Below are 228,657 nucleotides of genomic sequence, written 5' to 3'. Positions count from 1 at the left end.
GTCTTGGTCGTTTTGCCTGGATGTGTGTTATAGTTTTCTGATGTGAGGATTAAACTTGTTCCACTGTGTGAAACGTCTCCGCGTGGTGCCTTTCATTGTCACGTGTGTGGCAGCACAAGTCCACACCTCTGCTCCCCGAGACACGTGCCAGCAAACAGTAAATGGACACATCTGCATTGTTTAGTGATTTTTCCTTTTGTTTATTTACAAATGACAAATAAAATAAATTAAGGTGCAAAAATACATCATCGATGACACAGTGGACAGGAGTTGGCCTGTAAAGGCTGGAGCAGCACTTGGTGTGACCATAATAAATTTACAGTATACATTTACAAATGTATCAGACTTTTGCAGAAAGTCAAAAGAACAACACGTGCTGCTGTGTGAATCTTGGTCAGCATGTCAGAGTCATTAAAAGTTCAGTTTGTGGAGTCACTGCGTGGAGCTCAGGGCCACGGCCTCCACAGTGACTGGCTGAGCGGCTGGCTCTGGGACGGGCTCTGTTTGCTCGCTCGACTCGCCGCTTTGTGGGGCTGCTGGGGAGTTGTGGGAGAGCGAAGTGAGACTCCACGGTTCGCACTGAGGGCAGGCGTGCACGCTTTGTGACCGGACCTGTGCATCAACGACCGAAGAATGGACCTGGAGGAGTTCCTGAAAAGCAGAGAGTTGGAGGAGGACTGAGCTTCAGTTCTTCTTTGGACTCCTGCAGAGTCAGAGTCTGAACGGGAAAAGCGAGTAGCGAAAGATGCATCCAGTGCTGCTCCGAGCCACAGGCCTTTCCCTTCAGGTCCCAGGAACTGAGAAGCTCTCTTCAGACAGGTGGAGAAACCGTCTTGGAAGGACTGTCTCTGGCATCCACCACCACCTTCAGTTCTCGTCGTGTCTCCCGTCGCAGTGTTCTGCAGGAAGAGGACTGTGTGCTCGAGTATCTCAGCTTTCTCCAGTCTGCGCTGAGTCGCTTCCTAAGACACAAACAAAGAGTCAGTAAACAGTTTCTCAGCCTCCTCTAAAAGGCCTTTAATCTTGAAGGATGAACGGACCACCTGAGCTATGTGGTCTTTACCTGTTGCTGTAGCAAAAGAGTCTTCAGGCTCTCCAGGCTGCGGTTCATTCTCTCTCTTCGACGTCTCTCCACCTGAGGTTTGAGACTCTGCGAGACAGAAACAAGAAGATCAGATTAATGAATGAAATGTTTGACATCCGGAGTGATGGGCTACAAAACAATCTGTAATGTTCCACAGAAAGCAGACATGGTCAAAGTGTTCTTACCTTTCTTTGGGCCTTTGCGTCCTCTGAATCCTGAATCAGTTTCATGATTGTATTCCAACAACAGTCCGGCGGTAACTGCAGCTCTGTCGGACTTTCAGTCGAAGCTGAATGTGACCTCTCAGCCTTCAGTGAGGGCCTTTAAGCCGGAGGTGGGCGTAACTTTAGGCTCCACCCACCACAGACGTGACTTCACTCCATGATGAAACTAAACTCAGTTTTATGTAAGTCGTTAATGTCTGTAAAATATTCACAGTTACAAGTGAAGCAGACTTTGTTGTGACTCTTTTTCCTCCAGTTTCAAAGTTTAGAGTCACATCAGTGGAAAATATTGTTCAAACATTCAAATCAAGTTAGAAATGAAAAAATAGATCTTTGATTTATTTTATACTTTTTCTTAATGATCTGTGTGGACACACTTTGACAACAAGATGAACGCAGCCATACACACCCTTCATTCATCTGCGGGCACGTGCAGCTGCCCAGACTGGTGTGAGCTGCACGCGCCTGTAAAAGGTGTCGACAGCTCGTGTGGCTCATTTACATATGTGAGGGAAAGCAACAGACATCCGCCGAAACAGCGTGAAGCTCAGACAAATGACTGTGGGTGACTTCTCACACATTATTATGGACGGTAAGACGAGACATGTCCTCAGGAGAAACGGAGCGTGGAGCGAGGAGATCTGATGACGCTGAAAACTTCTTAAAAGAGCATCACCGATGACTCAATCTGCAACAAGGGAAGCTGTTACGCGTGCGTAAAATCCACTCCTTTACGCACAGCTCTGCAAAGTGTTTGTAAAACAAAATGAAGTCAAGAACTTCAGTTCAAAGTTGAATCCATTTTATTTTATTCATATTTCGTCTCTTCATCTACAAACAATCTGCAGTCTGCAGAAAACAGCATCTATGTGTCGCGCGTAAAATCACAAATACCTGTGAAATAATGAGATTCAAACCAAATGGCGGCACATTTCATGAGGACACTGAAAGAAGCGACGCGTGGGAACCTGAAAGCCACTTCTCCTCCAAACACTCTTTAATGATGTATCGATTCTAACAGGTAATAAAGTGTGAACGGAGCTCCCTGCGCAATTTTCCCATGAGACAGAGTTGAAGGAGCTACTCCCAGATTTGGAAACGTTGCCAAACTTGGACGTGGAGAGTGTTTCATACTCAGTACACAAATCTGAACGAAGTCGTTGTGTCATTTGTTCTCGCATCATCTACCAGAAACTCTCTCTTACTGGTGATTTTGTCATATCATACTGTAGTTCCCAAAAGACACCTTTACGCGTAAAGTCTATCCTTTTACGCGCGGCTTTTCCAATGACTCTGTTTACTTACAGTACTGAAACATAACAATAAAACATTTTTTGATTCTTGTCGCAGTCTGTAACGATTATTTTGAGCTCCACGTGTGCGCCTGGGAACCCGAGAGCCACCTCTGCTCCAAGCACACGTTATAAATGAAGTATCGGTTTTAACAGGTAATAAAGTGAGGATGAAGCCTCCTGCTCCACGTTCCCATGATGAGAAAGAGCTGGAGGACATTCTCCCACTGTCACACTCATTCAACATTTGTCTGCGTGCTGATGTGTCAGACACCAAACTGACGTAAGGCCACTTATTTATATTATTTTGCACACGTGGCCATTTGCCTCATTCAGTTTATCTTCATGCACATTGTTTAGGTAACCTAACCTTAGTGTGTTTTGCAGTGGTGAGGAAAAAACACAGATGTTTACCAAATGCTCAAAAACTCAAGTACAAGTCCTGCATCCAGTGGAGAAATATTCTCAATTAACTGAACAAGCAGCACTTTACTGTTGTAACTACTCCAGGTGGAGTAAACTTAAACTACTTTCTGCTACTCAGATTTGTAACCTAGTAATGTTTTGACATTGCTCTAATAGCATTTAACTTCAGGAGCATCAAACTGTTCTTTAAATAAAATCTCTTTTTGTGTAATTGAGGCCAAAATGCTCCAACATTTATTATATTATATGTGTTTATTTACAATGTTCAATGTTATAATATTTCCCTCTTAAACGTAGAGCAGCAGTAGAAGTAGAAAGTTACATGGAATTAATATTTCATAAGTCAAATAAGAGTATTTCAGGCTGATCTTTAGTAAATCTATTTACATTACATAACTGCCTGATGTCAATATTCTTTCCAAGTGTTATTAGTTCACATATAACTAACAAGGTCATCACTCAAATAAACAGTTAACACAGAGTCTGGAAGAATCCCTGTGTCTCAAACATCCACTATTTAAATTCACTTTCTGTGGACATGTAAATAATAATAATGTAATATCATCACTCATGCACATTCTGCACATGCTGTTCATACCGTGTGCGCTGTCCCAGCCACCTACCTCATGCACAAACTTTAGACACGCGCAGCAGCTCCGTGCAGCACGCGACCACTTCACACCTGATTCAAACACGCGCCAGCCGGAAAACGTTTAACAAAACACAGTTTGTAACTACACACATTTTATTTAGACTGACGTGATACGAACATCTCGAATATTATCCGGATAATTCACAAAAATAAGATCAGAGAATAAATGATTCTGATCATTCTGATCATTTACTCAGTGACTGTTTGACACGTTGACGCCAATTAAAAACATTCAAATGAACCGCATGAAAGTGAACATCAGCCACAAATAAGGTCAAATATATTTCACCGAGTCACTTCTCACATTCAAACTCAAAACGTAACGAATATGTGTGAAACCATCCAAATGACTGCGCGAGCCTGGTGCGTAATTTGCATTTGAGTGCCCAGTTTGTGTGTGTGTGTGTGTGTGTGTGTGTGTATGTGTGTGTGTGTGTGTGTGTGTGTGTGTACACGTGTGTGGGAACCTGAAAGCTCAAAATCCTCCACACACTTCTTCTTTTAATGATGTACTAATTCTAACAGATAATAAAGGATGCAAATCGTTCTTATGAGTTCCCATGAGAAAGAGCAACAAAAGTGTCTCCCATGCGCTGCAACACGAGTTTCATGCAAGTTATTAAAGGTTTGACTATAAGTGCAGGTCATATAGAATAAAAAGTAACTTCAGTTTTAACAATAGTACCGTCATTTGTGAAACAAAGCAATATTTTAAAGAAGAAGTCGATGGATTTTATATTGTATCCGCTTCTATAGTTTGGATTTATGTCAAATTCTTCCAGAAATAAAAGTGTCTGAGTTCTTGATTTTCAATAATTGAAGGGCCAACATCTTCTCTAACATACAGCCGAACTCTTGACAAAACGCGTTTTCTGTTGGTTTCGATCCAAAAACCTCCCCTTTAAAAATAAATAAATAATAGTAATAAAAAAGAACTAATCCGGCAGCCCTGACAGGTGAAGGACAAATGTCCTCCGAGTGTGACTGAACTTCAAAGGTGAGCACAAGGTGCCAAGACACGTTTTGTTTCCTGTTAAAGAGACACCGGACACGCGCAGAAAACAAATGGCCCCCTGAGCAGCCAGGGAGGGAGGGGGGACCATGGAAGTGAGAGAATGAATACTAACTACAGGGAAAACAAACGTGGACATGAGCAGAGAGTTTTCAGATCATCTCACCTCATCCTGTCAGATTTCAAAGTTATTTTGACACAGTCGATGAAAGTTAGATAATCTGGATAGAGCACAGCATCCTGAAGAGGTTTGAGAGTGGTTATATCACCAAAGTATTGTAGTATAATTACACTAAATATATAATAAAGTATTGTACTTTGGAAACACACACTGTCAGGGCTTCTTGCTACAACTAAACTGCACTAATTAAATGATTTCATCTTTTGCAAAGACTGCTGCGAGCTGTATTATCTTTTATTTTTCTTGGTTTAAATCCAGAGGAATTCAAGCTGAGTGAATAACATGTGAGCTGAGACATCTTTGAAGTCTTTGAAGTGAGGAACTGCTACTGCACTCTTTCACCTCATGGCCAGACTTCACACCTGGAGGATGTAGCTCAGCGGGACGCCACGCTTCACACCTCCGACTCAAAAAGCTAAAAAGAGGGGCTGTCGGCGCAGACAAAAGGCCTGCGGCTTACAGTGAACTTAAAAAGAAAAGAAAAAGACTTGGCACCGTGTTTCATTTTGAGGAATGTTTTTATTTTTTCTGTATAAAAAAGGAATACTGCTCACCATAGGGAGACATGGAGAATAAATTAGTGTGCAAAATAGACAAGATATAATAAAATATAATGAGAATACAAGTTATATTGTACACAGAGCCACAGATGTCACGAAGGCCCGCAGACATCATGGCACACAGGTGAATGTGAGGGGCTCCACGGGGCTCTCCCAGCCTCGAACCCTGAAGTCCCACACCTGGAAATGTGATGGATGGACACTCAATCATTATCCACTTCAGTATCACACTCTTGCATCATGACAGCAGAGGGTTTTTCTTTTCTTTTTTTTTAGCAGCGTACGAAGAAGAACGGAAACTCTTCGGTGTCATGATACTCACCTTTAAACTTGCACATCAGAGCAACCAGACAGCTCGGCCATCGGCCACATGATCCAAGCTCACGTCTGTCCCGGCCTGTGGGAGAATCCCTGTGCCTGTGTGGGCAGAATAGACGGCTGCCCCCAACTGACTGCGCTCATTCAAAACCATTCAACAAGAGTAGTGAGTCAACCCTATCACACATACAGCACATTTTTACATTATTTACAGGCTTTGAGGATGCAAACACTGTTAGGAGTTATCAGAAGACCAGATTGTGGCACCAGTGAATATTAAACAGTTATTAGAGTCATTAAAAGTTTAAATTTCAGAGGTGACTGCCTGGTGATCAAGGCCAGGGCCTCCACAAAGTCTGGCTGACTGGGTGACTCTGGGACGGGCTCTCTTTGCTCGTTTGCCTCTCCACCCTGACGTCGAGCTCATTTTGTCTCCGAGCCTGCTGTTGGGGAATTCTGGGAAACCCTTGCTGGGCTGGAAGTAGATATGGATGAGCAAAACTGTTCGCGCTGGCTCCTCGTGCGTTCAGTCTGTGCTTGGACTTTTGCCTGAGCATCTGAAGGATGGTTTTTGTGCGTGGCAGAGAGCTGGAGGTGGACTGGGCTTCAGTTCTCTTTTGGACTCCTGCAGAGTCAGAGTCTAAACGGGAAAAGCGAACGGTGAAAGATGCATCCAGTGCTGCTCCGAGCCACAGGCCTTTCCCCTCCGGTCCCAGGAAGTGAGCAGCTCTCTGCAGACAGGTGGAGATGCCGTCTTGGAAGGAGTGTTTCTGGGCTCCAACAACACCTGCGGCACTCATGCTGGCTGCTTTGGCAGTGTCCTGCAGGAAGAGGACTGTGTGCTCGAGTATCTCAGCTTTCTCCACTCTGTGCTGACTCCCACCCTGCATGAAAAGATCAATATGAGTTAATGGAGTCTGCTGACTTTATTAAGAGGTCTGAAAGGCGCTTAATGTAAAGATTTGTCAATGCAGCAACTATGCAAATGTCTAAATGTGCCTGAGTTTCTTTGATATGGCATTTTAGCAAAGTAACAATGTTAAGAAACTGTAACAAACACCTTTCACAATATCTAAAAGTGCAATCAAGTTTTGTTTTTACCAGTTTTTGTGGCTCCTGAAGCAACATGGTCCTCAGACGCTCCAGACTTTGGTTCATCCTCTCTCTTCGACGTTTCTCTACCTGAGATTTAATGAACTAGAATAGAAAAAAACAAAAACACCTCAATTAATTCAGTGCTATAATTCATTACATGTAGACAATCACCTTAAAATCTGAGGTTAACCATCAAAATAGTAAATCTACAGTTGATTTATGAAGATTAATGTTACCTTTCTTTCGTTTGTCGGGTCCTCTGTTTCCTGTAACAGCTTCATTGTGGCCAGTGGTCCAAAGCGGTGTGTGCTTATCCAGTGGTAAAAGGTTTCGAGATGATCCCACTAAATCTGTTGCTGATCAGGTAATGTGCATTTTGCTGGCTCGGCCTTCTTCTTAAACCTCCCCTCCTAACCAGACCCGCAGACTCCTCCCACCACACGAGCAAATTTTACAACCCCACCCACCTCCACCAAAAAACACCCCCCCCTCATTTATTCACACTTTAAATTGTATCAGATGGATTTATCGTACAGTTTAATGATCTGAAGCCTCGACTTTAACACCATGAAGCAAATCAACTCGTGCTTGAGTCATAAGAACTCGATCCAAGTGCGCATTACGCACACGCAACAGGCGTATTACGCACAAACCCCGTGCGTAAAAGGCGCCAATTTACAGGAAAACACAGATGTTTAGACCAGATTTTCTCTCTTTGGAATAAAATCAGGGGTGATTAAGGTGGTAAATATGATATCTGATAACCTCGTCTTATTGTCCAGTGATATTATGTAATTTTTTAGTCTTTTAGGGGTTTCTTTTTTAATTATACGCCTGACGCCTTCTCAGTTGTTAGTCTGTCTGCAGGGTGAAGGTGTAACAATGGTTAACATTTTGCATTCACACCTGCGCGCCACAATAGACCACGCGTGCCATTTTTGCTTGCAAAATCCTTTGAAGCCGCCAGGCGACCGTGGGAACGCTGAGTGACGGTAATGACGCACACGCCACGGCTCTTACCACTTGATGTGGAGCCTTTTTTACTGAGGTTGATAAATTAACAGCCTTGATTGCATGGCTGAGGCGCGTGATTATAATCCTACAGTACTTAACTCCACATGGTGAAGTTTGGGTTCATTTAGAGAAAGGAGTAGTCTATTTAATTTTTGTGCGTAAAACCTGGAATTATTAAATGATTCTGCAGCTCCACTCTACAAGAAAATAACATTTTAACCAAAGAAATATATAATAAACTAATTATTTTTCCTATCACCTCACAAAATGTCATGCTAGAAACAATAACCTCGTCTTATTGTTGCCCCAAAGTCCAGTGATATTATAGATTTTCTTTTTGTCTTTTATGGGTTTCTTTTTGAATTATAAAAACGTACAAAAGTGGAAAACAAGCCAATCAAATGTTTTAACATACACAATAAATAAAGAATTGAAAACACTTAGAATCAAAATATTAAACGGATATTTCCTGCGACATTAAATTGAGAGTATGGTGAGTATGATGTTTTTGCACTGACTGCACAGTGAAGAGCCCACTCGGCGTGGCACCATTTGTCACAGAGAGAGTTGGCACGTCTCTCCATCTGTTCTTCATCATTCTCTGACTTATCTTTGTCTCGTCTCTCTCTCCTTCTACTTTTTTATTCCCTTTCCATAAAGTGCTCGTTCACTTTCGGCGAGTGCCGACACTTTGTCATTCACGCACTGACGCCTTCTCAGTTGTTCGTCTGTCTGCAGGGTGAAGGTGTAACAATGGTTAACATTTTTGCATTCACACCTGCGCGCCACAATAGACCACGCGTGCCATTTGCGGGGTGTCAGCTGTCTCGTGCTGGCGCGCCGTTTATCGCCGCAGTTGTTCCGACATTTGCCTTTGAAATCCTTTGAAGCCGCCGGGCGACCGTGGGAACGCTGAGTGACTGTAACGACGCACACGTCACAGCTCTGAACATTTGATGTGGAGCCTGATGGCCCTTTTTTTTTTTTTTACTGAGGTTGATTAATTAACAGCCTTGATTGCATGGCCGAGGCGCGTGATTATAATCCTACAGTACTTAACTCCACATGGTGAAGTTTGGGTTCATTTAGAGAAAGGAGTAGTCTATTTCATTTTTATGTGTAAAACCTGGAATCATTAAATGATTCTGCAGCTCCACTGTACAAGAAAATAACATTTTAACCAAAGAAATATATAATAAACTAATTATTTTTCTTATAACCTCACAAAATGTCATGCTAGAAATAATATCCTGATTCAGGGAGTGATATCTACGTTAATAAAGATCTCTGAAGTCTAGAAAACGATCCTCTGTGTGGCCTATCACTTGGTTTCACGATGGGATTGAACATTTAAGAGGATGTTTGTCTAAATTTCAGACAGAAACACGAGAGATTATAATCCACTATCTGTGCTTTCACTGACTTTGGTGAGACTTATAATATCCATTATATCTTGATACATCAGAGAAGTTGATTCTCAGGCTTTGAGGGTGTTTGATGAAGGGTGGAGGATCTAGTCATGTACAGATTCCTTATTTTACTGTCCAGGGTTGTTTCTGACACTATCCTGATAATGGAGGTGAATGGAACTGATTATGAATTGTATACGACGTGTTGTGGGACGGAGCCTTTGTGTTTTGGGCTCCAGTTCATTTACAGTGTTTCTGTTGGTCACTGCCCTCGTTAATTAGACTAATACAATAAAACGCCAACAAATGAAATGCACCATTTAAACTACAGGTCACGCACAGAAACAGATTTGGACACCGTTCTCTCTGATGGGGCAGGAATATTAGGCAGATTATGCAGTTGTAAAAACACATTTGCAGTTAATTTTACACATATTTGAGGCACTTTACACAGTTGAAGCTTGCACTAATACAATAACATGCTGTCCAGTTTTCACTAGATCTTCCTCTTCAATATCAGGTTCACCAGTGAAAACTGTTCACACTAAAATCTGGAAAGACATTTCTCTATCTTCACACAGAGCGCCATAGATTAAACTTCATTGTATTGGGGAAACAGTGGCAGATGAAACCAGAACCATATGCATGACTACAGTTAGAGGTTTTGTGGTTTGAATGAACCCTGGACACAAATCTGGACTGATCACCATGTGGTTGTGAATACAGAGTCTTTATTGTAAAAGAGGTAGGTAGAGAGAATACAGGTGTTTCACTGTACAGAAAAAAAGACAGCACTGTTGATATACTCATTCAAACCGTTAATGTGGACTCAGTCACACGTCATTCATTATTACAGGGACACGTAAGCCCGGTAGAAAATAAAAAATAAACAGAGAAACAAACACACAAAATCTTTGGATTTTTCTCTATTGCCCCTCTCAGTCACTAAATGCATTCTCTCTCTCTGAGCTGTTAAAATGAAAATAGTTGTAGCACTAATAATAAAACAGCAATAATATTAATAATAATAATGATATAGTGTGCTAAAAACAATGATAATGCTGCCCTTCCCCCCTCCCTTGCCCAACCACAAACACACACACCTCAGTAACATGTCAAAAGTAGTGGAAAACGAACCCTACGACCCCCGATAATAAAACCACGCCTGCATGCACACAACACACACACACACATTTTCACTCTACCATCCGTGCACTCAGCTCATCATACAAACATAATAATGACCGACGCTGAGCAGTAAGAAAAGGGAAAAAATAAAATAAAAATAATAATAATAAAACAGTGTACATTTAAAATAATCAAAACCAAACAAACAACGTACAAAAACAACTGCAGCCAAGTGGGAAGTGTGAAATCATTCTTTCTGTCTTTTTCCGTCGTCAAACTTTCCGTCGCTGTCGTTCTGTGCCGGTGGAGCGGGGCCATCAGTCGGAGTTGTCTGAGTGGTCGCTGTGGGGTGAGGCGCCCGATGGGGGGGAGTTGCGCCCGTGCCAGTTCCCGTTAGCCTGAGAGATCGAAAGGAAACCAAAAATGTGTCACACAGAAACTCGTGACTTATGTCTGCGATGTGTCATTTTTCAGCTCGTCACCTCGTCGCCTGTGGTTTTAGCCCCTTAACCAACCAAAAGTTTACAGACGTGCAAACTGGTTAGAGGTGAAAACGATGAGACGGACGTGTGAGCAGAAGAAGAGAAAAACTCAGATCCTGACGCGATAGGTTAAAATGTGAAACCTGTTCTTGTTACTCTGCTCTCCTGTAGTATAATTAACAAGAATAAACTCACAAAAGTTGCATTTAAAAACTGATCTAGGATCAGTGTCATTAGCCCAAATGTAGTATTGACAGATACAAGAGAGCACTCAAAGAATTATTAAAAACAAACCTTCACATTAACATTAGTCAGTGATTGCAGGCTAGCAAAATATCAATCAGCCTTGTTAATTTATCTGGTCTAACACTTGCCAACGAACCCAACACATTGACTAACGTTGATAATAGTTAATGTGAAAACTGTCACCAAAAAACAGGTTTCATCTAATTTCCTTTTTACCAAATGTTTTATCCATATCCATGTGTATTTAATGAAAAAGTCTGCGACTTTGTTGTAGTTGAGGTTATGTTAATGTTCTGTTACATCCAGGTTAACTTCCTGCCACTGTTCCCTGTAAATGAGCTGATCCGATGTGGCTTGTTGTAAAAGTAGCTAGTTAGGTAACATTACCTTGGCTGGCTGGCTGTCTTTGTTTCGGCTTTCAGCAGGTCACAGCACACACAAACACACACGTTGTACGTTGTACAGAACAATGTGAACGCAAAGAATGACGCGTGCAGATCCGTGCGGCGTGTTCATGCCTCATCGTCTTCATGCAGGTCGTTTTGAGCATATCCAGCTCTGTCACCACACATTCTGATGCAATGCAGCTGACAGCTACTTAAGTTGTGCTTTAGAAAATCGATGTGTCAGCCCACAAAAGATGAATAATTGATTGACGGTTTTAGCTTCTTAAATAAGTAAAGTAAATGTTTGGGGTTTTTTGGTTGATGATGTCATCTTGATCTCCAGAAAATAATTTGCAGCCGTAGTTGGAATTAATATAAAATATCCATCATGCGAGTTGTTGATAAAGAAAATATTTTTGTTATCCGTTGTTACTAAAACAGAGTAAATACTCCATTTATTACATCTGATACAGCACCTCATCATTTAACTCTGTATCTAACTGTGGCGTTAGTTTGATAAAGTACCTGCATGCCCATTTGGTAAGTAGACTGCTCCCCGTTCACAGGTGGAACCCCAAGAAACAGGTCAGCTGACCCAGACAGAGAGAAGGACCCAGACCCTGAAGAAAGACAAACAGGAGACAAACCTCAGTACTTACTAAGAAACCAGCTTTACATGCAGAGATTCATGTTGTTGTGGCAGTTTAAGGTGGAATAATATAAATATGATATTATACATGAGCTCCCCAGCTCAGTCAGGTCAGTAGCAAACTATGCTGTGCCAGGAAACAGAGAAGGCAAGTGACTGAATAAACTAAAAATAAACGTACAGCAGACCATTTCAAAAACAAAACTGGTGTTAGTACTGTGACTGAAAATTACCTTTGTTCACCAAGTGTTTCCTGCCAATGGCAAACAATTTGCAGTTTCCTTTGCCCCGGGTTATATATCGTGTTCAGGTACACAGCTCAGCCATAAGACTGACAAGCTCTGGGACAAACAGACAATACATTTCACCCTATGAAGACGACTTGTTGCTGCAGCTTTCGCCGTCTTACCCGTGGAGTTGGGAGTGTGCGGGGAGTCGTCGCCCTGTCTGGCCCCCAGAGCTGTCTTCATGGCATAAAGGTTGGCCTCCTCTTGGAACTTTCCAATGTTTTTCTTGTAGCGGATTCTCTTGTTGCCAAACCAGTTGGAGACCTGCCAGAAAAAACAAAACAAAACAATACAATAATTTATGAACACACTTTAGAGTGTAATTGATCAGCCGTGAGCCGCAGATTCAACAATCATGTTATATAGTGTTTTACCTGAGACACGGTGATTCCACACTGTTTGGCGAGTTCCTCTTTGGCTTCTTCGCTGGGGTAAGGGTTGGACAGGTGGGAGTAGAAATACTCATTCAGGACCTCTGTGGCCTGTTTGCTGAAGTTGCGTCGTTTGCGCCTAATGGGACACAAAAAGGTGATTCCAGCTAATATCCTCCAGAAGGAAAGGTGCAACCTTTTCAGCCTACAGTCGTGCGGGACGTGCACACCTACCTGGCATCGAGGAAGCGGGACCTCAGGATCATGACCGCCTCACAGGTGCTCTGCTTCAGCTGGGTCTGGATCGAGCTGAACTTGCGGTGGATAATGGCCACCATGCGCTCGATCTCCCGCGGGGTCACGGGCCGCGTGCGCGACTGCTCCCTCAGCAGGTTCATGACGTGAGTGGTGAACTCAGTGCACGCCTGGGGAGAGGGGGGGGTGGGGGCATAAGACGACGGACAGTGAAGGACAGAAATGTGCTCAAGCGGTCAAGCGAGGTGTATTATATCATGTTGGTTTGGTGTGATTTATCAAAGCCTATTCTTTTTAGTTTTTGTAGAGAAGAAACGTCACAAAAAACACTCAATCCTGCAGCTTCTTGTCAGTAAGCATGTATAATCATGCATTAGCACAATTACTCAAAGGAATTTGCATCACTGGTGAGGTCTTCTGGTAAATTAAGCATTTGAATGATCCATGAAGTAGTTTAGCTCTTTAGGATTTGAGGTTGAGGTTTGCTTTGTGCGTTACATGTACAGTTAAACAATGTTGCAGAAAAAAAGTCTTGTATGTTGCTGATGAGTATTTTCACAACAGATCTGACGGTGTTTCAAATAGCAGCACACAAACACGCTTCAGTGTAGGTTGGAATATGTGTTGATCTAATAATCTTGAGATTCCTCTGCTCACACTGAGGTGTGGAGCTTATGCCTGGTGTGTTTCGATCAGCAACATAAGAACAGAAGTGTATTCCCCGGCAGAGAGAAGTTATGCGACTGAACTCTAGACCTAACATGCCAATGGATTACGCTTCTGGCGAGCAGCTTTAGTACAGGCAAGCGTGTACGGACAATGTCAGCGCTCGTCTCCTGTTGCGACACGGTACCTGCTCATACTTCTCCAGCTCAGTGTGGTAGATACTGCGAATCTGGCTCAACTTGCTTTTGTAGTCGGAGTGCTCGAGCGAGCTGTCGGGTGACATCCCTCCCGAGCTTGTGGCAGCAGACACGGCAGCAGCAGCCCCGCCGCCCTTCTCCGGCCCCGCCACACCCTCCGCCAGCAGCATGTTGTCCAATCGCACCAGCTGAGGGTCCTGAGGCTCGTCCTCCTGGGCGTTCCTCATTGACAGGCCTGTCAATAGCACAAATGTCACGCTCTATTTGTTTTGTGTGTGTTTAATGTCAACAAAAGGATTTCTATACGTGTTAAGGCACGGTCACATGTCACTTCCACCCTGCAAAAATTCCTGCCGTCTCCCAGTTGCTTCAAAAAGCCATGCATTTCTTATTTTGGTTTAACAAAATCAGGCAAAAAAACTAAAAGGATTAACCGACTTTATTGATGCCAGCGCTCTCTCTCTCTCCCTCATTCATAGTCTTTGTCTCTGCACCAAAGCCCGCTCTGTCCTTCAACACCATTGGACGCAAACCAAATTAAACTACTTCTTTGCAGCGTAAAGTGCGAGGCCACACACAGATTTAGAAGCTGGGTACATGAAATAAACAAAGATTTAGTGCATGAATCCATCTGGATAATCTCAGTTTCAGAGACATTTAAAGCTGATCGTGAAGGAGTCTCTGAGCGTCTGAGTGGTGGCCGCAGTACGTGACGTAGGGCTAACATTTTTTCAAAAGTTAGAACCGGCTCAACTTCTCCACAAAGGGCTGACACCCCACACCTAAACTGGACTACCCCGACTCAAATGAATGGACTTTTGTCTGAATGCGCCCTTAAAGAGTTGATCAACTTTTTCCTGCAAAAATTACAGAATCAGCCAAGAGAAACAGATCCACCATGTCTGGACAAAATCAGTACATCACATCATTTTTTGGGCAACTTCACTGGAGTTAAGGTGGATCTTTTAACACATTTAAAACACAGATCACACACACTCAGCTTTCAGCAACAACGCCAGCAAATAAAATGATCTTTCATAGCATAAATAAAAACATCTTTTACTTCAGGGTTCCCACACCTTTTTCATGAACAAATTCAAGCACTTTTCCAGCACCTTTAAATAGGTAGCCTACTAGTTGTGTTTGCCATGATGGTCATGGGAAGCGCAGCGGTGCCACTGTATGGCATAATAATGTGGGTCTAATTAGCATTATTTCATATGGTGGTAGATTGACTGTTTTGATTTTTAACTAATTGTGAAGTGGCTTGTATTCTCAGCTTGTGAGCGGTGTATTGTGTAACTACCATAGCAGTGACAACTAGACATCACACAAATTTCAAGCATTTTCACAACCTTGAAAACACTGAATTAAAATTCAAGCATTTTCAAGGAATTCAAGCACCCGTGGGAACCCTGTTTACTTATATTTTATATGTCATGTTTATGCTGCTTGCACGGGATAAGAGGGAAACGAAATTTGAGTATTCTGCATGTCCTGTACATACAGCAGCATTGACCATAAAATGAAACTTTAAAGTAAGAGTTGATCTACACTAACTGTACAGTTATCAAACATGTATTGTACAGTGTTGCAGTAGACACTGCATGTCCAGCTGTTGCCTCTATTTTTATATCAAATTGTCTAATAGCTGTCTAATAAAATTAAGCTCACTTGTTTTTGATGTTGCAAGTGTCAGGCTCCTTTCTATATAGGTGTGTGTGTACTTGTTTTGATTTTATTGGCTCCTGATGACACAATGTCAACACAGTCTAATAAACCAGTCAACACACACACACACCGAGGAGGAGGAGGAGGAGTGTTTAACATCAGATGCATCGTTTAAAAAACAAGTTTAAAAACGTGTAAATAACGTTACCAGTCTTTTCCTTGATCTCACACAGGACGCTGAATAACGCAGGTTTCATTCGGTGACAATTGAGTGCGTGTTTCCTGCGTGTGAAGAGAGAAAACATGAAAACAAGTCAGGGTGACATAAAGAAATAAAAAACACAAACCGGGCTAAGCTACCGTTGAAGCTACAAACGTTAGCTTCTGGCTATAGCTCGGGAGAGGCGAGCTAAAGCCGTTAAAAGCCGTTAACTAAAATATCTTTATACACGTCAAACAGTTTTATTTTAAATTATTATTTTAAACCTGTTTATGATGAGTTAAGTCTTTTAAAAAATAGTGAAAATAGTGTTTAAGCGTTAGCTACTGTTGCTAAGTTAGCCTAGCGTGCTAACACAGCGGCTAACGTTTGAAAAGACGTTGGAAAACAAACGGTCGTTCGGTGACAGTTACAAACACGAGCGACCGTTGGAGCGTTTTAAAACAGGTCATAACGATTAAATTAACTTTGTTTTCGTTAATTAACGTCGGCTTATTTGTTAGGTACGGGCTAAATAATCTAAACAATAGGGTTAAAGTTGAGGAAACTTCTGCGAGCAAGCGGCGACAGCAACAACACGGAAAATTTAAATATCTAAAAAAAAAAAAAGTTCTCACTTTGCTTGTGCCTCGTCCAAACTTTGGTCGGTGATGGTCATTATCTGCTGCAGTATGTCGCCGATGTCTCTGCGGGTTTCGTGTCCGTTTTCAGTGCCCCCCTCGAGGCCCGAGGAGTCCCCTCCACCGCCACCACCACCTCCTCCGTCGGACCGATGCTGGGAAGCTTGGTGAACCGAGTTAAGCGCATGCATCCCCGGGTGGCCGCTCATGCCGAGTCCCCGGCCGTTGGAGGAGGGCCCGTTGCCCGTCAGAGGCTGCTGCTGCTGCTGCTGCAACATTTCTCTTTTTCTTTTTTTTTTCTTTCCTCCAGCGACGCACAGTGGCGACGACTGCTGCCCGACTGTGAGCTGCTCACAGACACATGCAGCACAGCCTGATCCGAGGCGAGGCGAGGCATCACCGCCGAGCAACCAGGGCCCCAGCGACGGACCGGAGGCCAAGCCAGATAGAGAGGAGAGCTATCGATAGATATATTATATATCTATATTTATATCAATGCATTTTCTGAAAGTGTGACTGAATCTACAAAAGAATACAAGATAACATTATGCCTGTCTATTAATCCCATCGCACACCGGCTTTACATTAAAGCCGGTGTTATTATATACAGGAAATTATATTATATAGATATGAGATATATATATAAATATATATATATATAGATATTATAATTATATATATTATAAACATCATGCATTTTCTGATTGTGGACTGAATCTAACAAAGAAATACAAGATAAACATTATGCATGTATTATTCATCCCATCGACACAGGTTTCACATAAAGACGGGTGTTTTATATTATATATAACCTCACCCGCCAGGGACAGGGAAAGGTGACAGTGGAAGCGCTCCTCTCGCTCTCGCGCGCGCGTATTGTCGAGATCTAGATAGAGAGATAGACTATATCTATATATTTATAGATTCTCTGTTTCTCTGTGTTTTAACGCTGTAATCTCACTGAGAAACGAGCAGTTTCTCACTTTGTCTTTGACTCCACTTCTCGTTTAGCAGCGAGTCAACAGGATGTGTGCCAAAACCACAGCAGTGTCAGAAGAAACTGCGCTGCCTGTTTCAACATGTTGCAGATGCAAGTCTGTCATAATCAAATGAGCGGCACTTAAAGCAGCAGCTGCTGCTGCTTACAGACTGATTTTGTTGTTTTTGTTTTTTTCCCCCCTAAATTATTATTATTTTGCTTAGTATAAACAAATGCACGGGTGGAGGTTCTGCTTCTGCTTTTGACAATAAGATTTCATAATAGCATGACTTGTCAGATGTGGGCCAAATAAATAGGGGTGGGCTGTGTGGTAAGAGGAACAGGAAGAGAAAAGACGAGAGAGAGAGAGAGAGAGAGAGAGAGAGAGAGAGAGAGAGAGAAGGTAACAAGGCAGTCAGAGCTTGTCACGTCGGTATGTGAAACTTCACTTTTTTTTTTCGTCTTCTCCTTCTCCTTCTTCTTAGAGATATTGACAAAGACAAGTGACAAACTAAAACAATGCTGTGCTTCGTCTGTGAGGACTTCAAGAGATGATGCTTTGAGGGGAAGTTCAAAATATAAAAGGTAAGAATGAAATCTCACTGAATTTCTGGTAACTTTTTGGGGAGGGCCAAACAGGAGAATATATTTGTCAAAAAAGAATAAGTTTTGGTTGAGTAAACAGCAGAAATCAGCAACAAGAAGGCGACAGCTTCAGCAATCGTGTCGTCTTACACCTTTGTTCTCAGGAAGATGTGACTTAGATTTGTATTTCCAGCCTTAATATCTCCAACCAACACGTTCGAACCTGCCAAACTGGTTTCACATACATTTCCTTCCATGAGAAAAACAGAGCTGCCTTCATGCCTCTTCCAAGTGACTTCAGGGGGTTTTTCATGTCACGTTTACTCAGTTATTTACCCAACAGTATGGGTTATTCAAGGTTTTTGACCTCAGATCTTTGACCTAACCCCTATTTTCTGTGTATCCTCTCAGCAGGGTTTGACAGTGAGATACTGCACAGAGATCAAAGTTGAAATGGCAGAAGGGGGGCTGCTGGAACGTCTCGTCATCACCGAGGAGGGGGACGAAATCGACGGTGTCACTGAAAGAAGGGCAGAGAGCAGTTCAGTTGTCACCATGCAGAGCTGCAGCGGGGAGTCGTCTCTGAAAAAGGAAGAGGAACGCACGGGAGAGGACGAGAATCAAGATGATATAGTGACTGAAACGTGTTTAAAAGAAGAGGAGCAGAGGCCGGAAAGAAAACAACAAACCAAAGCGGAGGACGAGGTTGTTGCTGTGAGTGAGGAGGACAAACAAGAAGATGATAAGCCGGAGGAAACTGAGAACATTAATGATGGACAAAACAGTGGTGACAATGAGGTTGAAGGGCAAACACATAAGGGGATTAATAAACAACCTGAGGAACACAAAGAGGATGATAAGGTTACACAAAGTGACCCTCAAGTGGACACAGAGAGTTTAAATCCTTCTGAGCAAGAGGCCGAAGGGACAAAAAGCCAAGAAGAGGATCCAAATAAGGTTTGCTCCATTCAACTTTGGCTTTATTACCTCTGTAGTAACTAAATTAGCAGGTCATGCAGTGAACAAAGTGTTTGTTTGTGACATTCATGACTTAACTAACCAGCCACAGTGTTCTCTACGAGGAAAAACAATCTCGTGGTGGAAAAAACAGCAGGTATCATTTTGTTTCAGAACGTGTGGGAGTACGTAGGAGTTGAGTGAATTCTTTTGCTGTGCCAACAAACACTCTGTGCCACTCACCGAGAAACTTTTCCTCCCCTCCCGTCTATTCTTTTTCTGCCACCTACCCGCGTGCTTTCTCAGGCTCACCGGTTAACTCCTGACTTCCCGGAGGCGCTGTACGAGCTGCTCTGCACCCTCCAGGAGGGGAGACGGCTCAACGACCAGCGCTGCTCTTTCAGGCTGGAGAGCGGGGTCAGGAGGAGGCGGTGCCACTCCGAGCCCAACACCACCAAACCGACCCACAGAGGTGGGAGCTCTTCTTTGAGCCTCTGTTTTACAGTGTTTAACTGATGCAGCTGTTGTATATGTTTCCATGTAATGATGCTGATTCATCTTGATCAAGCTGAAACAACATGAAATTACCCGTACCCCTATGTGACTCAAGAATGTCTTCAAACTTGCATGTTTCCACATCTTTCCCTTTCCTGACCACTTGAAGTCTCCTGCCGTCTGACCATCAAAGCTCTTTTTCTTTTATTTTCCCCACAGTCGTCTTTTCATCTATGACCTCACTGCAGAAAGAGGAGTTTTTTGACCTGGTGGCCACCTCTCAAGCACGCCGGCTCGATGACCAGAGGGCGCAGCTCGAAAGGTCTCCGCCGGCAAAGTCAAAAGCCAGAAGTTTCAGAGGCAGCATAAAGCAACTCTCTTTCGTGAGGAGGCCTACGGCAACACCTGCATCGGTTCCTGTGCCAGTTCCCGTGCCCAAAGAGGATCTGTATAATATGATACTCACAACACAAGTAAGCAAATGAATAGATGTTTTTTTTATCACGATACAAGTGCACGGTTACTTCAGGCAGTCATTTTTCCCATTTATCCTCCACCCACAGGCCCAGGGTAGACTGGAGGACCAGCGCAGCAGGGCTCCAGGTCCCATGGACGATGAGGACTTCTTCTCCCTGCTTCTGAGGGTCCAAGGGGGACGCATGGACGAGCAGAGGACTGAACTACCATGCCTGCTGCAAACCTGAGAAGGGAAAAAAAACATAAAACTGTTGGGCTACAGCGGAAGCCATCCAGTATTGTAGCCTGTTTAGCCTAATTTCCTGTTAAAACAGGGTTTTTTTTGTTTGTTTCCCCAGATGATGCTTTGTTTTAGGGAATTGCTATCCTTCTTGATAGTGTCGGTCAGTGTTAAAGCTGTTGAGATTGTAGCAAAAACGCTAATGTTTGAGCAACAGAGCTTTTAATGTGACTTGAGGGACATTTCTGATGAAATTGTGAAGTTTACTGCTAGTTAAGTACTTTTTTTTTCTCTGTCCTAGTAAATAGGATCAGTAGATATGCTTTCTTATTTTGCCAGTTTTTTTTTTTTTTTGAATGTCTGCGATGAGTGATTGAATGATTTTGGTGTGTGCTCCCATTCTTAATGTGGAGGAGGCAGTCTACTGGTCTCTCTGATCTATCCTTATTTGCACAGTAGACGTTAAACAAGCCACGGAAAGTGTGCAGATAATAGCTCCAAGGCCTCACAGTGTTTGACTGTATATGGAAAATTATCAGCCAGAAAATAAACAAAACATGTATCTGAGCCACTTGCATCCACCTATGTCTTCAATTTGTCCAAAATATTGTTGGCGTGCATTTTAGCAGTGACATTAACAAGGAAGTGTCAAACACGTCCTGTTATCTTTGACATTAACCATCGTCGCCTGACTAGGTTACATTCCCACAAACTTGTGATAACATCTGATCCTTTTACAGCATTCAGTTGCACATAAATCAAAGAGTTTGCATAGAATGAGACGTGGTAGTGATGTCCCATTCAGGGAACAAATAAGGCAAAGATAAACTTTTCGTTAATTTTTCACAGAATGAAGTACTGCAGAGAGGTGTTATCTCAAAGTTCCTGAATTTCTGTTTGCTTTACAGAGTCATTTTTATTTTATGGTCAGGTCCACAACGGCAAAAAGGGGATTTACGGATTTAATGTGTGTAATGTATAATATTATTTGTTGTTACTGCACCAGCACAACAAAACAAAGCATGCGAAAACCTACCTGGTAATAAGCCTGATCCTTATTCTGACAAAAAGTAATGATGATTGGAGGATTAGAAGTAGAAAGAAGAAGATTTTGCACATAAAATAGCATTAACTAAAGTTCAATAACACTGTCAATAACACTGCTTTGCAGCATGGAAAGTCCTGATCCAATGATTTGTTTCTGAATATTCCTACACTGTATCTCCACACATGTCATCAGCCAAAACGGGCCTCCAGGAAACCCTTGACCTCTGGTGTGTTTAGTCCACTCAGTTAAGGACAGCTTTCTGAGGAAGTCCTTGCTTGTCTAATCAAGTGAAGTTCGAGGTGACGATAGGATGCTGTGTCACTTCCTCAAGTAGAGCAAAATGGTGTGTCATGTGATAGTAACACTTTGCCTTACTTTGCTGGTTCAGCTTCTAAGTCAAATAGGAGAACAAAAATATTGCCTCTCTAGTGAATTATAAAGATCACTCTGTGCTAACTCATCAAAAAGTTTTCTATCTCAGATGTAAAGTTTAAGAGGTCATTGTATATCTCCAGATTATTGATGACACATTCATTATTCTGCCACATGACTCGCATCACGCCATATCTCATCATCAAGAAAAAGATAAAACAGATGAACATGTCAAGTGAAAAGAAAAGGAACAAAAGAGAAACAGGAGGAGAAAATAATGTAACAACAACAAAAAAAGAAACCACACTTTTCACCAAAATTGTGAAAGAGTCAAACAGGAAGAAAGACAACACGCCAACTAACCAGACTTCCACTTTTAAGATGGAAGTGTGCATTACATACGTATTGTAGCACTGAGTAGATACACAGTATCATCTCTCGAACTGAGTCATCAGCAGGTATATGTATATAAAAATAAATAAGAACAGTCCACAAACCTTTTTTGGATTCGCTTCTTGGTTTTTGTGTCCTTTCATGTTGTAAGCTCTTTATCCATTTAAGGGTAATTTTGTGTAACATACATTTACCATTATCTGTAGGTGATGAGAGTTCCTTATTGTGTGGTTTTAATATAATTTATTAAAACAGATTGTGGAGTGTAAAACCCTTAATTAAACCTGTACTCTGCATACTCTTCATTCTGTATAGTGGTTCATAGGCTTTTTCACCTTATATATATAGGGGTTAAAAGATAAAAGATGTGTAATTTAGGGTTATAGATTTATAATTATTAAAAATGTATTAATTTATATTTAATCTATTATTTATACTGATAATAAATGAATAATATATAATAATAATATGTAATAATTAAACAATAATAATAAAACATATATATCATCATCATCATTTTCAGATATTGGATATTGATATAATGTAGCGATAGATTAAAACTTATCTGCGCATTTACCTTATCTGCTACTACCAAACTGTATATATACATAAAATAAATAAATTTTAAATGCTAATAATTAAAACATTATGTCTATGCTGTCTCTCCGCAACAGGACTTAATTGTATCATGTAATAATTTATTATTTATTTATTTAATATTATTTATTTTATTTTATTTTATTTTTTATTTTATTTTATTTATTTATATTTATTTATTTATTTATATTTATTTTTATTTTATGTTTATTTATTTTATATTTATTCAAATTTTTATTTTATATTTATTTGCCGCTTTTTGCAGCCCCGCCCACATTTCGACGTCACCTACCGTGTGACTCAAACCTAGGACGTGTTAGAGAAGGATAAGACAGAGCGCGGAAGTTAGGAAGCGTTTAAAAAACGGCGTGAACCATATTTCCTGTTAGTTTTTTCTTTCATAAAGTTGATATTTTATTATTACAACAAAATCAAAAGAGCTTTTTGTCTTTTTGTTGGTTTCTGTCCTGGAAGAAGTCTGTCGGTGTCAGCCATGTTTAAACATGTTTCCATACGTCACTGTCTCATCCCGCTGTTTTTAGTCCCAGACCAAAACAAGGCAGCAGCAGCAGATGAAACTGGTCTAGATGGAAATGACTTGTTCAAAACTGGGAACTACAGCACACATTCCTGCTGAGGACAAGACAGGGACCTGTTGAGGACACATATGAGGACAAAGACGCTCAGATAGAGGTCTGTATGGGCTGTCACATTCAGATTAACGTGTGTCTTCTTCTTGAATCTGCTGCATGTTGTGACTTAATGTCAGTTTCAGCTGTAGTTAGTTCACTTACAGTCAGTTTTCACACGTGTTTTTTTTAGCCTGGAAGTTTAGATTTGCACTGATTTAATGTTCACAAGATGCTGCTCCTGAATCCAGAGTGGAACATTGAAATCATATTGTCGTTTTTCATAATTTAACATGTATGTGTGTGTACAACTCAGACTGAACTAAGAAGAAAAAGAAGAAGAGATACTTTAATCCCTGGAGGGGAAATACTTTCCTTTTCAATTTTACATGCATTTCAACCTGAAACACACACACACACACATTTTATGTACACATGGTTCACATGCATATGTGCAGAGAGATGGTGGAGTGATGGGCAGCCTTGCTCAAGGGCACCTGGGCAGGAGGTGAACTGGCACCTTTCCAGCTACCAGTCCACCACCACTATACTTTGTTTTCCATACTGGACTTGTACCAGTTCCCAAGCCAAGTCTCTATGGACTGAGCTACTGCCGCCTATTGGGGAACTAGTTGTTAAACAGTAAATTAAAGTGACGTTTATTTGCATAAGTAAGTAAGTGCATCAGTAATTATAATTCCAGTTATGTAATTCATACTATTCTCCACAATGGGTATGTTTACTTTTGGTGTATTTTGTACACTCTGTACTAATATTTTGAATGCAGGACTTTAACTTGAGTATTTCTGCTCTGTTGTGTCGGTACTTTTACTTTTAAAAAGTACTATTTTTCCACCAGTGAACAAGAGCAAATGGTTTCACTTAATGTTTTAACACTTGTTGAGTTTGATTCAGTTTTTGCCATTAGTGTTAGAAAGGTCATTTAATAAAAAAAAATATATATAACAGCAATGTAAATATACTGTATTGTTGAGGATGGTCTCTGTACATTACAACATACACTAAAGTTCCACATTCAGATTAGGGGGCCTCACATATTTCAAGTCTATCTCAAAGATGCCAATGGCCCAGATATCATTGTAATTATACAAAATTATATATTTATTTATCTGTAATCAATAATCTCTTTTTCTCAGATGCTTCTGTTCCTGTCCCTCCTGATCACCTGTGTGCCACTAGGGGGCAACACCCAGCCAATCAGCTGCTACAATGACAAAGGAGATGCAGTTGATTGGTAATTAATAAGAGTCCTGGACAAAACAGGCATTTAAAAATACACTTCTATGGACGTTCTTTGGTGTCACGAGAAAGCTAAGAGGAGCGCTGAAACAATAATGTGCAAAGTATCAAGCTGCTTACATATTTACACCTTTACCTGTCTCCTGTCACCTTCACCACTGTTACATCTTAGGTTCTACATGTACAAGCTGCCTAAAGAACACGGCAGAAAGGCTCCTTATCTGGGTGAATTCTATTTACTGCTGGAAAAAGGGAGCGACGGATGGACTAATGGGAAGGGGACAGTGAACGACACCACGGGAGCTCTGGGCAGGACAGTCGGACAGCTGTACTCACAAGGAAAGGTCTGTCGCCGTCACAGTCACAAACATTGTGAATGCATTTCTGTTTTACTGAGAGTTCATTTTATAGGAAATCACAGAAAGCAAGCTTCCTTCTACGTGTGATTCGTGTGTTATACAGGTTTTTATACTTTATTATTCATGTATTAAATATATGCATGCAGGATTAATGTGAACTTGGCTACTTCTTTTTTTATGACAGCTGGTGCTTCAATTTTTTATTATATGTCATCTCTCTAAAATGCAAATTCTGTCCTTTAAAAATAAAATAAAGCGATTTATCGCTGTGCAGTATTGACAGAATCCTTTATTTGTGAGTCCACAAGGATAGAGTTTTGGTATTAATATGAAATTCCTTTTGAATCTTTGTATTTCTATTGGTTTATTTATTTGAACCCTCGTTAGCTTTTGCCAGCGTGGTTGTAAATATTCTTGTGGTATTTATTTGTTTTAATTGCATGCACTCTTTTCTAATGTCCAAAATGTAACTATAATATTTTGCTCAAGCAATATGAGTAGTAAACACATGTAGGTTCTCATAGACATCAGCAGATGTTATATATCTATTCATTTATTGCCTGCTTCTGCTTTTTCGCTGCAGTCCAAAGACTTATTCTCATTTCAGAGACGCAGTCATAGGCTTGTTTGTGTTCTCTCATACAACCTAGTGACAGTATAAGATCAGAATAAGAAACTGAAAATGAGAACTGAAATTTACTTGTTCATTTATATTCATTTGTGCAGTCTGTTTCTCCAAATAGCTGTGGGAAAGGTGATATAGTTTCAAGAGCATGCTCACAGAAAACACAAGTTTGTACACCTCGACTCTTGTGTTTCGTATGTGCCCAAGTTTGGTGGTTTCTAATTCTAATAAAAATCAAATCCTCTGTCCTCTTCACAGAACACAGAAGTAGCGTACATCCTTTACAATGACCAGCAGCCAGAAGACTTTGGTGACAGATGGGCTGACAACAGTGGAAACAGAGGGGGGCACACAAAAGGTGAAGAACAAGTCAAGCTCCAATACTTGCATATTCCAGATAAGCTGCAAGAGATTTGACTGTATACTCAAAATCAGAAAATATAGGCGTGTGTATAGTATGAAATTTAGGACAAATTCAAACTTCTATTGTACCCACTCCAAATCACACCAGTGTCAGAGTCATGCTGTTTAATCAGTATCTTATACTGATATGCCTGACGCTGTCAGGTGGATAGATTATCTTGGGGAAGCAGAAGTGATCACTAACACTGCTTTTAACCTCTCTGTGAACAAAATTAGAGAGAAATAAACATGTGAGAGAACAAAACAACTAAAATTCAGAGGCTCAGTTGATTTTAAAATGGCACATGTCATGTATATGGTCAAAAAAACCTGAAAGTATCCAAAATATATGTGAAATGGGAGAGTTCCAGTATGACCTAAGAGTATTATGCATGTTTAAAGTGGCTATAATATATGTTTTTTACAATAACTAAGTACAAAATGACAAAGTGACAAAGTGAAAGGGCTTTATGGTTACAGCTCATTGTTCATCTTACTGTTTTGGCTCACATTCACCTTTCTTATAGCTTCACTTAGAGTGAAAACCCCACTGCATTCCACCTGCTCAGCACCAAATAGCAGTCAGATGAGGTTGCAGGAGTTGATAGAGGCCAAAATCGGAGCTAAAAGAGAGTAAATATTGGATTTAACATGCACCAGGTGGCCAGAGACGCTCCAAATAAATGATAATGATGCTTTATAGTTGCTGGATGTGGAAATAAATGGCCAACAGAATCAGTTATTAAGTTTAAGAAGCAAAAGGTCAAGACTGATGTAAAAAAAAACACTGTATTTCTGTTAAAGTGGTGAATTTATGGAATACTGCTTTTTAAGGAGCTGAAAATGTGTGACACGTGTATGTAGAAATAAATGAGCACAGTTGCGTTTGATTAGTTTTGATTTGCATGTCAGCTCTGACCACCTGGAGGGAAAAACCTCGATGCATTTCGCTGACAATTTCAACCCCCCTCTGTTCCCCAGGTGTCGTCCTGCTGGATAAAAATCAAGGCTTCTGGTTGGTCCACAGCACCCCTCACTTCCCCCCGGTACAAAAAGCAGGGCAGTACTATTACCCCAGCACCGGTGTGACCAACGGACAAAACTTTATCTGCGTTACCTACCCGATCGACCGCTTCCAGACCATCGGTAAGACCGGAGTCCTGCCATGTGGCCGCACATGGCACAGGCAGAGTTGCTATTAAAATGCAGTTAGCACTTTGCAATGGTGGTATTAGATTACAATAACTGTATGAGAGCTGGGAACTGATGAAGATTCATGCCAATCATGTAATGCCCTGCCAATATAGTGGAAGATCATTAGTGAAGATGAGGTCTATTAAAACTATATGACATATCATATATCCAAGAGTTTTCCTGCTATTGATTGGCTGCCTCAGAGAGCTGCTGAGTAAAGACAAGTTTCTGTAGAGTCTTCCAGTGCTTTAACAAGAATATTAAAAGTCTTCTGAAGCCCTAAGTATCATTTTTCTGTCATGAAATTGAAAACACCTATGATAGTCCGATATAAAACACTACAAATATCTTCCTTTTGTCAGAAACAAGTTGCTCACTTAGAATATTGAATCACACGTTTTGTGGTTAGGAGCTGTCTCGTCTTGAAAGGAATTTCTTCCGTCATTACTGTCGTCACCCGACACTTGATAATCCGGTCAGGTATTAACACAAGAACAACAATTCCATTTCAAGATAATCAGGGTAAACAGGTGTCATCGCCGTGTCACTGCCTGTGCAGTTCCCTGGCAGACCCAGCGGTTGGCACAGTTGCTATGGCAGTGCCTGGGGGTAATGTAATTAGACTGTGAGGTATGTTACCATAGAGATATCGGCCCTCACACTGCGGCAATGCATTCGCTCCATCAGACTCTTGCCTCTCCAGCTGGGATGTTGAGAGCGCGACGGTGTCCGGGGTGACGTGGATGCACGGCGCATAAATGTTTTGTCAAACAGCAGAAGGCGATTGCAGCCTTGTCACGTTTCGTTTTTATGGAGCACCTTGCAGCATGCACTTGAATGTTAATGAGGTGAAACTGAGATTTGACACAGTTCATAAAGACTATGCATCCAATATGTGATGACTAGTATGTCAGAAATATTTGCTACTATTAATTACTAATTTGATGAGCACAACTACTTGATTGTACTACACAGAGTCGGTGCTAAAAACAAAATGCAATTAATCAGTTGGTCGGTTGATTTAAACTAAACCAAAAACTATTTTTATTGTTGATTAAAAGTAATTCATCAGGCAACAAGAGTCTACAAGACTCAACAATTCCCACCATGAGCAAGCACTCAGCGACGGTGGCAAGGGCAGAGAGACCTTGAGAAGAGCGCGGCTCATGGTGGGTGACCATCTGCCTCGGCAGGTTGAACGTTTTAACATTTATTAATAAAAAAAAAAACAAACATAGAAAAGGTAAGAATGGTGGAAATGTTGTTAGCTTTGTTTTTTTTAACCTGGTGGCGCTAGATGAACATCAGGTAACCGCCAAAGTTTTTACAGTTAGGGCATGAACGTCTGTACCACATTTCATCACCGTCCAGCCAATAGTTGTCAAGACATTTTTCTCAAACTCATGCTTGGCGCTACATTCACCAGAGTCATTAGGATTCATGCTACTACGGCACCATCGATGTTTGTACACAAGTTCACGGCAAACTGTCGAATAGTTCTTGAGATATTTCAGTCAGTACCGATCACAGTGGTTGACTGACTGACTGATTGCAACATCTAGAGCCGTGCAGTTATCATGACAAACATTCACTTGTTCCAGCTTCTCAAACTAGATTTATATGTTTGAGGGTTGTTGTTTTTTTGTCGGGCCGATCAAAACAAGCACCACCTTGGACTCTTGACAAACTGTGCTGGTCATTTTTCAGTATTAACTGACTATTTAAGCTAAATGAAGAACCAATTATTGGTTAATCAATAATGAAATGTAGTCGTCGGTCTGAGCCCTAAAGGAGTTCATAGGAGGACAGGCAGCAGAAGTGCATAAAGCACTGAGGTTAGGTCGGTCAAGCAGGGAACTACTCGCATAATGTAATTCATCTTTTTGTCGCAAAGGTTCTGAAAGTTTACGGGCATTTCTAGGAACATGTTGTGGTTTTTCTTTCTTTTCTTTCTTTACCCTGTATGTACACTTATATTGTCCCTGTCATCTGTTGCTGCAGTGCCTCTGCACCAATGTCACCAAGACAGTGCTTTTCATTTACCGTACTTAACGAACAGAGTGATTCTGGAGTGCCGTTAGCGGTGTTTAGCCTTAAATCTAATTTGTTTTGCGCCGCAGGAGAGCAGCTTCAGATCAATCAGCCTAATGTGTACGACTGCGACGCCCCGGAGTCCTTGGCGTCCCTGGTGCCGGCGCTGGCCGCCGTCTGTAAGAAAAAACATCTGTCCGGTCACATCTCTCATATCAAACCTGTCTCCAATCGCAGCGTGACTCTGACCTCAAAGGATGGCACCGACTTCATCAGCTTTGCCAAAGGAGCATCTTTTAAAAATGGTATGACTTTGAAGAGATAAAGGTAGTTTAAAGTTCATCCCGGGGCTGGCCTCAGTTTATCTTGTGTCAGCTTCACCTTGACTTTCCTCGCATGTATAAATAGACCAGTGTGAGCATGACAAGTTATAATTTGTGATAATAGTTCACCCTCTGTACTAAGGCAATATTATTTACAGTTTACAGGCAGTGAAATAATAAAAATATGTTCCCATCCATCCTCTCTCTCTGCCTTGTCAGACTTGTACCACTCCTGGGTGGCCCCCACCCTCAAGTCAGACCTCCTGGTCCAGTTCTGGATTCGCTCCACAGGCGTCCTGCCCTCCGACTGTTCGCTGGGCTGGAAGGTCCTGGACATCACACTCATCAACCCTGGGCAAACGTTCACCTTCAAGACCAGCCAGGACCACTCCAAGTGGGCCGTCAGCCCAAAGGCGTCCGTGTCAGGGGCCAGCGGTGGCTGGGTGTGCGTGGGAGACATAAACCGGAACGAGGCGGAGGAGAAGCGCGGCGGTGGTACGGTGTGTCTGCAGGATCCGGTGGTGTGGAAGGCTTACCGGACGGCGGCGCTGGAGTGTCAGGCTTGTGGAGGAGGAACAGGCCAGTGTTGATACCTCCCCCAACTGGGCATGCAGAGTTTTGAGGAAAATATTTGCACATATTTGCTACAATGATTCTAAGTCTGATGTAATCAGATTGAAATGACCTATGTTCATAATGATCTTTTCTACAATCGTACACTTTTGTAATTGTTCTGAGAGGACGGTGGGGCTAAAACAGAAATAGAGAAATATCTCGAGTGAACTGATCAAACGTTGGTGTCTTCATGTAGAACCCATTTGCTCACAGTGAGAAGCTGTTTGAGAAAATGTGTTTTTTTTTGTGGGGGGGGCCTTTGAGGCACAAAAACCATTTTACTTGCTCTGAATTATTATCGTCTGTTATCGAGGGCTGTTACATCTTCCTCTTCAAACTAAATGCATGCAGAACAGAGCTGGAGGAGCAGCGAGTAGTCAAATCTGACAGCGAGCGGAGGGTATTACGGGAAATATGGTGTTCATTTTGAAAAAACACAAAAGCCTCAGAGTGCCTCTTTTAAATGAGAACATTTGCGTAAGAGTCTTTATAACCACTGGGTACTGTTTTAACTGAAACGGGTGGTGTGATTGTGCAAAAACTGTATTAAGTGCCCGCCTCGCCAACTCTGACTTTTTGTGTTTGAATCAACATTAGATGGTTTGTGGGTATGTTCTCAGGGAGTGAGTCAAGCTGGTATGAACAATGTGGGATTATTTGCACTGCACACACACACACACATTTCACTGACGATATTAAAACTACAGACACCATTCAGATTTGAGGAATGCTTTAATACTTTGTGTTTGTTGTTAACTGGGTTTGAGTTTCTATGAATTTAAAATGTGCTTTTCTGACACATCCAGAGCTCTTTTTTTTTTATTATGTGCCTTTTGATTTTTTATAGCTGTATCACATTTCCACATACAAACATTCATTCTGACCTTGACTCTGCTTGAAGATAAAGATGCTGGCAATCTGAATAAAAAGACTAAAACAGAGCCGTGTTTGTCTGTCGCTGATGAATATTCACCTTCCTTTGTTTGCCTCGTCAGTGTTTTGACATACAGAGGCAGAGGTTTAAATCTTTTTATGGGACACTCAGCAGCATGGAAAATTTCTGTCTGTATTGATCTTGGAATATGTTACAGCATATCAGTCAAGAGCAATGAAATTCATATAAAAGTAAATTTATTACCACAAAAATAGGACATCCTGTATGTAGTGCATAAATAGCTTTGATGCGAGACGACGCAGCACTGCAGGTGACCGCGTTGCCTCTGTGTATACTGTATACATTCTACTGCAAACATGGGCAAGATGAGCATCCTGTAAGAGAAAGGCACTAAAACAACCAGTAACATCGCAAAAATGCTAGCACGCGTCATCTAAAGAATCCTCTCCCTGGTCCCGCCGGGCCTCAGCCAACAACAGTTGGGCCTCACCAGCACCGAGCGGGCACAGCCAGAGGTCACGAGACTTCGTCAAAAGTCCAGAAGAGGTTGTGTGTTTTTTTGAACCTACACTGACGTCAGCATGTTAATTCATAACATGAAATTGGAGCTGAGGCTTTTGTGCTGTAGGTAAACAGCAGCGAAGGTGTGTCCTGCTTAGCTGTGTAAAAAAAACAAACCCAAAAGAATCTGCATAAATTAAGTTTAGCTTATGCTCTGCGGAAAACCTTCAACCTAATAATGGTGATTGGTTTAGTTACTGTCTTCCTCATGGTTTCGGTGCTACAGTGATAAACTGAAGCAAAGCCACAAGCTTTAAAAGTGCTGCGAGGTGTTATTAAAGCTGCAGTAATCCTTTTTTTTTTGGCCACTAGGGGTCAGAAGAACTCCAAAAAACGAGCTGCGTGACAGTTTCCCCGCCTTATAAAGTCGTTACAGCTATAAGAGCAAAGAGCTGCCTACAAACGCATCCAGTGGAAGAAGAAGTATTTGTCTGGAGTTGTTTTTCTGTCCATCTAATTAAATAAGTGCATAGCACTCTTTTTTCTTTTTCTTTTTTTAGGTCTAGTTTGGTCTCTAGCAACTCCTGAGAAAAATGTCTGGCTCTTTAGCAGCTAAATGTTTCGACTTTATTCGCCAGCTAGTTGCAAAACTTAGTGTGTTTGCTGGTTCCTGTTGGGCAGGCAGCATACAGTGGGTTTATCAAACAGCTGCTGCTGGAAACAGGGTTGATAACAGCTGTGAGAACAAACCATGAAGTAAATCTCCAGGGGCCCTGACTCCCAAACAAATGAGCTTAAAAAAAAAGGAGGTCAAAAAGCTCCATCGAGCTGCGGTCGTTGTTTTAAGATTTAAAGAGGCCCTTTCACAACACGAATAGTAATTTAATTCACCGTTAATATAAAAATATTGATTAATGCAGCTTTAAGTTTATGTTTAAATGAACATCTGCTTGAGTCAAAGATGAAATAATGAACTCTCACTTGTGTGCAGACACGTGTTGGCCTGTTTAAAGTGAAATCCTGCAGGTGTTTGATGCATTATTCCTTTGATGAATGAATTACTGGACACATGGATCTATGTAGAGCTCCTTGCCAGTGTAAACACAATGTTGACATCATACAGACGTACAAAATATATAAATACATACAAAACATATATATGTCTCCAGTGTTTTGCTACAACGATGCGCTTGCAATGTGTCTTTTGGTCTTCCACATGTGTGCTTCTTACCAGAACCAGACCTGACAGGTCCTGTATATATTTCAATTTCATTATGCTTCTCTCCTCGAAACAGACAAACAAAAAAAGACACACTAAATCCTTCATCATTGCATCTCAGGTAATCACAGAAGTTCTGACCGATTAAATCTTCTTTTTACATTTGAAAACGACTGAGGTACACAACAAAGGATTTTCCTGGTGGCTGTAAGCGATTAAAACAGATCTTATTCATCGTGTTGGAATGAAAAAAAAATGCATCAAGTGCTACCTGACTGGGACCCGAGAGCCAGCACCAAAATGTACTCAGTTAAAGGTTTCTGTTGCTCTTCCATTGGTGTAAATTAGTAATGCATACTGTTTGGAAAAGAGGAAAACTGCAGACGGCTCTGGTGAGCAAAGCAGAGCAGCCGGAGGTCTGAAATGTTTGACAGAACCTGCTATGGAGTTGTGGATTAAAACACAATGAGGACTTGGTCTTGGTGTTTTGGTAGAACGAGCTTTGCAGGAGCATGAGAAGAAAAAAAGGCATGTGTAGATTTTTGTTTTGCACAGAGAAGGCCACATGTACTGTCTGTGAGAGCTCCACCTGCCTTCACGTCAGAAAAAAATCACTGTGGACCAACGAAAGCCGGGTTGGTTTCAAAACAGAGTCCTGACTAGTCTCCTGCCCTTGGCTTTGATTCGAGGAAAAGTGGCGCTCGTCTCTGTGCTAATTGGCTGTGAGCCCAAAGGAGTGTTCCCGCCTTTCCTTCTCAACAGGAAGTCAACACTAGATGATGTCATGGCGTAGAAGACGTTTCCTGTAGCTGGGATGATCAGTTCTGCATTGAGGGAAGAAGAGAAACAAAGGAACGCATTAGAAATCAATAAAAACTTCTCCAAAGATGCTGTGCGTGAACCACAACATGCCTGGATTCACCTGGATGGAGACTGTTGTTGCATGTCATTCCCCCTAATTTCCTCTCTCTGTCACTATCTAAATGCCTCCCTCAAAATATATAATAATGTGTACAATGCATATAAGTTGTGATCTGTATTCAGTTTTGTTTAAATATAAAACAAGAAGCTGCAAATCATCCTATGAAATCATCACATCTGAGCTGCTCTAACAGGCAAACGACAAAGATGATTCGTCAGTTATCACTATAGTTGCTGATTGACTTTCTGTTGGCCGAGGAATTAATGGACAAAGATGACAATACATATGAGATGTGATCAGTCTGGTGCTGTTCGCCGGGCTCTTAGAGTTGTGGTCCGCTGTTGCAAAACAGTTTTAACTCTTCTCTAACCACAAACCAGAGGAGGAGCATCTCTCACCTCGCCTACAGCCACATGACTACAGCAGAAATTTTAAATTGGAAAATTGATGTGAATTTGCACAAAAATACACATTTAGTACACATTTGAGAAAGCAAAGCAGAGAAAAACAAAATAATCTGTACCAAAAAGTAAACTCATTTGTGAGTTTGGCTTTACTGTAAACTAAATTTATTGGGATCTAAAAAAAGATGTTTTCAGGCTGATGATTTTCTTCCTGTATGACTGTTCAAAGTCCTAAAATGAGTCTGTGCTGCAAAATTACAAGATAACATCAGTTTGTCTCCATTTGGATTTGATAATTACACCACGTGACAACAAAACCGGTCCAAAAATACAGATGTAGATAGATGTAGTGGCAGAGTGGATTAGTTTTTCACGTCTTTACCTTTTCCTTCGGGCAGAAGTTGGATCAGCTCGTATCTGGATGCCTGTTTGGGGTCTTGATTGTGCTTTTCTAAGGCAGAGCTGATCACAGTGGGGGTCTTGTCATTGCTCGTAACCTGAGGGCAAAGAAGAAAATAACAATGACACTTAGACAGCTTGATTTGCACTAATGATATCCCGGGTCCATTGTATCCTGAGGATCTGATTCTGATGACTATCATTAAGCGATCCTTGCAGATGAGAAGAAAGGCTATAAGTGCAGCATGTTGCAGATAATTTGGGACACAGCTTTCTCCAACAATCTCCCTGCTGCTGCTGCTGCTGCTGCGTATTGGATTTAAATGGGTTTGAATCAGTACCAGTATGCTTCGGTACAGGTTTCCATCCTGCAGATCCATCCGTATCCTGATGATTCGCATGTCGGGCCCCGACCCTTGGATGTTATTGAGGGGGTTGTTGCCGCAGGAGGCTGATCGGCGGTGCGATTTTGTGGGAGTGGATGGAGTCAAAGCGGCAGGGGTGGAGTCGTTGGTCGGAGGAGACGTGTCAACATCCAGACAGGACACAGATGGAGATTTCATATGCTGCGATTGAAATGAAACAATGGCTCTGATGATCATTAAGGATGTGGTTGTTTTTCTAATATCAGGAGAGTCACTCCTGCGTGCAGCGTCTGATTTAAATACAAACATAAAGTTACCTTTGTGAGTTTTGACAGCAGATTATTGACGGGGGAGGGGAAGTCGAAGAGGCTGTCGCTGTCGCCAGCCAGGCTGATCCGGGAGGTACTCAGGCTGTCAACACATGAAGATGAACAATGACGTTCAAATTAAGGCTCACACTAACGATGATGATAATGTTTTTGGTATCGACTGGTGGTCATGAAATCAACAAAATGTCAGAGAGTTGTGAAAAATGCCCATCAAACTTCCCAGAAGCCGAGGTGATGCCTTTAAAGTGTTTATTCTGTGCGATCAGCAGTCCAGGATCGGAAAATAATCAATTTACAGTGATATGAAAACACATTTGAGAAGCTGGAACTGGCAAATGTTCAACTTTTTTGATATCCAATTCATTTGTCTTGACCACAAACGATTTATTAGCACAGTTGTTGTTGCCTAATTTATTTTATTTTTTTCACTAGTGACTGGTTGGCTTCGCAGCAACAAGGTTTCTGTTTCGAACCCAGAATGGGGCATTTCTGTGTATGGTAGGTGTGAATGGTTGTTTGTCTCTATGTGTCAGCTCTGTGATAAACTGGCCACTTGTCCAGTGTCAGCTGGGATCGGCTCCAGCCCGCCCCGCGGCCCTGATAAGCGGTTACAGAGAAAATAAATGGATGGAGCGGATCAATTCTTAGTGATTCATGGACTAATTGTGCCATTACATTGGTGATACTTCAGCGATTAAGTAATGCAAAACGGTCAACATCGCAGAAGGGATATGCTGACATATTCTCTGATATAGTCGAGAACCAAAACTCAAAAACCATTAAATTTATATTAAACTCAAAATCACAAATTTTCCATAAAGCAACTCGACAGCATCTGTTTTTAGATTCTTTAAATAAATAAATATTCACATCTGTCACACCCTTACTACTTATCTTATCATCATCTTCTGTTCATATTTTTAGATGAGATGACTTTAGAAAAGCTTCTGTTGGAGCCACAGAAGATATCATACTCTATTTTCACAGTCTGAGTGATGAACGTATACTAAATTGTGTGAATGTGACATTATGGGCATTTTCTGTGTTATGTGTGTGTGTGTAGCTTACTCTGGGCACTGTGTGATGATGACTGTTGGAGTAAGGCCACGGGGGCTCGGCTCACCAGGCGCTTCGATTTCACTAGAAAGTCCGTAACTGGAAAAAGACGTCAGCGGTTTTCATACGACAAATCACACATTTGTTTTGTTTTTTTAGTAACTGATCTAATTGTTCACACGTACCTTTCCTCCTCTGTTAGTGTTGGTACGCTCTGATACCACTGTGTGAAGGCCTCGTCAGTGGTGAAAACACAGTTTTTGCAGGAAGACTGCAGGAGCCGGATTTGAGCTAAAACCTCAAATTCCTGTTAACAAAGAAGTACATCGCCACAAAGGTTTCATAATGAAAAGAAAAAGGCACCCCACGTCGGCTGATCTACTGTGGCAGTTCTTAATCATTTCCTCCCTCTGATATTACGTTACCTCCGCTCGCTCTAACATGCTCTTATCCTGAAGATTATCCCACTTATCTCTCCTCTTTTGTAGCTCTCACTTTGTTCAGTTCCTCTCGCTCTAACAGGATTTTTTTTTGTCAGGGTGCTACAGTTGCACACCTGACCACTCGCTTGTTATGTCAGCGCTGCAGAAACAGAAAAAGTCCACAGCTGCTGCTTGTCCAAACTGCTCCAGCGTCAGGGCATCAGCTCAATCTCTTATTTGAAGTGCTAAAACAGATAACGTATTCAAATTTGAACCTTTTTAATCTCTCGGCACGATCCATATTGCAACACTCACCCTTCTCCTTTTGTCAAAGTTGATGTAGCCGTTCTGCAAAGGGAGTGACAGGATGTGTGTTATGTCATGTCGGATAATTGTAAAATACTGAGCAATCACCAGGGGCTGTGACCAGCTTTCCCCTCGATAGAGATGAGAGTAACTCACATCCAGCCTGTCTTTGACCGCCGTGTCTAGCATGGTGAGGTCTGTGAGGAAGATACCCAGGTAGGGCACGGTGCCCTGGGCATTGGACTGTGTAAGAAAAAGAAGAAAAGTGTTTCATCCGTTTCCCCCGGAGGTTTCTAAGAGCCCACACAGCAGAGGGGGTTTCAGAGCAGCTGCCTGCAGCTACTTTTCAAACGGTGGCTCAGGATTCAGAACATCACACACACACACACACACACACACGACAGCCCCTATGTTCCACTTCGCCGCTGCGTGCCGGTCGATCCCTCTTACAACCCTCCATCAAACCGCCGGAACACCACCACCCCCCGCTTAGCAAAAGTGATATCAGTGTCAGTGTTTGAGCGTAGAGTTTTGTAGTATTTCCAAGCACTCTTAGTTTGAGATCCATTACTGAACTCTCAGCAAAACCATAGAGCTTTTTTTTTTTATCAGTGTTTTAACTGAAAACAACTTAATTCTACTCGCATGTTCGAGACCTTGATGATTCACAGGCATCTGAATCCATGTTTTACCACAGATCGTTTTTCTAAAGTTGTTATACTACATTCTGTCCCCTAACTTTGAAACTACTAACACTTTTGCAGTGTCTTACATCATGTCTAAATTTTCCAAGGTCTCCCATAAAGGCCTGTGGGATGTGTACAACCCCTCAGGCTGAAATGATTTGTATGCACACCAGACGTGGGCTGTAAAGTTGGTGAAAATTTTTCATTTTTTAATGCATTTGAAGATCTGATGGTTTTTGCGACAAATGACGAGGTGATTTTAAGTTACTAAAAACCACCTGAGATGACTCGGTGACCCAAAACGATTTGACAGCCCAGCGAGAATAATTTCCAAATGTTATTCATGCGTTAGTCATTCACACCGGTGTTTCCACTCTACTTACCCTATTAATATGTTTGTTGTTGAGCCTGTTGTCAAGGTTAGCGAACTTGGACGTGCCCTCCTGCAAGACGAAAGCAAAGAAATGCTCAAAGGTTCAAAGTTGCATGCACAGTTTTAAAGCTTTAATGCCAGTGGAGCTCTACGGAGCAGAATTAGCATTCAAACCTGATGAAGATCAGTTTAATATTCTTTCTTTTATCTCCGATCTGGTTTTATTTGGCTCTTTAGCTGCTAAATGCTCACTATCCAGGTGTATACTTGATCTCTGTGTTATTTGGTGCTGGGCTTATAGCGTGCAGTGAGTTTGTCAGAGATATTTTTGCAGGAAAACATCTACCCGATGTGATCAAAAATGGCACTGGTACTTTAAATCAAGTTTATTTACTTGATTCTTTATCTTTACTTGGACATTTATAGCTTATTTATATAGAGATTGGTCATGACAACAGCTTGATACAGTCATGATATATAATAAAGTGTTGCTGCTTCAACGACATTGTTGTTAATATTTTTCTTCCTCCAAACTTTTATTAAGTCTTTTATCAGTCTAAATCATTCATCTCTGCTCGTCGTAGTCATTTTTAGACAAGCAGCTGAGATGAAAGGAAGCAACTAACTGTGCCGAAAAAGAAAAAAATCAAAGGGTAACAGAAGGCGATGGTGTTTTTCTGGAATCAAAGCTCGGTGGAGAAGCTTTCAAAGTGAAAGCAAATGTTTGGAAGAATTCCTTTGGGGGTGTCATGGGTAAAATCGCAGCTAATGCAAAGGTATTGATGCTTGCACTGCACCCAAACAGCGAATCAAAACGCAGCTAATCCTGCCAACTTCCTCAACTCTCTGACACGGTGCAAACTAAATATAATGTATGTCTTCAGATGGGTGTCTCACATCGAAGTGAAAGTGTTGACAGAATAAGGGCAGTTCTACTCAACCAGATTAGACTGGTTTCTGCTCTTTAAAGCAGTCTGAATGCTGTTTTCAGCTGAGGATAAGGCTTCGACATCGGTCTGCACAATTTAACAAAAGCAGGTCCGGCAGTGGAACTTGACAGACGCATTAATAACGTCTCATAATGCTGGTTCGAGCACGGGACGCTCATCACCAGGATGTGAGATATCAGTCAAAGTGCAGAGAGTCACACGTTTTTGCAAAGTTGCAGTTGCTCGCAGTCAAGCGTGCATGTTGTTTTTAGCCCTGCTTGCTGTGTGGCTTTGGGGATGGCAATGTGGGTCACACTGAAATATCCAGTCTATCTATTGGACTAATTGAGATGGAATTTTGTATAAACGTTCATGGTTCCCAGAGGATATATCCCCATGATTTTGGTAGTTGTCTGACTTTTCCTCTAGCGCCGTCTCTGCCGCCTCCCGGCTAATCTAAAAATGGGCAAGGACGTGGATTGTGGGCAGACCTGAGGTGGGTTAACGGCCGCTACCTGTCAATCAAAGCGTCCACACTCTTAATTAGGTATAGCTTTAATCGAGGAACTGCACTTCCACATGGGCTCCATTTCACAGGCCACAGAGCTGCTGGATGTAGTCCATTAGGTCCGACTCAGACCGAATGCTGTGGCAAAAACACACTTCCCATTCATCTGAATGGCGGTGCTGCGTTTTGGCTGCCACCATGTGATCGACAGGGGGTGCCAATCCAACGATCAGACCGGCCAAACTCCTCCGCAGTCAGGCTGAAATGTCACTGAAACTGATGCTATCCTGGAGGAGTTCATGAACCTAACTATGATACTCTGACTTGGTTTCATGTACCCAGCTTCATGCCTAACCACATCCTGCTTCCTTCTCGTGATGTTGGCACAATCAGGGATATTAGATGAGGGAGAGGATTTGACTGTCGCTTCACAGCAAGACCATGAGCAGGCCACCTGTCCAGGCTGTACCCCGCCTCTTGACAGCAGAGGCAGTTCAAAACTAAGACCTGCAGTGTTTCTTTCAACGTAACACACATGCTTCAGGAGTTATCGCATCCACGGTGCACTGTTGTAGGTGTAAACTCAAAGTGTTTGTAGTCGCGGGGAGAAAAAGAAAGAAGTACCTTTGAAGATTATTTTTTTTAGCAAGGCGGTAAAAAAACAAGCAGTAAAAGCTTCCATCAGGAGCCAAGAACAACACAGATCTGAGTAAAAATAGGCCAAGACATCAGAAAAGAGTTGTTGAGATCTGACTCCTGAACAAAACTGCACAGCAGCGCTTACAACCCTGCGAGGGAAAGTTCAAAGTGGCAGCTTTCCAACGCGAGAAACCCGCTCCTCCAGCCTCCGAGCGCCCACGTAGTTTTATCATTAACCAACACACAAGTGATCAAATGATGAGATATGAAGAAAAAACGTAACAATTTATCGCCGTGTCACGACCCAAGACCAAATTTCTCACCGAAGCTTCTTTATTTAGGTTGCATAATGTGAATTACGTCATCGTTCGCAGCCTGATTTCCTGTTTTTTTTTAAAACATTATGTCCTGACAGAAACTTACCTCCTTCAGGAGCTCTCTGCTCTGTGAGTAGTTGTCCTTGTCTGAGAATATGTCTGACAGCTCCTCGTATCTCCTCACTGCCTCCCTGTCCGAGCGACCAAAACAGTGAGATGGCATACAGTTAATTAGCATTCATACGTCATATTTCAATTCATATTTTTCAATCAGAACTCTAATTAAACCTACAGCTGAAAGCATGCACTGTAATTGGATACTCAGGTTTGAGAGGCAAAAACTGATGGAAGAGTCGAGTAACGAATGTTTACTGATGATTCAGAGACGATGCCGTGACTGAAAACAGAATCGGGTTTCTGTTGAACAGGCACAACGCTGCTGAAGTGGCGTTTTCTACTTCTAGATAACGGGAAGACATTTTACTTCTGCTTCTTTATGAAGTTTACTTCACACGTATTTACAGTGTCGCCTTGGTGTTCGATAAATAAAGTGTCCGCAGGGTAACACCAGTTTCCTCTAATGCTGTTTGAAGCTATGAAGACATCGTCCTAACCACACATCACATTTGCAGCATATATAATACATTAAGCAGGAGGTCTGTTTATAGAAGGACTAGAAGGGCATAGGTCAACTTTAAGTATTTTCGATGAAGTGATATGATATAATCAATTAATCTGCTGATTATTTTCTTTATTAATCAGCCTATAAATGTCAAATTTGTCCAGTTATCAGTCCAAAAACACAGAAAATGTTGATTTTTTATTATTAAAGTCAAAGAAAACAGCAAATGAAGTAGTTAGAACAACAAGTTAGTGTTATTTTCATGTCAATTGACCAGTTACTAATCATTTCAGCTCTACTATATTCATTTAAAACAAACTTTAAGCTATGAAAGAGCTGAATGTTCATCCTGCAACTTTTATTTTTTGGTTTTCATCCCACACCAACTATATTTTTTTAAATGAACACACCAAAACTTGAGGCCTGGCATTTATCATCGTAATATAAAGTGGATTTTTTACTTCTACTACCTAGTGTCCTCAGCAGACACTTTTTATAGCAGGTAAAAAAAATAACATTCACAATGCATTTATTTTTGGTGTGCAGGCACAATGACATATTGCTATAATGACTATAATGTGTGAGCTGAGGTGCCACTGCTCCATTTCCGTGATCACCAGCAGATGTCAATAAAAGTCCTCAACAACTAAATACTTCAATGCCTACAGTCCTGCACATCACCAAGTACCGTACACATATGCACTCCTATTTTACCCCTGATTTATCAAACCGACTTTTTAATCATTATTTACATGTGTGCTTCTTCTCATGGTCTCCATCTGTTTGTTCTGTTGCCCTCTGGCAGGCGCTGCTGGACCATCAAAGCACGGACTACACAGTGGCAAAGAGCTGTGTGCTATATTCATACGAGTGCAACAATTATATCTGTCTCGTGCAACAACCACAGCTACTCTAATGCAACTACATTTTATTATTCGATGACGATGTCGGCTGTTGTGTTGCTCCGTCTTTCTTTTGACATATTTATTTGCATCTTTCTTTTTATTTTAAATATTGTTCTCTGGGACATTAAAGCTCCTTTTTCTCTTTTATTTATCATTTTAATTTTTTTAGCCGCAGACCTGTCGGTGTCCTGCCACGTCTTCCTCAGCCGGTGGATGGGGTTACTCTGCAGGGCGGACACGATGGCATACAGCGAGGAGAAGTTCTTCCTGGCTCGACACTCCTGTTGAAAGCACACACACACACACAGATATTTATTTGCATGCCCACACACAGACAGACACACACATAGGCTCACTGTAAGTGAGAACACCTGTGGGTGTGGATATGGCTGGTATTAAGTTACAGTGTCAGCCTGAGGGGTGCTGAATAATGTATACTGCTAAAGAGGTCTGTCCAAAAAGAAACCCGGGATGAGCTCTGGACAGGAGTTTGGCAGCGAACCAGTGAGACCTCACTTTGCCAAAGAAGATGTTAGTGTGTGTGAGAGACAGTGTGTGTATATGTGATGACAAAAGCAGCTTTGTGAAGGAATACTGGAGAGAAGCTGGGTTTTATTCACACATAAAGAAGTTTGGAAAGTTCTCATGTGACCATAACAACCGAGGGCAAGATGTGTTTATGTGTGTGTGTGTGTGTGTGTGTGTGTGTTTATGTGTGTGTTTGTGCAGAGCCTGTCGTCGCTGTGAGCTCTTTAATATTTCAAAAGAAGCCGATTGTTGTGCATAACAACACCATTACATAACTCAGTTGAAATGTCTTGTATAATAGACGTTTTTTAAGCAGATTCACTGTTTGGCTTGAGGTCATGCATCACAGTTTGTGACTCAGCACATTGCTGGTATGTACTGTTCAGGCAGAATACATTTCCTATGTGGGTTCCTAAAGGTCTACTAGAACTTCAAGTCTAGTTCCAGTATATAAAAAAAACATGCTGATTTTTAACCTTTCTATTCAAAAGTGTTCGACCGCTAAATGCACTCATATCAGGGAGAGCATTATTTTGTTATTGGCTGCCGCTCTGTCCGGAAAATAACCATAAATCAAGGCCTCGTTTCTTGCGTTTAGCTCTCAGCTATTGATTAAAAATGGTCAGTCGCAGCAGAAACCGAGTGCACTGTGAATTTGTGATGGTATGTGCATGGTCAGAGCTCAGAATGGGATTATGGTTAGGGGATTAACGGGGGTTTATTGTAGGAAAATTCACGGTTGAGGGTTTTGGAAGACTTGAAACCCCGACTGACATACTGTTAACAGTGTCATTTCACGATAAACCCTCAGAAAATGCTTGTAAAGTGGCATGAAATCCTTCATTTTTTTTTAGAGCTGTGACCTTTTTGTATACTGACCTCTGCCACGCTGATCCACTTCTCCAGCAGCCGGGCTCTCTGCTGGCTGCGTAGCTTTGTAGGCCAAAGGCAGGAAGCTAGAACTGCATTAGCCAACTTGTTGAACTGACGTATGGTGGCTCGAACAGACCAACAAACGCCTTCCCTCCCTTTCTTATCCCTCTGGGACCACAATGAACCGAGGCAGTGGTACGGGACCAAGCGGACAAACAGCTCCTGATAGGTGACAACATATAAATGCAATGCAAGCATGCAAACATATTCTGTAGACTAATAACTTTCCTCTGATATTCTACCATGAAAAACATGTTCAGGCTTAAAAGATAAACTCACCGTCTCTATCTTGGTGAGCTGCTCAGCGATGAGCGCTGCAGGGAATCCCAAGACGCTGGTGGGTTCAAACCTGGAGGCGTCGGGAGGAGGGCTGGTGAAACCGGTCTGATCTGCAAATGTTGAAGCAGTTCAATAAAACTGTGGTTTCAGAGTGTAAGACACACCTTTGTTTATCTTCAGTTGCACAAATCAGTTTCTGAGCAGCTGTTGCGCTCCGTACAGGTGTGATAATCAAGTCATCTCTCACAGGATCGGTTATCTCAGGAAACTAAATATCTCACTGTAACGAGAGAACAGCATAGTATTTTACTCATGACCTCAGGATTAGAGAATAAGAGAGAACAAGATGCGAGTAGATCTGAAGCTGTACTAAGACACAGCTGCGTAAATGCCAGCACGGCAACACAATGACAGCGCTAACATGCTGATGCATAGCAAAGGATTTATCATTTTTACCCTTTTCACCATATTCACTTAGTTCAGACTGATGGGAAGGCCATTAGCTCTGCAGATCTGTGCTTATGAAGCACCTTTCTAGTCGTCCGACCACTCAAGGCATGTCGCATTCACCCATTCATACACACATTGCAACACACTGCGTTTGGTGCTGTGCAAGGTGCAAACTGCTCATCAGAAAGAAGCCAATCGTTCACGACAACAACAAGAGAGATCAGAAGAGATTCAGGGTTCAGTCTCTTGCCCTAAGGGACACTTCAACATGCAGACTGGAGATCGAGCCACCGATCTTCTGATTAGTGGACGACCCACTCAACCTCCTGAAAAGCTTGAGGGCCGCTATTGAAATTCATCTTGAGGAGGAATGTCTGTATAAGAGCAATCCATTTAATAACCGTTGAGATATTTCGTTCTGTATCAAAGTGACGGGCCGACCGACTGACAGACTAAACATTTCTGTCTAAGAGCAACAAGCTAAAATTATCTCAGTTATGACCTTCATCGGCTTTAGCAGAGAAGCTGTATTGTCCAGAATTTTTCAGTGAAATTATCCAATTTTAAAAAAAAAACCTTCTAGGTGCTCCTGAGTTCACACTAGAAAAGAGGTTTGAAAAATACACCTTTCTCTAGTCGAGGAAGGCACAGCCAGCACCAGCTGTGTTTTTCTTTTGGTATTTGCAGCCCCGGATTTGGATTTTGACTGAAAAGATGAGGTGTATTTCTATGTGCGTCATTTAAATCCCAGTTAAAATACAGACCTTTATGGGAATCAGGAAGCAGGGCTTTCTCGCTGAGCTCCTCGGCTATCCTCAGGAGGCGAGCGCGGAGGTCGGCTGCAGATGAGGAGTCCTGCGGGAGGAGGGGAGCCAGTCGCAGCAGGCGAGAGGGATCCCCCAAACTCCTAAAGTCTTCAGGATACTCAGAGAGCCACGTGCTGAACACTGTACACACCGCTCTGCAGAGAAGAGGAGAGAAATGCTGCAGGAAGAAGTGATTCTACCGTTCCCTTCCTGATACTTTGAGGGATGTTACACCAAACTTTGTGCATCACAATGTCAGAAACCTGATAATCTTTTGTTTTTTAGCCTCGACCTCTAGACGGTTCAGAGTTTTGAGAACAAAAAGGTTCCTTATAGTGCACGTAGGTACATCAAGTCAGCAGGAACTGAGCGTGTGTGTCGTAAATTAAAATAATAATATTCAAATCAATCATCAGATTTCACTGCGAGCCAATGAAGGCAGGTGTCATAGTCAGACTTACATCTGTTTTTGGTTTTAAACTCTGAGCTGGCGCCGGTTGTCAGAAGCAGGTTAATAAGCCGTTGCAGATTGGAATTGATCGAATGTATTGATATTTTCCGACGCATCTAAAAAGTTGCCAAGAAACCGTGTTCTCGTGGGGTTTAGACGAGAAAAGCAGCTTAGAGACGAGTCTATAATTTAGTGGAAGCAAAAGATCAAGATTGTTTTTCCGAGGTTGAATGTCAGCCTGTTTGCAATGAGTCATAAAAAAGCTATTCATAACAGCAAAGAAGTCTGGGCCAAACGGCACCAAGGACCTTTTTCAGGAACCTGAATGCAAGATTCAAATGACAGCAGACATCTGCGTATGAGAGATAATAAAAGCTAAACAAAACAAACTGATAATATCAGTGGAGCCATTTAGTCGGTTACTTATATTTCCTTACAACACGGCTACTTAAAATGTAAAGGTGCTGCTCTCCACTAGCCTGGTGTCAGCAGACTTGCTTGTAATCTATGTCAAAGAAATAACTTTCTAAGATTTTATTCTGGTGTTTTCTACTGACAGTCGCTTGTCTAAAGCTGTTAATTAATCATTTATATCAGTGATGGGTCGAATGTTCATTGAGGACAATTGTCATTGGATCCTGGAGTACCTCTCTGTTCTACACTAGCTTCTTATTTTGGTTTTTAGCAACGTTATTGTGTTTGTTTCAGCAGGAAAACTCACTTTGGACCAACTTTATACTTCCTAAGTTAAGACAGATAATTCCCACAGGAGTTAGAAACCAAAGACAGTGCTGAATATTGGGCAAAACACGACTCTGAATAAATGCTAATGAAGCGTCGTGTCTGCAAATAGGCAAATGTGTGCGAACACATCAGCCATAACAACTAATATGTTAATGCTGTGTTTACAGTTTGTTAGACGCGCTGCTCTAAAACTGAAGTGCCATAAACTGCAGTTCCTCAATAAGTCCATAAGTCCCCATGTTCAAATGTCGAAGTTCACAGCAGAAATAAACATGTTTACAGCCTGGTACAAAAAACAGTTTTGGTCTCTGTAGCTAATTTCCCCGTTCATGACAACTGTACTGAGGGTGAATTTATATTAACCACACCTGATCGACAGGTGGGTGCCAAAAGTGGCTGGTTTAAGGAAACCAGGCTTCAGATTTCACTGACAAACCACCTATTCTGCCCATTTTTGGGTCAAGATGGCCACTAACAGAGCCACCACACTCCACGACGTCATGGAGACGACGTCCATGTTTTATACAGTCTGTGTGTGTTTTACATTCTAAATCTGAACAGTAGTTAAGGTTAGGTTACGTTTGGCATGTTTTCCACGTCTGTGTCGTCTCATTTTAGAAGACGTACTCATGGCCCACAGCTCCACACATATATTTAAATTAAATATTAAACACACACACACACACACAAACACAGCACACATCACACATAAAGCACCAAAAAGATGAAACTCACTTGTTGAAAGATTGTCTCATGTGGCTCCTCTCGTTGTCTCCAGGCGGGTTCTCCAATCTGTTTAACAAAAAAGAAACGGTGACATGAAATATCCCGCAGCTTCAAATACGTGCATCTGCTGTGTCATAAATAATACGTATGCTGTGCGATGAATTTATTTATGTCTTGTTTTTCTCATGAAGCTTTTTAGCAAAGGTGTCGTCGTCATGTTTGGAGGTGAACTGAGTCTCCTTTGTGTTGTTGCTTCTTTGGAAGAACATCCAAACAGGTGCTTCATACAAACGACATACAAGCAAGTTTTTTTTTTTTGCTGAATTATGTTTCTAAGAAAAAGACTAACCTGCAGATACTTTAAATAGGTGCACAGGTGCTTCCCGCATTGTGAGGCGTCGCTAAATTAAGTTAAGCAATTAATCTAGGAGCTGCTGTTTGTATTAGACTCGGCTCCAAGACAAATTACAAAACTAACACCTGTTTATTTTGTAAAAATGGAAATTAGGCATACGGTGAATTGATCAACCAGTTTTGCCAACTCTAATCTAACCAGTTAACTTCACTTTAGTATTTAGTCTGCTAGCAGTGTGGCTCCACAGATGGAAAAGTCTGTCACCCGGTCCACAACTATGACTGAAATATCTCGACAGCTACATGATGGCTCGGCACAGACTTTTGCACAGACATTCGTGGTTTCAAAAGGATGAATCCTGCTGACTTTGAGGATCCTTTGACTTTTTTTATAGACTCTCAGTCTTAGCAAGAGCAGAGTATGCTTCACTTTTTGTCTTCCTCCTCCCAAGCTCCCACAGGGGCAGGATCAGTCTGAGATTTAAACGCTTCACACAGCACAATCCCAGCCAGCCAGTGCACTGACAGCTGCTGTGGTCTCTGTGCATCATTGTGCATGGAGCTGCTTTTTGTTCAACCTGAAAGAAAACGTGCCTTTTTCTTCCTAGACACACTAAAAACTAAAAAAACAAATCTACTGATGCGAGTCTCCTACCTGTCAGTGAGGATGTCCAGCACTCTCTTCGTGGAGGTGAAGGATCGATAGGTGGAGAGGAAGATGGTGATAAAGGAGGAGTCGCCCAGGGAAAAGGAGTGCAGGAGGTGGAGCACCAGCTTCTCTTCTGTCCCGGCTTTCAAACACTGGGAGCGAGAAACCGGTGACTGGAGAACGACAGGAAGGAAAAGAGGCCGACGGCGAACAAGAAAGGAAGTTAGTGTTACTGCACATAGGAGGCCTTTTCTTGCCCGTCTAGTCAGTCGCACATGACTCACCATCGGACTACTGGGGCCACCATGCTGCTGCTTGACTACCACCGTGTAGATCACGCCATCCTCCTCTTCCTCCACCACGGTGGACTGCAGAGCAAAGAAACGAGGTTAAGACGGAGCGGTACGAACTTCAAAAGACACTGATACTTGTCAAAACAACCCACCATTAATGATGTTCTCATTAAAATAATGAGATATAATCTGCCCTACTAGAGACACCCTATATGTGTTAAAAAGGCATAAAAATCCAGCTGCTTTGAACTCATTTCTCACATCCTGCCGTACCGATCCAGTTTTAGCCTGGAGGAAAGTCCCTGACACAGTTACCCTATTTTAGACTGGTACTGACTCACAGGCACATTATCCCCTGCATGTTACAATGTGCAACACAGCCTGGCCTTACCAGATCCAGAGGACAGTACCAGGTGGTCTTCATTGGTGAAGGCTCTGCCTGAAGAAGAGAACCAAACAAACCAAGTGCTTCACTTATTTGTCTTATCAGAAGAAGGAATTAGACCACACGAGTGAGTCAGCAGTCAGTGTAGTCTGTCAGCGTCTTCAGACCGTAACCCAGACCCAGAATCATCGACTGCATGTGCATGCCAACAACTTTAGCTTGTTCCATTTAAAGAATTATAAAGTATGATGACGCAGAAAGTACAAAAATGTGTTAGTATGTTACATGAAACACACATTGTTATACCATTACCTTTGCAGTACCTTCATTTCTGCTACTACTACCACTTGCATTATACTAGAGTAGTTTTCCTTGTTTCTTCCTTTTGTGCTTCTTTTATTTGTTTTGTTTTATTTTATTTGTCTATTTTATGGTTTTTAATTATTCCTTTTTTCAATATTTCCAATATATTTGTTTAGACATTTTCTGTGTGTGCAGCATCACGGGGGAAATCAACAGCATTTTATTGTGCAATTTTGTATTGCATAATGACACTAAAGCTGAAGGCTGAACCTTGAAAAACTGAGAAAACTTCTAGATGGAAATAAAAACATTTGTATACTGAAGATAATTTTATTTTTGTGTCCCTCTCTACAAAGATCCTGCAGCTCTGTTTCTGCACATCTTTGCCTGGGCTTTATTTGGCAGATAGACACATAGTCCATTATTACTGATGAACAGATCAGCTGTGTAATACAGACCACCCAAAGTCCTGAAAGATAATGTTTTCTTTCATCTTGTGCACACAAAATAACAATTATAACGACAATTTCAGCACTTGGCATAAATATATAATGAAGTTTATATTTTGCAATGCAATAAAACTGCAATCTAGCCTTGTGTATGCCATCACACACACATACAAACCCCAGAAAAATGGATAATAATAATGGGGCCTTAAAACCACTTAAACTGCCCACCGCCGAGTCCAATCAATGTGTAAGAATTTGTCTTGGCAGCATTAGTGCCCAGTCTTATCAACAACTGTATTGACGTATTGTATGAGACAGCAGCATCATGCTGGTGTTACTGTAAGACGCACATTGTTTACCACATTTATCTGACAGCTGTAGTTTCTAGTTACTTTACAGATTGAGATTTTACATCAAAATAAACGTAGAATAGGTTTATAAAATGAAACATTAGGTTAAAGGCAAAAAACAGTGTATTTGAGGCCTGTTGTCTCATTTCAGATGCGTATAAGTACCTTTCCACCGTAAGTCTGAGGTATGTTCACATTCGAAATCTTCTATTTTACCGACGTAAACAAATCTTTAACAGCGTCAGAGGCGTTAATAATTCAGATCCAGTTGTTGTCTCGGGTTAGATCTCGCAGCGAAGGAGCTGTCAGCCAACTTCAGAATGACAGTTGGTTACAATGTTGTGTTGTGAATTGCTGGTGGTGGGTGGGGCTGCCCTTTATTGTTTACATCTGTACCACAGATTGTGGATTTTCTAGTATGTCTAACACACCGATCGACAACACTTTACGCTTCTACCGACACCGATAGTTTTGCGACTGTGACTTTCCGCGCTAAAAAATTCATGAGTAAAACGCCGTGTGAAGTCATCCTGAATCTCTGAACCAATTTGGAAAGTTTGTAGTCCGTTATGAGTCAACAACAGTTTCTGTCTTCGATGAGCAACGCATACTGGAAACATACAAAAACAAAGAATAAACCATTTGAAAGTAAGTAAAGCCGACGTCTTGTATTTTCATTCATTTTGCATGTACTGACTTGTGAGCTTTCTCACATGCAAATTCAAAGACAGCGTTTGAACCCAGAAACATATTCATACAGACAGCAGGAGTGCTCCACTTCTACCCTCTTTAACCTACGCTGCAATTAGCCGTAATAATAATAATATGTTAGCCTCTTTTAGCCTCTTTCTAATTACCTTGCCTGGACTTGAACGAAGGTCAACACTGTGTGAAGCAGGAGCTGCTTGCATTCAACAACAAAAAAAAAAAGGATCCCACTGGAGTGAATTATGTAGTGTGTGTATCAGAACCTGTTATTCTGCTTGTTATCTCTGCTCGCTTCCATGCAAATGTAACTGCAGTTCTATCCTTCCCAAGAAATCAGCCCAACACACACAAACACCCACAAAAAAAGTAGTCTCACGAGTTACCTTTACTTCGGCAAGTCCAGGCAGGTAGCGATCCCTAAGCTTCCTGGAAAACTTCAGGATAAAGGCACTAATAGCATTTTCGTTTCCCCCATTTCTTCTCATCTGTTGCTCCTTTCCTTTTTTCTCTCTCTCTCTCTCTCTCTCAACTTAACCGACTCCTATTTCACTGTCCTGACCTAGATCTGAATCTTTATGTCTTTACTGTTTCAACCCGCTACGTCTTGTGGCTGTATATCACAAAGACACACCTGAAGCAGGAGCTAAGTCCGGCCCCTGTGAGCCTGCATCACCTGGACACACCCATTATACACACACACACACATTACACACACAGACACACATTACACACACATAGATAGGGATATATTGTGATAGCACAACAGTCATTTCCAGTGAGTCACACTTTAGACAGACTTGAAAAACTCACACACAGCTCACACAAATACAGACCCTCATCCATACACACATGCATAGGCACTTGCCTGCATTCAAACGCGCAAACACACACACACACACACACATTGAGAGACAAAGCCCTGAAGCTATTTCCAGAACAATACCCCCTCTCTTTCAGTCTCTCCTCTCCTGCTCTCTTTGTCTTTGTAGATGACCTTCCCATGCAGATAAACCAGTTTAACTGAGTATCCTGTTTAATGCAACACCAGGTTTCCACAACGCCGTGCAGCCATACTGTATTTTTATTTACACTCCTGACATGCTGTTTGAGCAGTAAGAGGCCCGTAGTCTTGTAATGAGGGGTAATAAACGTCCAGACAGCCGCTAAACCAGGAAGCAAGCTGTGTTTATTTAAGGAGGCTAATGGCATCGCGGAGTGAAGCCATGTTAACTAGGTGGAGACTTTCACAGTTGTGTGCATGTGTGAAGGGTAGAGCTTACTAATGTGTCAGCTGACACACAGCCCGGGCTGTCATGATGTCAGTGCCTAGAGCTGCATTCATTGATTTTTTCGGGGGTTGTTTTTTTGGCCACTTGAGGGCAGCGGAACAAGCTGTGAACACAACGTTTATCTTAGCACCTCGTGAAACTGTTAGGGCAAACAGAATAGCTTTATGGGAACAAATATTAACTCTTCTTTATCTTTTTTTTTGTCTCTATTAACTCCTGCAAAAACAAAGTGCGGCTCATTAGCTGCTCTAGTGTGTTGTAGATTTACTTTTTTGTCAAAAACAGCGGCCTGCTGCAGCTGGAAACGATGCTGAGAGCCGTGAGACATCTGAATCAAGCAAAGCTGCAGAATGCAAAACCAAAACAACAAGCTAAAAGAAGCTAAAACGCTTATTTTAGCTTCGGTTGATAATTCTTTGTAGGTTTGTTTTTCACATTTTACGTTGTCATGTAACCCGTTTCTTACACAAAAAAGAATGCACTTTTATCCTATAGCCGAGTCCTCCAGATAAACAGATGCTTGGTAAAACTGCCAAATTTTGCCTAAAGTGCTTCTGAAAAAAATGAAAATGTGCACTTTAAAATGCCATTCATACTACTTTAGTTAGTGGTCTGCTAATTAGAGCCTTAGAAGTCCCGGGCCCGATAGAATACGACCCGAGCCCGGCCCGTTTTGATTGACAGCTTTGTAGAGCACGAACCCGTTTGCAGTTATTCAAATGTGCGCATCAGTCATGAGCTAGCTCTGCAAATCCCTCGTTATTTACGTCATTAAAAGGCCTTTTATCTCACCGTTTGTTTCACCTTTGCAGGCATGGGCTTCGGTGCTGTAACAAACGATGATATTGTAGTTTGACTTTGCTCATGGCCACGTTTTGTACAGCTCCCATCAACGTGCCTGGTCAGCAACGAATTTCCTGTTGTTCTGCTGTCATATTTCAACAAAACGTTGCAGTTTTTGCATTTAACTTTTAACCACTGGCTCATTATTTTCATTGTGTACATGGTCAAAGTTTTTCCACACCTCAGACCTTGCTTTCGCTGGCTCAACCAACACAAAGTCACCACAGGCTAACCTCCGTTTCACCTCTCGCGCAGATCGAAACGCATCACATGATCGCTCATTTACTGCGCAAGTCATAACGCAAGCCCGAGCCCGGCCAAAGATTCCCAGCTCTACTGCTAATATGCATTAGTCATCCTAAAAAGCCAGACTACACACAGAGTAAACTGTATTTACTGACCTCACCTATCATTTGACTCTGTAAAAGCTTTATTTATTTATTTTGAGTGTCGAGGAATCATCACTGCTGATATAATCCATGATTTACATTTTATGCTACACCGAGCTGAGGGTTCATTACATATTTTGGAAGTGCTGATAGAAGGAAGGTATATAATTTACAATTTAAAAAAACTAAACAATACAGGTCTTTTACAAAAATCTATCTGCCTTGGCTTGTTCATATATAAGATACAAATTTCCACCGAGGCACAGTCTTACTGCTCACTCACAGAAGAGTAAAAGTTGATTTAAAGCTCTCATGCTGATCACTTGTTTGGCCTTCAGCACTTTAGCACAGTGACCATGTGGCTCTTTATCCCTGACACAAAGAAAACCTTTGCTCAGTTTCTTCCCTCAGTACAAAGCTGATGTATCGAGATACTTCGGATAAAAGTATATTCAATGGAGAGTCTTCTGGGTTTGCTTTCTGAAACCGGGCTGAATCTGGGTCAGAGGGACCAGCCTTTTCTGTGGAGGAACTTTTCAAAGCATAATAAGTGTTTGTAATTTGGAGTTCAGCCGCCTCAAAGGCTGCTGGATAAGCTTCATGATTATAGGCCGCTGTGGTGGGTGGCTTGAGTTGGAAAAAAAGAGGCACTGGAGCTGTTATTTGGGAATCTCATCTTTAAGTATAGATTTTTTCCTCATGTACCATTGTTGTTGCCACTTTATTTATGTTCTTTTGAAAGATGGGGTCTTCTCTTAGGGCCATCGAGCTCTCCTTTTTCTTAAAGTTCCCCCACCCCCAGCTGCATGCAGGAAGTGCATAATAAGTGGAGACAAACACAGGAAGCAGGACGTGCTGTCGTGTTGCGAAGCTATTTTTCTTCCCCTTCTCCTTCCATCACAAACCCAGGCTGCCTCTCCTCCTGAACCACTACGTCAGCCATTGCACGGCACCAGAAAAGCAACAGGCAGGAAGTCAACTCTCCATTTCTCTTAAAAAACAACCAGTTCCAACCTTTTTCCTTAAACAAATCCATGTAGTTGGACTTCCGCTGTGCCGAAAAGCTTTGACTTTGAACAAATACACACACCGCTGACGCCCTTATTTACAACTCTACAAGTCTTTCCACCAAACAGGGGGTCATAAATACATCTTCTGAAGCTTTATTTAAAGATAACCATTGTTTTTTTGGAGTGGTTCACAACCCCGACCCCTTCCTTCCTATCTTTCTTACTGCTCCTCTTCTCACGCTTTCATCTCTGTATCCCTTGGTGCCCGTTATCTATCCTCTTTCAAGTAAAACCCCATGGCATCACAGTCAAATCTGTTCTATTCCCCTTGAAGGAAAAAATACTCCTGTGGATAAGATTACTCTGTTTCTGTAGATATCATCGGTTTGTGATGTTTTGCAAGTTGGTTTGAGTTGGTCTCGAATTTTAGTGCGCAAACTTTGGCTTTTCTTTTCATTTCTACGTTAGTTAGTGGACAACCAAGATCATGGGCGTTCATTTTCTGTTATAACCATCAACACTCTTTAGGCTTTCCTCAAGCTCCTGGGACTTGGCTGCAGGGATTTCCTCCCATTCAGCCACATTAGTGTCACTGATGCTGGGTGATAAAGTGCTTTAATACCTGTAACTTCGAAAAAACCAACAATCCGGCACTCACAGCCGCTTCACGCAGTGACTGGCCAGCTGTGCGGAGGTGAAAAGGCAAGGTTTTAATTTCTCCCTCCGGCTTACACGTACATCCAAATAAAGCACTCTCAATAACAATCCAGGACTGTCTGAGGATGTGCTTTATTATCCTCATATAAATGATGGTGGACTTTTTTGAGAACAGCTTCACCTTCCAACATGGTCAGACACACGACCTTTGAACTGGTTGTCTTCTGGTCGCATTCCAGTTGATCCCAAAGGTCTTGGACGGGGTTGAGGTCAGATCGAGTTCCTCCTCACCAAAATATTAGATAAGCAGCGGGAATGAATGGATCAAAAGTCAAACAGTGGTAGTAAAATAAACCCTGGCACACTGTCTAAGTTGCGCTAACGTATTTATTTACAACATCTGAGTGCTAGACCTTCATCACGCAAATGGTGTGTGACAATGAGAATCATCTTGAATAGGGAGTAGCTGCATAAACACCAAACATCAGTGTACTATATGACCGTCTCCAATATCATAGCCTACACTTTCTGAAATATTACCGCCAAGCTGGAAGCACGTTCTTGTGTACGTGATTGGTATTATGATCACAGCCCCAGGCCAAAAGGACACAACAGTATGTGGACATGGACATGTCAATATTTTCCCTGCTTAATACAACCACCAGAACTGGAAACTGTCCACTCACATCGACGTGAAGAACACATCAGCCAATCGTTCAAATGGACGGTCTTGTAACTGTATTAGTGCTCTTGTCTACTGAGGCTTCCTTCAGTATTTCTTCCTTCTCTGTGATAAACAAAATGTTGAGTTTAGAGCAAGCGTCAGCCTCTGTGGTGCCTCTCCATAAGCCCCCATATTAAAACATGTTTACAGCCTGGTACAAAAAACAGTTTTGGTCTCTATAGCTAATTTCCCCATTACTGTACTGAGGGTGGATTTTGTGCATAATTAACAGCATGGCTGCTCTGATTGACAGTAAGTGGCGTTACAGATGGCTTATTGGGAGCGCCTAGGCGTCATTCAGCCCGCCTCCGGTCCACAGATGATCCACGTCTTTGCTGATATGTAGATTAGCAACAGTACGTCCAACATTGAGAAGGCAAGCGCTGCATATTTTCAGCTTCAAAATAGTCACTCATGCGTGTCCATTCTTTATACATTTATTCTAAAAACACTTCACCAACCTTAGAGATGTTGTCTAACCTTTGCAGCTGCTTTTGAAACACTATTCTTTGAAACCTCTGTCGACATTTGGTCTGGGAGTAGAAAAACACACCTACCAAGTACTGAATCAATTTCTGTTATCTGTTACCTGCTCTATCTTGATTTTCATCTCAATCGATAATACCGAACTCGAAAACACAATTTGTTTCTTTAACCTACAAGCCTCGTCGTCAACGCGAGGTTGCCACTTCATGCATCCTGACTCACACATTCAAGTTTCCCTCATTAAAGAATGAGCAAGTGGCCGTATCGGATTCCACTCGACAGACTGTCCTTGGAGACAGCACGTGATACTGGATACTGTTTATAGGGAGAGCAGGTGTACACCGCATCGACCAGCCAAACCGCCACATGCATTATTTACTGCAAGGTCCAGCAGCCGCCATGTGACATGAGCACGGAGGAAGTTTGCTCATTCGGAAAGAGAGTCAGCGCTACTTCTTTTTTTAGCTGCAAGGTGTTTCTTGAGGCCCCGGTGTGAAGTAAAACCAAAGAGCCGTTCGCAGGTCATGTGTGGGGCAAGAGACTGGGTCAGTAGAGCATCATGACTTCGGGAAAATGTTTTGTCACCAGTATAACTGTTATTTAGGTCTGAGAGGGTTTAGTGCAAGAGAGAAGAATTCAGCTGTAGATATCAAAAATAAAACGGAACAATACTTTGCAAGTGAAAGCTAAAAATACAAAACACCACAACTGTGTGTGAAGCTCACATTTCTGATAAGGCTCAACGAACCTCACAATCAATTCAGCAAACATTAACAGAGGTCAAAGGTTGTGGGAATTTCAGCCGAGCCATGAACCTTACAACTTCCTCAAACCTTTGTCAATGTTACATGTGTTAGGCTGGAGTCAGTGCATCTCGGGGACAAACTGCAAACATGTAGAGACCCGATAAAAGAAACACAAGAGTAAAAGAAGACTCTTTAGATGACTCTACTGACACACTGATGGCATATTTGAATGCTAATATTTGATAATTAGCAATAAAGACATAGTAAAGCTGTGGCTGATGTCATCAATGAATGTCCTTAGTTTTGCAGGTCATGAACCAAAATATTAGATGCATTTTGACATGCTGTTGGCAAGTCAAGCAAGTGAAGTGTTGGCATTCAGAGAGTCACAACCACAACCGCAAAATGAGCCGAGTCACTGACGGACTCTGATCCTTTCTGTCCGATAACATTTGTAAAGTCTAGAAGAGCTGCACAATTAAATCATTTTATACCCACTTAAGTTAACAGAGGGGTAAACAACAAGTCTCTAGTGCATTTGCTCTATCAGCCACAACCCTAACCCTGCAACGTGGAAGCATTTGTGGAAAATCTGCCTGGGAATCAAACTTTCTTTTTGGCACCATAAGCCTACTGAGCACCTTCTATAAGAACGAGCAGAGCACCCACCTCTAACTCTGTATCCATGATGCTGAGCTGCAGAAGCTAGTGCATAGCCCGGGCATTGCGCCATGACTTTGGATTTCTATTGACATCCTTAGTGCCGCGCTGTCACTAAAAACTAATGCATTAGTACAAGCGAAGATCTGTTATCACGCCATTTAAGTTGAAAACACTTCACTTCATCTGTAGTTTGTTCTGACGCTGCTGTGTTTTGAGTCTGCGCCAGCATTCCTTTGAAAAATGAATTCAATTTTTCCTCCGCGTTGAATTAATTCAGTTTATGGAAAATAAGTATTTGGGTCACACTGGTGGATAAATAGTAAATACACAAACGTCTTCGTTTCTTTGTCTTTCTGCCCGATTCACAATGACTTTATTCCCTCAGGGTTTTCTGAAAGCCAGCCGACCACATCTGCTGTTTATTTCCAAGAAGCTTGGTGCTCGAACGCAGCTCGTAGGACTGCTCTGTTAGCTGTGTCGGCCAGAGAAGCCATGACAAATAAAAAGTTCTCCTAATCCCCTCTCAGTAGAAAATTTAATAAAGTAGGTGGTAGGAGCTTGTCAGTACTCAAATAACACCACAATGCAAGCTTGTGAGAAATAACTTCATATCGCTCTGCGTTACACGCTCAGGTGACAAAATGATGGATGTGTTTCAATGAGGAAAGAGAAAGACACTCACCTGCGAAGTTTCCAGTTCATCGCTGCCGCTCCCCCTCCCTGATTGGACGCTCGGAGCGCCACCGTCAGGCGGCAAGGGCCGATAGCCAATGAGAGGCACCTGGCTTGACTCCACCCCCGGCAGGTCATAACCACCTGTTCGCATGTTACGAGGCAGCATGGTGCCAGCTGCCACGGACAGGAAGAACACAAGAAAGGAAGTGTTTTGTGGTTTCAAGCCGTTCAGGAAAACATCTTGAGAGTTTGTAGGGATTGAATAAGTGATTACATGTTCATTAGTGTTTGTGATGACATAAAGTAACAATATTCTTTTATTCTCTTTATGAATAACCCTAGAAAAGAGCATAGAGTCAGGAAAAGAGCTGGCTTCCTGTGTGCAAAAGAATTTTAAAACTATTGTTTTAGGGCCAAATTACACTTCTCATTTGTTCCTCTCTGCATAATAAACTACCAGGACCACTGAGATCTCCTGGGACACGTCTGCTTCTTCTGTCCTCAGAGTCAAAACCAAACTAAAAACAAACTTGCAGAAATCTTGAGGTTTGCTTCGACTTTCAGTTCTTTAAAATTGAAGCTTGTCTGCAAAATCGTCTGCTCACCACTTCCTTTTATTAAATCATATCGAGACTGATTTGCTTATTTTATTCGGTTAATGCTGTGTGTGCTATTTGTGTTTCTGTAAAATCAGCTCGTCTTCAGGGATAGGTTCACAAGTCAAGTCTATCTTTAAACAACAGTCAGGTGCATGTGTGAATATTGGACAGGTTTCAAAAACACACATGCCAGTAAATGTATTGCTGCTTTAATTTCAGTGTTTGAGTCTCTGTTTGTAACTAACTAACTAACACTGGACAGAATACCAGGTCCAGTTTGGCTTCTAAAAAAACAGTTTCAGTAACATCTTAGTGCAGATTCAGGACATTTCAAATTAAAAGCAACACACTACAGTAAGCTCGGAGGCCATTTCGTGAATAATTTGTTTAACACATTCATTGTGCCCCATACAGCAGGTCAGGATTTGCATAGCAACCCCTCCTTCCATTTCCCTTTCCCCTCTTCGGTATTTGGATCGGCCATGAAGATAGAAATCTAGTAAACACTGTTTCAGGAAGAGAGGTGAAGCAGGGAGGCAGAGTTAGACGTTAAGGAAATGTGAACTCTTGACACAGTGATGCAAGCCCGATCCACTTTAATGATAAACCACCGTCGAGCAGGTAGCCGCATTAGATGTTGACAAATGCTGTGTTTGCTTTGGAGTTTCTTTTTTTTTTTACTTGAGCCAAACGTGCCGTCAGCTCAGGCTGCTGCTTGTTACTGAAAATCCACACAATCAATCCCCTGAAGACCCCCTGTCGACTCTCAAAGAAAGAGCAGGAGCTAAAGAGCTTCACGTGTGATATAAAAATGTGCTGGCACTCCCAACTTTCCATTGTGCTTTTGTCTCCTGCAGCTCTGAAAACGTTTTGTGCAACACTCGGCTCTCTCTCCTCGCCGTCTTGGTTTGTATATGATCTTGATTTTAAAAAACTCATTTGCAACGTGCACCAGAGAGAAAAAGACACATGCATGCAGGCCTGCGGGAGGGAAACAAGTCATAAACAGTGCAGTTTATGCCACTGACCAACGGCTATGCAGAGCTCTGAATGCCTCCCATTCACCGCCTCTGACCAGAGCAAACAGCCCACATATGACTGAGGTGTACACACACACACACATATACAGCTGTAACTAGGTTACAGTTAAGTCACACCCTGTAATGCTCCTTTTTTTTCTGCACAATAAATGCAGCCATAGGGTGGTGCTGCAGTTATGTTCAGTCCTAATGATAGTCCCTGTCACAATGTAGGCTGGATGATGAGAATAAAAGCATGACGGTACTGTAAGGGCTGTAAAAGTTTGTGCGTGCTGACACTCCTATCAGAGCGCACAGGAGTGACAGACTGTGACATTTATTATTATTTTTTGCTTCCTATTTGTGAGTCACTCAGTGACATGAAGGCCTGTTAAAAAACAATCAGCTGATAAAAAAAACAAAACAAATAGTGGAAGAGAAATGAGGGAAGCTGTAATTCAACTTACAGATCGCCAAGTGTCATTCGCAGGATGTGTGTTATCCAGACTGCTGGTGCTGGTGCTGGTGGTGGTTAGGGGGTGTGGAGGTGTTCCAGTGCTGGTGCTGCTCGCTTGGATCGTTGGCCGGGCTCAGCTGAGGAGAGTCGCACCCATCTGTACCACCGTCACCGACGACAACGACGAGGGGGAGCTCCGTCCTCCGCCTCGGCCCCCTCCTCCACCCTCTGTCTCTCTCCTCTATCAGTCTCCACACACACGCTCGTCTATCCAGACTTCAGCAGCTGATAGCGGCACTTAGTTCAGGCTGCAAACTCCCTCTCCTCTCCTCTCCTCTCCTCTCTCCTCTTTTCCTCTCCTCCCTCTCCTCTCTCTCTCTCTCTCTCTCTGGCGTCGCAGTTCCTGTATGTTGTGCACTCAGCGCTTTGGCAACCGCTCCGTCTCTCTGGGTGGCACACACACACACATACGCACACACACACGCACACACACACACTGTGTGTGTGTCAGGATACTGTACACCACACCGGCTTCAATGCACAGCTCCTCTGGGGAAATGTCACCTCAGGGACCTGGGGGGGAGATCTCGCGCATTTCCTGCACGGTAGACTCGCGCGCTTGCACGAGAGCACGCGCATTTAACCTCATGCAACCTAACCCTTAAATAAAACCAGCAACACTGAACTCATTTGTGAACTTTGTAACTTTATTCTAGCACATTGGTTCATGTTTGCTGCAGATAAAACCTAAAAAAAAAATCATGCAAATCCTGATTTTAAATGTAATCCTAATCCTAATCTTAATCTTAAACTCAAACTCTAATGCTCAGGTGACACTTAACAAGACCCCTAAATCAAAAAGCCCACAGGTTAACATTATAACTTTATACATTTGTTTATAGCCTAATTCTAATCATGCAAACCCGGATCCAAAATCTTAAATTTTAAGCCTAATGTCCAATGTTAAACCTAATACTCACACTTAATATGATCCCTAACACTATTTTTTACTGTTTAACTCCATTTATGAAACCTCATACTCATATTTGGTGTAAACTATAGAGCGGTTTACTCCTTTATTTGAAGGTTATACGCAAATCACTTTGCAGCATATCCTTTTATGCACAAACAAGTTATGAGCATCAGTAAATACGATGCGTTGTTATGGATTGAATTACCCAGCAGTGCATTAAAAAGTTAAAAGTAGCTCCACCGTGACATATTGAGTAACATAACGTTTTGCATGCAGGACTTTTACTTGTAATAGAGTAGACAGCTGTGTTTACTGACAGTTAGAGATCTAAGTACTTATTCCACCGCTGATGTCAATGTGAAAATATCACTCAACATGTTGTACGCGTAGTAATACTGAACCTAAACTCAAGCCCAAATACTCAGATCACACTTAATAATTCCAATTTTACTGATTATTTCCATTTATTATACTTTACTCTCATATTTAGATGAAGGCATGATGCCATTTTACTCCTTCATTTGACAGCAATCACTTTGAAGATTGTCCAAGAGTACATTAAAAAGTACATAAACAGTACTTCTGCTTACTTGCATGCAGTACTTCTTGTAATAGAGTATTCTTAGACTGCGGTGTTTACTGACAGAAAAGGATCTCTAACTCAGGCCCCGATACTCAGATAACCCTAATCCCAATTGATTTCCATTTCGGATACTTTATGCTCTTTATAAAACAAAATTGTATATTTTATTTCGTTCTCTCACAAGATATGAGCATCATCAAACCTGATGCATCATTAGGGATTAAATTACCCAACAGTACATTAAAAAGTCGCTCCAGTACTTTTGCTTAATTGTAAGTAAGATTTGCATGCACAACTTTTACTTGTAATGGAGTATTCTTAAACTGTGACTAAATACTTATTCCACCACTGATGTTAACGTCAAATGAAGCCAAAACATCACTGAAATGTTGTACGCCTGCCTGTCCAAATCATAATACAACACTTAATAACAACCCTGATCCCAATTTTACTGATTATTTCCATTTCCAAACACTTTATACTCTTACTTAACTACATTTGAGAGAGGGAAACGGAGCCTTTTAGTACTTTGTCTGGCAGCTATACACTCTAATCACTTTGCAGAATATCCTTTTATGCACAAAAAGTTACGAGCATCATCAAATCTGATGATGCATTGTTATAGATTGAGTTATTCAACAGTATAGTAGAAGGTTAACGGCAGCACTTTTGCACTGAGAATGTTGTTCGTCTGTGAAGCTGTGAGAAAAAAAAAAGCAGGACACCTTAACCATGACGACCATGTGCATTACAGGAAGTTTAAATATAGAATTTTCGTCTCACTTGCACACAAAGTAGAAAATGCATGATGACATATATGATGTGATATAATATAAACACATCATATTAGGGTTTCTTTTTGGCCAAGCAATGCCTCTGACCTGTGACCTCTCCTCACACTGCATGAGCTGTGAGAGGTTCAACCTCAGACTGACGTTCTGTCCTCACATTTAAATCATGATGAGGTGAAACTCTGCAGCATTTCATAACATAAAAAGCAAAATTTTGGACTTATGTTGCAAATCATATCATATATAACACCACAGACAACTAATGGCCTTGAACTGACTGACTGGCTGGGCTTGCAGTGCAGTTGTAGTCCTTGTATTTGCTCGCCACCTAGCGGCGACAGACAGAAACAGGCACTTTTAACACTTTTTTCTTTTTTCTTTTAATCTGCCAGGGGCCATTTTGAACCGCACGGCGGTGTTACCTCACGGTTGGCTGGTGTGAGTAATGTGTAAGACACAAATAAAACGAGAAAAGACACAAACACGGAAGAATAAACACATAACACCTTGAATTGGATACGTGCCTGTAGTCCGTTAATTCTCCCATGAACTGTGAGTACAATCCACCGTGGGTTATAATTAAGCTCCATGTGACTGTGAAGCAGTCGTGGCCTGGTGTTTGTCTTTGTTTTGAAGCAGTAAATAGGTTTTTTATTTTTTATTATTTCTTTTGGTAATTTCATACTTCAACAGTTGATCTTATTAAAAGAAACAGTCTCTCTACATATCTGAGAGGTGTAATCAGAAGCAGACCTGTTTCGTGTGGACAATATTAATATTTCCCATCACACATTTACATCACGTCCTCGTGACAGGATGACCCTAAAGGATGTCACATCTGTCCTCCAGATGTGGTGGTTAGGATGTTTGTCCACTTTGGAGTTGGTTTCCAGTAAACGGTGTTTTTCCAAGAAAAAGAAGAAAAATATGAATCTGTTTTGATTTTTTTAAGGTGGAATAAAACATTTCATACCTGTGATGTGCCACCCTGAAGCTGGCTCATGTTGCACTGATAAAGAAATCAAACACACACCAGTGTGTCCGGCTGATAATCAGTATTGATAAAGTGTTTGCTCTCTCTCTCTCTCTCTCTCTCTCTCTCTCTCTCTCTCTCTCAGTTTAAAAAGAAACTTTTCCCAAACTTGGCTGGTCCCTCTCTTGTTTGAGACCAATTAATGAGGCGGCTAAACTCATTAATTGGCCACTTAATTGGGCCCTGTCGCTGCGCGCGCTGCTTCCACTGGCTCTTAACGCACAGCCAAACCACCCCCCTCCTCTCCTCCTCTCCTCCTCCTCTCCTCTCCTCTCCTCTCCTCCTCTCCTGCTGCCAGACATCACAATCCCACACTCAAAGAAATGAAACATGGATGTTGCTGGCATTAAATAAATCTTTCAAATTAAAACTACTAAATGTGTCCATGTTTGACGATTAACTAAAGAGAATTTCATTTTATTAACCTAACACCATTAACTGTTGGGATTACTACACCTTGTTGTGTAAAATCAATGAAGCTGTATTTAATAAAGCTGGTTAAACTGCCTGAAGGCTGTCCCAATGGGCTTTCCGTACTTTCTTGCACATGCTCAGTAAGGCAGAAGAAGTAGTTCGAATCTTTCGTGGTCTGGCCTAGTCTGGTGACTGCAGTCTTCTACAACCACCACCATCCTCCTGTTTTTTGGTAAGTTCAATAATTCTTTTAAAATATTGAACGAAACCGTGCGTGTACTGCAACAGACAATATGTATTTGTATGTAATTTTATACATGTCGTCAGTGGCGGATGGTGGCTATGAAATGGCTAGCCCAAGCCTTTTAGTTGGACACGCGTGCCTGTGAAAATCATGATATGCAAGATTAATAAATTGTTTGGCAGACAAAACAAGATTAAAAGTGTGCTGTATAAAACGAGGGTAAGAGTGAAACGATATGCGTACACACATGCGGTTTCTGTGTCCGCCAAACATTCAAAACAAAACAACGCAAGTCAGATGACCGAGACCCACGTGGGGCGCGAAACCCAGCGAATCAGAAAGGCGCAAGTCACAGTGAAGGTCCAATAAGGATGCAGCTCGAGCTATCTTCTACAATGTAAACAAAAGGTGCATCCGCAATATTATTAGTCTTACTGTAGTTTTTCACATTCTGACCTTGCACTCTAGGGACAGTGTTTGTCATTGTATGTAGTGTGTGTTAAAAATTGGGATCTACTTTGGATTTCAGATTCCCATGTCATCTCAGAGAGTGGCTCTTGTAATGGATGTGAAGACAGCGGCTCTACAGTAGTGGTGAGTATTATTTTGAGGGGTTTATTACTTGGAAAAAAAGTATTTGTTTCTATACTTTTGAAAAGGTTTTTCTGCTATTCTCTGAAATGTAAAATTCAACGCTCAAAAGATTTGTGCACGTGACAGGTAATATGAAATACAAACTGTTTAATGATTTTTCACTTATTAAAGGCACACCATATAATGTTTTTCAAGTTAATTAATCACCTTTACAAGCCAACCAATGCTTAAATTATTCATTACTAGGAGAATAAAGACTTTTCTGCCCACTGTCTGTGGGCCCCACTTCCAAGGAAACACTAGCTGGATACAAAGTTTTTTGTGAGAAAAGAATGAGATGTATTCAAACTTGCTTGTTGGACCTTTAATGTTCATTAAGTTCAATATTCATTACAGACTCACTTGGCATCATTCAAAATACAGAAATATGAAAAAAATTCTCTTTAGAGCACAAAGCTTTGAGTAATTACTGGAATAATATTCATCACCTGATCCTTATTATCACTCTTGGTATGGAAATGTGCTTTCATTTTCAGATTGAATACAAGATGGCTGCAACCCTAAGGGTCGTGCTTGGAACAGACGATGCATCCAAATTGAGACTTCCAACTGGAATTCCTGATTCAGTCGAGGACCTGAAAAGAGAAATTACAAGACAGTGTGGTTTGTCAGGAAACTTCAGACTACAGTACAGAGACATTGAGTTTGACAATGAGTTTGTTAATTTGTCCTCCACTGCTGAACTGCAAGACAAGAGCACTGTTAAAGTGATTTACCTACCAAATGAGACAGACATGAGCCCTCGCCATGATCCATCCTCTGTACCTGAAGAACTGGATGAGGCCTCTTCCATTTCATCATCTCTTTCCACTGCAGACACCGACATACTTTCCTCCCCTGGATCTACCTCTTCAGGTCCATCGCTGCGTTCACAGCCATGGCCCCAAACCTTCCCAATACCTCAGTTCAGTTATGAGGTAGAGGTTCAGCTGGAGAGGGCCAACTGCACTCACCTGAGCAGTGGCACACTTCTTAGTCCCAGTGCCAAACTGAAGTCCGACATCTTGGATAGTTTAGCATCAGAAATCATAAAATACAAAGTGTACCCTTCCAGTGCGGAGTTTGATACCGTGGCAGAGGCACTTATAAGGAAGCATCCTTGTTTGAAGGAGCAGGGATCAGTCTGTGGGTACTATGGGTGGAAAATAAGTTTAAAATACAAAATGGCCAACTACCGCACCAGGCTGAGGGGCATTGGCTGTCCAGAGTTAAGCATCAATTCGATGAAGGGAAAGCATGGCACCACTGGCCAAAGTCCAAACCAGGTGAAAAAGCCACGGAAAGCGGAGGTCAACTACTGTCCTGACTTTCCGGTGGGGGAAACAAAAGAGTCTCTTGAGGAGGAACGGCAAGCACTTCTTTTAGAGATAAAGAAGAAAAACCAGCAACAAATAAAAAGTAAAATGGGAAAAACATTTGCCTACCGAAGGCAGGAAATTGTTATGGACATGCCCTTCATCACTGAGCTCAAAAGCAGGTGGCCAGCTCTGTTTTCTGAGAGTGAGGTAATGCGGAATTGATCCTTATTTGGTATCTGATATGTTGTGCATATAGTGGTTAAACTCTGTTGAAAGTTTGTTCTAAAACTAAGCTAAAACTTTTTCACGGCAGACTAAAGTTAGACTATGTAACTATTTTGATGAGGCTTTTTTCCTACGTTCTCCACAACTGATTTATGACGCCTCACTTAAGTCATTCATTCTGTCAAAGGGGAATATTAACAATGGGCTAATGCCCCTTTTTATGATGATATTCTGTACAACAGGTTTTAATCTTGAAATTTCATTTTGCATTACTTCTGTTTTAGGTAAATGCAGAATTTACCCGCATCACCACTGTTCCACTTCTGTCCAAATTCATGTCCCAGCTGGATGGATACTCTGATCGCTTACTGAAAGTGTTCAGAAAGAAGGGGGGTGAAGCCGGACGCAAAATCAGACTGATCACGGCAGTCATGGACAAGGTATAATTGTATTATGTTTACCTTTTTACCTTTTTTTTTTTTTGTCTAGTGTTATTTATTTATAGTGTTATTTGAACGGGACATTAACTATCACTGAGTAGATTTTGAAGGAGCAGCCTTCAGCACAGATTCTCATCCTTCAGGTAACCCTTGGTCCCAGAAAGGTTGTAAACCCCTGCTTTGTATTGAGTAAAAGTCTGTCTCTCTGTCTCTGTCTCTCTCTCTCTCAGGATCCTAGGATTGAGAGGCGCAGAGAATGTGTCATCAAAGGACTTTGCATCTATCTAAATGAAGAGCCTGAAAGCCTAATAAAAACCTACCTGGTAAGTTGTAATACAAAGTATGAACCTTTCCTTAATAGTCTCTGATGTTAACATGCTACAAATCGAAATTGATGCTATGTTTTCACCTCATTGCCAGGATGCCAGTTCTGATGCAAGCCATGGAATGGAGGCCATCGTCATGGGGATCTATGTCATACAACATGAGGGAGCAGAGCCCGATGAAGATCCAGAAGATGTAGGAGTCATAATTGAGGGAGTCAACGTTTTGCAAGGTCTCAGGAATGTGGCAAATGGATGTGTGCTCCTGCTCGGCCTCATTTACAGCTTGAATTTGAGCTACCCAAAGGAGCTGAAGCACACGTTTGAATTCCTTCAAAAAGTGGTGATGGAGTTGGATGGTAACCGACTTTCCCAAAAGGTGCAGGTCCTCAAAAACAGACTGCTTGAGTAATCTTTTCAACTTGTTTCAAAACACACACACACACACACTAGCTTTATCTCTATCTTTCACATACACAACACAATGACTTGGATGAGGACTATTCTACTACTTCTTTTCATGGGAGTCCATGAACGTCTTCCTTTATGTGCTACTGATTTGTGAGTGATTGTTTGTAGATTTGTTCAATTGGGTAGTTTTATGGAGGTTGGCTTATCTGTATTACTCATCTCTGCCATACCAAGTCCGTTTGTAATTTCCTTGTTCGTGGCATTTGACATGGTAACATTTTGATTTGACTTTTTTATGGGGGCTGTTTTAGTCATCTAGATTTTAGTAATCTTAAAGTGGCCAAATGCAACTTCAAGAGTTGACAATTTTCTTTGTATTAGTACCGGTATTCCGAAAGCTGCCAAATTGTGATTGTTAAAATTATAAATAAAAGTGGGTTTAAAGAATTCAATTTTGTGTCATTTATTTGAATATTGATAGTTAAATTGATAGAACAAGATGGTACAGCTTAAATGCAATTATATTTAGTTTATTAATTTCAATGTAACTTTGTTCAATAAGTCCAACATAACTTTGTTCACTAAATCTAATATGACTTTATATAATAAATCCAACATGGCTTTGTTTAATAAATCCACCATAACTCTGTTGAATAAACTCAACATAACTGTGTTGAATACATCTAAATTAACCCAGTTTCGTGCAACCGGTTGCCATAACTTAGTTAAGTAAATCCAATGTTTTATTTTTTTGAGTGCACCTTGTCACAACGATTTAGGGTCAGTCCCTCTCAGACGGGGATGGTGCTCTCGCCGTGGACCCCCCCTCCTTTCCTCTCCTCCTTTCCTTTCCTCTCCTCCTCTCCATCACCCCCACCGCCACCTCTGGATCCCCCCCCCCCTTCTTTTTTTTCTATTAGTATCTACCCTCCCACTCTCTCAACTCGGTGTTTTATGTCTGCGTCACAACAAGTCGGTCGGAGAGCGAGAGGCAGGGATGATGGCGTCTCTGGCGGCTTGATTCCGGCGCTGCGCTCTTGACAAAACCCGCCTTAATAGCATCAATAGGTGGCGGCGGAGAGGGGGGGAGGAGGAGGGGAGGGGAGGGGAGGGGAGGGAAGGGGGTGAACGAAGCCAAAAAAAAAAAAAGCGACGGGGACATGACGAAACAGCATGAGCGGAGGACGGACAAACTAGGCTGAGAGACGGACGGACAGTCAGTCGCCTTGCCCCCCCTTCCCCTCCAACCCCTCTACTCCTCCTCCTCCTCCTCATCCCCCCTCCTCCTTGACTGACACACACACACACACACAATATACACACACACACACACAGGCGCTTGGCACAGACAGGGACATACATGCACATCATCCACTTTTCTTTTTTTTTTTTTTTTGGTGTGCAAACACGCAGGCTGCGCATCCGAGCGGGGCAGTAATTGGGCAACCCGGAGATCCACAGCAGCACATGAGGGGGGCATTTCATGTCCAATCCAGCCCAGGAATCACTGTGACCCCGACGGAAAGGAGTTCGACTTGACAGGTACCCTTCAACCGGGCAGCTTTTACTGTACAATCTGCCTCATTTCTCCATTTCTTCTTCTTTCTTTCTTTTTTTTTTTTTTTTTTTGAATTCAACAAAAGGCTACGTACACTGTTATGTACCCTGCGTCTGTCTTGACTTGAGTGCATGCACTGGAACAAATGCTCAACGTGCGGAGATAATGCCTGCACAGTCATTTCATGCTCCTATTCAAGTTTTTAAAGAGGTTTCGGGCAGAGGAGGAAAAGAAGAAGAGAGGGAAACAGCAAAGTGGCTGGCAGATGCTTCAAGTAGCTGCACACTGATCTTTGCTCATTCAATCAAACTGTATTGCAGCAGTCATCATGCAGTGTTTTGTGTGTGTGTGTGTGTGTGTGTGTTTCATGTGTGCAGTAATCATTTGTCTCGCTCTCTCTCTCTCTCTGGTTGTGTACTCACTCTCATCTTTCACTGTGGTGGATACAGGCTGTCGTTATGTTCTGGGTCTAAAAGGAGGGAGGAGGGTGGCGTTGGTGATGGTGATGAGAGAGAGAGGGGGTGGTGGGAGATTTTAACCCCTTTGCACCGACAGCCCGCCTGTCTGAGAGCCAGCCGAAAAAACGCCGGGGCCATAAACCCCTCTGTCAGCAGTGGCAGCAAAGTATTCAGCGAATAAATCGGATTTCCATTTCACATTAGCCCTCCTCTCTCTCTCCCTCTCTCTGTCTCTCTCCTCAGGATGGGGGGAGTAAGTGAAGGAGATGATGTGTTGGCTCGATGGAGTGATGGACTACTGTACCTCGGCAATGTGAAAAGAGTAAGTGCATGCGTGCGTGCGTGTGTGCGTGTGTGTGTGTGTGTGTGTGTGTGTGTGTTCACTCGGATTGGAAAAAAGAGTTCCATTTAGTTTTGTCAATCGTTCCGCTTACCTGCTATCTCCTCCTCAGGTAGATGGAGTCAAGCAGTGTTGTCTGGTGAGATTTGAGGACAACTCCGAGTTCTGGGTGCTGAGAAAGGACATCCACTCGTGTAAGAAGAACTCTTTCTTTTCTCTTCTCTCAGATAGAAAAGGAAATAGCTTCCTGTTGGGTGCACGTTGTATCTCTTGGACTAGTTTGAGTTTTTGAATGTGCACATGCTCAGTCGAAGTTTGTTTCTACTCAGAAACTTCGCCTGAGGAAGTCGAAGGAACACTTTTCTCCTTCATTCCCCCTCGTGTGCTTAAAACTTTTTACATTTTTTTTTGCGTCAGGATCTCTGATTCGTCATCCGGGAAAGAATCGGAGAAGAAATTACAGTTGCGTTCAAGGTTATGATGCCGGAGCGCTTTGAGTATTCTGATCGGGGCACGTTGAGACGTAATTGGTATATTAGAGTCTGTTTATGAATTTATTAGACTAATGAATCCTCCGGGAAATGGCGCCCCCACTCCACCTAACATCAAGCGAAAGGGGGGAAGTTGGACGCTTGTTAGGACCAGGCTGAATATCCGCCCGTCAAATGAAGTGAAATCTAAAAGGGTGCAGGAGACACTGAAATCAATGAGGTGGCAAGGATGTGAATCAATATACATAAATTAATGCTGTTGACTGCTCTCTCTCTCTCTCTGTCTTCCTCTTTTCACATTTACTTCCTCCCCTCCCCTCTCTCTCTCTCTCTCTCTCTCTGTGTCTTTCTCTGTTTGCCTCAGTCGCTGCTGGAGTGGAAGAAGTTTGCTGTATTTGTGACGCTCCACCTCTTAAAGAACCCCTCATAAATTGTCTTAAATGTCGCCACGGTAAGGAAAGCACGCCTGATCATACGCTGTCAAGTGGCGGTTCTCCAACAAACACCGGTTCTCGCGCTGACCTTGAAGATTTGACACAGTATTGTAAATAACCGTGTTGCTCTTAAAAACAACATAGAAAATCATACATCATAAATGATAGATATGAGTTGTTGCACCTGCGTCGTGCCTAGAATGAAAATGAGACACTCGTAGACGTGGGACTTAGTTCACAGACTTGAAGATGCCTTTTTTCGTTGGACTAATTTAAAGATCACCTCCAGACATGTTATAATAATTTGCATCCGATTTGGTTTTCCCACCAAGTACATCATTAAAAATTCTTCAAATCACATCTACTCCTTCTCTCTCAGATTATATGAATATGCAACAATTTATCCCATTTGAAAAGTTGCACTACCGGACACAAGATGTCTGTCTCCTCTCCGTGTTTAATCGTGCACACCTTTAAAAACATAAAAGTGAGCACGGGCAAACTTTCCTCCTTCAGCAGCTGATGGATGTGAAAACAGCCTTCTGGTGCCGAACTCTGCACATACAACATTAAACTTTAAAAGTATTATGATGAAATGAAATATACCGAAGTGCAAGTGGGAAGACATTTTAAAAAACAGAATACTGCCAGCATCAGGATGCACAAGCAGGAAAAAATTTTCTAACCGTCATGTCTTCTTCTTCACGGCTCAGTCAGACGAACGGTGATGCTGACAGTTTGTTTTTTGCGGGGGGATGGGAAAAGGCAGGCAAACATGCTCGCTGCTCGCTAGATGCAAATAGTATAGTAAAGTGTTTTGCATGCTGTTGAAACAAACCGGCAGAGCACTAAACATGGAGCTCCTCTGCCATTATTGTCACTCCGGCTGTCTGTCTTGTAAACACGAATTAAACGCTCTGCCTCCTCCTCCCATTACAGGTTATCATCCAGAGTGCCACACGCCAACCATCGAACCGGAAGCTGACAGCGATTCGTGGATATGTCGGCAATGTGTCTTTGCCGTCGCGACCAAGGTCAGGCTGCTAATCTCTCCGTCTCACACTCTGGGGGAAGAAAAAAAAAACATTCAGTGTGTAATATAGGAGGAATTCAGTCACATACATCAGCCGCTACACTCTTGTGTACAGCAGAAAATAGGTTTATTCGAGGCAAAGAGCTCACTAATTCCCTCAGTATTGGGCTCAATATTGGATGTTCTACATTGTGTCCGAAAAATCGCAAAGAATCAATAGTTATGAAGCTGAAAGATTACGCTGAAGTTGAGAGAAGTACATTTAAAGTCAATCAATCACATGTGCTCCAGTTCTGTAGATATGAGATGAGAAAGCACTCGGTTAATAGTCAATCGGTCAATGTCCATATCTCATTGTCCAGACTTCCGCTTCTTCGGACGCTATCTCTCACAGCTGACCTACAATAAAATGAGACGAATTGCTTTCTCCCCACCGAATGTGATCCGTCTCCCTCGCCGTTCTGACATGACAGTGATTTTTAGGGGAGGGGGCGGGTGTCACCGACCAATCAGTTCCTGTCCTGAAATTGTGTTTTCAGAGAGGTGGGGCGCTCAAACGGGGACGTTTCGCCCGGCTCATGCAGTTTATGAAACTCCGGCTCACCTACCAGCTGTCGTCTTTAGACTGGGACCCGCAGCATTTGACCAATCAGCAACAGTGTTACTGCTACTGTGCCGGACCTGGAGAGTGAGTGACACTGCAGAGGCCAGTTTAAGTTTGAATGTACTGTTCATGTGTGCGCTGTGAACGTTTCTCTGAGAGTGTGAGTGATCTTGTGGATTATTTGCAAATTGCATGCAGCATATCAGACGTGTTTGTTTTGAATTTCTCGGAATGATGTGAGTGATGTTTACTGCATACATTCATATGCCGGCAGGTAAGTTGTCTGCAAAAAAGAAAAAGGTACACCAAACCTTTTGCTTACATGGAAAACCCCACCCTTCCTGGCACATAAAGCAATAAAAACAAACTCCCAACTGCCTGTATGAGTCTTTATGAGTAGCAGGCCCCGTTGGGAGTTTACACCTGAAGACACATTTCAGCTTAGAAAATGTGAACTGGCAGCTGTACTCATCATCCTTCAGTCTTTGCTCAATTATGCATAAATACAAACCTGTGTGGTGACAGATGTTGGACACGTTCATTCATTCATGTGTTTCTTTCTGTGTCTCTCGATGTTTTTCCGTGTCGGACCGCAGGTGGAACCTGAAGATGCTGCAGTGTGGAAGCTGTGGTCAGTGGTTCCACGAGGCCTGCACGCAGTGTCTAACCAAGCCATTACTGTATGGAGACAGGTGAGCATCACTGCAAACAGTTCTTTGTATTTAGTATTATAATTCTGCCATTACAATAAATATAAAGGGATTTATTTAATTGGAATTTGGTGAAACTTTTAGTATGTTTGGTCCAAAACTCAGTTTATCTCAGAGCTAGCCTTTTTGTGTTATCGTTGCATTTGCCCATAGACTGAAATGTAATATTATTATAATACACTACCTCTGTCAAACAAACGTAATAAATTAAACTTAAATAAGTTATGTGATTCTTGAAGCTGATATCAGTATCCGAGAGTAAAAATAAATAAATACATACAAATAAATATAGGCTATTTTATACAAACATTTAACAAACATCTTTGGCACTGAGCTCTCACATAAAAAACTGTAACAACGATAGTTAAAGTCTGTGTAAAGTAAGAATAAATATGTCTTCTAAGTTTGTCAGATCAAAGAAGAATGTGTTAATAACCACCCAGCCAAATTTGACTCGTTAAAAATATCAAGTTTCTGAAATTAGGTGTCAAAATCAGGTAAAAGGAGGCGTGTCCGCTGAACGCACTGAAGCCACGCCCACTCGTGACTGAAACGTGTCAGATGAGTTCAGAAAATGACATGACTGACTTTGAAACACTCTGAGCGAGATGAATTCATCTCTATCTCTCTGCTCATGGTGGCCTCAGCGTGTCATCGAGCCACCCTTTAAGGACCGCCCACAAAATCCTGATGAAAGAAACCTCTAACTCCACATTTCAGTAATATATCGTTCAAAGTCTTTTCACGTGTTTTCAGCAACATATTTAATGTATTTTGAGAGAAATCTCAGAATTTACACAGACTTTAAACAATAAAATAAACCAAAGACAAATTTAATGCTAATATAAAGCAAATAAATATGTTAAGTTAAATTTAAATCTTGAACTAAAGGATGTTATGATGAACAAATTGAGAAAAATAAAGGATGAAAACGACATGAAACTGTAGCGTGTAAAACTCTTTGAACTGTATAAACGTAGATACCAATGTATTTATTGTAAGTCAATATTAGCCTCACCAATATATCATTCAGGATCTAATATTTGGATTGGGTTTATGTGTGAGACGTGACTTCTCTGTTGACCGCGTTTACATTGATCTCTTTTTTTTTCTATTGGTCTACCGCTCACATGTTGTTTACTTTGTTAGGTACAATATTCAGGGTAGACTGAGCTACATGTACTCTGGTTGCAAACTTACTGGGGCTCCCATTGACAATTTATGTCATGAAGTGAGTTAATTGTTTAGCTCATGAAATGTCAGAAAATTGTGGGAAAAAAAATCTAATTTCTCAGAGTCAGATTATGTTTTCAGACTGCAAACATTCAAAAATCCTGAGATATTCAGGTCACAATCATATAAGACTGAGAAAAGCAGCACATTGAAAAGGCTGTAACCGGTGAATGGTTCTGGTTTTCAACATTCGAGTATCAAAATTATTGATAAATCTTCTGTTAATCATCTAATAGATTCATCTTCTCGGCAGTATTCCGGTTTGATTAAGAGAACGAGATGAAGACGTCTACATGACAGCTTCACTTGTCAGAGAATTACCTTAATTAGCTTAAGACCAAATCATTAGTGCGCATGTTAATGTACTCACTGGCTTGTGTTACAAGGACAAGGAGCGTCTCGCGCGCTCAGAGCAAAGGGACAGTGACAGACAGCAGAGCAGACATATCACCTCTCTGCTAGTATTTCTGTTGGGAGGGTATGCAAGCTGCTGATCGCAGTGCAGTTTGATAGGCTGCATCTCATGCGTGTAATAAAATGTATCCATCCATTAAGTTATTATTGTCATTAACCATCTGTGTTAGCCGACTGAGTTCTACACCCACCCCGACACCGTGTTATTGCCGAACCTGTCTGAGAGGGAAGGGGGGTGGAGGAGAGAAAAAAAAAGGAGGGATTAGATTTAGATTGACAGTCAGGGAGAGTGAGGCCGGATTGGTACAACATCTGCTGAGCAGGTGATGGAGGAAGAGTGAAGACTGAGTTCACAGTTGGAATAGTAAGCGTGTGCTGCCGTCATACTGTGTCTGCTCTTCATCTTTCCCAATGACCTTCAGCCAACACATGCATATAGAAGGACAGATGCACATAATGTTGTTGTTGGGGTATGAGCTGGATTTCAGGGTCACCCCAGAACAGAGTGCTATAGTGAAACACCTGCCTCTTTATTATGGCTTCAGGTTGATTTGAATGATAAAACGTCTAGGAAGGAAAATTAAATTGGACTAAATGATAAAACTCCTGCAAGGTGGAAAATATACTTGTTCTGGACGAAAAGTTAACACCCTTTAAAAGGCGACAGTGATGCACAGATGAGTGAGCATCAAAACTAATATCCACGTAGAAAAGACAAAATTCAAGACGACAGATGTTTTGGTTTTTTTTACTAAATGACAAACAAATTAATCAAAAAGGAGAAAAATACACTTTTTTCATGTGACGCCTGTCTGACTTTCTTTCCATCTGTCTGTTTTTTTTTTTTAGGTTTTATCAGTTCCAGTGCTCAGTTTGTACAAAGGGACCAGAGACCATCCAAAGACTACCCATGACCTGGTGATGTTTACAGTAAAACCTTTATAACTCCAGTTTTACACATTTGAGAGAAGTATCAGGAGTTAAGGAGTTAAATTCTTTGTTATATGTATATTAATATATTTTCTGTAGGTCTAATTTGAGAGAAAACTTATTTATTAGTGGTGGTACATCTTTCTATATATAACAGAAGTGCAGTATATCAAACTGGGCTCACAAAAGTTGTTAAATATGTACCGAAAAATGTTGTTTCTAATTCTTGCTATTCTTTTGTTTTGATCGCAGGGTGGATTTGGCTCATTTAGTGCTCTACCATCTCTCGCTGTGCTGCAAGAGGAAATACTTTGATTTTGACCATGAAATCCTGTCCTTCACCAATGAGAATTGGGAGTCGTTGCTCCTAGGCGCGGTATTGATATTTCCTCGTTTAAGCACCATGATGAAATAATGTGAAATGCTGCCAGCCCCTTTTGCGTTTGAGACTTAAAGCTTATTAACCACCATTAAAGTAAAATTTAACGTTAAAAAAGTGTGACCTTTACGTAAGCTTAAAGAGGGACACCACCAAGTTAAAAAACTGCATTTGACATTCCATGTTTTTATGAGTTAGGACAGTGGATCCCAACCTTTTTTGGGCCGATGTACCCCAACAACCCTATCTAATAAGCCATTATTATGTGTTATATAACAATATTGTTATATAATATTGTTATCAATTGATTAGGGTTGGTTTGGTTTGCATGTTAGCACGTGTTGTGGCAGCTATTTATCCATTACCTTTAAGTGTTTCAGCTGTTTATCCAATACTTTTATAGGCTATGTGGCTAACTAACAGTTTGTCCATAACTTTAAGCTGACTAGTTCAACTGTTTAGTTTTAGCTAATGGTTTATCCATGACTTTAGGTTAGGCTAGGTTGAGGGCTCTGTCAGTGGTACGACCAAAGTCCGAAGTTGGAGGGAGAAATTGGTGCCAACTTGGGTTAAACCAAAGATACTCCAATATGAAATGGTATATGCTTCTTCGTCTCATTGACCTCCGATCTCCCAAACCCGTTTTGGAAGTCTTGAGAACATCGTGTGAATGAAACCAGATTGTGTTGACAGTTCAGAAAGTTGTTTTAACTTTTAGTTGAGTTGTTATTGATCGTCTTCAGTGAAACCACGCTGAAGATTCAGCTCCGACAGAGAGAGAGGAGATATCTGTGTTGCCAGAACTCGTTAGATAAAGAGCTTGTGAATAAAGTTTGATTGTCTGTCTGAAAAATACAATTTTAGAAGTTATGAGGCTTGTGAAAAATTGAGTCCGGTATTTATTTCACTGACTGAGCGAATAGACTCAGGACCTGTTGCTAGTCTCCCATGTAATATGGATCCAGGAAACATCTAGTTTCTAAACTAAAATGTAGATAATGTTTGATGATGTTGTGAGGGCTGTTTGGACACCTTCTTGTTCAATGGTGTTCCTTTCCAGGCTCCTTTTGACTGACTGGTACTATATGTATTTTTCATATTAGCCGAGTTTCTCCACAGTCATGTACCCCCTGCCGATTGAAAATGCTCCCCTGTGGAATAGTACCCCTAGGTGGGAATCACAGATCTAGAACACCGAGCAGCGTTCATAAACATTAATGAGCTTTTGGCAAATTCTCAAAAGTGGAGTGTGCTGAGGCTCAAAGTTTTAAAGTCTGTTGCTCCACAGAGAATAAACAGGAAGATAAAAGTAGAGGTGACACCATGGGGGGAATTTTTCTGAGTGTTTCCTGTAGATCTACGTGAGGTTTCAGGTTCTCCGTTAAGCCATTTTGAAATGTATTGTTTGTTCTGTCATTACATGACAGCGGGGTTTTTTTTTTTCCAGCTTTGCAGCTGCAACAAGTCGTTTTTCTTATTAACACCATTGCTGTCAGCGACTGTAAAAGAAAATTATTGTATGCGCTGAAGGCTTTCCGTCTGATGGCTGTCCACTGTGTAAACACAGCTTTGATTTTTCATTCCTGTCTGTCCTCCAGCTCTCTGACACGCCAAGGCAAGACCGCTGTCACAATCTCCTCAACGCTCTGAACTCCAACAAGGACAGGTAAGTCATCGCATATGATGAGAAGAATAAACACCGCGCGCCACACATGACTGGATTGATGAGTAGCACTCCATGAATAGAGGGGTCTTCTTAACGTAGTTTGTAGCGTTGATTTAAAATGATGGAGGTGGAATGTGTCGGCTTTGAATAAAAGTGGGAGCAAAATGGCACTGCCGGATGAAATTCACCACTTTGTGTTGTTTTTGTCTCGTAAGAAGAGGCCACAAGTTGTTGTTATTAACTTTACAATAGCCAGTCTAGAGGAGTAATTGCTTTTTGTGTTGTTTTATTGAAAGTTTTTCAAAAAGAAAGACCTCGCAGTCACCAAAAAAACTGCAAATTTCTCCAGGCAGTTTGCTCTAATTATGTGTACTTAATTACACAGTCGCTACCTTTGAAATGTTCCTGAGTCTTCTTTTTTCATCAGGAGAATAAGTACATTTTGTTACACGACGTTAAATTCATTATTAGCATCAAAGAGGAGTAATGAAGTAAAACACACACACACACACACACACACACACATACACACATGAGGTAATAATCATTTTAAAGAACCAATGCCAGACTGTGCAAGCTGTTTCTTTGTTGTTTCCCTTCAGGTTTGTCTCTGGGAAGGAGATCAAGAAGAAGAAGTGTCTTTTTGGGCTTCAGGTCCGAGCCCCGCCACCGCTGACGTCCGACTCGTCGCCCCTCATCACCGACCCACCTATCAACATCACGCACCGGAGAAGGTCAGAGTAAGGACAGCTCTCTCTTTTTCCAGCTCTTATCTCAATAAAAGCTCTGGGATTCCCACAGGGGGGGGCGTATAGTCATTACGCATGAACAATTAACTTCAGCAAATCAAAGGAGCGCAATATTCATCTGCCAGCAAAAGTATCAGTGTCTTAATAATCTTCTAAAGGAGAATATACCCCTCCCTGTGCGCTTACGTTGGTACATCCATGAATGTAGAATTTTAAAGAATTTGTAGCATTTAGCTGGAGCTGAAGTCTCTGAAACACAAGTTTAAAGTTTGTTTATGAGGAAACAATATACATATCTTCAGTAATTGATCCTCTAGTTCCCTTTGCTCATCTGCAAGCTGCGAGTTTCCAGTAGCCGGCGAGAAATGCTGATCTTATTGGCTGGAATCACTTTAAGCTTCACCGCTCGATCTGTCAGAAAAAAAAAGATTTTCAGTTTGACTAGTGAAGTCAGATTGCGTCTTCCAATTGACAGTGTTCAGACGGCCATGACAGGGGCAAGACATACTAGTTTATCCTTTTTCCCTTTGCTGCTGTCTAAATTTATACTTTCTCAACTTAACTGGCAACCAGTAGTGAAGTATACAAGTGGAGTCTGAGTCAAAGTCACACTGCTGACACAGAACCTACAGCCCCGCTGTCATAGATTGATCACAGTGTGATATATAAAGTAACCGAGGCTGGAAAGGTTCTGTGTTAGCAGCTGTGGCTGGAGCTGGTGATGTTGGTCAAGTGAAGTCAGGAAAAGATCTCAGGTTCAGGACAGGTTATCTAGAAGTTGGTGGGTTTTTTTCTGGTTCAGGGGGTTCAAGTTACATGAAGAAGGAAGCTACAGTAGGAAAAAAACAAATTTAAGTTTAATATAGAGACTAAATAAAGTGGTGTTTTCCTCTGGTTGAGAGAGGAAGGCGGAGAAGGAAAAATATTTGATCTTGTAGGTGTGTCAGTGATTGACAGGAGAAGGTGAATGTCTAACAGCACCACCAAGTGGCAACCTCCATGCTTGTGAAGTGTAGCCTGTAGTATGTGGAAGTGCCAAAAGCTGCAGTTCCTCAAACAGCCACTTGAGGCTGGCTACAGAATAAGTCATTCTCCATAAGGCCCCATATTACACAGCAGAAATAAACATGTTTACAGCCTGGTACAAAAAACAGTTTTGGTCTCTGTAGCTAATTTCCCCGTTCATGACAACTGTACTGAGGGTGAATTTATATACAACTCACCTGTTCACATTATATTAAGGTTTAAAGTTATGCAGGATTAAGAGCGTGGCCACTTTGATTGACAGGTAGGTGCTGTCACAAATGGCTTTTTTGAGCACCCAGGGATCATTCAGCCAATTTTTAGATTACCCGGGAGGCAGAATAGGCGGGACTGCCAACATGGTGGCGAGCAGAGCCGCAGATTTTGAGCTTCAGAAACCTGCGGTCGACGTCACGCATACGCTGTCCATTCTTTTTAGTCTGCTTTATTATCTTTCCTGTAGCACCACCTCATGTCAAATGATCGTCTTTGGATGCAAAATACTAGAAACTGGTTTCAAATGAATTCCCAGATTGCAGATTGTAACAGGATTTACCGAGGACATTATTAACATCGCACCTTATCTTTTAAGTTACCCTCCAGACCAGAATGTCACCTCTGTACACAGGATATCTCATAAACAAGTGGCCATGCGATTCCCTGCACACGTTCACGCCACTAAAAGGATAAATTCTTTTTATCTTAATGAGTCTGCTGTCTTTTGTTTAGCATCGCCCCCAGGACGATATATATATTTAAATGACTCTGAAACGCCTCTGATTCGAGCAGAATGGAGAGAGCGTGCTGTTCATTCCACTCAGCATTATCGAATTTTGGGGGTTGTAACTGACATTTCAGCCTCTAGGGGCCACTTTGGAGGTTTTAGACCTCCAGTCTTGTTTTTAGAAACAAGGCAGGAGACGAGCTGCAGGAGACAAGTTCAGTTTCAAGCAGGAGGAAACGAGATGAGGGAACTATAGGGGAGAAGAAGGCATGGAGGCATATTATTCAACCTCCCTGTTGATGCTCATATATGTACACCTTTGTATCTCTCAGTGAGCTTTTATGGAAACATACTAATAAACTAAACATTGCATATTGGGTCTATATGTGTGTGTATGCTTGTATATTAATTTATGTGTGTTTTTTGTTCACTTCAGCCCATTGTCACTACCCTGCCAGAGGAGAGTTGGTGGGGCAGAGTCACGTAAATCAAAGCGTCGCATCATGGAGACACAGGTCAGTGCCTCTGTCTCCATCTCAGGGCGAGGGAGGGAGGTCTGAGCTACAAAACCTCTCTGATTATTTCTCCTCTTTTCTTTTCTTTCTTTTTTTTTGATGCAGCCAGGTAAACAGCTTTCTGCGATCCAAATAACCTGTCAGTCAGACTGTGATGAAGGTTCATTTCGCAGTCTAGATCAGTCTGCTTGTCTTTTAACACCCAGTGCAGCTCAGTGCCTTTTTTCCTTCCCCTTCTCCTTCTTTCTTTTTTTTCCCCCCCTGTATGTTTAATGCCTGCTGATGCTTTAGAGTCTGTGCTCAAGAGTAAAGGTAGTGCGAGAGAGATGAAATGTCATGTGTTTGGCTCAGTTTAAAATGTATAATTCAAATGCAATCTCGGGGCTGCACAAAAACGCGCTCATGTATTTCATCAACATCTGCAGTTCAGCACCGCATTTATCATGATCATCAAACCCAATTCCCCGCGGCGGATCACATTGAAACAGGCAACATCACACGTGGCAGTTACTATTTTTACACCGCATTCTTAACCGAGAACGCTCATTGTACTGTGTCCTCCTACACAATACTCTGATCTGTGTATGTGCACATACAGTAATCCTGGAACAATACGCGCCGCGGAGCACTCTTTTCACTCTGGCACATTGAGGCCCCCATTGTGCCCCCTTCTGATTGATGCTAATCTCCGTCCGTCTTTGGAGGAGCAGGCTTCGTTGTAGTTGGGGAAAGTGAGATGGGAAGGAATGCTGATATGCATAGCCTGGGATCACTTCCAAGTGCACTTTGCAGTCGATTACAGTTCGGCCAGGTGGCGCTGGCACCTTGACAGTGCAGCATTGACAGAGTCGATCCATTTAAAGGCACAGACGTACAGACCACTGAATAATACTCTCCCATCCTAATAGTAATGCGTAGCATAGGGGGAATGATAATGGGCCGAGTGGGGTGCCACATGTCACAGTCCAGTGATGAGAAATGCAAAAAACCTTTAGGTGATGCCCCCCCCCCCTCTGCAGATGATGTTTCCAGTGATTGATTCCTCTGATGTTTTTACTTTTCACGGGTCGGTGTATCAGGAGAGCCGCCTCGCTAACCACCCACCTCCGTGAGAGTCGTGATGGAAGTGATACATTCAAGCGGGACATCCTATGGTGGCGTCTGACCAGCTTTGATGACGTGACTCGCATCTACGAACGCCGGCGGTTTTGATTTATAGACATATCTGCCCATATGTGCCATTAGGCGATGCAGGAACGTGGAATTCAAAACGTAAATCAGCTCAGTATGCCGATCTTCGAGACGTATTCGTCGCAAAACTGAACGTTCGGCGTGCAGAAATGAACTTCATGCGTGTCTGAGCACGGAGGTACCGGAGCTTGATTGACTCCTGTGATCATGTTGGCATCGAGACAAGATGATCTGTGTGTGTGTGTGTGTGTCTCCTGTTCCCAGGCCTGTCCACCTCCAGTTGCTGCCAACCCCATTGAGCTACTGCCATGTTGCCATGGCTACATGGGAGGGGCCAGCCTTTACAACTCCAGGAAGTCTGACGAGGACCTCAGTTTGAGGTAAGGTTGTAGCATTCTGGTTTCTGTGTTGATACATTATTGATGCGTATGAGGCGGGAACATGTGTTGCATTTTGTCCACGCTGCAGACACTGTCCCTGTCTTTGACCCGCCACAACACATCAACAAAGACAGAATTCTATGATAAAATATACAAAATATTATCAGAATATCAGAATAATAGTTAATAGTTTAATGCGACAGAAAAGCCACCTGGAGGCGATGAAGTGAAATGCATTCAGACTTGTTATGGGTGCTGAGGTTCTACCGCCAGCCCAGTACAACCGAGGTGGGATTATTTAGAAAATATTTCTACTGAGAACGTTTGACAGCAGAGACTTCTAGGAAAAATAATTTTCCATTTATGTGGCTAAGACAAACAAAACTCTTTTTTGCCTGCGTGGTGTTGGGGTGACAGCAGAAGTCTTAGCAGAAGACATCCTGAAACTTGAGTATATAAACAAACAAAACAAAAACCTGCACGGCTAGATATCACCTAGATAAAATGTCATTTGTATTATAAATGAAATATGTAAACTTCTGCCCACAGCTCTCCTCCCAAGCGGATGTACGCCCTGTACCACGCCACGTACAACGGAAATACTTCACTCTCCAGGAGTCTCCATCACTACAACAGGTTTTTACTCAACTATCATCCTGGCTCCTGTTGAACATTCATATAGTCACATGTGGAAGCTGCTCTAGATTTTACTGTTGGCACCAGAGCAGCTCCACTGAGTTCACCTGCTGTTACAGGAACAAGTTAACACGTATCAGATGCTCCGCAGTTTCTTTGGGCGCCAACTGACTCTTCAGTTCCTGCGCTTGAGGACGGTTTTCACCATAGACAGAAGAACTACTAAAGACATTTCGGCTTGTAAACAGCTCATTTACTCTTTATAGTTGTTCATTTTTCTTTCACATTAGCCAAAGTATCCTTAGTTGTCTTTTTTTTGAGGCAGCGTTAAAACCTTTGAGTATAAAGCGAAAGATTTGTGAGAGATACATCACTCATCACCATGCCAGTCACTGCTACCTGCTGTCTCTGTTGAGCAGGTCCAACTTGAGATCACCGTATGCAATCAAAATATGTCATCAGAAGATGATGTTGGCCTCTCTTTAGGAAGTCACATATCCAAATGCTGATCAACTTCTAATTGGTAGTGAGGCACAACACTCACCTTTGCAGTTGTTCTTATAATTGGGATTGATTACTTCAATTTAAACCTGCATTAATTGATTTTTTTTTTTTTTTTGCCAGGCTTGGGGGGCAGCGTGAACACAACATTGACATATTATTGCGTTACAGAGTTGATACACAGTTGCTTATTTACACAGCCGGCAGACACGGGGAGCAATATTAGCATTTATTTGCAGTGAGTCAGTGTTTCTGGCCACACACAAAGTCCAATATTCGCTCTCCGTTTAACGCTGTCTTAGTCCAACTCCTGAGGGAAATATTCTGGCTCAAATACTCCACCACGTTCACCAGCTAGTGATTTCATTTTGGAAACGAGACTGATGATAGCAGCGAACCAGCCGGCTTCACCAGCTAAAACCAAAACAATGACCCAAAAGACGCTAAAATGCTCTGTAGAACGGAGTTTGGTGATACTTTCTATTTTCCCCTGATACAAAGTCATTTGATCCATTGTTTATATAAAAATATTCATTAAAACACCAGGTCTACTTTATGTTGACAGTGACAACAAATGGAAAGGCTACACATATTTCAAGGTTAATTATTTAGTCCTGACTTCCTCTGCTGGTCTCTCTTTTCCTAGCATGGAGGACACCTGCAGATTACCTCCACCCTGCTTCCCATACCCCCTCAACTCCAATGGCAGCCATCACCACCACCATCTCCACCAGCACCACCACAACCACCAACATAATCACCAACACAACCACCAAAGCAGCCAGCAACACAACCACCAACACAACTACCAACACAACCATCAACACCAGCCAGGACCGAAGCAGCTGGAGCCCGTCATCCTACGTGATCTGCCGCCTTACCAGACCGGAATGGGCGGAGCAGGTGGAGGAGGAGGCAACGGAGGGGGAGGAGGAGGAGGCGGTGGCAGTGATGGTGGTGGTGAAGGAGGAGGAGGAGGAGGAGGCGGGATGGGAGTCGGAGGGGGGGACGGGACAGTGTCCAGGAGCTGGGGAGGAGGGGAGGCGGTGAGGATCTTGGCGAGACGCGTCACGCCAGACGGGAAGGTGCAGTATCTGGTGGAGTGGGAGAACGTGAGTTTGTACTGACACGAAGAGAGTAAACACGAGACGCAGTGACTGTTCTGCCGTCGCCACAGGAATACTGTGTATGTAACATGTGGCAGTGTTTAAAGTACAAACAAAACAGAGAGGAAAAAAAAAAATCCCAACACGTTGCAAATCCAGGTTGCTCTCATAGTATCACCTCTATTCTACACCATTATAGCTCACTACTCGTTACTAAATGTCCCTCTTTGCTAGTGTTTCTCTGATATTTGTACTGTTAACTTTGGAATATGCCTTTGCATTTATCATGTTTTACAGTGATGAGGGATGATATTTAAACCTCCTGACGATTAAAAAAAATCTTGGGGCTGCACAAAGAAGAACATGACCTAAATTGTAGTCATAGTTTGGAATACAGAACCGGAGATAACCAGAAATTAGAAGAGAAGAAAAAAGAAGAAACTGCTTTTTCATGGAGCAAAACTGAGCTTTGATATGCGTTTTTATTTTCCTTAAATCAAACTATAAAACTACTACATTTAAAGGAATAGTGCAACATTTTCAGATCTGTTAAGCATATGAAGATAAAGCCAAGAGATGGTCAGCTTAGCATAAAGACTGGAAGCTGGCTCTGTATAAAAGTAAAATAAAAATCTAAAGCTGACTAATTAAGGCTGGTTGGATTTGTGGTTACGATCTGGACGAGACAACAGTAAAGTCACCAGCCAAGAAACAGTCTCAGCTGCTTCTCTCTGCTAATAGTGAATGTGAATACTGAATGTATCTTAATTTCTAATGGACAGACATGAAAGTTGAATTTATCTCTTTGCCAAACTTTTTGCAAAAAAAAACCCCAATTCTGATTATTTCAATTACGTTGGCATACTATTTTAAAAACAGAATTTTCTTTGAATTAAAATGATTTACAACACATTGAAGGATAAAGGTTAAAAACTAGCTACATTTTGAAATTTCAATCACTGTATTTCAATGATCAGAGTATGATCATTTAAATGCTGTTAACATCACCTGCCCGGCTGTCAAAGATTATTTTCAAACCAAATTCTCTCCAGTTGTAGTCCATAAATCTAAATGACCTGACTGAAATCACCAAACAGTGCTTAGTGGGTACTTTAAATAAAGAAAAAGTTTACCCAGCATTTGATATGAATATCTAAAGGGATGAGTGAGATAAACGCCCTGTAGCCAACGCCGCACTTCCATCAGCCTTCACTTTTATAATTGCTCATTCATCAACTCATGCTTAATGTTCACGTGGAGTTCAGTGAAGAGAATTAGCCCAGAAATTAACGGTGATGAATGATCCGTCGTCAGCGAGAGAGGCATGGTGACAGCTGGGTGGTGGCTCCTGGGCTGCTCCCATGAAAAAGCAGTACGTTTTTAATCGGCCTTGTCTCGTACGGTATTTTTGTCCACACAGATGGTTGCTTAATGCCTTGCTTGAGGGCACTTTGACAGCAGTGGAGCAGCTTGTTTTGACTTTGGATCTCGGGAGGTTTTCATATTCTTTCTCATCGCGGTATGTTAATAAGAGATTGTATACATGTTATTACGGGGTTACTTATTTGTTATGTTAGATTTTGTCATAATTTACATTTAGACTACTGTATGTATTAGAAATAGGAGCCACAAGAGGGCTTTTGTTTTATAGATAGAATTATATATTCACAATATATTGCTATGATCAGATAACTTTATTTATTTTTTGTTTTTTTGACGTGGTTGCATAGTGCCTATATGGGGTTGTGTACCTGCCGATTGGTTTGCTGAACTTAGCCGACCAATCAGACGACTGATAGATGAGCGAGGCCATATTGCTACTAATGTGGCTCTTTAAAAGCTGACGGATACGACGACAACAAGGACCATTTATAATGTTTTTGTTTTGTTTTTTTAAATCAGAGCAGACTGTGATGTTACTGTACATTCCAAACAAACAACAGAAAAAAGAAATATATATGTTATTATAACGTTTTGAAGACAACAGAATGGAAATTATTTTGAAAGAATGTGTTTTTCTTTTTGGTTTTAATGAGTGTTAGATGTCATAAAGATCAGCCAGGCCGGTCCATCTGCAGTTTCATGTCGTGAAGGAGTTAAATCCTTGCATTCAAAGTTACAGTACAGGTAAAGAAGACACTGAAAGGCCCAACTCCTAACTCAAACACGTAGTTTTCTTCCAGGGTCAAACAGTCTATAATTTAAAAAAGGTACAACAATGGCACTAAGAATCCATAAGTCTGATCGTGTCCCTCCTTCTCGGATGTGGTTATAGACTCCGGTGAGGTGCTGAAGTTGGATTTTATCTTTGTGCAAACACAAATCTAGAATACTGTGGTGCAAGTTTCAGAGTTTATATTTTATACAGAGGTTTATTTCAGCGCGATAAAACTTAAAAACACAACATATACATTTATCAGTTTTGTCTTTGGAGAAAGACTGTGTTACAGGTTTAGTTCAATAAAAGCAAAAGACAAACATAGTGTTCTAATCAAACCAACGCAAAACCCTCAGATTTTATTTCAGTACCGACCTCTCAGTTGAATTATCTCCTGCGCCTTTGCGTACATTTCAGGCCAGTGGAATGATGTTTGCGTTGCAATTGACATCTTTCTCAGTGACTATTTGACTGTAGTTTATTAGGAAGGGGGTGTGTTGAACCTTTCTAGGCGATGGTGATGAATGTATTTGTGTGTTTTCTATGGTATGTCTATACCCGTCAAGTGCTTGTTATAGGTTGTACTCTCGGTGGAAAACTCAAACTGATTAGTTTAAAACAAAAATAGGAGGAAATAAAGACATCAACATTGAAGAACATTTGTTTATTTTGGGAGAGGTAGTCTTCTTTTTTCTGATTAGTAGTCAAGTCCAAGTTCAGTTTGATGTATTTTTGGAGAAATTACGTTTGTACATGTATACTCTGCGTTGACACCTAATATGTAACACGAATAATAAAAAAAAAAGTTTCACCTCGTACAATGTGTTTTTTCATCTATTAGTGTGGAAAGATAATCATTAATTCAATAGTTGTCTTACACAGACCACTTCTTTCTGTCAGCGTCTATCTAGCTATCTATCTGTATTGTGCAGTGGTACTCTTAATAAATGATCCCGTCCAGCGAAGGATAAACGCCCTGTTTTTAAAACAGTGGCATGTAGGACTACTGCAACTACTTCTGCTTCTTGACTTCGGGGAGTAGAGATCATTATGAAATCAGCATTAGCCAGAGAAGAGGTGCAGATTTTGCCATCAATACTGGCCCCGCAGACGAGGTGAGAGGATTACATAATTATGCGTTTTGAGTGAAGTATTTCTTAAATCCAGCCACTCGTGAAAATTGGACAGCGGCGTCATGTCTTCGCCATCCAAAAATCAGCCCTCAGAGCACTGCTGAATGATGCGCATCAGATTCAGGATTTAGAAGTGGACTGGAAAATAAGTGGGCATGAGGGGTGAGGAAATGAATGAAGGGTTAGCGTTCTCTGGAGGAGAAGGGTGTAAACTAAACAATAATTTACAGATTAACCTGAATGAAGCAAATAAACCGCTTCAGCTGATTGTTAAGAGGCCAAATAGGACGACTTCAGACATGAGCACTGAAGATAATTCTTGACAAAATAATCTCAACTCAAGGTCTACTTAATAACTTTTTTCTGAGCCCTGTCAGGTGCCACGCCACTTGTTGTCACGGGACACGTGATGACACCAGAGTCAGTTTATTTTGTCTCACATTACATACATCTTTTGTCCTGTTGGAGGAAATTTCTTTCTGTTTAAGAGAAATTAAGAGAACAATAAAGAGCCTAGGATTGAACCTTGTGGAACACCTAAAAAAAGGCTGTATTTGACTTTGAGAAAGTTTTATCAGAACTTACCTCTGAACCTCATGAAATGTTCTGTGTAGTCAGACAGTACGTTGCGGTAAGTGTCCTCAGAATTCACCTCAATTAAAAACAAAGAACAGGGACAGTATTAATCAAGCTATGGAGAGTCAACTTAGGAGAAAACAAGGCTTTGACAGTGAGTAATAAGATGCATTTATCAAGCAACTTACTTCTACATACAGCAACGTGTACGCGTAACATTTATCTCCCTGGTGGTCACATGATTAATCTTGTGTGCTGAACTTACACTACGCCCGCCCTGTTGTTTATTCTTTTGGGAAAAACTAGCAATTAACATGTGAAATTACAGCCATTTAATATATTTATAGCACGGACTACCCAAAGTGTGGACCACGGGCTAAATTTGGCCCCACCATATGGTTTAATTTGGCCTGCCAGATGTTTTCTAGAAATAGAGACTAGAAATGGCTTTTTATGCTGTTTTACCTTTTTGAGGTATTTTAAGTATTTTTCAGTTGTAAGAAATGTAATATACAGCTTGAACTCTTGTAGAGGTTAAAGTGAAGTAATTTGACTTATCTTTTAGTCAAACATCATAGCCAAGATTATTATTATTATCTCTACGGAGAACTGCCTGCTATAGACCCTTAAAAATAACGGTTTGAGTCCTAAATCCTAAAGTGGTTCTTCATGGGGGAACTTTTTATTATTATTTATCATTTCCCCAAAGAACCATTTATAATCAAGTTCATCCCAGGATTCTGTGTAAATAATATTTGTCCCTGCGTTCATTAACGTGCAACATATTATAATTTAAATTAAAATATTTAGTTTTAAATGCAACATTGGTTAAATTACTTGTACAATTACTAACTGCTCTCTCTCTAAAATGTGGTAGAATATCACCCTTAACAACAACTATTTCTACAAACAGCCTCAAGTTAGTCAATAGGTTAGGTTATTAGTTAAAGCCTTGTGTACTTCAGACTTTCAAACTGTACCTTTGTTGTTGTTGTTGTTTTATCAACATCAGGTCACATTTCTGCAAAGGGTGACTTCAAGAACCAGTAACCACTCCAAAGAACCTTTAAAAGAAGAAGATGAATAAATAAAAAAAGGTTCCTTTAAGCACCAAAGGTCCTGCGATTGTGACTTCAAGAACTCTTTTTTTTTGCATTTGGTTACCCAAAGAACCGTAAACAGCCAAAAATCACAAGGGTAAAACTGTATGAAGTGTATGAGAGGCTTCAAAATACATCTTAAAGACAGCATTTTTATAGGCTGATAAAGTTAATTCATAGTATATATTTATATATAGTCCATCACCCCTGAGTCGATGAGCTTTTCACCTTCGAGGCAAAAGTGACTGAGGCTAGCTGTTTTTATTTTATTTATTTTTTCCTTCTGTCACTGATCGCAACCGCTGTAGGTGGTAATCAAACAATGTTGGTGAGAATCTCTATGAATTAGTGTGATGGGGATGATAAATTGCATTACAGCCAAATGTGTCCTGTAGGAAAGATTAAGTGCTTTTTTTGGCAGAAAATTTACTGCTGCTGCCAACACGGAAGACAGATGTTTATTTTGTGTTTGTGCCAGTTACAATGAGTTTTCAAGATTAATGGAAATTCTAAATAATGAATCCAAAGATTAATACCACATCTCTGTGACATGGCGTTTTATTTCCAAGGAGCGGAAGCAATAACAATGGAAATCTTTTCTCTCTCTTTAATGTGAGAAGGTATTAGCCTACTTTGTGGCTGTTGACTCAAAATTGTATTGAAAGCATGGAAAATTAGCATTTTTTTGTGAACAACTCGAGGAGCGCTTGTATTGCCAACAGCTCTTGGGTCACTTGGTATGCTGCAGTCGTCGCCTGAAAGTGTGCCAATAACACCTTTTTCCACAAAACACATTATGACATGTAGAAAAACAACAAAACATAGATATAAATGATGAAATTAATGAGGAACCAACAAGCTGTTTTAGCATGCAGGGCTTACTGTCATGGCACTTTCATAATAATATGTCACTGAGGGGGGTGGGGGGCACAGAAAGAAACTTTAATTACTTACTTGTCTGGGGTTGAACACAAAGGAACACAGACTTCGACACAAAGGATTAAAAGGATTAAACATAAAAAACAAAACAAAATTAAAAAGGCAGCTGGAGATTCAGGCAAAAACACAAACCAAAAAAACTCAACAACCAAAATCCAGAACCAACAACCAAACCCGGGAACAGAGGCAAGCTTCAGATACACAACAGAGACACAAAGAAACAAAACACAGGGACTAAATGACCATGCAGGACACCAGGTGTTGTAAATATTCAGGTACATCACTTCCTTTACCTCACTTCCTTTCCCCCTTTTCCTCAGCACTGATTGGTTCCTTCCACCCTTTATTCACGCCTCATTTACCTGTTTGAGTTCACCTGTTCACTCCCTATTTAAACCCTGCACACCCTTTAACCTCCCTTGTTCACCACATGGGTAAGCAGTTTCTTTCTCTTTAGTTTTAATGTGTGGATGAACGTAACTTAAAGGTGGATTTAATTTTGACCTAAATTCTAACTTTTGTCTGTTTCTTTCAGTTCTGAGTCATCAACCCACGTGTGTTTGAACCTCTTTTTTTTATGTTATTTGAGTCTGATAATAAACCTTTGCAAAGAAGAGTCTGGAGGCTGAGGCATTCTGTGACGACAGCACACCTGTCCTCCTTAACACCACGTGGAACAGTTACGTAATCAAACAGGTGGGAAAACACGGCTGGAAGTAGAAATGCACAGACACAGATAGGAGAACTACAAAATAAAACAGGAAATGCAAAACAGTCACATAAAACAGAGCCATTGTTAATGCTATGAGCCACACCTGTGCTGTGCCTAGTGCCAGGTAGGTGTGACAGACTGGACCAGAACCCTTTTTGTCCTGGTTCTGTGTTGAACAGCAGCTGTACCTGCAACTACCTATTTTGACCACGAGATGGCGACCACACCTTAACATTTACACCAAGAGACAAACTCTGCACTGTGCTGCGTTCACTGTCCTTTTTTTCTTATTTAGAAGCTGTCAGGCACTGAAGTGACGATAAGCCTTGCACACATTCAAGTGTTTGCAAAAGTGCAACTTTGGCTGACCTTAAACACAAGTTGCCTGTGGCTGCGAGGGAGGAACAGAGATGACAACGTGTAAGCTGAAAGTTGCAGTAACTTTGATTTGGCTGCAGGTCTTTAGCTTGGTTCTCGTTTCTCCCACGCCACCCGAAGGCATCATATACTTTCCACAAACTCAGGGCGCCATTTTGGCTCCGCAGCTTCTCTCCTTGATGCAGTTCCTGTGTTTGGTCATGTGCATCGCAAATCCAGCGTCGCATCATGTGTTTTTATTTATTTATTTTTTCCTCTTTTTAGACATGTGCTGAGGTAGTTGTAGTCAAATCCAACTTTTTAATATTTATTGCATTTATTTATTTCAGTGGCTTCAACAGGTTAAGACTTTGAAGAGTTGTTTTTACAGATTTAATAGGCTCAAATACTAATTATTATTATTAATGAGCCAATTAACCCGAGAAGAAGCATATATATAATATATAAGCATAGCTCTTTGACAACAATCCGTAAATTATGAATGTATAGCCAAAAGTCATGATAGTCCACCCTTTAGGGCATTAACTTACACACACTGTACTGTAGCCACTATACTACAGTATACTACAGTATACTACAGTATACTACAGCCTGGAGCAGTACAGTGAATTTATACTCACTGCAACATTATTATAATATAATAATCCCCCCCCCCCACAAGAAGCGAGCACTAACTGTAAAATGCATAGGCTAAAGATAGGTATTGTAGATATTGTGAAATGTGCGCGCCCACACACAGAAACACGCACGCTCACACGCGCGTGCACAGTCCTCCACCCCCTTCTCTCTCTCTCTCTCTCTCTCTCTCCCTCACACACACACACACACACACACACACACTCGTGTTTCACCCTCACACCTCAGCAGCGGCGTGCAAATAAACACGCACGCACTCACATACACTCTCACTCACACACGCACACACACACACACATCTTCCACGCACACACTCACACGGACGCACATACACACATTTCTGCATCCTGTATTTTTTTTTTATGCACCGGGAACCGGGCGCTTTAATAAGCGGTCGTGGATTATGATGCCAGTTTTTATAACAGCGGAATATTGGCCTCTCCTCCTTCGGCTGTAACTGTGAATAGCACTGTATCGCGTGTTTTTTATTTTTTATTTTTGTTTTCATTTTTCTTTTCTTTCCAGATTTATTTCTAATTTGGTTCCACGTTACTTCTGAGCACCGAGAGACCGCCGAGACGCAAAGCCTACGTTCAATGCCGTTGGAACATGTCCTATGTTCCCTTTCAAGGTAAGACAGAGCTGATATATTTTATATTTATAAATAAATATATATATAAATATATATATATTTTGCCTTCCACTGCATCTTTCTTTCCTGTCCTCCTCCCCCGTTCCTCACCATCCTCTCTCTCTCTCTCCTCTCTCTCTTTCTCTCTGGCACTATCATATGCAATAGTCATATCTAAAACGCACCATAGCCGACAGGTGCATAGAAATAGCCTTTCTAGATGGATGCCCACACACACACACACACACACACACACGCACAAACACGGATCCAGCGCAGCGTGTGTCTTGTACAGACCTGTGCATGCGGCAATTATAGTATTGTAATAAGGTATGCATGTGTGCACTGCTGTCACGGTGTAATTCAGCGTTGATTGGAGGAATAAATGCTGTAATATTCCTATAATAATAATCCTGTGGTGTACTCATAAGGAGTTTATGGACAAGACAACACTCGGCTGATGTGATCTGTGCTGTTCATATATTATGAAGTTTATACTGCTTCTGTATTATGTCATACTTTATGGTTTCTGGTGTAAAGATCCAATAATATTCTTACAGGCACTCTCGTAGTATAAAGAGTTCAACGTGTGCTTTTAATACTTCATTTTGATCTCTTATGAAACATTCCTATTGGGACTTACAGGCTCCTGTAGCTGTAGTATCTTATGAAATACATTGTGTCAATAGCTTGAATGGATCCTGCCTCCTGTGTGCAAAAAAAACAAAAAACTTTGGCCCTCTAAAATATGTAGATGACCAGAATGAGAGGCTACTTCATCCTTACTGGTCTTTTTATTTCCCCACACTCGAGTGTGAGTGGGTGAAAGGCGCTCCGGCGTACGGTAAAGGCAGATTCCCCCTCTTGGTATCATCGCACTGCAACTGTGACTAATGCTATATGTGAGCAGGCGTGCTGCAGTGAGCTGCCTCCAATCTATCCAGTCGAAACATTCAATTTTGCAGCGTGTGTGTGAGTGAGTGCAATGTGTGTGTGGCGTGTGTGTGATTTAGAGGGGCTAATTTGAGGAGGAGAAAGAAGAAAAAAAGAAAAGCGAGGTCATCAAACATGATGGCCAGAGTCAGACCGGAGTGAGGATGGAACGCCCAGCGCAAAGTTTGGAGGGACCGTGAAGGATTTGGGGGTGTCGTGGTTTGTGTGAGTACCTGTTATCAAGGAGGGTAACAACTGTGTGTGAGTGTCAGTGTAGTCGGTGTGTGGGTTCAGGAGAGAGTGGAGGTGTGCTGCATGTGACTGTAAGGGTGAGAGAGAGAGAGCTGTGTTTCATGTGTGGATACAAGCAACACACTCACAGACCTGTAACCTCCTTTGTAGAACAATACGGGCGCCTCCAAAATGGAGACTGAGGGGAAAAAAACTCAACTCTCAGCTTGGGTGGACTTCACCGTGACCCCGGAGTCATCATCACCGAGCGGCACATGAAAAGAGAGACCAGATTTAACGGTGGCTGCCCAGCTCGCCTCCTTTTCACTCTCATTCCCTCAGAGCAAAGGCAGATAATGGCCAAAATGCCCTCCTCTTGTGCAAGTGCAGCTATAGAAGTTGGTTGCATAATGTTGGTGAGGTGCTCTGCCACTGTGTGTGTGTGTGTGTGTGTGTGCGCAAGCCCACTCTGGGAGTCATTGCCAGGAAATTGTGAGCACAGTGCTGCACCTTCAAAAACCTGCCAGCGATGGCACCGAGTATTCTTTCTCTGTGATCGCACGGCAGCGTTTTTCATTTTAGACATTGTTTTTTTTCCGGAGCTAAGCGGTGTTTAGTCTTATCCAATTTGGTACAACTGCTGAGGGTTTAGCCGTAAGCTGGATTGTAAAGGCATATCAATACGGGGATACACCAATTTTGCTCAGTTAGGTTTTTATGGTCTTAACCTCATGATTGTAACAGTAGTATTAAAGATTTGCACCCTGAATGGAGATGACATCCGTACACGTGTATATTTTCTAGCTTTATGTGCTGTGTATTTTTATATTGTGAAATCCAAAAGTTCCCTTAAATATCATCTCAAATCATGTAGCATGATGCTGGTTTTCTCACTTTTATGTGAATATCTTCGGGCTGTGGATCAGCTTGAAGACGACACCTTGGGACAGCGTGACAGTCTGATATTTTATCGGCAAAACAACTAATTGGGAAAATAATCGTTAGTCCGCAGCCCTAGTATGTGTTTCAGCCGAATACACTCTAGACAGATACTCTATCCATCTCCCCTGTCTACCTATACATTAGAAGCTCCATGGTTACTCAAAGCGATTATGTAACACTGTGTGATATTTATTGCTTCACAGTGACTCAACATCTAGAGATAAAATATGTGGCTGATATCGGTGTGACATTGATTTGCGATGAGATATATAGATCCACATAACAGTACCGGGGGGAGGGAGGGAGGGAGAAAAAAAAAATCCCCCATCAACCATCTTGCAGATGTATTTGAGCCCACATTGACGAGTGTGTTAAGCTAATGTACCAGGCAAGCCATTTGCAGTCATGCCAAGTACCGGCTCACATGAACAGGCAGTTAGTGGGAGGCAGGCAGCAGCAGCAGCAGCAGCAGAGATGGGCCTTCCTATCTTGGCTAAATCTTTTTCCTCCCTCGTTCGCTCTCTTAAACTCACACCTCCTTTCAGTCTATCTCTTTCTCCTTATTTTTCCTTTCTCTCTCCACTGTGGTCGACCTCCCTCATGCTGAACCACACACACACACACACACATGCTCACCCTCTCTTCTCCTTCTCCCTCTTTTTTTTTACCAATTTCTACAATGGCCGTATCCACGAGTGCAGATGGACACCGTGGAAGCAAGCAGCCAGCCACTGAGCTATCCCTGGCCTTGTCGATTTTACAGTAGTTTGATACAGCAGCTCCTGTCAAGCATGGCCATAGTTAAAGAGACAGCACACCACCAATGCACTGCAGCAGTCCTCTTCTCCCTCCTTCTCTTTCCCTCTCTTTCTCCCATGTGACATAAGGGACTGTCTTACACCCCTCCACTACTCAGCCTGTGCCAAGAACCATCATCTGTTAGGCTATTACTGTACTGCATGCGCGAGATTCATCTAGCCCTGTGCACTAGATGATCTGTCAAAAGAGAGAGTCCATTCATTCTCCGCCGGGGCGCCGAGTGTACTGGAGATTGCGTTTGCGGCATCTTTTTTTTTCTTCCAAGTGTCAAATTAGCACCAGAGTCGACCAGTGATGAGCATTCAGGAGAAATGATATCCCTTTAATCACACATGTAGGGCTGAATTCTCCTGCCGCAAAGAGTTGCTCGTGTAGTGTTGACAGATCTTTAGTGATCTGATGTTTTTTTGCGAATCAAAGAAACCTTCCCTGTCCAAGTTCAGGGACGTTTTTTTAAATTTTGCTGTCCGAATCCCCCTCTAGATACGGGAAGTCAGCACTTCTAAATGTCAAACCAAGCCTGCGCCTTCAGCTTTTTCAAGAATCCCCAAAGCTTTCCGCTCAAAGACGTGCAATGATGTCAAGATATTGAGGAAATATCACTCATGCCATTATTCTTTGCCCACAGGAAGTCTATCAGCATTCAACAGGCCTTTGTTTGAATGCAGTTACATAACAGTTTACATATTCATCAGCGTACGTGCAAAAAGATCTGACGAATAGGCGCATTGGGTGTTGCATAGCAGTTGCTTAAACGTGTATTAGCTTTAATCCCCTGAAGGTCAATCATTACTTGACCTTGGCAACATAAAATATGTCGTTATTACACCAGGGACTGCGACCATATAGACCCATTGATAAACTAACAATTGGAGGTACTGATGCCCGTGCGAGATCTGAACATGATGTGACATTTTACTGTAGATCACCTTTGGGACCTCCTGTTTTCTAGGCCCCAATAGTATAGTACGTCATTGACATATATCGTGACGTAGGCAACTTCTTGATTCGTGTCCACGCGGTTCAGAAAATGTCTCCTCAGCCCAGATGTGTCATCACTTTCTCTTTCTTATTGTTCAGTATCAATAGATTAAGTCTTCAGCTCATCCTCTTTTCTCTTTTTTTTCTTTCTATCTGTCACCCAACACTAAACTAGCTTCAGTAAAGAATGCCCAGACCCTTATCCTCTAAGAGCCTTTAGTGCTTTAGTGATACTGGGGGAATCTACACAGGGGCTGTTGGAGTCGCTGGGAGGAGTGGCTTTTTAGATTTCTGCTACACTTTGGGTGGGTGGGTAATTCAATTCTGCTGCAAAGCCTGAGTGGAATGACTCAATGGGTTTGTGCAGCGAAAGAGAGAGAGAATGCCTTGGCTTTTGATTGATCTTGTCAGGATTCACTCACGGCAAAAAGGTCAGGATGAGCTACCTCCTCTCTCCTGAGCCAATCAGTGGGTTGCCAATCCGGGATAATGATCTCCCTCTGGATACGGTTGGCTCATAAGGTTTGCAGGCATGATGTCATCCAATCCCATGGATGCCCGTGATTCAGAACTGTGAGGTTTTAGCCAAATACCCAAGGCAGTGTGAGAAGTTACTGTACATATGTCAGTAGTATGAGTCATTGGAGTGACCAATGGATGGACTGTTTTTTAAAGATGAAATAGGATCTGATGGTTGCTTGTCATTACACTTGCAGATGCCTAGTCATATTATTTAATTATCAGTGTGATTGTATTTTCCACAATAATTAAAAGAAAATGTGTAGGATTTACTGACATCTAGTGGTGTAGTTAGGAATCGCAACCAACTTTTTTGGCCCTGTCCTTCCTAGAGTGAAGGTGGAACAACAGTGTCCATAAAACTCACCAAAAAAATACAAAACTCTTTTTTTAGAGCCTCTTTAGTTTGTCCATTCTGGGCTACTGTAGTTGTGGTTCAACATGACGGACTCCTCGGAAGAGGACCTGCAGCGTCTGTAGACATAAAAGTCTCGTTCTAATGTAACAAAAACACAACAATTCTTATTTTCAGGTTATTATACACAAACAAAAACACAGTTATGGATATTATATTCCATTTGTGCCATATTTTTTAAAATAAAGCCCCATAATTCTGACACACTGGACCTTTTTAAATAATACAGTGTATAATTAAAAATATATACAATACACTGGTGGGATTTTATCATTTCCTTTGCTATGCACACTCAAGGTGGTACATTTCAAGTACCTTTTAAAAATTCTCCCTGAAGTAGCTTGAGGGCCAGTAAAATACGAGCCCCTACCACAGGCTGTAAAATAATGACCTCTGAAATTAATAGAAAAAAAAACATCTCTGTGCATTGAAGCCTGAAGCTGGATTAAACATCAGTGTCAGGCTATCAATCTCTGAATGAGGAATACAGCGCTCTGTGCTCAGTCTAGTGTTCATCAAGCCACACCACACTGAACAAGACTATACTGCACTGTTGGGGTGTTTAATCAGGCACTTGTAGAGCCATTAATTTTTCTATTTTTACCCCTTTATGTTTGTGTGTATGTTTGTGCATATGTTTGCTTATATAAGTTTTGTATTTTATGCGTTTTTCTTTTTACAGTGCATGTTTGATTATGTGTCTGAGCCTGAGATGCTGCAGTCTCCTTCAGTTTAGCAGAGAGAAGCTGTCATATGAGGTTGTGGAAATTATTGTACAGTACCAGCCGGGCTGAACCAAGCTTTCCATTTAAATCTGGAATACGTGTGAGAGATATGACCTTCACTTAACGATGGGAATGTTCAGGATACAGTGCATTTTCTGCCTTAAATGTGGAACATTTATATTTTACAGTTGGCCACATCAGTGCATGTAAACAGTAGAGGTTTCATGCACCATACCGTTGAGAAAACAGTATTAAAGCTCTCCGTTCAGTATTTTGTCACCCCACTCCTGTCCTCTTACAGATTTACATATTTGTAATCAGATATCCGACATGTGAATAGCACCAATCGGAGATTACAGCATTTTTTTTGAGCGGTGAAGAGGTAATTTTGGGCACAATGCCATGGCAACATGTAAAAATTCTGGTGCGACTGGTAAAATATCAATGAATATTTTTTATTTTTACTCAGTATTAATTCCAAAGGGTGTTCCAGGACAAAACTGTCAAGAATAAGTGAGGACCTGCAAATAAAAGGATTGCCATTTCCGGGAAATCTTACTGTTGTGTGAGTAAGCACATCCTGCGGGGAACTTTTTGTGAGATAGGTGTGTATAACTTTGCAATCTGAAGTTAATACTAACAGGGAGTAAGCAGAGTATTCACCACAAGAGCTGAAACAATAATCTATAGAATAATCTTTCAAGCAAAAATGACATTTGCTCGGAGGATTTATGTCATTTAAAATGAAATATCTGTAGGGTTCGGACTGTTGCTAAGACATTTCAAGAAGTGTCCTTGAGCTCTGGGAACTCATGAAGGACACTCACTATTTTATAACACCAACAATTAATTGATTCATTGAGAAAATAGCTGACAAATAAGTTTCATTTCCTCTGGACAGTGGCCGATTCATGCCAGAGCCAACCTCTGCATACATTTAATTGGCCACTGTAAGAGCTTACCCATGCCCAAAACTAGCCTTGCTCTTGATGTGTTCATGAAAGCAGCCTTCACAGGTTTGATAGTTTAGGGGGGGGGTTTACACGTTCGCCTCACAGCGAGAGGACCCAGGTTTGATCCTTGGCTCTTCCTGTGCCGAGTTTGCACGTTTGTGTGGGTTTTTCTCTGGTTTCCTCCCACATCCAAAAGATGTGCAAGTCAGGCAGAGTGGAGACTCTAAATTGCCCGTAGGTATGATTTGTGAGTGTGAGTGGATGTCTGCCTATCTGCGTTCAACCTGTGATGGACTGGCGACCTGCCCAGTGTCCTGCCATCCGCCCGGTGCATGCTGGGATAGGCTGTAGCCCCAGGTGTGCCAGAAAGGGATTAAGTGGGCAGAGAAATTGAATGAATAAATGATTAACCAGATGCATCTTTCTGTGCATTGAAATAACGAATAAAGCGAAAGAAGATATTATAAACATTAACAGTATGTACGTCGTTTGCCTAAAATCAACTTTAAAGACATTTTAGGAAACCTGAAACAATTAATTGATAAACAGAAAACAGAAAATTAACTATTTTGACACTCGATTAATAATTTTAAGGATTTTTTCCCACCAAAAACGCCAAACATTCCTTAGTATTTGCTGCTTATCTTTGCCTTATGTGATAGTAAATTTTAAAAAATGGGGTTTTGGACTGTTAAAAAAAAGAAGATGCCAACTTTAAGATGTTGTGACTGACATTTTCACAATTTTCTGTAATTGACTGATCAGAAAAGTAATCAGTACATGACTGGGAAATGGCAATAATCCATAGTTATATCCCTAAACCGTTGAGACCTATGAGGCAGCCAGCATTGATCTGAACTGTGGCCGTCAAGTTTAGAGCGGCTCTCATAGAGCGCCATAAACAAAGCTAAACCATACAGCAGCTGTGTCTTCATCGGTGGTGGCTTTACAGATGCACGGTCGCCTCAGCATGACGGCCTGATTCCATTTTAATGTAACAGCTCATTAAAATAAGTGAAAAGTTTGGGACGAGAACTTCGATGGGGAGCAGGTGGGACCGGTGGTAGAAGTGCTGTGTAAACACAGAGCTGCATATTTTAGTTTGATCTCCAGCTGTATATTCTGCAGTGATTTAAGTTGAATGTCATCGAGTGCAATTGAAGAAAAGCTGCCAAGTTGTGTGGCTGCTTAATGACACGAGTTAATACTGCGAATTCTCTGATTTATGAATCACAGAATAAATTTGGAGTATATCTGTCAATAACTATTATACTATACATTTTAGTTACTCCCTTTTAAAAAAGTAGAATACTTATATTTATTTTCACAATGTATTTTTCTTTAGCTGTTTTATATCGGACATGTCAAAGTCCTCCACTGACATTTGAAAGCTTTTACAATCAGATGTTTTTTAATAGCTCATGTAGGTTGTCAGATGCAGATTAGAGCAATTTGTTACCCAAGAGTTTCATAAGATCGATGACGTTCATTATCTTTGTGTGTTTTTGCCCGTGTGTGTGTGTGTGTGTGTATTCATGTCACTGTGTGTAACATGAGTGTAGTGGTGTTTTTACCTCCACTCAAAGGACCTCATAAAGGTTAGCAGGCTCACTCAACAGCTGATGGTAAATTTAGCCTCCTTTTCACACAGTCCCACACACGATTTGAGCGTTTTTTCTTTTTCCTACTGTATCAGACCATATCCAGGCATGTTACTGCACCGATGAGATGTGCATTTATTCAAAGGCATCGAAAACGCATTTTTTCCCTTAAGAATCCCATTTTGTGTCTAATTTTATTATCTGATGTCTTGGGTTTATGTTTGATCAAACTTGGCGCCGGGGTCGAATGTAATCGAACAACGCGAGTCTGACGTTTTTGATTAACGGCGCTGTCGGACAGGCAGGAGAACGGATGGTGATGAGAAAAGCTCACAGGATGCCAAAACCACACTTTCAATTTTTGGGTTCTCACTTCGCTCTCACGTTTAAATTTGGAAATTGCACGCCTCCCTCAAGAGCACCTAATACTTACTAGTGACATTTTAGACCTGAAGGAAATAAATGCTCCCGTCCAAAGAGCCCTGCATGAAAGAGGCCATTTCTGGCAATATAAATAAAAATACATATTTTTGGGTAATCCAGTGAAGAATGGGTAACCCACTGCTCCTGTTGTTAAACTGCTCTGAGGTGTTAAGATTGCTGCATTTAAGCCCAGAAGTAGTCCTGTAACAGACACCAACGTAACACCTCATGAAACCTCTTGCATCAAATGAGCTTTCTCTGGTTTCTCATTCTTTCCTCGCTGTATTTGCACACAGCTGATTTTTTTTCTAACCGCTTTCAGCTCTGGCACACGTTGACATTATTTAAGGGTGAAGGGTTGCCTTGCAGATGTTACAATCCAGTCGGTTTGCCACCACGTTATGACCCCCGGGTCCCGGAGCCTGGCTTTTATGTAACACACGTAATGTAGTGGAAAATGAACATATGACAGAACTGCTGTTTTGTAAAATAGTTTTCTGTCACGGGATATTATATGTTTGTACTCAAAAGGGTCGGAGATTACCGTAAGTGGCAGAAGCTTGACTGAGATTTTGCATATCTGCCGTTTCCAAGGAGAATATTAGATTTCTGGCATAAATAAGTTATAGATGGTGTCGAGTGCCAAACAGTGGCGATTTTTAAAGTGCTAACATATTGTTCAGTCAGCATTTCACACCTGGGTGAACACTGCTACAGCTCCGTGTGAGGTTTTATTAATTACTCCGTTACTTCAAGGTCCCAGGGAGGTCTCACAAACAAGACTAGATTTAAAATATGTTAAACGGAGAGCATAGCTGCCAATAGACCGTAAAAAAAAAGGAAACAGTGGTTTTTGCTTTGCATTGATTTTGGGCAGCAGGTATTCCCGGGATGTCAGTTTGTGTCCAGCTCTCGCTCGTCGTCCTTAGCTTGCAGAATATACCAGTAAAGAAAACCTCTGAGGCGACTGGATTATCTGACCTTGTTTAACGGAGGAACAGGGTTTTGGCGTCTTATCCTTCAAGTGATGTCATCACCTCACCCACTGAACAAACTCAGCGAGCAGAGGAGCGACGTGGAGTTGAAATACTTCAGGGAAACAGGAAGAGCTGACTTGCATAAAATGAATGCCAAGCTGTCCTGCAAAGACGGAACGTGCACTCTTGTACTAATGCAGAAATCTTCATGCATATGCTCACTCTTGGACTGTACCTCTTGTTGTAACACACACAAAAAAAAGCAGGAAATTACAAAACAAGGTGAGCCAGTGAATATATTTATGGAGTTCCTGACTCTGCTGAGGTTCGGCTTCATAGTTTATATCTTTGAATTTATGAGTGAGTTTCTTAAAACCTTTATTTATCCTGGGAAGATTTTGCTGATGCTTAAGCAGCCCCCCTCTCCGCCCTCCTGCTTCACATTCATCAGTTGCACATTCAGGCACTTTGAGGATGCCTCATGCAGCTGCGGTATTTCTCAGGTGATTACCGAGCGGCCCTGCTTGGACCTACATGGGTTTAGCTGCTTGTCGGGGGGGACAGGAGAGCATCTGTCACGTACGATACCCGCTAAGAATTTTCCCAGCGGACTCACAGATTTGGACCGGCTTTCAGTCACAAGCTCACTCCTCTGACCCTCCAGGTAGTGAAACGCCTTCGCTCAGCTTGCCGTGCATTCGGAGCCAAGATGTGAACTAATAACATCTGGCAGGGAAGGGCTCGCTGCCGCCACTGGAAGCCCCGCCGCTAATGTCTTGTTGTAGTGAAGGCGGACGTGCTTCCATTGGATGTACGTGTCTGTTCGAATTAGAGCTGCTGGAGGCCTGAGGTGAGATCACGGGGAGCTGGCAGTGACATCACTTCACAGTGTCTGACATCATCAGTAACAGTAATGGGGACGAGTGAATGAATTCAACGTGACACGTGTCTGTGTTCATGTAAACTCAGTGATACCTCAGGGGTAGCCGATGTCTTACACACTCCTGTGTTGCTGGAACACTCACACACACACATACACTCATAGGAAGAAACACACTGAATGAACTTATTTACACTTTAAAGAGGCTTTAATGGATATTTTTTAATATCAAATGACAACGTGAAAGAAAATCATCACCTCAATCAGCAGCTGCCCTCGCCTTTATGTAGCTTCATAACAAGTTTTTAGCTCATTGTCCAGCTGTCCGGCCCGTAATTTCATTATTTCAGCTCACTATCAGCGCTCTGATTGTGTCGTTTTCGGCACAGAGAGACACACTTAGCAACTAGCTGGTGCACAAGAGCCAGAGGAGAGTAAATATTGGACTCCTTGGACCCTTTTGTAATCTGCTACTCACTGAGAAGAGCAAAGCCCTTCAGATGGAGTCACCTGGTTCCTGCTCCTCAAATGTGAACGTTTGCTTGTTTCTTTGTCTTTTATGACTTAATCCTGTGGGATTAAGTCATAAAAGACCTATGATAAAATAAAATAAAACATGAGAAACTTGGACTCAGGTCCAAGTCAGGTGACTGACAAACTAATAAGACAGAATCATAAATTGATATATGTCGACTCTTTAATTTATTTGTCATCATTTTAAATTAGTTAAAGTTATAACTAACAAACTAACTAATTTAGATCGGTGGTCACCTCTTGTTGGTCGAGAATCCAGACGCACAGATTTTAGCGGTAGCTGCTAAATTAATCAACATTAATTGATTTCCACAACCTGTAGCCTGAAGATCTGAAAACGAGCAGCGGATGACATGAATCAATTCAGAAGTTTTTGAGGTTAATGAGCTCAAAATATTTCAGATTTAAACGTATTATGATATTTAACCAGCTCGGACTGGAGACCAGACTCTCCTGTATTTAACGTGCTGCGGTCAGCGAGATCATTCCTCTGGAGAAAAGTCGCCGGTCTGTTGACCTACAAAAACACAAGTTTACTCGTGGTCACAGAGTGGAGTTCTTTTCTCACACAAACAATCACAGCCAGTGGCTCGGAGCAAGCACACTGACCAAGAGACAAAACCTTCGCCGTAACATTAATTAGCTACAGCTTGTGTAATCTATCTCCATTGTAAGAGGTGAAAGCAGTGAAAGCTTTAAATGAGGAGCCTGATAACGTTACCTGTATGTTTCTAACATTGGTCACATTAGTGTGTTCTCCGCAGATCTCCAGCTGTCACTTTACAAATAAGGACATAAAGAAGTTCGATAAAATATTTGTTAGCTATTACGAAACTCTTTTGCCGACAGGGAACTTGATACAAAATGGAACCAGCCAGTAAAATGTTTAAGAAATCATCAGCTGGATGGATAAAAAACAATAAAATGGATAGAAGACAATTAAAGAGAAACAAAATAAAAGATGAAAGATGAAATAGCTGGAAACCATAGTAAAGAAATGTCAGGTCATGTTTACAGGATGATGATGATCAAACCATTTTTGAAGCTTTTGTTTTACATGTAGAGTTTTCTATAAATACATATGTGTTCTATTTAATATCATGATATTGATTTCAACCATATCGCCCGAGGCTACTTTCAAAGTCTATTGTATCCTGAACAAATACACACACACACACACACACACATGCACACATATAATGCAGAGAAACCCGGAAAGACAGCTGAAAGCAACGACTGGAGATAAATCATTTGTGAGTGCGATAAAACAAACTTCCCTTTCCTGGGATGATACAAATACCCTCACACTGTTTCTCCGGGTTAATTAAAAAGAACGGGTCACAAATTGCAGAGGACCTCCTTTCTCCTATTTGTTGTGAGTTCAACGTGTGTTCTCGCAGCTGAAGTCCTCTTCAGTCAAATAACTGTAAGTGTGAGTACTTGAATGTTTGCAAATGCCAGAGTATCTCAGACAGGAACACCTGCTCGTCCGATACAGATGAACAGTGTTGGGTAGGGTGACTTTGGAAAGTAGTTAATTAGGTTACAACGTTACCATCAGTTAAAAGTAATCTGTTACGTTACAGCGTCACCTATGAATAAAAGTAACCAAAAGTGAAAAGCTGCCTGCAGCTCCTGGCACATGCTGCAACTTAACTGACACAGACACACAGCCTGCTTTAAATGCACCGAGAAGTCCTGACAATGAATAACGTCAGTCATCCACCAAATTAACTCTGCAGGATAACATTAACAGGAAAGACAGTCAGCATTGGATACAAGATGTTTTTAAAAAAAAATTTGAAGTGGTGGACAGAAGCTTTTCACCAACGCAGAGTGTGCATTTTACCGTTATGTCGTTCTTGTCCTTTTCGCTGGCGAATTGGAAATAATGTGCGTACTTCCACGATTCAGAAGCTGTCATCTCTGCCATCTTGCCAGCGGTTTGAAAACGCTCACACACACACACACACACACACACACACACACACACACAGGTAACGTAGGTCAGCAGGGCACAGACGCATCATCACAGCGCAGGTGGCACAGTACTGTCTGACAAAAACCAGGCTGCAGTCGGAATTTTGTGTTTCCTTATCCAGAGAAATTCTTAAAGCGATGGATTAGTACACGTTACACGAAAAAAGTAATTAGAGTACTCTAAGGCATTACTTTGTACAACACTGCAGATGAATCATGTGATCGCTTATTAATTTCATCTGCTACGACGAATCTACCTCGACCATGACACCATGAGTTGTGGATTAATCAGAGGAGACAGGTTAAAGAGGCTCGGTATCAGGATGGCGTTCCTAATATTTCGCACTCCCAGTCCGCGTGTGTGTGTGTGTGTGTTTGTGTTAGTGTGTGTATCCTTGTGCATGTGCGCTTCATGCATCATGTACTTGTTGAAGAGTGAGCTGTGAAGAACGAGCGAATGTGTCAGCCCCGCTGGAAGATGCACGCGAGAAAACATATTTTTGTCTCGTACACCAATAGCTCTCACGGCCTCCTTTGTTAACGGCGTTTTCAAGCATGTGCACTGATGAACTTTTATGGGAAGCGACAGTACAGTGATGGTATGCCATGTAGTCATGAATATCTAAGAACTGTAACACTGTGGTTAATGTCTCTGACAACACTGAAGTTCTCCAGGTCTGCGTAAACATGGATGCCTGTTTTTGAGGATGTGGATCTGTTAATGCACTTAACCTCTGCTGCACCTTTACCTTTGATGCTCCAGGGGCTTTTCAGATTAGCAGCATGAAGTCCACACTACTAGATGGATCAATCAACCCTTCATATATTATCAGTTAGACTTAGCCAGTGGAACTTAATTGGCTCATTTTGGGTCTTGAATCTTTGAACAAAACGACCATAATGGGTGGTTAATATTTCTGATAGGAATCTTAGTAGTTGCCAGCGCCCACAGGACCCACGCTACTCTGCCTGTGATTTGCTAGTATGCTTGCCTTCATTAGTTTGGGTTGGTTAGATTGGTTAGGCTTCAGGTGAGAATATCAGGTTAAGGAAAAAAGTATTGTATGGCATTGGATGCCGATACTTAATCCTACATTTTAGGCAGTATCAGACATTTCTGATACTGGTATCGGTATTGGGACAGCTCTATCCTTTAATTTGATTAGTGCTTGCTGAATTGATTGTTGATTTTTAATTTCTGTTTATAGACTATTCTTTTTGTTTTATGTAATAGTAAACTCAAGGCCTTCGGCTTTTGGACTATTGGTCAGACAGACATCACCTTAGGCTCAAAGTCTGTGTAAAGTAAGAATAAATATTTATTCTGAGTTTGTCAGCCCAAATAAGAAAGTGTTATTGACCACCCAGTCAAATTTGAATGATTAAAAATATTGACTAATTTATGAATTTAGGTGTTAAAATCAGGTTAAAAATTAATTCTCAGCTCCAAGGACTGTGGGGGCGTGTCCTCTGAATGTACTGAGGCCACATCCAATGTGGGAAGAGTCAAGCAGCCGTTTTGAAGCGACTGAAACGTGTCAGATGAGTTCAGAAAACGACATGACTAACTTTGAAACACTCTGGGAGGTGAATTCATCTCTATCTCTTTGCTCATGGTGGCCTCAGCGTGTCATCGAGCCACCCTTTAAGGACCGCCCACAAAATCCTGATGATAAAAACCTCTAACTCCACATTTCAGTAACATATCGTTCAAAGTCTTTTCACGTGCTTTCAGAAACAATTTTCCAACATGATGTGTTTTGAAAGAAATCTCAGACACAGGCTTTAAAGTTTTGATTTGAAATGTTGACATTTTCACCGTTTTCAGACAATTAATTGTAAAATAATCTGCAGATTCATTCATAATGAAAACAGTCATTAGTTGCAGCCCTAATAATCATAATGTGTGACAATTCAAAGTGAATTAAAGTTCCCCCTGCAGCCTGCTTCTCTTCAGCGTCTTTGTCAACCGAAGCCAAGTATTATTCTTTCTGCTAAAGTTTATTCACGCCTGTCGGTTGTCATGTTCATCATTCAACTGAAGTTATTTGCAGTTCGGTCTAGAGTTAGAGATAGTAATACGGTTCAAACTTTGCACACAGTGTTCGGTTAATCAGGTAATCATCAGATGTTCAAGGAGGCCTCGGGTTAGATGGAGGCACAAAGAGGCTGCTGTCAATATGTCGCTTTGAAGGCTTCAGCTATACCAGAACCATCATTTTAACAGTGCAAAGGTGCTCAGATTGATAAAAAAAATAGATCTTAAAATTCTCAGCAAGCACTCAGAACAGCAGGCCAGTCCACACATAATAATACAAATGCAATCTACAGTATCTGTCTATGAAGAGCATGCTGGACACAGTGTGCAGCGCTTATCTGCAGCATCCTGCCAGTGAAGAAATGCTGGCTGCTCATTCAGCTGAGAGATGGGCCAGGTGGAACGAACCATGTCCGTCCTATGGTCTTCATCTCACTGCTGCCAAACAAATGACGGTCAGATAGATATGGGTTTACTGAAAGATGATACACATATTTTTAGACTCAAGCTGCAAAGCAAGTGATAGTTTGTACAAATATTCACTATGTTGACATTTGATTTTCATGCCAAAAAAGAAATCACAAGCTCTCAGGGACAGATTTGCCTTTCATTCATTTTTCTTCTTGCCCACAACCTGTGTTGAGTTAAAGTCTCATTTACTAAGACAGGAGCTAATTATGAAATCAGAGAATCAGACTGACTTCCAGGCAGTATTTGATTGAAGGAGAGCGCACACAGTGCAGTCGAGACATCTGCAAGAAGTAGTGGAGGAAATACTAATCAGAAAACAAGGTTCACTTCAAGTCATTCGTCACAACAAAAGAATATTCATAGTGAGATGTATTGATCAAGGTTATGCATCCTTAAACTCTGATAGAGGTATAATTGTAATTACGGAAAATTATGTTTATTTTTTGCAAGTTTTGTGAAACTAATGCAACAACAATTAATCAACCCTCTTTTTAATTCTTATGAGCTGTTATTTTTTTTGTATTTGAGCTAATTCATTCAACCCAAGCAGCAAACTCCATGTCTGTAAAGTAAAGCCAGTGTGGAAGTGCCAAAAACTGCAGTTCCTATAACGTCCACTTGAGGCTGGCTCCAGAAGTGAGTCAGTCTCCATAAGTCCCCATGTTAAAATATCACAACTTCACAGCAGAAATAAACATGTTTACAGCCTGGTGCAAAAAACAGTTTTGGTCTCTGTAGCTAATTCATCTGTTCATGACAACTGTACTGAGGGTGAATTTATATACAACTCACCTGTTCACATTATATTAAGGCTCAAAGTTAAGCGTAATTAAGATTTTGAGCTACAAAATGTCTCTTGAGAAAGACTGTGGGTGATGTCACACATACTGTATGCTGTCCATTCTTTACACTGTCAGTGATTCAACCTCCACCAAGACTTGTTGTGAGCTGTCACTGGAATTAGTATTGAAGACAACAAACCAGCAAGTATAACAAAGCATAAATAACATGTAACATTGTAAATCTGGTCCTCAGTGTTATTTGTAATATTGTAAATCTCATCAGGCTCTGAAACAGTATTCAGACTTTGGGGTTACTCAAACTCCATTGAACCCACACTAATGAAAATCTTTCTTTGTAGGTTGGCACTTCCTTGAGGCACAGTGGCCGACCCTAATCTTTTCATTTGTAGAACAGAATTTGCTTACATGAATTATGCAGAGTTAAAAGTAATCAACATACTGGTCAATTAAATGAATAAATAAAACATAAAACAAAATGTCTATAGGAAAGGGAGGGATACTCACTCATGGTGATAGCTCTCAATATATCTGCAAAACACTTGGAAGACCAATTCGATGAATAGTACGAGAGATACACAACTGCCTTAAAGTACTTTTGTTGTAGGTAAATGGCAACTTAATGCTGAGTAACGGTGGTACTTGTATAATTACTGGCACTTTGTCTTCTTTCACGACTTCTACTAACTTCTACTACAGTCACTTACAATAACGTGCTTCAGTCTTTAATCTGAAGATTCCTAAACTTTTTTTTTTCTCCGTCCGTCTCCCAGCTGTTTGTCAGACGCTGCTGAGGCGACGACTTGAGGCGTGTTATGAGTGAGAAGTTTCAGCGACAACCCTTTGGGTAATAAGACAATGACACAGTTCCTAGTCTATCTCTGGATTGAGGACAGACGACTATAATTGCTCTTTATCTCTTAGGGACAGCTTGGTTCGACCCGCTTTCAATCAGCATGGTGACACCAAAGAGAGAAACAAAAACACGCAGGGGTCAGGGCACGGGGAGCATGACTTGCAAGCAGTCGTGGCTCCTTTAGAAAAGACAGTATGATACTCGCGTTATAGATTGACTCGACAGCAACGGTTGCCAGGTTGCAACTGGAGAAATTGCCTTTGATTACCATCGGTGGCAACCACTTTTTAAGATGAGAAAAGCAAAATATGCACCCCAAAATGTCAAGCATGTGTTCACAAGCTGATGGTTGCCAGCCTGGCAGCCACTTTTAAAAGTTTGTGTTGAGCCTTAGTGTATATACTTAAAAAGGTGCAACAGGTGTGAGGCTGGCTACCTACTCTCTGTGGATACCATAAGCAGATACCACTGGCCAGTATTGCTCATTTTGAATATGAAAGTCCAGCTACATTATTAGGCCAACAAGAACACCTCAATAAAAGATTATTGGGGTCCATGAATCAGTGACACAAAGTGTGATGAGCGGATCAACTCGCAGGCACACGTTGCGAGGAGCCACTTTTAGTGATTTTTATGGTGCTATATCTGTACTGCACTCAGTTAAACAGTGGGATTATAATGCTTACATTATCAGCGGTCATGGTTGGAGCTCAGCGCACCCCAGCACTCTGACGCTTTAATGATAGGAGGTTTAGAATATCTGGCACCATAAATTCAATTACCATGGGAGGAGAGATAACATATTGGCGTCTACTGTACCACGTTGCTCTTGTCCAAGGCGAGCCCAGTGTAAGTAATGGCTCGATGATATTAGGTGAGAAGCCAAACAGAACCAGTGGCAGTTTAACTAGCGGACAGGGGCATCTATAAACCTCTCCCTGACATCGGTAATTCTGCTTTCTCAATCTCCGCTCCGTGCTTTACGGCACCTGCACATGTCAGCAGCGAGAAAAGTTGTTTTGTCTTGCTCGGAGGACTTCTATCGGGAAAATTGTGATGTGTTCTGAATGACGATAACAGTCATATTACCTTAATAATGGCATTTCAAGGTCAGAAAAGAGCTACTGCAATTAAGATCTTTGGTTCAGTACACAGTCTTGTAAACACACAAGCAGTATTAGCAGTATTCTTCCATGAAATAGGAGATTTTTGTTGAGGAATCCTGTGAAATCTCATCTCGTTGCTATCAATCCTAATGGACAATGTCAAACATAGTACATGTGGCTCACCTGGTGGAGCTTGACCCAGGGTTCAGGTCTGACCTGTGGCCCTTTCCTGCATGTCATCCCCTCTCTCTCTCTCTCTCCGTACCTTCCTGTCACTCTTCAGCTGTCACTCCTGAAAATAAAAACCTAAAAATAATAATAATTCAGCTTGTAGTAATTTCCCACGCTTCATGATATTACTTTCTTCCTCTCTTGTGCTTTGGCTTCTTGAACAGGCCTCAGTCTCCTGTTGCCAAACTGTCGTTCATTGGCTGTGCTGATTGTTGTGGCCTCAAGTGCAGCTCTGAGAAATGTTGTTATTCCTAAAAAAAACATGATTGAGTATTGAACTTTGAGATGCCAACTGAAAATAAGTAGTGTTACATTACATTGCATTGCATTATACGGCCTGTCTTTTGTAGCAGCAGCAGCAGCAGCGTTAACTTTTACAACTAGTTTAAATGAGCCATCAGACAGTAGCGCCGTTTTTGCGGTCGCCACGGAGCATGAAACAGTTTCAAAGGAATTTCAAACTGCACGCAGTTATGTGGTATTATTTGATATATTCTTGTAAGAGCATGTGAGCACACACACACACAGTCTCTTTATCCCCATTCATCTTTATTCTCTCCTCTCAGCACATTGAATATCACCTTCACAGCAAGGTGGAAAGGGAGGGCTGCACCTCTGAACGAAGCAGCAGCAGCAGCAGAGAGAGAGAGATGTCCAGCATCTCACCCCCCCCTCCTCCTTCTTAGTGTTCATTTATTCACACCCTGAGTGAAAAGGGCCTTACAGAGCAACCTGGAGAGTTTCCTGTGTAGCCTGTCAGACTGTTTAGAGCAAAATGCAAGGAGAGATCTAAAGTCAGAGAGAGAGAGAGAGGGATATAAAAAGATGGAGGAGTTATGGGAGAGAACATAGAGAGAGTGAGGAAGAGCGTAAGAGCAAAACACACGAGAGGGAACAGTGCATCCGACCAGCTTCTGTGAATTATGTCACACCGGATAATGCTTGAATTACATTTCTTTTTACTTTTCACATGAACGCTGAAGATAAAAAAGTAACGCGAGTAATGACTTGATTACAACATAGACTTGGCATTGAACAAGCCGCAATGTGTGTTGTTCAGTGTAGGCGTACGACAGCACAAAGGCAGCCTGGACGCTCTGAAGTCTTCACATACCTGCTCACCATGACCTTACAGAAATATCTCATGAATGAGGGCGCTTATTTTGTTTTTCTGAACATTAGCTCGTACATCACCGGATAGAATGTCCCGTATTTTTTTTTGGTTCTTGGATATGCACAACATTAGCAGATACAAATAGGTCATTAAAAAGAATATTTTATTTTTCCTGCAGGATGTGCTTCAGCCTATAAACCCGATTTTAAAAAAAACAGTCACATTTTTTTATATCTGTGACATTTTAAAAAGTTTGCAAGAAGAGGTTTGCTTGACATTTTGATAGAGAGACGTCGCAAAAAATAAGAGAGTTGCAGTTATAGTTTGAAAAGATAAGCGAAGGAGAGATGCGAACGGAGAATGAGGGAGAGAGAAGAGAGAAGCAAAAAAAAAAAAGAGAGAGTTGTGGGAGTGAGTGTAAGCGAGTGGGAGACCGAGAGCCAGTGAGAGAGCGGTGGAGAGGGAGATTGTGAGAGAAAGCTGCTGTACAGATATAACAGACGAACCCAACTTTGCTGTTGGCCAAAGCCTGAATGGTCTCAAGCCGCTCCTGTCATTCATCTCTATTTACTTGAGTCTGGTCCATTCAGAATCTTTGAGGGGGGAGAGATAAAGCACCGCATTTAAGCAGCAGAAGAGAAATTTTCGTTTCAGTTGGTGGGACGTTTTCATTTATTTTAACAATGGAGTCAAACATATGAATGTCTTGTTTTCTCCATATTTTTCAGCCTGTGGCTTCTCCTTTGTCGCGTGCAAGACTTTTTCTCAAAGGTTTCACAAACGAGCCAGATTTATGCAAGTTAATGCAAATGAATGACAGGGACATCTTGAGGCTGTTTGCGCTACTACTGTCGTTGCACACAAGTGTCGAACACGGATGTGCTAAAAAAAACACAAAAGTTGGAACAGATGGAGTCATTTGTATATACTGTCCACCGTGTCGTTATTATTAGCTTTTTCCGTTAATCCTAACATGTGTGCCCGCGTGTTCGCCTTTGCCAGTATTTTAGCAAGGATCAAGATTTTGGCGAGGGGAGATCAAGATGTGATTAAGGAAAGATCAGACTAAAAGTCAGGTGGATACATTTTGAATTCAGGTTCGGAGAGAGGCAGAGAAAACATCACAGAGATGTGGAAATAAAAATAGAAGAACCGAGTGTGAGAGAAGATGGAGGAGTGCGAGGGAACGGGAGAGAGGTGAATGGTTAAAAAAAAAAAAAGTGATTCCAGGACAGATCATTTAGTTTTGTAATCCCACACTGAGGAATATTGAGGATGAAAGGGTAAAGAGCGATAGCGTAAATACAAAAAAAGGGAGAGGAGGGAAGGCACGGATACAGGGTTTTACAGGGAGAAGGCCACATCCAGGAAGAAGAAGAAGGAGCCAGAGAGCGAAGGGATGCTGAGAAACAGATGGGCAGGAGGAGGAGGGGAGAGATGGCTGGGAAAGGGGAAGGAGGGGGGGAGGTTTGAGAAGAGGCTGCCAGGAGTTAGTGTCAAAAGTTGGACTTCATTTGGATTCATGGCGGGATGATGGCCACATCAACAACCCCATCCCCCCGTTAGACATATTGCATTTTGGTTTTTCATCTCGAGGTCGGCTCGTGTGTGGAGCTGACGGCACAGTAAGGAAGAGAACAGTCACATGTCACGTGTAGATGCTGTAATCATTTCTGATCCGTGCAGAAATGTGTTATAAAGTTCACCTAAAGGTCTTTTTAGTTGCTTCTTTATGTTTCCCGGGCCAGCCTTAGAGATTTAGACTTAGGAGCTCGATCATCTCGCAGTAGAGCTCCTCCACGTCGGAAAGGAGCCAGCTGAGGTGGTTAGGATGTCCCCCTGGGTGCCTTCTTAGTGTACGTCCAACTGGGAGGAGACCCCGGCGGCAGACCCAGAACCTGCTGGAGGGACTACAAAGCCCATTTAGCCCGGGAACACCTTGGGATCCCCTAGGAGGAGCTGGAACGCTTTCCTGAGAAGGACGTCTGGAACACCCTGCTAAACCTGCTGCCACCGCAACCTGACCCCAGATTAAGCGGAATAAATTGGAATGGAAACGCCGTCACACACACTGTAGGTTTTTTTTTTTTGTGTGTATGCTTTTAGCTGCTAATATGGCCTCGGCCTGAGGTGACGAGTGGCCTGCTCGGGTCTGATATGCTCACTTCTTTTCGAACTCCACACCCCCAGAGTTTGTAGTCTTCAGCCCCAACCGACGCTGACTCAAGTTACATCACTCGAAGCAATTTATCAGACTTCCCACAGGCTCCCTCTGGAGCCACAAAAGGCTTTATAAAACTTTTTTTTTCACATATGCAGTAGTAGTACTCCTATAAACAGACTTTGATGTATCAAATCAGTGGAGCTCCCCCCCGTTAAGGCGTTAATGTGCTTCTGTGAAACCTCTCTCCACCTTTGTGACGTCGCCGACTCCAACGTCACTCAAGTTCTTTTCTCATTCATCGCTCAGCTGCTTCTGCCACTTTTTGTGCGAACAACCAAGCGCTACACCGCAAATCCCTTTAAGGGCAGACTCTCCTGAAGTGTGTGTGTGTATCATTTTGTACGATTTATTGTGTCTCTAGGCTTTTGTCCTCAGCTTCGAGTGTGGCCTTTTGGAATAAGCGTATACTCACTTTTACCTTTTTAGACAGGTTTGAATGACACGTCATGTGAACTTCTTCTTTACCGGCACACCCGAGCTTTCACAATGCACGTCTCAGCCACTATGGCGAGGAGGCGGAGGAGTGGACTCACTTTAACGTGCGTATTGTATTGAGACCAACTTGAAAAAAAGTCAAACCTCTCCACGACACGGCTCCTGTGAGTGTAAAAAGGCAGATTAATTCCTGCGGAGTGATACACTGATGGTATATTTGGTACCTTTTGATGTGTTTGACAATGTTGCAGGAGCTTGGATTACTGCATACATACTCAGTGCCAACTTACGCTCACGGTGTGTGTGTGTGTGTATATATATATAGTTGGAGATGGAAAGAGAAAAAGGAGAGGGGGAGGGATGGAGAGACAGAAACAGAGAGTAAGAGAGTGAGAGGGAGGTACAAGTCAGTATTTCATGGATGGCTGTGTTGCTATGGGAACAAGATGTGGGCTCCCTATTCCCAAAAAAGTGTCCTCCTTCCTTCCTCCCTTCCTTCCCTTCTTTCCCTCTCTCGCTCTGTCTCTCATCACTTCATTTCTCTCTTCTTCTTCTTCTCCTCCTTCACGGCATCCACAGCATCTACTCTCCTCTTCCCTTTCCCTGCGATCACATCCCACCACATGCCTCCTCTCTCTCTCTCTCTGTCTCTCATCCTCTCCTCTGTCATCCATCCTTTCCCCGCCCACTCATTCACCCCCCCCTCTCTGTCCATTCTCTCCTTCTCCTCTCCTTCACCCTTCCCCAGATTACCTCTCTGTCCTTCCCTTCTCTGCCTGCCTCTCTCTCTCTCTCTCTCTTTCCATCCCTCTCTCTTTCCTCCCCTGTCTCTCTGAGCCCTCTGTCTCTTTAACACTCACTTATATTCTATTCTTTTCTCGGTTGTCATGGCAATAGGCTGGGGGCGTGAGGGAGCGAGCGCGAGCAAGCGAGCGGGAGTGGGTGTTTCGGAAGTGACATCTCTTGGGCAGTAACCTTGTTTCCTGTGTGGTGGAGTTGGGGGCGGATTCAAGGCGCTAGCAGCGCAGCAACAGTGACGCCGTGTGGACGCTTTGGGTGAGCAATGGGGAACCCGGGACGCGCCGCGTGAGGGCTGGGTGAATGATCTGATAGGTGAGAATACTCTCTCTCTCTCTCCATCTCACCCACTCTCTCTCCCTCTTTCTCTGTCACACACACACATGTACATGCACACACACACACACACACCTTTACCCCCATCCTCCCCGTCTTCTCGTCGAACATCTCTCCTTCATGGTTGTAGGTGAAATTAAAAAGGGGATCAAAGCTTTCGCCCGGATTCAAACTGTAGTTTGACTGGATGGGAAGAAGCAGTTTCTTTTTTTTTTTTGTTTTTACATCACACAAAGCGCTCGTGGAGAAAGACAGACACATTTCCTTACATGTCTCCGCATTGTAGTGGCAGCTGGTAAGGGGAAAGTCTCTCGTACACACTCTTGTAGTGATTAGGAAGTTTTGATGTTTCGGCTCTGTAGTAGTCCTGAAGAGTGCCAAGAAGAAAAGGAGAATAATATGGAGGGGAGGTGTGGACTGCTCTGTGGGAGGGTGAGGAGATAGTGCTGAAGAAAGGTATGTATCAGTGCTTAGGGCAAGGGGATACATACATACTGCACTGGGTGCTGTATTTAAGCATTAACGTGTGGTCTGAGGATTTACATTACAGCTGCATTCTTTTGGCTACTTGGGGTCAGAAGATCTCCACAAACTTCAACCCTATATTGATAATATTTTAGCAACAGTTGCACAGACACAGTGGAACACTGGCATTTATTAGGATCTGTGTTTCCGGCAACCTTCGATATCCAACGTTCTCTCCTTTTAGCTTTGTTTTGGTTGCCACCAACTCCTGAGATGAATATCTGTCATTTTAGCTGATAAATGTTCCACTAACCTTCCTGCACAGTGAGTTTATCTAAGCTTTTTTTTGTTGTTGTTGCTAGAAACATCTGTCTGCTGCTGGAAATGAGGTTAATGAAAGTTGAATACACTTTACTAAAAGTGGGGATGCGTTGATGCATCATTAGCTCCAATACTGACCTGATTAAGAGTTTCAGGTGTTGCCCACAATGTGATCGATCCATATTGAATACAGCTTGTGTCAAAATTCACAATTTCTTCCGTCACGTACCTTCATTCAGTCATGGTGGGTCACCAACTTTCTCTTACCATAGCAATCCCTGGCCTTGTGTCACCTTACATGATAATTATTTGAATCGGTTTCACGCAGTGAAGTCTACGGATTCAGTATCAGGAGAGAAAAAGTAAAACTGAAGAGATAATTTCAGGTTGGCTCATCTCTACCCTCTCAGATTACACACAGACACGCAGTATGTTCCATTGTTAATGTGAAAATATGGTGAAGCAGTGCATAAAATGGTCAAGTCAGAAAGTAGATTTAACTTGCATAACTCGGTGCACCTTTGAGTCCACAGCTCAACGTTGACACAAGCGCGGCATCCTTGCGTTGACATTTTAGCTCACGCAACACAACTTCCTAAATGTTGGCACATAGTTACCACAACAGTCATCAAACAGCGGGACTCACAGGAGGTGACACTTCGAAAAAGTTTGCCAAAAATAATATCTGTCTCATGTTTAGTCACACTATTTGATTCTCTTTGACAGCTCTCTCCTCGTCTTCATAAAGAAATGTCACAGCCTTACAATCCGTCGCTGTTTGGAGGGAGGACTGTATGGCGTCAGCGGTCAGACCGCTCGTTTTTAGTGCATCGTTACTCTTGTTGTTCTCTCTTACAGCACAGTTGAATCAGATGTGAAGACATGTTTGTCCTCGGGCCTTGGGATGATGAGAAAATGAAGAATGGCGGTGTCATTCTGTTTCTGCTTTGGATCATACTCGCTCTAATGCCAATTTATACTCGGGCAGAGTCGTGCTCTGCTGTTGAATATGTGTCGAATCTGTGAGATTATTGTTGAATCCAACCTGAAAATAAAACGATAAAGATCCAGCCTCATTCGGTTGATGTACTCGACCACATGTTTGTCCCACAATTAATAGTGTCTCATTATAAATTTAGTTTATAGTATTCTGTTCTAAGTGTCACAATACACACAAATATTTACTACAGCAATTGTAGTAACAGGTGTTAAAGCATCAAATGAATGTATCAAAGTCAACATTATCCTCAGTTTGATTCCAAAAAAAAGGCAAACCAGCCTTTATAATGTGATCATTAAAATGACATTAAGTGATCAGCTGTAACTGCTGCAGCACAGATAAAAACTTATCTCCTACTCAAGTCTGACACCGCCTCCGAATCCACCAGCACCCCTGAGTGACGGCAGCTTGTAATTGGCACAAATAAAGTTACAAAAAAAAAAATAGACATCTCTGATTAAAATCGAGATCCAACAGGAACGCCCGGCGTAGAGGTAGCACCATGATGCAAAGCGATGTAACAGCACTTTTGTTGAAGAAGTGGTCGCCGGTTGATTGCTCGTAACACTGCGCGTCTTTGAGCTATTACAGGGTGTAGCTGTGGCTGTGGGTGGTGCGATTGCGAGCGCTTTAGATTGCACATGCTGGATATCGAGTTTTGCAAACCAGAGGTCTTGCCACCCTGCGCGGTAATCGTTGAGTAACTGGTATTGATCAGCAAAAGCTATCAACCCCCTGCAGAGATATTTAGGTAATTTTGTTCTGTTGTTGCAGAAAAAATGATACTGATTACCTTCTTAATGAAGATTATTATTAGGTGTTGTGCTGCACGCTCATGCCAATCTACCACCGTGGCCAAAACGAATCAAAGTCTAATGAGTTCGCAGCGTATAGCAGAAGTTAAGGGCATGACCGATGTGCTTGTTCAGCATGAAGCCTGGTGCTCGTGGGCCTCTGTGACCCCGCTGCTGACACTTGACATCCTCCTTGACTCAGCACTGACAGCAGCCTACTGTACTGCATATATGCACCAGTCTGACTCACAGCTTGTCAAAGTGTGCAGCACTGCATCTCCTCTCACCGCACATCCATATATTCATCCTCTGCAAAGTAACATCTGTATTCCGTCTGCGTATTTTTTTTCCCAGTGAAGGTAATGATATTTGATACCGGTGCAGCCGAGGTCACAGTAATGACATGTGCACTGTGTGGTGCTTTCTTGCCAAGAAAGTTAAGATGCTTCGGTTCGCCATGCTTGCAGGAGTACATTATCTGCCCCGGGCGGCCCCGGGATATTGCAAGCTTTATTTTTAGCACTGTTTTGGAGCTCAGCGATGTGTATAAATCAACATTAGGCCTGTCGGGTTCCAGTAATGACAACGTTGACTGAGGCTGACCAGTCATCCGATTGGTGCATGGCACTCTTCTTTGTAAACTGCTAAGGACGGCAGAAAAAGGAAAAAAAAAAAAGAGCCCACAGAGGGGTGCGGGGTAGGAGGGGAGAGAGAGAGGAACAAAGGCAGTGCAAGGGAAATACAGAGAGCAGACAGTGGAGAGTGAATGAAAGACAGATGAGGTAGAGGAAGATGAGCGGAGAAAAAGCGGCATCTCAGCATTTCTGCTTGTGCCAAATCGTTACAGTATATGTGCACCCTGTACGTACGAAGGAACGGACAGACAGAAGAATGAGTCTGCTCATTGAAATTCTGTCCACTGCGCTTCACAGGCCCTTAATAGGCAGCCTCGGGGGTGGAGAGGTAGGCCTACAGTAGAGTAGCGCAGATTGGGCTGTGGATGACTCACGCTGCTATCCTCCAGTGAATATCTCAGCTTCATGACTTTGCTCTGCACAGTTGCAAAGTTTGGATTCAAGGGCTTCGGTTGCTTTGGTTTTCTGGTGAAAGGGAGAGCATGCCGCACACGGCGCCTTATCTCTCTCCCCTGTGATGATGACCAACGAACGCACGGTGCACTTACTCAGCAGCTATCACGTCTGCTTTTTTACAGTTTGGCTTCAAGTCGACACACCCAGTCCAGAGTGAAGAACAATTCAAGTCAACAGTGATAGATCACCATAATTATCTTTCCCTTCTTCATCATAAAAAAAAATGTGGAGATGCTAACAACCCGAAAATTACAGAATTTTGTTTGATGCGAGATGTAACGCTTTCACAATTTCCCTTAGCAACCCAAATATTTTGCCATCTAGCCTTTGAAGATAACATTACCAAACAACCCGCTGTGCAACATAACACATCAGAGCATATTAACAGTAGATTGGAAATGATTTGGATATTGCTTTGTACCTTTTAAAATGCTTTTTTTCAGCCGTAACTCTGATGAGACACATCCATTACGGTCATAATCTGCACTGAATTTCTTCTGAGCGTCCTGGCTCACTTCCACCAGCTACAGTAGAACAACTGTAGTTGTTGGTGTTGCTTCCATAAGCATCACTACTGTGTCACTACTCTGCGCACATACTGTGACGTAAAGAATGTTTATTTATTTATTTGTATAGAAAAACTGATTTTTATGAAATATTGTGGATGTTAAACGTGGTAATCCAGTAGAAACACTCACTAGTAGTGTTTATGTGGACTCTGTTTTACTAATAATGGAAATAATAGTCTGAAGAATCTGAAGATACTGGTCCAATCCGACCTGATTGGAAGGGGTGGTGTAAATCTTTTATAATCTGTTCAATAGGAAAATATTATCTCCAATAAACCATGTAACAAGACATTTGACGACATCACCCTGCGCCTTCACATATAACAACAATAAATAAATAAAGACAATGAAGTTACATCACTGTTGGGGCTTACACATCTCATGTTTACAGTCACAGTTTTATAGTTTACCTCCGTCCACTTATGTTTTTATGATTGCTGTCGTTTCTATACATCTATTTTTCCCACTTTAGTTCACACTGAGCTTCTCAAACTACGTGTCTCTGTCACAAAAGGTTTTACTATCTTCTAATTTCTTACTTACTGCACCATTTTCTCACTGGCTGCTAGTAAAACCTTAACCAAATCCATATCTCATTTGCTCAGTTTTCTGATGTTTTATTCAGGTAAATAGGATCAAATAATTGAGAAAGAAAATGGCGGATTAATAATGTAAATAATCATTAGTATTATTAGTTGGAGTCCTTGAAAGCCCTGGGATTAAAAGGCTCAACATGATGGAAAAGAAAAAAATAATCAAATAAGATAAATATCAATTAGCCAGCTGTCGATAAAACTCCCTGAATGAATGATGTACTTTTGGTGGCTTGCAGATTTTTTGCCATCCCACATGCTTCAGTGTTTTCCCCTCTTGCACTTCCTTCCTGCTCCTCATGCTGCTTGAATTTCTAAAACATGTGCAGGGACAAACACTCAGCGGAGGCTGTCGTGACCTTTTATTGCAGCCCCATCACAGTGGCCCATATTTCGCCCCTAAAAATGAGCATAATGTGTCTGTGTATGTGCAATTTTTTTTTGTGATTGGACAAAATAGTAGTTGGGGTGATAATCACACATGAGAAAGAGCCCAGATTTTTATTTGGTCCCATCGTCCATTTGTCTGATTGAAGGGCCCCTTAAGTGAGACAGCAAACCTCTCGGTGAGATGAAAACTGTGCGGCCACACGTGAGTCCAAGTACACAAGAATTAAAACAGCTTCTTTTCCATTGCTCGAATTGTCCATATTAATTAGCCGCGCTTGTTTAGGAGCTCATCTATATTTCAGCCGCTCGATTCATATTTCAAACAGGAACTCGAAAGATCAACTGTTATCGCTACAATTAAGGCGATTGCCTGTTCTGGCTGAGGACCGGAGAAACACTGCGACCGTCGACTTCTCTCTTTGTCAGGAGGAAGGGGGAGGTCCCTGAAAAGTGACGATGCAGTAAAATAATCGGTTATGACATGCGGGAGTGCTGCATTGTGGGTGCCAGGTGATCTGTTTGTGGGGAGGAGAGAGTGCAGAGCCTCAGTCAGCCACCTTGTCAAATAATACAAAAGGTCAGTGTCGCTGTCATTCAACCGGAGGCCACAGCTCGGATCTACTACTGTGGAATATGTCTGATATGGGGTCAAATAAATATCAGTTTTCTCCTTCCTGGGTGTGAGTGATGTGTGATTGTGTGAAAGCGTGAGCGTGTAGGTGTGTGTGCGGCCTTGTAGTACAGCCTGCAGATGTTGTAAGTGTGGATTTTCATTGGTGCAGGAGGTGTGAGCCACTGGGGGTGGGGGTGGGATTTTACTTTGTCTGATTCACACACTGCAGATGACTAACTCGACTTGTTTACCCCAAGATTGATTGAAAAAATCACATATATCTTATTCTTTGATCTTAAAAAACTGGGCCAACATGGAAAGATTGGTGCGAATTCATGAAGCGCCCTGTCTGGGCTACAAGTTATGATAATTTACCTTATAGGAGAGGGGCTGTCATCTTTTTATTTTGAATATAAAGCATCAGTACAATTGATTCAGCCTGTTGCCAGTGTTTAAAGACAGTGCACTGTGGCTATCTTGTTCTCAGCCATGTTTCTCTGGACTGAGAGTCTTTGAATTCCAACATCAGGCGGGATAAAGTGTGAGAACCGCCTCAAGACGTTTTGCTTTTTGTATTCGTAACTGAAAACTATAAAAATGCTCAGTGAGCGCAATCCGAAGCATGTGAGAGACGCCGCTGTTGTCTTTTCGCTTCGTGGGAAAGCAATAAAAAAAAAAAAAGTCTCAAGCTTAAACATAAATCAGTCTTTAGAGGAGGGAGAAGGATGCATGGTCAATATTAGAACAAGAGAAGTTTACAGTCACAGAGACAGAGATAAAACAGAGGTATGAATTCAACTTTATGGAAGAAAACTGATAAAAGCCTGGACAGTGTGTGCTTACGTAGCATGGACACTGTGGCTGTGCTGTACGTCCTCAAGTGAAAACAAGTGCAATAAGGCCAGAGAAGTTGGACAGCAGCGAGGAAAGAAAAGACAAAGTACCTCATTTACCGAAGGTCCTTAGCCACATTTTTCACTTAAAAGGAAGTCTAACAACTACCTGGGAAAAATCCATATTAATGTCTCCGGTACTGTGTGATCAATTTTTTAAATTATCCGAGGCGCAGAGCCCTCAGATATCATTTTCATTTTTCCCCCCCACATCTTCTTAAATCATCCGGGATAAGGTGAAAGATAATTCGTACCCCCACTGAGGAGATTATAGTTTAGTTTCTCTGTCTGTCTGTCAGCAGGATATCTCAGGAACAGAGTTCTGTTAAATCTGGTGGACAGGACAGCCCCGGGCCACGGAACACATGATTAGATTTTTGGTGGTGAGCTGGATCTAGGACTTCTACAATTAGACAATTATCATTTTTAGCAGTGACTATAAAACTAACAGAGATATTTCTTGATTTCAATCCAAAGGGAACTGTTTGCAGAGTCGCTATCAAGTTCCTTTCGTGCTATAAATGAAGCTCAAAGAGTGAGGAATCAGTGCAAAAGGGTGCCGTACCTTTTTTTTATTTCATTATGGAGTGTTTCCAAGTATCTCTCAGCCTGCTGGAGCTTTATATTTGTCTCAGGACCCGAGCTTTAGTCACAGGAACTCGCTGTTCTTTTGTTTTTGTTTTTGTCCTGTTTTAGTGAATGGTATTGATGTTGGGGAAACAAGGGCACGGGAAAAGTAAGTCTATTTCCTCTGATGAAAACTGATGAAAAGTGAACTAGTTTTGGGTGAGGATAAGTACTGAGGAGCACTGCTGTAAGTCCAACTCTTCTTCACGACTCATGTCCGGCTGTTTTTGAGTCAAACTGCTCGGACTGATGTTTTTGAGCTGTCCATAATTATCTGTTAAGATATTACATATTTCATGAGCACGAAGCCGAACTCTATGTACCATATATGTGTGGAAACAGTTTTCTAATTGTAGCTTTATATTTAAGGGATAGATATGAGTGACATCGATCTTTGTATCTAATTCTAGTAGGCCTATAAGCTGATACTACTCCTTCGAACTAGATCATTTTCTGCTGTGCTGGGCTGTCTTTGTGTTTATTTTCTTAAAAACACAAGATGGATTTTTATCATTATGATTTAACACCCCAGGATCGGGCCCTGTTTCTAGCACAGTCTCGTTAGAGCTAATGTCTGTTGACCTCTTTCAAGCAGACCTGTCAAACGCACTCAAACGGTACCTGACACTGATGTTATGAGGACAGACATGTGTGACAGCATGACAGCCCTCCTACCAATGATCCTAACTGACCTTCTCTTTCCCTCCTCCCTCCTCTCCCTTCCTTTCCCACCCCTCTGTCCTCCTTCTCTCCCGTCCAGATGCAAGGTGTGCCGTCCCCCCCTCCTATCATCATCACCATCATCGCACCCACGCCCACTCCTTCCACGCTCCCTCCTACGACCGTCCCGTTCCCGAACGTCCCTCCTACAACCGTCCCTCGTTCGACCGTCCCATCTATGACCGCCCCTCCTTCGACCGCCCCTCCTTCGAACGCCCCTCCTTCGACCGTCCCTCCTATACCCGCCCCCTGCACGAGCGCCCCATCTACGACCGTCCCTCACAAGACCGTCCATCCCAAGACCGCTGGAACCCTGCTCTCTGTGTGACTTCTGGAAATCAGCTCTACATGTTGGACCAGGAAGAGGTATTGTACTGCATGCACCAGGAATACACTGAAACTGACACTGATGGTAGAAATATGACAGATAATCACAACATTTCATTTGACATGTGAGGACCCACTACACTAATGTAAAAAGAAAAGTATATTTAATTTATTCTGACATCACATTTGATCACTCTTAGCTGTGGACATTCGTTCATTCAGACATTTTCCCAAAGTCAAATCAAAACTTGACTGTTTTTGTCTTTTAATCTCAACTTGAGTCAGTTCTTTAGGAGTCAAGTCTCAATTAAATTAATCTATAGATAACTCTGTCAAGTCAAGTTCTCATTTTAGTGACTTAAACTTGCATTCGTTGACTTTTTGGTTCACTTGAGGACAGCGCAACACTGCCATGAGCTAGTATTATTCTGTTTCAGTTTATCTGGAAAAATAAAAGTTTAACTGTTTTTATTTTATTTTTATAAATGTCTCAAAGAAAACATAGAACATATTTTCCTCCCCTATGATGTAATATAAGCATTAGATAGACACAGCAGACCCTTTAACCAATATTATACAGTACATACATGAACCTTAATATACTGACTTATGGTACTTTTACATCACACAGTACGGGACCATTAAGGGCCTTACTTTTAGTGAAAGCAGTGTAATGTGTTTCATTATGAAAGGTATCAGAATAATGCTTATTATGATTATAATTATTTGATTTATGATGATTTATAATTGTTATAACTTAGTTTGGGTTCTGATTCCTGCGTTTAATGATTCATGAAGTCCTGAGTCTATAAAATGACTTCAGTCTGCATCAATAGTTTTTGTTCACTTGAGGGCGACAAGCTGTAAACTCATATTGTCACCCTATAAAGTTTCCTTTCACACATCCAGCAGACATGGAGCGGCCACATGGTGAATGTTAGTCCAATATTTCCTTTCTTTCAGCTCCTGGGGGAAATATCTAACAGCTCTTCAACTGTGCAATGCTCCACCATTTTAAATAAATACAATATAAGGAAAAACACAGATTTAATTCAGATGTTATAACGTATCATATCCAAACGCTTGTTTCAGCGTTGAAAAGGGTCCTTTATTGATCAATACGTGAGGTGCATCTCTATTCTGGTATGTGGCAGAGAAATATATCACAAAATCCAAAATATTTTTGGTGTTCTCAGCATGGCCCGTTATAGCATAGTTTCACACTGTCTTTGTGCTACTTAGATGACCCTACTTCTCAGCTAATATCTGTTTAAAAAAAAAAAAAGAGGCCAGAGAAAGAACGTATTCAGCTTCCCTGAATTGCTGTCGCCTCAGGCTCGTTTTTGGGGGGTTCACTTTCAAGGGCGGTTGTTAATTCTGTGGTTGGAAACCTTTGCTTAATCCTCTCCACTGTTTAACTGGATCATAACCAGTAACCCCAAAGGAAAAAGCACTCTTAAACCGTCGGGTGTCTGTGAGTCATTTTGGAACGAGAAGTTTTAAATCACTGTTTTTAGCGTTCAGTTCTTTTCTTACATTTTCTTGTGGAGTGCAGCTTGGGTTTTACATGCAGGTGAAGAAAGCCATCATTTTTAAAGATTATTTTATGCCTTTATTGATAGTACAGCTGAAGATAGACAGGAAGCAGAGGGCAGAGAGAGGGAGTGACACGCAGTAAATTAGCCGTCCGGGATTCGAACCGGGGCCAGCTGCAGCGAGGACTATAGCCTCCACACACGGGGCGGCCGCTTAACCCACTACGCTACCGACTGCCCCAGAAAGCCATCATTTTAAAGTCAATATTTTTTTCAGCAAGAGTTGGGCCTCCTGTGGTTGTAGTACACTACATTATGGTGGATTTAAGCTACTGTTGTTGGTGAAACTGAGAAATTTTGACCAGATGCACAACAGATTCTGTCTGTTTTTTCCAGTGTAACTGACACTGACAGCTGACTTGATCTAAAGTTTTTAGATTAGTCAGATTTCTCTCCGTACCATGGAATTATTTTGACATAATCGTATGTTACTCTGTACAGTCTGAGAAATGAAAGTTGAATACTCTATATAAAGGTAATACAGACTTAGAAATGCAAAGCACATCAGCTTTGCAAATCAACAATAAACTGATCTAACTAAAATACCTGAATATAAATTGTCTGTGTGGTCAAAGCCTGATGTATCTGCCTCCTGTGTGCCACTTTTTATCCAAAAAAAATATAGAAAACAATGACAACAATGCACATAGCACATAGCACATACACCATCCTAGTGCAGTATTCCTCATTAGTGCAGAACGTTGTCCTTTTCAATGCCCTGGTTTAGTTTTGAACAGACTTTATTGGCATTGTCATCCAGAACTTTTACCAACCAGGGTAAATATGTTGTTTCTGTGCTTTTACAGGACTCCACCATGTGGATGAATATGTTAATTATTTAACATTACGGATACTTACATGCTTACTCTTTGGATAGAACATTAAAGTGCAGATTTATCCGACATATATGTAGCTGGAAATGTTTTTAATGAAAGCAGTATTCTCTGTGAGCTGTGGAATGATTCTGCAGTGAGTTCTTCAGCTGTTTTAACACATTCACAGCTGCGCAGCTTCACAGTGAAATCAATGTGAGTTCAAAATCAGCATAGCAGTTTGTTAGTGTTGATTAACTTAACTATTTTTGGTCTCAACTTTTGCATGTCGATGTACCGAGCGCTGAACCTTCTGCTTGGTTGTGAGTAAAATCTCATCTTGCTCCATAGGCCAGGAGAGGGTAGTGTTCTTCAACTTTTACTACCTCTGCTATGCAACAAACTAATACTACTGCACACAAAATTACACAGTTTGAGCCAAGACTGCTGATTCATAACACCACCGCACATGCACCGGAGCCAAGTGAAATCCAGAGGTCACCTCCTCAAACTTGGCAGGTCTGTTCACTGGTGGACTCTCTTCAAATGTGCCCTTTTGAAGATAGAACACGATATAGTGCCCCCTAGGTTGCCCTTCCAGTGTTGAAAACATGATTACGCCGTCTAGGTTTCCCTTCCAGTGTTAAAAAATGTGATAAAGCGCCCTCTAGGGTGCCCTTCCAGGGCGGAAAATGTAATGACGTGCCTTCTAGGTTGCCCTTTCATTGGACAAAACGTGATGAAGCACCCTTCAGGGTGCTATCCCTAACCCTGACTAAGCTGTTTCCACACGAATGCGTCACAACTTGCTGCACGCTGGTGGCCTTTTCTTTTTTTTTGCCCCCAACCCTCAAACAGCCTGAGTCTGCCACTGCCTCTGTTGTTAGGCCATATACATGCTGACTTTTTAATTTGTGTTTTTTTTTTTTAAGATTATATTTTTGGCCTTTTATGATAGGACAGCTGAAGATAGACAGGAAGCAGAGAGGGGGAGTGACGCGCAGTAAATGGCCGTCCGATGCGGGATTCGAACCTGGGCCAGTTGCAGCGAGGACTATGGCCTCCACACACGGGGCGGCCACCCACTACGCTACCGACCGCCCCCTAATTTGTGTTTTAATATTATGCTCTAACTTACTTTTTGTATTTTTCTGCCTCTCTGTTTGATGTAGTTTACGTATTCTGTGTATTATACCGTATGTACTCGTGTATGCTGTTTGATTTAAGCCCTGCGCCGAGGCAAATTCCTGCGTTCAGTTATGTTGGTGAGTCGATAACATAATGAATCTTTATGTGGCCAGTCAAAGCGGTACCGGTTGCGACTTTACTGTAGTGTGTGTGTGTGCATGGCTGCCAATAGTATTTCAACTTGTCATCACTCAGAGGAACAGAGCACGCCGTGATCCCGATAAGAGACCTGTACTGCTCAGGAGGGACTGAACGGAGAGCCCAGTTCAATTAATCAGAGTCCTATCCCTGTCTAATTGTGCCAATAAGGCAGCAGCAGCTGTGAATGGATCAGAGGCAAGGACTGACGTGCTGATAGCCGTCACCTCGGCGACGGCGAGGGGCGTTTAAATATTCATGCTTGTCACTCACCTCATGCGGAGCGAGTGCCTCTGTTTTGTTTTGGTTTTGTTTTGTTCTCCGCCCTTCAGTTTATTCCTTCAGTTGGTTTTAGATGCCTTCAGTGGCTCGGCAAAAAAAGCAATCATACTGTACATTTTTCCATATCAACGTTTTTTTATATCAGCTGATCTTAGATACGCACCTTTCAACCTCGCTTGCCATTTGAGCTCGGCATCACTGGTCCAATCCCTCGCCTCCTCCAGGCTCAATCCTGATTTTAATGCCCCTCCATCGATCCATCACCCTTTCTCCTGCTCTCTCTCTTTCTCCTCCTCTTTTTATCTAATCTGTCTCCTGTTCCATCTCTTCTTCCTCCTCCTCCCCTCCTCTCTCCTTCTGCTGTCTCCATATTCATTGCTGTCACACCACCCTCCCCTCTGCCCCTCGATCACAGTTTCTCCCTCTCTCTTCCACACTCACCCTTTCACCTCATCCACTCGCCCCATCCTCTCCTCCTCTCCTCCTTCCCTCTCTCTCTCTCTCTCTCTGGGGTGACTGGCAGGAGTCTCTGGCTCTCCCACAGGCCACCTGTCTCTGTCCTCCTCACATCTCCATTCACTCGCCTGCTCCGTTGTGTTTTTTTTTCCTTCTCTGTTTTGTTTTATGAATGACGGCCATTAGACAGACGCAGGAGAGGCGTCCTCCCGGAGAGCGAGGTGTCGCTTCGGGGAACAAGACTTCTCTGTTGTGTCTGAAATGTGTCACTATGGAAATGTGTGTTAATCGCGCGCCTGTGTAGCTCTTGACTCCTGGTGTGTTTGGTTCATTGAACTGTTTCCTAGTGATAGAGTGGAGGCACTTCTTAGAGCCGTAATGGGATTACACCCTCACTGACATGTCAACACCCCTGGCTCATTTCTGTTGCCAAAGATAATAGATATGCTGACAAGATGTGTCATCTGAGTGGCACGTTGTGACACTGTGTATCCAGGGCAAAATACCCTCCAAAGTTCAGAAAAACTGCCTGTGAAATTAAAAATGACAAGGCAAAACACGCGCCCTATAATTACAGCACCCTCTTTTTTTTTTTTTTTTACAATCTTTTTGTTCTTACATTGTCATTCAGTACGCTGCGTTAGTGAATTGTGACTTCTACTCCATCTCCTTGAGCTTCTGTTTGTGATTGGTTGGGAAAAAAAAAAATCTTTCCAGTGGTGTCGAAGCAAGAAAAATGGAAATGTGTTACTTAGAAAACAAGCGAGCATGCAGCCTGAAGCGGCAGAAAATGTCACTTAGTGTTACCCTGTCTGTGTGATAATATATTAGGATTAGAAGAAAAAATATTTCGCAGTATAAACGGATACAGTCCCACAGCTCCAAAAAGATTACCATAGAGTTGAATCAACACTTCTATGAAGCAGCCGCAACAGAAATTTAACATAAAGACTTCATTTATGCAGGGATCTTGCATTATATTATGCAACAGGGCTTTTTTTCTTCTTTAGCTTGGTGTTTTTTTGCCCCAGTTCACGTGTCACCGTGTATCATATTCTAATATTCAGTACCCATTGGCCATATGTGCTTAAGCAGTATTAATGAGGCTGCAGCAGAAAGAGAGAAGTTAGGAAGTTAGGAGGAGAAGAAGGGCTAAAACATTTGAAGGGTTAAATAATCTGTTTATCTGCAACTATTTTGGTAATCGATTAATCGCATAAATCTTCATTACTTCAGCGTCTCTTCCTTTTCTTTGCCTTGACAGTAAACTGAACATCTTCAGCCTTTGAACTGTTGTGATTTGACTTTATGTAATTCTAACATGAATTATTCAATATTTTCTGACACTTCGATCAAACGATTTGTCTCATTAATCAGCAACAAAGTGATCATTAGCTGCGATCATGCGGCCACTGACTGATAATTGATAATAGTTTGACTTTGGAGTTGAAATGAAATCACCGGATCATATTTCACTTATGTTGATCTCGGTTTCTGGTGATATTGGCTTTGAAATCTAGATTTAATACTAGGTGAGGATAAAAATCATTTATTATTATTATTTATTATTATACTTACAATCATATTCTTTAGCTTAATACCTATTAATGGAGATCACAAATGAATACAAGTTATTTTCGACCCTTTAGTGCATGGATGATTTGAGAGTTTGAGACATTTGAATGTCGGATTGGTCAATGAAGCAGCCTGGTTGTAGACCTCCTCACTAAGCAATGATGTGAATCAGGCATGTTATTTCTGGACCTGACATTTCTTTGCTTTTTGTATTAATCTGTGAGATCCTAATCTGTAAACATTCACACTGCTTTGCCTCTACAGGCTGCTTTGCCTCTATCTGTCCTGTAGGGGGAGTGAGAGGCCTGGCAGTGATGACTGCCTGCCATCCTCTTCCTCCTCCTCCTCCTCCTCCTCATCTCATCTCACATTAATCCGAGGCGACAGAGTTTTATACACCACCGCCGCCGCCACGCACCAGTGCCCTGTCCCCCAAGTCATGTGTCCTGGCCCCGCTCCCCCAACTGTGCCAGCATTATGCAAGAAAAAAAAGAAAAACTGACAGGAGGCACAAGCCTTGTTTAGCCTCAGAGCTGGGAGACATCAACAGTATAACACACTGAGAAGTAAATGCAGCTCTGCAGCAGTTTAAAATAAATGAGTGCATTTTCCTCCTTTTCACGTTGGTGGTCCGGTCTGCAGTGTTGATACTGAGTTCGAAAGCATTAGCGCATGAGCCGGTCTGCAAACAAAGCCACAGCACCTCGGTTGCTTTAGCCCGTAGCTGCTGTTGTCACAGTGCATGGAGAGGTGGATAGTATGTTTGCTTATGACCCTGGAGAACACATTCAGGTGGCTGTCGCGTGGGAGTGGAAGGGATTAATTATGTAATAAATGTAGGTGGGCAGTGACTCTCGGAACAGAAGAGAAGAGGTTGATTGTTTGAGTAAGATGGCTGGACCTGAACACCCCCCGAGGCGATCTTAACAAAAAAAAAAAAGAGTAACTATTACGAGCCGTTTAAATAAAAATCACTCACTCAGAAATAAAACATTTTTCAAAAGGTCATCATGTACATACAAGGGTTTAAATGGCTTTTATCTCAGTGTTTTGATGAATTCGCCTTTCCCTGTGGATAGTGTGCAGCTTTTCTTTTTTTTTTTTTTCTTTAATACCTTGGAGGCACCTGGAGAAAGAGGGAAAACTCGGCCTAATTTGTCTCCTGCCAACTTACCAGGAGCGGCTGCCAGATCTCGATGACCTTAAAAGCAATCCTCTGCCATTTATCAGTTTTATTAAGAAGAATTGTACTTGGCTTGGTCTGTCACTTATGGGTGGTTTGAACTTTTCCTGTGCACTTAGTGTCCACGAGTAGACCTAATAAACCTACTCGGCTAACATTTACATTCTAAATATTTATCTTACTTTGCATGCAGTTAACTAGATGTGTCTCTCTCGGTCCTACTTATTCAGCATTTTCTTTGGAACTATAAGATGACACTTCATCTTGCTCACTCTGTGGATTACCTGCATAATTCTTACAGGTAAACAAAGCACGGATTCAAATCATGTTGTCCTGTTTTCATGTTAGTTTTTTGTATGTTTTCACACCATTTGAGGGCAGTATGGTCCTGAATGTGTTTGACATGGTGTTATACAGTACAGCTCATGCAAATTATTCAACTATATCCTTTAATATAAAAAGTTAAAGAGTAATACAAAGAACATAAAGTCAGATTTTACTGTACCGATGCCAACTACCATGCTTTTTTCCTCCTATATATTATTATTAGGTTGGACTCTATATATTAGAGTCCAACCGTTACATCGATTGGCTGATATTATCGGCTGATATTGGCCTATAGACATATTGGCATATCAGCATATATGTGCATACATGCAAGTAGTACAGAGTAAGACAAAGGAAGCAGCTGTAATCAGTGTCGAGTCAAATTGGTTGACAGGTGTATATGTTGAAGAACATTTATCTTAAATACTCTTGAATGAAGTTTTTGGTTTAAGACAGAGACCTTCTGAGTACCTTTGCATCGTCATATCAGTGTAAAATCAGTGCACAGTTCTATTTTTATCCCAGCTCAAAAGTGAATTTTCCCCCTCAGTTTCAAAATCCCATATCAGTCGGGCTCTATATTACAATATACAGTACAGCCCCCAAAGTTCATTTTGGACAAGCAAATAATAGCAAATTATCATCCATTGGTTCTGCATGTGAAAGGCCAGATATGGTCAAAATGTCAACCCCATTAGCCACTTCACTGTGTGTGTGTGTGTGTGTGTGTGTGTGTGTGTGTGTGTGTGTGTGTGTGTGTGTGTGTGTGTAATTCTGTGAGTAGGATCATTGCGTGTTGTTTAAACACTGTAGCCGGTGCCTGAGGTCAGAAGAAGGAGGAACATCTGTCCGTGAAAGAACGTTACTGTTGGTCTGAAGGACGAATCGTGCCTGGCCAGCCGCCTCTCATGATGCATAGTACTGTGTGTGTGTGTGTGTGTGCACCCATGCTGAGGTGAAATTTATTTCTGTGTTTGCTCAGGTGCACAACAAAATTTTTGTTATTGCCTGTGTGTGTATGTGCGCATGTGTGTGTGTCTGTGTTTCAGCCAGAGTTAGACAGCCAGCAGTGTTTGATTACTGCCCTGTTAAGAAATAATAGATTGCACAGTTTTCGCACATTACACACTCTATTTCTTGCAGAACATACACACTCCCCTCATTTTCTCTTTCTTGCTCACACAGACATGTACTGTCTCACACACACACGCGCGCGCACACACACACACACACACACACACACACGCGCACACACACACTCACACACCAATACACGATGCCCCACCATATTCCCCTTCTCCTCACAGCTGGGCCTGAGGAAGCAGCAGTGACATATGGGCAAGCCAGCCTGCAGCATCGCTCAACTCAACCTGCCAAGCTGAACAAAAACACCCTCCTCCCTCTTCAGATCAATGGCACTCCCTACCCTCCCTCTCCTTTCCTTCCTCTACCAGCATCCCAACCTCCTTGCCTCTCTTGTCTAATGCCACCATCCCATTATCTACTTTCTTTCCATGCCAGGACTGGCTTCTGTCTCATACAATGCGGCACAGTTGTTGGCTACAGACTGAAATTTGATGAACATGTTCATTTTTTAATTTTCTGATTGCTAAAAATTCAAATCAGAAATGGGCCGATTTCAACTCTGCCAATTACAACAGTCGTCATGGATGCCTTAATCCATTAGGCAAACAATTTATAATTCAAATTGGATAAAATTGACTCCTGCACCACAAATGTCAACAGCCAAACATGGTCCAGAACCTTGAACGAAACATTCAAGTGCAGATATTCTTACACCTGCATTCATTTGTGGAGCTATTTTTGGGGTGTAAACACTCAGGTACAGGTAAGCAAACTGTAAACACAACATGTGAGTCACCATGTCGTCAGTGGAGCTGCAACATCTGGTGATAATGGTGGAGTTTAGTGAACTGCTACTGGAATGAATGCATGATTAGGATCAACACTGTAAATGACAGTAACAGCTTTTTTTTTTTTTTTTTTTTGCTATGCTGGTCCATCTGGTCTCTCTACGCATCCAACATTTGCTCCAGAACAAGATATGTTCCCAAAAACTGGCCACACGTGGTCTGGTCTTTTATAATTCCCAGAAAATGTTTCCTGATTTAATAACCCCTTCACCTTTTATCAAAAACTAACAAACACATTAGTCCATTTGGAGGTTGGAGTTTTATAGTTCCTAGAAGAATTATGACTGTTACTGTTATTTACTTGAAACTAACTTTTGTTTTGACCCAGTGTTAGACACAGCCAGCTCAGGTTTTACATTAAACTTGTCACAAATGTATTATTAGTTATATAAAAAAAACATTTATATGACATTCAAACAAGACACACATTATTACCAATCAGTAATGTAAGTTTAAAAAGAGCTAGAGCAAATTATACAGTAACAGTTCACCATATTTTTGTTGTGGGTTTCTATCATTGACAATATAAAGAATGGACGTGGTATCCATCACATCAGCCCTAGGTTTATGAAAAGCTGTTTAGAAGCGTTGTGGTTCTTTAGTTAATCTAAAAACCGGCAAAGATGTGGACCTTAGGTAGGCCGAAATAAGCCTGGTTGCTCAAACGTGCCACCTGTAACGGCATCTAGCTGTCAGTCATAGCAGCCATGCTGTTATTTATGCACAACTTTAAGCCTTAATATAATTTGAACAGGTGAGTTAAATAGAAATCAGTCTCAGTACAGTTGTCATAAACGAGGAAATTAGCTACAGAGACCAAAACAGTTTTTTGTACCAGGCTGTAAACATGTTTATTTCTGCTGTGAAGTTGTAATATTTCAACATGGGGACTTATGGAGACTGACTCACTTCTGGAGCCAGCCTCAAGTGGACGTTTAGGGAACTGCAGTGTTTGGCTTCACTTCACAGCCACGTAGGTAGCCACTTGGTTTCCACCCATTATTAAAGTATATAGCATACATACAGTATATAGTATGTATCATCCAAAGTGAAACAATGATTTTTACTGCCACCCTCAAGCATAAGAAAATGATCTAACCAACTCTAATGGGCCTGCAGAATTTACTGCTTTTTACAGGAAGCCACTTTGATTTTAATGACCCCATGACCTTTTCCTCCAGCACCACCATAAACATTTAAAGCCCCGCTACTGGCAAGGCTCTACAATATGCCTCAAATGCAAATTTTGAATTGGTCAGGGCCACAGGATGTTTTATCAAACTTTATGAAGAGATAATCTAAAAAATGTCAACCTCTTTGTGCAACGAATGGCCAGTTATAATGAAGCGAGGACATATTCAGGATTTGAACGAGTCTCTCAAGCTCTATTTTTGACACTTTCACAACTACTGTACTCCAACAAACTATCCTGTGTGTGTTGTTTTCCCAGCGGTACCAAACCAAGCTTCTCCACCATTGAAGGCTCTTTTCAAACCTCACCTTGAGAATTGCAAGCATGTGTTTTGGGTTTTTTTCTGTCTAGTGCGATGTAGTGGACATTGCGGCTTGTAGCTGGCACCATACCAAGCCAGCCTTTCCAGGCATTTCTTTAAATGTGTGTTTGAGGTTTAAGTGCACCATCTGAAGTGGTCAGAAGTCAGTGTGCTGAGCCTAATGCTGCCTCTCTGGCCTGCTCGCTCCCCGTGCCCACTCAACCTCAGAGCTGGTGTTATGTCATGTCTCCAGCTGTAGACCCTCGCGACATCTGACCAATCAAATCCTGCCACATGCACAGTAAAAATAGCCTCCAGGTGTTCCCCCCCCTCCCCTGTTGGAAGCAGAAGTGGGATGCTTATTGGTGGGCTTGACATGTCAGGGTGGGCTGGAAAGGTATTCTGGGTTTTCCATGAGTCAAGTTGTCAGTGATGAATTGCACTGGGCAGGGCAGCAGTAGGGGGGAGAACGAGTGGGCTCGTTCTTGTTCAAGTGGATGTGATTAAGGAAAATTACCATATTTAGCTCCTTGTAATTGGGTAGTGTTGACATCTTAACTTTTTAAGACTCACGGATTTAAGCTATTTATGTACAGCTTATGTTATGAAACACACGCTTGCACTTTTATTATTTTGCTTCGAGCACGTACAGAGAAAGAGTTGAAGGTGTTGATCTGTGTCAGAAATGACAGAAACCTGTGCCTCCGCTTACCAAACATGTATTTTGTAACCGTCTCACAACTCATACTGTAGATAAAAGTAAACGCAGCCCATTTGTCTCCTCTGGATTCCATGGCAACAGCTGAAAATCTGGACAGAGAGAGAAGCATCACTTTAACCCTGCTGAAAATCACTACTATTCCTTCAATAACCGCAAAACCATTCAGTGAGATTACCTTTGCTACTCCTGCATGCTCCGCTCCCGATTCCTTTTTTCAGAGTCAAGCTGGCACGGTGCTCAGTCGGGCTTTATGAAACCACTTTGCTTATTACATTTATATTTCGAAACACTATGAAGCAACACGGTCGCAATAAAGCTACAGTGTGCGATCGCGGCTTTATGTGCGTTCCTGAGAATGTGAGGTTAATTCAGGTTTACCGTTGCTCATTGGAAACTAAAGCATATTCAATTAGTCGAACAGAGAGCTCGGCCATTCTCCGCTGCTGTTTCCTACATTAATCTGGCAGAGAGAATTAGAGAAAAGCTGTGTGCACTGACAAGATTTTGGATTTAAATCGAAGCAGGATGCACTAAGAAGACTTGAATTTAGATCGAGGCTGGCGCTCTTTTTAGGGTTTAGGTCTAATAACGTCACCCTGGTATGAGTTATATTCTAACTGCAGTTATGATGACATACTGTGAGACCATGTAAACTAGCTGTACAGTTGGCAACCATGGTAGCTTTTATATCTCTGGGTGTGTTTATTGTAAGCAGTGCTGCAAATCAATGAACGGGACTGCATTCAACCTTTATTTGTTTGGTATTAGCTAAAGACGTTCAAGTTATTTCAAGTTATTGACTAGATTTTCCAGAAAGTGCTAGGCAGATATTTGCAGCTTTAGTAAAAAATAAATGAAGGAAATTAAGAACATTTCTTATGTACGTATGATGCTGTTTTTGTGAGCATTATTCATCAGTTATATACAGATATAATAATCTTAAACTCACTGCTACTTTGTTGAAGTGACAAAAGGAAACACTTGGTGCAGCTGAGCCTTTACAGTTACAGACTTGTGACATTTTAAACTGCAGTTATTAGTAGAATTAGTGAACCACTGCATCCCTTACAGTCAGTTGTAAACAATACATAGATATAGGATAAAGTAAGAGTCAAAACACATATACAGAAATATAACACACTTAAACACATGCACATGTCAAGAAAAAATGTCATTGCCATATAGAAGTAAATATAACTTGATAGGGGAAGGATAGCACTCATTTAAGTCAAATTTTAATTATACTTATTTTAATGGATGATCTGAATCTGAAACTTTTCGTCGACTTAATGTGAGTTTACAGAAGTAGGAAGAACTTTTTACTTAGAGAAATTGTAAGTAAATTTCTTTGACATTGTGCAAACAAGACAAACAGTATAACAACAATAAGATGCTTAAATCTAAATGATTAAATACAAACATGATTTCTGCAGATTAAGTTCCAATCTACCGATCTATCACAGACATTGTTTCCATCTCGGATAAAGTTCGGATCACTCATCAAAGCTGAAATCAGCACAGTAACTTTACGCTGTCCTCTTGCAGCCGTCAGAGGCTACCGATGGTGAGGCCATCATCACAGCGTGCTGTGCCAGCTTGCCAACGTTTACCGTGATGTATTAAAGCAATGCTCGCATTGATAAATCACGAATCCTGTCATGAACTTTAGGTTTAATACAAATCTTGACCCTCGGGGTGACGTTAGATGAAAAGATCTGCAGAGTCATTGAGATTCTTCTTCTGAATGTTTGAATCTAAATGTCATGCCAATCTATCAAACAGTACACATTTTAATCAGGGTTAAAGTACAGGACCAACAGACGCACTGACAGAACCCCAACAAGATAAAACACTTGATAAATGGCAAAAACCTCTCGTTGCATAATTACCCCGAGAAAAAGGGGAAACTCTCTCTGTGCATTCTCACACTGGACTCATAAAGAATGGATGCTGCTTAATATATTTTTCATCAAGGAGGTTGTACTGTAATTTCATCACAACAAAGCAATATGTCGGTAGCAAGAAAGCACTGCATTACAATGTAGTTTTGTGCACTTTGGCTGCACGAGCAGCAAAGTAGAGAGTAATAATCATATAGGCAGTTGATTTACGACGCTTGTGCCTGATTAAGTTGCGTATAGAGACTCATAAACAGGATCCTGACACTGTGATTCGGAGCATCTTCTGCTCGGCTGGCTCCGTGCACTTATGTGTGTGTCTTCATGTGTCCGACGTGATGCAGCTGTAGCGTGATAGTGGAGAATATTAGTAGCCTGAAGTGGAGCAGTGTCTGCATTAAATTTTAATGCGCCCCTCACTTAGATGGACACACATCTGCACATACAAAACAGCAGTAAGATGCAGGCAACACACACACACACGGACACACACACTCATCTTAACAGAGCTTCTTTACAGTGAGTGGCACTCGCATGTCTTTTGGGACATATGGCTCTGTGTGACCTGCCAGTGTCCTTCACTGTTGTTGGCTTTGCCCCAAAACCTCCCCCGGGCTGCACTATCCTGCACTGCTCTGCGGTTAGTCCCACCTTCTGACACTGGCTCTCTGTGTTCACACCAGCTCTTTTATGCCCCGATGTTGCATTTCTGCGAGACGCTGGTCTCAATAGGACACACTCAAAAGCACAGCGGTCTTGTAGCAGAACACAAACAAGACTGCTATCGCTCCCACCGACTCCTCTGCTTTGTGTCAGTAAGGATAAATAGAGGACAGTGGCTGCAATTCACGCTCAAAGGCCTATGCCTAAAGTATATCGAGCTTGAAAGAATCGAATCTATCGTTTGACTTTTGCTTATGCTGATTTTTTTTGTCCACTTGGGTGCAGAAGAGCACTGCAACAAACAACCAGTGGCTCCTTTATTAGGGACGCCTAATGTGATCCGACACAGCCATAAATTCTGCCAATTATTATATAATAATCAGTTTTGATTGATACTGTCAGAGAGGTGTTAAGAGTTAACTATGTTTAGCATTGAGGTTATAGTGCACAGTGATGTTTATCATTATATCGAGAGCTGTTTCTAATATTGTCTTGCCACTATGATCTCAGTAATACAAACATGTAGTTGAATAAACAGCCCTCTGATCCCTTACATAACTCATATTTGAACATACAGTCATATGTATTCATAAGTAAACACTTAAATAATACATTTTCGAGTCCCTTAGAGTTATTAAATGTGATTATATAAATGCCAGATTTGCAGTTTGGATAAGTTTCAAAGCGGGTTCATCGTTTCCTGACTCGTTGACTTATTTTACAGTCGTACATTCAGAGTATATAAATCCTTAACCGCTCAGTCCAGAGCAGAAGTTTATCAGCATTTCCCGTCAGTTACAAAAAGTGCAAAATGCATTGTGATGTTCTGTCCTGTTGTAGGTATCAGCACGACTTTGTCTTGTTAGTGTAACGATGCTTAAAAACCGCTTCATCTCGAGGTTTTCCTATATTGCATCTTGTGTCTCTCCAGTGAAGAAAAATATGAAGCATTGCATTTGAAATAAAAAAAAGTTTTTTGACTTAAAACTTGGTCACAAATAAAATCGACCATCTGCTGTGCACACAAAACAAAAAACAAACAAAAAACAAATAAAGCTTTGCAAGAAATAGATCTTTGTGTGAACAGAGCTACTGTACTGGATCGTATCCAACTGTATAGGTACCTGATAAAGTGGGCAGTGTTATATCACTTTATAAAGTTATGGCAGCTAAAATATTAACACCAAACTGTCTGTAAACACATGAAGCTGACACACCGCGATGTAACTCTCCTTTTAGCTCTGCTTTTGTCTCCGCCAACTCCAGAGAAAAAGTCTTTAAATTGCTGAGTCAGGCACGGAGAGTTTATCAGGGCTTTATATTTGCTAAAAAAACAGCTGAAAACTGGGATGATAATAATAATATAATAATGCTATATTTGCTGGCCTTAAAACCAATTAGATAGAAGAGACTAAAATGCCACATACACACACCTAACTTAAACTAATGCAGTCTAATACAGCAGCCCAGCTTCCACCTCTCAGTGTTACTTTGAAGGGAAACTCATCATGAATTTCTGTAGTGACTGTGTGTGTGTGTGTGTGTGTGTGTGTGTGTGTGTGTGTGTGTGTGTGTGTGTGTGTGTGTGTGTGTGTGTGTGGCCCGTTGCCAGCAAAGCACTAGCTTTGGTGTTCAGTCAAGATTTATAGGTCTGTACTTTACAGTATACGCCGTATTTTGTGCGTGTAACCGAGATGTTTCAAAAAGAACGAGTGCTTCTGATTAGTGCGCCGCATTCTCCCATTTATTTTCCCTCAAGTCTCACTTTTATGAATTCAGGGACTGTGGGGCCAAGCGTGTCGGAGCTGTGAAATGTGGTTTATTTTTTTTTCTATATGCATTTCTTTTCTTCCTTTTTCTTTTCCAGTTCCTCCCCGAATAGACATAATGTGTCAGACAATGAACCTCTGTGAAGGATGGCATCTGACAATATTTGAATTCTAACCAGCCTATTCACCAGAGAAGCTTTTTCTGCTTTTACTCTCGTTTGATGACCAAACCCTGACCCTCTACAGCTATATACGGTTAATAGTCAAGACCCACATCGATCTTAAATATATATTTGGTTGCTTTAATCCAAGATTTACCAGTTTATTCATGATTTCAGCTCGATAAAGTGTCTAAAAGCTAAATTAGTCCAACAGTATTGCGGTTATCTATGAAACACCTCAAAAAGGACAAAGAGTGTACGGTTGCGTTTGTGTGTTCATGTTCTGTACAGAACATCAGGATACAGTACTTCAGGAGTGTGTGTGTTTGTGTATTGACCTTGTGCTCTCTCTCTCTCTGTGTGTTTGTGCAGGTACACCCTTTGCTGATGCGCGAGAGGCGCTCAGAGTCTCACAGGAACAAGCTACTGCGGCGGACAGTCAGCGTTCCTGTTGAGGGAAGGCACCATCCCGAGATGGGTGAGCAGTCAGACGTTTTTTTTTATTTGTAGAATATTCTAAATCGGGGGTCTCAATCAAAGACCGACCGACTGCTGTTTTCTCTCTTCACTTCATAAGATTGGAATCAAACTGTATCAAATCCAATTAAACACCTCAGGGCCGTGTGCGTCTGGAACAGTTGTTGGGGTGATGCCCTGGAAAGTGTTTTCAACTTTATTCAACTTCTGTTCCTTCTTGTTAAAAAAAAAACCACCGTCACCTGTGTTACTTTAGGTTAGCTGGCATATAATAATAGGATGGTTGCGTAGCAACGACACTGATGTAAAGCTCTTTGCGTCCTTTGAGCCATTACTCTCTCTCTCTCTCCGTTACTAGTGACGCTCACAGCAGCACTTTGCATCTGAGCGGAGATAAAAGCATCCCATCTGATCGGAGCTTAGGGCAGCCGTCTTCTCTTAGCAGATATTGACTGGCTCAGGTTGGGTGACTTATTATGATTAGAAATTGAATTCATTTAATGACCCCTTGATATTTATGCATATCTTAAGTTATCTGCCTCTTTAAATCTCACTTAATCTATCTAGAAGTTTGAGTTAAGCAGTCATCTTTTATTTATACTTTTAAACTTGCGTCTGTATCGCCTTACTGTCCTCTCAAACCCTCTTTAGACTCTCTGATAGAGCCTTCCTCTGTTTGTTTTGCCTGACTCAGTCTCTCTGGGCCCTCTACAAATGTCCCGCTCAGTCCCTTCCTCTTCCTTCACCCCTCCACCTCTTGTCTCGCTCAGCTATTTTAAGGGCTTCCCTTGCGACGTCTACGATTCTGCCATCGCTGCCACCTCAGCAGTTGGGCAGATTCGACTGGATAAATATTTGCCTCGGTTCTCACACGAGCGGCTCCCCGACCTCGGAGAGGTCAAGCACTGACACGTCAGTCGACATGGACCCGCCACGTTTTGACATATGCTGACCTCGCAATGTCCAAGTTCATATCTCCCATGTGTAAACATATCTTAAACACATTCGCATATGTTGTTATGCTACACTACAGGCCATAATGCACTGACACCATTATGGGCCATCTGTGGTGACTACGCCCAAAGAGCCAAAAGAGATTAACGAGCTCCGGGCAATTAGTAATTATCAGATCAACAAAAAAGCAAATGGAGGTTGTCATAAGGCCACAGTGAGAAATTAAGTCCGCAGGGAGCCACATGACCTATTTTATAAAGTCCCTGACCTATAACACTGAGCTGAGACTGAGGTTCAGTGACAATACCAATTCAAGTCTTTAGTGCACACCAATATTGTTTCACGAGCCATTGTATGAACATTTATTTAAAATATATTGTAAATATTTGTTAGAAATAGGTCATTATCTATTTGTTTTGAACTGGAATGATGGAGATTTTACAGTTTCTCGTATCAGTTGTAGCGTTTCTGGAAAAGATCATTAACTTTTAGTGAATAACTGACTCGATTAGTTAATTAATCTGTTAATAAAGCCCATAATATCTATGGTTTATTGGTTAATTTAAAGGAATATTTTGGAAAATATGCCCTTGTAAGTATAAAGCTGGTTAACTTAGCTTAGCACAAAGACTGGAAATAGAGGGAAACTGCTAGCCTTGCTGAGTTTGAAGGTAGAAAAATCTGTTTGCATTTCATAAAAATGAAAAAAGCTCTGGTCCACATCTCATCTTTGCAGATCCTGTAATAAAATCTGCACTTACTTGGAGTGAAAGCGACTGTGTATGGCTAGCTTGAGGAAAACGTATAGACATGAGAGTGGTATTGATTTTATTATATAACTCTCAGCTTGAGAGCAGATAATTCCCAAAATGTCAAACTATTCCTTTAATTAATAAACATCTCTACAGTGTCCCAGTGTCTGTATGTCTTCATTTCAAACTTACATTTAGTACATTTTGGAAACATTTAGACTTCAGATTCATTCCTCCCTTAAAATTATGAATGAATTTGTGCCTTTCATACGCGACCTCGCTATCATCAATACATTCAAATTGCGGCAGTTCAGAACATTTCCATGTGCCGACAGGAGATTAAACCGCAGCTGCCACAGCTGCTGCAGCTGCCAAACACCCGTCCATGTGTTTGTGACAACACTCATACGTCAGCCTTAATTCATTATTCATCAGAGGGGTAAAAAGGCTGCGTTTTTCACCAGATATTGATGAATGGGGACATTTGACAACAATCCCAGCTGGATGCCTGATGTAGCGACACACTGGAAGAGATCGGGCTTTACACTCGATCTGCGATTAGTCAAAACGCCTCAGTGGGTTATTTCACTCCTCCGTCGCTGCCACAGATCATCAGGCGACGCCGATCATTCTCCTTTTTCATCCACTTGTGTGTACCTTGAATGTTCCAGGAAAACATTTGAAAGTTTTCTGAGGTAATTAATGCATAATGAAGACATTAATTTTGTTGGATAATTACAGTGCAGCATAAGCATTTTATGCAAATATGAGGCTTAAGCATTAATTAGGGAAAATTACTTTGCTTAACTAGACAAAAAAAAAAATGTCTTAGTCTTGTGTTTGTTTGCAAACCTTAAACGCTTTGTAAAACCTAATGTAACGCTTCATCAACACTTGCTTTGATTGATATATAGAATTAATTTTATTGCTAGCAGATTAGAGCCCAAACTATGCTGGATTTTTAATTTTAATATTAATCTGTTAGTTATGAATTGCCTGAAACTCACTTGTTAAGTTTTTTGGAAGGATTTCTCAATTTCATACCTGCGGAAAATGTTACAGTTCAGCAGTAGATGTTAAATATAGAAGATGCAGAATCAATCTCTCCTTTAATTGGTCAGTTTTCATAACATCATGAGCTGAACTAGCTCGGTATTTGTTGTTGTGGGCAAACAAAAAAAAACACATTCTCCCCCTCTCTCCCTCATTAACCTCTCCAGAAGACGATGCGATAATCCCCATTAATGAATTTGGCCTTTAAATGTTTTGTGTTCAAATTGTAAATTGACTTCATCGCAGTCTGCTCTGGTATTGAGTGAAACCTTTTTGTCTGAATGACTTAGCCGCAGGGAGAGAGAGAGAGAGAGAGAGAGAGAAAAAAATCATAGCACTCCAAAGCTGATTGGTTGTTAACTTGGGCTGAATAGTTTTTCAGCCACAGCGGTTTAAACATGCGGCGACTTCTCCTCGGTTTGTCCTTGTTGATCTCACTTGTTCCTTTAGCCATCGCAGCTTAGCAGTCTATTGTGATAAAGCAGGCTCAGCTGAGCGATTGTTCCAGTGCCCTTTCCCAATGCGTGACCTTCATACAATATTTTAACAGCGAATTTCAGCGCGGATGCTGCACCTTATTTTTTTTTCAATGTCTGCTCATATAATTGTTTCAAGATATAGATATAAATAATACAGCACACTACATGTTGAACCTCCTACCGTCGGTCTCCCCATCCTGCACTTTCTTTTCTGTCTCACCACACGGCCTGTTCCCACTCCACTCACCCACATAACAAGACCCACAGGCTATATTTCCCTCTCCCTAAAAAAAAGAGGAGGATAAAACACTGACACGATAGATTAAAGACAGAAAAGATAAATCACATAAGATAGAGACAAAAAAAAGGTGTAAGACTTAGGCTGTTGTTAGTGTTGAGACAAACATCATGACTCATTCCAATCTGTCATCTCTGGAAGACTAAAACAAAAAGATATAGATGATGCCTCTGCATTATCACCTCCGCCAAGAAGGTTATGTTTGTTTGTCTGTCAGCGGGATAACTGAAAAACTACCCACCTGATTGTTTATGAAACTTGGTGGAAGGGTGTAGTGTGGACAAAGGAATAGTCCATTGAATTTTGGAGTGAATCCGAATCAAAGGGTGGACACACAAGTTATTTTTCACTGTGCCAGATAGGTCACTTGTAATACAGACATGTATGCATGAGTCCCAGCTGTTTTTCTAACATGCACATCTGCCTCAGTCTATGAGGCTGTAACTCGTGGTGGCTACCTGGCTCTCTGGCTCTCTTGCATTGGATCTAACTGTCCCTTTCTTGGACAGAGAATTGACTACACACACTAATTTAAGCTCTCGGTTTTATAGTCTGACAAGGTATCATATCTGGTAACGAGATGTTCTAGCGAGCCAACGTCTGTCTACAGATATCACGCTGATGTCGAGAAGCACAAACAACCAGAGCACATGAGTTAGTTTGCAAACTTGTCTGCTCTACCTGTCCAGAAACCAAACATTAACCTGGATGCCTGTGCTCTCGTACCGACAGTCTGTCTGGATTTACATGCATTTTTTTAATATGCAATAGTTTTTATTATTCCTTCTTAACTGTGCATTAACATCTAAAAACAGAATATTCCAATCATCATATGGATTTTATGAACTGTTACCAAATTTTTACATAAAATATTTTTGGCTTTAGTCTGACCACATTATGTGAACACACTGGACAGGATATTACATGCAGACAACTTCATGAATTTAATCCCACATCTGGCCAACGGATACACAAACACAAAAGTCGTGTTATTTAGCCGTGTATTGCCGAGTTGTAGACCAAACATATCGAGCCATGGATGGACGGCCGGAGGCTAAATGGATTTTTAAAAAAATGTTTTTATTTTTCCTCTGTAGCAAGTAACTCTGTAACTTTTCAAACGTCCAAGCTAACATGAATATTTGATATTTTTTGGTGGAGTATTTTTTAAAAGGAAACATAGTAAAATGCACACCAGCTTCATCTTCTTTTGGGTATTACTATTACAAAAATCTGAAGAATGAAACTAATGAAATATCAAAGTAGGTATGAAACTCAAAATGCCACTGATTTCTTATTCAATCTGTGAGTGCACCAACTGTACGCTGACTTTGAGTTTACTTGCATAGTATTCCTGTCTTACACGCATGTACACTCGACTTTAAATTTGGAGCACTTTGCCGGAGTTGACCTTTAAAATCTGTGACCATAATGTGCAAAAAAAACTACCCAAGCAGCAACCTGCACAGTTCTTTTCTTGCTCCATCAACGCTAAAAAAGGGCCTGCCAGCCTGAACTGAATCCGCTGCTGTGGAGTGGAAGGTCCTCAGTGAGAGCTGTCAAGCTGTCAGGGTGTAAGTGTATTTATTACATTTTTTACTCTGATTTGGAACAATCCTGAAAAAAAACCCTGAGCGATTTATTAAGTAGTTCCAGGAAAAATCCCAAAGGGTCATTTTGAAAGATATTTTACCACTTAAAATCTGTCTTTATAGCTGAATTCAAAGAAATTAATTTACAGTCCATTGCAGTCCGATAGCGACCAGCATAATTAGCCGCCTCGGTGTTTAAAGCTCAGCGGTAAGAGTCCATTTAGAGGTTTTAACAATAGAAGCATTTCGTGTCAAAGTGAGCCGGAGTAGCAGTGTGGCAGTTTATAAACCTTGTGATTCACTCTCTTGGAAAAGTGAAAATCTGCCCTTAAGAAGTCCGGGCTTGTGTTTAGAGAGATTTGCTGAATCATCTGGCTGTCTTGCCTTTGGAACTGCGAATGAATACAAATGGTTTGCCGCAGCATTGTGTTCAGCTTTTTTTTTTTCTTTTTTTGATGGACGTGGACACAGAGGCCTCCTGAAAATGAGTGTAGCACTTTATGAAGCTGCGTGTCCACTGGGTTGGATCAATAGACCGTCTGAGTAATGCTGCACTGAATATTTTAGTGCGTTGCATATTTTAGCTTGTGCAAACAATGACTCATTATCATACTGGAAATCATAGACAGTTTATTCTTGGAGGTTTGTTTGAATTCACCTCCAAACAGGAAGTGTTTAACCAGAAAGGCTTGGTGTAACTTGAAAGTGAGTCAACTCTTTGAAAAAACATTTCAATGGCTTCGCATTGCACAGACTCCTGGAAGTTTTCTTTTTGGCACTATTGACCAAATGCTTTAGGTCATGGGTTAAATAAACTATTGGAAGATGATTAGCCAAGCAGCTTATCCTAAGAATACACCATGAAATTAATATGGAAAAGCATAACTTTAGTTGATGGCAGTGTTTGTCTATCGGCCAGTTGCTCTACCAGATTGAAACATCTCAATAAGTTTGATGGATTGTCATGAAATTAAACTTTACTGATCCCATCACTTCACCTTGAGCACCACTTGAAATTTGTGGTTTTGAGTGAAATGCTTCATCAATTATTGGATATATCGCCATAAATTTGGTTCAGACATTAATGTTCCACCTCAGGATGAATAGGAATAGCTTTAGTGATCCTGCTTTTTTTAATCTAGTGCCATCGTGAAGTCAAAATTTCAATTTGTCTCCAACTTTGGCTTATGACCAAATGCCTGTTAATGATATTCCCATCAGCCTGCACCAACCTGTTTTGTGCTAATTGGCCAAATTTAACGTGCCGGCATGCTGTGAGGGATTTTTCTATTCTGGCATGCCACATATGGGGTTGCACAGGGTCAAGGTTATATCTTCTCCTTGAGATACAGAGCAGGTGCATGCTTGTGTCCCATTCTGATCATTACTGTGGTAACGAAGGACAGGTAACAATGTCATAGTCCCTTGCCGGTAGACTAATTGGCACTGTAGATGCATTGGGTATTTATGGGCATAGAGTAGTTGTGTCACTGTCCTGAAGGAATATAGACGAGCCAAAAAAGGACAGCTCCTTCAGAATTGAGGCGTCATCATGTCAAAGTGTATCGATAAATCCTCCATCCTCCTTGGCCAAGCTTCAATAAACCTTTTAGCACAAGACATCTTTGACTCCCGTGCACTTTCTCGCCACTTACTGAACCAACCATTGATGGATAGATACAGTTCTCCACAACACACCCCATACTAAAAATGGGGAATATGGAAGATATTAGACCTCTTATCAGCGTGTTAGCATTCTGGTACCATTTCGTTTAAAAGCACCTCAGTGCTTCATCCATCTACCTTGCTTCTGTGTCCAAGCACAGTGGATATGGTGCAATCAGCATGTTTTAAGGGACTACTGGCAGCTGGTTCAACGCTAAGCATGCGTGATAATGTGTGAGAAGTGACTGTTTAGACAATCAGCAATGGCGGCTGATAGCGTAGATACTATTAGCATCAATTATATCAGCACTGGAGAGAATGTTTTGTTGATATTCCGACTGGCTTCGATAAGAGTTTGACTACGTTACGAGGTTAGTTGTTCGGATCGGTTGCTAGACAGTGATAGACAGATGGTTCACCCAAGTGACTGACCTTTTCCAAATAGTTTCCAACAATGACTTCTCAAATGGTTCTGTCTAACAAACCATCTGGCACAGTCAGGTTACTGATACTAACTACAGACTTTTAATATCTGGCGCCGTCACTGATCAGGAAGACCCAAACGCAGTTCAATCTTACTGAGATTAAGTGTTACTTTATTACACTTCAGGTAACAGATGACTGCACTAGACAGTAGGCAGGAACACTTTAAAAGTCTTTAGACGTGGCTGCAGTTCAGAAGTCCTAAACACAAGCTCCGAAGGCGCCAATGAGTAATCTCCCACGGCGAAGTTGAAACGGCAAGAAGCCAAACAGATGCAGACGAAATAACACCAGGAAACTCACAGGCTGGGTTCAGAAAGCAGTCAGGTTTACCAGGGCAGCGACGAACAGTCCGGGTCAGGAACAAGCGGGATCGGAACCAGGAAATCAAGCCGAAGAAGAGTGCTGGAAAGTTCTGCATAATACACAGACAATCTGGCGACGTAACGCTGGGCTGGTGCTGCTTAAATAGTGGCTGGATACTGATGAGGAGCACCTGAGTGCACAGGTGAACAGAGTTGGCTGATGAGAGGGCAGTGGCCGGCAGGGAGAGTGGAAAATTACTGGCAGAGCAGCAGAGGAATGGATTGTGACAGGCGCTCTAACTAAATGTAACCATGAGCGATTTGTTGACCGATGCCAAAGTTACTTTCGGAGAGTTAAAGTCTGTTCAAGTGGAACTAAAACCACGGATAACCTTTTCCAGTTCTGCAGAGGATTTAAAAAAATTGCTTTATGTAGATATATTTCTTATTAGTTGAAAATATTCCTCAACAACTTTATTCACTTGAGCATCGGTGCCTAAAACTCCAAATCGAATACAGTAAAACAAGACTGCGAGGGCAGAGCTTTACATTTGAACATTCAAGGTCTTTGAGTTTCAGCGAGAGAGATCTCAGTCTTCCTCCGGTGTTTGGGTGGGTGGTTACAGTCAGTTACATGGAGCAGTATCAAGTTTGTTTGGCATTATTAGAAAACCGCTAAAGAAGAAGACTAATATTACAGACTTAACCTTCTCTCGCCACCGGGCTGACTATCAGATCTCCTTCTTTCCTAAATGCCTTTGCACACAGCTGGCGTTTTTAGATAACATGGCAGGACAGTCTTAACAACGCCATGCATTAAGACTTTTATGCAAAAACAATATGTAAATGAGATGATTATATAACATGAAATGTCTTCCTGAGCGATGTACCCCGTGGGCTGGTGTGATATAACGGACAGCTATATTATCATACCTCAACAACATGCATAAAGTGAAAAATAGCGAGAGGAAAACAAGCATGCCTGGCCTCGGTTTGAGTGACAGCTGGCCACCAGCTCAGCACACACACACACACACACACACAAAGGTCTTCTCACCAGCTTCAGGTGTGGCAGTTAGCTTAAATACACACACACACATATATATATATATATATACACACACTGCTCTCTAGTCCATGGGGACAGCTTCTATCTGCCATGCAACAACGAGAGGATTTAAAACCCCTGTGAAAGGTTCACTCCCCAAATGCTACTTTTCTTCAAGGTGTTTGAAATAGATGATTTCAGAGCAGTCAACTTGTCTGTTTGATATGTCTGGGCTGCATAGACCATTGCTGTAAAGTGTTCATTTATATAGCATCGTATATGTACGCTGCATTCAGTAGTTATGTTCCAGAAATGTGTCAAGTTAGCTTTTGGGGCTGAGAGATGCTGACAGTTTCATTGCAAGACTTTGCTCATTGATCTTCACAGTACATCACTGATGTGAAAGCTTTAACGATCAATGAAATATTGCTGATCCACACCAGTGATTTTTCAACCTGGGCTACTTGTGATCCAGGGAGTACTGTTGCAGTTTCCGAGAGGTACAAAGAAAGATTGTGTTTAGTTCAGCTAATATGTAAAAATAGAAATGGATGAAAGAAGAAGAAAAAAAATAGATGAAAACATATGTCCACATTATTGTGCTCAGGAAGAAAACACAGATAGGTGTGAGGCTGGTCTTAAGTATATTTATGGTCAATAAATAGCCAATTATATGCTCCCCCCCACCAACTGGAATCAGTTGTAACACCTTAACGCCACCTGCTGCGATTGAAGAGTTTGTGAAAACTAGTTAACGAGTGAGCAGAAAAGTAATGATAAAGGTGTAAAGAATAATCTTCCATCTTACTCTCCCACTTCCAGGAGCTCATTTATCTCACATTAAAATAAAGAAATGTAACAATATCCATCTGCAGAGGCTCTTGGTGGGCGATGACTGATCTGTACTGAGTGAATCTGAACGTTTATCTGAAAATGACCTCCTGCAAACTCGGCTACCCGCAGATTATCTTCTCAGAAAAGTATTTTCTGCAGCATCACATATTTGTGTCAGCGCTAAAGACATATTTCATTCAGTAATGCAGTACTTACTGACAAGTTTCCGCTGTCACCATTTATCTGTGTGTGTTTGTTTCCCACCCCCTCTGCTGTTATGTGCCCCCACATTACATTGGCACTCCTACCGTTTGCATATATTTTCAGGCAGCGGCGGCCTCTACATAGAAATACATCTACAGGAACCCATTTATAGTGGAAGGAAATGTGGTGGTAAATATAAATTCATATTCTAGACATTAAATATTCAGTTTTATTCAATTCATTGGCGCAGTGAGGCAAGCGTATTCAGCATATTGCGTGCAGGTCTTGAAATATCTTCAATGATAACACCTTTTAAAGGGTCTTAAGGATGAGGTCAAAAAGCCGCCGTAAAGGAAATAGACAGCGGAGTTTGAGTTTCACTTTGCAGATGCCGGATGGAAAGTTCAAGGTTCATTCATTTGTAATTCTACAACACAGGGTGCTATGATAAAATGCAAGTCGCAGTGTATACATGCACTTCTGCTCACAAAACAAAAATTATATAAATGGGTGAATAAATAATAAGTCCTGAAAATAAACTTTATTATTATGCTGGAGTTCTCACAGCCCGAGGTAGAAAAGCTGCTCTCCGTTTCACCACCTAACAGGTAAATTAGAGACCTTTTGAAAAACAACAACACTTTTCTCAATGAGCTTTTTCATTATCGTCTCTGGAGTTTTGTAGGAAAACACAGTTTTCTGCCAAAGTTGGAACAATTTAGGTCATTTCACGAGATGTTTTTTTTTTTTTTGTAAATTTGGTTTTGTCTGCGCTCGGCTTGCTGGTTTGCAGCAGGCAGGTCTCATTTGGGGGAAAAGGTGACAACAGATATTTCAATGCATTAATCAGGATTTAGCCAGATTTGAATTAAAAAAAAATCTGCTGACAGTTGTAAGACTGTTTGCTTCCAGTAAGTTGCCAGCACCGTTTAATCAGTTCTGATCACCACACCAAATGAAAATTAGAGCTCAAATTAGTGTATCCTGCGCTAAAAGCCTAAACTATGTCACCACAATTATTCAATTCAGCAGTTATTTACCAGGGCTAAAGATGTGAATTAGCACAGCCGCAGTGCTGCTGAATGTTCAGTTCTGATTAAACCAAACTTTAACTTTGATTGTTGCTTATTTAGTCATATTTAGTGTTATTGAGACATAATACTACAACCCAGGGTTGCACAATGATATCCAACTTGTAGTCCCTTTATGCTTTACAATAAAACTTTGTTATGGTGGACCGCGAAGGATGATGAGTTTAAAAGAAGCTCTTCTGTAGTTTGGTGTTATGGCAATGGATACTTCTGTATTGCTTGCCAGGTAGCTGTGGCATGGGTGGATATTATCTTTTAATGTCCCTTTGGGCTCCATCCAGGCACCTCACCTCATCAATATCACCGCTGCTTGATAGATAGGTGGCAATGATGTTCTGGGTGGTTTTAATCACCCACTGCAGAGCCCTCCTGTCCTGAACATTGCACAAACTGCACCAATTTGTAAAGTTCCCAGTCAGGATGCCTTCTAATGCTCCTCTGGAAAAGTTGACAAGAACTTGGCCTGTTCCCTAGTTTCATTTAAAAACAGCTTGTTTACAACCAATTTTACTATAACTAAAAGAAATGATCCTAGTAAACCAGAATTAGCCCTTAAAATTCAAGTTGCTTGTTTGGTCCAGTTAGCATCAAAAATGTCTTATTCGCAGTCACGTTTGAGGTACATACATCAAATCAAACACAGACGGTCATACCTGCACATATGCCACATCAAACAACATCATCTCGTTTGACAATTTCCCCCGAGGTGATATTACGGAGATCTGGCACATCAACATATATCCCTTTGGGGAAAAAAGGAAAAAAAAAAGGCTTCATACAGCTGTTCAATACGTTTAAACTCCCACAGGACTCAAACTAGTCAGCATCAAACACTCACCAGCATCACCTCCAGACAAGATGGCAGTCATTTTATCACTGCAGTTTTCCTTCTTTTGCAGTTTTAGCAGAGCGTGTGTGTGTGCTCAGTGACACCTTGCCTCACACAGAGTTACACACATTCACACCTGGCAGGTGCCCAGAACAACCTTTTTTTTTAATACTATTGGGCACTTCACAGCTCTTCAGCTAGAGTTTTGGGGCAAAGTGTTATATTCAGGCTCATCTCAGCAGTGTGTCTCATTCACTACCCTGCGATTCACCCATGTTTTCTATCTTTCCCACACATTCAAAGGTACAGAGTGAGCGTTGAGCTTGTTATGTGTGAGAGAAATATGTGCATTGCATAAAAAGTATGTGCATAGGTCTGAAATGTGTACATTGATTGACACTGAGTATCACTCAGTCTGCATATTACCGATACCAACCAACATTTTCTGCAACATCTGTCAACATTATTGTAGTGATGGGAATTTCGGCTCTTTTTGGAGAGCCGGTTCTTTTGGCTCTGCTTACTATAAGGAGCCGGCTCTTTCGGCTCCCAAACGGCTCCTCACATTTTATTAATTGGTTTTATTAATGAATTATTATTATTATTGCTGTTATTATTATTTTATATTTTTAAATGTTATTATATTTTATTTGATTTTTGACACTGTAAAGCACTTTGGTCAGTGCATGCGGTGTAAAAATGTGCTATATAAATAAAACGTACTAACTATTTAATTAATTTATCACCCAAAATAATGCAATAATGTAATAAATAATGTCTCTCGTCTCCCTCCTTTCGTGTTTGTCCTCCGCGACTGCCGTGGCTGCTGCTATACCACGTGCAGCTTTCACACAAAAAAGTGGAGAAAAAAAAGTTTTATTCTGCTAGTTTTTTTTCCTCCACTTTTTTAATTGAAAGCCGAACGTGATTGGTCAAGATATGTGAGAACAGGCATGGCATGAGGGAGAGTGTCAGGGGGAGGAGACAGTGAGGCACCGAAGGAAAAACAAAACAAAAACCACATCGCACGAGAGCCGGCTCTTAGAACCGGATCGTTCGCGACCGACACATCACTACATTAATGCATATTTCCTCTACGTGAGGGAAAGGCGTGCATTGTGTGGATTATTCACACACATTCTACAAAATACACACCAAATGACAATTAGAGCTCAAATTAGTGTATCCTGCGCTAAAAGCCTGCCATGAGTGCTAAACTATGTCACCACAATTATTCAATTCAGCAGGTATTTACCAAGGCTAAAGATGTGAATTAGCACAGCTGCAGTGCTGCTGAATGAGACCTGATGCTGGTCTGTTTTCATGTGTTTTGTCTGCAAGGAAGTTGAGTGCAAAAGAAAGTGTTTTATGGATCAACTAACTAACAGACCAATAGATTTTTTTTCATCCCTGGAGCCACAACTTTAGAAGAAAATTTGAGAAGCTGTGTATCAAAAAAACTATTTCAGTCTACAGTTGATCTATGTGGTCTTGTAAGAGCACGATTCAAACAGAGAAGCACAGGAGACTCAAAATGTAGCTTTCACTTATGTGTTTCTGTCCCCTGGCCTCTCCCAGGCTCCACACCAACCAGCAACCCACCATATATACAAGCTCAAAGCACTTTTCTAACCTTTTAGCTTCCTGCTGGCTCTCAGCAATGTATCAGCCACCCAAGTGTGAATCATGATAACAGCTGCAATACCAAGCACTGTGGTGGTACAATGAAGGAGATGTAGCGATGCACAAGAAAACCCAAGGTGCAACAACCTTGACAAGAGCTGCTGGCGAGTTGGCAATGCACCCGCCTTGACAAAAGAGTAAAAATAGACTTCAGGAAGCTGCAGAAAAATGTCCAGGATAAGGTGGTCGGCATGACGACAGTAGTTACAGTACATCTCGCATTAGAGAGTTTGTGAATGAAGACGTCAGTGCCAGGCTCTGTGACAGAAAGATATTACTGTGGAATGATTAGTAAGAAATTTGATCTGTTCTCTCAGAAGTTTGGTGATAAACTTTAAGATCTGTCTTGTCCTAAACGGCCAATTTGTTACTTTAATTTTACAGAAATCTACTATTCTGCTACTTCAGTTTGCAATAATAATATTATTTTTATGATTAAACATCCCTAAAGTAATTATTTTTCTCATGTATCTAATACACAGTGTACAAAATCTCCGACGTTTCTTTATCCTGAAAGCCAGGTCCAGCTTTATTAATTTATTCTTGGTTGATATGGAAAACTGTTGTCAGTCTGTCACTAAAGGAGACTTTTATTGTTTTAATTACAAAGCGATAAAGTGATGTTAGATAAAATAATTGCGAGGCTCAAAGCTTCACCGAGGGATTCTGATGAGGGAGTGCTTCAAATTTAGTGAGCTGTCGTTCAAAAAGACAGACAACGATGGAGGAGGTTGCTAGAAAGTAAAAGTAAGAGCACTCACTCAAAGTACATTTTAAGTTGGTTCAACTTAAAAACACAAGTTTTCTCTCTGCCTTAAAAATGAAGTTAACTCGACCCGAAGTTGTTTAAAAACTGTGAAACCAGCTGACTTAAGTTCATCGAACCAGAGAAAACAGGTTCATTTAACTTCACATATGAATTTAAATCAGCAACTGTTGAGTCAAACTGGCATGTATAGATTTGTTTTACATTTACATTTTCTTAGTTTGAAGAGCCAATTCTTCGTTTGACAGGATGACCTTAAAGCTGTGGCTGCTGCCGCTGTTGGAGTCGCTTTTGCACATTTAATGGAGTCGGAACTGAATTTTATACTAACCGTCATTATGGTTCAAAAAGTTTTCATTGTTAGGAGAAGGAACGACCATGTCTTGAATTAATTTAAAGACATACAGCAAGTCTCAATGAGAAGCATGATTTAATGAGGTGAGCGAGCTCTTGGCACATTCATTCAACTCATTGTTTCAAGTTTAAAGACTTCAGATCAGAATAACTCTCAAGTGGTTTGCAAAAATCAAAAACAATACGTTGAATTAACTTGAAACTAGTAAAACACAGATTTACATACGTATTAATGAGGCATTAATGAGAAAAGATCAGTGTGATGTTTTACAGTGTGAATGGTTTCTAGGAAAACTGAATCATTTCTTTCAGTCATGTTGAAACGTGAGTCTGTGCTTGCCAGAGTGACTGCGAGACAAATTCAGCGTTCGTTGACGAGGATTTAACAAGTGACTGCTGTTGATTTATTTCATCCTTTCTCTCTCTTTTGTTGTTTGATCAGTTCTTACTCTCAAACCAGTTTTCACATTGAGACGTACTATTATAAACTGTCGGAGTAAGACACTAATCAGTCGCATCACAAATCATGCCCCGCGGCGGTAGTAAATTTGGAAGTGATAATTTATGAATGGAAAAAGCGAATGGGACAAGAAGAGAGGGGAAATTAAAAAAAAGCTGTACCGCATATTAGCCGGGCTAGAATTTTATATGTTCCTCACAGGCAAATCCACTTTGCAAATGAATTATTCTAGATTAAAACAGATGTTTGTGGCCTGCAGAGATGCCATGAACAGCTGGATATAGTAAAGAAAAGTTAACTTCTTTCAGATAAGAGTTTTCTCCTGATGATTAGTCATGCATGACTACACATACATAGTTTTCTCCTGATGATTAGTCATGCATGACTACACATACATAAAGGCAGTTTGTGCTATTCTCGAGGCTGCAGAAGTCCTCACAGTTGTGCTCCCCAGATGCTTTTCTCCCATTTTCCCACAGTGTGGCTGAAAACAGTTTGAAGAAATGCAAATATCCAAAAGAGAGAATAGCTTTGTGACCTGGTTTTCATTCATTTCAACGGACTCCCGTTTGCTTTTATGTACCAGTGTACGCTGTGGATTCACAATGCTACCCTTATCAAACTCAAATTAATCATGATCATTCTGGGTCAGAAAAAAAAAAGGGCTGTTCGTTGCATTTTTCTTTTTCGGGAAACACAAAATGTTAGTGGAAGCACCTTTAAACTAAAAAAAAACATATTTTGTGAGCTGAACTATTCCTGTGAGGTATTTTACCGACGTATGTGATGAAAAAAGGTGGTAGCTGCTAGAAAACACCTGGCTTGCTACCCTATAGTCAGTTTCCTAGCTCTGCATAAAGGCTGTGGGTCAATACACCGTGGCAGTCTGCCAGAGAAATAAGTGAACTACTGATTCCAAAGCATAGACATGCATCTCTACTACGCTAGATAAGGGAAGCTGTTGGCTGCACTGAGAAAAGTGTCTTTAGGCTTCTATACTGAGATTATATCTGCAGGCTTGTTTAGAGGAGAAAGCACTACGGGAGATGGAGCTGCCCCTTCTTATTTCCTTCACATTGTTGGGGGAACAACGGAAGTCATGCAACCTAAAAAAGAGATTAAAGTAAATTAATGAGGGATAAATATGATCTCAAACTTGCATCCAGATTATCAAAGATGACGGCAAGTTTCAAGAACAGTACATCAGTGTCACTTATTCTTGGATTGGTTTGAAAATCTGTTTATCACATCACAGAGAATTCATCTGCAAGAAGTCCCTTTGCAAGCGGCGTTCTTTGTCTTCACCAGAGAACAAATAAGGATAAGAAAACTCTGCGGGGTGATCTTAAAATCCGCGGCCGCGTACAGTCGCATTAATCCAATCGTATCTCATTGACGGATATCTCACAATCATCCCTTTGCACCTACTGGTGTGTGATATTACTCTGCATCTACTGTCACTGTCTTCCCTGGTGATCCGTGTGTAAATGTGTGTGTGTATGTGTGGTACCATTAAGCTTTCCAGTTTGTACTCCACAACCTTTTTAATTGAATATCTGCACACAGCAGTGTAATGCAGCTTGGGAAGAGAGAGAGACAGGAGAGAGAGAGAGAGAGAGAGGAGCTTGAGGGATGAAGAAAAGGAGAAATTAAAAGAGAGAGAGAAAAAAAGGAGAAGGAGTGACGATAGTGAGACAGAAAGTAAGAGAGGGAGGCTGGTGTTGTCAGGCCAACACCAGCTCTGTGTCTCGCTGTCACCTCGAGGCTCTGTGCTGTTCTGTGCTGATGCACACAGTCTTCTTCACCCTGGAGTAAGATGTGGCTGTGTGTGTTTTTGTGTGTGTGTCTCTCCGTGTTGAGTTTAGTGCTCATTTCCGCGGGCACCAAGTATGTCATCCATATGTACCCGCCCGATATACGAAATATTTCCATATGCATCTCTTGTTCATGTGTTCATTTTCCGCGGCGTCCGTGAAACTGAGCCGTGTCTCGTACGGTACACGGAGCTCAGCATTCCTACAAGTGGTTTCTTTTCCAGTACAGGTGTAGGTGGATGTGACAAAGCCAGCAGTATGTTCATTTTGTGGTGCAGGTTTAACATATGTCAGTGTTAGGAAGCTGTGCGTGTGCTTCTCCTCACCATCTCAAATCCAACAATGTTTTGTTTGCGCTTCGCACCTCTTGACAAACGTTATTTGCGACTTCACAGAGAGAAAAAAAACTTCTCAGTGTCCTTACTCTTTAAAATTGACTGTTTGGTCGATGTCACATGATCAGTTCAGGTCTGATTTTGCCATCTGCTTGCCTATAAAAGAACAGGCGTACATGGAAAGGAATCTGTTATCTTTCTATTCATTCTTGGGTTGTTGCACTCAAGTTAATGTCAGGTTTGACGCCTTTTTCTTAAAATACATCTCTGTGCCCTGCATGAACTCACTGACTTTATATCTAACAGTGCAGGGTGACTCCGGAAAAAAAAAAGCAGCTGGATAAGAGTCAAGCCAAGGATGAAAGTTTTCAGGTTTATTGTGAATGCAGCACATAACGTCCAAACTGCACAGCTGTGTATCTGCACAGATGATGTCAACCCAACCATCCATGTCAGACTGTGACAAACTTACATCACTTCCTTGAAGACATCATCCTCTCCAAGACAGTTTGGGAAGATTGCTTCCCACAAGGATGTACCTGTGAATCCACATAGTTGGATTTCATAGTCACCTCTCCTCAAATCCTTCCACATCCTCTGGCACAGCAGTAGTTGGCGAGGCGCTGATGATTCACAAATGACTTTGCAATAACTGGATAGCTGAAAACAAGAGCTGCAGATATGGAATCGTGTGGGTGTTTGGTGCACCATTGGCAGGTGGCAGTATTTTAAAGGTTAAAAATGTGGGCTTTTATTTGGACATGCTCTGATTTCAATCTGCAGAATGGCAGTGGAGAAAATATGAAATTCAGGGCTAAGTAATAAAAAAAAAAAACAGTGACTATTGTTGATGTGATCTTGAGGATTGTTAAAACCAGCCGACATTCGGAGCACTGGATTGCAGAAATTCTCATTAGAATCAGCCGATGTGATCACTAATGAGTTCCCGCTAAGACCCTGTAAAAACCACCACTTCACCTCTTCCGTCTTACTCATTTGGTTTATGAAGTCGGACTCGCTACTTGAAAACATTACACTCGATACTAATTTCAAAAGTAATAGGCTATTAACTGAAAGCAGCACTTTAATACATCTTGTATTCAATTTTCCCCCTCCTTTTAGAACCAAGAGTTTCTAACCCTTGCACTTGATATTATATTATAATGTCTATGATATGAAAAACAGCCATTTAGTATGAAGTGAAAACAGAAAAATGACACAGCAGTCACGGATGAAACTGCCAGACTTCCTTACTGACACCGCCACACTTGTGGAATCTCATTTTTGCAAAACTGAATAAGATTAATACGATTAGTCAACCCAGCCTGTTTTTATTTCACTTTGAGGATTATCATACATACATGTATGTCACTGGGAATCAAAATTTTGTGCCAGCACCTTCAGTAGATGTTGAGATATTTCACAGCATAAGTTAAACATGCTGGCATTTCATTCAATAGTTGCGGTAACATTTCAGACACCAACAAAAATGTCGACCTGCTGGTGCTTCTAGAGATATAGTCAATAGGCTTCATCCTTGAGAACCATGGCTACTTATTCAATAGTGGTTTAGCTCACGGTGGTGCAGTGGTTAGTACTGTTGCTTCACAGCAAGAAGATTCCTGGTTTGAAGGTTGTGTGATGTTTGCATGTTCTCCCTGTGGGTTCTCCAACTACCTCCCACAGTCCACAGTAGATGGATGGATGGTTTAGATCAATACCCACCAAAGCCATGGACCAACCAAACATCGCAACCCCTAAATCCATGATGTTAGAATAGCTACAAAGTTTCAAAATCCTCCCTTAATGCCACAAGCTTGTAGCATGCACGAGCCCCCACCCTTTGCGTGGCATTCAAATCTTAATAATATTACCTGCCTGACTCCATCTCAGGTCCCCTGCATCCAGCAGCTCCATCTTTAGTCCATGTTAGATCTCAGTGTGGTGGCGTTTGGGCAGCCGTGATGGATTATCCAATGAAAACACTGTCTGAATGACATTTGATCTTTTGTTCTGATCAGTTTATTTTTAAAACAGAGTAATTTATAATACATTCTGTCCAACTATCTGCCTAATCGAGAAGAACATCCCTACTGGCCGGATAAAGGTTACAAAGAAGAGAAATATATACCCACGTTCACGTGTCAGTTCATCCCAGACTGGCACCCTCCATACCTCCTCCTGCCTTGGCAATAGGCCCAGCCAGGTGGCGGCGTGCACATGTCTAGCTCTGTCCTGCTTGTTCAGCCATCCATCATCCCGTCACAAAATACAAGACTTTCTCTGTGGCTCTTCTTACAATGCAACACTCGGCCCCCCTCCCACCTTTCCATTTTCTCCTCCGGCTCTTCAGGGGTCTGGCTGTCACAGCGTGTTTCCTGTTACAACTCTTCTGGTTCCTTCCTCCGCTGTCAGCCCGAACCTGCCCCCTTATCTATCCGTCCGAAACATAGAGGCCGACACAAGCTGGTGTCTGCTCTGCAGTGGTTCGACTGGAGTTGGAAGTGATGGCACTTGGTCAAGGTTGAATTGGCTGACGACGTGGGGGAGGTCTGGTAGACACGGCGGTGCTAAGATCATTTCCATCACATGTTGTATGACCTGTGATAAAACCACTGGCTCCCTTGGAGTTTAGTTTGGCTCTGGTTTGTTAGTAGATTACTAATTGGGTTTCAAATCACAATATTTATGATGATAAATCCTTTTTTTTCTTTGTGAAATGATGTATGCAGCCGTAACTGTTGTTCTTCTAGTAATCAACTGCGCAAAATAGTCTAACAAGGCAGCGTGAAAATCAGCCTTTGGCATCTTTTCAGTCATTAATATGTGTATTACCCCTAGACCAGGAAATCAGTAAGCATGAGGAGCAGAGAGCGAAAAAAAAAAGAGTTACAAAAGAGCACTAGACCTCAGGGATCTCTCACCAAGACAAGATAACAATGTAATAGTTTTCCGATATTTGCATTTAAATACACAAAAGAGCACGTAGTTGTTTCCACCGCTGAATTTTAACTCGTTTCCACTCGTCTGAAAGGTTCATTGGAAAGAAGCAAGCACTCTTCACTGGTGGGGAATGGACTCAAACGCATATTAAAGAATCATGTCACCAAGATACTAACCCTTTAAATGTAGTCATGATGTGATACTTAATTGAATTTTGGATTTGAGTGCAGGGTCAGGTTCAGCAGAGCTCAACAATTCCCAGTTGAAAGTTTCTTCAATAGTCCTTCACATAGTCTGCTGTATAATTTAACTATATTATAGCTGTAGTCCACATTGTGTTTACTCTTAATACTTTGATACCTATGAGCCATCATTGCCAAGGAGAAGAAGTCTGTCTCTTATGGGAGACTTATTCTTGCTGAGAGTTAGATGAAGCTTCAGCCAGCCATGGGTTAACTTAGCATCACATAAATGCCAGAAACAAGGTAACTGAACCAAAGGTAGCGCACAAATGAATACGCCTTGACCTCATTCGAAGGTTGTCAGGGAGAGACCTTTGGAAGTCACCGCTCCAGTCCAAGAAATAGTCTGACAAGCAACCTCCTGTAAGGTTGCAAGTTGTTCTTACACTCCATTTTTTTGTCCTGATGAAACCTTTTGGGACTCGTCCAGGGTGTATCCCGCCTCTTGCCCGATGTCAGCTGGGATCGGCTCCAGCCCCCAGCGACCCTGATAAGGGCAAGCGGTTCTGGAATAAATGGATGGCTGCATAAAACCTTTGGACAGAGCCAAGATAGCCTGTTTCCCAATGTTCTCCCTTCTTTATGGTAGGCTAAACTAATGCTAGCTGTGGGCAGTAATGGCAACATAAGAGTGACGTCATCTAGATATTTTTTAACACAGCTTCTCATTAGTTATACTGATGATTCATGCTCGTCTAAGCTCACAAATTAAAAGACTTTTATGTCCAGAATCCTGGATGTGTGTTATAATTCCTTTCACTTTGCTGTCTTATGCTTTGCTCAAGAACACTTCAGCAGTGTGGCTGCTTGTCATGCACCTTTTGGCTGCTGATCTACAACCCTCTTGCAGTTTCATACCATGCACACTGCGAACTACAGCAATAAAACACGACTGCTGGACAGGTTGACTGCCTGGGTTGCTTACATGTGGATTACATGGGAATGAATTTGTGCTTGTAGCGGAGCTTCTAAATGAAATGTTGTTTTTTAAGCAGATTGCACATGTAGCAACTGAAAAGTGCAAAAAAAAAGAAGTCTTTGAGAGAGAGACGAAGAAGAAGAAGCAACAGATGAGAGGAGAGGACAGAGGGAACAGGCGGAGGAGAGGAAAAGATTACTACCATAGTGCATCAAGCTTAGCTTCACATCCTTAATGGTAACCATGGAAATAATTATAGAGCAGACAGACAGGCTGTGTTAGAGAGAGTGAGAGCTACAGAGGAAGAGAAAGAGGGAGGGAAAGGAAAAGACAACGGGAGAGGAGGAGAGAGAGAAAACCGTGGGGGGTAAAGTAGCTGAAATGTTTGCCGGAATCCCTAAACCTCGTCTCTGCAGTCTCGGCTGATTGGGGACTATTTGACGATGGCATGAGAAGGAATGTGGTGGAAGTTAAACCCACGTAAAGTCAGTTTAACCTCCTCCTCGCAGTAGCTGCAGAGTTTATCATCCTTCCAGCCTGATATGAATCTCCTCTTTGATATGAAACGCGGATGGGGTTTCTTAGGGCAATCTCAACCGTGTGCACGGAGGTTATATTATATCTTTTTTTTTCTCTCCACCAGCGATTAGGGACTCTGGTGCGGTGAGTACAGCAACAGTACAGTATCATAATATAACGACGGTTTAAAAAAAAAAAGTTGCTTCAAACCCACGGTTGTCATGGAAACAGATCTAAGATACCCTTTACCCCTGTGGAAGTGCTGATTGCTTATCATTGCTGAAAGCCCAATCAATGGTGATGTCTATAAGATGGAAATTAAAAAGTACTTGATGTCTCCTGCGTCATTTAAAGTCAGATACGTCCTACACTGAAGCGTAGACTTTAAGCTTCTGGATAATTTACATAATTGGATGCATTGCCTGGCTGGTTATTATATAGATTTCTGAGCAGTGTTTATATGTTTCTACGGCGAGGCATGTCGGCTCGTGGGAAATGAGCAGGGGTCATGCAAGGCACGGGTTTGACGAATTAGCATTCTAATTTTTCATTTTGATCGGTCATGATTTGCCTGCGGCTGCGTAACATTCCAACACAACAGCCCAGGCATGGGCAGGTGGTACACGCTGGGTTTTTGGTATAATGTATATTGTTGTGAGTAATAACATGCTTGCATGCTTCCCGCACATTTGCCCCCAGCTCTGAACTTCACACTGTGCAATGTGTGTGTGTGTGTGTTGAGGGGTGAGGAGGTAAAAGGGAGAGAGAGAGAGGAGGAGAGGATAGAGGATGAAAAAGTGATGAAGGATTCTTGCAAGGCTTAAAATCACTCCAGGTCCCAGTAGGGATCCATCCAGCCCCACCCCTTCTAAACATCTCTCTCTCTCTCTCTCTTCCTTACACACTACTGGAAATAAAGAGAGAGGGAGCCACATTAGAGAGATAGAGAGAGAGAGAGGGAGAGATTGAAGCGCAGGGCATCAGTGCTCTGCTGCTCCCTCCCTTAAACTGTACTGCTGTCCACCTGTGCATGGATTACCACCGTCCAGGCAGCAGACAGGAGACGCTACAAACATCCATCGCTTGCCAGGCGGATTACTTGAGGATGAACCGCCGTTTGTTGGGAAGGAAGACGAGGGACTAAGTTGCCATTATCGCCTCGTTTTTTCTCTCATAGTGTGTGTGTGTGTGTGCCTGTCAGCTGCTGGCACACGTTCAGTTTTTAGGCATTGCAGTTTTTAGACTACTTTATTCTGTGGCTTGTTTCTTGGCTCACTTCGTCTTTTTTTTTTTGTTATCTGGTGCTTGTCCACATATTTCCGCCTGCATTGGAAATTAAACCTTCCGTTTTTAATTGCCCCTGCTTGCTTGCCCCGCTGGAGGGGGGTCCGATCAGGATTTAAAAAAAAAAAAAAAAAAAGGCGCAGTAGCGGAGCGGAGCGCGTCTTCTCCAGCCTCTACTTTGGCGCACATACAGAGAGAGGCGGATCTTTTGCGCACCGCGCCGCAACGCACCGCTCCGCTCCTTCACGCACACATGGCCACGGATACGCACGCTCACACGCACGTGCACACACACCACCGCACATCCAGGCACGCAGCTCTTTTCCCGATGCGTGCACACCGAGCTTTTGATTGCAGTTAAACACCAGTTTCCTCCCGAGTCCAAAGCAGAAACGCGTTTACCTTTTTTTTTTTTTGACATGCACAAGGCGGACACCCACTAAAGGAAACCATCGCAGAAACATTCCCATCTAAAAGATGAGAGAAATTGGCCTCAGCGGATCTTCCGTCGGTCACCGGAATTGCGAGTGCAGGGTCGGGGCGGAGGGCACCGGGGAGAGAGGACAGGGAGAGGCCGGGGAGGAGGAGCTCTCAGCCGGACTGCCCGCCGCGGAACAGCCGCTGCTGCCGGTGCTCAAGAAGCAGGCTGCTGCTGCCGGGGGGAGGCGGGGGGAGGATGAACAGTGCCTCAGTGTGAGATTATAACACTCAGCTGGCTTTGGGGAGTGTTTGTTTTTCTGTCGTTTTACCTCTCACTAATTAGTCTGAAGATGCGAGATAACGAACAGTGGCCTACTTAATAACTGTCATCCTGTACTCTTATCAACGTGGCACTTTGGGGTCACCTCAAAGGTAAATTCAGCACTTTGGAGAAAGTGGAAGGCCTGCAGTTGCAAAAATTTACCCGTGTGGCACCCACTTTTTTTGGAAGGACATCCTCCCACTTACAGGCCACTTAACTTTGTGTAATGATTCCCTTTTTTCCTCTTGATAGTTTAAAGTGTTTGTAGTTGATAAGTCAGATTTACCCAAGAGAACAATCCTAATAATATTCCTGTAATCTTTATATAGGGACTTCTAGTGTGTCTGTGGTGCTCAGTAGTGAGTTTATGGTCACCATATTGCACTTGATGGTATTTTTTATGTCTTAAATATTACTCTGCTATAATGTTTCTTGAGAGTATTATATATAAATATATAGTTTATAGTTTTCTGTGATATTTGTATAGCATTGTACTTGAATTTATTATCAGACCACTATAGTTCTTTTTTCTATTACACCTTAAAGGTTCACTTACTCTATCCAGATACCTTGAAAGAGCCCTGCTTCCAGGTGCCTTGGCAGTGGAGGCTGGTGATTTATCATTAATTCATATAGCTGTTTGTCTATGAAATATTTAAAGGTCATGGATTGATTTAAGGTTCATCCATTTGCAACATGGAAGTGTTTCACTGTATCGGGCTTTTGTAACGGAATTGATCTCGCTGGCTTTGCTTTTAGTTAGAGTACGCTTGATTCCTTTTTTTTTTTTTGTCCCAGGCTTATTTGAGCTGACTATCTGAGCAATACTTCTCTGTCTGGAACTTGAACACGGCCTTATAAAAAACCCTCCAGAGGATGGTCCACCTGCTAATCAGACACACACGTGTGTGTCATGACAGTTGCTGACAGGTGCCGTTTTGCAGATACACCAACACAGCTCAGTTATTTTTAGACGTTAATATCACTGTGTGCTTTTTTGGAGTATCGATTCAGAACAAGTGTCGATGCTCGGTGGAATGTAACACAAAAAAACTACGGAGCCGCTGCAGTTTTTTTTTTTTTTCAAGCAAAGACGCCAAGACTCAGTGGAATACAGGCTGAAGTCAGTGAATTTCATCTCCAGTCTTAGCTGGCATCAGCTCTGCTGTGGGGGTCATACAGACTGGAAACCAAGAGACGTTGTCTCTAGAAGTCTGCACACAAAGCACAAGAGGCCCCATCTGATCTAGGTAGGACATATGTGTCTTCTTATTTGATTTTTGTCCATTTACATGCATTTTAACCCCGAACACACATACAGTGCAAAGGCTCATAGACATGCAAATGTGGAGTAAGATGGGCAGCCCCCCTGAACGGTTGGGGGGGTTCGGTGCCTTGTTAAAAAGCACCTTGGCAGTGCCCAGGAGGTGAACCTCTCCAGCTACCAGTCCACCTTTCAATATTTTTGGTCCATGCTGGACTTAAACTGGCCATCCTCCGGTTCCCAAGCCAAGTCCCTATGGACTGAGCTACTGCCACCCTTATTATAGCATCTGATGCAGGCATACAGCAGGTTTTCTTGCCCAAAAAACAAGTAAAAAAATTGCACAAGCTATGGTTTTACTCCAGCATTGTCGTGTCAATCATGTTTTCTGAGTGGGCGTATCAACTTCTCCAATCCATCTCTAAATACCACATAAAAATCAGTGTCCAAGTGGATGTATGCTGTAAATCTTCACCCCGTTTGCACCCATCTCTTGTACGATGACGTCACTTCTCTTTTTTTTCTGCCGGTTTGTTGTCAAGCTCAACAGTCTACAGCTTCCCATCTGCTGCTTCCTCACTTGCAATGTAATGTTCAAGCAAAAAAAAACTCTGCATAGAACAGTATTTATGCTGCTGCTTTAATGCTGGACAGTTCAATTGATTTTTCAATTGATCCAAAAGCTACAAACTCTGACTAAAAGAATTCATGTACAGTAAATAATGGACCATGACAAGCACTAAGCAGGTAAATCAGATCTGACTGTACTCGCTTCTCTTTGCTCTAAAAAAAATCAAATAATTCCCAACGTGAAACAGGAGCATGATCCAAATTTAGCCCTTTCATTTCTTTCTTTGCGTTGAAGCTGCAGTAGGTGCATTTGCAGAGAAGCAGAAAGACACTCGCTCTCACCCGCCTTCCACTTCCCACCGAGGGAGAAAACATTTGGCAGGTGGTTGATTGACAGCTCAGAATGAAGCTCTCCCAGTCTCCAAGTGAAATGGCACTATCAATATTACAGAGATTCTGACATTATCTTACTCATTTCTCTTAACTCGGCATGAGCGCTACTTTTACCTGATTCAAACAAAATGTCAACTTAAAAAACATCGACCTATAACAGCTTTAGCATCACACAAACACTCCAAAGAGACAGCGAAGACGGAAAAATAACCTGTTTTCCACTGGCAGCTTGTGGATTCTGAAATTTAAAAACCATTATTGCAGGCAAATCGGCTTTGAGAATACAAGGAATTGTCCAGAATTTTGTTTTTGTGCCAAATGGACTCCTACTGTTCATGTAGAGTGGAGAAACCTGTGATCAGCAGTCAAACTGTATCATGAACGGACAGTTGGCTGGTGCTTCTCTCTCTCTCCTTGTTTCTCTTTGTTGAATTGAACTGTACACGTTTTACAGTAGAATATACATTTGTGCAGTTATTGTGGTATGTTTGGTCCTTTTCAGCTGTTGTGTAACATTCACACTAGAGATGATTTGACTCATTTATGTAACAATGAGTTATTTCTATTTTAGACCAGTCCTATGTGGTTTTTCCCAGTCAGGGTTTGCGTTGCATTTTGTATATTTACTGTATGTGTAATGCCAGGATAGAAAATGGTATTTATTTGCAACACTTAAAGGGGTACTGTAGCTATTCAGCACTGCACTTTCATACAGATTTTTTAATAAAGAATGGTTAAATTGAAGAAGCAGAGGCAGTGAGATCCTGACTTTTAGTCCCTAGTGCAGAGAGCCGAGGTCATGATGTTACATCCAGGTGAGCCTCTGTTCTGTTGGCTTCTGTAACTCAATGCAATCTGTCACTGAGGTTTTACAGTTTTGTCCACATTAATAGAATTCACCAAAGCTGAAACACTTTTGTAAATGTGGAGCTGTGGTTTCAGGGTTTCCACAGGCACATGTGTGCGTATAGACCACAAAATCTGACATGTCATTTTTATAAACTGTAAATGAAATATACAGGGGCAACCTTCTGCTCTGAGCACTAAAACGCAAATCAATGATCAATGTTAAACGCTGATGGCAGTGAGCAAAGGGGATCCTTACGGGGAGACAACAGGTCAATAGTATAAGAGAAGAGAGAAGCTGTGTACATCATCTGAAAACCGGGAACCTGAAGATGAATCTGAGATGCAGCACTGTGCTTCAAGTTCCTCTAGTCATAAATCTGTAATACATGGTGTTTTATTTAGGGGGCTATTCAAATATTGAAAGTTTAGGGTGTATAGGGGCTTAGTACATTATGAATGAAGTATGCGATGCCCATTCCTGCGCTCTATTATCTCTCATAAGTTATTGCAGCAGATTTAGGTCGGATTTGGTGCAAAGTTGAACCATTTTGACCGCTTGAACATTGATAGTAATCCTGCCAAAACACCACAGACCTTGAGAAACAACTCGAGAAAATCTGATGCCGTGAGTTGGTAAACATTTGAGATTTGGAGAATTGTGTAAGATTATTTTTCTACAGTCTTTTCAGCGGTTGGATATCGACACATCCTCTGAATGCCCCCATGTCTCTAGTTCGTAGCTGTACTGTTTCTTGAGGCTGTTATTATCATTGAGGTCACTTTATGCAGTCAACTTTAAAAAAAAAAATCATCTCATTATTCTCAATGACATTGGCTGCTGTGGAGACTAACATCGTCACAATGAAAAGAATTGGGCTCATTGAATCCACAAGAGTCTCCCCTTGCCAGTAATGCCCACTCTATGCAATTCAAGTTCTGTTTAGACTCACGGGTACACATAGAATATCATTCAGATATCTCGAGGCAACATAATGGTTTGAAAATTGCTCAAATTCATCCTAACTTTGGAGCATTATTTAGCCCGCCTTCCTGACAAGCTGGCATGACATGGTTGGTACCAATGGATGCACGCGTTTCATATAACAACAGTATCTTCACACTAGCCTCCAAAAGACAGTAATATTGGATGGATGGTGGAAGCGGAAGAAGTTAAATTCAGTGTTTAATCAATGGTCATTGGCAATCGAGATTCCAGAATTGCATTGGTCCAGATTTGTAACTGAACCTTGACTTATCGACTGGATAATCATTGTCTTTCTTGTCATCTATAGCCTAAAGTTGCATACCACAGACAGACCAAGAGGTGAGAGATGCACTGCGAGCTTGCAGATCAATGTTTCTGTTATTTTCTGACATCAAACTGAGACGACAGTTTACCTGATTGCTCCCACAGTTCACTCTTGTGGTATTTCTTTCTTGTCGTGACCAGGGGGGATAGTTTTCGCTTCAACCTCTCATCGAAGAGTAAACCTACTCTGACAGGCAGGAGGGAGACGGGGTCCTTACACAACTCGCATAGTGAGCGTATAACACCGCCCAGCTTAGCATGATGACAGAAAAGCTTAGGCTTCTCTCTGTCCTGGACAGCCCCGGCCCAGTTTAACCCCTGATCATTCATGGATATATACTATAGCTGTTTGCACGCAGTCATTTGTTCAGAGAGCAGAATGGACTTTGACAGAGAGGTCAAGGTTTGCAGATAAATGCTGCTGCACTTGCTGCTGCTGCTTGGGTGATGGATTGAAGCCCTGCACGTTATAAATCAGCTCCATGCCAGTGTTTCTTAACATCTGCGCACATTTAGCTCTTTTTAGATTGGTTTGAACAGCCACTGCAGAGCTTTATCAACTCGGAGATGCATGTACAGTATCTGCTGCCAAGGAACGAAACCCCAAACCCCAACCCCGCCTCCCCTCGCATGCAGTGCTAGTTCTTTCCTTCACACGCCGGGCTCTTGATGGCAATGTTTATACATTAAATTATGTAATGAGAGTCCCTAATGTAGTCGCTGCATTGTACTTTAAACACAGGAGAGACTTGCCTTACATTTGTAGTCACAGTTCATGGATCAAAAGCAAACAGGGAGCTAACCAGCGTTCTATCATAACAAAGGCAAACATACAAAAAGCCCTGAGCGTTTCAGCACTATTAAGACACCCACTCCCTCTCCAGCCTCCATCTCTGGCTCTTGTGCTCCATCCCTCTCTCCATCCAACCCCCCCCTCTCTCTCTTGTTAGCGCTCCCCCAGATGCATTTCCTCCATTTCTCTCTTTCATTTTTTTCTAGCTCTCTGTTCCTGTCGTCCAGTCTTCACTCCATATAGTCTTGCTCTTGCGCTGTCCCTTCCACTCCTACACAAACACTTACCTCCCCCCTACCCGACACACACACACACACTTTCCTGTTTTTTAACCAACCTCTCACTCATGTGTGTCTACATCCCTCCCTCCCACTCTTTTAACTCTGTCTCTCTCTCTGTTCTCTCAGAGGGTCTAAGCTGGAAGCGTTTGCCACCCACACATTCCCTCTTCAGCTTTCAGCTTGACATCAGATTTACATTCACAATGAGCAAAGCGCAGCGTTTCACATGTTGCCTAGCACATGGCTACGTGCACAAACATGTGAACACACGAGCTGGTTGTTTGCGCACGTGAAACGCATGATCCTGTACTGTATGTGAGATGTGAGGGTGTGTACATGATGATCTAATGCACGAATCTTTAGCCAGTAAAGCAAATAGTCAGTTTTGGTGATCAGTTAATCATTTATCAAAACCTGCTTCTTATGTAATCATGTGGATTTGCTGTTTTTCTCTGTTTATTGTCATTATAAATGAATATTAATGAACATTTGGACTCTTGGTCAAACAAAACAATTGAAGGTTTTCATCTTAGGCTCTGAAAAAGGTGTGATGTGCTTTTATTACTATTTTCTGATACTGACATGAAGAAAGTTCATTAATTAATCAATGATTAAAGCACTGTATTTCTACTCTGACATTAAGACCGCGTTTCATTTTCTGCATGTATTCACTGTCTTGACAGAGTTAGATGAGAAGATCAACACTTCTAACATTCAGAAAACCTCGTTATTAATGACATCTCTGGCGGTTAAGTGACTCGCAGTCAGCATTGCGTTGCTTACGCTCTCACTTTATAGGAGTCATCATCCTGGACAGCAGCCAGAAGTGACATACACGAGACTGAATGCTGAATACTGGAAATATATATTACAGTCATATTCAGAACAACCTTTAGTATCTGTAATGCTTGCAATATTTTATGTGGACCATTAGCTCCAATATCAGCCTCAAAGCAACCAATGCCAGACCAGCGTCAAACAGCCAGACCAACAGCTGAGCTAAGGTCACATTTAGTCAGGTGGCTTTGCAGTTGTTAGTTATACATATAAATGATATATTCACTCAATATCTTGCTAATGTTTGCGAGTGAGCAAACTAAGAGTAACCAATCAGCTGTGAACAATTTATCCAATGAGGCAATGTTTCTGCTTTGGTACCTACCCAGGAATCCATCAGTGTTCACGAGCAAGCCAGCACCAACCAATGTTGACCAACTAAAAGCGCAATAACACAATATATTTAGCTTTGAACTAATATTACCTTTGACTTTAGACTTGGTGTTTCACTCTCTGGGTGCCAGTTGTTTGCTGACCTTAGCATCCATGATGTTTGGATTTTCCCAGAAAACTTGCCCTATAGTCTTTTTTATAGAAATGAATCAATGTCCTGTTAAAGGCAGCTAAAAAGTCGTGGAAGGTCTCGATTTGTTACGTTGCAACCTCGTAAATTCCACTCCACCTGGTGGATTCAAGGAGGTAGAATGTGTTACGTGCTTTAAACAGTTTATCCATCTGCATATCTCTGCCGTTTGCCCCTAATGTCTCGGTGACGAGAAGACTTTGCTGTAAAACCACATTTTTTAGGAATTAAAGAAACAAGATGCAGTGTGGTAATATTTGGGAATTACAGATGTTGGTAGGTGTATTTTTGAAAAGAGCCAGGCTATTTGTTACCCTCTGCTGTCAGTCTCCATGTCCCCATGTTAAAATGTCCACAGCAGAAATAAACATGTTTACAGCCTGGTACAAAAAAACACTTTTGGTCTCTATAATCTCCTCTGTACTGAGGCCTAACTCACCTGTTCAAATTATATTCAGTGACTGGGACGCATCATATTTCTTGGCCAGTCAGCAAGCTTCACCTTCGTAATTTGCATAATGAGATCTAATCACAATGTGTCCAGAATAAAGATGACAAGAGCCATTAGTAATACCAGGTATAAATGCAAATCAGACGATCAGATATCATTAGCCATGTCTGAAATCCCATCATCGTTCCTGTGTTCACCATTACATAAATAACAGACGCTCTACACGACAGTGCAGTGAGCCGTAAATAGAAATACAAGAAATAAAATCATTGTCTTTTGCATCACTCACAGCTGTAGTGACGTACGACATCTGTAAACTAGGTCACATCACGGGTTAACACCAGCTGGAAATGGAGCCTGAGTTGTGGCGACAGTGATCTGACCAGTGCGGTTCATCCCCACAAGATTTGGTGTGACGTTTATTTTAATTTTTTTTCAGCATCTTAATTGGCACACACCTGGACACCTTTTCAAAAGCCAGAATAATGTTTCAACACGGTGAGTGGTAAAAACAAAAAACGAGCAACTTGAACAATGTTATTTCAGCGCATGGATGATTTATTAAGCAGCTAAATTAAAGAGACAAGCACGTCTACCTGCCATGCGAACCTAAAGCCAGACTGAATCACAGCCTCCCCGTGACATGATGATGATGCCTCAGCCCGGCTGCAGTTTTTTTTTAAAGTCAGCTTTTCAAGGCTTTACATCATCTCTAAACAATAGTTACATAATTGTGTTCTTAAAATAGGTACGACAAGCAAATGTCTTCACACTTTGGAGTTAGCACATCATGTCAGTCATCATCAGTCATCTGGAGACTAATGATGCTTTTAAATCATTTACTGTGATCTGCTTAACACATTCCTTTACTCAGTGTTATGCAGTGTTATGTTATATGCATGCATGGCTACAGCCCATACAGTACAATAGCTCGATATGTGCGCAAATACCCGAGCTTCTTCTCTGTTCAGAGCTTTGTTGTATAGTACATTTGAAACTAAAATGTAAGGTACTTCAGGAAAAAAAAAAAAAATGTTTCCATGGCAACGAAACACAGAGCCTGGGTTGGGATCAAATAGAGAGTGAGTGAGAAAAAGATTTAAATGGATGTATCCAGAATTTTTCTTCTTCTCTCCCATTCCAGACCGATGCCTTTGTTAACACTTTAATAAAAATTAATTCTTAATGGATTCGATTAATTTAGACAGACCTTTAAAGCGAGAAGACAGGTGTCTGCTCACCCGTCCGCACATCCGTCCATAAAGACTGCAGATCAGATGATTTATATACTGATTCTGAATGAGTCTTTGCACACGCTGCCACCCACATGTCTCCACCGTGTGCATGTTAAGTGTAAAAAAAAAGAAAAAAAGGAGCAGGTACGGTGTATTATGTTTGAGAAGTGAAATTTGGTCTGTATTCAAGTTGAAGAGGACCATTTTCCAAAATGAGAAATCGGCTCTTAGCGCCTACTCGTTCCAAATAATAGATAATGCAGCATGTGGAGCAAATCCAGGTGCATGTTAAAAATACAGGAGCAAACCCGCCCAGCTGCTTTATTCTGGGTTCAAAGGGCTTTTCGCAAGTCGGTGTGTCATCTACTTACGACAATCTTAAAGGCAAAAAAAGTTCAATATTCTAAGAGCTTCCTTAATAGTCGAGTCCCAGACACTTATCTACAACAAACCGCCTCCGATGATGCTGGTGAAACTTAAGTGTCTTCTAGCTGAAAGAGAGAAAAATGGTGCTGCAGTAACCATCAGGGATAATTCAAGATGAATAAAGGGTGATGGTCACGGCACATTTTCAAGTGCATGGCAAGACATTGACAGGAATACTAGGCACTGTAAATGCAGCCGAAATAAACAGTTTGAATATAAGCAGTACTGGAATAATGATGTTCAGATCCACAAATGACACAAGACCATTGAATATTTGTTCAATGTGTATTGTGTAAAGGTGAATTCTGATTGGAAACATCACGTCTGCCTCAGGTTTGTAGACCTTCACCCTCCAACTACACGTGGATTTGGGGAAACTACAAACCTGATGTGGCAGTAAACCAGTATTTTGATAGCATCATGTTTCCTTGAAGGTTTATCTCATCGTATGATGTTCAGTCTTATCTTAATTCGATGTTTTTCTCATTGAAGCAGAATGTCTGAAATCACACACGTCACAAATGTAACCCAATGAGTTGATGATCTGAGATAGTTTTAAATCAGTCAAATTTTGTCCCATCCATTCATTTCAATTGTAAAACTGAATCTTTTATTTTGGAAAAACAATTTTTATTGAATGAAATTTTACATGTACTACATATATAGATACATTTTGGGTGACTACTCTATGGGATATATGTCAGGGGACTCCTTTTGGCTCATCCTGGCACATTTACAGAAATATTTAATCACGTGAACTTTAAATAAACATATAAATAACTCAGTCATTAATATACTTTCACAGATTGCTCTGTAGCTCATTAGCAGAGTTACAGATGTTGTTGCATGTCTGCACTACATGCAAATAATTGCCAGCTGTATTAGATGAAATGCATGAAGCAGCTTTTAATCTTGCGTACCGGCATACCACTGCCGGTGTTTATCACGTAAGAGCATCTTGTGGTCTCAGTAAGTCAGACCTATGTGTCTTTAAATCATAGTCATGATTAATACACTGTATAGTGTAAATCAACAGTAATCTGCCCTCTGTGGCCAATCCTACAAATTACAAGAGAAAGGATTCATTCGCCCCGTTTGGATCTCTACCTCACGTGTGGGTAAATACAGAAGAATATACATAAAAGCAGACGGTGTGTTCTCAGTGGGGAAGTCTAGAAATATGTTTTGGAGGTCAAACTACATTAAAATCCCAACACTGCGTCAGAGTCTCTTTGGAGATTAAGAAAGCGAACGCGTACACGGCGCGGGGGATTCTTGCTCAGCAATTTCTGAATGAAATATAATGCGAAAGCAAACAGCTGCAAATAGCTCTGTTTAATAATGCTTAGCAAGACAGTCTACAGTTTGTGAGCAGTAATTATCATGGATTTTGTTTTGTCCGTTTATAGATCGCTTGATGAGTTTACAACATCCTGTAGCTTTGTTCAAGTTCCACAAGAACATCATGATTTTATTTCTCGGGTTAAATTAATTATGCACGGCATGCCCAGTAACATTTACAGTCCACATTAAACTGACAAAACAACTCACGTGAACTTGTTTCACATCTCACGTCTTCAATCATCATCTCTGAAAATGTCAGACCACAGAGCGTCTCTCGTGACAGGCTGTCAGCACCTGGTTTTAAAGCAGTTAGCTGATTTCCATCATGGTTTTATAGTTGGATCATTTAGAGACAAGACTAAAAAGTTTATAGCCTGTTGTGCCATTATCCTGCATCGCTGTGTGTACGGTGTCGCAGCTAAAGTTAAGTGCACGGTGACGAAATGAGACTTGACTCGAGGGCTTCCTGATGGATGATGAATGAACTTTTCGTAGTACACACTGCACCTTTGGGGGTTGCAACAACAGTTGCAACTATCTAAAGTTGACAGAGACTTGGTTGATTTCCAACAGAAATTCTTCCAGCCTGATGAAACCCTCCATTGGAGGATGTAATGAAACATGTGCTCTCTCTCTCTCTGAATCTTATGACTCCAGATTGGCACCCAGAGGACCAAGTATTTTTCTTTTATCACCCTCAGGGTTTAGGATAGTACACCAAATCACAGACGACTCCTTTTGTGTCTACAGCCAAACTCATAGAAGTGCCCCAAACTTTTGTTTGACTGATGCCAGTCGAGTCCTAAAATCACCATTCTCTCCTTGGCACAATCCTCCAGGACAAACTCATTAGTTTGGGGAAACAATACATCCTGAAGTGGATCTTGATATCACTGTTCTGGAGCCTTTTAATTGAGATGGCTACTGTTCTGATGCATGAATAATGATGGCGTAACCTCGAGCCGTACGGGGCATCACCCATGATAATTGCTGTTAATTAACACGTCTTGCAGAGTAACAAACACCTAAGAAACTGTGAGCACTACTGTGAGCGGAGTGAAGGCAGCCACGCAAGCTGAATGAACAATATGAGAGAGCCTTCCAAAGTTCAAGAACTGAAACTCATTAAACATCTCCAAACGATTCTTGGAATAATTCAGTGACTTAAAAATTCTTGAAAATGTTCCAGGTACCTAAGAGTTTCATTTTTTTCGGTGTCAATCTTCCCGTACATGTACATTTTTCAAACTTTGCCATTATGTAACTTATTACAAAAGGCAATTTTCAGGAGAAAATGAACTTACTTTTCATACCATTAGAAACGGCTGTCAAAATTTCTCTTGACACCCTTTAATGGAGCTAGATGTTAACCCCCCCTCTCCTCATCTGAGATTTATCAGTAACCTTTTCTCTCAACCCGCTCCCTCAGATTTAATTTCTCCTCCACCTCCTCCACCAGTCGCTCTTCCAGCCTACATAGTTTGATTTGATAGATTTTTAAAGCTGTGGATACGGGCAAAGAAACACTGGCCTGGTTTGATGTCTCGGCTTTGTGGTCATCTTTTCTTTTTTCCCTTTCCTTGCGTGGGTTGGGCAAAATGTTAGGATTGCAGACAGAAGAGACAGGCGGGTTTGCAGTGAAAAGATTGCCATTTTGGGCAGGGAAATGAGAGCGAATGAAAGGATGGGAGCGATGTGGATAAAAGAGGAATACAGATAAAGGTAATACAGAGAAAATGGAGGTTTCTAGATGGCACACATGTGAAAAAAGGAGTGAAGGAGAGGACGGCATGAAAACAAGAAGAGGGGTGCAAGGAGGAGAAAGAAAATGAAAGGGAGAGATCAGGGGCTGAAGAGAGGTAGAGGGATAAATGCACTATTTGAATTATGTAAAATAGCTGCGTGGGAGAGAAGAGGTGTGTGTCTGAGTATTACTGTGACTATGTGGCAGAAGAGGCTGAGCGAGGGAGAGAGCAAAGGAAAGAGCAGAGACAGACAGCATGATCAACATGGAGAACTAAAAACTGCAACCAACTTATATTTTGCATGAAGGTTTTCATGCTGTAGATCTTTCTTTGAAAGGACCGTGCAGAAACAAGGAAAGGAGACATGAAAAGAAAACAGAAAGAACAAAATGTTCAGGGATGTAAAGTTCGCTTTGATATCCTCCTCCTGTAGTTTTGAGAGAATAAATATGATTATCCAAGCAGGGCTTCCTCGATAGGTGGCCAGCCTGGCGTTATTAGACAAGGGATTGTTTCATCTTCAACTGGTAGACATGTGCAACACGATGTTGACTTCTCGTAACTTTGTCTTTATCCGCCGTGGGCGAGGAAGTCCAGTCCAAAGACTGTGCCGTGTTTGTACTTCCCTTTTTTTGAGCCACGCTAGCTCCGGTTCCTGAAATATCTCAACAACTACCAGATGAGTAACAATGAAATCTTTTTGTGCACACAGTCATGGTCCCCAGAGGATGAATCCCAATGACTTTGGTGCTCCTCATACTTTTTTTTTATCTAGCTCCACCAGCAGGTCCACATTTTCACATATCCAGTGAAATCTACCGGATGGACTGTCAAACAAACAGAACACAGGCCGCACAGGCAACGAATCCTAAAGACTGAACTGAGTGTCGTAAATATAGACACGTGCAGTTATTATGAGTATATAACTTATGATCATAAACCAGCAAGTCGACAGCCAAACATCAAGCAAGTGATGTAACACAAGACATAGCAGCCAGATAATAACACTCACTAGTCCAACAGCGAGAAGCTCGGCGTCTGTCTTTCAGCCTTTTTATTTAGCGAAGCACCAATGTCACCAGTGAGCACAACGTGAGCTAACAGCAGCTACAGTTCTCAGCACTTTACTGTCCACCAAGGAGCACACAGAGGACATCAGAGGGAAAAGCAGAAAACATTTATTTTCTCCATAAAATATGATCCAGTTCCCGAGCAAAGAGTGGGAATGACACCGTTCACCTGATTATTTTAGAAATATAAATGTAGACATTCACATTAGTTGTACTTTGCATAGTAGAGCATCTGAAATTTAAACCACTGAAACCTGTTCATACACTGATTTCAATTTTAAAGCTCCCATTGAGCGGCACGCTGCTGTTAAGGTTGAGAATTATTGAGAAATCTAACAAAATCTTTGAATAAGGTTTGATTGCATTTCTGTGTTTCCGTGTAGTTAAGGTCAGAGAACATGCTGTTGATGGTAACTGCTGAATACTTGGTATTTGATGAAAAAGCCAATATGGACTTGATTTGAATTTGCCCAGGGACCTTTGTCACATGTCATCATCCCAACCTCTCTCTTTCTCTCTCGCCACATTTCCTGTCTGCATCTCTATTGTTGCTATTAACTAAAAGCAAAATAAACAAAAATAATCTTTAAAAAAAGATAAAATAGGTCCAATATCAATTCATACCAACAAGATTAATTTACGAATTTGTTCCAAAGGCATGATGATAACTTTATTTTATAGCAAATGTATTATATAGCAAAAGAATTACAGACAAATTACAGTATATATATATGTATATGAGATAAAATTGTAAAAGAAAAAATGAATTTAGGGAACAAAAAAGAAATTATTAGAAAGTTTTAATCATCAACATCAACTTTTAAAGGCAGTGGAGAACAGCTTGGCTTTTATGCCTTTAGGTGGTCACGCGTATAGCAAAATTTTACAATTTCATTGTACAAGCAAGTATAGAGATGTATTTTTCAGTCAATCCATGTCCTGACTGATAGACACGCAATGAGATTTGTAATCCTGTGAAACACCAGGACCATTTGTGGCCATCTCAAAAAGTCACTTTCATCCTCCGCTGCATGTACAGGAGTTTCACCTTGGGGGACACTCCTACAGAGACGGACATACAGCGGCGCTGACATTTTATTGAATTTTTTGAACATTTGGTGAAAGGACAAGAGGGACGGGGGGAGGTGAAAGTCACGTAGGCATTCACAATTCACTCCTTTTGATGTCATTTGTGGATAAGCCAGGCCTCCTGTGTTCTTCTCGAACTGTACATCCGCACTACCTCCGTCATCCATCAAGCGCAGGACAGGAGTTTATTCCCTTACTGGCCAATTCAGTGCATTAGGCACCGACTCAGTGACGGAAGTCAATAAGTGCTTTGTTTGTTTAATGCTCGCTCCTCTCTATCCATGCATCTCCCGGTCCCTCCCCAACCTCACCGTGCAGACTGTTAACATTTGCCTCATCTGACGTCCAGACAGAAAATCTATCTCTCCGATAGTCTCTCGCCCACTTCGTCAACCTCCTCTGCTCCTCGGATGAAGGTGTATTTGAGTGGATGTGTGTGTAGCAGCAGTAGCGCTGGCGGATTGGTGTGACCCCGCGTGGTTTTATATCTACCTCGCTCACCTCTGACCTCCATCTAGTGCTCATATTCTTCTCTGCGCTCTTTCATTCCCTCAGGCAGACTGTCAATAACAGCTCTCCCGTAGCGGTTGATTGCCGTCTCTCTCTTCACATCCTCTCGCTCTGCCCGTGTCCTCTCCTTCACTTTACATCTAATGTCTCCCTTCCGCTGATGCTTTCACGTCTCTTACCTGTCGACCTCTTCTCTTCTCTCCTCTCCGTCTCTTAGATCATCGCGCCCGGCGGAAGAGCATAGCCACCGGGAAGCAGCCCAGCATGGAGGTCCCTCCCACTGCCCCCCTTCAACCCTTCCGACAATCTGTGAGTAACCCCCCCTGTTCCCGGCCTCGCTCGCTGCCTCCGACCCTCTCGCTGTCCCTCCTCCCTCCTCCTCCCGCCCTCGGCCCGTCGCACACCTGCGGCCGCTGGGCCAGCGGCACCCCGCCTCACCCTTTCCCCTTCTCCCTGGCTGTCTCCCCCTCCCTCGCCTTTTGCCAGCAGCAGCAGCAACAGCGGCAAAAGGGCTCCAAGAAAGGGCCCGGCACTCCCCCTTTGCCCCGCTCGCTGCCCCTCTCCCCCTCCCTGTCCTTCACCCTGCCCCACTCGCCTGCCGCCTCCTCCTCCTCCAACCCCTTCTTGTACTGGGGCGGAGACTGGAGGGCTGCTGGTTCGAGTCCAGTGGCAGGAGGAACGTTTATTGCACCACTGCCCCCTTTTGAGGTATGTGACACAAACATGGCTGAAGCAGAGACACTGGCTACGTTCACACGCATGTTTAAATGTTGAGATAACCGAGGCTCAAGGCTGCGTTAGTACATCTTAAAGGATCATACCGGGGTGTTTAACCATTTCAGGCAGCCATTGGTCTCCATTCATCTACCAATGGTATAAAAAACCAATTAGCAGTTGCATAATCTGCATTAACGTTTATCAGAGTCACTTCATCGTTTGCGTGATAACTCATTTAAGTGCAGACTGACTTAAAAAAGCTGCGCTGCCTTCTGTTAATTTGTTTGCTCGCGGAATTAAAAACTCATCATTAATGATATCATAATGAAATAAAAGAACTTCATGAATATGTAAAACACACAAACACACACACACAAACCTCTCAGATTTAAGCAGACGAGATGAAACAAACAAGACAAACCATCCAGGCGAACAGGAAAAGGCAATACAGAACAAATGAAATAAAATGCCAGAATAAATAATGTTGCCTTTTATATCCCACCATTACCCCAAAAACACACTTTTTATTGAATTATTTATTACGTTACGGTGTTTTTAAACTTCTGTGTTTTATATAAGCACTTTGTAACTGTGTTTCTTAAAAGTGGTTTATAAATCAAGTTCATAATTATATTATTATGCAATGTAAGAAAGAAACAGAAGTAAACGCAGGCTTGATGTTCACCGTCTCCTCTTGCTCTGAAATGAAACCAATGGGGTGACACAAAAATATGTTTAGGTTCACAAACGGTGAATGTGATTTGTAGTAAATGGATTTAAACACCTGGTATGATTCTTTAATGTCAGCCAAAAAGAAGAATGATTACAAAAAACTAAATATGCTGGTACATTTATTCCAGGGATCATCACATCTGTTTTTATACCAGAGACAACTTCAGTCAAAGAGAGGCGAGAAGAGCCGGCCACCAAACACTGCTCTGTTTGTAGACAGAAATAATCCGTTTATTGTTTTATTCATGGCAACAGAAGCTCAATCACAAGGTATCAAACCCGCACATGAAAAGGCTTAAAGGACAGATTAGTGTCTTTTTTAGTTTATGTCGCTCATCTCCTTTCCATTGTTTCTGCTGGCGTTTGGACATGTGGCTGGAAATAGCAGGACTTTGTGTTGTCCATACAGCTTCCACCGACTTGCCAGATAATCCACAGAGTAAATGTGACACCTTAGTGTTTTAATATCAATGTTTCAGGTTCTCTGATTGAATGAAGGAGCAGGGAGAGTATCATATTGTGAACTGACAGTCTCTTTTTCTGTAAATCACCTGACACTTACAGGAAGAAATGGAGATATAATCCCTAAAAAAAGTATTTTTAAAATCTCCACATACCCACCTTAAAAATAGCCACAAGTACTAGTATCACAAGTCATGTTACAGACTTCGATGTAAGCCGTGGTGTTGTCTGCCCCTGAGAGACTTTTGATCCCCGACTTTAGTCTTTAAGGCAAGAAGGGTTCAATCTGAGGCAACTGGACTTGGTTGTAGATCTGTAGAAGACGTTTCACCGCTCGTCCAAGAAGCTTCTACAGATCTGAACAAGAAGAGAAAAGACATGTTCACAGATGTACGTACATACAGTGTCAGTACTCTTGTAAAACAGCACCAATCTTTAGCAGAAGCTGTCTTAAGGACAAAACTATGGAAACAAAACTCTTAATCTTAAAGCTCTCTTTACTTGCTGTCATTGCATACAGAAACACAACATTACAAGAGACAAACATATATAAGCATGTTGGTGTACTTGAATGATCAAAAGTAACATCACTAAGATGAGCATTTATATTACTGAGCTGCAGCTGATGGTTCTTTTCAGCCTACTCTCATGTATGACAATGAAAAGCATCAAATCTTCATATTAAACAAGCTGGAACCATTTCTGCTTCATAAAACAACTAAAAAGGTTATTTAATTTTCAGTAAAATTAATGGATTAATCAGCTAATCAGCTCTACTGTTTTATATGATTGGATTATTATTGTCATTATTATTACTGATGCATTAAGGTGTGAGTAACATTTCACTTTTGGCGGAGCTAGTTTAAACTGTTACACGTACACATTTAAAATGTAATTTAACACAGTTATATGTAACTAAAGCTGAAAAATCGATGTCATGGAGTAAAAAGGACAATATGTTCCACTGAAATGTGGAATGATATATGTATAAATACAAAATTTAGCTCAGTTTACTTCATCTCATGTATCACAGTTAGTCAAAAGATTTAAATGACGCGAATATTCTCCGCTGACCTGACGTGAACCCGAAGGCGCCAACATGAACATGACGCTGACGTTCCACCTTTCTCGCTCTTCATTGTGTTTTATTGTGACTCAGTCTTTTCCCCTCTGCCGCGTGTATCGAATACTTTCACTTTTTTGAGACTTAAAGTGTCAGACGGAGCGGCTAATCGAATCAGATTTAGTCATGCAGGCTATTAGCTGGGAACCAGCAGATGGAGCCAAGTCTTTAGTCATATCCTCAAGACAAGCTTCAAAGCCATTTGACTCATGCCAGATGACGAGGTGTCATTTCCCTCCAGTCACTCTCGCACTGAATAAACGCTCTTATGCTATAGGTATGTAAATTACTGCGAGTCTTCAGGATGGACCTGAAAGCTTGAATGGGTGAAGCTTCTCTGAGGTACAGCGGTTACAAAAGAAAAGGTGGTATTTCATGCATGAAGTTACCTTCACAGCCAACGCTTCAAGGTTAGAGTGTGAAAACAGCTTAGAAATGTGACATTTATAGTCCACAAACGTTAACAATGGCATTGGTTAGGTTTTGAAATGCTATTAGTGGGCTGGAAATTCATTTAGACGGCAAATGTCACATCTTTTTCATGTCGTTTTTACTTTATATAAGTGACACATTATGATATAATGTTGATTACAGACCATGACATGCAATATAATATGTCTTAAGTGGAAATTATGCTACCTTTTAGCCACAAATGTTTTGTTTCACTTGTTCCCGTTTGGAGCGGATCAGTGTGCAGAATACGGTTGTAAGAGCTGGTCACGATTCAAGTCTGTCCAATCAGGTTTGTTTTTGGCAGGATTGTCCTGTAAACCAACAGTCAGTCCCCAAAACCTGCACGTGCAGCCCCGATGTTCAAAAGCAAACACACAGAAACCGTTGAACCCACGCCGGATGTGCACTTGGAAGCTGTATTCATACAGTGGAGTGCCTATAGGCTGCTTTCACCACAAACTAATCACCAAAGATGAAGTTTAAGCTCGTGACATGTTGGATCCAGTGTGAGGAATGTTTATCCAAACACTACAGAGGTGTCACATTTGCAATCAGTTCCTCCTATTGGATAAATCAATAGGAATAATAAATATTCTTTTGTCAAATATGTTTTTTAAAAAAAAGACAAAAATCATCAAAAGCACCATGATAAAACTATTAAATATGCAGTTGTATCATGGCTGTGGCCTGACATACCATTGCCGGTTGTCATGGGAACACAACACACTTCCTGCCTAGGGAGTTTGTCAGGATAAAATAGTGACAGTCAGAGCGAGAGATGGAAAGATTTGACAGTAGCAGAGCCCAAAGAAACGCTGATACATCTCATCTCATCCCTCAGCACAGCCTGACAGCAGGACCGAAGCTGAGCTGACCAACGATATATATATATATATATATATAAAAATCAGACGACTTAACGAACGAGATTATCCATCATCGTGCCACGTTACACGTTTCCAAGATCATATATGTGCAGAAAACAAGACAGGAAAACAGCCTGTCAGTGCAGTCGGGCCTGCAGAATGTGCCGTGAGACCATTTTTCATTGTTGTACACCTTAAATTTAAAATGACAGAACCACTTTTAATATATCAGCACATAAAATAGTATTAATTATATATTTTAAGTGTCTGTAAATAAGATTTAATTGCTTTATCTGTTATCTATGTCCCATGTACAGTACTACTTGGCACTTGTCTCCTCTCACATATCACAAATGTTAGTATTGGGACTGACCCCGAGTCATGTTGTGCCTCATCAATGATTCATCTCCTGCTCCAGTGTCTCAGACTGTGCGATGTGTTCATGTAACGAAGCTGGCGTAGGACAAACTGCTGCAGCCCTGTGTGAGATTTACAGTGGCGAGCTGGTGGTTGGACTGTACGGCTCACCACTGCCCACCACAGGATCTGTGACAACACTGCAGCTCTCTGTGACAAGTGGACATGTGTGGGTGTATGATTCCTTGTTGATAATAAATCTACCTTGTGCTCTCCCCCATCACGCATCATGTGTTTCATTTGTGTGTGCCTCCACCTGATTTTTATGTCACTGAAATATACGACACCGGCTCCATCATGGGGATCATCTCTCTTTATTTCACCATCACGCATTAATCTTCTTCCTTAAACCATTCCTGACACGACCCATCTTTTCACCTCTGGAACTTCGCACCATGCCCATCCCACCCTTCCTCCATCCTTTCGCCTCTGTTGTTGCTCTCCTGCTCCACCCGCTCCAGAGTTTCCTCAGTAGAAGGTTGAAGGGCTCGATCAAGAGGGCTAAGAGTCAGCCCAAACTGGACCGAACCAGCAGTTTCCGCCACATGATCCTCCCCCGCTTCCGCAGTGCCGACCAAGACAGGTCAGTGTCAGTGTCAGTGTGTGTGTGTGTGTGGCGTGATCTGCTGTGTTAACCTATGAACACTGTATGAAATCTGTGTATGAATGTTAATGACTAAAGCATCTTTCTCATTGAAACAGGATGTTGGGCTGTGGTGGGAGAAGTAATTAGATATTTTAACTTCGATAAAAGTACTAATACAACAATGTAGAAATACTCTATTACAAGTAGACGTTACAGATTACAAGTTCTGCATTCTCTGCAAGAATGTTACCAGCAAAACGGACTCAAAGTATCAAAAGTAAAAGTACTCTTACTTGCAAAATAATGTTCTTTATCGCAGATATATTGTTGCATTTAATTATAAGATTATTAATACGAATATTTTAATGTTTAAGCAGCATTTTACTGTTGTAGCTGGATAACATGGAGCTGGTTTAAACTACTTTATGTTACTCCTTTGAGTTAAGGCCTCCTCCTAAGGGTTGCAAGTTTGAGATGATTAATGTGAGAGGAAATAAAGATAAAACTCATTTCTGCAACACACATTTATATTCATATATCTGACGAGGGCTAATCTTCGCTTGTGTTTTTAAAAATATCGGATAATTAGAAAAATCTGTCGCTCTCTCTCAACCTCTTTATGTCTCTGCCTCTCTCTATCTCCATCTATCATTGTTATAAACTCTTGTTTATTTCACACTCTCGTGTCCCACCACAGTGTCACTTACAATTAAAAACACTCAGCACCGGCGCTGTCTCTCTGTTGGGGCAACGAGGAAAAAAAAAAAACTTCACCCCCTCCTCCTCTCTCCATGGCAACCAGCAGACAGCCATATGGCGGCTGTACAGACCATAATGAGTCAGTGGGAGATTTGCTTAATTATACCTCCTCTGTATCCTGTACGTAGTCGTGGCGGCACAAGAGGTGCACGGCTAATTTTAGATGAGAAAATTTCCTCAGAGTGCCGAAAGTTTTTGTTTTTAAGGAGAAAAAGTGAATAAATCAAAGAATATTCTACGTGGAGTTTGAAGTTTTCCGGTAGCTGTCTAACAATTAGAATGAACTAAATTGTGAGTGTGACCTCAGGATTGTGTATTATTTCTAGTTTTTATTAACTTTTAACCTCTTTTTACTAGAAAACATCTCCTCTTTCTCTACAGCTCATGAATCATAGAGGTGTTTTATGGGGAATAAATGAAAGATTTTTAGCTAAATTGGTAAAGAAAAGGAGGTGTCCTCAGTATATAATGATTATTTTCAAAATGAATTAATGAAAAGAGAAGCTAGAGTTTAAATCTGTGCCTGAAAAATGACTTTAACAATGAATAGGTTGTCAAAATGTTGCCAGTTCATCAACGAATCCTTTAAATCGACAAGTTGAATCGTTTCTAAGCTTTAATTTCGTCCACTTGGTCGATCCGTAAGCTCCCGTTTGAAAGCTACAGACAAGACTCTAACTTCAAATGTGAACAAGGTCATTGGGATAATCTAAACACGGGGCCAGGTGTCTGCCAAAGAACGTTTCCACATGATTTATTCATTTGGGAAGAGTTGGTGGATGTCTGTTATCCCCGGCTGGTCTGAGGAGACGCACAACGGACAAAAAAGTCAAGAGCCTTGTGAAGTCGAGGTTGTTTTCACAGCTCCTGGTTTTACTCTGGAGGTTTTCTGTCAGGGATGTTGGCGAACATCTGCAGCTCTGTTCATTATTATTCTCTCTCTCTGCTTTTTTTTTTTTAAATCTTTATTTATCCAGGGAGGGTTTGCTAAGAACTCATATCACTTCTCAGCACGGGCTGAAATTCATGCAGCCATAAATGTCTGAGCCTCTGAGCTCCCACAGAGCCTCTAAAACTTAGAATGATATATATCGTTTCACCTTTTTTTTAAAAATTACTTTTAACTGACTGATCATGCAAATGTGCTATGGGTTCCTTACAGTACTGTAGCTCACCTTGTCATATAGCTCCTAACTCTACATATACTGTATATTATAGCCTGTTTTTGGGGAAAGGTTCAGTGCTGTTTAATGTAATTTGGAGCCCTGTTCTCCATATTGACATTATTCATTCATCTCTTGAGTGCTTTTTCAATTAATAAATTAATTGGTTTGCCTATAAAATGTCGGTGATGCCTTTAAATCACCTTTTCTGTCCAAAATCTGAAGATGTGATGCCTTTAAATCACCTTTTCTGTCCAAAATCTGAAGATATTCACTTTGCATTTGTTACACAGAGCAGAGAAAAGTTGCAAACGTTTGGTATTTTTGCTTGATAAATTATTTGAACTGTAACCTTGTGAAGCAGCTGGATACAGAAGATCAAGAGAGATGATGATGATGATGATGATGATCGTGATCATCATGATGATGATCAGCGCCCTGTGAGGAACTATTGGCACACGTTGTTTAGCAGTAGGTGTGACACTGCGAGAAGTGTCTGTTCACTTGAAAGCACCAATGGTGTCTCCTAAAGAGAGCGTAGATGCCACTTATATATTTCTTCATTGAAAGAAGTCCAAAGATCGCCACTGAAGGCTTTTTTTAATGGACAAGATATTCTCTTCTCCCAACCCATAGATCTGATTCTGTGAAGATCTTACCAAGTTTTTTTTTTTTACGTTTCTGGACTTTTCTAAACAGTTTCCAAGCCTCTGGTCAACTGAAATGATGATGAACAAAAGTTTTTGGCTATATTTGGATTCTTTTATCATTCAGCCTCACATCACTGTAATCTTATAAGAGCTGCAACGAACATTTCTTTCCCTTTCACGCGAATGTTTGACCTTCTTCTTTGTTTAAATGGCCTCAAAGTTCTTGCAGATGTTCTGTCGACGGACCGCTCGTCTAAACGTCGCAGCTCTTCTTAGACAAGACGACAGTTTCAGTTAAACTTCTTCGTGTAGCGTCGGTTGTTCTGCTCTAGTTCCACCGAACGTGTTCTCGATATCGCACCGTTTTGTTCCTGCTGATTGAACCCTTGTTCCTCTCTCTCTCAGATGTGTGTTTCTTCAGTCGTGACACGTTAGATCAAATTTGCAAGGTGTGTGCGTGTTTGTGTGTTTGTGTGTTCGTGTGTGTGTTGTCTCTTCTTGTTCCACTCTTCCTGCACTCCATCTCCCCCCGCCGAGACCCTGCATAGACCTTCTTCTACCTCCAGCTCACACATCCTCCTTTCCCTCTAATCCGTGCTCTCACTTTCTTCCTCTCCAAAGGATTCACTGTTTACATAATGAACGTGATTTCCTCTGAGAGGTCTCCTCTCTCCATGTCCCCACCCCTCACCCCTTTCAGTCTCTCCTCCTGTCACATCCTCTCATGACCTCCCCCACTCTTTCTTTCTCATTTTCTCCTCTGTATTCCCCTCAATCTGACTCATTCCTTTGGGTCTATTTTTATCTCTCTCTCCCCCTCTCTCTCTCTCTCATGTTTCTCTTCTCTCCCTACGGTCCCGTACGTGTAATCAGTGCTGTGTTGATGAACGTTATGATATAACGGTAGACAAAAGCAGTGCGAGCGCAGGGAAGAAGCAGAGATTGGGACGCAGCACGGAGGATTATACAGCATCTTTTCTAGCTTTCATCTCCATCCCCTCTTTTCTTCTCCGAGGGGTTTCATCACACCTGACCGTGCCTCCTCCTCCTCCTCCTCCTCCTCCACCTCCACCTCTGTGCTCTCTGGTTAGACTCACCGTGTCATCATACGTCTGTCTTAGTCCTGGTGACTGTCTGCTGAGCTAGCCTGTGATTTTTACATGCGTGCATCTGTGCGTGGGAGTGAGCGTGTAGGTGGGCGTGATGGACGAGCTTTGAGCAGAAACCCTGTTAGTATGAGCCTTTTGCGTACGTGTGTCAGGATTGATGATATCACGAAGAATCTTCAGATATTCTGTGTAGATTTTAAAATTGATTGTAACACACCGTGAAAGAATATAGTTTGGATCGTGTGCAATAGCTGATCTGATGCAAACAAATCCAAGAAGTTCACGATGAGCTTTTCAGAATAGAAAATCAGAGTCTGTTCTGTCGACTGCGTTGACATCTTTTCAGAATAGAAAGTTTCAAAATGTTCATTATTTTTCTTTGCCTGAAGGGTAGCATCTCCTCTTTCTCTCTCTCTCTTTGCCTTGTAATGACAAAAATGATGATTAAACATTATAAAGTCATTGTATTCGTTCACACAGATTTAAAAAGATGTGCTTATGTAGAAATCTGTGTTTTTATACTAGGAAGTTATTCCTGCCTTTCCACATGCAGGCTATTGTATGAACGGTGCAAGCTTTCATATATTTTGTGTCATTTTCTGATGTTTAGGCAAACAGATGTTTTGTTCACAGCCGAAGGCCTTTTCTTTTTGGTGCTAGATATTCATAACATAGATATTGGGGATGTGTTAAAAGCCCCTTTTCATACACATTGTGCAGCACTCATACAGCTGTTTGTTAGTCAAGATCACAAATCATAATTTCCCCCAGGAGGCTTTATAATCTGTGCGGCGTGCGACAAGCCTCCGTCCTCAGATCTTCAGACACCTAACACTCCAGTTCCTTTTAAACAAAACCGAAGCGTAATGCCACCTTCCTCTCCTCTCTCTCTCTCCACATCTAACCACAACTCTCACTCCTCCCAGGACCCGTTTGATGCAGAGCTTCAAAGAGTCCCACTCCCATGAGTCCTTGCTGTCTCCCAGCAGCGCCGCAGAGGCGCTGGACCTCACACTGGACGAGGACGCCATCATCAAACCTGTTCACTCGAGCATCCTGGGACAAGAGTACTGCTTTGAGGTGAGGCCTGAGCTGCACGGTGTGTGGACCAAACAGCGGCACACAAACTCTCACACATGAGTAAATAACACGGAAAATGTTGTTCCAGCCTGACAAGTGACATTGATGTGAATTGAAAATTACATTTTTTTTTTTTTTTTTTACAAGGAAACTGAAATGAGCCCTAGTCCCTTACATAATTTGCTGCAGGAGTCTGTCATCTTTTTTTCATCACCTTTCCATTAGTGGAACATGACAGAGGTTGAGAGTGAATACAAGACATTGTTTTGGCGCCTTAGTTGCAGTCTCCATAGTTACTAATGGCTGTGGTTGTTGAATTTACCATTGGCTATAACCTCAGGTGACTACGGCATCGGGAACCAAGTGCTTTGCGTGTCGCTCAGCTGCAGAGAGAGACAAATGGATCGAGAACCTGCAGAGAGCTGTCAAGCCCAACAAGGTGAGGGGAGAGAAAGGGATGCGGTAGAGGAAGATATAAAAAAAAAAAGGATGATCCCTCTGTCTGTGTGTCTCTCTCTCTCCTCCCCGTCTCCCGTTGTTGTCTGTTTTCAATAAGAGCGCACCGCTTCATTTCTCTGTGTGAACTCCATCCTCGTGTCTGTGTGTGTCTGTGTTGAGCAATTTAGTCGCTTCTCCAGAGCAAATATTAAAGCTGCACGAGGTAGTGTCACAGGGTGGAGGATCCAAAACCGCCTCTGTGAAAAACTTTGATATCCACAAATCAGGTAATGTGATGCCTGTAAATCACACACAGCGGGCTCATGTTTTCCAAGCCAGCGTGTCTGTGATACTTGTCTGTGATGATAAAGGAAAGGACAAGAGGGTAAGTGCAGGTCTTTTTTTTAAACTCTGGGCCTCATGCAACAAATATTTCATGAAGAGATTTATTCTTACAGGCCACATACAAGTAATGTAAGAGATGTGTGGCATACAGATAGTCTGCCACAGGAAAGAAAACAGTCATTGACCACAAAAACCAGTCATAAATCTTGCTCTAATGCTTGAACTAAATCTATAAAGACACGCCTTTAACTAATAAGGTATGAATAGTTAATGCAGGCTTATGTGACACGGGTGAAATTAAATAGATATGATAAAAACAGACGAGATATTTGCACAAAATGTAGAGAAACTGGAGATTAAAATGTTCTGGACTGTTCTGTGGGGCTCATATCACATCCACCTGTCCATTAGGGTCGCAGTGGGGTTGGAGCCCATCCCAGCTGACTTTGGGGCGAGTGGGTGGGTGGGTACACCGTGGACAGGTCGCCAGCTCATCGCAGGGCACAACCATTCACACTCACATTCAACGGACAGTTTAGAGTCACCAGTTTACCTGTTAAGTGTCATGTCTTTGGACTGTGAGAGGAAGCCGGATTACCCGGAGAGAACATGCAAACTCTGAACACAGAAAGGCCCCGGCTGAGGTTCGAAACCAGGAACCTTCTTGCTGTGAGGCGACAGTGCTGGCTTATATGGTAATAAATGTAATTATAGTAACAAATATGAGTATTTATAGATCCCAGCTTGCTCTGCTCAGTGGATTAGACGGATGTTATCACAGTATATCTGACAACATGTGAAGTCTGTTCATTAATTATGTTAAAAATTTAGATTTAACAGTGTCAGTTTCTGATCTCACAGATTTTTCTTTATTATTTTTTTTGCATCTATTGCAATTAACAATTTGGAATAGATTAACTTTTGTTAAATCTAGTTTTGAGGTTTTTTTTGTTGTTTTGAGTAAATTTACGTGTTCAAAAATTAAAAATACCAGAATCAACTGAAATCAAACGTACCTACCCCCGTGATGAACTGGCGACTTGTCCAGGGTGCACCCCGCCTCTCACCAATGTCACCTAGGATCAGCTCCACCCCCTGCGACCCTGATTTAAGGATAAGCAGTTACAGAAAAAGGATGGATAGAACTATGTATCTAAGACAAACTTAATCAAGGGTTAATATCCATCATGGATTTCCGAGTTATTGAGGTTTTACAGATTTGATTTGTATTTCAACAAAGCAAAATTCTCGCAGCTGCCTCGGGGCGTTCTCTGCAGGTCGCTGTCCACTGTGATCCCCTGTTACACCTGATAGCTTAACATCACCGACTGCAGGCTTTAACATTACCCCATCTAATATCTCTGTGACTGTCCCCTTGACTCCCTTTTTAGCATCTAACCTTGTTGCTCTGACCACACACTGTTGGCAGCTGCGGTATTAATATATTAGTTTTAAGTCTGTCCAGTTAGTTTGATGCTCGTCACAGAAAATAAATAAGCATGTGTGAATGTTCTTGCATGAGGCCCAATGTCAGAGTGTTCCTATCTGACACCAGATTGAAGTTAATTAGTGCAGATGGGAACGTCTTCTTCTTTGCAGCTCTGTTGAATGATTTAAGCAGATATGATATGATGGTGTATTTTCACATAACAATCTTTCCTAGTGCAGCTTTAAGCCGCTGTGATTTTATTTCCATCCTCACAGCTTTAAAAAAAAAAAAAATCTCAGTCCTTCATATCGGCGCAGAGTAAAACCAATATCCTAATTTTTTATAGATGTGTAAAATTGTCCCATATCTCCCTTCTGTGTTATTTAGTGTGCAGGCATGTGAGATATGCAGCTTGAAGGCAACCAGGGACTAGGAGTTATTAAGCCAGACTGAGATGAAACATCATCCGAGTTGAATGCCTCGTCCAGATGCTCAGGCCATGGGGGTCCTGGCTGAGTCATGGAGCTCCAAGGACTCCACACAGAGGCTCTCTCTCCAAAAATCATGCCCCTCCCTGCCTCCTACCCCTAAACAACACGCACCGTGCATCTCAGACCAGATGCATCGACAGAGATAAGACTCACTGCAGAGAAAAGGATTTTCATTATGCTTCTTAACTTTCTGGAGCTTTTTTTTAATTCCCTCTTTGAGCTTTTTGATTGTTTGTTTTTTGTTCAAAAGGAGAGCAGCCACTTCACCCCCCGCTTTAGTGTTTTATTATTATTACTTCTTCTTTTTTTTGGGTTAGTGAAATATGACAGAATCTAGGGGAGATGTAACACAATATCAAGAACGGAGAACTCGAGCCCACGCTGGTGCCGATGCACTGTATGTGCACGAGCAAACTGAGCCGCCAGATGTCCAGCACATTCAAACTCAGAGGTTCGGAATTAATTATGCCTTGTGTTTGGCGCTGGTTTATCAGAGAGAATACAAATGGGGAACTTAAGAACTGTGCGTCGAGCTGACGCTCACGTATTGAACCGTCTAAATTAGGATTTAAATAGTCTGAAGCAAACAGGGGGGGGTAACGACAATGGCATTTGAGCCCAATTGAAATGACTCAACCCCACCCAAACCCCCTCGTTCACTGAAACATCACTCTGCAATCAACACGACGCTCTCTCTCCTCCCATGGGGGGATGTCAAATATAGCCTGGGCTTTGTGATCATGATTAGGAAGTGTAGCTGTCTACAGAAACATTACCACCATTGTTTGTCCTTCGTCTTTGCAGCAAACGTGCTTTGTGTCATTTGTGTAAAAAGAAGTGTTAAGTGGATTACTTCCACTGTCCTCCTCCTCCTCTCCTTCACATCCTCTGCTATCTTTCTTTTCTGTGTCGCCGTCGTGCTGTTTTCTGTCTCTGTAATTCAAATCCAGAGTTGAGAGCAATTTACCAAATACAGCCTCCCCAATACACATGAGCTCGACCGCCATGTCACCAGCCATTTCTTTCCTGTCATTTACTCTGTTCTCCTGCAGGCTGACCTGCTGTCGCCCTGTATTCACACGCACACACTGTCTCTGTTTCCACATCCCTCAACTTCCTTTGCTGTTTGTCACGCACTGTATCATCCTCTCTCTCTTTGTAAAGCTTTTTTAAATGACTCTATTATTAAATGCACTTGACCCTCTTTTGACCTGACTCCCATCTCCACACAGGACAACAGCCGAAGGGTGGACAATGTGCTCAAACTGTGGATCATCGAGGCCCGCGAGCTTCCAGCCAAGAAACGCTACTACTGCGAACTTTGTCTGGATGACATGCTGTACGCACGCACCACCAGCAAGCCCCGCACCGACACCGTTTTCTGGGGCGAGCACTTTGAATTCAACAACCTGCCAGCTGTACGCAACCTACGCCTTCATCTATACAAGGAGACAGACAAGAAGAGACGCAAGGTAACAGAGAGATCCGTCAGGTAACATGAAGGTCGCCAGAACAAAAACGAGAGAGAGGCTTTGTACTAACATTTGGTTTGTTTTAGCTTTCTGTTGTTTAAAGCTTTAATCACTTAGATATAACCTAAAAGTGACTAAAGTTATCAAATGTATAGTTTCAGCTCATCATATAGCTGTCAAACACACAACTTTGACTTTAAAGCACACTGTAAACAACCTGTTTAGCAGTTAGAGATTAGATGTTAAAGTCGGTAGAGACCAAAAACAGAGCAAAAAAGGAAAAAGAAACTCGACTCCGGTAAATGATAATGTTGCTCGGTAACAAAACCAAAGAGATGAGAAGAAGACAGAGGAAACATCACGTGAAATTCCTGCATTGTCATTTAGTAGCTTTATTATAAAATAGCCAATAGATAATAAAAATCTGTGTTGGCACTGCTTTTGACTTTGTCATGTGCTTCATTGGCTTCACGACAAAATGCAATGTTTTTGTGTGCAGACTCCAAAAGAAAGAAAAAGCATAACTGACTGAAGTTTTTATGAAGTCATGGATCAACAACCCTATCAGAACCATGCAGATACACGACATTATGACCATTTTAGAGCTATTTTACCCCTTTACGTTCTGCCACTTTTAAAAATAATACATTGATTAAGCCAAAGAATGAATGGACAGTCACAAATGGAGATAATTTCTAATCTCAATTTAGTGGCAGCACCATAACAAAATAACTAATGTCTAGCTTCAAATGACACTGCAGGGATGCAGCGTTAGTCTTGTTACTCATTACTTCGTCAGTGCTAAAGCTTTAAATGAACCTGCTTCTGATATTTCAGATTATTTTTGACATTGTAAAGATGTTATGAGAGATAACTTTTATTGTCGACTAATATCTTCTTTGTTTCTCTCAGGAAAAGAGCACATACTTAGGGCTTGTAAGCATCCCCATCTCAAGCATCACCGGACGTCAGTTTGTGGAGCAATGGTACCCGGTCATCCAGCCCAGCGTCCTCACAAAGGGAGCTGGTGTCGGAGGAGGGAAGATCATCAACGCATCCCTACGCCTCAAATCCCGCTTCCAGACCATGAACATCCTGCCCATGGAGCTGTACAAGGAGTTCGCGGAGTACGTCACCAATAACTACCGCACCATGTGTGCTGTGTTGGAGCCAGTGCTGAGTGTGAAGAGCAAAGAGGAAGTAGCCTGTGCATTGGTGCATATACTGCAGAGCACAGGGAAAGCTAAGGTAGGGACAGCTCTATGTGGAAACATCTGATCTAAACCAAACCTGTGTATAATAAGCAGCCATAACTTCGTTCTTCCTTTCTACAGGACTTCCTGTCAGACATGGCGATGTGCGAGGTAGACAGATTCATCGACCGAGAACACCTTATCTTCAGAGAGAACACTCTGGCCACCAAAGCCATAGAAGAGTACCTCAAACTGATCGGACATAAGTACCTCAAGGATGCTATAGGTGAGCGAGAACGGTGGGAGGATGTCACCGTATAAATTACCTGCACAATATATACACCCGCATGAAACACATTTCAAATGCAGGAGATGAACTTTTGGAAGTTGCTGGAATAACGAAACTTTTAATTAAAGGGAAAAATCTCTCGCCCCGCTTTCTCTCAGCCTGCCTCAGTGTTTGTGCTTGAAGAGAGAGTTTAGTTTTATAGAGGGAATTTTATCATTTTCGACTATATCCAGAGTCAAACTTTTTTTACATCCGTGCACGGAGAGAGGTTATATATTGAATCGTGTGTTTAGCCGAGTTCAGCACAAGTGCCTGATGTCTGTCAGATCAAGATGCAGCTCTTCTTAAAAGTGGATAAATGCAACCTCCCTAAAGGAAGAGAAGGGCATTTAATATATTGTTCTCATTAGCATAGCTGTATTGCTGAATGTTTTAACAAGCACATACGAATCTGAATGATTCCGTTGTAAGATTCTTTACGATTTGGTGCCCCCAGTTTCCGATTGTAATTCACTTAGACACCACTTCCTTTTGAGTCTCTTAGTTTCTGCCATTCTGTCCAGAGAGGCTGCTGAGTCCAGTTATATTGTTCGCTCATCCAGCTCGGGTTCTGGCACAACACCAGGTCCACCCTCACTCCAGGCCTGAAAACCTCCTCCTCCTCCTCCTCCTCCTCCAGGGGGTCGAAAGCTGCTTTGCCAGTGGTGTGAATAAAGATGGTGCTCCCAGTCTGGGTAGCACAGACTGAACTATCTTAGCAACAAGTAAAGCTTTTTGTCCATCAGAAAAATCACAGAGCGGCCGGAGGACATCAGAGGGGAAACCCAGAAAACATTTTCTCCATAAAATATGATCCAGTTTCACCAAAATCAGTGAAATAGTTGGTGACTTAGTGTTGTTACAGAGTGAAAAAACAGGCGTCCAGACAATTCCACAGTAAGAGAAAGCTGCCTCTCCATATTCTATTGTCTTAACAGTTGGTACCGTTGGCTAAATATGAAGCTGCTAAACCATTTAGAGCTTTGTAAACATAAACATAATTGGAAAATTCTAAACGAGACAGGAAGCCAGTGCAAAGATGTTAAGATGGGTGTAATATGCTTTCTTTCAACCTGTATGTCTTAAATCTGTGGCAGCTGCATTTTGAAAAGCTGAGGTCCATTCACTGATTTTTATTTCTTTATTTATTTCTTTGGTAATCAGTTAAAAGAGCATTGCAATAATCCAGACGAGAGAACACCAACACACAAATCAATTTCTTTGCATCAGGAAGAGCAAGACATGGTCTGAAGTCCCTTTGTCCTCATTTAATATGAAATAGTTAGACATCTAATATGTAATACACTCACTAAAGATTCTTGAAGGTTTTGCCTTCTAGCTACATTAGTTACCTTGCTGGTTAATTATCCCGTCCCCTTGGTTTTCCAGCTTTGTCTTGGCTTTTTCCCTTTCTGTACTTTTGCTTTTTGTTGTCATTGTTTTCCGTATTAACAGTGAACAGAGCTTGCTGATAGCCTCTACCATTTTGCCGTTATTAATGAAATGTCATTTGTAGGGGAGTTCATAAGGGCCTTGTATGAGTCAGAGGAAAATTGCGAAGTGGACCCCATGAGAACACCACCCTCTGTACTCCCAGACCACCAAGCCAATCTCCGAATGTGCTGTGAACTGGCACTCTGCAAGATCGTTAACTCCCATTGGTGAGCAGTTAGCAAATATATATTGAAAAAAATACTATTATATAAATACTATTATACAAAGACTTCTTCAGGGGGCTAAATAAACTCTGAATCTCCACAGTTTGTTTCTGATATTGTAAGTACGTCTCCTTCTCAGTGTTTTCCCTCGAGAGCTAAAGGAAGTGTTTGCCTCCTGGAGAGTGCGCTGTGCAGAGAGAGGTCGGGAGGACATCGCCGATCGTCTCATCAGTGGTTCCCTCTTCCTGCGCTTCCTGTGTCCCGCCATCATGTCCCCGTCACTCTTCAATCTCACGCAGGAGTATCCCGACGAGCAGACGTCACGCACGCTCACCCTCATCGCGAAAGTAGTGCAAAATCTGGCTAACTTCTCCAAGTCAGTTTTATTTCACTTTTATTTTATTTACCGTCTTCACAGTTTGAATCCAGTCACTAACTGGTGCACCAGCATGCGAAACTTATACTCAGCTCAATGTCATCAGTTCAGTTACAGCTGGTAACCATATCCCACTCTTTACCTGTTTCCTATCTGCCTGTTTTGTCAAGTAAAGGTGTTATTTTCTTTTAATAATAATTACAATAATAATAATAATAATTAACTAATAATTAAATCTTAATTTAGCATTCCTCTATGAACTGAAAAAAAAAAGTTGGGCATCAGCTACATTAAATACTCAAATATTTTGCACTTTAAATGTTCAGCGTTCCTTCCTTGGAATGCAATGACCACATACAATACTTTACCTGTATTCAAAACTTTATAAACTTTATTAAAGCTTGACTGAGCTCAGTGGACACAATAGTAAATAACAGTGACAGAGCAACAGCAACAGAGTTGAATATTTGGAACATTTGCACCCAGGTAAATTGATGGAAATGGTGCATATTAGTGGGCCAAAGACTGAACCCTGGGGTACACCTCCTGTAGTGATTATTATTGTGGAGCAGCCCGTTTTACGTTTTCATTCTGAACCTATAAAAAGTAGAATGTTTGTTCACAATTAGGCAAACAAGATACCGTATGTGAACGTCCGTTATAAGTGAACAAAACGTCCCTGATTTTCCTTCATATTGTCTGAGAAACATGTAAATGCTCCGTGTTTTTGCAGTGATGTCGTTGTCAGTAGTAGTTTTGTACAGGAGCCACCATGCTGTAACTCAAGTTTGTCTCCATTTTGTTTATTTGACTCATAACCACATAGTAAGTGAAGGTAACATGCAATTTTCATTTTTCATCATGCATTCAAACTAAAAATGTATTGTAATATTTGGTCTTGAACTGTTGTCACTTTTGTGTGTCGCTCACTTTCTTCTAACTTTCCCTTCTCTTCTCTTTCATACCTTCTACCTGCTTATCTCCTCACTGGCCTTCCTTCCTCTTCCCTCCCTCCATAGGTTTGGCAATAAAGAGGAGTACATGTGTTTCATGAATGAGTTTTTAGAGATGGAGTGGGCCTCCATGCAGCAGTTCCTCTATGAGATCTCCAACCTTGACAGTGTCAGCAATGCAGGTGGCTTTGAGGGATACATCGACCTAGGCAGGGAGCTGTCCATACTGCACAGTCTCCTCTGGGAGGTCATGGCTCAGCTCAGCAAGGTAAACACAAACATGAAACATCATGGTACGACATTATAAACTGCAGTTTTACCGAAATAAGACACATTTTTGTGTCCATCCCTCATGTTGGACTGGATATGTAATTTCAGGATTAAAACAATTCAACGTCTCACTGTTCTCTCACCTCAAACCATTTTTTTTGCTAAATGAGGCTGTAAGTCATTAATCAGACTTGAACTGTCATTAACTTACAAGTGCCAGGTGAGTGGAGGCGGATACGAGGCATTTTAATGAACCGCCGCTACACCGGATAACTCAGAAATAACGATCTTTATATATCCGCAGCGAAACTCAGTTTCTTTTTCCTTTTAATCACAGGATGCCATCATCAAACTGGGTCCTTTGCCTCGCCTCCTGAACGACATCAGTATGGCCTTGCGTAACCCACACCTCCAGAGGCAGCCCAGCCATCAGACAGACAACAGGGTGCAGGAGAGGCAGACGGACTGGGTGCAGTCACGGCCGTGCTTCAACAGGGGAATCTCATCCGAGTTCCAAAACCTCATGATGAGGGATCTTAATAGGTAAAACGTTCATAACATAACTGCTAAACTCTTTATACACAGAGAGCAAGCTGATATCAAAGATCCAGCAAGCTTGTGTGCTGTTCCCTCAAATGTCATTGTGTTATTACTGAATTTCAAACTGTAAATCCCCACACTTGAGTTATATGTTATATTATTTTGTCTATTCATTCATTAATTGTTATATATAAAATGTCAGAAAGTGGCCCAAAAATCCCAATCTGACTTTTTTCATCTGACTATCATTTCAAAACCCAAAGATATTCTGTGTTTAACGCTGTACAAGATGGAGGAAACCAGTAAATATTCACATTTAAGAAGCTACAACCCTAAAAACATGGCTCAAATTGATTAATCAGTTATCAAAATTAATTAGTTAATCAGCAATTCCTCTAATTATGTGTTAGTCTCTATCTTTGGCTATCGTCTGCTTCACCCATTACTGTCCTCCAGCTCTATAGATATCACTCGCTTGCCTTCCCCTACCTCCACCGGAGGGGTCATGCCATCCCGCTCGCAGATGAGTTTTCAGGACCGTGACCACCCCCATCGAGCGTCCTCCAAAGACATGTTTTACGTATCACGCCCTCCCCTGGCCCGATCCAGCCCAGCCTACTGCACAAGCAGCTCGGACATCACGGAACCAGACCCTAAGGTGAGTTTTATCACACTGGTTTGGGGAATCATCATCCCATCCGCTAGGTTTATCTTTTTACCAAAGTGAGGTTAGTATGACGTGCATGTTAGTCATACTTGATAGAATCTGCCATCGTTTGATCGAGGCTGTAGTATATCATGACATCTGCTTTTTTTTCCACTGATTCACCACGCAACTCATCCTAGCGGTATTTCCTGGGAAATACTTTGAGGCATTCCGATATCCAGGCCTCGCGGTAAAAACACCCGCACCACCCTCACCCATATCATCCGTGGCCACCTAACATACATAATAACAGGGGCCGCACTAGCCTCTCATATCCGTTAATATTTAGGTGCTCAGTGTCAATAAAAGCGTATCTATGATGGACCTCCAGGATTCCCGAATGAACAGCGTGTCTAACCTGCAGTCGGTGGACATGCTCAACTCCTCCCAGGCCTCCATCGCCGGCATGGGCAGCTTCGGAGGGCTGAGCAGCGGAGGCGGTGGCGGCCTGGGGTCGGGCCTGAGCAGCCAGCTGCGGGCCGGTGGGAGGTTGTCAGCTGGCTCTGGCGGCTCCAGCATGTCCGGCGGCCTTCGGCTGAGCCAGCTGAGCCAGATGGGCACCACCACCGACTCGCTATCCCAGCAGCAGCAACAGCAGGCCGCCGCCATGCGCTACCCGCTTTCCTTCCAGAATCCACTCTTTCATCTGGCGACTGCTGATGGGCCTCAACAGCAACAGCTCCATCACCAGCACAGCCGGGCTCAACCTCCAGCGCCGCTGCTCCTGGCCCCAGACCCCGAGCCCTCTCACCAGGCCTACATCCCACAGTTCGCCCACGGGGGGTTCTCTCGCAGTGAGGACCTGTCCACCCTCAGGACCAGGGACGGTCACCTGGGCCAACCCAGCATCATCCACTCACACAGCTACAGTGACGACTACAGCAGGGCCGAATATGGACGCAGGCAGATGTCCATGCAAGTGCAGGTACACGGACGTCTGTTGTGTTTTCATGATGTTTTAAAGCCACAATGTGTAGCTTTTTTTGGTCTCTGTTGACTGTTTTCATTATTGTTTAATCGATTATTGTTTACATTTAATGAGAAGTCCATCACAAACTCCAAAGAGCACAAGGTGATGTCTTCAGGTTGCTTGTTTTGTCTGACCAATGACCCAAAAATCAAATATATCCAATATATAACAGCAAGACAAAAGCCGCAAATCCTCATGTTTGAGGAACTGGAGCTAGTTAATGTTTAGTATTGTCTCTTTATGAAAGAGTTTTAATAAATTATTTAAAGGTCTAGTGTGTAGGATTTAGTGCCACCTAGCAGTGAAGTTGCAGTGAAGATTGCAACCAATCAAAACTCTACCACGCCTCACCTTCTCCTTGCAAACATGTAGGAAAAACTGTGGCTGCAAAATTCACATAAAAAGCAAAAGGTCATAATGTAGGTCGGTGTTTAGTTTGCCCGCTCAGGGCTACTGTAGTAAAATAGCATTTCAACATGGTGGGCTCCATGGAAGAAGACCCGCTCTCACAGTAGATATAGAGGGCTCATTTTAAGCCAATGAAAACACAACAGTTCTTATAATCAGATGATTACAGACTAATGAAAACATACTAATGAATATCATGTCCAGTTCCTGCCAATAGATACTCCTAAATCTTACACACTGGACCTTTAAGAGGACAGTTGAAACGATTAACTGACTCAAATTCAAGTTAGTTGATCAACAAAATCCAATAGGTGCCGATTCATTCAGCAATGGGAAGATGTCACCATGGGCTTTAAGAAGTTCTGTACACCATTCTTCGACATTTAACAGACCGAAAGAGTAATTGGATAATGGAGAATATAATTGGCAGATTAATTAAGAGTGAAACAAATCATTAGTTGCAAGTTCTCATGGGTTCTTGAAGAAATACGCCCAATCATCGCAGCCTCCTGGATCTTTTTAAACGTGAAGTTCAGCAGCAGCATCATCTGCCCTGAAAAGAACTGAATTAAAATATAAATTTTATGTGTTTTCTTTCGAAGGATAACCTTCAACAGCAACAACAAATGATGGGCATGACCTCGCAGACAGGAACCTCCCACTCCTCCCTGGCCACCACGCCCCCCACCACAGTCCAACCCATGCGCCAGAGTTCTGTTGCCCCGCCTCCCACCCAGCGCGTCAAGTCCCAGACCTCCCATCAGCTGTCCGTCAGCGCGGCCGCTGCCCCCGCTGCTCCGGTTAAAACACGACCGCAGAGCGGGAATCTCCTCCAGTCACCCGAGTCCGGCTACGGCGGCGGCAGGCAGCACGGGCCACGGCAGCTGTCCGTCAAAGACAACACTGCCCCGGGTCTGCCCCACCAGCAGAGCTCTGTCAGGGAAAGCCAGAGTCCACAGGGAACCACGAGTCAGAGCACTCAGCAGTCACCACAGCAACAGTCTCAGCAGCAGCAGCAGCACCTGCTCAAACCCACCATGAGCAAACAGGTAACATCTGCACGCTCTGGACTCATTTTATTCTCTTTGTTTTTCTCGAGCAGCACCTGTGCTCATGGCAACAATGTGTGTAAGATATCAGTTACTGTATATGGCTTATAATTGTCTGTAATAATGGCTTGAGTCCCACCAGGGTCCAGCCATGCTCAAAATGTATGAACTCTGAGGCACTTTGCATAAAAATGTCTTGCTATGACACTGACTCTCATCCACCTAAGAACTCATGTTCTCATATTCAGTGTGCTGGCCTTTCTTCCCAGGGCTCCCAGTCTCCATCCACCCTCAATCCTCCAACCCCAGCCAACGAGCGAACGGTGGCCTGGGTCTCCAACATGCCTCATCTGTCGGCTGACATTGAAAGTTCGCGGATTGACCGTGAAGAGTTCAAACTGAAGGAGTACTCAAAGAGCATGGATGAGTCACGCATGGACAGGGTAGGTATCGCTTTTAGGAACTGCCCTTACAATAAAATTCATGCTTTGAGTCGTGTGTGTCGTTGCTGAGCAGATGGCACTCAGATCTAGATTTAACACAGAAGTCCAGAGGTCTCAAGCAGCCAAATGTGTTTGGTATCGTCACTCTGCATCAGACTTCGTGCAGCGACTCTAATTTTGAATGTTTTTAAAGTGTTTTCCACCAGACACTGACAAACCAAAGCACGTAAATCTAATTCAGCCTCCCCCTCGATGTTTCTGCCTCAGGTACGGGAGTACGAGGAGGAGATCAACTCCCTGAAGGAGCGCTTGGTGATGTCCCACAAAAAGCTGGAGGAGTACGAGCGGAGGCTCTTCACGCAGGAGCAGCAGACCAGTAAGATCCTCCTACAGTACCAGAATCGACTCGATGACAGTGAGAGGAGGCTACGGCAACAGCAAGTGGAGAAAGACTCCCAAATTAAAGGAATAATTAGCAGGTAAATGGAGGCTGTTGTTGGGATGGAGGGCAAAAGACAGCTAAGACATCATGTGTTTTTTTTATAGGGAGGCCATTGGCGGGCCACATTGACTTTATTTTTGTTTATTTGTGACGCCTTCGGTGAATAGACTATAAAATATGTGGAAAAAGTGACATGTCCTCTCAGATAAAGATTGATAGCATTAATTAAAATACCGTACGTCTGAGGAGTAAGTGGAAGCAGAGGACTTCGGTTGACACAGTACAACTTTAGCATATTGGATTGTATTTAACAAGAAACATCAACTCGAAGCAGTGATTTTTTTTCCTTTTTTTGTTCCTGAGATTACATATATTGCATATTGGAATATGGCTCTATTTATAGTGGTTGTTATCTTGCAAAGAATATTGGAGGGTAGGAGGTTATTCCAGTTTCATTAAGCCACTCCAGGCCTGGGAGAAAGGCAGGGAGCTGTACAGTATATTGAAAAGCCAAAGCTGCAGACATGTAATGAGTGACAAATTAAAATGAGAGACTATTATTAGGAAGACAGAGATCTATATCTTCTTTGATAAGCGTGCAGGGCATGTTCCCTCTGCGGTTTGGTTCTGCTCAACTGAGTTAAGCTGGACAAAGGAGTCTTTGATTGTCCTCTAAGCTCTTGTTGTAGTGAATCTGCTATTATAACTTCACAACATGGTTTACTTGTTATTCAAGTCATATTTGGATGACTGTGGAAAACTCCAGCTGAGTCCTAATTTACTGAGTGCTTGTGTGAAATTGTAAGGTGCAGTTGTTGTTGTTGTTTTTTCCGAGTGCAGTCTTTAGTTTACTTTATCGATTGACCACAAAATTAAGTAGCTGATGGGAAAAGAGTGGAATATTGATCGTATCACAGTTGTATTCAGACACGAAAAACCAAATGTTTGCTGGATGCGGATTCCTCGAGCGTTTTAAGCGTGACTGCACATTAGCAACGCTGCCCAAATTTAGTTTATTTTTGTATTGTGGAGAGAGAGAGAGTTGAGATAAAGAAGGGAGAAAAATATTTTCTTGTTCTGTGGTCTGCAACTGAAGGGTGGATATCTGGTGACAGAGAATATTGCCACTTCTAATCCACTCCAGGAAAGAAGACACGGAATGAAGACAGAGACAGTCCTGCTTGTCTTTTACGGGAAAACATCTTTAACGCCGTAACTCTTTGTATATAAAAAAAAATCTCTCTATCCTTGTGCTGTTGCACTTCTCATCAGCCATTTTTATGAACACAGCTACTAACTACTGGAGATCTCGGGATCATTTCAGATGATTCCGCCTAGATTAATTTTCAGTTGACTCTCTCACGAGATTGCATTGTAAAAAAAAAAAAAAAAAGACAGAAAAAAGACAACAAAAAAAAAAAGCACAAGAGGATTTGAGAATTTGATAACGTCAGAAACCTGTCTGCACTTTTTAAAGCAGCACAAAGCATTGTTTTGGACCTTCAAGGCACAGGACTATGGAAGACCATGGTTTAATTATTACAGTCGCTCTTCCATTTTAATTCAAGGTGAACCATGATCACTGAAGGACTGCTGAGGTATCTTTCTACAGAGTGAACATGGAGACCGATACCTCTCTCTCTCTCTCTGTGTCTCTTTTTTTACATCCATACGATGTAACATGAAGAGAGGGGAGAGAGAGAGAGTCACAGACTATGATGAAGATTCAAGCATGAAGGCATAAAGGAAATATGCCGCATAATAGAGAAACTTTTATCGGAGCGCTTAAAGCCAAATCATTGATTACTGCTCCCCCTCCCCTCCCCGCCGGAGTATAAGCTTAAAGCGAATACAGTAAAAAAAAAAAATCTGCTGCACACATGAAGCAAACTGTGCGGGGAAACTGATATTTCCGAGGCTTACACTTGCACACTTGTGTGACTTTTATCATCTGACCACACAGAGATGAGTCAAGTAGCAGATCTGGATTCTTCCGAGTCAATTCCACTCACAGTTCACTGAGCCAGACCATGTCATCGAAATGCATTGCAAGGCTTGTGCATCGTCTTGGATTTTAGTCTTAATGCACTTATAGGGTAGAATGCAAAGGAGCGCAGAACGTGTGGATGCCAACAAACATGGTCTTCGGGCATCGCATTGGATTGATTGGACTCTAAAATCTTAGCGAAACGACAAGGGTAACCACAGCCTTATGTTATATTTTATCTTAAATTGACTTTTTTGTTAAATTTTCACACTCAAACACGCATTATGTTGATGCAAACGCAACCTCAGGTTCTGCAAAAAGGGGAGCGTGTGTGATCCTGAACTCATGGCTCCTATGTAGGCTTGAAAAAAAAAAAAATCTCTTTATCTGCAGAACTAAAACACTTTTTAAGCGTTGTGTTTTCGGAGAAGCCTTAATGTTCTGTGCATAAACTTTACGTTAAGCTCAGAGCAAATCCAATATCTGTCACTAGACCAGATACACTCTTTGTTTTAAACAATCTAATTTAAACCAAAGCCAAATATTGAGTTTTAGACCATGCTAGGTTAAATCCACTGAAAACACTGAATCCACTTTACCTGTAGCACCTTTATCTATTTTTCTTTTCTTTAGGGGTAGTGATCCATTTAGTTGGCTACAGGCTCTCCAATTTGATTTATTTTCTTGTCAAAATATTTTAGTGATTATAAATAAATATAAACTATTTATCTTCCCCCCACGCTGTTTGCTGCGATCTGAACAACAGATTTAGACGCAGCGAGTTCGCAGTAGCGGAGAGGGGGGAAAAAAATCAATGGTCTTAATTGTACCTGTCATAGTAATAATCTATTTTTAACTATAACCCATAGCATATTAAAGTCTGTGATGCAAGAGCCATAACAATAATAATATATGAGATATATATGAATTCTATCGAGAGTGAGATTATAATTATTTTAACCTTGCAATAGCTAACTTTTTAGCAGGAGACGCGCAATAATAGATCTCTACATGTGCTGTCTGTGCAAATGCACATGCAGGATCCTGCTGAGGTGTATTGTATGCATCTTGTGTACATAAAGAAACAGTAACTTCCTGCCAAAATCTTTTACCAGGTGCCATCCACAGTATCTACACACACACATATATATAAAATAAATAAATAAATAAAGACCTGGAATACTGTAAAGTGCAAAAATACCACAGAGACAACATGACAACAGTGACGTGACTCTTTGACAACACGGTATGTTCTGCAAAAAGTGTGTTCTTAAGTTCTCAACTTGTTTTTGTTTTTGGGGCTTCTCTGTATGGTGTTTGTGAATTTTTCTCTGCATTTTAAATGAAAGACTGCAAATGGATATTATTTATTAATTTAGAGCCGACAAATCTTCTATCTGTATGATTTTGCTGTATATGCTTGGTATGACTTTTGACCTGCAGTCCGTCATTGGTGGTGTCCAGTGACATGGTGATCAGAAATAGTTGTTTTAAGAAAGCTAGACAGTACTGTCATTTAACTTATGCAGTTACAGTATTATTTAAATATTATTATTAAAAAGGGCATCCATATTTATTTTTTATTTTTCCCTCTCCAGAGATATCGATAATATTCTGGTGTCAGTATATCCGCCTCTCTTTTGTAGCAAGAATATATTGATAGGCTGTATAGATTGTACTACGGCAAAACTTCTGTTTTTAAATCTTGCAAATGAATTCATAGTGGTGATGAGTTTTGGCTTGATGTGTGTGTGTGATTGACATGGCTTGTAGCACAGCCAAGGGTTTATAGTCACTTTTTTCTACAGACCTGTGTCAAATTTTGTTGCAAATAATTCTTAGTTTGTTTTAACCAGACGGGGTTTTGGGGGGTTCTGCGGCGTCACGCGGCAGCCGGACGTCGGCCCGAGAGGTAAGTTTCCGGTCAAATATGTTGGAACTTGTCGGCAAAATGAGAAAGAAAGTATTTGCAGCTGCTGTTTGATTCAGGTCTGTTGTTTCGTTCTGTTGACTTTACATCATATTTGACACCTTTTGTCTCTTGCCTTTTTTCTCTGTAGCAAAATATTCAGACATTGTGACCTCATGTTGGTGGATACACACATTGTTTTGACTACATGTACGACTTGACCTCAAAAGCACACTACTTGAAGTACAACTGGATATAAAAAGCTTAACTGTTTTCTTCCTCTCTTTTTTTTTTTTTTGTAACATATCACCCACATGAATCATTGTCTGCCTCTTGAAGTCATGTCAAAATCTTAATGCTGTATACCCATGTTACATTCCATTGTTTTTCGGGACAGTGCTTATATTTCTGTCTGTGCTTACAGTATGATTGATTCGTTTCTTTTTTTCCTATTCTCTTCTTTTGTAAAAAATAACTCTCGACACTGTACATTATTTGTGGAATAAAACATCCAAACACTTATGTTTGAAACTTCACCTGTGGATTTTCGTTCTTTATTGTCAAACATGTGCCTCTCTGTGTTCTGAATAAAAGGAAAAAATATATAAATGTGCTGAATATGTGACCCCAAAAGTGGCTTGATTGGTGTTATATTTATTCTGCACGGAAACATGGCGGCAATTAAATGTTCCTGTCGGTTATTGGATTGGCTTAGGTGTCCCTAATGAACACACGAGTAACTTACCCAGACAAACTGACACAAACGTTGCAAAGCACTCTTACAAAGGGATGATACTCCAGCGACTTTGCTGTAAAACGCATGGACTCGATCCAGTGAAATCTTTCATGCGAAGACTTAACTTCTATTTGGCTTTTCATCACCACCATAACAATATTCACAGTTTATCCAGTTGGCTGTGTAACTGCACGGTAACCTTTTAATGTGAGAAATATCCTCGAATGACCCTATCTGGAGTTGAATCCCTGGCACTTGGATAATCACGAGAGCCGGCGCCTGTTCGGTGGCTCGTGAAAAACTGCAGCAGTAACCTTGCGTCGTATCCGCTAAGCGAGAGTCTTTTGAAGCGATTAGTCAAAGGATTTTCCACCAGTGCCTCGGTCAATCCATATTACATAACGTGGGCAATTCCCTGGGGATGATTGGGATCTGTAACCGAACTGTTCACTTCACATAATTGTCCACAGTTGGCCGTAATTGTGCTTGGAAAACACCTTAAACGGAGTAAAAAAGCTTTGATGAATCCCATGGGGGGGCGAGAAGAGAGAGGAAAAAATAAATAAATAGGCTCCACCAGTGAAAATTGGCAGTGCCTCAGAAAGCATGGCTTGGGTTACTGCTGCTCAACATTTGCATGAGCATTAAAAGACTAAGCTGCCCGTCGGGTTTGGGATTCAGATTTGAGATCCAGGTAAAAAAAAAAAGAAAAAGCAACATCCAATCACTGTGGTTGTTGTTGCTGAGACAGATGTTGGACATGCACCTGCTCAACTTCTTGTAACATCTTGATTTCATAATACTCCCTCTCTCTTTCTTTCTGTCACCCCCCCTCCTCCTCCCCTTCCTTCCTTTCTCCCCCCCCCCCTCCCTCCTCTCTCTCTCTCTCTCTCTGTCTCTCTCTCTCTCTCTCTTTCTCTTTCTCTGCTTCCAAGACTCATGGCTGTGGAGGATGAGTTAAGGGGAGGACCCGTGATTGAGCCAAAAACCAGGATTTTCGCTGATCAGGTCTGTGAGACTGCTTCTTCTCTCGTCGAGTCCGTACGATGGCCCGTGCTGTCTTCTCTCCTTCCCCTCTTCTACCTCTCTTTTTTGTTTCTTTTTTTTACCCGGCTACCTACTTTATTATTTTGTCTGCTGTGTGTATGTGGTCCCTCTGATTGTCTTGCCCTGTCCCTGAACCCTGTCCCTGTGTTTTGGGTTTGACTGCCATCTGTCTGCCAACATACCTGGGAGCTTTGAAGATCCAAAAAAAAAAAAAAAAAGTAAAGTGTTGTTGCTGTTTGCTCAAGCTATGAAGATGTCTGACTCTAGCTGGGTTTGTGAGCATATCCCGGTCTGTGATGATGATGTAGTTTCTGTTTCTGTCGAATGTTTCTGCTGAGCATGTCGGAGTTGAAGCTTATTTCCACACATGATGTAGAACCAGACTTACACTCAGGTTATTGAACAGCTGAGGCCCCCTCCCCAAATGCTGCATCGTGGCAGTGCTGCTGCTGGTGCTGCTGGTGCTGCTGGTGCTGGTGCTGCTGGTGGTGCTGGTGGTGCTGGTGGTGCTGTTGTGTCTTCAGGAGCTTCTCTCTCTTTTAGTGCTTTTCATTCCATGCTCTCAACCCGCCCCCTTTCTTATCCTCTCGAATTGAACTAGCCCACCTCCAAGCATGAGTCATGCTGTAAATATAGCATGTGCGTGTGAACATATATATATAAATATATATGAATATATATATATACATATGCCTTTGTTTGAGGAAAAATGCTATTAATGGAAGATGATAAAAGCAGCTATTCAGCTCACTCATGCTGAGACTTGGACATCCGTCCGGATCAGTTTCTTTTAATTACAGCCGACGACACTCTCACGCTCGAACTGAAATAATCCTTTATATAAAACTTTTTTCTTGATGACTGTCACCAACAGTGGTGGAAGAAGTGTTCAGATACATACAAGTAGCAGCAAATTCATTTGACTCAAAGGTCCAGTGTGTCAGATTTAGGTGGCAGATCCATAAAATAGACTTAGATTATCCAAAATACTTGTTCTTGGATAATCGATTAGTCGACCTTTCAGCTCTAATCATAATCTGCGATCGATGTTGCATCTTAATATTTGCAAATATAATATTGGGTGCCAGATGGATAAAGTTTGCAGCGTAGGATGATGAGTGCCATAAAATGTAGGCAACAAAAATAAATAGATGACACCAAAAAAAAACTCTACATTGACTGTAAATAAATAGATTCAGGACTCTTAGAAGCACGATGAATCATGTTAAGTCTCGTTCTTTGTCAGCAAAAACAAAAAAAGCAGTATTATTATTAGTTTAAAAAAAAAGATGTGATTCTGTGACGCAACGCAATGTTAGGATTATATTCCATATGAGGTCACGTGAAAATGAAATTTACAAATCTGTGATCACACAAAAAGCTTCGCTCACATTGCATGTATCTGTCATATTCATGTTTGAAATTATAATCAAGCTTTAAAAAAAATCATTAACACACATCTTTAATTAAGTCACATTATTGTGTCCATCTCCGTGCTAACAGGTGATAAGCTCACAACTTCCGAACACACTTAACTTCATTTCAATTCAAATTTTTAAATTTTTTTCCCCATTTGATCCTCATTAAATTACATATACACACTGTACATTTTTTTGCATTTAGACAAAGTCTTCCAGTAAAATAAATACTTTTTTTAATATAAAAAATGAAGAACTGATTAAAGTCAGTTATTAAATTGAATTACTGATTCCATACTTCATTATTTCTCTATTAACAAGTAAAATGATCAGTTTGAGGTGGACTTCTTCATTAATCTTAATGGATATGAATAAGAAACACTCGTTTGGAGCCATTAAAAGCTTAATTAAAGGCTTAATACCAACAATTTAGCAACAACACATGACTTTATATCCACCAGTGACAATTCAAGCTGCAGTACTGCCTTGACAAAAATGTTTCTTGGATTAGAGAAGCGCGCACAGCGAGCAGCATCCTGCTCCGCGTTCAAACTGTGCTGGAGGTTATCCTCAGTGTGGTGTTTGAAGGAGCGCGGAGTCCTTCATTCCAACAGATCAAACCGTACAAAGTGAAATCAGAAACACGGTGGGAAACTGGCACCACCCACCGGCCTCCAGCCGCTAGCCAGTACAAGCTGGTAGACTATGAAGGTGGCTGGTTCAGACACAAAATAATGATTTATTATATCAAAATCATACACCATATGTGTTTTTACTCCCTACTGTAGAGAGACAAATCCTTCAGGCTCTTCCTTGTGGTCAGAAGTAAAGTACAGCCACTGCTGTTTATAACAAAAAACCCAATATACACAGATAAGTGTGTTAAAGCCAGCAGGAGCTGCAGTGGATGGATGTGATAAGGTAAACACCTGCTGTATAATATAATGCAATTCAACACAAACAAGACTTTACAGCCGTGCGAGCGGCTCCACGAGGCTGTACTTTGGCACAGCGGTACTTTGAGCTTAATGCTAATGTCAGCATGCTGACACACTCAGGATGACAATGCTAACATGCTGATGTTCAGCAGGTAACTGTTTACCATGTTCACAGGCTTAGATTAGTGCAGCGGCTCTCAAACTGTGGGGCGGGCCCCACTGGTGTGGCGTAGAGCCACTGTCTAAAATTAGACTTAAATTAAACCACGCACGCACTTAAGGCGTTATATCAAGGGGGTTTGGGGTTCGGTACCTTGCCAGTACCGTGATCTGGCACCTCTACAGGTACCAGTTTACACTCCATACTGGTCTATGAGGGACTTGAACCAGCCACCTTCAGGTTCCCAAGCCAAGTCCCTGAGCTACTTATAAAAAAGTTACAACCTGCTTCATATAGCATGCAAAGAGCACATAAAACATAAAAAACAGACAATAAAAGAATCAAAGTACTAAAACAAATCATAGGACGATAAAAAAATAAAATTTATTTGGCTCTGAACACAAAGTACAGCTGAGGCTTTACAGGTATCTAGTCGTATACCAAAGTATTTATCATCTGCGCTACATGAAATGTGAAGGGATCATCAAAGTTACTACATTTCTTTTTGAGGGTACAAAATTTTAAGCCAAAGTCAAGATATAATCCAAAAAATCACAAATGTCAAACTGCATGGTGGCGCTAGAGGAACAAAATCATCAGGGTGCATCATCTGGGAACCATGAGCCGTGCACAAAAGTACATTACAATCCATGTAGTAGTTAGTAGTGACATTGCTACATCGCTGGCATGGCTTAAAAACTACGACTTTTCTCGGACTCAGTATCAGTAGTAGTCTTTAGTACAGAAGAACGTAATGAGGCTCAGTTCTGCTGAAACATTTGTTTAATCTACACGCAGCTCACGGTGCTCTCAGTCGAACTCGTGTGAAGCTGTTCAGGTCACTTTTGTGTTTTAGCTTCAGGGCCACATAAACCCCAGCACTTACGATGACACTCGGCTTGATCGGGTCAGACCGGTGGACAAGCAGCAGCTGAGAGAGGAGGGGGAAAGTAAATTAATATGGAATGAGAGGAGAGAGGCATGATGCCATTGTTTCTTCGGGCCAACTGCTACCAACTTTACAAAAAAAACTTAATTAGACCACCCATAACAACACAGGTGCAGGATGCCATAATCCTTCCCACAACAGCATCCAGATGAAAATAAACACACGCTGCAAAAAGTTGACTTTGAATACAGGCATTTGAGATTTCTCTGCTATTAGAAGGGCGTGAATACATTAGTAACTGCTGTATAAGTAAATAAAAGTACACCTCAGCAACTGATAAAGTAATAACTGCCAGATAATGTAACAAAGTATCTGCAGGTTTTGAAAAGTCTTGAAAAGTAGGGAGTTTAGTTGCATAAACAAAGATTTTGCAAGGTCCGGTGTGTCAGATTTAAGGGGCTCTATTTACAGAATATGGCAGAAATGGAAAATAATAAGCATAACTATGTTTCCATTAGTATATAATCTACCTGAAAATAAGCATTATAATGAGACTTTTATATCTACAGACACTGCAGGTCCAAACTGAACACCGGCTCTAGATCGGGCTAAAGGTCAAGGGGTCAAGTAGGGGGGTTGCAATCTGCAACTACACCACTAGAGGGCACTAAATCATACACACTGGACCTTTAAAAAGTCTTGAATTTTATTAATTTAGTTAGTTTTGCCCACCATAGTCCGTAACGTTAGCTATAAACTATGTGACACTGGCACAACAGGGGATTTGTGCATGCGGGAAGCTGCTGAATCATTTTCTGTGGAGCTTCACGTGTATAATACACATCAGAAAAAGGTATTAAATTACATTCTGTGTTATTAAAAAGCTCAAATATAATTTGGTGTGCACAGCCGAAACCCTGTTTGAATACGGTGGTTAAAAACGTTAATAAAGCACAATATAAATATGTTAATCCAGTGAATTAAATCACATTATTACATTAACCAATTATGTATTTCAAAAGCAGTGGAAAACGTTTAATTTCATGATGAAGCAACATGAATGAATTGGGACTGACTCATACAAAGACACGTTAGTTTCATTTTTACAGTATCTGGCAGTTACAGCACGTTATCAGTTGTAAACACTGAAACACTAGTTTTCAGTTTTTCTTGCCATTTATCTGTTAAACTTTTTATTTGTAAAGCCTTCTTTTAGATTCTGCTAAACTTTGTGAACTTTTTTGTTTGATCAGCAGCGATCAGCAGCGGCGTATTAAACGAAGAAACTGCTTCCCGAGCTTGCAGTGACATTAATCATATTAATATTTCATCCATATATGATTTGCACTCTTTTATCTGTACTTATCGTTGCCACTTCTTGACTGTTTTTGAGTGTGTGTGTGTGTGTGTGTGTGGTGCGGTGTGAGTTAAAGTAAAATGGATTCTCTGTTGTTTCTCTGTGGTTTTTTTAGATACAGTGTAATCGATGTGAATATAATAAATGTGTATCTTCATAGAGTAGAGGATTGCATGTTCGATAAGCATGTTCTTCTTACCTTTCTGAACCAGGAAACATGCAAGATTCAGCTTTTCCAAAGGCTTATGGATTAATCAGCTGCTTTCAGATGCAGATGCCGTTTGGAGTGCACAACTTTAACACCTTATTTTTTTGACTTGTACTTGTACCTGAGCATGATTTGTGTTGATGATACACCGCATGGCACGCTGCTTTAATGCTTTCAGGCTGTTGGGTTGTCTGATAATGTTTCGCGTGTATGTATGTGTATGTAAATATGTTTTTGGAAAGCATTTTTATGTATATTTATGTCCTTGTTTTCTGTTCACTTTCTTTTCTGCATTGTGTTGTTTGGGTGGCGGTTGTTTTTCCTCAACCCTCACTGCCCTTTTTATTCCTCTCACTGCACACAAGCCTTCCCTTCCTCTCCTCTCCTCTCCTCTCCTCTCCTCTCCTCTCCTCCTATGTTGATGAGATACGGTGATTTCTCTTAGGGGAGGCGTCAGTCCATCCTAGTGCAGCCCCGTCTCGCGCCTGTCCCACCCCGAGTAACCAGGTAATAAACAAACCGGCAAACTCTCACTCTCCATCCATAACCTGCTGCCTCTTTTCCACTTCTGCTGTTCTCTATGTGCGTCCCTGTCCATATGCAGCACCCTGTGAACTCACTGCAAGCCAACACACTGACAGGCCCACGAACCTTTTCCATGAATCTTTCAGAAAAAAAAGGAGGCCTGTCACAGAATGTTTCGGACAGAGGTTACAGACGGTTCTGGAGGGCACACCTCTGTGTTGAACGAGCGACAACAAAACATTTCAAATATTTAAAGCTGACCTGAGCAACTTGACAGCGATGTTTGAACTCGTGTACCCATAAATCATGAAATACAATATCAGTAGAATGTGCACATCACCAGGCCGACCTGCGATCACTTTTTTAGCAGATGTGCTGGAGAGGAAATTAAATGTTGGTGAAAAAAAGGTTTGGATCGAACAGTTTCCTGTTCAAAACAGTAAAAAAAACAAGCAAATGTTTCATCAAGACTCTCTCGGCCTCTGCTTCAGCCAGTGTGTTGTGTCTTGTAGAGTACTTAGGGTTACGGTGAAGACTCAAGCTATGGAAGTCCATTCGTTGCATTTTTGATGGCAATGTTACATGAATCAATTCACTTCTATGGTTTGAATCAACATGCAACTCTCCTGGTTGAAACATCAGTGCGAAATATCAACATCACTGTGTTAGAAAATATGTGGTTCTTTCATAAACGTTAAAAACCTGCATGTCGATGTGTACATGAAGCTGAAACTTTTGTAGCTGTCAAGTGCCAAAAACTGCAGTTTTCTCAAACGTCCACTTGAGGCTGGCTCCAGAAGTCCCCATGTTGAAATGTCCAACTTCACAGCAGAAATAAACATGTTTACAGCCTGGTACAAAAAACAGTTTTGGTCTCTATAGATAATTTCCCCGTTCATGACAACTGTACTGAGACTTAATTTCTTTTTTACTAACCTGTTCAAATTATAATAAGGCTTAAAGTTACGCAGAATTAACATTATGGTCGCTTTGATTAACAGCATGCTTCTGCTCCTGCATGATAAACTTTAGAATGAGACCATTATATATGAGGGATTTATGTAGTTGAACTATAAATTTTCATTTAGAACTGTTGGTTAAGAAAAAAAACAAAAACAGCTGATGGCTGCACAAACGCAAAGTTCATTCCTTTCCTGTAAGGCATCCAGCTAATAAGATCTGAGATGTTGGTTATGAATTATCTGGCACCTCATCTTTACTTTAAAGTCTCTACCTTTCTGACAAAAGATGAAGATGTTTAATTAGGCACAGTGCCATGATTGGCCTCGTCTGAAATAAGCTTCCTTCTCCTTCACCACGCAAAGAAAACTGACATTTTCTTTCTTTTGCCAGACAGACAAAGTTTGTGCGTCCTGGTTTTGTTGTCGCCCTCCCAGCATAATAACACGCCTTCCCATATACACCGGTAACTCTGTGAAATATTCCGAGACAGACCTCGATTAGGGAGTTTATTTGAGATTTGAGATGAATCAGGTTGGGGTATTTTTTTTTCCACTTTATGTTGACCAGTAAGCACATTACACGCCTTGGCAGAAACATATGAAGTACTACAGTAGCTCACAGCTTTTTAAATGTCATTTCAAAACATTAAACATCGAATGTTTTGTGTGTGACTGTTGCAGCCCTCTGCAAATGAAAATGCCGCAATTTATGCCAACATTACTACTCTCAAATGATTTTCGTGTCATATACGGAGACCTCCCTGTGACTCTTTGCATCAGTTTAACTGTTGAAATGCAGAGAAATGGAAAATGATCAGTCAATGGCATTTATTCTAAGGCTACATTATTTTACAATGTTGGCATTTGCAAATATTTTCATCACATTTTAATAAACATGTCATTTCCTCACTTGCACTTGATTAACTTTGAATATATTAACCGAGATAATCTTGATAAACAATAGTCAAGGGTTAGGACATCGTATGATATACTATATTACATGGGCACTTATTATAGAGGGGATGTGTACACAATGATGAGCCTTTAGTGAAACTGAAACAATTTTGAATGCAAAATTGTTCCTTTCTGCCAAGCAGTTACACAAAAAATCCAATAAAAGAGACGACACATATTTATATTTATGGTTTCATAGACTTTTGTCCAGATCTGGGAACATTTTTGGGGGGTTGAAAACATCCCCAAAAAATGTTTTTTTTTAAACATATCATCATTCTTGATGGTGATGAATCTGACCAAAAGTCTCTGGAATATTGTGCAAATTCTCTTTTATTAAAGATTTTTTTCTCCCCCGCTCACACAACACATTGTTTAACCGCTTGTGTTCTCTTACACACACATGAACTCACATTTTTCCATTCAGTTTTTTTCATCTCTCCCAGCACGCCACCCAAACAAACAACGGGAAATATGGGAAATCTCCGTATCTGACCCAATCCTTTCCTGAAGAACACTGATTAATGTGCACATGTCTTTTTTTATGTGTGTGTGTGTGTGTGTGTGTTTTCTCTGTGTCTCTCAGTGAATCTGTGTTTTCTGATATTTATGCGTTCGTGTACGTGTTTTTTGCACTCTGGGCACATTATTCGGTTGAATGGTTGGCGTAAGGCCAGTTGTTATTGAGTGTCTGATGATGTGTGACATGTAAGTTTGGTTTCTTTTCTTTTTTTTGGTTTGTTTTGCGTCAGTTAGAGCTCTTCACCCTGCAAGCTATCCATCTTAAGCCATAGAGGGGTTATAATTGATTAACACCTTACAGCAGGTTTTTTTTATTTCGAATGTGGAGAAACATTTTCACAGTTCTCTCTAAATTGACTGGAGATTGGAGGAGATGGGTAAGAACCTGTGTGTGTACGATACTCTGCATCATCACTACGACACCTAACATTTCAGTACTCCACTAAGTGTTTTGTGTTTCTGTCTCCAGTACTACAATTTTCCATTAGCATTAAAAAAAACACTCTCACATCAAGCTGTAATTGAATGCACCAAGTAATCAAACAGCCCAACAGAGAGTGAAGCGAGAGAGTTTTGGTAAGTTAACAAAAGAAATAAAAAATAAAAAAAAGGATGTCAGTAAACATTGTTGCCATGTCTTTGTTCAGCTGCTTGATTCCTTCGAGTTTAATAGACATGTGTATTGGTCTACACATGGATATTAAACGACGCTGTTGGTTGTGTTTGAGAGTAACGAAACGAAGTGTTTTAGTGGAGTCATGTTACTGGCATCCTGTAACTGTCTGTTAGATTACTCGTAGCTTGTTCATAGCACCAGTTAGCAGCTGGGGAAACAAAAAATAAAAATGTTTGCATTCATTTTGGTTCTGATTGAGAAGAGAAAAGGCCCGCTTAATAATTCACATCAAAATTTTGGGGTAATTTTTTTTTTTTTCGTATCGTATCGTATTTTTCGTTCTATTTTTCACTTTTTTGTGTTGAAGTGAAATGGAAAACACCTTCCACATCACAACGGACACACCCATCAGATACAGCTTTTATCCAGTGATAATTTGCTTTTTTGCTCCTTTTGATTCATTTTCTCTACTGGATGCAGACCAAACTATCCCTTCCTACTTTCTGTCTTTTCCCCTCTACAGCATGTCATCCCCATCCATGTTACAGTAATCCATACTTTCTTGTGGTATTTAATGTCATGCATATTTTTTCCTAAAGTTAGTGAGTTACATTGTTGCACATATTTCCAAGCTTCTTTTTTCTTTTTCTTTTTTAGAGTCTGTAATTATGTCTAGACACCACACAGAAAAATGTGCCAGGCAAGACTAATCAAGTGCAATTATTTCAAGAGGTTCTACCCAGGTCTGATGGTAAAAAACAAAACAAAAGAAAAACTGTGATTTTCCGCTTTCAAAATGCTTCTATATTCAAATCATCTTGCAGTAGCTCTTGGATACAGTAAGCACGATTATGAATAGAGTCCTCATAGTTGTCTATTGGCACAATAACCCAATTGTTTTCTCTCCCCGCTGCTCCTACACAGACGTCAGTGAACAAGACTGGGAGTGAAGGCTTGCAAACAGACCTTGATATATACTAATAATGAAAGTAGCATTGCATTGCTGTTTATTCTGCGCCAATGTAAGTAAGAAAAAAAAAAAAAAGATGGCAAAACCAAACTCTGACTTACTCACTAATCAAAAGCTCCGACACCCATGCAGCGACTCATTGCTCTTTGTCAATGGGTTTGGGTCGGACAGTTTTGATTGGTGAATTTGACACAGGTTTGGATTTTCCTGCCAGCCTATGAAAGCACTTTCACTTGCTTTTTTTTTTTTTTATTATTATTATTTTTTAAAATTTGGCTCTGAGCTCTTTGTGGCTTGACGTTTTCTTGCATGTTTTTAGTTAACAGGCTGATGCTACAGTTTGTGCTGTTAAGATATTTTTTTTTTTAAGAAGAAGCCATAATTGTAGAGTCTATAGTTTGTCATTTAAAATACCTCCAGCTATACTCGAGCTCGCACATTTACGTAGAGACATATTGATTTGTACTCATTGGCAAAGAATGACTCATTTTGACTTCCTGACTTTTCCTGACACCTGTCACCCCGACAAACAGCCCTTTTGCTACTCATCCCGAGAGGATCAGGACCCTTTGACCTCAAGAGTTTTAATCCCCACTTCATCCCCTCTTTCCCTGTGTCCCTTTTTTTCCTGTGCTGCCATTTCTATTGGTGTACGCCATGCATCAACTCCGTGACTCATTTCTCTCTCCTCTCTCTCTTCTTTCTTTCTGTGTGGTTCTTCCAATCCCTTATCACTTGTCTTTTATTTTCTGATTCCTCCTTTCTTTGCTTCCTCCATCGCTTTTTTACATGTACTCATTCCAACCCGGTTCTTTGTGTTTGTCAATGTCGATGTTTTCCCACTTGGACATATTTCAATCACATCCCTTCTCTGGTGATTTTTGTCCACTTTATCACATCTTCAACATGTGATTTTTTCCCCCCACACTACATGTTATCTGCCTTGATTGGACATCTCCTTTACAACTCCTCGCATCCCCTTCCCATCGTTCATTGAATGGCCTCTCTCCTACGACCATCTCTCCCTGCTCCCACTCCCACTCCCACTCTTTCCCCCCCCTCCCCTCTCTCTCTATCTCGCTAGGAGGACCAGCTTTCCTCCCTGGGTTCTGCAGACCCCGGTGTGAAAACTGAAGGTGGAGGGGGAGGTGGTGGTGGAGGAGGAGGACAAGGAGGAGGAGGAGGAGGAGCGGTAACCAACGATCAAGGCCTCAGAGTCTCTTCCTCGGGCATCTCCTCTGACAGCTCGCCCCACAATGGAATCCTCCCCCAAACTGTAGACCCTCCCTCTCTGCCCACTCCTCATCAACATCCTAGTCAGAATGGAGAGCTCCGTGGCAACCAAACATCCTCCCCCATGACAACCTCACAGGCAACCGGAACCACGGCAACAGCAACGACAGGCATAGCAGAAGAAGGGGGAGTAGGTCAAACACAACACTGAGCCAAATCAGAGAGAGATGACACAAAGGAAAACACTGTCCCGTTCCCCATTTAGCAAGACAATGCTTTTGAATTCTCCGTAGATATTTGTCATTCCCCGGGCAAAAGAGAGAGAAGAAAAGTGTGCGGGAGACGAGTAGTAATCATACAGCCACTGTACAGTGCATAACACATGAACACACAACACAAAGGGCTCTTCAATGGACACTTGATCTCTTGATGCTCACGTGGAGCTTCAGCTCGTATCAGTCTTGCAGGACAAGATAATGATACCTTACAACACACTGTTCGAATCAGTCAAACTAAGCATTTGACGTTACATACCAAGCCGATATGTGAACATCCGCTCCGTGCACTCATTGCCTGCCTGCGGCATCATGAGAAACAAATACATGTAAGGAACAAGCACTATCGAATGTCTTGCACCCCCAAAGACTTCATAGTAGCCATTAGCGAGTGCCATGAGCTCGCTTATAGTAACCCTTGACTCCCATGAATGTAGGTGCATTAAATATACCTATCCTGAACACACCAGGCTGCAAATTGTTTAGGTCGAGATGTGGTGATGTAGTCTGGCTTTTCTTAGTGCCTTTGAGTGTTTTTCAACAGGGTTTTCCAATAGAGATCTGATACAGATGTAACAGATGGAGATCCAAGTTAGCTTTGCTAGTCAGAGGAATGATCTGTGGGGGCTGAAAACAGAGATTCAAAGACACAAGATCAAGCGTCGTAGAGGTTTGAGTGATGGAAGACTTTTTTTTTTTTTTTTTGGGAACTTTTCTTTTTCTTTTCTTTTTTCAATCTAAGGGACTTCTTGTTTTTGGACTGAGCTCGTGCAATTTTTCTCTTCTCAATCTCAGAACCGATATGTGATAAACTGGTGCTAAACAGAAAACAAATGGTGCCATTTTCCAATGTCAAATGTCTGTGTCTGCCATAGCACTGCCTCTCTCATGACTCACTCACTGTCTTTTCTCTCTCTCTCTCCCTCTCCTGCGATTTTGTCTTTTGACAGGACTCCCCCCACCCCCTCACTTCCTCCTTCCTCCCCCAATATGTTTTGTACGTGTCTCTGTCTTTGTTCTTTGTGCATCCTGTTGTTCTTCTTATGTCCAAATTGGGGTTTGTTGGGGTTTCCATATTTGTGTTTTAGAAGCACCCTCCTCCAATCTCTGGTTTTATTTACAGTTAATTTAAAAAAAAAAAAAAGCAGCCCCCCCCCCTCGGCTCAAAATTTGGATGGATCATCTATTGAACGGGTCGTTTTCGAGCCCGATTTTCAGTTTTACAGTTATTTAAAAATAAAAAAAATTAAGATCGAATGAAGCTGCTTTGGATGAAAATGGATGAATGGAGTTTATTCCCACTTTCAAATGTTTTTTTTTTTCCTTCTTTACGTTAAAAAGTGTTGTCCATTGTGTTCATACACAGGAGATAAGTGATGCAATTATGAGTCAGAAAAACATTTCAGTCAGTTTTCTCGTCTAATTTCCAAAGCTAATACAAACACTGATCACAGATTATCAATTCTCCCCTTATGTTTTTTATTTTGACGCACCTTTATCACCTTTTATTACAGTGTGACGCTGATAACAGGCATCATCTTGTTCCCATTTATGTGTGAAAAGGACATTTCAACCATTTGGTTTGCTAAGCCTGCCATTAAGTGCCTGGGATAAATATATTGAGCATCCTTTGGCCAGTAGACTAGCTAGTCATCGACCAGGTGCACATTATAAAGCCTTGCTTGAGTCAACAAGATAATATTACTCCTTACTCCTGATGCTTTAACAACAAACAAAACAAGTAATGACATATTTCTTTGTGTAGTTTCCATAATTTGAAGTTTCATTTCAAAAACGAAAAGAGTCGCATCTAACTCTCAGATTTTTTTTGATTCAACTAAAACGAATTCAGAGTAAATCGTTTAATTTGCGGTAAACTTTCTGGAAAGACTGTGTGATGTGTTTTTTTGAAATGAACTCTTCAGTTTCTTCACGTGTCAAATGCTGAAAAACAAAACAAAACACGAGTCTTTGAAATGTTTGTAACGTGTATCCATATTCCTTCATTCTGTGTATGAACTGTGTCCGCTGTAAGGTTTTTGTCTGGATGTGAATCTGTTCTTGTCTCTGTAGCCTCACACACTGGTGTCTCTTTGCAAAACAACTCGAAGCTTGTCGAAAAAAAACGTGCAGGTTTAAAACCAAGACGAGTTGAAGGGTCTCACATCAGTTCTGTGTCCAGCCATTTTTCTCTTCCCGGAGAGAACAAATCACTCACTTTGCAGTGTCAAAGGTCAACACGGCCAATGCTAGTATACTTCCTAGTTCAGCTCTAGTGGATTAGTTCATACCTTCAAGTGAATGTTTAACTGTTGAACCACCAAATGTTAATAATGCTAGCAGTCTTACGCAGGGAAAGATTGTCTTCTACTTAGACAGTTTGCAGGGCTACCTTTTTTTCTTGTAAAAATTACTTGTGTGTGAAGAATGTTGGATTTAAAAGTCGGGGGTTAGGGTTTTGAACATCAGTGTTTTGTTTTTTTCCAGAGATGTGAGATGATCAGTGATTGAGAAATTAACATTGCTGTGAAAATACCTCAGTGACTCAGGTAAACAAGCAGTTGCCTCAGAGCTGAACACAAAAAACTATAGAAAAAAAGAGTCGAGTCCAGCTTTGGAAAGACTGCCACCATGCAGATACTCGGTCTCTTAGCTATGCTTCAATAGCACCCTGATCAAGCACCCTCCCCCCGTTTCTTCTCTCTCTCTGTCTCCCTTTTTTTTCTCCCCCTAGCCACTCTCAAAGCTTCATGGAGGACAATGTGGAACCTAATTGGCTGATGCACCATCGGCAGTCCACAGGGTGGCATGGCCAAATGTCCAGAGCCCTCTCTCGTGACGCGATTGGCTGACAAAGGGAGAACTTGGGGCATTGGTCCCATTCTCTTTGCTCAAAGGATGGTGCAGAGCCCCAGCGGACCATGTAAGGAAATGCTGGGTGTTTTTTTGTTTTTCTTTTTTTTTTACTTAACTTGGGCCCTCTCTCTCTGATTTGATAACAGGATTTTTTTTTAAATGTGTTTGACGCCTCTTGCTTGGATCTACATTTTACTTTAAAAAAAAAAAAAAAAAAGGTAGGCTGGACACATATTGGCGTTTGTTAGCCTGCCGAGCATGCAAAGAACAGCTATGCAGTCTGATCAATCAGCAGAACGGAACGAACACAAAGGCCAAGGAAGGCGCGACGCTCAAAAAAAAAAGAGAGAGAGGGGAGGTGTGTTGTGGGTAAGATGTGTTTTCAAAGGTGCTTGACTTCTCTTAAAATTTCAGTCAAAGCTGATTTACTTTTCAAAGCATTTATTTCCCTCTCTATCTCTCTCTCTCTTATAGTCTTTTCAAATTACCCTTTGATTCATCTATTCACTCTTTATCCATCTAGGAAAAAAAACATTATTTAACCGCTTCGTTTGTACTCCAGTTTTAGAACACACTTGATCTCTTTTTCTCGATTCATAGTTTTTAGCTCTTCCGTTCCAGTCTCTTTCAGACTTTGATTTTAAAGGAAACTAAATATGCACAGCCTAAATACAACAAGTGAAACTGCTTCAGAACACAACAACTCTTGCTTCAATGAAGACTTTGAAAAAAAAACGGACAGAATGTTATTATTTATATTTCTATGATACTGCTTATTCTTACAATAGTATAGAGAAGAAATAAACTCTTCGTCAGAAATCTTCCGGAGCAGATATTTATTTCTTGATATAGATAGATGCCTCTATCTAATGGACGTTCATAAATAATCCATTTTATATGAACCGAGTTTTCTTACTAAGACAATCTTGTGGAGAGAATCATTGCCCTAAAGGACTGTGACGAAAAGGGACAAACTTGTGTTTTACCTACTCCCCTTACAGCAGTTTGCACGTTGCTGTGACCTGTGCCCTCCTTCCTCTTAGTTATAATCATTCGAAACAAACAAAAAAAAAAGAAAGAAAAAGAAAAAGCGGATGGATGTTTCTTGCCCAATGATCGCCATGGAGCTCTCCATTTACGGACGATGTGAAAGTCTCTGGATGAGGACATTCTTTACAGCTATTGTTTTGTTTTTTTTGTACTCCACTTTCGACTATCTTGTCTGTAGAGTTTTAACCCTGGGCAGAGGATGAACTCTTTGGTTTCAGTGTGGCCACATTTCTGCAAATGTCAAATTGTGGTAAAAAAAACAAAAAACTCCCCAATTTATTTCTACGGATGGACTCCACTGACACCAGGCTGAGTTGAAATCCCTGCCATTTCCACTTGTGACTGAAACAGAGAGAGATATGTTAGAGGTCCTGCTGAAACGAGTGAATGTGTTTGTATATAAGTGTGTGTACTGGCTAAATCTTTGTGTATATACTGGATAAATGTGTATATATGGTATGTCTATGTGTATATACAGTTTGTTTGTATATGCAGAGTGTACAGTTATTTTTTCCTCTAATGTTTCTCTCTCTTTCTATGAATAGGTCTTCTCAAGTTACCAATACTGAGGCATGGAAAGGTTTTTAAATGTACCGAGCTATCAGAGGCACTTTTCTGTGCAGACTTAGAATATCAGCAAGGTCTGTCACTTCTAGCTGCGTTCTCGAAAGCTCTCATTACAAGAAGTAACTCACGTAATCTTAAAGCTTGCACTCATTTTCTGACCAACTAAAAAAAGCTTTTCTAAGTAGATTTGGGTGACCAAGCAATGTTTGTACATATATAGACTAAGACAATTTTTTGTTTTTTTTGTTTTTTTCCAGAAACCTCCATTTGCATTTCTTTGAAAAATTCTCGACCTGTTTTTGAGTTCTTGCGTATCTGACTTTCACTTTAGGTTCCTATGGTATATGTTTGCAACGGGTTGTCATTCAGAGTTATATATTTATTCCGACAACCCTTAACTTATATATTTCTTGAAATTTTGTTCCCCAAATTCTGCCTCTCATGGAGCCGTCTGACCTTTTGTTAAGATTCGGTTTGGGCTGGCAAATCCTTCCATGATAGTATACTGTCATTACTTAACATTGCTTGTTTTTGTATAGGTCCTTAATAAATAAGTGTGCCTCCCCCGCCCTCCCTCCACCCTAACCTCCCCCTCCTTATACTCTTACTAACCTTAGATCCATTAACTCATCTTCATACCCCTTGACAAGCCATAGCCCCCCTCCCCAGAACTCCTCTATTGTTGTTTTGACAGGACAGACATTTGGGGATTTTGTGTATATTAATGGAAGAGTGGTGTTGAAGAGTGTATTGCAGTTGTATATGGATTTGTTATGAATGTGGATATTCTGATCATTGAATTATTATTGTAATAATGATAATAATTATTGCCACTTTTGTTGATTAATTCCTTTGATGCGGTTTGATGAAGATGCCATTGTTCCTTTTTTTTCTTTTCTTTTTTCTTTTGGAATACACCGGAATTTATATTTTTCGGGTGGGTGAATCTGGAGATAGAAATACGTAAATAAATTAATAAATAAACAAATAATTAAATTCTTAACCGGGTGTGGAAATGTGTTTTCTGTTTTAACTTGTTCCTAATTATCCATCCACTGCAGATTAAAGGGTAAGTCTGGTGATCATTTTCTCTCAAGAACACAAGTTTTGTCTTAAAACTATTAAAAAAACACATCAATGAGCCACTCTGTTGAACTGTGTGACATGTTCCTTCATTACCATGAAGCCTCACAACGCCACATGCACCATCCTGCTGCCATAAATAATCACTAAAGCACCAAATGTGTATTACTCCACAGCTGAAAATAGTCCTCCATCAAAAGAAAAAAGCAGTATGTTCTCATGTTGGAGTAACTACAGTAACCAGTCACTGAGCCTTTTTTATTTTAATTAAACAATATATTTGTGACCCATTTTTTAAGGATTATAGTAATAAACTGACTTGAGACGGACTACTGTAGATAGGGAATTTGTAAAGTATTAAGAGGCGGATTACACATTGTTAGTTTTGGTCTTTTGTGGGATTTGTTGAGAACAATAAAAAAATAGAATATCACCAGCCTTTGCATTTAAAAGGTTAGAAACATGGCCTACTTTTTGTCTGGATGTAGTGTTTGGACACTTCTTTGTAGATTGGGGCCACAAATAGTGATAAGATGAATTGATTAATTTTGTTTTTTCTCATAATCATCTCTCCAAAAACAGAAACCTTTGATTTATAATCATATTAAAACAGAGAAGCACATTTCAGAAGCTGGTACCAAATAAACAATTAACTGACTAACTGTTACAGTAATAGACTTACAGCATGCACAAACAAAGCTATGACATCTAAAATCTAAAATATCTGAATATAAAGTTAGGTTACTGATCTGCTTTAGTGGTTGTACCTTTCTTCCAGTGTCTGAAATAGAAAGATCCATTTTCTAGACTTACAAGCTGATCCACTCTTACTCTGTGCCTGGATCTGTGGTTAGATCACAGGTGAGGTTTTGCAGCTTGCGTCAGTATCACATGGGCTTGCTCATCTGGATCGTCTGCATTTTTTCTGCGTCTCAGGGCTGCGATTCTTCTCTCGGTGAGCCCGAGCAGATCATTTCCTTAGACTCTCCCCAGCGGAGGTGCTGAGAGCGTGGATGGCAGGCTGGATCTGGGAACTGGGGACTCGACTGAATATAGCAAGCTTGTAATTATCCTCATCCTCCTACACTTAATCGCCTGCAGTTCCTCAGAGGGTTGGCAACTTCTGAGTTTGGACAGAGGAGGGGGAAAAAAAATTAGCACAATAGGTGGTTCATGTTGTGTAAAGACAACAAACAGAGCTGAGAGTGACCTGCTCCAGACCTGAGCATCAAATATAATAATAATCCATATAATTACTCCACTATGCATTCATGCCACAATGAAATAGACAATCAAGTTTTAGTTTTTGATGTCAAATTATGTAATAACATGCCAAAGATATATGAGTATGTATAAGTATTTATATCAAAACTACATGGACAACATCATTACATACCTGCACAATTCTTACCAACACTCTCATACTGGTATTCTGTTTAACAAGTCAGGAAATCAGGATGCAAACATCTCTCCAAAGGCATTTCTGTGAGACTATAGGAACGTAAAATAAATGATGATCTTTATAGACCTCTATTGGCAACCAGGAGAAATTGCAACAACGGTGAATTTGATGATCGCACTGCCGTGGGGCACCAAAATTCTTGGTAGTAAACTCAGAGTGAATACCTGTAAAGTGGGACAGCTTCATCAGTTTTGTTTTTACAAACCAGCACTGAGCTCGTGATGAGCTTCACTTCCGGGAGTGAATCTGCCGCTGCACCTGCAAGCCTGTAAAAAAAGCTAATTATGTTTATTATAGTTGTTGTTATTTAGATAATCTTTGTGTATTTAATTAATCAGGCACACACTTGGCGATTTAATGTGTCCCAGTTTGCCCAAAAAGGTGTCCCAGTTTGTCTTTCTGTGTTGACCCTATGATGAACTGGTGACTTGTCCATGGTGTACCCTCTCTCAGGATATGCTTGAGCCCCCTGTGAAGGATAAGCGGTTACAGGAAACGGATGGATGGACAAATGATGTCCCACTTTAACAGCAGTGTCTGGATAAATGTAGCTCTGGGCCAAAGAGTCATCCATCCTGTGTTTAATGCTTCTTTCTTTTTTTCTTCTCTCTAAGTTGTGAAGCTATTTAATACACAGAAGATAAATTATCAGAAAGTGTCCCACTTTACCAGCATTCATCCTGATTCTGCCATCATTAGCAATTCATCAACCCCATTTATTTTGTAAGGAAGGAAACAAATGGCATGCATATACATATATACATATATAGAATATCTATGCTGAGATAATTAAAATACCCCAATAAGGAAGGTGGGAGCTGTCCCACCATAACATGTATACCAAAAGCATCTGTGTGTGCAGCCCGTGTATGAACATCAACAGATTTGTGGTATGAAGTGACTTTAACAATACAACCTCAATAAAACCTGATCTGAACCATAGCAGGTCGAAAGGTAATCCAAATAACATGTTACACATAGTTAGATGGGAGATTATACCATCGAGAGGGAACATAGAGAAGGACATCATCACGGCTTTTACACTGAGTAACACACCCAGAACTGGGTATACTCTCACAAGGTATTAACAGGATTGACCAAGAGTCAAGTTTTCAAGTTCATTTGTATACATATTAACACAGTCAATAATGCGATGAAATGTATTGGGCAAGAGCATAATAACTGTGTAACAGCACTACACATAAATAAACCAAAAAATACAATACTACAAGTGACAAGGTAATGACAACTACATTTAAAAACATAGATTGAACATATATTAGAATTAACCTATAACACAGTATCCATATGTTAAAATTCGATTTCAATTTAAATATGTACAGAGAAATTAAACATTTGTAGCAAAATTAAACATTTACAGAGAAATGAAACTCTACAAGTTAAAAAATGTACAGAAGAATTTGCATAAAAAATAAATATATAACTGTGTTAAGAAGTTAAGCCTGTGCCATGTGCTATATTAAAGGTATATATATATTTTTATTGCAAAATACAATACAAATAGGCATATTCAAATACAATCACAAAAGTTGTTGCTTTCAGAACTGAGCATAGTATTTCTTACATTTAAGAAGAATAGAGTATAGACAGAACAACAATATAAAGTAAAACAATGGAAAGAAAGAAAAAAAAATCTTATAGGGGATCAATCAATAGTAAAAGTTGAGTAGCTCAGTCCATGGGGGACTTGGCTTGGGAACCCGGAGGGTGGCCTGTTCAAGTCCAGCATGGATAGAAAATATGGAAGGTGGACTGGTAGCTGGAGAGGAGGTGTCAGTTCACCTCCTGGGCACTGCTGGGGTGCCTTTGAGCAAGGCACCGAACCCCCCCTCAACTGCTCGCAGGGCGCCGCCCATCATCACTCCACATTTGCATGTCTATGAGCCTTGTACTTGTACTATATGTGTGTTTGGGGTTAAAAAATGCATGTAAATAAAAAAAAATTGAGTGAAAAAAGAATTTCCCCTGTTGAGGGGATTAATAAAGTATCTCTTCTTCTAAACTGTCATACCATGGAAGCCCTAAAAGGCCATACATACATACATACATTTTATT

The 228,657-nt window shown here is 41.5% G+C and overlaps 9 protein-coding genes and 1 long non-coding RNA gene across 28 annotated transcripts; 5 read left to right on the top strand and 5 right to left on the bottom strand.

Annotated features, from left to right (window-relative positions):
* Positions 1–185: 185 nt before the first annotated feature.
* LOC104928641 (transcription factor HES-2) lies at positions 186–1,918 on the bottom strand. The gene is made up of 3 exons (XM_019279097.2): positions 1,270–1,918; positions 1,064–1,150; positions 186–962 (listed from the first exon to the last, which is right to left on the bottom strand). Exons 1-3 carry the CDS (start codon positions 1,312–1,314, stop codon positions 447–449), a joined length of 648 nt encoding a protein of 215 aa, XP_019134642.2. The 5' UTR covers positions 1,315–1,918; the 3' UTR covers positions 186–446.
* A 3,405-nt stretch (positions 1,919–5,323) lies between these two features.
* On the bottom strand, positions 5,324–7,304 carry LOC104928649 (uncharacterized). Of its 2 annotated transcripts, XR_002043144.2 has the most exons (4): positions 7,081–7,304; positions 6,851–6,946; positions 5,754–6,633; positions 5,335–5,611 (listed from the first exon to the last, which is right to left on the bottom strand). XR_002043144.2 is itself a non-coding variant. In XM_019279098.2 (3 exons), exons 1-3 carry the CDS (start codon positions 7,123–7,125, stop codon positions 6,082–6,084), a joined length of 693 nt encoding a protein of 230 aa, XP_019134643.2. In that variant the 5' UTR covers positions 7,126–7,304; the 3' UTR covers positions 5,324–6,081. The 2 variants fall into 2 exon arrangements, 1 of the variants encoding a protein (XP_019134643.2); XM_019279098.2 differs by having other exon boundaries at positions 5,324–6,633.
* A 2,674-nt stretch (positions 7,305–9,978) lies between these two features.
* On the bottom strand, positions 9,979–16,762 carry pbx2 (pre-B-cell leukemia homeobox 2). Its single transcript, XM_010742968.3, has 8 exons — positions 16,443–16,762; positions 15,814–15,887; positions 13,925–14,169; positions 13,051–13,241; positions 12,820–12,955; positions 12,568–12,709; positions 12,035–12,129; positions 9,979–10,793 (listed from the first exon to the last, which is right to left on the bottom strand). The coding sequence occupies exons 1-8, from the start codon at positions 16,721–16,723 to the stop codon at positions 10,713–10,715; spliced, it is 1,245 nt and encodes a 414-aa protein (XP_010741270.3). The 5' UTR covers positions 16,724–16,762; the 3' UTR covers positions 9,979–10,712.
* A 1,035-nt stretch (positions 16,763–17,797) lies between these two features.
* On the top strand, positions 17,798–20,726 carry gpsm3 (G protein signaling modulator 3). 2 transcript variants are annotated; one of them, XM_019279129.2, is made up of 5 exons: positions 17,798–18,009; positions 18,421–18,966; positions 19,273–19,438; positions 19,681–19,934; positions 20,025–20,726. In XM_019279129.2, exons 2-5 carry the CDS (start codon positions 18,463–18,465, stop codon positions 20,163–20,165), a joined length of 1,065 nt encoding a protein of 354 aa, XP_019134674.1. In that variant the 5' UTR covers positions 17,798–18,009; positions 18,421–18,462; the 3' UTR covers positions 20,166–20,726. The 2 variants fall into 2 exon arrangements, with proteins under 2 accessions (XP_019134674.1, XP_010741271.2); XM_010742969.3 differs by having other exon boundaries at positions 17,799–18,009; positions 18,424–18,966.
* A 2,133-nt stretch (positions 20,727–22,859) lies between these two features.
* dnase2 (deoxyribonuclease II, lysosomal) lies at positions 22,860–30,947 on the top strand. 2 transcript variants are annotated; one of them, XM_027287196.1, is made up of 8 exons: positions 22,860–22,952; positions 23,111–23,261; positions 24,355–24,452; positions 24,630–24,801; positions 25,700–25,799; positions 26,825–26,989; positions 29,158–29,373; positions 29,611–30,947. In XM_027287196.1, exons 3-8 carry the CDS (start codon positions 24,355–24,357, stop codon positions 29,979–29,981), a joined length of 1,122 nt encoding a protein of 373 aa, XP_027142997.1. In that variant the 5' UTR covers positions 22,860–22,952; positions 23,111–23,261; the 3' UTR covers positions 29,982–30,947. The 2 variants fall into 2 exon arrangements, with proteins under 2 accessions (XP_027142997.1, XP_019134668.2); XM_019279123.2 differs by lacking the exon at positions 22,860–22,952 and having other exon boundaries at positions 23,010–23,261.
* An 808-nt stretch (positions 30,948–31,755) lies between these two features.
* rgl2 (ral guanine nucleotide dissociation stimulator-like 2) lies at positions 31,756–60,290 on the bottom strand. 3 transcript variants are annotated; one of them, XM_027287193.1, is made up of 20 exons: positions 59,779–60,290; positions 57,701–57,867; positions 48,408–48,455; positions 48,008–48,091; positions 47,730–47,896; positions 46,730–46,786; positions 44,758–44,954; positions 43,544–43,653; positions 43,211–43,426; positions 41,981–42,084; positions 40,383–40,467; positions 37,894–37,953; positions 36,981–37,067; positions 36,834–36,866; positions 36,282–36,403; positions 36,109–36,195; positions 35,029–35,122; positions 34,688–34,912; positions 34,330–34,444; positions 31,756–33,445 (listed from the first exon to the last, which is right to left on the bottom strand). In XM_027287193.1, exons 2-20 carry the CDS (start codon positions 57,857–57,859, stop codon positions 33,264–33,266), a joined length of 2,232 nt encoding a protein of 743 aa, XP_027142994.1. In that variant the 5' UTR covers positions 57,860–57,867; positions 59,779–60,290; the 3' UTR covers positions 31,756–33,263. The 3 variants fall into 3 exon arrangements, with proteins under 3 accessions (XP_027142994.1, XP_027142995.1, XP_027142996.1); XM_027287194.1 differs by lacking the exon at positions 48,408–48,455; XM_027287195.1 differs by lacking the exons at positions 57,701–57,867; positions 59,779–60,290 and adding an exon at positions 50,595–50,916.
* Positions 60,291–63,475: 3,185 nt separating this feature from the next.
* LOC109140764 (uncharacterized) lies at positions 63,476–67,631 on the top strand. 4 transcript variants are annotated; one of them, XM_027287183.1, is made up of 6 exons: positions 63,476–63,794; positions 64,336–64,400; positions 64,937–65,965; positions 66,268–66,423; positions 66,654–66,746; positions 66,844–67,631. In XM_027287183.1, the coding sequence occupies exons 3-6, from the start codon at positions 64,949–64,951 to the stop codon at positions 67,156–67,158; spliced, it is 1,581 nt and encodes a 526-aa protein (XP_027142984.1). In that variant the 5' UTR covers positions 63,476–63,794; positions 64,336–64,400; positions 64,937–64,948; the 3' UTR covers positions 67,159–67,631. The 4 variants fall into 4 exon arrangements, with proteins under 4 accessions (XP_027142984.1, XP_027142985.1, XP_027142986.1 ...); XM_027287184.1 differs by lacking the exon at positions 63,476–63,794 and having other exon boundaries at positions 63,877–64,400; XM_027287185.1 differs by lacking the exons at positions 63,476–63,794; positions 64,336–64,400 and adding an exon at positions 64,499–64,526.
* A 662-nt stretch (positions 67,632–68,293) lies between these two features.
* Positions 68,294–85,691, top strand: phf1 (PHD finger protein 1). 2 transcript variants are annotated; one of them, XM_027287181.1, is made up of 16 exons: positions 68,294–68,699; positions 69,417–69,495; positions 69,626–69,707; positions 70,369–70,455; positions 71,378–71,472; positions 72,011–72,159; positions 72,672–72,767; positions 75,282–75,350; positions 75,615–75,738; positions 77,340–77,407; positions 78,010–78,141; positions 80,340–80,418; positions 81,874–81,989; positions 82,539–82,625; positions 83,773–83,857; positions 83,915–85,691. In XM_027287181.1, exons 2-16 carry the CDS (start codon positions 69,418–69,420, stop codon positions 84,251–84,253), a joined length of 1,686 nt encoding a protein of 561 aa, XP_027142982.1. In that variant the 5' UTR covers positions 68,294–68,699; position 69,417; the 3' UTR covers positions 84,254–85,691. The 2 variants fall into 2 exon arrangements, with proteins under 2 accessions (XP_027142982.1, XP_027142981.1); XM_027287180.1 differs by having other exon boundaries at positions 78,010–78,147.
* LOC113747416 (uncharacterized) lies at positions 71,394–90,550 on the bottom strand. 3 transcript variants are annotated; one of them, XR_003463633.1, is made up of 5 exons: positions 90,154–90,550; positions 89,080–89,163; positions 88,109–88,175; positions 72,587–72,753; positions 71,394–71,502 (listed from the first exon to the last, which is right to left on the bottom strand). It is a non-coding gene; the product is annotated as an uncharacterized LOC113747416 (long non-coding RNA). The 3 variants fall into 3 exon arrangements; XR_003463631.1 differs by lacking the exons at positions 71,394–71,502; positions 72,587–72,753 and adding an exon at positions 78,372–78,567; XR_003463632.1 differs by lacking the exons at positions 71,394–71,502; positions 72,587–72,753 and adding an exon at positions 84,110–84,220.
* A 1,490-nt stretch (positions 90,551–92,040) lies between these two features.
* syngap1b (synaptic Ras GTPase activating protein 1b) lies at positions 92,041–224,077 on the top strand. Of its 8 annotated transcripts, none has more exons than XM_019279104.2 (22): positions 92,043–92,495; positions 123,934–124,259; positions 140,788–140,893; positions 179,447–179,538; positions 184,461–184,582; positions 189,193–189,346; positions 189,687–189,785; positions 193,282–193,521; positions 194,434–194,769; positions 194,856–195,000; positions 196,559–196,703; positions 196,840–197,076; positions 198,096–198,297; positions 198,637–198,842; positions 199,296–199,497; positions 199,877–200,470; positions 201,526–201,972; positions 202,242–202,415; positions 202,683–202,894; positions 208,425–208,497; positions 213,952–214,013; positions 222,298–224,077. In XM_019279104.2, the coding sequence occupies exons 1-22, from the start codon at positions 92,474–92,476 to the stop codon at positions 222,413–222,415; spliced, it is 4,314 nt and encodes a 1,437-aa protein (XP_019134649.1). In that variant the 5' UTR covers positions 92,043–92,473; the 3' UTR covers positions 222,416–224,077. The 8 variants fall into 8 exon arrangements, with proteins under 8 accessions (XP_019134655.2, XP_019134649.1, XP_019134650.1 ...); XM_019279105.2 differs by lacking the exon at positions 222,298–224,077 and adding an exon at positions 219,140–219,300; XM_019279110.2 differs by lacking the exon at positions 213,952–214,013 and having other exon boundaries at positions 92,041–92,495; positions 179,447–179,937; positions 219,140–224,077.
* Positions 224,078–228,657: the final 4,580 nt, after the last annotated feature.

The sequence above is a fragment of the Larimichthys crocea genome, chromosome XIII, assembly GCF_000972845.2.
Source record: "Larimichthys crocea isolate SSNF chromosome XIII, L_crocea_2.0, whole genome shotgun sequence".
Classification (NCBI taxonomy): Eukaryota; Metazoa; Chordata; class Actinopteri; family Sciaenidae; genus Larimichthys; species Larimichthys crocea.
The sequence above is the reverse complement of the archived record's forward strand: the minus strand, read 5'-3'. Positions and strand labels throughout refer to the sequence as shown.

Bases quoted from the DNA above. Each gene is read 5' to 3' on its own strand.
- pbx2 (XM_010742968.3), bottom strand. From the start codon at position 16,723: ATGTTGCAGCAGCAGCAGCAGCAGCCTCTGACGGGCAACGGGCCCTCC. The intron at 14,170-15,813 runs GTAACGTTATTT...TGCTATTGACAG, and splicing joins TGAGATCAAGGAAAAGACTG to GCCTGTCAATGAGGAACGCC. The intron at 10,794-12,034 runs GTACTTTATCAA...TCGATCTCTCAG, and splicing joins CTTACCAAATGGGCATGCAG to GCTAACGGGAACTGGCACGG.
- LOC109140764 (XM_027287182.1), top strand. From the start codon at position 64,913: ATGGAAATGTGCTTTCATTTTCAGATTGAATACAAGATGGCTGCAACC. The intron at 66,424-66,653 runs GTATAATTGTAT...TCTCTCTCTCAG, and splicing joins TCACGGCAGTCATGGACAAG to GATCCTAGGATTGAGAGGCG. The intron at 66,747-66,843 runs GTAAGTTGTAAT...CCTCATTGCCAG, and splicing joins GCCTAATAAAAACCTACCTG to GATGCCAGTTCTGATGCAAG.
- LOC104928649 (XM_019279098.2), bottom strand. From the start codon at position 7,125: ATGAAGCTGTTACAGGAAACAGAGGACCCGACAAACGAAAGAAAG. The intron at 6,947-7,080 runs GTAACATTAATC...TTTCTATTCTAG, and splicing joins ACCCGACAAACGAAAGAAAG to TTCATTAAATCTCAGGTAGA. The intron at 6,634-6,850 runs GTAAAAACAAAA...CTTTTCATGCAG, and splicing joins TTCAGGAGCCACAAAAACTG to GGTGGGAGTCAGCACAGAGT.
- LOC104928641 (XM_019279097.2), bottom strand. From the start codon at position 1,314: ATGAAACTGATTCAGGATTCAGAGGACGCAAAGGCCCAAAGAAAG. The intron at 1,151-1,269 runs GTAAGAACACTT...TCTGTCTCGCAG, and splicing joins ACGCAAAGGCCCAAAGAAAG to AGTCTCAAACCTCAGGTGGA. The intron at 963-1,063 runs GTAAAGACCACA...TTTGTGTCTTAG, and splicing joins CTCTTTTGCTACAGCAACAG to GAAGCGACTCAGCGCAGACT.
- rgl2 (XM_027287193.1), bottom strand. From the start codon at position 57,859: ATGCTGCCTCGTAACATGCGAACAGGTGGTTATGACCTGCCGGGGGTG. The intron at 43,654-44,757 runs GTCTGTATTTTA...CAACATTTGCAG, and splicing joins GCTTCCTGATTCCCATAAAG to ATCAGACCGGTTTCACCAGC. The intron at 34,445-34,687 runs GTACTGATTCAA...CTTTGCCCTCAG, and splicing joins ACCTGTACCGAAGCATACTG to GTTACGAGCAATGACAAGAC.
- syngap1b (XM_019279110.2), top strand. From the start codon at position 92,474: ATGTCCTATGTTCCCTTTCAAG. The intron at 189,786-193,281 runs GTGAGGGGAGAG...ATCTCCACACAG, and splicing joins GAGCTGTCAAGCCCAACAAG to GACAACAGCCGAAGGGTGGA. The intron at 198,298-198,636 runs GTAAACACAAAC...TTTTAATCACAG, and splicing joins TCATGGCTCAGCTCAGCAAG to GATGCCATCATCAAACTGGG.
- dnase2 (XM_027287196.1), top strand. From the start codon at position 24,355: ATGCTTCTGTTCCTGTCCCTCCTGATCACCTGTGTGCCACTAGGGGGC. The intron at 24,453-24,629 runs GTAATTAATAAG...GTTACATCTTAG, and splicing joins AAAGGAGATGCAGTTGATTG to GTTCTACATGTACAAGCTGC. The intron at 25,800-26,824 runs GTGAAGAACAAG...TCTGTTCCCCAG, and splicing joins CAGAGGGGGGCACACAAAAG to GTGTCGTCCTGCTGGATAAA.
- phf1 (XM_027287180.1), top strand. From the start codon at position 69,418: ATGGGGGGAGTAAGTGAAGGAGATGATGTGTTGGCTCGATGGAGTGAT. The intron at 77,408-78,009 runs GTAAGTCATCGC...GTTTCCCTTCAG, and splicing joins CTGAACTCCAACAAGGACAG to GTTTGTCTCTGGGAAGGAGA. The intron at 80,419-81,873 runs GTCAGTGCCTCT...TCCTGTTCCCAG, and splicing joins GTCGCATCATGGAGACACAG to GCCTGTCCACCTCCAGTTGC.
- gpsm3 (XM_019279129.2), top strand. From the start codon at position 18,463: ATGGCAGAAGGGGGGCTGCTGGAACGTCTCGTCATCACCGAGGAGGGG. The intron at 18,967-19,272 runs GTTTGCTCCATT...GTGCTTTCTCAG, and splicing joins AAGAAGAGGATCCAAATAAG to GCTCACCGGTTAACTCCTGA. The intron at 19,439-19,680 runs GTGGGAGCTCTT...TTTTCCCCACAG, and splicing joins CACCAAACCGACCCACAGAG to TCGTCTTTTCATCTATGACC.